The sequence below is a fragment of the Schistocerca piceifrons genome, chromosome 2 (assembly GCF_021461385.2).
Source record: "Schistocerca piceifrons isolate TAMUIC-IGC-003096 chromosome 2, iqSchPice1.1, whole genome shotgun sequence".
Taxonomy (NCBI): Eukaryota; Metazoa; Arthropoda; class Insecta; order Orthoptera; family Acrididae; genus Schistocerca; species Schistocerca piceifrons.
In genome coordinates, this window is record NC_060139.1 from 787,829,895 (window position 1) to 788,118,252 (window position 288,358).

General features: G+C 42.3%; 1 protein-coding gene across 1 annotated transcript; it reads left to right on the top strand.

Moving 5' to 3' along the window:
* Positions 1-37,330: 37,330 nt before the first annotated feature.
* LOC124775855 (pickpocket protein 28-like) lies at positions 37,331-219,332 on the top strand. The gene is made up of 11 exons (XM_047250689.1): positions 37,331-37,338; positions 75,448-75,642; positions 105,525-105,758; positions 131,025-131,133; positions 146,770-146,924; positions 172,265-172,478; positions 175,442-175,712; positions 192,304-192,363; positions 197,300-197,489; positions 207,989-208,080; positions 219,110-219,332. Exons 1-11 carry the CDS (start codon positions 37,331-37,333, stop codon positions 219,229-219,231), a joined length of 1,650 nt encoding a protein of 549 aa, XP_047106645.1. The 3' UTR covers positions 219,232-219,332.
* Positions 219,333-288,358: the final 69,026 nt, after the last annotated feature.

Here is a 288,358-nt window from a genome sequence, read left to right on the forward strand (position 1 = left end):
TTTTTTACTGTAGCTATTTCGCCATGGCTTCCCTGTACTTCCTGTTTATTTCATTCCTGAATGATTTATATTGCTGTATTCCTTCGTTTCTCTGAACATTTTTGTACTTTGTTCTTTCCTCGATCAACTTCTTCTGTTACCCAAGGTTTCTTCACACTTGCGTTCGTTACACCTTTGATTGCCCAACACCCGTGATTGCCCTTTTCAGGTATTCCACTCCTCTTCAAGTGAATTGAGTAATCTGATATTCCTTGTCGCAGTATCCACATCAGTGGTATTCTTAGCGAAATTCAAACGCATCTCATCATTCATTAGTGCTTTGCTATCCCACTTCCTTCCACACTAATTTTTCAGTGCGACTCTCTTAAACTCCAGTCTGCTTTTCGTCGTTACAAAACTGTGATCTGAGTCTACATCCACTAGCGGGTACGCGTTACAATCCAGTATCTGATGTCGCAATCTCTGTCTTACTTAACATTAAAGGTAAATTCTGGAACGTGACAATCGTATAAACGTATAATCGGTTGCGTGGCAGAAGCACCGCGAACAGTGTACCAGAGAACGAGACACACTGCGTGTACTAGACTGTCGGAGGCGGCCCTGTCTACACAGTCTGGTGTACACAGTCCGCCACGTTGTCAGCACTCACTGCTCGCCGTGTTTCTGCTGAGCAGTCGACTGTATGTTTACATGATCGTCACTATCCAGAAGTTGTCTTTAACGTTACGTAAGGTAACTACATTTGTAAGTCATGATATTGGCACGTCAGCGTAGGGATTGGTTTTAAAGACTGTTGCCTGTGTAACTTGTTGACATCCTTATGAATGAAACCAGTCATATGTGTGTACCAACGCAGCTGTTGCGGACTCTTGTTATTATTGATAAAAATAAGATTTAGAGCTCAAAATGGTCAAGATTAAAATATTTTGGCTTAGCAAAAGTCGATGAAGTGCAAAAGCATCGTTCAGAACGCCTTAGACTAGTGTGTGTCACGCAAGGTATTAAGGTACGGTACAGGGGCACAGCGGCTTAATAGCAGTGTTAGGAAGTTTCTACGGAAACAAAGAGACCTTCATTACATACTAAAGCCCGCTAAAAGCCTAGCTGACAACGAGGAAGCGTACCTATCGACTGAAGAATAGCGCAAGTCATTCCCTTTTTCAAGAGGGGCCTTAGGTGAGATATACGTAATTATAGGTCTACATCGCTGTCGTCAGTCTGTTGTAGATCCGTGGAATATATTTTACGCTAATATATTATGGTGTTTCTGGGGGACGAAAATCTCCTGTGTAAAAATCAACATGCATTCCGAAAACAGAAATGTGGCGAAACACTGCTCGCTCTATTCCTCAGTGAGATCCATGGTGCCGTAGACATCGGCGTCCCGATTCATCCCGTGTTCATTGACTTGAAGATGGCATTCTATATAGTTCCGCAGTGTCTTTTAATGGAAAGAAATTAGCTTATCCAATGTCAAACCAGTTTTTGTGACTTGATTCTGGACTTCCTTGCAGACAGTACTCGCTACGACAATCTTAACTGCACGAAACCGAAATATTTAAATAATTTCAGGAGTACTCCAGGGACGTATGATACGTCCGTTACTCTTTACAGTATACAGAGTGATTGCATGATGATGTTATAAGCTTTCAGGCATGATGGACAAGGATAAGTGTTTTAATTTGAGTTAAAGAACCCTGATCGGAAAACGACCGAGTAGAAGGTTATAAGCGAAAATTGCCCCGATACCTCTTATAGTGTACCACTTCTGCTGCAAGCTTTTCGTTTTCGATACTTTGGAAGGAGGTAGAATGCAACAAACCAAGAAAAAATGTCCATTAAACATGGGTTCTGAACTACATATGTTAAGAGTCATGAGCGCTTGTTCGTCTTTGCTGTTGCGAAATACTTCTAGTCTATTGAACAAGTGGTCATAGCTCCCAAGGTATGCATTTTAGAGCCCGTGTTTCCTAGACAATTTTTGCTTGTTTTGGTCCACATTACCTCCTCCCAAAATACGGAAAGCAGCTTATAGCAGAAGGGGTACACTGTCAAAAGTGTCAAAACGGTTTTCGCTTATAACTTACGACTGGGTCGTTTCCGAACGACAATCCCTTATTCCAGATTCGTACATTTGCCCTTCCCCATCATCTCTGAACGTTTGTAGCGCCATCACGGAATCGCGCAGTACATAAATGAAGTAATGGATAAAGCTGCAACATACTGCCGTTGTCTATAAGAAGGTAGCAACGACAGAAGACTGTAACGAACTGCAAGAAGACCAGCTGAAGATTGCTGGTTACAGCAGCAACTTAAAGTTGAAGTATTGTGCATTAATAGACAAAGAAATTCTCCGCTGTACGATTGCACTATTGGAGAAAAATCACTGGAAACAGGAGCTGCCACAGAATATGTATGAAGAGCAATCTGGGGCGAGCCACTAACAATTTGCAGGAAAAGCTGATGCCACGTAAGGATTCATTGGGACAATGGTTAGGAAATATAACTCATCCACTGAATAAAACACCACGTGGGGTGCGTGGCCCAGACACCTCCTTACGTCCTAATCAGATTGACATGGCTACTCATGAAGGAGGTGTTTTAGCTCGAAATGCCTAAGACCAACTGTCCATTATAACGTTGGGAATCACCTCAGAATTCATCAACCGACCACGGCATAACAGCCCGGATAATTATAATGGGCATGATATTTCCGGCCGTGAAAGTCTACATTTTAGTATCAGACGCCTCTACGGGGAGGAGATGTCAAGAGAAGTGCGACGCCTGGAAGGACTCCAGAAGAAGAGAGTGCAGCTTTTGTGTTCCCTCACATTCCTGTCTCGTTGCAGAGCCGTCGGCGTTATACCGAAGTTTCTGAAGATAAAGCGACGGGACTTGGCAAACACAAACTGTAAGTTAATGTCTCTCCATATTACGATCAGTAATAAACTGTGCAGCGGTGACTGGGATAGAATTGATAGACTACTGCATGATACCATGGGGAAGCGTATGTTGACGATGTCTAGTAGACAGAAGAAGGAGTTTGATAATTTGCTACCTAATCAGACTGTTCGGCATTTAGACGTTTCCCGGACCGTTATCAATTTGTCCAAACGTTCGTTATCTGACTATGAGACATCTGTGCTTGCCAAGGGAGGAAATTTTGCTGTTAGTCCGCGTTTTGTGCCCACGGAAGAAATTATAGCCAATGTAGAAGCAGGAATTCGCAGTGTAGATTCTGTAACAGCTGAAGAAATCCGTATAGAAACAGTGAGAATATTAGCCAATGCAAAACCGCCGAAAAGTAATATAACTGTGGGTGAGAGAAGAGCTTTAAAACTCCTGAATGACGACGATAGTATTTTGGTTCTCCCAGCTGACAAAGGAAGCGCAACGGTGGTTATGGATGTGGCCGACTATCAGAGAAAAATTACGGATCTGCTGGATCCGCAAGCATATAGGAAGCTGAATAAGGACCCCACTAACAACGTTCTCAGAACTGTGTCGCGGTTAATAAAAAAGTCCTCCATTGACGAGAGTGTACAGAAAGGTCTCTGCAGTTCGGTTGCGCTACCACCGAGGCTTTATGGATTGCCCAAAATTCATAAAGAAAATGTTCCGTTAAGACCGATACTAAGTGCCATTGGTTCGCCCACCTACTCGTTAGCCAAGTTTTTGACTACGCTGTTAAAACCACATGTGGACCGTTCGGACTCGTATATAAAGAATTCGACACATTTCATCAGCAGATTGAATGGCATAGTGGTCCAGCCGGAGGACATATTGGTCAGCTTCGATGTGGTATCGCTGTTTACCATGGTTCCACTTAATTATGCATTGGAACAGCTGGATCGAATTTTTCCTGCCGATATCTTAGAGCTGTTTAAGTGTTGTTTGACGACCACATACTTCAAGTTGAATGAACAGTTTTATGAGCAAACGGATGGCGTGGCTATGGGAAGCCCCCTACGTCCCGTAATTGCAAACTTCTTTATGGAGAAATTCGAAGAACAGGCCTTAGGTACTGCCAGCAAGAAACCAAATGTATGGTTCCGATACGTGGATGACACGTTTGTGTTGCGGAGACATGGTAGGGAGGAACTAAGCCGGTTCCACGAACATCTGAACAGTAAAAACTCAAGAATTCAGTTTACAATGGAGGAGTAGGTAGACTGTAAACTACATTTCCTCGATGTGCTTGTGTTTAGAAACGAAAATGGTAGTTTGGGCCACTCAGTGTACCGCAAACCCACGCACACGGACCGTTATTTGCACCGGGATTCGAACCACCACCTACAACAGAAGCGGGGTGCTATCAAGACGTTAGCGGACAGAGCTAGAAATATTTGTGAACCTGAGTTGCTCGACGCTGAGATGGAACATCTCCACAATGCACTAACGAAGAACGGATATTCGTCCGCCGAAATAAAACGTGCGTTGAGGCAGCCACGCGGAAATCATACTGACGTATAGGCTACTGCAAAATCTAAGGTTTTCCTGCCGTTTGTTAAAAATGTAACGGAAAGAATAGGGAGGATCTTGACGAAGCGGAATATTACCGTAATTTACAAGCCCACCAGGAAGATACAGGAATACCTTAGGCCTGCCAAGGACGCTCGCAAACCATTGGAAAAATCTGGAGTGTATAGGATCCCATGCAGCTGTGGTGATGTTTATGTGGGTACCACCAAAAGAACTGTTTCTAAACGTTTGGAAGAGCACAAGGGAAATTGTAGAAGAGGAGAAACGGAACGATCAGCTGTTGTGGAGCATGCTTTCCAGCCAGGGAACCACAATATTCGTTTCGAGGAGACGCAAGTACTAGCGGCCACGAGCGGGTACTACGAAAGGCTCTACAGGGAGGCAATCGAAATCCCTAAACACCCAAATAATTTCAACCGAAAGGAGGAGGGCGTCAAATTAAACGGTATATGGATGCCGGTGTTAAAGAAGATGTGTACCACTCGTCCACTACTGGGTGATGGCAACGGCGATCGACGGCTACGGACAGCGGCCAATTGCACTGACGTTTTCAAAACACGTGACGTCACGCCGCGGCGCGGAGGCGCGCGGACACGGAATTTAGCGGCAGTCAGTAGCGAGCCAGTGTGTGTGTTGGACCTTCCATCAAGCTACGGACCCCCTTGAAGATGTCTCCCGCAGTCGGAGACGAAACGTTGGGAATCACCTCAGAATTCATCAACCGACCACGGCATAACAGCCCGGATAATTATAATGGACATGATATTTCCGACCGTGAAAGTTTACATTTTAGTAACTAAGACCAACTGCAGTTAGTAAGATCTTTCCACTCATGGGAGTAGTGCCTCCGAATGTAAGTAGATGGCTAGCAACAGAGACTAAAAAGAAGAAGCGAGAAACGAGTCCAAGGTATCCATTGTAGCTCACGCTTATCCGTCACGATTGATGCCCAGAGAAACCTTCCACCTTATAATAGCACCCATTCCAACATCTGCAGAAGCACGCCGAAATGAGCTGTGGAGAACAAAGTCTCCTTGGAGGATTATGGACAGCAAAAGAGAAGCTACCATCAAGCTATCTCCAATATAGATCTTGGAAAAAGCTCAACAGACTGAGAACAATTGTGACAGTGTGCTACACTAATCTGAAAAAGTGGAGTATCAGTGATCATGAGCTTTGTGAGTACGACAGGACTCTAGAACACTTTTTGGTTTGCAAAAACTGGGCGAACCGGATGACACGCAAGACTTGCCATGCCACCCTGACTCCTGAACTTTGCACTCACAAGATGTGAAATTCTCTCTCAGTCACTAATGTTAGATTGTGGTGTTAATATTGTGTTTTAATGTTTTTTGGGACTCGCATAAGTAAATAAATAAACAATTGTTAGACTAATTCCTGAGGATTACTTATCAGTCTGGTAGACCCTTACCAGGATGGACAATAGAAGACGCATCTGGCCATCCTGATTTAGGTTTTCCGTGATTTCCCTACATCGCTCCAGGCAAATGCCGGGATGGTTCCTTTGAAAGGGCACGGTCGACTTCCTTCACTAACCCTATGAGACCGATGACCTCGCTGTCTGGTCTCTTCCCCCCAGAATAAACCAAATAATAGAAGAGATAGATTAGGTCCAACGATGAGACGCGAGATCGTCCAGTCGGCGTGAGAGCATTACAGATATGCTCAACAAACTCCAGTGGCAGACACTTCAAGGGAATTGTTAAAAGAGCTGCCTGGGTGTGTGAAGTAGGGTTTTGCCAGGTTTAGTAACTAAACTGAACAAGTGGGGAAAGGTTATGTTTTCTCGATAATAACCTTACGTCCTAAATCGCGATATTCATGAGGTGAATAAAGAAGACTGGGTTTATAGAATTATCTCAAGGACCAAACACATAATATTAAAACCTTCTAAAAGCGCCCGCATCTTGTGGTAGTGCGGTAGCGTTCTCGCTTCCCACTCCCGGGTTCCCGGGTTCGATTCCCGGCGGGGTCAGGGATTTTCTCTGCCTCGTGATGGCTGGGTGTTGTGTGATGTCCTTAGGTTAGGTAGGTTTAAGTAGTTCTAAGTTCTAGGGGACTGATTACCATAGATGTTAAGTCCCATAGTGCTCAGAGCCATTAGAACCTTCTAAAAGCAAACATGCTCTTTCACCACATCAAGTCGAATTATATTTCGTATCTACTAACAAGACGCAATGCTTCCTTTACACGCAAAGAACGGACCTTGAAATGTAAAGCCCTGTCCTCTAATTTAGCAAAAACGACAACGCGAGATCCGTGACGACCTACGAAAACTAGTGATATTTTTATGAATTTGGCGCTTGGGGTAGCCGCGCGGTCTGAGGCGTCTTGCCACATTTAGCGCCCCCTCCCCCCCCCCCCCCCCCCCGTCTGAGTTTAGTTTTGAGTTCTCCGGCGGGCATGGGTGTGTGTGTTGTCCTTAGCATAAGTTAGTTTAAGTAGTGTGTAAGCCTATGGACCGATGACCTCAGTAGTTTGGTCCCATAGGAATTTACCACAAGTTTAGAAGTTTATGAATTTATTTTTTCGCCTTGAGGAGGCCATGAAAGGTTCTTTGCAATTTCATGCGTTTAATCTACAGTTTTTTGGAGCTGTACGTTATTAAAATAAGAAATTGCCAACATTAGTTTATTACAGCAAATTTCAGTATTGACTGAAATCGGGACATGAGTAGCCTAAAAATGGTTCAAATGGCTCTGAGTACTATGGGACTTAACATCTGAGGTCATCAGTCCCATAGACTTAGAACTACTTAAACCTAACTAATCTAAGGACATCACACACATCCATGCTCGAGGCAGGATCCGAACCTGCGACCGTAGCAGCAGCGAGTTTCCGGACTGAAGCGCCTAGAACTGAGTAGCCTATCACAGTTCAAAATTATATTTGAGTGACCAATTATTTCAGCTCTCAAGTTTCTCAGTAAGGAATCGAGTAGGAGAAAGGAGAGAATAACGGAGCCCAACAGTTGCTAAGAGAAAATTACGTTAGTGGTCACAGTGAAATGGGGAGAGTTAAATGTAGCCATCACTGGGGACTGACAAACCGTGAAATAATTTGCTACGGGGGAGGAGAAACAGCAAATGAGGACCCCTTCCACATGTTAGATAAATCACTGGAGCAATCATCACATGATCTGTAGCTTACTACAGAGCAAATGATGAGTTTCTTAGCGGCGAAAGTTACTGTTTCATTAAGGAAAACTAAAGCCAACCACAAGCCGCGTCGTTCTAGGCTCAGGAACAAAGCAACAAGATCATGTCTCACTAAAATTGACCACTCTACAGATATTCACTTCACTTTCGAAATACTGAATCGAATATAAAACTCGCTGAAGGCAAAACAAATGCACGGAAAGTGTCTCCATGTACATGAGACGTAACATACAGACAAAAGCTCGGGTCCTGAGTCAAACACAGCTCAACATTCAATGAAAATCACGCGCAAAGAAAGAGGTAAGAATAGAATGGTTCGAATCCTGCCTCGGGCATGGATGTGTGTGGTGTCCTTAGGTTATTTAGGTTTAAGTAGTTCTAATTTCTAGGGGACTGATGACCACAGATGTTAAGTCCCATAGTGCTCAGAGCCATTTGAACCAATAGAATGGTGAACAAGAAAGCGCTGATTCTTTCAAGCTTACTGAATTCCTGACTTACGACTTGCATCGCGATTGAGTTTAAATCTGTGTGCAATAGAAATACATTCTTTCCCATTGAAGGCTCGAACACAACTCCCCTACGGAAGTCAGCCTCTCTCCTTTTCAAACACCAGACACGACTTTGTGGGGGAGGAAAGTGGCGCTCGCCGTTCTGGCCAATGAATGAGGCTGCACAAAAGTGCCGTGTGAACTATTTGCTTTTCTGGCAAGTAACCCGAATGCCGCAGGATGGCTCGTGATTCCCCAGAATTTAGTCAAAGGGACCTCTTTGTGCCACCAAACATGCTGGAGCGGCAAGGTTTTAAAGTTTGGTACAGTTGCTTGGAAGAATAAGTAAAGGTGCTTCTTTGCACCTACGAGACGTTCAAACGAACAAGTCGTACTTTCAAGTTGAACGGTCTAGGTGGGAAAAGGGCACATATAGTCTGATTGAGAGAGACTGAAGTTTTTAACAAAATAAAGCAGAAATATATCGCTCCCATCGTCTAACAAATATCAGTGTCGTTTTAGGAGAAGAAAATTAAGGGCGAAAAGGGCAGACATTGCACATTAAAAATGTCATGTATACCTCTTCCTCAGGCGTTCACGCGCCGGTAATCGGTGGCGGTGTCTCTGATATGTTTTCTTCGACAACACGTACCAAAGCCACGTAATTTCAGCGTTGGACATCGCGATTACGACCTCCATTACAGAGACGTGAAAAGAAGGGATCAAATGTGAGTAAGAGGGGTTGACGATCTTTCCATCAAATGGCTCTAAGCACTATAGGACTGAACATCTGTGGTCATCAGTCCCCTAGACTTAGAACTACGTTAACCTAATTAACCTAAAGATATCACTTACATCCATGCCCGAGGCAGGATTCGAACCTGCGACCGTAGCAGCAGCGCGGTTCCGGACTGAAACGCCTAGGATCGCTCGGCCCCAGCGGCCGGCGATCTTCCCGTTGTTTGAGAAGTCCTGATGGTGTTGGGCACAACTGTGGTGAAATTTGGTGCCAATGTGATATCAGTAACCCACTCGCTCGCATGAACTGAGCTCTGGCCTTTTCTTTGCTTGTGTCGACACGCTGTTGTCTGACGCTTCGCCGAGCACCGGGGTGTCATCGCAGGGCCCCACGCTGCTACACTGTTACTGAAGAAGCTTGGGTCTGATATTAAAATTCTGTGTCGCAGCGGGGGACAATTACGGCCTTCCGAAAAATTGGCTTCAGTTGTGTAGCGCAGTAAAAACCTCTATAAACAGGAAATAAAATTGTGGCTGTACTAGGAGAGGCCACTGTCAGCTCTTTGGCATGACTAACAATCCATGCCGAGGCAGCAAAATTTTTCAATGGGTCTACGTTAGTTCTCCGAAATTACTTAGCACCTATGTGAAAAAATAGGGTCACTTCTTTGTTCTCGTAGTTCTTAGGGTGATGGAGCGTGGGTTGCGGAGTGTAATGGCGGCAATGCTGGTGATACATAGGTGATGAGAAGTTAACGTCGAAGGTATTGGTGGTCTTGAACATCTTAGCTCTTACGTGAGAGCCATAATTATTTTGAGTAAACCTCACATACGATTAAACATAAAAGCTACTCATGTAAACAAACCGACAGCAATTTTTTTATCTAAACTGATCCTACTTCTGATGTTGTTTTACGGTGTCATAATTTATAAGTTACTTATGGAAAGGAACGATTTGTACGATGATGGAAGAGTATGAATACTGCAGTCGAAGTTATGGAGGAAACGTAGCGTTGTCGACAAAATCAGTATGGACAGGTAGTATAAAAACTCCAGAGGCCCAGATATAGCACAAGCAATATACGAAATTAGAAACCTTAAGTCACATTAACGATGCTAATGAATTAAGGTGGGTGACATTTTAACTAACTTAATTTCGTGGATATTTCTCGCTTATTTATCTGAGGGTTGTACTTGTCAGGCATCTATTCGAATGTTCAGACTCCACATCTGCGACGCTCATTTTTCTTTCACTAGCGATTAAAATGAGTGAGTGCTGACTTCACCTGCTGTGTAACCTGATATTTCGTCCCAGACGAGTGATGTACACCGTCTGCTATTGGCGGGAAATTTTTATTTCTTATTTTTTGATGATAATAAATGTTACCCAACTTACTTCATGAACATTACGGAATGTGCATTTCTCATACACAACTTCATCGAGTTTGTTGTTCAGAAACCTCGGCGAATGAAAGAAGTAATTTGCAAACTGTATGCTTTACAGACGTTCAATCAGTCTTCTAAAATTAAACTAAACTCCGTCTGAACAGGCTCGGAATATCAAATGGTACTGACCGACCGCCGTGACATCCTCAGCGTCACCGGGTAGGAATAGGGAGGGCGCAAGGTCAGCACACCGCTCTCCTGGCCGTTGTCAGATTACGAGACTGGAGCCGCTACTTCCTCTACCCAGAAAAAATGAGGGAGTGTTGTAAGCCATTGTAAATGACTTATATAAAAATATCTAACACGGAAATAAACACACTCAGAGCAGGAAATTACAGCACTCACACGCTTTTTGTCCTGCATATCAGAATACGTAATTTAAATGCCATAAGAGTGTACGTGCTTGTTTTTGTGAGGAATTTAAGTATGAAGCAATGTATAAGAAGTAAAGTTTCTTGTACTACTTGCATCAGTTTAATAAGAAAGCTAAAACGTACAAACTGGCTGTTAAATCTTACGTACGAAGGTCGGAACTTAAATAGTGGCAACTATTTATCCGCAACCGATACAAAAGAGTTATATGTTTGCACCTGTTACTGTCGTTCAAGGTAGTCGCCAGTATCGTGTAGAACCCGTTGCCAGCGATGTGGAAGACGTAGTATACGTTAGCAAAATCTGTTCTGTTGCTGGTGCGAATAGAGTGGTCTAAAGTTATGGTGATTTTCGTGTACGACTGTGATGGTGTTATCCTAACGCATTGCGTTCCTCCACGGCAGACCGTCAGTGCACAGTACTACTGTTCGTTTTTGGAGCATAACCTGCGACCAGCTTTGCGAAAGAAGCGGCGACACTTTCTGCGCTACCCACCCATCATTTTGCACGACAAGGCGCTGGCGCATACAGCGCAAGATGTGGCTGCTCTGTTCGGTCTATGGGACTGGGAAGTACTGTACCATCCACCATGCTCCCCGGACTTAAGTCCTTGTGACTTTGATTTGATTCCGAAGATGAAGGAACCACTTCGTGGCATTCGCTTCAGAACTGTTCCAGAGATTCGACAGGCACTAGACAGCTCCATTCGCACCATCAACAGAACAGGCTCTGCTAACGGTGTACTACGCCTTCCACATCGCTGGCAACGGCTTCTACACAACGCTAGTGACTACTTTGAAGGTCAGTAACAGTTGCAGACAGGTAATTCTTTTGTATCGTTTGTGAATAAATAGTTGCCACTATTTAAGCCCCAACCCTCGTAATTTATTTTTTAAGTTCTTAAACTACAAACTACGCACAGTCTGTGGAAAGAAAGTAGGTGGAGACTTTGTGGCATCACCAACAAATGGCTGAAACATAAAAATGAAGAACATTAGGCACCGCTCAGCCATTCGGAGCATAGTAAACTTCGATCAGCTTGTGATCCAAAGCAGTGTCTAAGGTATTATATTTGTAGAAAGTCGTTAAGTGTGATAGTGTGGTGTAATCAGTACAGAATCGAATAACGTGATCATAAGTGCTCTTGCTTGTATTTGTATGAGATGAGACGAGAGTGGATTAAATAAATGAAACATTTTGATAAAAAGCAGTAAAAATAAGGAATGAAAGTTAAAAGCAATTACAGCTCTCGGTCACAAAATTAAAGTCTTTTGACCAGGTTCCAACAATTTAAAAAGAATACATGAGGCGAGCCACGATGGGCTGTTCATACCTATAAAGCCACAGGTAGCAATAGACTGAGGTGCAAGTGCGGCCAGTTGAACATTACACCGAGAATGTTACCTAGTAGCATTAAATATGAGCAGGGTACTTATTCTTTTTAAATTTTTGTGACTAAACTCTTTCTCGCTGATATTTATCTTATATTTATACAATTTTTTTCCATAAATAAATTTGTAGTTATGTTATAGGCCAATTTGAATATTTAATTTCTGACGAAGGCACTTAAATTTTGTGAGCAAGAGCAGTAATTGCTTTAAAGTTAATTTGTAACGGTCACTGAACTAAGCAGCCATGTTTAAAACTTTAAGAAATAATGAAGACAAAAATCATCTGCCGTTTAATTGGTCTACAAGTTGATCAAAAACCTGAGTCTTCGTTAAGACGTAAAAGCAGTATGTTCCGTAAAAACCGCAGAACTAGGTCACACACAAACGTGTCTGATTTACGAGCTGTCTGACACAAATGAAAATGTTAAAACCTGACGTTTGTCCAAGGCACCCGGCAGTACACGCTTTGAAACTGTTTCCACACTCGTATCATCTACACCAAAAGGAGGGTAGACGTACTGCTACCTTCTTATCATATTTAAAGTTGCAGTAATAGTTGAATCAGTTACTTTATTCGTAGCAGTTTGTGATATTATGTGAGCACTTTTTTTATTTACCAACGTAAGCCTGTTTCTACTAAACACGATGTGCTCCCACGATTATTTACTGATCTGTTTTGAGTCTGGCATTTCGTGGGGTGCCAATATTTTTCTCAATTTATGGCCAGCTTTGAGCTTGACAACATGTTAAGTGTCCTGCAATATATGTTAAAGACATAAAATCAAATACTTAAAAATGGCATAAAACGCCGAAACCTGGCTGTACTTAAGTAAACAGTACAACAGTCAAATGGCCTTTTGTTCCTTAAAAAATCATTACACGCAAATCCAAAGAAAAATATTGATCTGGTGCTGTGAGGAACGCAGCACTCGTAGTGCTGGGAGGGACGACGTCACATCATAGCAGTTGCGTCCCTTCCCTCAGTTGGCCGTAGCGTGGCTAACAATCGTTAAACACTCGCCACTGCTTTCTTGTTATCGCCATGAGAGCGCTTCACAACATATTGTGTCCATTTAATTTTCATACCAACTCGCATTTGAAGATAAATGGCATATTTTTAGTCGATTTCAGGTTCCGATCCGAAGAGAAATGGTGCAGTGTTAGTGCGATGTTTAAGTGTGCTGTAGCACATTAGCATACGACAACCGCCGCGATTGCCACTTTCCTCGCTCTGCAGATGGTCTGCACGCTCTTCATGCGATTGTGCAGTAAACGGTGGAAAATTAGCCCTTTGGTTGCTGGGGACGTGTTAACTCGTCATACCTCGCCGTTCCCATGGCGCACCCGACGTGTTTAAGCGCAGCCCTTGTCATTCCCTACAGTGCTAAGGGCGTGTTGACGCGTACCGTGCGACCGGCCTTTCCACAGATAGGGAAAGGAATGGAAACCAAGAAGTACCATCATAGCAACATAGCATTTATGAAAATTAATATTTGATTACGACGTGTCAAACCATTAAAATTTTTTGTGTTGTTGCTTTAAATAAATTGTAATAAGAAACGAAGATTAGAGCGAAACGCTCCGTCTACAACGGGGCCATTAGAGGCGGATCACAAGATCTGATTGTGGAAGGAAACCTACTCTGTCTTTTTCATTAGAGACACCTCACAAAAGATCTGGTACAGAACCCGAAAAAATTCTGGTTATATGTAAAATCGCCCCCCCCCCCCATGAACCATGGACCTTGCCGTTGGTGGGGAGGCTTGCGTGCCTCAGCGATACAGATAGCCGTACCGTAGGTGCAACCACAACGGAGGGGTACCTGTTGAGAGGCCAGGCAAATGTGTGGTTCCTGAAGAGGGGCAGCAGCCTTTTCAGTAGTTGCAAGGGCAACAGTCTGGATGATTGACTGATCTGGCCTTGTAACAATAACCAAAACGGCCTTGCTGTGCTGGTACTGCGAACGGCTGAAAGCAAGGGGAAACTACAGCCGTAATTTTTCCCGAGGGCATGCAGCTTTACTGTATGATTAAATGATGATGGCGTCCCCTTGGGTAAAATATTCCGGAGGTAAAATAGTCCCCCATTCGGATCTCCAGGCGGGGACTACTCAAGAGGATGTCGTTATCAGGAGAAAGAAAACTGGCATTCTACGGATCGGAGCGTGGAATGTCAGATCCCTTAATCGGGCAGGTAGGTTAGAAAATTTAAAAAGGGAAATGGATAGGTTAAAGTTAGTCATAGTGGGAATTAGTGAAGTTCGGTGGCAGGAGGAACAAGACTTCTGGTCAGGTGACTACAGGGTTATAAACACAAAATCAAATAGAGGTAATGCAGGAGTAGGTTTAATAATGAATAGGAAAATAGGAATGCGGGTAAGCTACTACAAACAGCATAGTGAACGCATTATTGTGGCCTAGATAGATAAGAGGCCCACATCTACTACAGTAGTACAAGTTTATATGCCAACTAGCTCTGCAGATGACGAAGAAATTGAAGAAATGTATGATGAAATAAAAGAAATTATTCAGATTGTGAAGGGAGACGAAAATTTAATAGTCATGGGTGACTGGAATTCGAGTGTAGGAAAAGGGAGAGAAGGAAACATAGTAGGTGAATATGGATTGGGGCTAAGAAATGAAAGAGGAAGCCGCCTGGTAGAATTTTGCACAGAGCACAACATAATCATAACTAACACATGGTTTAAGAATCATGAAAGAAGGTTGTATACATGGAAGAACCCTAGAGATACTAAAAGGTATCAGATAGATTATATAATGGTAAGACAGAGATTTAGGAACCAGGTTTTAAATTGTAAGACATTTCCAGGCTCAGATGTGGGCTCTGACCACAGTCTATTGGTTATGACCTGTAGATTAAAACTGAAGAAACTGCAAAAAGGTGGGAATTTAAGGAGATGGGACCTGGATAAACTGAAAGAACCAGAGGTTGTACAGAGTTTCAGGGAGAGCATAAGGGAACAATTGACAGGAATGGGGGAAAGAAATACATTAGAAGAAGAATGGGTAGCTTTGAGAGATGAAGTAGCGAAGGCAACAGAGGATCAAGTAGGTAAAAAGACGAGGGCTAGTAGAAATCCTTGGGTAACAGAAGAAATATTGAATTTAATTGATGATAGGAGAAAATATAAAAATGCAGTAAATGAAGCAGGCAAAAAGGAATACAAACGTCTCAAAAATGAGATCGACAGGAAGTGCAAAATGGCTAAGCAGGGATGGCTAGAGGACAAATGTAAGGATGTAGAGGCCTATCTCACTAGGGGTAAGATAGCTACTGCCTACAGGAAAATTAAAGAGTCCTTTGGAGAAAAGAGAACGACTTGTATGAATATCAAGAGCTCAGATGGAAACCCAGTTCTAAGCAAAGAAGGGAAAGCAGAAAGGTGGAAGGACAATATAGAGGGTCTATACAAGGGCGATGTACTTGAGGACAATATTATGGATGTAGATGAAGATGAAATGGGAGATAAGATACTGCGTGAAGAGTTTGACAGAGCACTAAAAGACCTGAGTCGAAACGGCCTTGGGAGAGCCATTCCTGACAAAACTCTACTATCTGGTGAGCAAGATGTATGAAACAGGCGAAATACCCTCAGACTTCAAGAAGAATATAATAAATCCAATCCCAAAGAAAGCAGGTGTTGACAGATGTCAAAATTACCGAACTATCAGTTTAATAAGTCACAGCTGCAAAATACTAACACGAATTCTTTACAGACGAATGGAAAAACTAGTAGAAGCCGACCTCGGGGAAGATGAGTTTGGATTCCGTAGAAACACTGGAACACGTGACGCAATACTGACCTTACGACTTATCTTAGAAGAAATATTAAGGAAAGGCAAACCTACGTTTCTAGCATTTGTAGACTTAGAGAAAGCTTTTGACAATGTTGACTGGAATACTCTCTTTCAAATTCTAAAGGTGGCAGGGGTAAAATACAGGGAGCGAAAGGCTATTTACAATTAAAAACTTTGAGGTTCGCCGATGACATTGTAATTCTGTCAGAGACAGCAAAGGACTTGGAAGAGCAGTTGAATGGAATGGACAGTGTCTTGAAAGGAGGATATAAGATGAACATCAACAAATTCAAAGCAAGGATAATGGAATGTAGTCTAATTAAGTCGGGTGATGCTGAGGGAATTAGATTAGGAAATGAGGCACTTAAAGTAGTAAAGGAGTTTTGCTATTTGGGGAGCAAAATAACTGATGATGGTCGAAGTAGAGAGAATATAAAATGTAGGCTGGCAATAGCAAGGAAAACGTATCTGAAGAAGAGAAATTTTTTATCATCGAGTATAGATTTAAGTGTCAGGATGTCATTTCTGAAAGTATTCGTATGGAGTGTAGCCATGTATGGAAGTGAAACGTGGACGATAAATAGTTCGGACAAGAAGAGAATAGAAGCTTTCGAAATGTGGTGCTACAGAAGAATGCTGAAGATTAGATGGGTAGAACACATAACTAATGAGGAAGTATTGAATAGGATTGAGGAGAAGAGAAGTTTGTGGCACAACTTGGCCAGAAGAAGGGATCGGTTGGTAGGACATGTTCTGAGACATCGAGGGATCACCAATTTAGTATTGGAGGGCAGCGTGGAGGGTAAAAATCGTAGAGGGAGACCAAGTGATGAATACACTAAGCAGATACAGAAGGATGTAGGTTGCAGTAGGTACTGGGAGATGAAAAAGCTTGCACAGGATAGAGTAGCATGGAGAGCTGCATCAAACCAGTCTCAGGACTGAAGACCACAACAACAACAATGTAAAATCGTTAAGCGGGTCTAAGTGTTCCATTCAGTCCCTTGTTGAGCATTCTGGTTCAGTTGAGGACAGCAAAACGAAAGCCGTTGTTTTAAATTCCACGTACAAGAAATAGTTCACACAGGAGAATCGTGCAAACATACCATCATTTGACCATCAGACAGACTCGCGTACAGACGAAATAGTAATTAGCACCCCTGGGTTAGAGTAACAACTAAAAGATTTGAAAGCAAATAAATTGCCAGGTCCGCAGAGAATCCCATTTCGGCTTTACGAAGAGTCTCTGTGGCATTACTCCTCACCTATTTATTGTGAACATCTCGCCCAGCAGGAAGTCCCATGTGACTGGAAAAATGCGCTGGTGACTCTAGAATATAAGAAGGATAAAAGAACGAACCCGCAAAATTACAGACCAATATCACCAAATTCGATTTGCTGCAGAATCCTTGATCATATTCTCAATTCAAAGGAAGTAAAATTTCTTTAAACTGAGAAGCTTATTTCCACGAGCCAGCATAGTTTTAGAAAGCATCGCCCGTGCGAAACTCAGCTTGCCGTTTTCGCAAATTATATACTGTGAACTATGGATGAAAGACAACAGACAGATTCCACATTTCTGTATTTCCCGAAAACATTTGTCACGGTGCCCGACTGCAGGCTGTTAACGAAGGTGCTAACATGTGGAATAGGTTCACAGATATGTGAGGGGCTCGATGACATTTTAAGTAGTAGAACCTAGTATGTTGTCCTCGACGGCGAGTGTTCATCAGGGACAACGGTATCGTCAGGAGTGCCTCAGAGAAGTGTGATAGAACCACCGTTGTTCTCTGAATACATAAATGATTTGGGGGACAGCGTGGGCAACAGTCTGCGGTTGTTTGCCAACGGTGCTGTGGTGTACGGTATGGTATCAAAGTCGAGTGACTGTAGGAAGTTACGACTTAGACAAAATTACTGGTAGCTTTGATGAATTGCAGGTAGCTCTAAATGTGGTAAAATGTAAGTTAATGGGCATGAGCAGGAAGAACAAACTTGAAATGTTCGGATACAGTATTAGTAGTGTTCTGCTTGATACATACAGTCGTTTAAATATCTGGGCGTTTCGTTGCAAAGTGGTATGAAATAGAACGAGCGTGTGAGAACTCTGGTAGGGGAGGCGATTGGTTGGTTTCGGATTAATGCAAAAATTTTAAGAAACAATGGTTCACCTGTAAAGCAGATAGCATATAAGACGCTAGTGCGACCTATTCTTGTGTACTGCTGGAATGTTTGAGATCCGTACGACGTCAGCTTGAAGGAGGATATCGAAGGAATTCAGAGGTGGACTGCTAGGTTTGTTGCCGCTAGGATCGAACGACACGTGTTACGGCCATGCTTCAAAGTCTCTGGACGGAAGGCGACGTTCTTTTCTAGAAACAGTATTGAGAAAATTTAGAGAACAAGCATTTTAAGCTGACTGCCACATGGTTCTAATGCCGCCAACATACCAACATACACTGCGCATAAGGACCACTAAGATAAGATACGACAAATTAGGGCTCATACGGAGGCGCAGTCGTTGTCCTCTCGCTCTACTTGTGAGTGGAAGAGAAAAGCAATTGACTAGTAATGGTACAGGATACACTCCACCACGCACCATACAGTGGCTTCCAAAGTATCTTTGTACGTGTAGATCATTCATTCTAAATCGATGAATACTGCACCAAAGATGCAGAGTTATCTTATAGATGAAGAAATGAATGATCAGTTTGGCTACAACCAGTGTCTTATTATATCAATATTAGTCCGGTGTTATTCATTGTATAATGGTAATGTGTTAAATAACGTAATTCCACTGTTCTGCATATGTAGAATTAGTGTACAAGTACAGCTTCACTGTTGTGTGAACTCGGTAGAAAACATACACTGAGCGTGAAAACACTGACTGTATTGCAACATGGGGGCACTTGCGGTGTTTCTGAGCTCATGAGAAGTATAACGTATTGTTTAAGTCATACTTCGTTATATATGTTCGTTGACAAAATTGACGAACACAATTTGTAATATACTAGGTGTGGTTGGATGGTTCAGTCCAAGTACCGTCTGACACGCTAGATGTAAGATTTCAGTTCCAGCTCATCAGCGATCAACAGCAGTTTGCAGATTCCCGTCACACATTTTCTCCATACAGACTGCCTACAATGATGAAGCGATAGACGCATCTGACGGAAAATTTTATTTGTTGATGGGGCAGGTAATACTGGCCCCTATAATATCTGATCATCAGTATTGAGCACTGCGGAGTACGGTTGTAAAAAAATGAAAATAAAAATAAAAAGTAAAAAAAAAACGTGAAAGCGAAAGTAAACTATCCTAAGTTCCAAATGGCTACTAGCAGTCCATGTAGCACAATAAATGTGCTTAGGGAGTTAAAAATTGGATACTATGTTCTAGCAGATTTTTCATAATCCACACATTTCAAGCGAGGCTTGAGGTGGCGTAAAGAGCGGCTATTCTGGAGAAAGTTTGACTGGAGAAGATTGATTTGCAGTGATGAAACACGCTATATTCTATGGAGGCATTTGTGTCTGGCGATAGCCTGAACAGCGTTTTATGTCACCACGTGAAGCACCAACAGTGATGTACAGAGGAGGTGATGTTATGATATGGTCCCCTTATTGGGATTGGGCTTAAGAAAACACTAGATGAAACATGGTATGAATACATTTTACAGCGTTGTGTTGTAGAGACTGCATGACGATTCACCTTGTCGTAAAGCAGCATCTGCAGTGGCAATGGCAATGTTTTGAGAACCATAACATTCCTGAAAGAACTTCCCTGCCCAGAGCTGCGATCTGAAACAAGAAGAAAATTTTTCGTATGAGTCAGAACGTCGATATCGCTCTAGGCTTCAGTATCAAACATCACTGCCGTCTCTTGTTTTGGCTCTTGAGAACGAATGGGCTGCTGTTCCTACATTGACATTCAGACACCGCGTTGAAAACATTGGGTGAGAATTCCCCAGCAGAGTTCACAAGGCAAAGGGGAGACGCAACCCACATTAATGTCCTCTAGTAGATGTCCATATACTTTTGATCAGGTGGTTCGTGAACGTAGTTGCAGCTTTTAGTTACCCAGTATCATAAAAATCGGCAGCTTTTAATGATCATGTACCGTTACTGACGAAACAGTACATGACACATAGTCTAGATCGTCATATTCATTCCACTGCCTTTTCCACAATGCTAGGGTGTTGTATTCTGCTTCAGGTCTACAGCCATACACATACGCTCCACGTTATGCAAAACACTTGCGAAAACTGGTATTATCATCATAACCAGACCTGTCAAGACCTTGAACATAGGTGGAACAGTATATGGCCCAGGCTGAATTATTGTCAATACATTTTCACCACTGGAGAAACTAGTGATAGTGGCTTGCTACACTCCTTTAGTAAAAAAATCACATCCGTCCATGGCCGGACTCTCGCAGGACTTCAGGATTAGGTTATAGCTAAAGGAGTCTGCAGGATACTGAAACTGTTGACCTCATAGGTGGCTATGTTCAGAACACTAGTGCGACCCTCCATACACACAATTGTATCATTTTTGTGTGACATACGCACAGAAATGTACCAGCGATGTATTAGAATATGAAATGAATCGTGAAGTTTAAAATATGTGCTTGAAAATGACTCACGGCTGAAACTGCACAGTTAATAGAAAGAATACTTCCTACGTGAAGGATGTTTCATTCTCCAGATTTCGAAGATAATTTTACATATACTTACCGCATAGTGCACTCAAAGTATGCAGAAATTTGATACTACGTAACTAATACCCAGGTAAGTGCATACGTCAATAGAAGTGAAAGTTCTGCTCCTGCCACAGTTCGCTAACGAAAATATTGTCCTCCAATTTTTTAGAAAACTTTCATTTCCTTGTGCAATTTTGAAAGGGTCGTGACGATACGTTAACAGGAAGTGTAAAATGTATCTCAGTATTCTCAATTCTGCAACCAGCCGGTGCGTCCTCGTCACTATCTGAAAGCTTGCAAGACGTTCTGGACAAATGTCGATCTCACAAACTGTACCAAAAATTCTTTTATGAACTTTCACGTCCCTATATCTGAATTCAAATATGCTTGCCCCTAAGATTATATTCTATTGCAGTGTGCAGCCAAAATTGGGAATATTATTGTTTTATGCACTTCACAGATGACACTATCTGTGATGGCCGTCATGAAAGTCTGTGTCAGAGCCGGCAGGTGATAATTTTGCGGAAAGGAAATATGTTTGTGCCCAAAAAATTACTTGTGAAAAGAAATTATGATCTAGACCAAACATGTTAATAAAGTTGCACTACACGAACGCTGTATTTTGCTCAGACCTTGTCCTCCCTTGACGATATTATATGCGATTAAATGTAACGACCATTCTGTAAAAACATAGAACCTGTAATAACATAGTGCAGATATGAAACTAAATGTGATTGGTTTGCGAAAAACCATGAACCGTACATTTACGACAACAAAAATAATATTCTTGGATGTGACATTGATTCTCGCGAACATGAGAGAAGAAGCCCTGAAGAGTGTGGTAATAGAACTCATTTTGGTTTATAAATTTTTAAAATAATTGTTTGAAACAACTTCTAAATTGCATTAACTGATTTTAGGGCTTTAGTGGGCCAATAGTGTCAAAAGAAAATTGGTGTTTTCTTACATCGCTGCACAAGATGTGCAGCAGTTGAGTGCTGTATGGAAAATATTTTTTATTATCATTCATAGGAGTTCTAACAATATGTGTGATAATTAGTTCTGCTAAGAAAGGTGCTACTTAGTAGCAGGAATCTCCAACTAGAGATTTTTCAATTTTTTTAGAAACACTAAATTACTAGCAGGTAAACTTTCTATGGCTGGTGGCAAGTTTTGAAACTATGCATTCATCAGTAACGAATATTTGTTATGAGCAAAGCAAGAATGAAACATAGATGGTCCCTCGCGTGCATTGCTCTTATTTCTAGTACTGATTCTATGAACTGTAGCGTTACCAAAAGAGAAATATTGGTCATGGCAATTTTCACTAAGAAATAATATCCAGCGAAGCTGAACATAACTGCTACAGCTCTTTCGTATTTAATTGACATTGATCGGGTCCTTAAGTCAACCGCTGGCAATCGTCTACCTACTCTGAAATCGCTAGAAATATTATAATCTGTATTGTATAAGAAATAAATATTTTGATGATGCCTTACACGTGCTGTATGGATTTGGCACAGAAGTTGACTGAGTGCAGTTCCCCTGTATGAGAGACACAAGACACTACGTCCATTATTAATTTCAGCGCAACGCAATATATATTCTAAGAATGCTGTTTGCACATACAAAGAAGACAACATTTCGTGAGCCAGCGATTAAGTGATACTAAAAGGAAAACATTCACAATATCAGGTATAAAACGGAGAACTGAGGCCAATCATGCGGAGGAGCCTCACATAAAAATACTGAGGAGTGATTTAGCTGGGCAGTGAATGATAAATCTGCACATTCATCAATGCACACAATATCTGTAAGCAGTCACTTTATGAAGGCATTAAAAACGAATTTCAGTGTTGCTATACACAAACATTTCTAGATGAAAAAAACTGCCGTGGTGTGCATTATGAGACAAGTCTTAGCGTATGCCATGAGCGAAATTAAAGTAAAAAGACTGTTAAAAATTTGGTACTTCCAGCCAGGTCAAAAATGTTTACTCGACTGAGTCTCGAACCTAGAACCTTGCCTTGCATGAAAATCTCTTACTGACTGGACTGGCTTTTTTTTATTGAACTGAGATAAGAATTACAAAGTTCAAGAAATGTTTATGCATAAACATGTCTTTTCTTCTCTTACACTTAAAATAATGGACTAATAAAATTAGAAATATCCAAGTTACCCAGAACAGTGATTTGTCTCTGTTACATTCTTATGCTCATATGCAGACTCAAAACAGACTGCATTTTTTTCCTTATATCTTACTAACAATGTTTTTTCTAAAAAATTCTTATTCCATGGGTGATTATGTTACTGACTGCTGCATACTCTTCATCATCATTCATCCAGGCAGGAGTCACGATCCGCCCGCATCACTTTTTCCAATACCTCTCTACTATTATCAGTGTGGGTTACGATACATTCATAAATAGCTCAGCTGCGAAAGGTAAGGTCCGAGTCCCCTTCTGGCACACCGTTTTAATCTGCTACCAAGTTTCGTAACACTGCACACTCCACTGAAAAGTGTAAGATTCATTCTGCTGAAAGTTTTTTAAGAAAAAATTGTGTTCAGGAAGCGGAGATTCACCTACTACAGCTACATTCGCCGATACCGCAAACTGATTAAGTATTATGAATACGGATAAAAAGAACTTAAGTGACCAGAATGAAAATTCACTTTTTTTGAAAAGTAAAAAGAGAGCTTATCCACTAACAGAGAGGCGAACAGACTTCTACACATGCATGTGTAACACACTGAACCTCACGCCACACAACGGTTTATCTGCTGTTAACTTCATAAGCGTGAAATGACATTTCTTTTTCTCAAAATCTAAGCGTCTGTTGCGCGAGAACGCAGACGATAAAAATGAAGTCGTGTCCCACTTTGATGGCTGCCTGATATCGACCTTGGCAGCGGAGGCCCACTTTGGTCGAAGGCCAAAAGCGTGGCAGCTGCACGACGTGTTTTTCGTTACCCTAAAGAAGCGTCGAGAGCTTGAAAGCGAGGCGAGAAAGCTTTTAGCAGCACTTGTTGCGGTTACAAATCTTCGCAGACGTTTACTAGTCGGTCAGTGCCTCCGTTAGGCTGTGCGGTCTTCAGAATTGCCTTTGGGTGTAAATCCTTAGTTGACTCTCGCTCTGAAATTCATGAACATGGTCACAACGAGTGGGATAAGAACTGAATGACAATGGAGCACCAATAGCGGTGGATCATAAAGAAAACGTCTCCATCCAAATATAAATTACGTTTACTAATTCTTCTAGAACTCGTATTTTCTTTGTTAGTCATGAACTATACGAAAAACTCAATTTATTTTAAACTGATTACATGTTTCAGAAAAAGGGATTAAAATTTTGTTAAATAAGCTAATATTTCAATGCAAAAACCATGGATTGGAATTTTCACACATATTTCACCATCGAAAAAACTGGAAAAAATTGTTTAATGTAATTTGTTCGAATTATCGTATAAAATGCAGTGTAATTGATTATTTCTCCTTACAACTTGTTTTAAGTACTCAAATTTATAACTTCGTTCCGATTAATTATTTCAAACTTGAATCTATAATGGTACTAACTGTAAGTTCGTCAATGATATGATTTTTTTTACGCAGAAGGTAAAATTTATTCTAACATCTATCCACGTATGTTGCATAAACCATAATGAGGAACCTTGTACTTGCATATTTTTTCGTGACATTGCTAACTCATGCATTTACGTAAAATAATATCAAGAAAAAGCAGTCACATATCTTAACAACCGGGGTACAGGATGGTCAGACACGTTCTGAAAGGCTTATAAGGTCGTTGCGGAGTGGATTGGGCTGAGGAATAATTGTTAAGTAAAAATTCTATAGGCTGAGCCGTTTTCGACTTAATTAACGCCGAAGTTTGCCAATCAGGCCGTTGCCCGAGCATATCCAAGAGGCCCGCCGGAGACGGTGTCGCCAGACGTAATTCGTTTCGTTTCCTAGCACCGAACAAGAGAGCAAAACAGAAGCAGGACACGGGACTGTTGTAAGGACCGAACTGGAGCAAAAAGCTGAGCAGTCTCGTGTGCTATCATCTACGCTATGAGAAAAACTCACACTAACTGTACTTTTGAGGCCTCTTGAATGTGCACTGACTTCAACGCTAATAAATTCAGAACGTATCGAATTTTTTTCTCAACGATTCTTTGTCAGCACAACCTACCCTAAAATACCCTTACAACCTTTTCAGAGTGTTTCTGACCATCCTGTATACACATGACCTAGTGGATAGCGTCGGAACCTCCACTCCATAGGAAGCGATTGTCTATAAGAAGGTAGCAACGCCAGAAGACTATAGCGAACTGAAGAAATACCTGCAGATGATTGATGACTGGAGCGGGGTGTGGCAATTGACCCTAAAAGCAAATACAAGTAGCACACTGCGCGTAAATAGTCGAAGGAATTCTCTAATGTACGATTACACAGTTGGTGGCAAAACTCTGGAGACAACAATACACCAAGGAGTAACTATCCGGAGCGATCTGAACTCGAATGACCACATAAAGCAAATAGCAGGAAGAGCAGATGACAGGCTGAGGATCATTGGAGCAATCTTAAGGAAATGAAATTCATCCACGAAAGGAATGGCTTACAATACAGTTGTTCGACCGATTCATCAGTATTGCTTGTCAGCCTGAGACCCTTACGTCATAGACATGTTTGTTTCTTTTTTGAGTTATCACACTGGTTTGATGAGGCTCGAATTCCTCTTCTCTGCCAACCTCTTCATCTCAAAATAACACTTGCAGTCTACGTTCTCAGTTATTTTCTGGATACATTCCAATCTCTGTTCTCCTCTACGGCTCTTCCATCTACAGCTCCCTCTAGAACAATGAAAGTTATTCGGTGATTAACAGATGTCCTGTCATCCTGTACTTTTCTTGTCAGTGTTTTCCCTATATTCCATTCCCGATCGATTCTCTGGAGAACCTTTACATTCGTTACCTTATCAGTCCACCTAATTTTCAACATTTTTCTGTAGCACCACATTTCAAACGCTTCGCTTCTCTTCTTTTCCGGTTTTGTCACAGTCCTTGTTTCGCTGTAACAGAATGCTGTGCTCCAAACCTACATTCTTCGAAATTTCTTCCTCAAATGAAGGCCTATGTTTGATACTGGTGGACTTCTCTTGCCCAGGAGTGCCCTTTTTGTCAATGCTTTTCTGCTTTTTATGTAATCCTTCCGACGTCCGTCATGGATTATTTTGCTGCCTAGGTAGCAGAATTGCTTAAATTCGTCTACTACATGATCGCCAGTCCTGGTGTCATTTTCTCGTTGTTCTCACTTCTGCTGCTACACAAACTTGCGTTTTTCTTCGTTTTACCCTCATCCATATTCCGTACTCAATAGACTACTCATTCCATTTACCGTACCCTGTAGTTTTTCTTCACTTCTACTGACGATACCGATATCATCGCCGAATCTTATCATTGATATCCTTTCACCCTGAATTTTAGTCTCACTCTTTTGAAGCCATCTCTTGTTTCTATCATTAGCTCTTCGAGTGTCGATTGAACAGTAGGGACAAAATACTACATACCTGTCTTAAAACCTTTTAAATCCCAACACTTCGTTCTTGATCTTCCACTGCTATTGTTTCCTACTGGCTCTTGTACATATATTGTACTGTATTGTATTGTATGTCAACCGGGGGCCTAGAAACGACGGAGAGGCTCCGTCTCCGCCACAGCCGCAATGGTCCACAACCCCACGACGACTACCGCAGATCACTTCAACTCTCCGCCGCCCCACCCCACTCTGAGCCACTCTTTCAGGGTTATTGTGCGGTTCGGCCCCCGATGGACACCCCCCCCCCCTCCCCCAGGGAACGTGTCACACCAAACGATTGTAGATGACCGGTGTGGCCGAGCGGTTCTAGGCGCCTCAGTCCGGAACCACGTTGCTGCTACGGTCGCAGGTTCGAATCCTGCCTCGGGCATGGATGTGTGTGATGTCCTTAGTTAGGTTAAGATAGTTCTAAGTATAGGGGACTAATGACCTCAGATGTTAAGTCCCATAGTGCTCAGAGCCATTTGAACCATTTGAACCAGACAAGTGTAACCCCTATGTTTATGTGGTAGAGTATTGGTGGTGTTCGCGTACGGGGAGAACTTGTTTGGGCACCAATCGCCAACATAGTGAAGCTGAGGTGGAACAAGGGGAACCAGCCCGCATTTGGCGAGGCAGATGGAAAACCGCCTAAAATCCATCCACAGACTGGCCGGCTCACTACCGGGCGGATTCGTGGCGGGGACCAGGCGCTCCTTCCCAGTCCGGAAAGTCGTGCGTTACACCGCGCGGCTAAGTGGGCGGGCTGTACACATATTACTCGTCCTTCCCTTAACATATCGCTACTTTTCTCAGGATTCCGAACATCTTGCACCATTTCACAGCGCTTTTTCCAGGTCAACAATTCCTATGAACGTGCCTTGATATTTCTTTAGTCTTGCTCCCATTGTCAAACGAAACGCCAGAACTGCCTCTCTGATGCCTTTACCTTTCGTAAAGCGAAACCGATCATCATCTAACAGATTCTCAATTTTCTTTTCCATTCTTCTGCGTATTATTCTAATCAGCAAGTTGGATGCATGAGCTGATAAGCTGATTGTACGATAGTTTTAGCACTTGTCAGCTCTTGCAATCTTCGGAATTTTGTAGATAATGTTTTTCCAAAAGTCAGATGGTGTATCGCCAGACTCATCCTTTCTACACACCATCGCGGACAGTCGTTTTCTTGCCATTTCCCCCACTGATTTTAGAAATACTGATAGATTGTTATCTACCCATTCTGGCTTATTCGATCTTAAGTCTTAAAAAGCTCTTTGAAATTCTGATTGTAACACTGTGTTAATGTATTAAGGTTTCAACAAAGAGCGGTGCGTCACGGTATCGCTTGGCATGAGGACGTTACAGAGATGCTCAACAAACTCCAATGGCAGAGAGGCGATCTGCATTAAGGAGCAGTTTCCTGTTGAAGTTCGTGCGAGGAAGAGTCGAACAACATAGTAATTCGTCCAACATACATCTCATGAATTCCAAAAATTAGAGATAATAGAGTTTACGGCAATCAATCTTCGCGTGCGCTATTCGCAAAGAACACGAAAAGGGGGAACAGATGCTGGTACCATAAGTACCCGCGGCCGCAGTCCGTAAGGTGGGTTTCGGTGTATAGATGAAGATGCGGATGTTTACTCAAATGTGTATCAAAATGTCAATAAAATTCTTCTCGGCTGTTGACCCCCACTGTCAATATATAAAATTGTTCGGCGTTTCGTCCACTATTACAAGTGGTCTTCCTCATGGCTTTATGCTGAGCTGATTGCTGAATGGGAGAGAGACTTTAGATCTTATATAGTAGCGGAGGAAATTGTGTACAGGGTCAATTTTACATGTAACAGATGATACCAAAACTCATCACGCCCTGATAAAAAAAAGCAACACCAAAAAATAATTGATGTAGAGTAATGTAATTTCGGAAGTGAATTTGTCTACTTAATATATTTAAGTGATTAACATTGCAAAATGTTTCAAATGGCTCTGAGCATTATGGGACTTACGTTCTGAGGTCATCAGTCCCCTATAACTTAGAACTGCTTAAACCTAACTAACCTAAGGACATCACACACATCCATGCCCGAGCCAGGAGTCGAACCTGCGACCGTAGCGGTCGCACGGTTCCAGACTGTAGCGCCCAGAAACGCTCGGCCACTCCGGCCGGCGATTAACATTGCAACATCACAGTTTAATGAAAGCACAATTAAGTGATTGTAAATGTGAAATGCTGATACATTAATATACGGTGTAAAAGTGCCAGAATGTTGAATGCAGTCCTGAAAACGCGCATGAATTGTGTGGTACTAGCGCCGGGTGTCAGTTTGTGGGATGGAGTTCCATGCCTGTAGCACTTGATCGGTCAATACAGGGATGGTTAAAGCCATTCATGGATGACGTTGGAGTTTTCTCCCATGACGTCCCATATTTGCTCGACAGGAGACATCTGGCGATCGAGCAGGCCAAGGCAACATGTCGACGCTCTGTAGGGCGTGTTGTGATACAAGAGCGGTATATGGGCGAGCGTTGTCCTACTACAAAACACTCCCTGGAATGCTGTTCATGAATGGCACCACAACAGGTCGAATCACCAAATTGGTGTACAAATTTGCGATCATGGTGAGTGGGATAACCACGAGGGTGCTCCTGCTGTCATACGAAATCATACTGTTGGCCATAACTCTAGGTGTAAGTCCAGTGCTGCAGGCATACAGGCAAGCTGGCTGAGGCCCACAACTGGCCTACTTCTAACCAACACACGGCCATCACTGGCACCGAGGCAGCACCAGCTTTCATCAGAAAGCACAACAGACCTGCACCCTGCCCTGCAATGATCTCTCACTTGATACCAATGACGTTGCAAATGGTGGTGGTTCGGGCTCAGTGGATTGCACGCTACAGGTTGTTTGGCTTGGAGCTATCCTTGACGTAACCGATTTGGATCAATTGTCACTGTTGTGCCATCTGCTGCTCAGATTTCTACTACAGATGCAGTACGCTGCGCCAGGGCCACACGCCAAACACAGTGGTCTTCCCTCTCAGTAGAGCCACGTGGCCGTCCGGAATCCGGTCTTCTTGCGACCGTAAATTCTGTGATCACTGCTGCCAGCAACCATGTACAGTACCTACGTTCCTGCGAATTCTCTGCAGTATCACAAAACGAACATTCAACTCCCCGTAGTCCTATTACATGACCCCATTTAAACTCAGTGAGGTGTTTATAATGGGGTCTTTGTTGCCTTACAGGCATTCTTGACTAACTACATTCTCAGTGCTAACTAATACTCATTACCGTTACATGGTGTGTTTGAAGAAAACTTGATTTGCGTCCTCATAGTGGTGCTACTAGTGCCTGTCTGTTGTGACTGGCCCAAAATCTGAGGAGACCATCTTTCAAAGGCAGAAATACGCTACCAACTTCCGTTTATGTCGCACGACCTCTTCTTGGTGCTGCAATTTCTTTCCGTCGGAGTAGATCACTCCTACAAAATGATTTCAGCATACACTCATAATCAAATGATTTAGAGGTGACTAATGTCAGGAAGAGAGTACGAAATGGTAAAATATAATCTGAGTGAAGGACGAGCGCAGTAAACACTACACACACGATATCAGTAGATTTGATGTCGGTCGTACCATGGATTCCCAGCCAAGGATCGGCAGTATTTAATGTAATTATAGAAATATGATGTTACTGAGCCGAAACAAAAAATAATAATAAGTTTCAACGTAGACACTTTCAAAATTTTAGTGAAGTAGGATACACCAACCATGTTTTGCTATTCACCTCGGTTTCAGATAGTCACGAGAAATCTCTACAATTTTTGTTGCAGTGCTTTCCTTCTTAACGTTAAAATTGATATGCAACCACTGAGCTCCGTGTCGCTACTGTTACCAATGGGGGTATATAGCTCCATGTAATCATTGTGTTATCCGTTCTTTCGGAGGCACTTACCTCTTACATAGCAACTCTGGCTCGTTTATAGCTTCGCCCGAGTAGAGCGGAAACAGGAGCTTGGCGCTACCAGTTGCAGGGTCGACTGGGCAAGTAGTGCAAATGGCAGCGACACAAAAACGGTTTGCGAAGAGATTACTTTAATAATAAGCCGGGTATGTCTATTCATACTGAGAACTGTTTAGAAGCAGAAACTTCACAACGAGAACTTACTCCAAATTCTCTCTCCATTGACTTTGTTCGTAATTGTTTTGCTTAAGATCCAGTTTTTACGTTATTGAGTCGTAGAAATAAGAAACATCTGATAACAACATGCTGGCGACAGATCTCGTAAACTTTCATCACAACTCAAGCGCAGATATCACAAGAATACTCATTTATAACTATATATGTGTGTCCATCATCTCCCTTTATGCAAGAAGGAACCATTCCACAAAAAAAAAAAAAATAAATAAATAAATAAATAAATCCTGCAACCTATAGATTACTGTCGATACTTGTTAAAGCTGAAGCAGCTAATTAGTGCTAACATTGTAGTAAGTATCTGTCGTACCCAAGTCTCAACTGAATTTTTAATTATGAAGAATATTTTGTTTGGTGCTCACATTTTATTTGCACTGGAGTGCCATATGTTTTAAATGAAAGGTAACCTTCAGATAAACTGTCGTCAAACTGGTGATATAGAGGTAAACAAACACAACAGAAAGTAACTTTCACTATGTTTCTAGTCGCTGTAGTGTTACAATATATCTTTAGGGAATAAAGTAATAACAAATTAAATGAGTGTTGCATCTGTGAAAAAAGATTAAGAGGATTGTGAATGTTAAACTACTCTGATGTGTGGCTATTATACAGGAGGGGAGAACCTGGAAGCGAGAAGAATGAAAGAAGGAAATTGGTCATAGTGATATCGAGGGAATCATCCAAGTACTTTTCTAAGATATTTAGTGAAACGGCAGGAAACATAGTGTGATTGGCGCTCTTCGTCGTCAGGAGATCGTTGCCTTAGTCATAGCGCCGTCTTTCTCGTTCTTTGAAACCTGTGACGTAAATGCGAAACGTGTTAAATGTCCGTCTGGGACTGTGACAGAGGTGGAAAAAGCGCCGACACATTACTAATTGGCATTTTTCGTACTGGGTAAAAGTTGGTCATCCATGTCCAGTAAATTGCTGTGAGTTCTGTTCACAGCGGTGCAGAGTGAGTCGGTTGTTTTCTCTTGCTTCATGGAGTCGCTTTCTCGGAAAGGCTGGTTCGAACCGGTACTGTTCGGTAAGTATGTGGATTCGACTGTGTGAGGTGGCGCTCTAGTTAATACAGCGAACTAATACCAGTCAGAATCATGCCATCGTTTCTTACTCCTTCTTCAAAACTTATCTTTGTTAAATAGAACTCTCTGACCGACTTTTTAATTTTCGATGATGTTTTTTGTTTCTGGGGGACAGCCAAACACATGTCTTCTCTTGCTTCGAGAAAATTAACTAAGTTGCAGGAGGAAAAGAGACGACGGAAACCAGTCGACGATTGAGTCCTGTTCTAATTTACTTGATTCAGTTGGTTACACCACACTCTTATATTAAACCTGGTAGAGAGATAATACACTGACCGGTCATCCTAGCTATAAACAGCTGAGCACTCACATTCAAGTTGCGTTGCAACGTAGAATAATGTTCTGATCACTCGTGGTTCACAACGAAGTATACACAGTTCTAGCACATAGCTCAGTGGCTCAAACACGAAGTCCGCTAAACTCACACCCATCTAACACTTCTTTTTTCAAAGGAGTCCCTTGCAACACTCAGTTGTTTATTATCAGTATCCTTGAAATCAACACTGTAAAATTACCGAGTCCCCAAAGTTCCCACTGCTCGAAAACTCTCAAGCTCTTTCAGGAAGCGACTGCTAGTCCACATAGATGTAATACGTCCTTCGTTGTCGAGTGTGCACCTAACTATATACCACTATGGCCACATAGCTTATAATATAATCTTCTATATATGTAGTCGATAAAATTAGAAACGTGTGTTTATTGGCCTTATTGCTACTCAAAATACTTGACCAAAGACCTCAGATATCTCGCGCTAACGGGCTGATTCCCCAGGGTGTAAAACTATACCATTCTTCAGCGTCTGTTGACTTAGACTAGATATTAGCGTTAGTAATCGCCACTCACACTCAAATTATACTTGGTTAATGTAAGAATGTAGTTCAATTACTGAATGCATTGGTCAAGAGATTCCATATGAAACAATGTTTGTTTCAGTTACATTGTGGGATTGGAAAATTTTAATTTTGGAAGTGCGGTGTATCTGCATCTTCAACGTAATATGGTATCCTATCTGTAAAGTGAGTGTCTATATACGCCTACTCACTTTGTTATATTCTTTCTAGTGGTACCACTAACTATTTTGTAACTTGCTTCTTGCTGTTTTTACTATTGCAGTAGCCGCGACGCCATTCCCTGCCTCCAAAAGGCAACTTGCATGGGAAAAATCACACGTAGGTAGCCTTCAGTCACATGTTACATTCCAGATAGCCACGGTTTGTAATAAATTAAAATATCGCGCTATGTCAAAGATAAAATTATACTGTGTATCCTTACTAATGTTTAGCTATTGTTTCTATAATTTAGTTTTTTAGTTATTTAAAAATAGTTGATTCACTATATGTCTCCTCACTATCGCTTTTTACTTCAGTCTGTCTTCATGTAAGGAAGTATTTCTTTGTTATCCAGCTTTAGAAATAACAATTATGATATTTAAGTTCACTTACGCTTTCACTGAGTAGACATTTGGCAAAAACCCCTATACTGATGAGCTATTCAGTATTTGTGTACCGTACACCTATTTAACAACGTTGGGAACTGATTGGTTTGGTGACATGCCGATTTCGCGCCGTCAGAGCGCTATCAAATGCGTATTTGCGTTTTCTGAGAGTGGAACCTAAGAATCTAATTTTCTCGTTACTGGTTTTGTGTTACGCAAATCGTTTTGGTGAATTATACTCCACCTATCACGGTCCACCTTCACCAAGCGTTTCTGCTCCCCGTTGACATCTCTGCATCTGACACTAAAATAAATCCCAAAAAATACAAGTAAAGGATATGTCTTTGCTCAAGTAGGAGTTAAAATACTATTTAACAGTGAAATTCTGATTATTTATCTTCTTTGATTTGCTCTTACTGTGATCATCACGATGTAACTCATTTCTGAACAGTTAGCTTTCGGTAGGATTGCAGTCAGTCATTTTATTACGCATCCAACCCAACCTTTTTTTTGTGGGATACATTACAGGTTACATGGAAGCAGCTCTTTCTTCATGTATGAGCTGCCAGCTCGCGTTGCCATCTCCTCTAGAACTTTGCCTTCACATCTCTCAGCTCACTTTGCGTCGTCTGTCATAGTGGAACCTTTCATCTGTAAGTGCCACATAACAAGAGGGACTCAGATCTCCATCCAGCCAGTTACCTTTTCCGTAGTTTTTCTGTGCCCGAATAATGCTTTTAACAATACCAGAAGCGCTGCAGGCGGAATCCTACACAGTGCTCCATGCTTCTAAACTCAGGCAAAGTGGAATGATGTACCCACACATATTATCCTAGCTCATTTCGACTCTGGGCCAACAGCTTTGCCGCAGTGGTAACATGGATTCCCATCATATCACCGAAGTTAAGCGCTGTCGGGCTTGGCTGGCGCTTGGATGGGTTACCATCTGGGTCTGCCGAGTATTGTTGGAAATCAGCATGCACTCAGGCCTTGTGAGGCCAGTTGAAGAGCTACTTGATTGGGAAGTAGCGGCACCGGTCAGGAAAACTGACAACGGCAGGGAGAGCGGTGTGCTGACCACGTGCCCTTCCGGTGACGCCTGAGGGCTGAGGGTGACACGGCGGGGTCGGTACTGTTGGGCCTTGAAGACCTGTTCGGACGGTGTTTGTTTGTATTTCAACACCGCGTCAGAGCCGTTCTCGCGCCTGAGATGATAGGTACCTTTGAGTACTAAATTTCGAACGTTTCACAACCCCAACCTTCTTCTACTTTAATCATGTATTTTTCAGCTGACACTGTCGGCACAGTAAGTAAAATTTCCTTACTTCTTACACTTTCTGGTGTTGCTAGTTTAATGACCTGCAGCAGAATGTGGTGATAATTGAAGTACTGCTACTTGAGCCAGCATTGACGAAAAAATAGGACTTCAGTTGTGATTAGTGTCAGCGTAAAGACTTACCGCTAGACTGAAACACAAGCATCAATGTGCATTGCGGTAGCAGACAGTTAAAATGGGTCTGCACAAGTAGAGCAGGGCTTTGCCCGTGTAGGTGTTTTATCAAAAGAAGTGTGCCGGCCGCAGTGGACACAAATTGCAGCGACGTGAATACAGGCCCCCGCCTCTCCTGACTTCGCTGCAGCGCGGCGTCGCTAGCAGTTCCACGAGTGTCGGCGCCAAGATGCAGCTGCGGCTTGCTGGACGCATTGCGAGAGCTGCGGTCTGCATGGAGTCTGCAACCTGGAAGGGTCAACTTCGCCTCGCTCTCCCTGTAGCACGCCGTGCCCTCCACCCACGCAGCTTGTCGACTTTTTCGGTGTCACCTCCAGTGGCGGTCACCATCACATTTGTCACTGGTGTACTAGTTGGTAACCACGGTCAAGAAAGATTGCTGTTAAGGATTGAATTTGTTGAGCGCCGCCAAACCACGAGGCTGATGTTCTGTGAGGCTGTTTTGATGGTCATAGCACGTAAATAGAGGCCGATGTTACTATGAAGCAAGTAATGTTGACTGGGTGGTGGATGGTATAAGTTACTATGGAAGAGAACATTTTGATAACAGTAAATATTGTTGAGCTGTAATATATTCTCATTTCCTAAAGTAGATAGGTTGTGTTACATGTGTGCCTTGCAGAATCGTTGTCCAGACACGATCTTCATAAACTGAGTATAAGGCTATGTAAGGTTCAGTCGAAACTATACTGTTATAAAAGGGGAGCATTTTCAAAAAAAATTATGTTGTGCGTTGTCTTGCAAACCTACGACATAAATTTGTATCAGGGTTTCCTTTGGTTGGAAGTAAGTATTGGAAATTCTGACTTGTTATAATTGTATGTGAAATTATTTGTAATTAAGCATTCTGAAGCTCTGCCTTATTATTGATATTATTGTGTAAGAAATTATCTGAATTATTTTCAGATTCATTATTATTATTACCATTATTATTCTTATTCTGTGGGGGATCATTACAATAAAGTTGCTGGAAATGTTGCGATTCGAAAAATTCTACCACAGAATCTGCAAGTGGGGATTTTTAAAATTATCTTAATGAAATGTCCGTTGGCTTCCAATACTGTAATGAATAGATATTATCCTAAATACATGTCACGCCGACTTCATCCCCTTCTTCTCAATGAAACTTTAACTTCAGCTGCAACAGTATTGTTACTCCACACAAGTATCGATGCATAAAGGAACACGGAAAGGTCCTCTTTTTTGCGCCATTCTAGAGGAACCTGATTCCGAAGTTCGAATTAAGAGGCGATTTTCGAATTGCTCGTGGGAGTGGTCGGCCGCCAACTGCTCGTCAAATTGTTGAAAAGTTACTGCTGCTATGGCTCAGAATGGTGAACGCAATATGCTACCTTCAAGCGGTTCGCAACCTGTGTAACGACAGCTCAACATTCTATGGTCCGTCGTTGTTTCGGGCAGCAGTAGAGAAATCTCCACTGCTGTTCCAGGCTTCCGTGGATGCAGATGGTCGTCACGATGAGCAACGTTTGTAATCTGGAACGCAAAAATGGTCCGCAGCTAACAAATGTTAATTTTGTATCCCGCCTGGAAGGCGGCGCGTGGGCCTGCTCCTGAAAACTGAAAGGTTGGCCGAATGAAGGAAGGGAGTAGGAGCAGGTGAGGTAAGATTCTCGGTACAGCTTTTTAATTGAAAGTACATTTAATTATTAGTCAAGAACATACGTACCTTTACACTGAAGAGCCCGTAGGTGCGACTGGTACAGGTATCAACGGTAAGGACTACTAGCAGCGAGACAAATTATCATTGAAGTAACAGAGTCAATAATGGCCCCCTATGAAGTAGAAACAATGTTGCTCGGTTTTCTCCTCGGCATCAAATGGGTTGAATCTACAGGGGTGTTCGTAGAGCTGAACAGCGCCTGCTAGAGGACGCTGTCGTCGATGTCTGTCGTAGTGGTTCAAATGGCTCTCAGCACTATGGGACTTAACATCTGAGGTCATCAGTCCCCTAAAACTTAGAACTACTTAAACCTAACTGACCTAAGGACATAACACACATCCATGCCCGAGGCAGGATTCGAACCTGCGACCGTAGCGGTGGCGCGGATCCAGACTGAAGCGCCTAGAGCCGCTCGGCCACACCGGCCGGCCTGTCGTAGTTCCATCTTAAGAACTTGCCCCTACGCCGTGGCATGATAGCTATCGATACCACAGTTAGCGTTTCATCTGGAAATTAAAATATGTTCCTTTCAACGATTTATGCGTTATCTCTTCAGTGTGTCCTTATAAATGTTTCAGCCAAGTGTCGTTGTTCTACCATCACTCGTTTTACATGGGGACCTCCTCAAATAGCGAAAGTTTGATTAGAACCACCTTGTACATTAGTACTGCATTCCAACAGATCCACTCCAGGCGTCCTGTGTCAATCCGGGCCGTCAGTCAACTGATGCTGACAGAAAACTTATGGTTTGCAGAATCCACTAGAATAACGACTTGGAAACTACGAACGCATCTGTTGCATAAGGTCTCCATTCGATTTGAACTGGCGTGGAATCAGTTCTCGGTAGAACGATTGACGTAAAGATGAGCACAGCGTCTGAATCGCCACTCGGATATGAGTCATCTGTACGGGCCAGGTAAGACTTTGAAAGAGCAGAGTCAGAGCGGCGGCGTAGTGCAATTAACGCCAGCTGGGCCGGTGGTCGTTTAGCGGGCAGCCGCGAACGGTGGCTGGCCACGCCCATTTGTCAGCCGGGTCTCACCGTGCGGCGCGGTTTCTCTCGCCGGACGCTCGCGGGCGGACGACGCACGAGGCGCCGGCCGCGGATCGCGTGGCCGTCCCTTGCCTTGGCACGGAGCTGCGCATGCGCACAACGCGTCTCGCCGCCAGCGTCGCGCTGTCGGAAGATCGGACCCACGGCTCCGGCGTCCAGTCGCTGCGGCAATCATGACGAGGTGAGTACCGTGCCGGCCTCAGAGGCGCTTCTGCTGACGAACAGTCACCAATTAACTCTCTTCATTCTCGCTGCCACTTTACGGCCAGACTACCTCGCAGAAATACATCGCTACCCTTCCTCTTCTTCTTTCTCTTTTTTTTTTCGTTTGCTTCTCCTCAAATACGAACATTAACTTCAAGCTAAACCATCTTTGATACTTCTGTTGCGAAGAACCGAGTAAAAAAATTCGCTCATATTGCCTTTTTGTGCCATGATCGATTTCGAAGCTTCCAGCATCATCAGTTGTAGCTGATTATGACGCGAAGAACCGAGTAAAAAAATTGCCTCATATTGCCTTTTTGTGCCATAATTGATTTCAAACTTTCTAACATCATCAGTTGTAGCTGATACACATACATCAAATAGTCACCGATTTGCGGTACGCTCGTTTATGGCAATGCCCTTCAGTAACGCCCACTCTCAAAACAGGTACCATAGTACCATACACGAAGAGATTTCTCCCCTCCGTACAGATCCACCACGATTGAGTCCTTTAAGATACAGTTACTATATTTTTATAAGTATCTATTTCACACTGCTGTCGAACTACTTACGTCATCATAATCACTTGTGGTGGCTACTGACACAGAGTGCAATTGCAGAAGGCTTCACAATGTGGAACAAATGAACTCTTATAAATCGACAGCGATTAAATTTAACCCATTAAATATAGCTTGTGAAGTACCTGTTAGAAGAAAAAGTTCGTTATTTTCCATAACATGTGTATATCACCATACGTCCACGATTTCTTCCAGGGAGATAAAAAAATCTATGATTAACACCAATAGATTGTCCTTTGACTGCAAAGTAGTAGTTGCTGTAAATAATTAATTACAGAAGAGAATCCCTTCAGCTACTGTCACTTGGTTCCTATTCCACTACTTGAAGAATAAAAGGTAATATTTGTTTCTTGCTGTAAGTAAGCGTAAAAAACAAATTTTTGCAATAGGAAGCCCGTTGTGTCATCTTGTGCATCCCATTGTTCAAATGGTTCAAATGGCTCTGAGCACTATGGGACGTAACAGCTGAGATCATCAGTCCCCTAGAACTTAGAACTACTTAAACCTAACTTACCTCAGGAAATCACACACATCCATGCCCGAGGCAGGATTAGAACCTGCGAGCGTAGCGGTCGCGCGGTTCCAGGCTGCAGCGCCTAGAACCGCTCGGCCACTTCGGCCGGCTATCCCATCGTTAGAAACACAAGTAAACGATATAGGAACGATAATGTACTGAGGTATTTTATTAGTGTCCGTAACATAAAATGTTTCTCGATAATCTTTTTTTTTTTTTTTAATCAGTTTAGAAAACTGGTTTTATGTGGCCCGCCACGAATCCCTCTCCAGCGCCAAGTGCCAACGTATTCATCTCAGAGTAGCATTTGCAACCTTTCTCCTAAATAATTCTTTCCTGGGTGTATTACGATCTCAGTTTTCCTCTACAGTTTCTACCCTCTACACTTCTCTCTAAGACGATGAAAGTTATTCCGCGACTTTTAACAGACATCCAACCATGCTGTCCCTTCTTCTTCTCAGTGTTTCTCTGGGCTTTTCAGTCCGGAACCGCGCTGCTGCAACGGTCGCAGGTTCTAATCCTGCCTCGGGCATGGATGTGTGTGATGTCCTTAGGCTAGTTAGGTTTAAATAGTTGTAAGTTCTAGGGGACTGATGACCTCAGATGTTAAGTCCCATAGTGCTTAGAGCCATTTGAACCAATTGTCAGTGTTTTCCTTATATTCCTACTTCGCCGATTCTGGGCGAACCTTCTCATTCCTTATCAGTACACCTAATTTCCAACATTCTTTTTCAGCACCGCATCTCAACTGTGTTCGATCCTCTATCTCAAATGCTTTGATCTTGTTCTGTTCCGGTTTTCCCACAGTCCATGTTTCACTACCATACACTGCTGTACGTCAAACATATATTCTCAGACATTTCTTCCTCAAATTAAGGCTTATGTTTGATAGGAAGAGACCTCTATTGCCCAGGAGTGCCCTTTTCTCTAAGGGTAGCCCGCTTTTCATATCCTCCTTGCTCCGTTCGGCATGGGTTATTTTGCTGCCTAGGAAGCAGAATTTCTTAACTTCATATTGAAAAATGAAGAAAACCTCAGGGAAGTTGCTTATCCACATTCTTTATTGCGCGCACGACCGGTTTCGGAACAATTACACTTCCATCATATAATGTAAAAAATAAAATTGTAATTTTTTTCCCTATCTTTCTATTCTACGTAATTCTGTAGATCTCAATTCGTTCGAGCAATCAGTCATTCATGATAGGAAACACAGTCATAGCTCAGTCACTCAAAATGACTCTGAAATTTTACTTGTTAGAATGAAATCAGGCGATGATTCCTCTTCTCTGCAGGCTCGTGCTTTGCGGCAGTTTGCTAATCTGTACAAATAAAGTGCCTCATTATTTTGGGAGCGTTGTATAATCAGTCGGGAAACCTCAAATCAAGCGGATATTTGGCTTTGATGAAGTTTAACCTTCCGAAGAAGTAATGGAGCTCTTGGATTATTAAATGCAGGTTCGTATCCAGTCTTTCGGAAGTTCCCTTCTGATTAACAACTACGCAATATGTCGATAAATATCATTAATTCTCAAATTTCCAATACACGCCTTTTATTTGAAGGAGCAATCTATATATATTTCCTTTTTAATCGTACAGTTTCGTCTCAGTTATCTTCTGTCATAAATCTCAATAATCAGATAACAGTTCTTCCAAACCAAGCTCAGGCTAATCGGCACGAAGACAATCTCGAAAGCTCCCTTTCTTTTTTCCATTTTTTTTAACAACCACCAGAGAGAGTACTACAAAGAATACTTATGCGCTCATGGCATAGCTATTGTATGAACTACTTTTCGCATGGATTCTGCGAGTATGAAGATAGAAAATTAGTAGACGTCATTCAAGGGTAGAATTGTATCTGAATAATTCATCGAATATAAAGAGATATTACAATTGCCCCTCGCAGCGAGCAAAGTTAATGATAATACACTTTGCGAGCTAACAGAAAAAATTTGTTGGGTTGTTTATTCAAAAGAGGAATATTTTGAATTAGTAGAATTTTACTATAGAAAGTATGGGTAACATGTTAAGACAATAAGTTACGAGAATACCTAAGCTGTAGCTTTTACATGTACCGGGGTATACCCGCATCCCGAGTACATAACCAGGGAAGATGTAGATTGGTGTAATCACGAAAAAGGTCTACCCATTTGGGAACTGGCCTTCACAGGGAAACCATGGAAAACCCGGAAGAATAGACCCCAGCTCAGGTATTAAAGAAGATAGGAAAGCCTAAATCCAGTAATTTTGAAATATATAGAAGCTCCATAGATTAGATCGAAGGAACAGTGCCTCATAGCCAAAAAAAAATTTTACAATATTGCTCAAAAAAAATTTTAAAAATTCTTCTTTCGACGATGTAGCCGGCGATCTCGTTGTGAACTCGATGGAACAGGAACACTGGGTACGGACACCGGGTAGGTGGAGGCGGCACGGAGGACAGGCGATGGCTATTGGTACAGGATAGAAGCTGGTAATGTGCCGTAGAAACAGGAAGATGATCTCAGGAACAGATGGTCAGGGACGTGAACATGAAACGGGTTTAAAGTGGTTCTGACTAAATAAATCCCTGGAAGAGAGTGGATTAAGGCAACGAAGCCAATATTTCATCGTTGAACTCAAAATCGGAGTGGATTCTTATATTCTTCCATCTGTACTAGACTGGAACATCCATCAGTCCTGACATTCGCGAATTTTTTTGTAGTCCTCAATACTAAATTTGTTTTGCATTACAACTGCTGATTGTCCAAAACATTGCCAAATAGACTGTGGACATTTAAATTTTGTTGTAGCTCATATCGAATGTATTCCTCTCAAAAAATATTTTAATCTAATCTTCGTTTTGTTATAGTGCAGGTGGAAGTAGAGCATTGAATCTGTCCGAGGTTTGCTTTCAATTACGAAATTATGGATAAAATTTAAGTTTACACCTGATGAAAAATTTTAAACATAGGCATATGACACTGACTCCACAAAAGGAATAATTTGAAAAATTTTCATTATTCTTATAATTAATTGATTTATAGATCCACTTGCAAATAAATATCATTAATGATGACGTATGTTCATTTAACAAATCATCCACTCGTAGAATCTTCTTCATCCTCTCATGAACATTTATGGAAATATATTTCAACAATTATGTCCATAATATGAAACACACAAACTGCTATTCTTAAAAAGTTAGTTAAAATTCTTAAATTAATTCTCCTGGTAAAGAAGGCATAATGAAAAATCTAAAAATTATAATAATTTTCTCTCGCGCAACCAGAGAGTTTCATCAATTGTTTGCAACAGTGACATTATCGACTGTTGCTTCATTTCACAGTTCATTTGTTTTCTTGCGCGAACAGCGCACATCATACACACAGCGTATTTACCTACATATTCCACACTGTTCAAGTTTCACACGCAATTCTCACATAAGTGCCGTGTCTTGAGGAAATGTAGATGCACTTTCATTGTATATCACTGTGGCTTCTGCTCATAGTCCACACTTACAAACACTAGTAATTAACAAATTCTTCTACCTATCTTAAAAATTTTGTGCTAAACTGTCACAGGAGTAATCTCACTGTCTCTTAACCTATCACAGGAGTAATCTCACTGTCTCTTAACCTATCACAGGAGTAATCTCACTGTCTCTTAACCTAGTACAGGAGTAGTCTCACTGTCTCTTAACCTCTAGACAACATAAACTTCTTGATATTTATATACACATTCGACTCATAGTCAAATTCCACACTAAATTCTTCTCCATATTTGGTATCACAGATCTACGAGCCTTCACTAAATTTCTTAATATCATTATGCGGGAATAATTCCTTTATTCTTTTCGATTCGGGATATGCCAACAAGTATGATCCAGGATTTGGTATATTTACAATAACATATGGTCCGGTATAAATAAGATTCCATTTCTTTATGTTCTTCATCAGTTTCGAGGAATGGATGTGTCGCCTCAATAAAACCTTTTCTCCAAGATGAAACGTCTGAATCCGGTGAATCCGTTTTTCATATGTCAATTTCCGTTGTATTGCCTTTTTAGTTAAATTGACAAGTGCGAGTCGAATCTTTTCTTCCCATTTTAAATTCTGGTCTTCATACTTTTCGTCCGTTGCCTCCAGATTTTGGAACGACTAAGAGCGGAGAACAATATGGACTAGTTGATGGCTCAATCAAGTTCCATTCTAACATTCTATTTATCTCCCTTTGAACAGATTGTTTTAAACGCCAGGGGATCGGATAGTGCGTGTAACAGTAAGTCTGATGTGGCTTCACTTGTAGGTGACAAATATACCCTTTAATAATTCCTGGTTTCTCATCAAAAATCTCTTCATATGCCTCTAACAAATACTGAAGCTGCTGCCTTTGTTCTCCGGTAAGCTGATTTGATTCACTAGCTTTTATCATTGATGTTTGGTTAAAGTCCTCCTGTTGTATCAAATCCTTTGAAAGCTCCTTCCAACGACCGTTTGTAGTGTCAATTAATTGAATTATGGCACCGCGACAATATTTCTCATGCACAGTTTCCTTTCTACTTAAATCCAGTGCTATCTCTTCTCCATTTAATCTAAATTTAACTATTCCTTCCAAAAAATCTATCTGACAATCGTACTCCTGCATACTCCCAATACCAAGAATACAGTCCACTAATAACTTCTCCACTACAAGGAGCGTGCATTTTATTGCTACATTTCCCATTTTCATCTCTAATTGTGTTTGTATTTTGACATTGGGAGAGCGTGCTCCAACAGCTCCGATGATTTTGCAGTTCTGTACCGGCAAAATTGGTACCTTCTTCTTCCTAATAATTCTCCGAAAAAGAGCGCCTGAGATGACATTGGCGGAAGCGGCGGTGTCCAATATCACATTCGTTGGAACTTCCTCTATTTCAACACATACTTCCGATACCGGAACACTCGATCTGTCATTATGACACGTTATTAAATCCTTTGTTAACTCTTCAGTCAACAGCTCACCATCATTATATCTTAACAATTGTAATTTTACTGTTTCGCCCCTAACAGATCCCCTGACCGCTCCTCCGGGGCACGATGCGGTCACGTTTAGTTTGACTGATTATTGGTCTGATTGGTATTTGTCTCTTCAGCTACTTCAGTGATTATCGGTTGTTGTGGTGAATTCTGACTATATTGCCTTGCTTGATTCGTGTAATTATTGTTGTTGTTTTGCTGGTGTTGGTAGAATTGTCCTGTGTTGCCATACATTGGATTATACCGATTAAAATTCCTATTGTTCCTAAAATAGCCCCTCGCTGCACCATTACTAAAGTTTCCATTATGGTAATAATTATTGTTTGCATTTTGTCCATTGCTAAGTCTCCTCGGAGAGTGTAGTTGGTTATGATTATTGTTACTGCTACCATTACTGCCATTCCCACTCGAGTTGCAGCTCGGATTCGCTTCTATTGCTCTTCTTTGATATGACATTTCTCTTGCCCTTTTATTGTCCTCCTCAATTATATCAATATGATCAAGTGTAGTCATAAATGAGTCTATATCCTTATCATTTATATATAACAGCTGATTGCTTATACTGGTGGGTAGTCTGGACTTGAGTATTGGTTAGGTGAGTGGTGTTTAGCGTCCCGTCGACAACGAGGTCATTAGAGACGGAGCGCAAGCTCGGGTTAGGGAAGGATGGGGAAGGAAATCGGCCGTGCCCTTTCAAAGGAACCATCCCGACATTTGCCTGAGACGATTTAGGGAAATCACGGAAAACCTAAATCAGGATGGCCGGAGACGGGATTGAACCGTCGTCCTCCCGAATGCGAGTCCAGTGTGCTACCCACTGCGCCACCTCGCTCGGTACAGGACTTGAGTATTCTAAGTATATCCGGCAAAGGAATCGGTACATCCCAATACAAAGATTTATTAATGTATTTCTCAAAATATCTCTTTAGAGATCCTCTAGAAAATGAGAAAGGCTCAGGATATAATACTTCCTGCCTAAGTCTTTCTTGTACTCCAGCAGACCAATATTTTGCTAGAAAAGCCTGCTCAAATTCTTTGTAACATTTACAAGAAGATGTTCGTTCGGATGCCCACAATGCTCCTGTTCCTTGTATATATCCAGATACAAAACTAATCTTTTGCCATTCTGTCCAAGATCGTGGAAATAGACCTCTGAAACTTCGAATAAAGACTACAGGATGAACATTCCTTTTGTCAGGGTTAAAGATTTGAAATTGTCTCTGTTTAATCATCTTCTCCTCAACGGTACTACTATTCCAAAAATCATCCTGTTCGTACTTTTCCCTGTGGCTATCCGTTATATCGAATCTAACTTGTGACGTTCCAGTTCTGTGTACATCGCATCTTGACGTGGACGGAATGTCACGCGCAGATTGAGAGTTTTGTTTCCTACTTCTCGGTGTTTCTAAATCCTCCTGCGAGAGATTTAGTGATCTTTCGATATATTCTTTCCAACGCGAGAAATCTTCGCCAAGTTGTTCTCGAACCTCCTTTAACACTTTGTTAAAAAAATTATCCTCGGAACTCTCTGAAATTGACTGTAAAGCTACTTTCACAGTTTCTTCTATCGTTTCCGAAGGAGAATTTGCCGCTCTAATGTCATTTCTGAAAACTTTCCCGCAAGTACATTCATTCTATGTTCCACTGTCTCCTGTTTTTCCTTCACTTCGTCAAATTGCTTCTTTAGATTATCTTGGGATTCTGTTATTTCTGGTATCATAGCTACGGAACGCTGTATGTCCTTTTGAGCTTGTATTACTTGAGGAAACAGTTCTACTTGTTTTTGTATCGTGTCAATTTTGACGGTTACATATTCGGTTAGTTCCGCTTTTAATTTACTATTGTTTTCTTGGCATTGTTGGCGGACCTGCTCAATTCGAGCAATAAGATTCTGTTCGGTGTTTTCTGCCTGTTCTTTTATTTCCTGTGTCTGGGTATTTAATCTCTGATCTAATTCGGTAAAGGTTGCTCTTAATTGATTTTGTAATTCTGTTTGATTTACGGCTAATTGATTTTGGAGTTCATTTTGTATAACGGATAAGTCTCGTTTTACCTCCGCTTGGCCTTCGGCTAATAGAGACAACTGTTGCATAATAACAAACGATGTGTCAACAACAGTCTGATCAGCTGTTGTATGAATGTTTTCTGAACCAGCGGGATTATTTATATTGCTACCGCTAGCCACAACAGTCTCAGAATTGCTATCCGTGGCCTCTGCTCCTGCGCAAACAGCTGAAGGCTGTTGCACCTCTCGTTGCTGATTCAATGACATTTTAAATGCCGCTCTAGTCAATACCATTAAATAACCGTCAATATCAGGTTCCAGTCACTAAATACAGTTTCAAATTTACTGTCGTAGACACACTTTACTTTCAAATTACTTCACAGATGGTATAAAGTTCCATGTCCAGATACGAAAATCACACAATATACAGTTCTACAATCTAACTACTATCTGGAAAAAAGTTCATTCTAAATTGATTTCAAACTATTTTAACTACAGGATAAAAAAATTAGATTTCTCTGGCCTTGTTCTGTAGTCTCGGTGTTGTCCAGTAGTTGAAATCGTTTCTTGGTACCAGCAATCTTTTACTATGGGCACCGAATCTCTCTTCAGATTAGTTACCTCTCGTTCTCGTGGGTTTTCATGAAACAAAAAATACATATATTATATAACAATCCAAGAGAGTCCTGTCACACTGGCGCCACTGTAATTTTTTTTCCTTCTTTCTATTCTACGTAATTCTGTAGATCTCAATTCGTTCGAGCAATCAGTCATTCATGATAGGAAACACAGTCATAGCTCAGTCACTCAAAATGACTCTGAAATTTTACTTGTTAGAATGAAATCAGGCGATGATTCCTCTTCTCTGCAGGCTCGTGCTTTGCGGCAGTTTGCTAATCTGTACAAATAAAGTGCCTGGTTATTTTGGGAGCGTTGTATAATCAGTTGGGAAACCTCAAATCAAGCGGATATTTGGCTTTGATGAAGTTTAACCTTCCGAAGAAGTAATGGAGCTCTTGGATTATTAAATGCATGTTCGTATCCAGTCTTTCGGAAGTTCCCTACTGATTAACAACTACGCAATATATCGATAAATATCATTAGTTCTCAAATATCCAATACACACCTTTTATTTGAAGGGGCAATCTATATATATTTCCTTTTTAATCGTACAGTTTCGTCTCAGTTATCTTCTGTCATAAATCTCAATAATCAGATAACAGTTCTTCCAAACCAAGCTCAGGCTAATCGGCACGAAGACAATCTCGGAAGCTCCCTTTCTTTTCTCCATTTTTTTTCTAACAACCACCAGAGAGAGTACTACAAAGAATACTTATGCGCTCATGGCATAGCTATTGTATGAACTACTTTTCGCATGGATTCTGCGAGTATGAAGATAGAAAATTAGTAGACGTCATTCAAGGGTAGAATTGTATCTGAATAATTCATCGAATATAAAGAGATATTACAAAATCAATCATCTGAGGTCGCCCTACCTCAGTGTTGTCGTGGAATCACGACGTTACTTGGGTGACGATGACGTCAGATGATTATTTAATTATATTTTGTAGACCAGATGGTGGAACTGTTCCGAAAACGGTCGTGTACCCAATAAAAGATTATGATTTAAGCAACTTTCCTGCGGGTTTCTTCGTTCTTCAAAATGGACTTGTACAGTTGCGGTTGTCCCATAAAAAGAACTCTTAGTGATTAATTTCATCTACTTCATGGTCCGCACTCGGTTGTTGAGATTCTCGCTATCCTTATTTCTGCTACTTCTCATTACTTTCGTCTTTCTTCGATTTACTGTCGGTCCATATTCTGTAACCGTAAGACTTTTCATCCCATTTAACATATTTTGCAATCCTTCTTCACTTCCGCTGAGGATAATAAAATCATCAGTAAATCTTATCATTTACATCCTTTCACCTTGAATTTTAATTCCATCCTTGATCCTTCCTTTTATTTCCGTCAGTGCTTCTTCGATATAAACAGTAGGGGCGAAAAAATACGTCCCTGTCCTATATCTTTTTCAGTCCGAGCATTTCGTTCTTGTTCTGCCACTCTTATTGTGTCCTCTTGGTTTTTATACGTATTGTATATTACCTGTCTTTCCTTACAGCTTTCTCCTATTTTTCTCAGAATTTCGAAAATCTTACACCATTTCACCTTGTCGAACACGTTTTCCAAGTGGACAAATCCTATAAATGTTTCTCGATTTCTCATTAGTCTTACTTCCATTATCCGATGCTCTGCAAGTGAAAACATTTTGACAATAAGCGAAGACATTGTGAACTACAATAGTTACGCCGCCTGTTAATTTACACACTCTTCTTCCACAAGATGGGCAACTTATGTTTCTCAGTAATGGTCCTCGTATTAATTAGGTCTGTTTCTGACCAATTCTTTTCATTATCACCAGTACGAACAACACGTAACTTACTTATCTTTGACCTTGTAACTGTAAACGTAGGGTCTGCTCCTCATTAACTATATCAATAATATACTTTTCGCTATTCTCCATCCGAAGGTGTCTGTATGAGCCACTGAAATGCATAGCACAGTAATAAAAAAGTCATTGTCATAAAACTGTGTTTCATTTAGAAAACCATGTGTATGTGAGATACGTGCAGACATGACGAGATTTGGTGGTTATTCCTGACCTTAACGTGTATCTGTCCCTAGTTTGGATGACGAACGAAAGCAAGGAACTATTTTTTGTCCATGTTTCACTTCCATACATGGCTACACTCCATACAAATACTCCCAGAAACGACTTCCTGACATTTAAATCTATACTCGATGTTAATAAATTTCTCTTCTTCAGAAACGCTTTCCTTGCCATTGCCAGTCTACATTTTATATCCTCCCTACTTCGACCATTATCAGTTATTTTGCTCCCCAAATAGCAAAACTCCTTCACTACTTTAAGTGTCTCATTTCCTAATCTGATTCCCTCAGCATCACCCGATTTAATTCGGCTACATTCCATTATCCTTGTTTTACTTTTGTTGATGTTCATCTTATATCCTCCTTTCAAGACACTGTCCATTCCATTCAACTGCTCTTCCAAGTCCTTTGCTGTCTCTGACAGAATTACAATGTCATCGGCGAATCCCAAAGTTTTTATTTCTTCTCCATTGATTTTAATACCTACTCCAAATTTTTCTTTTGTTTCCTTTACTGCTTGCTCAATTGACAAATTGAATAACATTGGGGAGAGGCTACAACCCTGTCTCACTCCCTCCCCAACCACTGCTTCCCTTTCATGCCCCTCGACTCTTATGACTGCCATCTGGTTTCTGTACAAATTGTGAATAGCCTTTCACTCCCTGTATTTTACCCCTGCCACCTTCAGAATTTGAAAGAGAGTATTCCAGTCAACACTGTCAAAAGCTTTCTCTGAGTCTACAAATGCTAGAAACGTAGGTTTGCATTTTCTTAATGTAGGTTCTAAGATAAGTCGTACGGTCAGTATTGCCTCGCGTGTTCCAATATTTCTCCGGAATCCAAACTGATCTTCCCCGAGGTCGGCTTCTGCCAGTTTTTCCAATCGTCTGTAAAGAATTCGCGTTAGTATTTTGCAGCCGTGATTTATTAAACTGATAGTTCGGTAATTTTCACATCTGTCAACACCTGCTTTCTTTGGGATTGAAATTATTATATTGTTCTTGAAGTCTGAGGGTATTTCGCCTGTCCCGTACATCTTGCTCACCAGATGGTAGAGTTTTGTCAGGACTGGCTCTCCCAAGGCTGTCAGTAGTTCTAATGGAATGTTGTCTACTCCTGGGGCCTTGTTTCGACTCAGGTCTTTCAGTGCTCTGTCAAACTCTTCACGCAGTGTCGTATGTCCCATTTCATCTTCATCTACATCCTCTTCCATTTCCATAATATTGTCCTCAAGTACATCGCCCTTGTATAGACCCTCTATATACTCCTTCCACCTTTCTGCTTTCCCCTCTTTGCTTAGAACTGGGTTTCCATCTGACCTCTTGATATTCATACAAGCGGCTCTCTTTTCTCCAAAGGTCTCTTTAATTTTCCTGTAGGCAGTATCTATCTTACCCCTAGTGAGATAAGCCCCCACATCCTTACATTTGTCCTCTAGCCATGCCTGCTTAGCCATTTTGCACTTCCTTTCGATCTCATTTTTGAGACGTTTGTATTCCTTTTTGCCTGCTTCATTTACTGCATTTTTATATTTTCTCCTTTCATCAATTAAATTCAATATTTCTTCTGTTACCCAAGGATTTCTACTAGCCCTATTCTTTTTACCTACTTGATCCTCTGCTGCCTTTACTACTTCATCCCTCAGAGCTACCCATTCGTCTTCTACTGTATTTCTTTCCCCCATTCCAGTCAATTGTTCCCTTATGCTCTCCCTGAAACTCTGTACAACCTCTGGTTTAGTCAGTTTATCCAGGTCCCATCTCCTTAAATTCTCACCTTTTTTTCCATTCTCTACGTGTAACTTATTGTAGAGGTGGAAAGTGCCATTTTCCCTTTGTGATTATGTTTTTGATCACCGCAGATTCCCTGAATATGGGAATGTGGCTGCCAGAAAATTAATTAACATTATTTGAGAGGGAAATGGGGATGCTTCCATATGGAAAACGACGGACCGTTTCTTTCCCAGCATTCTTCAACCCCATCCGGAACCTGGTCTGTGATAATGTCGACATCCATATCACGTTAAACTGAAGCCGAGTACAATGTTACTTTGATACTCCGTCCTACTGTCGAAAACTCTTACAAAACTATCTGACATTGAAAGTCAGCTGCAAAAAGACTGTTTTGTTGATTTAATTAATCAGCGGAGCTAACATTCATTCACGTTTGGTAAGATTTTATGTGCTACCCTTTTTGGGTGCAAAATGTCGATTACATGCAATTCGCCAATGAAATTCTTCTCTACATAGATAGTGACCTGACGTGCTACGGGAAAGTGTAAGTAATGTTTCGATGTCACACTGAATTATTGTCATTATGTTAAGTGTACGGTAACGCACAATGATTACCGCGAAGGATAGCTATCGAAAAACGCTTAGGTTAGCTGTCTCATGCCCCAATGGGGCCGACAGACGATATTTCATTGCCACCTATCGGATTACGTGATGGATCACTATGAAGCTGTTAAGTAAATTAGTTTCTGATCTGTGATCTTTGGCACTGTACATTTTCACAGAGGGTAAGCATAATGCGAATAATCGATTAACGATATCTGGCTAATAGACTCGAGTACAGTATTATAATCATACGGGGCACGTCATTCACAGGGTCATCCGTATACCATGTACAAATGAAGTAGATACTGAATAACGCAGGCATGTACATTTGTAACATTTAAAACGTAAGTAATAAGAAATTATGTATTATCAAGCTGCTTTATTCTAGGTTCCTTTACTTGCTCAGGATTGACAACATAAATAAATTCGTACTTTATTACGATTTTAAAGTTAGAAATTGTTCTCTGTTACATAAATTAGTTATAATGTTTTAGCTCTAAGAAATCAATGGACATGGTGATTCTCATGTCGACTGTTAATCCAAGCAAATTAAAATATGACCATCTGATACCTCCTCTAAAACAAATTTCAGTTCTTCTTGTGAAAGAGAGAGCTCTTCTGTCATTCACCAATTAGCTTCGCAACATGGTAACATATTTAAGCGACCGTCTGTGTGTTTTTCGCTTCGGAAGAACAAAGTCTTCTGCAGGCTGTGCTAATTCTGCTGAGAAGGCAGACAAACAACTTGAAGTACTCCCCTCGTGTCGTCGGCTTCCTCTGCTTTATTTAGACACGCGTGCTCCGAGTTCTGTTCTGTGTCGTTGGCAGCAGACGATTAGACTATCTCTTCATTAAAGATCAGAAATTGTAAAAATTGAGCGAACCATTAGTTCACATTTCAAGTAGGTAATGATGCACAGTGTCTTATCGTCGTGAAAGTGTGCTACATTGAGAACTTTGGCTACTGCAGAAACTATATCTCATCTACAGGATTTCCAGTTCCAGTACTGTTAAGGCATAAAAGCTGTTGTCTCTATTTCCTATTTACACCGATTCTTGTTTAGTGACAAAACGCAGAGCACAAAAAATAAGTAGTTCCCTTATATCAAAGTATACTGCTAATGGCCGCAATACACAGTGAGATCCAGAACTCCTCCGACAAACTTTCTGTGGTTCTGATGATTAAAATACTGCTCGATGTTGTACCGCGTCAGTGCGTAACATACTTTAATTATAAACTTAAAACCAACGTTTTGTCCGTATTACAACGACTTTGTCTTGCCCTAAGAAATGCCTTTGAAATACGGTCGAAACGTTGGTTTTAAGTTTATAATTAAACTATTTTATGCACTCAAGCAGTACAATATACATATTGATTTTAATCATCATGACATCGGCCGCGGAAGACTACGTAGTTATTTCAGAGGTTCCTCGGTGGCACTTTCTCGGTATTTTGGTGTAAGGATCTACGGTCTCCGGCGGCTCATTACAGAGTAATAAAATAATAATGATTTATTCGTTTTGTTACTGCAACCATCGCTGTTTTTGTGAAAGATCTTCACAACAGTGATTATACAATCAACAAAACGTAACATATCCGACACAGCGTGATGCAGCAACCGTTAGACAGATGCAATATTGCTGTGGTGTGTTACCGTCGGTGTGGCAACAGTTCAAGATAGTGTCGTTCTGCAGCTCTACACTCGCATTCAGTGAACCCTTACACGAGCTGCATAGGAGCCATCTTTTCACCAGTAAACCTAACCATAATAGTACTGTGCGATTAATATCGCCTGGGGTACTGCTGTTGTAGTCATAATTGGAGTGGACCCAGCAAATGAATTCCGTGAAAGTCTTTTTGGAAGCTGCCAAAGTTCTATTGCATCCTAAGAATTATGGCTCCATCTTCATGTGTGGAACTGGTGTAATTCATCTTCGTGGATAGAACCTGAAGGGCGTTAAACTTGTATTTATATAGCGTTCTTCGATTATCCAATCACATTGTTTATTAATTTGTTCGATTGGGTTTGATTGTCAGAAGGACTGAGTATGCAGTTGTGTAATTTCGAAATCAAATGGCTCTGAGCACTATGCGACTTAACTTCTGAGGTCATCAGTCGCCTAGAACTTAGAACTAATTAAACCTAACTACCCTAACGACATCACACACAACCATGCCCGAGGCAGGATTCGAACCTGCGACCGTAGCGGTCGCTCGGTTCCACACTGTAGCGCCTAGAACCGCACGGCCACTCCGGCCGGCAATTTCGAAATCGACGATGTGAATTGAAAAAGAATAACATCACTAAAACATCTGAACAGGTTATCGAATAACAATACATTAAATCCCTTTTTAAAGCAATTACATAAGGCACTGGGCTGTGGGCTCAGTATCTGCACATTACCTTCCCTTCCGTTACACCGTAGCCGGGTAGTCAGCGCGGCTGCTTACCGTGTAAGAGACCCGCATTCGCTTCCTGTTGCTGCCCTGGACTTTTTCTTGGTGGGACACACAGTGTCGTAAGGACGACGGAGGGTTCAAGTGTGGTGCTGGACCACCCCTGAAGCCTTAGTTGTGATGACAGATTGATCTTCAGCGCAGTCCGAAGTCTAGGTCTGATTGAGAGGTGACAATTCGGTTGTCAGCTAGCGGATTCAATGCATGTGAAAGCCAAATAAAGATTGTGGTGCAAATTGACCCGTAGCGAAGGCTATTGTTTATGTCCGCGACATACTGAAAAATTTCGAGTGAGGGAGGGGGAGCGGGTCAATATGTAGCTTTTACCCAACTGAGGAGCTGCCTGAAGGCGCAGTAGCAGTTCCAGACTCAAGAAACCCGACAACGACTGGGAGAGAGGTCCCTCCAAACCGCCTCCAGTGACGCCATTGACACTGCATGACACGGCGGTCGGTCGCACCCGAATGGCCCGTCTGGGGCCAGAATCCGGAACTTTACCTTACTTTTACCTTCTTTTCCAATAAGGTGGGTTCAGCTCTCCCTGCAATACACGAAGCCACTTGTCCAATAACCTGCTCAAATTCTCTAAAAATGAGTAGAATTTTATGCACGAAACTCGCACAGGTTCCATAGCAACTACATTACCACCCTCATTAAAATCGATATCTCAGAGTTTCTATATTCAGATGGTATTTTGGACCAGCTTAACATATTTATGGTAGGTGACACTGACTTAAAACTCATTTTCATTTGCTCTCTTTGGTTTATTCATATTTCATACCATGGTTTTGTCGAGTCTTATTACCAATAAGCATCTGTTTGAAAATTTTATTGTTTTGCATGGTTCTTGGATCGGGTCTCTAAGCGACACATAAATTTGTCAAGACAATTCTTAAGCGTCAATTTATCAAGAAGATTTTTAAGCGTCGTATAGCCTGCTGAAGAGAGCAAAATACCACACGGAAGCAATTCCTAGGACGTGGATATGCCGTTTCTGCGAATTAACCACTTCCTCGAATCGTATTAATCTCGCAAGCTTTTGAAGGACAGAATCTGAGAAGTAGGAAACAGGTACTGACAAAGCTGAAGCTTTGATGGAGGACTGTCAGTCGTTAATGGACAGCTTAGTCGGTAGGAGCATTTCCCGGCTAAGGAATTATTCTGGGTTCGATACCCGATTCGACCAGGAAGAAACAAAATAAATGCATCACTGGATCAACATATAGTCTCATTCTGGTTTTACATACGTAGTTGTGCGTTAGGCTAACCATAAAAAACATGTAGGGGTGGGGTTGGAGACGTAGAATTCCACAAAAGATGCTCGATATTTGTACTGGCTTGGTTAGTCTTGACACAGAGGTCTGTGAGACTGCAGATTGTCTTTACAAGTTGAACTAACAGTCGATGAGGACCAATGAATGCCGTTGGACTCGTGTGTGGATTTAGGAGAACCGAGTGTTGGGTACGGACAAGTAAACTGAGTAGCAGTGTGCAAACCGAGAAATAGTATGGGGTAAGTACTGTCGGATGAACCACCAGAAGCAGACCTTGTTTTAAAGGCTGTTCCAAGGGAAAACTTGAAACCAATAAGTGGTGTCAGGTGTAGAGATACAGATACCGAAATACCTGGTACGTTAACATGTACCCAATTTACTGAGTTAGTTGTTTTTTCTCTGCATCTAACACACTTCCAGCAAACACATCTCATAATCTACTACCTCAAGTTTTCGGCACGGTCGCAACTGCACCATAAAGTGGATTATGCCTGTCAATAGACACTGCCCGTTTTACGTCCACCCGTCCACACGTAAGAACGTGATCCGATGCCAAGGGTGTAGTAATGTGCCATACGTACTTTGAGGTACTAACCACCTAAAACCGTATTACTCGTTGCAGCAATAAATATTATTGTGCAAATGAAGTAAATAGTGATCTAATTATCTTCAGTACACTGTCATCGATATAGATATCAGCACTTACACCCCTAACACTATGTATATACCAAATCATCAAAATGTTGCCCTTACGTTCATCAGTGTCTCTGTGATCACACTGATGTCACATGTTGTTATGATAAAACTATGTAGTCCGTAAATGTGGTTGGATGGCAGCACAATTAAATGGATGAGCAGGTCATGCTGGAACTCATAAAAATCTTCGCCCAGTTATGCATTTGAAGAGATGTGTGAGTAGTTGTTCATAAAGTAAGACTTTATCAAAGTAGGACTATATCAAAGTCGTTTTGCGAAATCTTGCAGCGAGACCTGGAGAACGTCTGCCACCGTTAAGTGAACGGTTGCACTATTTCACCTCGGAGAGAAAATACACGTTTTAGTAATCGGTTGGCGAAGGTGAATGTGCACAGAACGAAACGAAAACAGTTTTATTGTGTACGAAATGTAACAGCCACTGTGTTTCTTTGGTTCATCAGTGACTGCCTGTTATTATCTAACCTTCTGCACCGTGCGTTGAAACGGATTTGGCAGATGTCAGTGAGCGGCAAGGTAACCATACACTAGAACAATTTATTTGCAGACGCATTGGCCAGTCTGATGGTAGAAGTGCACGACATTACCTCAGAAATCGTTCCACACACTCTCGATTTACCAGCGTGTACCGTATGTGAGTGTTCTGTTTCCTAATCTCAGAAGAGTGTCTTTTACAGTAAAAATTTTGGTCGACGAAAGACTGTATTTCCCTGGACTAAATTCAATGTGATTAATAGAGATTATGTGGGGAAGGAACTATCTGCTTTTGTAACACATAGTATCTGTGTTTCACCTCGGTCGCAGGTTCGAATCCTGCCTCGGGCATAGATGTGTGTGATGTCCTTAGGTCAGTTACGTTTAAGTAGTTCTAAGTTCTAGGGGACTGATGACCTCAGAAGTTAAGTCCCATAGTGCCTAGAGCCATTTGGACCATTTGTTTCACCTAATAAACTAATAAACTCTACTAAATGGCGTCGGGGCCAACCAAAGAGCTTGTCAGTTGTAAAGGTTTGGCCCAGTGGATGGAAAAGAATGCTTTAGCATCGATTTCAGCGTTTTAGTGGATCGCACGATTCTGATAATTTGTGAAATGACCATCTTCGGCCTCATGCACCCTCTAGTTACGTAGAAGCTTAACAGACTTAACGTCCATGACGAAACGGCAATAGGTACAGTCAGCGTCCCACTCTCTAGTGATAAGACCCTTATCAAACTCAGGTAACCAAGTGAATGCTTCTCGACTACTGACATTCAGCGAGCTCCAAAGGCTCTTTGTTAAGTGGGAAAAGAGCTTTGGTATATACCAGTCGCGGCTATTCGTTTCCTCTGCCACTAGGAGATACTAGATTGTCGACAACAAACCATAGAAGAAATGACACCAGGGTCTGGGTTTGGGAAGACAGGTGTTCAAATAACTCTCCGGCTGTCTAGCTTTCGGTTTCCGTGGTTTTTAGAAACTACTGGCACATTCTATGAAGGCCTTTGCTATGATACAATATACTGTTGTACTTCATTAACTGTGTTGTGAGCAAGTGCGTTGAGACCAGTACGAACGTGTTTGATGGCTGAAGAGCTTTGAGCAAAGTCAAAGAAAAAGTTGTAAAACACTGTGGGTTATTCTACAACTAAAACACTTTTTTGAGATTTACTTGGCACCGCCGCTTCGAATGATATTTATTTTCTCTGCACGTTGTATTTCAGATATCTGGAATGTGTTTCACTTTCTTTTCTTAGTTTTAGGTAACTTGTGACCTCCTCATATCAAAAGATATATTTGCATTGGCACGGAATACTGTCAGACTGAAATAAGACGAAACGAATGATTAGTTAGTGAATGAAATAACCATAACCTCACTTATTTTTGCAGTTGAGTAAGTCCATTGGGAAGCAGTCGATATAGAAATTATGAACAGTCAGTCAATCATTACTGCAGGTACTGAAATAATTTTTGATGCTCCTCCAGAAATCACAAGGAATAACATTTACCTAGCTTTTAGCTTTCTTTTCTTTTCAGTATTCTCTGGTATTGACGCATCTGCTCTGTTAAAGCTACTATTTTACTTTTTCTCATTGTCCGGAACTTGTCTTTTCTTATTCTTTTCTCTCTTTCTAGCGTTACTCCTTTATGAAGCGCCCACATGAAATCTACCTTATCTGTATTCCGCTGCTGAGATGTTAACCGTAATTGAAGGAGCGGAACATAATGCATAGAGTCTCAGAGAGAATTATGTGATTTCAGTCTGTTGTGTCTCTGGCTGTTAGCGTATTGTACACTACTCGCCATTAAAATTGCTACACCAAGAAGAAATGCAGATGATAAACGGGTAATCATTGGACAAATACATTATACTAGAACTGACATGTGATTACATTTTCACGCAATTTGGGTGCATAGAGCCTGTGAAATCATTACCCAGAACAACCACCTCTGGCCTTAATATCGGCCTTGATTCGACCGGGCATTGAGTCAAACAGAACTTGGATGGCGTGTACAGGTACAGCTGCTCGTGCAGCTTCAACACGATACCACAGTTTATCAAGAGTAGTGACTGGCGTATTGTGACGAACCAGTTGCTCGGCCACCATTGACCAGACGTTTTCAATTAGTGAGAGATCTGGAGAATGTGCTCGCCAGGGTGGCAGTCGAACATTTTCTGTATCCAGAAAGGCCCGTACAGGACCTGCAACATGCGGTCGTACATTATCCTGCTGAAATGTAGGGTTCCGCAGGGATCGAATGAAGGGTAGAGCCACGGGTCGTAACACGTCTGAAATGTAACGTCCACTGTTCAAAGTGCCGTCAATGCGAGTAAGAGGTGACCGAGACGTGTAACCAATGGCACCCCATACCATCTCGCCGGGTGATACACCAGTATGGCGAAGACGAATACACGCTTCCAACGTGCGTTCACCGCGATGTCGCCAAACACGGATGCGACCATCATGATGCTGTAAACAGAACCTGGATTCATCAGAAAAAATGACGTTTTGCCATTCGTGCACCCAGGTTCGTCGTTGAGTACACCGTCGCAGGCGCTCCTGTTCTGTGATGCAGCGTCAAGGGTAACCGTAGCCATGGTCTCCGAGCTGATAGTCCATGCTGCTGCAAACGCCGTCGAACTGTTCGTGCAGATGGTTGTTGTCTTGCAGACGTCCCTATCTGTTGACTCAGGGATCGAGACGTGGCTGCACGATCCGTTACAGCCATGCGGATAAGATGCCTGTCATCTCGACTGCTAGTGATACGAGGCCGTTGGGATCCAGCACGGCTTTCCGTATCACCGTGCTGAACCCACCGATTCCATATTCTGCTAACAGTCATTGGATCTCGACCAGCGCGAGCATTAACCGATAAACCGCAATCGCAGTAGGCTACAATCCGACCTTTATCAAAGTCGGAAACGTGATGGTACCCATTTCTCCTCCTTACACGAGGCATCACAACAACGTTTCACCAGGCAACGCCGGTCAATTGCTGTTTGTGTATGAGAAATCGGTTGGAAACTTTCCTCGTGTCAGCACGTTGCAGGTGTCGCCACCGGCGTCAACCTTGTATGAATGCTCTGAAAAGCTAATCACTTGCATATCGCAGCATCTTCTTCCTGTCGGTTAAATTTCGCGTCTGTAGCACGTCGTCTTCGTGGTGTAGCAATTTTAATGGCCAGTGGTGTATTTTTCATGCGGATAAAAGTAACTAGACTGGCTTTCACCTAAAATAATGTACAAATCGCTTGACCTCGTCATTTACGTCTTGTTGTCGCTACACACATGCCTACTGTATTAGCAATTTCCGTGATAACATGTTCGTTGCGAGTGTCATTATGACCTACCACACAGTAGTAATTGCACTCGGGTCACTCGTACATGAGGTGTTTACCTACAGGGACATTTGTGTGACAAAATTCTAGCCGTATCATAAGATATGCTCAAAACATAAGCTCATTATAACACTAGACATTAGTTCTCAATAAAGAGAAATTCAAGTTTGTCAACATAACGAAGAGTAAAAATGTAGTATCCTTCGACCGTGCTACTGGTTAAACACAACTGCGTCATCCATGCCAATCGAAGTAGTGAGAGAAGTATTAGGAGACTTAAAGAACCTGAATTATCTTACGTAATTGTAGGTGAAACGAAGGACAGGCTTCGATTTAATGTTAAACATGTACGCATGCACGGACGCAGCACACACGCGCCAGCACATGCGTGCTCAAACAAACTTTAGTGGATTAGTATTATCTTATAGCTCTCCATAAATGTTAATAGCAACAATAATAAAATGTAATATTATGTGGTTGAGATGCATAAAACAATAATTATAGTCCGTCAAAGGCTGCTAACAGCTTGTCAAGATCTAGTTATAATAACGAGCAACTGCAAAACATGGGAAGTAAAGAAACGCAATCATAATATAATGGGCCACTCGGTTGATGCATGAGAGTTCCTCGGAGGCACTCCAATTTTATTTCATTACAACACTAGTAACAAGCTGAACGTGAAATACAGACCTGAATATGTTTTTAGATCTTGATTTCAGTAAACATTTGGAACCGAAAAATATTAAGACCTTGTTTTAATGTGCGTCAAACAACAGTGGAATTTTCTAGTGTTCCGCTGGAAACACTTTTAGTAACGATAAACACAATGAAGTGAAACACATATCCCTAACCAATGCTCCATAATCGACCAGAGAGGAGTACTTGTGTAATCGCAAGGACAATACCTTCATTTTACGCTGGTCAGGAGGCAAATATGTTGACAACATACATGGACACAAACAATAAACAGGTCACATCAGAACATAGCAGTAACCTGCATTGCAGTGTTTAGAATAGGCATTAGATAAGAACAAATTTACAGGGCTCCCTTCATAGAGTGGAAGCCGTTATCAAAATTTGGTTCCCATTGTCCATGGGCTGCACAGATAAATTATAATTTTAATCTCATTAGTGGGTCTTCGCTCTGCTCTTCGTCAATATCAGACGTCGTGATTTTTTTGCTCAGCTACTTCTATTTCACATTCCTCATCGTACGACACCAACTTGAGTGGGGTGCTTTCTGAAAAAATTCTTTCTGAAAAAATGCTTTCTGAAATTCTCCATACAACAGGAGGCCCTAGACATGTTACTGTGGTGTGTTCATCTCGTTACGATTTTTCATGAGGCTTTACAGGGTCGATCGCTTCTGTATCCTTAGAATGGAATGCACTCTTAAAGAATCAACACCGAAGTGGGCAACTGTAGTGAAGGACGCCAATGACGAAGGACTCCTTTGGGATCTTTCGGGAACCGACTCTAGCTCCTCTTCGTGCTCAGACACCCGGCGACAAGCCGAAACTCAGCTCGTTAAAATATTGTCGATGAGTGCCCTTGGTACGCTGCTTTGCGATTAATCTCACTTACAGTCCTATATGTTCATACATATGGAGAGAGGCGTCTGGAACGAAGTCACTATCGGCCGCTTATTTTGGTTTAAATGTTGTGCACGAGCGCTGAGGATTAAAAACAGTGGTCTGAAATATAATCTCAGTCCTGTCAGCGGGTGCATCTACTCAAAATTTGTATTTGTTATGTTGCTGCACTCAAGTACATACACTCCTGGAAATTGAAATAAGAACACCGTGAATTCATTGTCCCAGGAAGGGGAAACTTTATTGACACATTCCTGGGGTCAGATACATCACATGATCACACTGGCAGAACCACAGGCACATAGACACAGGCAACAGAGCATGCACAATGTCGGCACTAGTACAGTGTATATCCACCTTTCGCAGCAATGCAGGCTGCTATTCTCCCATGGAGACGATCGTAGAGATGCTGGATGTAGTCCTGTGGAACGGCTTGCCATGCTATTTCCACCTGGCGCCTCAGTTGGACCAGCGTTCGTGCTGGACGTGCAGACCGCGTGAGACGACGCTTCATCCAGTCCCAAACATGCTCAATGGGGGACAGATCCGGAGATCTTGCTGGCCAGGGTAGTTGACTTACACCTTCTAGAGCACGTTGGGTGGCACGGGATAATGCGGACGTGCATTGTCCTGTTGGAACAGCAAGTTCCCTTGCCGGTCTAGGAATGGTAGAACGATGGGTTCGATGACGGTTTGGATGTACCGTGCACTATTCAGTGTCCCCTCGACGATCACCAGTGGTGTACGGCCAGTGTAGGAGATCGCCCCCCGCACCATGATGCCGGGTGTTGGCCCTGTGTGCCTCGGTCGTATGCAGTCCTGATTGTGGCGCTCACCTGCACGGCGCCAAACACGCATACGACCATCATTGGCACCAAGGCAGAAGCGACTCTCATTGCTGAAGACGACACGTCTCAATTCGTCCCTCCAAAAAAAATGGTTCAAATGGCTCTGAGCACTATGGGACTCAACTGCTGCGGTCATTAGTCCCCTAGAACTTAGAACTAGTTAAACCTAACTAACCTAAGGACATCACACACATCCATGCCCGAGGCAGGATTCGAACCTGCAACCGTAGCGGTCTCGGGGTTCCAGACTGCAGCGCCAGAACCGCGCGGCCACTTCGGCCGGCCAATTCGTCCCTCCATTCACGCCTGTCGCGACACCACTGGAGGCGGGCTGCACGATGTTGGGGTGTGAGCGGAAGACGGCCTAACGGTGTGCGGGACCGTAGCCCAGCTTCATGGAGACGGTTGCGAATGGTCCTCGCCGATACCCCAGGAGCAACAGTGTCCCTAATTTGCTGGGAGGTGGCGGTGCGGTCCCCTACGGCACTGCGTAGGATCCTGCGGTCTTGGCGTGCATCCGTGCGTCGCTGCGGTCCGGTCCCAGGTCGACGGGCACGTGCACCTTCCGCCGACCACTGGCGACAACATCGATGTACTGTGGAGACCTCACGCCCCACGTGTTGAGCAATTCGGCGGTACGTCCACCCGGCCTCCCGCATGCCCACTATACGCCCTCGCTCAAAGTCCGTCAACTGCACATACGGTTCACGCCCACGCTGTCGCGGCATGCTACCAGTGTTAAAGACTGCGATGGAGCTCCGTATGCCACGGCAAACTGGCTGACACTGACGGCGGCGGTGCACAAATGCTGCGCAGCTAGCGCCATTCGACGGCCAACACCGCGGTTCCTGGTGTGTCCGCTGTGCCGTGCGTGTGATCATTGCTTGTACAGCCCTCTCGCAGTGTCCGGAACAAGTATGGTGGGTCTGACTCACCGGTGTCAACGTGTTCTTTTTTCCATTTCCAGGAATGTATTATAATTAATGCAAGAATTCAACTTTACGCTCAATGTGTGCGATTATCAACTGATTGATTACAAATAACGCTGTCAACGTCCTCATTCAGCCATATAATATGGTATGAATGATTCATTTCATGTCAAGGCATAGACACCATCACTGGGTCGAAGGAACTGTCAGAAGTCGTCTGCGATACAAAACGTCTGATTTCATAAATAAGTTGTCAGAGAGAAAGAAAAGATGCCTAGGAAGATCAAAGTGACCGACAGCAGTTCCAGATCCCCTTCAATTAACAACTAAAATCGATTTCGTTTATGTTTTGCAGGTGTACCATGACTCTAAGACCAATGATAAATAACCAATAGTAATCCAGGGAAACAGCAACGAGAGAATTCGTTACTTCAGAATATGCTGCAGCTTTCAGCAGTTGTCAGTACGGTTTGTCTAGAAAATCGATTCGTAGGTTATATCTTTGAGAAAAAGTCTTTACTAAAAGCGCGTGTATTAGAGAACAACACTTAGTAGCCAAACGTCTCCCATGTAGTTTCGAACTTAGGATCAAATACACATTTCACATTCACGTACGCCCTAGACGTTTGAGGCTTTTACTATTGCTTCCGCCACGGTCATGGCGTGAAATAGAATGTGTACGTAGGTAAATGTAAATTCATTCTCCCCAAAGGATTTCACCCTTAAAACCATCTTCCACGCTCTGGCGGAGTTGTATTTTCATTCTACCTCCACTTCCACTCCAAATTTTACTAAACTCTCAGTTGTAATGACACGAGTAATCACACAAGATATCTAAGTACACAGTGTCTTAGTGTAAATGATTTACCAGTATTTCCTCTAAAAACATAATCTTCCTGTGATACATGTAGAAGCTATGGTGGGAAGAAATCATTTTACATCGTAGCAGCATCTTAAGAGGAAATTTCTTTTTCGTATTAACACATGCAACGTTAATTATTTCTCATTCGCTCCATTCTGAAATAGTCTTTCATAGCGGGAAGCCATTTTTGTTTATTTCTATGCATGTGTGGTGGCGAAAATATATGATCTTGTAGGGGTCATATGAAGAACAAATGGGACAATCCAATTCATTTTTGAGATAACACAATTAAGTTATCGTCTCCCTTGACTATCAGAACAAATTATTTTATCTCATCATCAATTTCTTCATCATTTATACAGCCCGTTCCCGGTAGCTCAATGGTCAGCGCAACAGAATGGCAATCTTAAGGGCTCGGGTTCGATTCCCGGTTGAGTCGGAGATTTTCTCCGCTCAGGGACAGGGTGTTGCATTGTCCTAATCATTATCATTTCATCCCCACTGACGCGCAAGTCGCCGAAGTGGCGTCAAATCGAAAGACTTGCACCCGGCGAACGGTCTACCCGCCGGTAGGCCCTAGTCACACGACTTTTTTATTTGTCACCTGCGGAGTCAGTTGGCATGTAAACCTGTACTATTGTGGCGGCTGTGGGCTTAGTGTCTGTCTTGGCTACCATAATGTGCTTGCAATGCTATTAATAGTAGCTTAAACGCATTCATGTATTTTTATTCATTATTAAACCGACTCCCGCATCACCCCTGTCTGATTTTGTATTTATAGCCATTTATTTACCTGCGCAGAAATCCTGTTCGTCCAGCCACAGAACATCACTAACTCCCTCTGCATCAAACCTTAAAGTATCCATTACCCACTTCAAATTTTCTAGCCTACCTGTACGATTAAGGGATCTAACATTTCACACTCCAGTCCATAGGACGCCAGTTTTGTTTCTTCTGATGACGACATTTTCTGGTGTAGTCCCCGCCCGCAGATCCGAATGACGGCGGGTTGCAGTTGCTACTCTGATATGGAAAGGTTGGCACAGAGGAGGAACTCGGGGCCGGCCGCATCAAAGCAGTCAGAAGACTGATGACCTAATAAAAAAGAAAAAAATTGCTGTCTGCATTAGCTATTTCATGACAAATCTATTGGACAGTATTTTACGTGTAATATTGTTTACGTACTTCACTGTGAGCCACTAAAAGACAAGAATGTCACCCCCTCACATTATCGTTTGCGGGAATATTATATATGGTTTTGTGCAAAGTAAAATCTTCTTAAGTTCCCAAGCAAAATCAATTGGCAGCCCTTCTTTCTCTACACAGATGTCTCATAAATACAGGTACGCACAAATGAACATACACTTTCCACACTTTGCAAACAATGAAATTTACATAAATAAAAAATAAATGTTCGTTTGCTCAAAATGTTAAATCTTCGATACGAAAAACTTTCTAAAGCGAACAGCACATAAATATTTCTTGGTTTACAAAACGAGTTTCAACATACTTTGCTGTCATCTTCAGGTCTCATAAAATTGGTTCATCTTAAGTTGTACCTCACGCCAAGCTGACATGTAGATAAAATGTAGCACATTATACAAAGGTTTGTCATAAACAAAAAATTTAAAATCAAAAAGTATCTTCTGGACATCGTCATGTGAATATACGTAGCGTTCACAGATGATTGAATATGGCTATGTGCACAAGGTGCTTTCCCATTTTAAATGTTTTGTTTATAACAAACCTTTGTATCAGGTGCTAAATTTTATCTACATGACAACTTGGAGCAGCTCAAAATGAACACATGTTATAAGATAAAATTTAGGGGACCTGAGGATGACAGCAGTGTCTGTCGAAACGGGCTGTTTGTATATAAAGAATTATTTATGCTATCTTGGCATTAGAAAATTTGTACAAAGTAAAACAGATCGCACCCAGATCGATTCTTCTAATTCCTCAACAAGAGATAATTCAATCTTCGAAAGTTGTTCGCCGATTTCTTTGAAATTTACCGATTTACTTACTCATTTTAAACGACTTCAGTTCCCGATCAAGGTTCCGCTGATGACAACAATTATTAACTATCAAGGTAGGAGAGAGGAAAGGAAGAGGAGATGAGTGGAGAAAGGGGTGGGAGTAAATGGCCATTGAGAGGGGAAAGGAGAAGATTGACAGAGAGATGGGAAGGAGGTGGTCGTGGACAGACAGAGGGAGAAGAAGAAGAAAGGATAAATGTATAGCACAATTCCCAAATATATTTAGCAATTACAAAGCAATGCCGGGTTTGATAGTCCTAAATTAAAATTAACTTAATTCTGTCACAACTTGCGTAGCTAACTGACTGCACCAAGTAACTTGACTCAGCCAGTAGAATTGTTTTTCAAGATATTGTAAATTTCTGACAGTGTTTTAAGAAAAAATACAGGTTTACTTTTAACGTTATGACGCCAAGATAAATTTTAGGATATAGGCCAGGAACCTACTACAGGCAGTAACACCTGGGCAAAAAGCAGTCCGTATGCACACGTAAATTAAATTACACTGTCCAGTGAGATTAATGTGACCAACTGTATTTATTTATTTAGCGTATGGCATTTAGACACAATTGTTATTACAATCAATATGCAAAATTGTAATAATTTGGCATTAGATATTCTTACAGTTATTACAATAGTTATACAGAATTATACAAAATTATACAAAATTACACATAATACACATGTTACAGTAGTTATACAAAGTTATAGTAGTTTGGAAGTAATTACAAACAAACATCTAATGAGTTAATATATGCAATTGATTCTGGAGTCGCCATCAGGAAATCTTCTGGAGTCCCATCGTAGGCTGTCCTGGGGCAGTCTTCTATTATGTGCTGGATAGTTTGATTTTCTCCACATTGACATAGCGGCGATTCTGTCATGCCCCACTGGTAGAGGGAATAGGCGCATCTGCCATGTTTAGTTCTAATTCTGTTTAAAGTTGCCCAGGTTTTGCGTGATAAGTCAAAACCTGGAGGCTTCTGGGAGATACATGGGAGTTTGCTGATGTTCTTTAAGGACCATTCTTGGTGCGAGGCGCTGGTTATGTTGAATTCTTCCTCTGTTGCAGATGTGGCTATTGCGGTTCTGATGGGTGACCTTCCGGAGCGGAGGCGGCTTTGGGTGGCATCTTCAAAATTCTCATGGATGGGTAGATTCCGATTGCTCATTATCTTTTTGTACTCTCTTATAAGAGCGTTTGTGCGGCGTAGGTTAGGGGGTGGTATGTGGCTTAGTACTGGGAGCCATTCCACGGGTGTAGTCTTTATTACACCAGCGATCATTCTCATTGTGTTATTGAGCTGTGCATCGATTCGATGGGTGTGGGGGCTGTTTAGCCATACCGGCGCACAATATTCGGCAGCTGAGAAGACGAGACTTAAGGCTGATGTCCGTAACGTAGTAGCTGCCGCTCCCCATGTCGTTCCACAGAGCTTCTGTATAATGTTATTCCTTGTTTTTAGTTTCTCTGCTGTTTTCATTAGGTGACCTTTGAAAGAGAGTGTTCTATCGAGGGTCACACCTAGGTACTTTGGGGTTTTATTGTGGGTAAGCCATGTGGTCTCGAATTTTATTCTGAGCTCCCTCTTAGCCGCTTTATTGTTTAGGTGAAAACATGATACTTCTGTTTTGTTGGCGTTAGGTTGCAGGTGCCATTTTCGGAAATATTCTCCCATCTTCTCCAAGTCAGCTGTTAGGGTCTCCTCTGCCCCTTCAAATGACTGACTTCTCGTTGCAAGGACCCAGTCATCGGCGTAGCCAAACTTCTTTGATCTTGTTTCCGGTATGTCTGCAATGTAGAGATTGAAGAGGAGTGGTGCAAGCACCGATCCTTGAGGTAGGCCATTTTTTAATTTCCTCGGTGAACTAATATCTGAACCCATGGTGACTTGGATCGTTCTGTCATTCAGCATGTTGTTTAGTAGGCGAGCTGTTAGTTTACATGGGATTATGCGGAGGAACTTATAAATCATGCCTTCTCTCCAGACTGTGTCGTAGGCAGCTGACAGGTCTATGAATGCTGCAGAGGTTTTAAGCTTTCTTTGGAACCCAGCTTCAATGTACGTCGTGAGTGAGAGAACTTGATCGACACAGCTGCGGTTTGGTCTGAAACCTGCTTGTTCGATTGGTATAGCATTGAGTATTTCTGGCAGATTCTATTGTAGATGAGCCTTTCTAACAATTTATATATTACTGACAGTAGTGCTATGGGCCTGTAGCTCTTCGGTGAGTTTGTTGGCTTCCCTGATTTTAAGATGGCTATTATTTTCGATCTTTTGAGGTCACTAGGCACATTACCGGTTTGGATGATGACCAACTGTAAAAAGACCGTAAGACCACATTTGCAGCGTGGACCACGTTTTTACTTGGCCACTGTGACTGGGTTCGGAGCCCGGAGTGGCTGATGATACCACACCGGCTCCCGTCCCCACTCACACCGTTGCCCGTGTCCAGCCACGTGGAGGCGGGCGCTATTTGTTTTCATTTCTAAACAGTTGTTTTTTTGTGCAGCATTTAAATAACATTACAATTAATACAATGGAAGTAGGAAAATGATACATAAAAAATTTGGTGCGCAAGAAGAGTTGAAAAAAGAAGATAGGAAATGAGTATAGAAAGAGAAGTTCCCGTCACATGATTTTGGGTGGCGGCCAGGGTCTTGGAATGAACTTCAAGTCACTGGACGCCACTCACGATTCGTTTTCTATGTCTACCATTCTTAAGCTAACATCAGTATAAAAATAAAGAAAGAAAATACAAGAGGGCACTCCATGTCTAGCATACTTTGTTCATTCTCGTTAAATGCCCAGCAATTAGCACCTCCCGGCTACGCAAACTACCCGGCCTGAACGGTGGTTTTCCCCGATCTACATTAATGTATCCGTCTGGTTGGGCTCACCTAAGAGGGACCACAATTAAGATTCTTCCATCCAGGCCGTGCGTCGTTGCTCACCAGGAGGCGTAGGTCCCTTAAAGAGTTACCTAACTTTAAGCTCCTGCTCACTTACTGTGTGCCTCTCGTTGGACGCGGAGGTGCTGCAAAATATTTACATCTGTACAGTTGCGTTTTTTTTAAGTTTTATTTGAGTGTGTTATGTCGTATGCACCTCGCTCTGGCATTTCTGGTCCATTTTGTTTTCGCTCAGGTTGCCACTATTTATCATCAACGTCAGTCATATCAATATCTGTGTCGTTGGCTAGGTCTGAGTCTGTATCTTCTTCTTGAATAGAGGTGTCAGTGGTGTCATCAAACCCATGGGCACTCTGCTATCTTTGTGAACCGACTGGCCTTCTGTAAGGTCTGTTACGTAGGTATTCTATGTATGGAATCTTGGAGGTTTCGTTAGTCAGTGTATATAGTTCTGTCCACTGGTGCGAGTCGTGTAGTATGGCATACAGTTCGTTCTGTGTGTTCTAGTGGTTGACATGTAGTGTGTGTCTTATGTTTGTGCGCTGCCCGCAGAAGAGGACAATGTATTCTGGAGAACATTCTTCCCCGCATGTGCATCTACTAGTCTGTCGCAGACTCACACGGCTCAGGTGCGTGGGATAAGGGTCATGTCCTGTGAGGAAATGTACCATACCGCGGCTGAGTTCGATATATTTTAGTTTTAGTCTTTCCCTGATATCAGGGAAGAAGTTGTAAAATCGGCGGCCCTTATCACTATTGTCCCACTCGCTCTGCCAGGTATCCACTCGCCATGCTCCGAGTTGGCGTGTTGTCTCAAGCGGTGCACCAGTGATCTGCCGAACCTGGTCTAGTCTCCCCATCCTAAGCCAGAACCTTGCTTACGGTACCTGATGGTTATATCTACTGGGAAGATTCCCATCACAACGCATAGTGCATCGACTGACGATGTGCTGAAGGGCCCCGTCAACAGATGTAGCTCACTTCTTTACCCCCGACGTACATCAATTCTGTTAGTAGAACCGCTGCAGCGTGGACCGCTGTGATGCGTGAAAGAACATAGTCAATGAAGTTCTGAAAAGTACCGAGCAATGCAGACTCCATTGCCGTGGCCAGGTGCGCTGGGTTTCTCGGTGTCAGGATGCACAAGCGAACAGCCTGGTCGAGGTGGTTCCTCAGATTCCCTATTGGATTGCGGAAAATTCATCCTGGTGCCCTTCGAACCATGCACGTACACTGTCCCCTATGACAGATGCATTATTATGTTAATACGTTGTGCCTTCCAGAATGTCGAGATCACCCAGGGAAAGCCGTGAAAACACTCGCTCCTGATTGCAGGGTGTTTGGTTACTCCGTAGGCGCCAAAGGCCATCTGTGCGATGGAACATTAACGTGATTCCAGAATGACATTTTCACTCTGCAGCGGAGTGTGCGCTGATATGAAACTTCCTGGCAGATTAAAACTGTGTGCCCGACCGAGACTCGAACTCATGACCTTTGCCTTTCGCGGGCAAGTGCTCTACCATCTGAGCTACCGAAGCATGACTCACGCCCGGTACTCACAGCTTTACTCCTCCCAGTACCTCGTCTCCTACCTTCCAAACTTTACAGAAGCTCTCCTGCGAACCTTGCAGAACTAGCACTCCTGAAAGAAAGGATGTTGCGGAAACATGGCTTACCCACAGCCTGGGGGATGTTTCCAGAATGAGATTTTCACTCTCCTGCGGAGTGTGCGCTGATATGTGATGGTAGGAGAGGAGGTACTGGCAGGAGTAAAGCTGTGAGTACCGGGCGTGACTCGTGCTTCGGTAGCTCAGATGGTAGAGCACTTGCCCGCGAAAGGCAAAGGTCCCGAGTTCGAGTCTCGGTCGGGCACACAGTTTTAATCTGCCAGGAAGTTTCATTAACGTGATTCATCTGAAAAGGCCAGCTGTCACCATTCATTGGACGTCCAGTTTCGATTCTGGTGAGAAAATTCCACCCTTAGTCGACAGTGAACAAGAGTCAGCATGGTTGCATGAATAAGACGCCTGCTGCGGAGGCCCATACAAAGTAACATTCGCTGAACGGTCGTTGAGGAGAGGCTGTGGTTAGCCTCTCGGTTCATCTGGGTGATCGAGGCTGTTGTTAGCCCCTCGGCTCATCTTGGAGGTCAGATGGCCATCAGTTGCACGTCTGTTTGCCCAAACATATCTCCGGAGATGTCGTCCTCCCCTGTCATCTATGGCTCCTAGTACATCGCTATTGCTTGGGCGCGGTTTTTGGATAGCGCCACACAGGGTGTACTTCAACCATGGTGGGAAGCAAATAGTTTATAAACTTTATTCGGAAATGCTTCCACCCTTGGACCGAAAGGCATTAATCACGCCTCTTTTGGACTTCAGATAAATCGCTGTTTCTGCATTAAGGTAACGGCTACACTGTTATCCGCGTCCCCCCTGATACTCTTCATATACCCTCCACTGCTAGCGTCACTGCCATTTGCTGTCTGTGAGAGGTTCTAACATAGACGGTGGTGACATTTATGTGTCTGGAAAGTGAACATTGATAAAAGGACACAGAATAAATACTAGTCCGCGTGATTTACAATGCTAAACGAAAGCGTAACTTGCCTGGATGAGTCGTCAAATACTGTGTAATTCCAGCCTCAGCGTTTAAAAGGTTCGCTCAGGGCACTTCACGTAAGGAACAAATATCCTGGAACACTGTTCACTCATTCCACATCTGCACTGTCACAGCCAGACCGTCCGAGGCAGTAGTTCCCTGGAGTTGTACAGATCTCTGCGCCGTATGTTATCCGAGAAGTGCACGGTATGGTGTCTGAGTGGTCACTGATGCGTTGTCCTGTAGACGCCCTCTCTAAGTGCCTTCTGCCTTTTCCATTGACACGATTCTGCCTGTTTAACTCTGAGGGACTTCCCTTGAACATTACCTATCTATCATTAAAATTATAACGAAGTTGTAGCTGGACCGGTAATGCCAACAGTGTTTTCACATATCACCTTAGATGTGCAGCAATGTTTCATATTTGGTACAAAATCAGAAATAAGTACAAATAGTGACATAAAGTAGGGGAGAGTTGGTTAAAACAGGGGACGTAATGAACTATGTGTATCAACCTCCTGAGTTTTAAATCACTAATTGTCCAATCTGTCTACTTAGAATTGGGCATGAAAAACATATATTTAAAAACAATGCCTGATCACAGAGAAGAATTATTTACGCTTCTGTCAACTACCCCATTTTATCAGACTAGTTGGGTAAAACAGAGGACTACATTATAACTAAAATTTAAAAAATACTCCATTTACAAACCCTGACAATCACTTCATGAACAAAAATCTCATTTATATGGTTCATCATCATCATCATTAATACCGGCGCACTGTTCATGAGCCCATGCAGCAGCCTTCTTCAGACATACAATTGGAGAAAAGTTCGTTACAATAAATTCAAGCTCTATTATTATTTACTCCTCCTTCTTCTGACGATGTCCTATACTCCCGTACTTTTCCACCTTTCTTTTCTTTCTTCTGTGACTTCAGTAAGCCTGTAACTGTTAGAATGTGGCCCCATTTGAAGTTTCATTTTGGGAGTCTTCCCCTTTTTCATAGAAGACTTTAATTCTTCCTTATAAGGTGAACTTGTAAGAACAGCTGTCTTTTCTCTTCTTCCGTGAGATTTTTGTTCCTTTCTTTCAGCTATCGGCACTGCTTTAATGTCTTTCGGAGAGACGTGGAAAGCTGAAGTTGAAGGCTTAGGCCTATCCGACTGAGAAGACCCTGGTGTGGTTGGAAAAGATGTTTCTCTGTTTAATGACTGTGAAGTAGCGGGACATCACCTTTCTCCAACGGTGGATCAGCGTCTGTTGACATGATACATCCAATCAGGGAAAATATCTGCATCCAGTGGGAAGATTCCAGTTTTACGGAATTCATTTACAGCAGTCTCAATAGAAGCAGCTTTCATGAATGCTGTCCCATACACCTCTGAAACTTGATTGGTGGTTATCACGTGTCCAGGACGACACTTAATCCACTTTCTAACCTCTTGAGAGTAATAATTACCCATTGGGGCCATGAATGCGACATCCAGGAGCTGCATTCGGCGGGTGCAGTGTGGGGGGAAGCATAAGAGATGAACATGGTTTTCTCTAGCCATATCAATAACTTCAGTATTTTTTGTGCGTGTTGAGTAACCATCTGAGAGCAGAAGTGGTCGAGCGGTTCTAGGCGCCACAGTCTGGAACCGCGCGACCGCTACGGTCGCAGGTTCGAATCCTGCCTCGGGCATGGATGTGTGTGATGTCCTTAGGTTAGTTAGGTTTAAGTAGTTCTAAGTTCTAGGGGACTGATGACCTCAGCAGTTAAGTCCCATAGTGCTCAGAGCCATTTGAACCATTTGATACTCGGCAGTAGATCCTGGCGGAGCATTATCCAGAAGCTCAGGCTTGGCTATTTGTCTAGGGTACACAAATATTGTGGGCATATAAATTCCAGAAGCGCTCATAGAGGCTACAGCAATCATTAAGGTGCCTCTCCCCGCGGAAACCAAACCGCCTACTTGGCATTTTCCCCTCAAGGCAAGCCGGCCGGTGTGGCCGTGCGGTTGGGGGCGCTTCAGTCTGGAACCGCGTGGCCGCTACGGTCGCAGGTTCGAGTCCTGCCTCGGGCATGGATGTGTGTGATGTCCTTGGGTTGGTTGGGTTTGATTAGTTCTGGGTTCTGGGCGACTGATGGCCTCGGAGGTTGGGTCGCATGGTGCTCGGAGCCATTCGAACCCTCAAGGCAAGCACCTCTGATTGTTTATTAGGGACTGTTGTTATTCCTGTCTCATGCCCATTATAGAGTCTATCGGCGGTGAAGTTGTACCTATTATAAAGTTCTAACAGCAAACCAAAGAACTGCTTCTCCACTGCGCGGTTAAAGCCCATTGCTCTGCCAAGAGATGTTGGCTCAGCAGAACGTAGGCTTATTTCCGGGTTCCTCTTCAAAAACGAATAGAGCCAGCATTTACCTACCATCTTCTTAGTCTTGATGAAGTTAAGCAGCAGGTTATTTTTCTCTGCCAGTTCGAAAGCAAGACTCCGCACTTCATCGATAGTCAATCCAAACAATCCGCTTTCCATATATTCAGCCAGTTCAGTTTCCTGCTCCTGATTAAATACAGGTTTGTAGCAGGCTAGACCTAAAACAACTACAATAATAATAATAATAGCAACAGTTTAATTAATTTCTTCAAAAATAGTAAATAGGCCGACCTGTCTTTGTAGTATCCTCTAAACACATGCTACTCCAGGCCTTTTTTACACGTGCTTCCAGAGTACTGTGAGGAACCCCAAAAGACTTTGATGCTTTCAAATAGCCCATTGTTTGGGCAAAAACTGAAGCTGCAGCTTCTTTCATAATCTCTAGAATCCATGACTGTCTGTCAGTTTTTCTTTTATAAGCCGCCATAATTATGGTATAATTTAAGTTAGATCCTGTGAATAATAATAATAATAATAAATTTTCTGATTGATCAAATTAAATAAACAATTTTAAAAACGCAAACGACGAGTTTTAGATCAACTCGATAAGTTTTGTCAAACTTAGTGGCACCCTGTTTCATCCGACTACGCTATGTCAAGAACAAATTGATTTCAACACCCTTGAGCGGGACCAACATTTTGAAACACGCAACGAACTGTAGTGCAGACAACGTTTAACTTATATCATACTTACTTTACAGTCTTCAAAATAGTGTCTTGCAAATATAAACGCACAATTCACAGCCGAATATTACAACAGAACACTGCAAAAATGTATTCCACCGAGAGAAGTCACGGTTGCATTCAACAGACTGCAGATACTCTAAGAATGAAGGTCATCGAGTGGGAAAGAGGTTATTATGTTTACCGGGAGATGGCAACACATATCAGACGAGAAAAGTACGATACCCTGTTTCATCATACTACACTTTTATCAGACTCTCAGGTACGCAAAAAATAGGAAAGAAGGTATTTAAATAAAACACTAAATAAAATGACACAGTATTTGCGTTACGAGATGCTTTAGTTTGGTTACCTGACTAGCTTGTCGGGTCATAAGGTGCTCCAAGATGATAAGATTGTGTGGGATTTGGATGAGTTGCTGTAAGGTGGGAATTGGGAAAGGTATGACGATGCGAAATGCAAGGCGGAATACGAATCTTTCTTAGATTTCAAAGCGCTTGTAGGATTTAGGTGAGGCAGAATTCCAGGCAATTTTGGTGCAACTTAGAATGGGGCAAATGAGAGATTTGTAGGTTAGAATAATGGTATTTGGGCTTTTGGTTTTATGATCATACGGCCAAACATTGTTTAAACACATTCAATAAACACATTATATGGTTTAAACACATCAGTAACAACTGTCAGTTTGGATTATTATCTATGTGCAAATTTCAGTGCAATTAAGAAAAAAAGAGGTATAATTTTTATAAAACTGCTGTATATAGATTACGCTTATCTATGTGCAAAATTTAATTTAAAGTCAATCACGACAAAACGTGTGTTATTTTAAATTAATAAATGTGTACAAATACACTTAACTTAATGTGTACGATCTGCCTTCTGATGCAGTGGATAACTGGGGGTCAGTCCTTCGGGCAATGCAGTTCTTCCTTTCAAAATATTTTGGAGAAATGACAGCATCGGTCATAATCCTTTAGTTTACACATCTATTTCTGTCATTGTGTGACTATCTTCAGTGAAAAGTATTCGAACCCTGTAGGCCCATAACATAACAACACAACACTTTCCATGGGGTGTAACATGTACTGTGATGATTACTTCGCACCCTCATAATGGTTGCTCTCGCCTGTTGTCTCGTGTTGCTGGTCTCCGCCGTACTAGTAGGATCTAGATATTGGTGTCGCTGATTATATGGGCAGTCGTAATTCCTTTTGAGCTGTGTATATGAGTTTTCACACCCTAACGTCTGTTGTTGCTGGATGAGTGGTAACGTAGTGAGAGGCCTTTGTATCCCATAGCTCTCAGCTGATTTAGTGTCGTAGACTCCAGCTGTGGCGTGTAAGTAGCTTTAATTCGTGTGTGGCTTTGCGTCGGATTTTACGGAGAGTTGTATTTCATATCTCTTTCTTGTGAAGGGTTGGTACTAAATACTGTACTACGTTAATAAGATGAACGGTTCGGTTGAAGGTGTGGAAAGCTGAGGAACGGAATCACGAAGCAATTCAGTTACAGGTGGTGGCTTGACTTCGCCGTGGATACACTTAGAGTTCTCACGTATTTCTGTGGGTGCAGCCTACCTGAAGTTTCCACGTTCTACCGCACTCGACCAGGAGACTCAAGTGAAGTTGGAGAGAGATTTAGGAGATATGGATGGTGTGGTAGATAGCTCGGGTAGCATGTGTGATTGGTTGTGTCTTATGCATCTTTCTCCATTACCAAATGTAACTCTTAAACCTGTACCTGTACTTTTCTAGCTAAGAGCCGATATTCATGCGGAACGTACTGAAAAGCAGATGTTTCCCTTACTTACAGTGGTGTGGTCTGCTTCCAGAGGCGAGAAGTCAGAGAAGCAGCTGGAGGCGGGTGCACCCCGGGGGCAGCAGGCGTGCACGTGCGGCGCGCAGCCCCGCGAGCAGAGCGATCCAGCCGTGGTGCGGTGCGTGGCCCACGTGTCCGAGTACTGCCGCAGCACCAGCATGCACGGCCTGCGATACGTCGGCGACGTCCAGCGGCCCGCAGCGGAGAGGTAACCTACCGGACAGATCGCCTTTACGTACTGATCTCAGTCGTACGCGACTTGTTCATGAGACCTAGAAAATATTAGATTCAGGGTCCCAGGTAGATGCCATTTTTCTTGACATCCGGTAGGCGTTCGATAGAGTTCCGCACTGTCACCTGATAAACAAAATGAGAGCCTACGTAATATCAGACCAGCTGTGTGGCTGGATTGAAGAGTTTTTAGCAAACAGAACACAGCATGTTGTTTTTAATGGAGAGACGCCTACAGACGTTAAAGTAACCTCTGGCGTGACACTGGGGAGTGTTATGGGACCATTGCTAGTGGATAGTGCCGGAAGTTCCATGCGACTTTTCGCGGATGATGCTGTAGTATACAGAGAAGTTGCAGCATTAGAATATTGCAGCGAAATACAGGAAGATCTACAGCGGATAGGCACTTGGTGCAGGGAGCGGCAACTGACCCTTAACATAGACAAATGTAATGTATTGCGAATACATAGAAAGAAGGATCCTTTATTCTATGATTAATAGAGGAACAAACACTGGTAGCAGTTACTTCTGTAAAATATCTGGGAGTATGCTTACGGAACGATTTGAAGTGAAATGATCATATAAAATTAATTGTTGGTAAGGCGGGTGCCAGGCTGACATTCATTGGGAGAGACTTTAGAAAATGTAGTTCATCAACAAAGTATGTGGCTTACTAGAAATTGGCACAAGTCAAGTAATTGATCAGAAAATGTCCGAACAAGTGCACAAAATTGAAAACGAATTTATAAAAAAAATAGACGAGAAGGTGCACGCCGCGATTGAAGCCAAAGACGTGAGCTCCAATGCGGAAGTGCAGGACCTAAAAAAGGTGGTGCACACTGACATTCCGCTGTGGCAGCGGAATGTCAACCGTCGTCTTGCGGAGCTTGCTGCACGGCGAGACACACACTCGTTCGACCTATACTTCAGTATTGCTCATCAGTGTGGGATCCGTACACGTCGGGTTGACGGAGGAGATAGAGAAGATCCAAAGAAGAGAGGCGCGTTTCGTCACAGGGTTATTTGGTAAGCGTGATAGCGTTACGGAGATGTTTAGCAAAGTCAGGTGGCAGACTCTGGAAGAGAGGCGCTCTGCATGGCGGTGTAACTTGCTGCCCAGGTTTCGAGAGGGTGCGTTTCTGGATGAGGTATTGCTTGTACCTCCCGAGGAGATCACGAATGTAAAAATTAGCGAGATTCGAGCGCGCACGGAGGGTTTCCGGCAGTCGTTCTTCCCGCGAACCATACGCGACTGGAACAGGAAAGGGAGGTAATGACAGTGGCATGTAAAGTGCGCTCCGCCACACACCGTTGGGTGGCTTGCGGAGTATAAATGTAGATGTAGATGTTACCAATTTATAGGCGAGCCGTGCACTTGACTCAAATTTCATTCATCCATTCGCCGACGAAGATCACGCAACGTCAGTACAGTTACAGTTCGAGTAACTTTTTCCGTAGTTCCGACACACAGGGGTTCGACAAAAATACGGAAAAACCAGGAGAAATGCATGCTTGAACATAAATGAAGATGCTAACCAAACTTGCAAATTGCGTTGTCGTATTTAAGCACCAGCTTAAACAGTATAATTTTAATACGTTGCAAGGATCAGTCGTGGTCAGAACAGTGATCTATGTAGTTGTGAGTGACTCATGTTGGAGCAAAGTGAAGCTGGGTGAGACATCTACTTTGGCAAAGCCGAAACAGAAGAGAATCGAAGCATCTGCGGTATGGTGCTACAGAAGATTGTTGAAATTAGTTGGACTGATAAGGTAAGGAATGAGGAGGTTCTTCGCTGAATCGGTGAGGAAAGGAATATGTGGAAAACACTGACAAGAACGGACAGGATGATAGGACATCCGTTAAAACGTAATGGAATAACTTCCTTTGTACTAGAGGGAACTGTTGAGAGTAGAAACAGTAGCCGGCCGCGGTGGTCTAGCGGTTCTAGGCGCTCAGTCCGGAACCGCGCGACTGCTACGGTCGCAGGTTCGAATCCTGCCTCGGACATGGATGTGTGTGATGTCCTTAGGTTAGTTAGGTTTAAGTAGTTCTAAGTTCTAGGGGACTGATGACCACAGATGTTAAGTCCCATAGTGCTCAGAGCCATTTGAACCATTTAAAAACTGTAGAGGAAGTCACAGATTGGGATACATCCAACAAATAACTGAGGACATAGGTTGCAAGCGCTACTCTTTCGCACAGGAGAGGGTATCGTGGCGGCCTGCATCAAACCAGTCAACGGATGACTCAAAAGAAAAAAAAAGTGAGTTCTAATGGGGAAGAGTCGCTGGTGCTCTTATGGTGAGTGTTTCCGTAACCAAAGTGGCCGATGTGTTCGGTGTTTCGAGAGGCACCGTGTCAAACAGTTACACGCATACAGGGAAAGCGGAAAAACATCATCTGCTAACTCACAACGCGGTGTGTGTTGACTGAGCGTGACGGACGGTCATTGAAAAGAACTGTGACAAAAAATAAGAGAGCGACAGTTGCAAAGGTCACTGCACAGCTGAGTGGCCCACTCGCGAACCTTGTGAGCACCAAACTAACACGAAGGGGGCTCCGTAATCTGGGAATAGTAAGGCGATCAGGAATTCCAGAACCACACATTAGTGATACAAATACCCATAAAAGGAAAACGTGGTACCGAAGTCATAAAACCTGGCCTAAATAATGCAAAACTCATAATAGGTAAACGAGGTGTCAAGGTCATAAAACCTGGCCTATGCTTTAATGGAAGAAAGTCGTTCGGTCGGTTGACTTGTTTCATACTGCTTCCAACTTCTTGCCTAGTTTACGTCCCAAACGTGGAACACGGCGGAGCATTCAGTGATGATCTGGATATTCAATGGACCCCATGGGTATTCTTTAAGATCCCATTACTGCCAAGGATTATGCGACAATTTTGGTCGGTTGGTTTGTGGACTAAAGGGACTAAACTAATTGGTTATCAGTCCCTTCTTCAGTGTCACACAGTTCACGGATGAAAAGCATACCCCAGAGGAATAGTATCGTCTCAAATCTGGGAAAGGTAAGTAAATCTAAATGTGTAGCCAAACGGAAGCAGAAAACGAAAAAAGCAAGGCAAAGCTGGAAACGTTAACTAAAAGGGAGAAAATGGTAGGTGTTAAAACAGTATAGCAGAGGGCCTGGGCTGACTGATTACAAGAATAGAAAAGAGATGAGTCAGCCATTCTGCAACACATTAAAATCTCCAGCCAAAGAACTCAAGGCAAGAGAAACCCCTATGGTGAAAGGACGAACACCAAGTCAAAGATAGAGCCCCGAAGGGAGCGAGGAAGAGTTAAAATGGAGGTAGGGTGAATGTCTCGGGGAGAACGCCACACACCCACCATTAGATTAAGTGATAAAAACACCCCTCTCGACCGAAACTTAAAACTAGATCAGCCATTGAGGCATTGTCACCTACCACCATAAGTAGTACTCTAGGGTGGCTAAATCTGAACATACCAAAGAGATGTGCTTGAGAAAGACTCCCCAGCACAGGAACAGATATGCTCAAGAGCGCGAGAGATGGCTACACTGCACCCACCTGGCAAGGAAGGCTGTTCAGTATGTCCTGCATGAGCATAAGAGTACTCAATGTGACCATCAATCATAGAGCCATCCCTGTAAACTACCTCCTGGGACTAGAAAGGAACAGGCAGGGTGAACTACGGATTTTGGGATTTGTGAGAGGTCCAGACGAAGCTGTGATCGAGGTATACACCATGGAAGTGATGTTAGTGGGCCAGGAGGAGGGGTTCTAAAGGGAAAGTCTCCAGTTCAGTGAGTGAGAAGGAACCAGACACGGACTGGAATTGTAATCCATGATCTGGGTCGCCATTGTAGGAGATGGATCGCCGTGTTAGGGAAAAGCAGAAGACGGCCATGGTGGGCGAGTGGTTCTAGGCGCTTCAGTCCGGATCCGCGCGACTGCTACGGTCGCAGCTTCGAATCCTGCCTCGGGCATGGATGTGTGTTATGTCCTTAGGTTAGTTGTGTTTAAGTAGTTCTTCTAGGATACTGATGGCCTCATCTACATTTACATCTATACTCCGCAAACCACCTGACCGCGTGTGTCGAAGGGTACCTTGAGTACCTCTATCGGTTCTCCCTTCTTCCAGTCTCGTATTGTTCGTGGAAAGAAAGATTGTCGGTATGTGTCTGTGTGGGCTCTAATCTCCCTGATTTTATCCTCATGGTCTCTTCGCGATATACTGCTTGACTCCTCGGTGAAGGTATGTTCTCGAAACTTCAACAAAAGCCCATACCGAGCTACTGAGCGTCTTTCTTGCAGAGTCTTCCACTGGAGTTTATCATCTACGTAACGCTTTCGCGATTACTAAATGATTCTGTAACGAAGCGCGCTGCTCTCCTTTGGATCTCCTCTATCTCTTCTATCAACCCTATCTAGTACGGATCCCATACCAGTGAGCAGTATTCAAGCAGTGGGCGAACAAGCGTACGTAACCTACTTCCTTTGTTTTCGGACTGCATTTCCTTAGGATTCTTCCAATGCGTCTCAGTCTGGCATCTGCTTTACCGACGATTAATTTTATATGGTCATTCAATTTTATATCACTCCTAATGCCTACTCCCAGATAATTTATGGAATTAAATGCTTCCAGTTGCTGACCTGCCGTATTGTAGCTAAATGATAAAGGATCTTTCTTTCTGTGTAGTCGCAGCACATTGCACTTGTCTACATTGAGATTGAGTTGCCATTCCCCTAAACCATGCGTCAATTCGTTGCAGATCCTCCTGCATTTCAGTGCAATTTTCCATTGTTACAACCTCTCGATATACTACAGCATCATCCGCAAAAAGCCTCAGTGAACTTCTGATGTTATCCACAAGGTCGTATTGTGAATAGAAACGGTCCTACGACACTCCCCTGCGGCGCACCTGAAATTACTCTTACTTCGGAAGACTTCTCGCCATTGAGAATGACATGCTGCATTCTGTTATCTAGGAACTCTTCAATCCAATAACACAATTGGTCTGATAGTCCATATGCTCTTACTTTTTTCATTAAACGACTGTGGGGAACTGTATCAAACGCCTTGCGGATGTCAAGAAACACGGCATCTACCTGAGGTCGTGTCTATGGCCCTCTGAGTCTCGTGGACGAATCGCGCAAGCTGGATTTCACACGATTGCCTTTTTCGAAACCCATGCTGATTCCTACAGAGTAGATTTCTAGTGTCTAGAAAAGTCATTATACTCGAACATAATACCTGTCCCAAAATTCTACAACTGAGAGATATAGGTCTGTAGTTCTGCACATGTTCGACATCCCTTCTTGAAAATGGGGATGACCTGTGCCCTTTTCCAACCTCTTGGAACGCTACTCTCTTCTAGAGACCTATCTAACCTCAGATGTTAATACCATAGTTCTCAGAGCCATTTGAACCATTTGAAAAGCAGACGGTAATTTAAATATTTATTTGAGATGCAAATCTGCACAGTATAATGGGCAAGCAGTTGCCCTCACCTGATCCTCAATGGAGGAATCCCAGCTTCCAGGAGTAGGCTGTTCACTGGGTCCATTCAAAAGCATTCCTCATACGTTGAACTCCTCAATGGTGCATAGGGTCCAGCATCTGCCATGCTGAGTGCGATGCTCAACCATATGCCAGGCTCCCACAGTCAGGTTGGGACTGTACAAGGACTTTGTACAGTTTTAACAGTGTAGGACGGTCTGCTCGTCAGTGTAACTCTGGCATCAAAAAGGTTAAGGTGCTACCAGCAGTTTTGCTAAAGTTGACGAAGATGGGGAATCCAAGTTAAACGGACGTCGATAACCAGTCCTAAAAAGTGATAAAAGGTCACTATATTAAGCAGTTGGTCATCAAGATAAAGATGTGGGTGTGGATGAACTGCACACTGCATGGTGAAATTCTTAGCAGCTAAAAACTGAAAGCCTTCGGAGAAAGCCAAGGAGTGCGCCTTTCATATGGCTCGCTGCAGTCGATGTTCAACCACGCCAATAGTAGACGAGAGAGACCCTGCTTGGGTAATGTAGTCAGAACGTGATGTCGCCAAGTGTGTCATAGGCTTTCGCCAAGACGAAAAAGACGGCAATTAGCGGGAAAAGGCCAAGCAGATGGCAGACTCCAGCTATTCGAAGTTGTCAGCGCTGCAGTGACTTTGGCGAAAGCCACCCTGGATTGGAGCCAGAAGGCCCAGAGACTCAATGAGCCAACACAACTGCCAATTCACCATACGTTCGAGCAGCCTCCCAGAACGTTGGGGAGGATAATAGGGCGATGGCTATCCTTATCTAACGGGTTTTTGCCATTGAGACGGAAATTCGCCTTCTTTCCAGATGCGGCCGAAGTCAGCAAGGAGTTGGCGCTGGCAATCTGCTGATAGATGTTTAAACGTTTGTGACTGGATGCACTGTGGCCCAGGGGACAAGTCAGGACAGTGTGCAAGGGCACCGAGAAATTCCCACTCACTGAGTGGAGCATTATATGGCTCATGGTGTCTACATCTACATCTATATTTATACCCCGCAAGGCACCTAACGGTGTGTGGCAGAGGGAACTTTACGTTCCACTGTCATTACCTCCCTTTCTGTTCCAGTCGCGTATCGTTCGCAGGAAAAAGGACTGCTGGAAAGCTTCCGTACGCGCTCGAATCTCTCTAATTTTACATTAGTGATCTCCTCGGGAGGTATAAGTAAGGGGAAGCAATATATTCGACACCTCATCCAGAAACGCACCCTCTCGAAACCTGGACAGCAAGCTACACCACCATGCAGAGCGCCTCTCTTGCAGAGTCTGCCACCTGATTTTGCTAAACATCTCCGTAACGCTATCACGCTTACCAAATAACCCTGTGACGAAACGCGCCGCTCTTCTTTGAATCTTCTCTGTCTCCTCTGTCAACCTGAGCTGGTACGGATACCACACTGATGAGCAATACCCAAGTATAGGTCGAACGAATGTTTTGTAACCCACCTCCTTTGTTGGTGGACTACATTTTCCAAGGACTCACCCAATGAATGTCAACCTGGCACCCGTCTTACCAACAACTAATTTTATACGGTCATTCCACTTAAAATCGTTCCGTACGCATACTCCCAGATATTTTACAGAAGTAACTGCTACCAGTGTTTGTTCTGCTATCATATAATCATACAGTAAAGGATCCTTCCTTCTATGTATTCGCAATACAATACATTTGTCCACGTTAAGGCTCAGTTGCCACTCCCTGCACTAAGTGGCTATCCGCTGTAGATCTTCCTGCATTTCGCTGCAATTTTCTAATGCTGCAACTTCTCTGTATACTACAGCATCATCTGCGAAAAGCCGCATGGAACTTCCGACACTATCTGTTAGGTCATTTATATATATTGTGAAAAGCAATGGTCCCATAACACTCCCCTGTGACACGCCAGAGGTTCTCTATTGAGAACAACATGCTGTGTTCTCTTTGCTAAAAACTCTTCAATCTAGCCACACAGCTGGTCTGATATTCCGTAGGCTCTTACTTTGTTTATCAGGCGACAGTGCGGAACTGTATCGAACGCCTTCCAGAAGTCAAGGAAAATGACATCTACCTGGGAGAATGTATCTAATCTTTTCTGGGTCTCATGAACAAATAAAGCGAGTTGGATCTCACACGATCGCTGTTGCCGGAATCCATGTTGATTCCTACAGATTAGATTCTGGGTTTTCAGAAATGACATGATACGCGAGCAAGAAACATGTTCAAAAATTCTACAACAGATCGATGTCAGAGATGTAGGCCTATAGTGTTGTTCATCTGTTCGACGACCCTTCTTGAAAACTGGAACTATCTGTGCTCGTTTCCAATCATTTGGAACCTTCCGTTCCTCTAGAGACTTGCGGTACACGGCTGTTAGAAGAGGGGCAAGTTCTTTCGCGTACTCTGTGTAGAATCAAAATGGTATCCTCTGTTGAGTGATTTCAGTTGCTTTTCTATTCCTTGGACACTTATTTCGATGTCAGCCATTTTTTCGTTCGTACGAGGTTTTGGAGAAGGAACTGCAGTGCGGTCTTCCTCTGTGAAACAGGTTTGGAAAAAGGTATTTAGTATTTCAGCTTTGCGCGTGTCATCCTCTCTTTCAATACCGATATCATCCCAGAGTGTCTGGATATGCTGTTTCGATCGACTTACTGATTTAACGTAAGACCAGAACTTCCTCGGGTTTTCTGTCAATTAGGTACATAGAATTTTACTTTCGAATTCACTGAACGCTTCACGCATAGCCCTCCTTACGCTAACTTTGTCATCGTTTCGATTCTGTTTGTCTGAGAGGTTTTGGCTGCGTTTAAATTTGCAGTGAAGCTCTCTTTGCTTTCGCAGTAGTTTCCTAACTTTGTTGTTGAACCACAGTGGGTTTTTCCCGTTCCTCACAGTTTTACACGGCACGTACCCGTCTAAAACGCATTTTACGATTGCCTTGAACTTTTTCCATAAACACTCAACATTGTCAGTGTCGGAACAGAAATTTTCGTTTTGATCTGTTAGGTAGTCTGAAATCTGCCTCCTATTACTCTTGCTAAACAGATAAACCTTCCGCCCTTTTTTTATATTCCATATTCAGGGATGCTGCAACGGCCTTATGATCACTGATTCCCTGTTCTCCGCTTACAGAGTCAAAGTTCGGGTCTGTTTGTTATCAGTAGGTCCAAGATGTTATCTCCACGAGTCGGTTCTCTGTTTAATTGCTCGAGGTAATTTTCGGATAGTGCACTCAGAATAATGTCACTCGAAGCTCTGTCCCTACCACCCGTCCAACATCTGAATGTCCCAGTCTACATCTGGTAAATTTAAATCTCCACCTAAGACTATAACATGCTGCCGAAATTTATGTGAAATGTATTCCAGATTTTTTCTCTGTTGTTCTGCCACTAATGCTGCTGAGTCGGGAGGTCGGTAAAGGGAGCCAATTATTAACCTAACTCGCTTGTTGAGTATAACCTCCACCCATAATAATTCACAGGAACTATCCACTTCTATTTCACTACAGGATAAACTACTACCAACAGCGATAAACATGCCACCACCGGTTGCATGCAATCTATCCTTTCTAAACACCGTCTGTGCCTTTATAAAAATTTCGGTAGAATTTATCTCTGGCTTCAGCCAGATTTACGTACCTATAACGATTTCAGCTTGAGTGCTTTCTATCAGCGCTTGAAGTTCCGGTACTTTACCAACGCAGCTTCGACAGTTGACAATTACAATACCGATTGGTCCCCGCGTGTCCTGACTCTGCCCCGCACCCTTTGAGGCTGTTGCCCTTTCTGTACTTGCCCGAGGCCATCTAACCTAAAAAAAAACACCCAGTCCACGCCACACAACCCCTGCTCCCCTTGTAGCCGCCTCCTTTGTGTAGTGGACTCCTGACCTATCCAGCGGAACCCGAAACCCCACCACCCTATGGCGCAAGTCGAGGAATCTGCAGCCCACATGGTCGCAGAACCGTCTGAGACTCTGATTCAGACCCTCCAGTCGGCCCTGTACCAAAGGTCCGCAGTCAGTCCTGTCGACGATGCTGCAGATGGTGAGCTCTGCTTTCATCCGCCTAGCGAGACTGGCAGTCTTCACCAAATCAGATAGCCGCCGGAAGCCAGAGACGATTTCCACCGAGCCATAACATCATTGGTGCCGACATGAGCGACCACTTGCAGATGGGTGCACCCTGTACATGTAGTAAAAGATAGTTATTGTCATTCCACCCGCTGTTTCAGGGTATAAAAGGTTGGGTGCTAATTCTGAGAGGCAGAGGTTCAATAATAATGCCCAGAAAAACGCTCCAGGATTGCGTCTCGGTTGATATAGATGGTTCCATTCGTGGAAATTCTAGGTATACCTACAGGGATCCATAAAGGAGCCTTATCTTAGGCTAAACCTGGGAAAGAAAGATTAACAGTCATTTCGGAGATTCCTATTAGTCCCAACAGACCTACTTCTTTCATTTGTTTAGTCGTCAGACCTGGGCATGGAGCCATTTGGAGGCAATGAGGTGCTCCTTAGGTATGTGCCGCTTGTGACGTAGGAGAGCCCACCTACGGTCTCTAATGGCCTCTGCAATTTGCAGCGACCACCAATACATTGTCTTCCTTCAGGGACAACCTGAGGAACAAAGTATTGTCGATTCAGCTGCAGAAACAACGTTCTGGATCAACTCATCAATGTTGCCATACAATGGAGATCCAATGGTGGTAGCAGTGGTGTTAGCCTCCCAGTCAGCCTTAATAAGAGCCCATCTGGACAAGCATCCAAGTGAGGGTGGAGGGACAGAAAGAATGGAAAGTGATCAATACCACAAAGTCATCGTGGCTCTCCAGGGGATAGAAGGTGGAAGGCCAGAACTGCAAACGGAGATATCAATGGACGAGTATGTGCCACACTGAGATGACTGTGGGCACCTGTATTTTGCTACGGCCAGTAATCTTGGTTCCACCCCACAAGGGTTGCGGGCGTTGAAACCACGCAAAAGCAGGAAAGGTGGGGAGAGATGAAAAATTAGTGGATCAACATGTATTGTGGTATGTCACCGTTTGGAGGAAGGTTGATATTGCAGATGGTAGTGTCCTGCATTGTCCTCACCCTGACAGCCACAGCTTCTAAACGTGTTTGATGGGGCACAGGCTTGCTACATGCAGAAGTAAGGACATATATACATACTCCATCTGACATTATGTTATAGTGATTACGATTTTTGTAATACCCCCAATAGCCACGAAGGACGGGGGTCTGTATTCCTGGATACCAGATTCTTGGAGGTTGCTAAAATCTTCACCTCGTCCTCAGACGTGTAAATGGTAGGGAGTGGTGGTGTGAGGGCCACCGAAGTCTAACATTTCTTGACAGTCTTCTTCTTGGACTGTTTTCCCTCTTGCTGCTCTTTATGGGCTTGCTGGTTTTTCTTTTTTTTCTGAAGACAGATGCAGACTGTGAAGCCCTTCAACCAGCAGCTTGTTGCATCTTCAGACACTTCTTAGGTCACTCCTTTTGGCATGGGTGGGAGGGAGGGTAGGATGCCTTACAGTCCAAAGGAGCTGGAGAAGACTTTTGCTTCTCTGACTTGGAGTGATATCCCTGGCGTTTGGGGTAATGCTCCCAAAGCAGGTGCTTTGGAAATAATGGAAGGGCGGGAACGTAGTCAGGTGGCCCTCAGGGCCGACTGTAGGGGGCTTAGCCAAGGGGCCTAAGGTCGCCAGTGAGGACAATGTCGTTACAGCTGCAGTGTAGGATGATAGCATCTGAAAGTTCAATCTTTCACATTTATGCTAAGCCTCTCAATAAGTTACTCTATCCAGGATCGTGTACTCCATAATTTTCCTATCCTTTTCGGATACCATGCATTCCAGCGAGCAGGGAAACCGGTGATCTCCACAGTTGACGCAGGTGGGAGGAGGGGTACATGAAGTATTCGGATGCATTGGACGTCCGCAGCCTCTACATGTCTGCGTCGGTACACTATCACGTTGGCCTTTTCAGGTAACGAAGCATCCTCAAAAACCAAGATGAAGGCACTGGTAGCAACCCTACTATCTTTTGGTCCCTTGTAGACATACAAGATAGATCATCGTCGGACTGCAGTGGGAAGTTGCGATGGAAAATAAACCTCTGGACCATGTTTAGGTTTTTATGGGGGGTGACTGAAACAGGAAACTCGGCCAGCTTGTCACAGGCGAGCACAGGCCGTGAGTGGGCTAGGGATGCTGTCTGAATCAGGACTCACCCAATTCTCCTTTAGGACAGTGGAACCACCTTCCCAAACTTGCCCTACAGGTTATCAACAGAAAATATAGGCTCTGCAGCAGAAAAGAGTCCCTATCTCTTTTGTTGCAGACTAAATACCGAGTCGAATATGGCTCTCTTTTTTCCATAGTCCTACATTCCTCCCATAGTGTAGCAAGGGAGGAGAACGATTTATGGTCATACTTCTCTCAACTCGTCTGCCTTTCCCTTCCTAGGGACTGCTGGAGCCACGTGGTCACCAGCAAAACATGGATCCACTTCATTGCAGGTCATCCACCATGATGCTGACCAGGGGCGCTCACCATGGGTACTCCCCACCTCAGCAAATGCCAACTCGCAAGATGACTATTGCAAAGATGCTCCAGGTAGACAGGCATCCACTCGTTGGTATACACAGAGATTTTGCAAGTCAGGCATCAGCAGTTCGATCCCTATGTTTTAAGAGGGCTACAACCATGTGGGTACATGACGGCGCCTCAACAACAGACTAGCTAACATGCTGTATATTGGGTGCAAAGAAATTCAGTATTTTCATGGGGGCGAAAGAGGATAGCAGACAACAGATGTAAATGGTGCACGAAAGAGGACAGCAGACAATAGATGTAGTTGCTGCACTCTGTAAGGTCAAATAGTTGGATTATAGGTGAAGTTGCAGAGCCATGACAATAATAGATGCAGAAGGTCTCAGCACACGGTGGATACGTGATGCACCACGTAGCATCCTTCCCTGCCCTTCTAAAAAGTTTTGAAAATGTGGTCAAACCCTGAAAGAGGACCATAATTTAATAGGTCCAAAAGTAAGAGACTCCTATTAATCGCCTTCTACGACAGGCTGGAATATTTGGATCTATTCCGGGCCCCAAACTCACAAAGGGGAGGCCCATAGGGTTCAATGTTTGTTCCCCAATGATGACATTTTATAACAAGATGACAGGGTCATTGTTCGCACAGCTCGTATCAACCAGGACTGATTCTGTGAGCACGAGGATGAATTGTGGCAGCTCTCGAGGCTACCACAAGCACCATACCACAATATCATTCAGCCTTACTTGTCTACTTTGCAGATAAGGATTCCTGATAACTACCCATCTTCAATGTCGTTACCTGTACTTGCCTCTATTTTGGAGGAAGAATGGTATGAGATTCCCTTTAAAACCATACAGGAGCTGTATTTCTACCTTCCGAGACAAATGGAAGCTGTTTTTAATGGCAACGGTTTTCCTATACCGTATTAGGCTTGGAAATGTGTTTCGTTTTTGGTGTTTATTGTGTTCTCATATTTTTGTCCAATTCCTGTATCATATGTTACGTTTCTCCCTTTTTTTCTCTGTCTTGGTCTCTTCATGAGACCTTTAAATACTAAGGTAAATGTACTGATCATGGGAATGGAAGTTTTATTTCAAATTAAGTATGACATATATATTCAACAGTAAAGAAATAAATTTCTTACTCTTATTCCAGTGATAACTATTGAAGGAAGACACAATTTATTTACAAATAACTAATCTCTTGAGATATTTGATAACTTTCAGTGGCTTCAGAAATGTCTTTTACCTTCTTCTAGCTACCTTAAAAATGTGCCATGTACTAAGCTGTGTTCAAATAATGAAAATATAAAAAATCACTTATTTCTTAGTTTAATAAAAGTTATCTGGGTAAATTGCATGTTACATCTGAAGAAGATCGGGCAGTGAGTAGCTAAATTTTAGAAAATTTGACGTGAAGGTAACAAAAATTGATAACATGGTTTAAATTTTTATATATCTAACTTAAAAGAAAATTACAAAATTTGCGTGCTATACGCAAGAGAAATATTGTGTTAATAGAATCAAGGGAAGGGCGTATGGTGGCTCAACACGAAGTGGGATTCATCGTTGAAGACAGTTCAACGAGAGGCGTTCAGTAAGTAATGAAATGAATCTTTTACTGAAAGCAGGTTGGTTTTACTCAGAATTAGATTAAACCATATTATTTCCCAATCTTTGGGCTACAAAATCCTATTTCTCAACATTATCTCTGCTCAATGCGACAGCCTTACGCCACCTTACTGGGAGGGCCTGTAGGCCAGCATGGGTACCACTGACGTCGTATCCAACGTCTTATTGCATCAGCAACCTCTCCATCACGCTTGTACTGCTTCCGTGGAGTGCATCCTTCATTGGGATAGTCAGTGGATGTCGGAAGGAGCGAAATCCGGCGGACTGCAGGGTGAATGAGCAAGAACAGTCAAGTGAAGTTTTGTGAGATCCTTCCGGGTGCCCAGACTTGTGTGAGGCCTTGCATTGTCATGGAACAGGAGAATTTCGTTTCCATTCCTGTGGCGATGAACACGCTGAAGTCGAGCCTTCACATTCCGGAGGGTAGCCCACTACACTTAAGAGGTGATCGTTGCACCATGGCAGTGGACATAAACGGAATGACACAGAGTCCAAGAAGACCATCGCCATTATTTTACCGGCTGAGGTTATAGCTTTGAACTCATGGAATTCCCATTGTTTCCGGTTCGATGTGATGAACCCATGTTTCATCGCCTGTGACGATATTCGACCAAACTTGTCACCAACAGCCTCGTAACGCGCACGGAACTACGCACGGAAGGTCCATCTGGGTTCTTTATGGTCTTATACATGCCGACGTCAAAAGCTGAAGATGAAGAGATAGAGAAAGTGCATGAGGATATTAAAAAGGCAATACAGTATGTAAAGGAATATGAAAATGTAATAGTCAAGGGAGACTGGAATGCAGTTGTAGGGGATGGGGTAGAAGAAAAGGTTACAGGAGAATATGGGCTCGGGAAAAAGAATGGGAGAGGAGAAATACTAATTGAGTTCTGTAACAAGTTTCAGGTAGTAATAGCGAATACCCTGTTCAAGAATCACAAGAGGAGGAGGTATACTTGGAAAAGGTCGGGAGATACGGGAAGATTTCAATTAGATTACATCATGGTCAGACAGAGATTCCGAAATCAGATACTGGATTGTAAGGCGTACCCAGGAGCAGACATAGTCTCAGATCACAATATAGTAGTGATGAAGAGTAGGTTGAAGTTTAAGACATTAGTCAGGATGAATCAATACGCAAAGAAGTGGGATACGGAAGTACTATGAAATGACGGGATGCGGTTCCAGTTCTCTAAGGCTATAGATACAGCAATAAGGAATAGCTCAATAGACAGTACAGTTGAAGAGGAATGCACATCTCTAAAAAAGGCCATCACAGAAGTTGGGAAGGAAAACGTAGGTACAAAGAAGGTAACGGCGAAGAAACCATGGATAATTGAAGAAATAGTTCAGTTGCAAGATGAAAGGAGGAAGTACAAAAATGTTCCGGGAAACTCAGGAATACAGAAAAACAAGTCACTGAGGAATGAAATAAATAGGAAGTGCAGAAAAGCTAAGACGAAATGGCTGCAGGAAAAATGTGAAGACATCGAAAAAGAAGGACAGACTCAGCATACAGGAAAGTCAAAACAACCGACGGTTACACTGAAAGAAAGGGTGATATCATAACGTGTGCAACGGGAATTCCACTATTAAATGCAGAGGAGAGAGCGGATAGGTGGAAAGAATACTTCGAAAGCCTCTGTGATTGGGAAGATTTGTCTGATGTGATAGAAGAAGAAACAGGAGTCGATTTAGAATACATAGCGGATCCAGTACTAGAATTGGATTTTAACAGAGCTTTGGAGGACTTACGATCAAATAAAGAAATAGTGATAATAACATCCCATCAGAATTTCTAAAATCATTGAGGGAAGTGGCAACAAAACGACGATTCACGTTGGTGTGTAGAATGTAAGACTGACGACATACAATCTGACTTTGGGAAAATCATTAACCACACAATTCCGAAGACAGCAAGAGCTGACAAGTGCGCCAATTACCGCTCTATCAGCTTAACAGCTCATGCATCCAAGTTGCTGACGAGAGTAATATACCGAAGAATGGAAAAGAAAACACAGGATGCGCTAGATGACGATCAGTTTGGCTTTAGGGAAGGTAAAGGCACGAGAGTGGCAATTCTGACGTTGCGATTAGTAATGGAAGCAAGATTAAAGAAAAATCAAGACACGTTCATAGGATTTGTCGATCTGGAAAAAGCTTTCGACAATGTAAAATGGTGCAAGATGTTTGAAATTCTGAAAAAAGTAGGGGTAAGCTATAAGGAGAGACGGGTCAGATACAATATGTACAACAACCAAGAGGGAGTAATGAGAGTCGACGACCAAGAAGTAGATGAAGTTAAGGAATTCTGCTTCCTAGGCAGTAAAATAACCAATGACGGATGCAGCAAGGAGAACATCAAAAGCAGACTAGCTATAGTAAAAATGGCATTATTGGCCAAGAGAAGTCTACTAATATCAAATATCGGCCTTAATTTGAGGAAGAAATTCCTGAGATTGTAAGTCTGGAGCACAGCATTGTATGGTAGTGGAACATGGACTGTGTGAAAACCGGAACAGAAGAGAATCGAAACATGCGAGATGTGGTGCTACAGACAAATGTTGAAAATTAGGTGGGCTGTTAAGGCAAGGAATGAGGAGGTTCTGAGCAGAATCAGAGAGGAAAGTAACATGTGGAAAACACCGATAAGGAGAAGGGACAGGATGATGGGACACCTCTTAAGACATGAGGGAATGACTTCCATCGTATCAGAGGGAGCTGTAGAGCACAAAAACTGTAGAGGAAGACAGATATTGGATTACATCCAGTAAATAATTGAGGACGTAGGTTGCAGGTGCTGCTCTGAGATGAAGAGGTTAGCACAGGAGAGGAATTCGTTGCGGGCTGCATCAAACCAGTCAGAAGACTGATAACCAAAAAAAAAGAAAGAAGTGTTATGTTAGGCGGCGAGGAACAGAGTAGGTAAACACTTCCGAGCACCTCTACTGGTGGACGATTTTATTGGCCACTACCAACGGAGACGTCCAATTCTGCTGTGAGCTGTCTGACTGTGATCCATCGATCACGTCGAATGAGAGTGTTAGCACGTTCTTACATTCCAGGAGTGAGACATGTGTGTCGCCCGCCGGCACTCTTGACATCAGATAGGTTTGCGCCACCTTGTTACGATGATGACCGATGCCTCACCCAACGACTCACCGTTTTCTTGTTCACTGCCAGGTCTCCATAGACACTCTACAAGAGCCAACGAATATCTACAATAGTATAGTTTTCACTAAAAGAAACTTAGTGACAGCTCTCTACTGGGAATTCATCTCCGTTGCAGACGCCATTTTGAAGGCTGCGTAACGCGATACCAGCTATCGAAACTTCATGCAACTATATTGCCTGATGTGGAAATATTCCACCATGTCCCAAAATAACTTCTTAATTTTTTCAACCGAAAGTGACTGAGAAAAAAGATGTGTTTCATTACTTATTAAGCGTCCCTCGTACTCCCGTCTAAGAGATTTCAGACGGTAGACGTCTGGAGAGCAGCAGTGGGATACCAAATTGAGTGTAGCCTGCCGTAAGGCCCATCAGTAAAGAGTGATAATGTGGGTGCTATTTTCTTTTCATACTAAGAACACTTTGCTTGTCATCCGTGGCATTCTTACAGCACAGCGGGACGTCGACGATGTTCTACACCCTGTATTATAGCCTTTCATTGTAAGACATCCTGGGCTTACATTTCAGTAAAATAATGCTCGCCCACACGCTGGGAGCGTTCCTACGTTTTTATTCGTTGTTACCAAATCCTGCCTTGGTCAGTGTGGTCTCCGGATCTCTTCCCAATTGAGAAAGTTTGAAGCATTATGGACCGGCCCCTACAACCAGCTCGAGATTTTGACGATCTAACGAAATAATTGGACAGAACATGGCACAATATCGCCGAGGAGGACATCCAACAATCTCTGTCAGTCAATGCCAAGTCAAATAACTGCTTGCATTAGGGCCAATGGTGGACCAATGTATTACCAAATTGTTCAATTTGTGAAGCTCTTTCACTTGAATAAATTACCCAGTTATTATGAAACTGTGATCATCTGTTTTTCTGTACACGTACATCACATCTACCAATCTCTGGACTAAAATATTATAAAGCTACATTTGAAATCACTGAAATCAGTCAACTCATGCAAATAGTCAGCTCAAATACCTGGGTGTAACAGTTTGTGGACGTAAGAAATTGAATTATCTCATAGTCTAAGTCGTACGCAAAGCAGGAGGCAGACTCCAGTAGGATACTAGCACAATGCAGTCTAGAAGGAAGACTGTACACACAATGCAACTAACCACAACTAATCACAGAATATGGCTTTTGCATGTGAGATGCGTAGCACATACGAATAACAACGAACATCGCACGTATACAAAGGAGGACAGCACATATGTCACAGGTTTGTTGGACCCACAGGAAAGCTTCATAGAAATGCTAAACAGCTTGAATTCTCAGACGCTTGAAGACACACACGAATATCTTTCGAAAGTTTCATGTAAAGTATTAACTGAAGAATACAGAAACACGCTGAAGACCCATAGTCGTCCCCTGTAGAAATAATAAATAAGATGTTAGAATAATTACAGCGCGCACATAGGCATTGAAGCTGTCATACATGTCGCGTTCCATTGGCGAATGGAACTGGACCTTTTATGGGATATTCCGGAAGAAAGGCTATGTGGTTTCAGGTCAATAAGAGCGTCCAAACTGGGACAACCGCTATTTGATTAAAACTTCTACAGCTGTGTAAACTCCAATGTACCACTTGTTTAGCAGCGAGAAGGATAATAGAGATATTGTAAAGGATAAGTTCAGAGAGCTTAAAGCGCTTACAGAATTTATACTGATTTTTACGTTTATCCGTATTGGTGTGGATTAGGGCAGGGAATCCCGAGCAATGGTGGAAAGTACACTCCACAGTGCACTGTACAAGGCCCTGTGGAGTGCACAGGCAACCAAAGACGTAGTAACAAGGTAATTTCTCTTTTAGAGACGAGGTAGCAGTATATCTCAACGGCACGAGGCTTTCGTACTTGCATACCACTGTCGCAAGTGTCCTCTAGCCTACCATCTCCTTGGCCGTCAATGACACGACTGCAGCACAGCACGTGTTGGCTGCCCGCTCTCGCGTGGAAATGCTTCTGCAAGTAGCACCGGTTCGTTAATTTCGTCCGGCAAGAGGGAAACAGTAGGTGCCCCGAAATCCGCTGTTTCACTTTCACTCTTGGTTGAACACACAATGTCGTCACTTCGCTAAATAGAAAGACTTTCTCCCACCGCTTGGAAACATTGCATTGCGATGGGACCGAATGTCACTGTAGCAATGAAGTCAAATCGTTGGCTGACATCTAATGTGCAGATGAATCATATTATATTGGGTGCGTATGTTTTCTAACTTCCATAAGTGGAATAACCTTTCCAGAACATGTTCTGATCACTTCATCAGATTTCAAAATTACGAAGATCAGTGCTTTATTCAGGGACTGACAGCTGCTTACCGACTCAAGGAAGTATAAGGTGACGATAGTAAATATACGAAATGATTGCATGTTACATGATGTCAAGGTCGGTGATCATTCTCCGCAAGTACTCACATCCGTCAAGCATCTGTCCGAAACAGAACAACCACATAAGTCTACCGAGGAGAAATCAGACTGTGATTCATCGGAAAAATCCTAAGGAGCATTTCAGTTTTGAACATTGTTCGTAGATCTGGGTTCATTACCAGATTATCTTAATTGAAGGGACTGAGAAGATCCGAAGAAGTCTGACGACGCTTTTTTTCGCCGCTTTGTTCGGTTGCTAGAAATAACAGATCTCATTAAAAATGTATTACCTGTTTACTCGTTTCGGATACGATCCATCATCAGGAGGTAACATAAAATGACTTTATACACAGTGCTGTGTCACATTAATTCCTTTATACCCCAATCGCATGAACCAACAAAAATTTTCAAAAACAGATGAGCTGTCGATATCAGCGAGCAAATAATGACGAGAAAAAATAGGACGTCTTAGTATTCACATAGTTGTAGATCTTCTGCGCAACTTTCTGTCATAAACATAGTTGACTTGAACAGGGCTGTACGCTTCATTACGTTTCAGTTTCGTCATCGCGAGCGCGTCATAGAAAAGCTTAAGAATCTGAATGGGTGACGTTAATAAAATGACGCTTAGTATGGAGAAGAATCTCAAGGCGGCTGTACAGCCCATTGGAAGACTGACAACAGTGCATGATTTAGCATTAGTAGCAAGCATATGGTAGTTCTGCTCAAGCTTATGACTGTTCAAGTTGCTTCAAGCTTACACAAGTACATCAAAAAACACACGGTTGAGCATAAGTTGTGTATAAATGTGCGAGAAAAGTAATAAGACTCAATTTTTATGTACCAAAGTTTCAATATTTTTCAAACAACAATATTGTCCCATTCCAATTAGTTCTCTTCCCTAGCTATACGACGGCGGAGCCGTTGTTTCCAGTCTTGGAAGCAGAGCTGAAAAGCTTCAACTGGTGAGGCCTTTAACATATCGGACACATTCTTTTGAATGTTCCACAGAGTTCCCAAATAAAGCTCTTTTAAGATAATTTTGAATTTCTTGAAAAGAAAAAAAATCCACAAAGAATCCGATCAGGTGAAAAGCGCAGCTGTGGAAGAACGGGAATGCCTTTTGAGGTCAAAAATTCCGTGATGGGAGTCCCCATGTGACGTGGGGCCTTGCCATGACGCAGCATCCACTTGTGTTCAGTGTCTTTTTCCTGAGCCTTTTGAGGACAGTTTTTTGTAAAACTCTTCGTTGAGAGCTTGTCTCTGAGGAACAAATTCTTTATGCGTGATTCTTCCACGGTCAAAAAGCAAATCAGCATTGTTTTCATCTTCAATTTGCTCATTCGAGTTTTTTTTTTTTTTTTTGGTGGAAGACCTCTCTCAGTCTGCCAGTTCTCACTTTGCCGCTTAGGATCGAACACATAAATCGTGGATCCGTCACCTGTGATTGCACGACTAAACCGTTCGTGATCATTATCAATCCTCTCTAGAAAATCATACCCCACACTTCTCTGATTGTCCTCCTGCTGAGTTGTGAGTTTTCTCGGTGACATTTTGGCACAAATCTTTCACACGTGCGAAACTTCGGTCAAAATTTAACGTGTAGTGAAAATGTTTAACAGGTCACGCATTATCCTCACCGTTAAAAGTCGATCTGATCTCACTAGAGCACGCACTTGTTCGATGTTTTAGTCGGTTTTTGAAAGAGATCTCCCTGAGCGAGGTTCATCTTCAATGTATTTTCGGCCTTCCAAAAATGATTTGATATGGAAGGATCCAAGGTCACACACGCGGACTCTCCAAGTTAAACAGGAAACTTGATTGCATAACGTTGCTCTACATTCTTCTGTTCCATTTTCGTAACACACAACAATAGTAAAACGTCACTCATGGTGCTCTCAAAAATCACATGACGGTTGTACGGATCTGAAACTCTGAGTAACTGGAGGGGGTGAACACATCGGTCTACACAAGCAGAACAACACAGTGTTGCCAGATCGATTGCAGTGTTGTCAGTCTCATTACTTTTCTCACACAGCTCGCACAAATTACGTGTGTGCAAGTTTCTGCAACGAAGAATTAAACTCAAAACCGTCTTTGAAGAGACATCATCTGAAGTAAATTAATCGAAAATCACTGTAAGAGAGCAATTACATGTATGAAAGCGAGTATTGGCCCTTGATCTATCAAACAAAGGCTAAGGTGAAGATGGCTGCCGCACATGATCTACTTTTAACCGAATATATAGCGTATATCAGAAGGAATGGTCTACATTCACGGATATGACACAAAGATCATTTGAAGCAAAAAACTTCATATGGACGTACGCTCTATGCCGAATGATTTCCGATCTAGAACATATGAACAGCCCACAGAGAAAACCAGGTTAGGTACATTTTGTACATTTCTCAGGTGCGGCTATTTAAATTTTCAAAATACATAAAATACACCAATCAAATGCAACCGATATAACTAAAACGCCAAATTCAAAGGTTAGAAAGAAACTGATTGAAACTATATGATAAAAAAGACAATAGATGCAAAAGACGCACATGTTTACCACGAAAAGAATGTAGTAAGACCATCACTTGTCGTTAAGCTTTCGTTCCTTCTATTTGTTGGTCTTTGATTTTGGTTCGTTATGTGGTACACTGTAATAGAAATTTCTTGCGCATTGACCACAAAACCGTTTAAGTTATTTAAACTCTGCATATTTTTCGTGACGTCTTGGCAGGAACTCTGGAAACATACCCTCAGAATTAGTCATTTGCAAAACAAACGTGATTTGCCTTTCAATAATTTTACATTGCACAGCACTATCATATGCTCGATGAGACCATAAGGATTTGTCAGGTGCCTGCGGTTGATACTCAGGCTCGACGTCTACTTCAGGCCCACCAATGCTACTGGAATCCTAGCTGGATTATAAGGGGTAGAAACAGCTTATCTTCCTTCACAACAAGAGCTTCTCTGAGCGGCCGTGTCTTGAAAGAACACTGTGATTTGTAACATTGTTTCTAGAAGGTCGTTCAGTTTCGTATACTTTCTCGTTGAACAGGAATTACTTTGTAAGGCATCAGATTCTCTCTTGTGATTTCAAAAGCATTTTTTAACGTTGCAAAAACTTTCTTTTTTATCAAACCAAAGTTTTTATCATATTCCATGTTAGAGTTTCCTCTGATTGAAAATACTATTCTGACACTATCCAATTTCTTAACAGTGTGAAAGAGGTACTGACGATATATGAACACTGCATAAGTCTTTTGCTGTCTTGTGCACTATCACAGAACATTACAAATACTCTTATTGTTGGATCAAGGATTTCACTCACACAATAATGCAACAAGTAATAACTTCATTCGCTCCGTTAGTCCCTAAAACTTCAGCGCAAGCACAAAATATTGCATCACTGTTGCACATTTGACGATGATTCCATGCAAAGAAATGAAGACCTTTTGTCAAACAGGAATTCCACTCATGTTATCATTTCTTATGATTGTACCGTAAAGAGCAGTCTCTGGCATTGGAGTCGTCATGCCCAAGCCTTCTACTAGTTATTAATATCACCGGTATTAAGCTGGGCAAATAGCAAGATTGGTCATTCCAGCCACCTAACAAATTGATAAGCTGTCTTCTTTCATGGGACTGGTTAGTTTGAAACACGAAAATAACGAGCATTTGCAGTCACTGCCTAATTCATGAGATATTGCCCTACAATATTACTTATTCGCCAAAGCTTCTTCTCTTATTAGCTGATTGATTAACAGGTGCCACCTCACCTTCATCTTATGACGATCCACACGTTCTGTAGATCCTAAACGGACCACATTGTTATCACACATCAAATTAATACTATCACTATAAAAAACAACGCAGAGTAGGAAGCCGCAAAGCAACTGGCCTACCGGGTGTATTGAAAACAGTTCAAGCAAACCTTGGACTTCTCCCATTCTTTCCGTGAAAACCGACATAGAGCGTACTTTCTGTTACCACTAAAAGTAAAATCCTTCGTACACTGAAGAGCCAAAGAAATTTATACACTTGCCTTATATCGTGTAGGGCCCCCGCGAACACGCAGTAGTGGCATTGACTCGACTAATGTCTGAAATAGTGCTGGAGGGAATTGACGCCATGACTCCTACAGGGCTGTCCATAAATCCGTAAAGGTACGAGGAGGTGGAGATCTCCTCTGAACAGCTCGTTACAAGGCATCCCAAATATTCCCAATAATGTTCATGTCCGGGGAGTTTGGTCGCCAGCGGAAGTGATTAAACTCAGAAGAGTGTTCCTGGGATAACTCTGAAGCAATTCTGGGTGTGTGGGGTGTCGCATTGTTCTGCTGAAATTGTCAAAGTCCTTCGGAATGCACAATGGACATGAATGGATGCAGGTGATCAGACAGGATGCTTACATACGTGTCAACTGTCAGAGTCGTATGTAGACGTATCAGGAGTCCCCTATCACTCCAACGGGACACGCCCCACACCATTACAGAGCCTCCACCAGCTTGCACAGTCCCCCGCAGGGTCCGTGAATTCATGAGGTTGTCTCCACATCTAACCGCTCGATACAATTTGAAACGAGACTCGTCCGACCAGGCAACATGCTACCTGTCATATACAGTTAAGTGTTAGTGTTGACGTTCCCAGGGGAGGCGTAAAGCTTTGTTTGGTGCAGTAATCAAGGGCACAGGAGTGGGTCTTCAGATCCGAAAGCTCGTATCGGTGATGTTTCGTTGAATGGTTCGCATGCCGACACTTGTTGATGGGCCAGCACTGAAATCTACAGCAATTTTGTGGAAGGGTTGCACTCTGTCACGTTAAACGATTCTCTCCAGTCGTCCGTGGTCCCATTCTTGCAATGTCTTTTTTCGGCCCTAGCGATGTCGGAGATTTGATGTCTTATCGGATTCCTGATATTCACAGCACACACGTGAAATGGTCGTACGGGAAAATCCCCGCTTCATCGTTACCTCGGAAATGCAGTGTCCCATCGCTACAACACCATGTTTAAACTCAGTTAAATCTTGATAACCTTCCATCGTAGCAGCTGCAGTAACTGATCCAACAACTTTGCTAGACACATCTTGGCGTTGCCAACCGCAGAGCCGTGTTCTACCTGTTTATATTTCCCTGAATTTGAATACACATGCATATACCAGTTTCTTCAGCGCTTCAGTATATCTCAGCTGTGGGGTCTTCATTTAATGTACATTGTTATTTGTTTTCTACATTATTCAATACATTGTTAGATGTCCACCTGTACAACAAGTAGTAAACATTACAACAAGCATTTTACGAAGTCTCAATGAAAGATACGTATTTTCTAAACGGTCATCTCTAAGTAATATCGCGTACGTCACATTACAGCTGTTTTACAGTTCACAATAAAGGTTCGAAGAGCCCAGTATCAATACGTATTTTTCAATTGATACTTTGTAAAACGCATGTTGTAATGTTTAGTAATTGTTGTACATGTGTACATGTGTAAACTGACAATGTAATGAATAATACAGAAAAATAGCGATGCGTTCTGTATCTGAAACCATTAGTAGTGGGACGTATGTTCACATGAAGTTTCTTTGCTTCCAAAGATCGTCGATATCATATCCCTCATCACTGATAGTTCTTTCTGGGACATCCTGTATAGTTACTCAACTTGCTTCAGGTTAAGATATCGGTCTTAAGATAAAGCACCAATTATAGGAGAAAAATAAAAAAGAAAACGGATAGAAGGTAGTTATAAATACGAGGAACCGCAAATAACGTGTACACCTATCTCTATTTCAGACGTGTGTAGATGCGTAAGGTCTCCAAAAGTCCTTCCAGTTCAAGAAATCACAATATTGTTGTTAATTTTTACGTGGTGTTACGACAAAATGGCTCTGAGCACTATGGGACTTAACATCTGATGTCATCAGTCCGCTAGGCTTGGTACTACTTAAACCTAACTAACCTAAGGACATCACACATATCCATGCCCGAGGCAGGATTCGAACTTGCGATCATAGCAGCCGCGTGGTTCCGGACTGAAGCGCCTAGAACCGCTCGACCACAGTGGCCGAAAGTCGCCAGGCAGTAGACTCAGAAGATTGTAGTGAGTCAGAGCAGCCGTATGGAGTCACATCACCTTCGTTATGTCTGTAGTATAGCGAACTCGTTAAGCATGGACAACAGAATGAAAACTACTGACGTCTTCGTAGTAGCAAACAATATGAGGTGAAGCCGAAAGACGTTGGGTAAACATTAGCCACTGCTTCGTTCCACAAATATCCTTGCAGTTTAACTCGTAAGGTAGTCATGGAACGACGTGGCGCAGTGGTTAGCACACTGGGCTCGCATTCGGGAGGACGACGGTTCAATCCAGCGTCCGACCATCCTGATTCAGGTTTTCTGTTATTTCCCTAAATCGCTTTAGGTAGAAGGTGATGTTTTCTTTGAAAGGCCACGGCCGACTTCCTTCCCCATCCTTCCCTAATCCGATGAGACCGATGACCTCGCTGTTTGGTCTCCTCCCCAAACTCAATTCAACCAAATCCGTAAGAAGAATGTTGAAGATCAGAGCACGTAACTAATGAAGAGGTACTGAATAGAATTGAGGAGAAGAGGAATTTGTGGTACAACTTGACTAAAACAAGGGACTGGAGAGAAGCGTGGATAGTAAAAATCGTAGAGGGAGAACAAGAGATGAATGTTGTTGTTGTTGTTGTTGTGGTCTTCAGTCCTGAGACTGGTTTGATGCAGCTCTCCATGCTACTCTATCCTGTGCAAGCTTTTTCATCTCCCAGTACCTACTGCAACCTACATCCTTCTGAATCTGCTTAGTGTATTCATCTCTTGGTCTCCCTCTACGATTTTTACCCTCCACGCTGCCCTCCAATACTAAATTGGTGATCCCTTGATGCCTCAGATCATGTCTTACCAACCGATCCCTTCTTCTGGTCAAGTTGTGTCACAAACTTCTCCCCAATCCTATTCAATACCTCCTCATTAGTTACGTGATCTACCCATCTAATCTTCAGCATTCTTCTGTAGCACCACATTTCGAAAGCTTCTAATCTCTTCTTGTCCAAACTATTTATCGTCCACGTTTCACTTCCATACATGGCTACACTCCATACAAATACTTTCAGAAATGACTTCCTGACACTTAAATCTATGCTCGATGTTAACAAATTTCTCTTCTTCAGAAACGCTTTCCTTGCCATTCCAGTCACATTTTATATCCTCTCTACTTCGACCATCATCACTTATTTTGCTCCCCAAATAGCAAAACTCCTTTACTAGTTTAAGTGTCTCATTTCCTAATCTAATTCCCTCAGCATCACCCGACTTAATTCGACTACATTCCATTGTCCTCGTTTTGCTTTTCTTGATGTTCATCTTATATCCTCCTTTCAAGACGCTATCCATTCCGTTCAACTGCTCTTCCAAGTCCTTTGCTGTCTCTGACAGAATTACAATGTCATCGTCGAACCTCAAAGTTTTTATTTCTTCTCCATGTATTTTAATACCTACTCCGAATTTTTCTTTTGTTTCCTTTACTGCTTGCTCAATATACAGATTGAATAACATCGGGGAGAGGCTACAACGCTGTCTTACTCCCTTCTCAACAACTGCTTCCCTTTCATGTCCCTTGACTCTTATAACTGCCATTTGGTTTCTGTACAAATTGTAAATAGCCTTTCGCTCCCTGTATTTTACCCCTGCCACCTTCAGAATTTGAAAGAGAGTATTCCAGTCAACGTTGTCAAAAGCTTTCTCTAAGTCTACAAATGCTAGAAACGTAGGTTTGCCTTTCCTTAATCTTTCTTCCAAGATAAGTTGTAAGGTCAGTATTGCCTCACGTGTTCCAGTATTTCTACGGAATCCAAACTGATCTTCCCCGAGGTCGGCTTCTACTAGTCTGTAAAGAATTCGTGTTAGTATTTTGCAGCTGTGGCTTATTAAACTGACTGTTCGGTAATTTTCACATCTGTCAACGCCTGCTGTCTTTGGGATTGGAATTATTATATTCTTCTTGAAGTCTGAGGGTATTTCGCCTGTTTCATACATCTTGCTCACCAGATGGTAGAGTTTCGTTAGGACTGGCTCTCCCAAGGCCGTCAGTAGTTCCAATGGAATGTTGTCTACTCCGGGGGCCTTGTTTCGACTCAGGTCTTTCAGTGCTCTGTCAAACTCTTCACGCAGTATCGTATCTCCCATTTCATCTTCATCTACATCCTCTTCCATTTCCATAATATTGTCCTCAAGCACATCACCCTTGTATAGACCCTCTATATACTCCTTCCACCTTTCTGCTTTCCCTTCTTTGCTTAGAACTGGGTTTCCATCTAAGCTCTTGATGTTCATACAAGTGGTTCTCTTATCTCCAAAGGTCTCTTTAATTTTCCTGTAGGCAGTATCTATCTTACCCCTGGTGAGACAAGCCTCTACATCCTTACATTTGTCCTCTAGCCATGCCTGCTTAGCCATTTTGCACTTCCTGTCGATCTCATTTTTGAGACGTTTGTATTCCTTTTTGCCTGCTTCATTTACTGCATTTTTATATTTTCTTCTTTCTTCAATTAAATTCAGTATTTCTTCTGTTACCCAAGGGTTTCTACTAACCCTCGTCTTTTTACCTATTTGATCCTCTGCTGCCTTCACTACTTCATCCCGCAGAGCTACCCATTCTTCTTCTACTGTATTTCTTTCCCCCATTCCTGTCAATTGTTCCTTTATGCTCTACCTGAAACTCTGTACAACCTCTGGTTCTTTCAGTTGATCCAAGTCCCATCTCCTTAAATTTCCACCTTTTTGCAGTTTCTTCAGTTTTAATCTACAGTTCATAACCAATAGATTGCGGTCAGAGTCCACATCTGCCCCTGAAAATGTCTTACAGTTTAAAACCTGGTTCCTAAATCTCTGTCTTACCATTATATAATCTACCTGATACCTTCTAGTATCTCCAGGATTCTTCCATGTATACAACCTTCTTTTATGATTCTTGAACCACGTGTTAGCTATGATTAAGTTATGCTCTGTGCAAAATTCTACCAGGTGGCTTCCTCTTTCATTTCTCTCCCCCAATCCATATTCACCCACTACGTTTCCTTCTGTCCCTTTTCCTACTCTCGAATCCAGTCACCCATGACTATTAAATTTTTGTCCCCCTTCACTACCTGAATAATTTCTTTTATCTCATCATACATTTCATCAATTTCTTCATCATCTGCAGAGCTAGTTGGCATATAAACTTGTGCTACTGTAGTAGGCATGGGCTTCGTGTCTATCTTGGCCACAATAATGTGTTCACTATGCTGTTGGTAGTAGCTTACCCGCACTCCATTTTTTTTATTCATTATTAAAGCTACTCCTGCATTACCCCTATTTGATTTTGTATTTATAATCCTGTATTCACCTGACCAAAAGTCTTGTTCCTCCTGCCACCGAACTTCACTAGTTCCCACTATATCTAACTTTAACCTATTCATTTCCCTTTTTAAATTTTCTCCTGATAATGACGTCCTCTTGAGTAGTCCCCACCTGGAGATCTGAATGGGGGACTATTTTACCTCTGGAATATTTTACCCAAGAGGACGCCATCATCATTTAACCATACAGTAAAGCTGCATGCCCTCTGGAAAAATTACTGCTGTAGTTTCCTATTGCTTTCAGCCGTTCGCAGTACCAGCACAGCAAGGCCGTTTTGGTTATTGTTACAAGGCCAGATCAGTCAATCATCCAGACTGTTGCCCTTGCAACTACTGAAAAGGCTGCTGCCCCTCTTCAGGAACCACACGTTTGTCTGGCCTCTCAACAGATACCCCTCCGTTGTGGTTGCACCTACGGTACGGCTATCTGTATCGCTGAGGCACGCAAGCCTCCCCACCAACGGCAAGGTCCATGGTTCATGGGGGGGGGGGGGGGGGGGGGGGAAGAGATGAATAGAGATGAATACACTAAGCAAATTCGGAAGGATGTAGGTTGCAGTAGTTACTCTGAGATGAAGAAACTTGCAGAGGATAGAGTAGCATGGAGAGCTGCATCAAACCAGTCTCTCGACTGAAGACCACAGCAACTGCGCTATACGAGGATGGCACGCAGCACTTTGAAAGAGCACGGAGGATTTCCTTCCCTAACCTTGACAGAATCCGAGCGTGTTCTACGTCTATAATGACCCCGATGTCGACGGGTCATTAATCCCAGTCTTCCTTCTTTCCTTTCTTTTATAATTTTTGCTGTTTCTACTTAAGTGGATGTGAAATGGGCGGGCACATATAGACGACTATGGAGTGTGATAAGGTTCAGTGGTTGAATTGGAGCATGTGAAAAGATATATACAAATCTTCTCTCTTGCTCTCTCTTCTCTCTTTCTCTCTCTCTCTCTCTCTTCTTTCTTTCTAGATCTCTCTCTCTCTCTCTCTCTCTCTCTTGCTGTGTGTGTGTGTGTGTGTGTGTGTCCATCTAACTTTTCTCCTAGCACAGAGATGGATAGGTCCCGGTATATGCAGGACTCGGTGAAGTAAGTTAATAACTATGAACTTCAGTCTTTGTAGAATACTGTGTAGAGTGACGCAGAAAAGTCACAGAGGATACCGTGGCGTGCCACTCGAGAGTCTCGTTGTTCTGCCGGCAGGTTGCTGTGGCTGTTCCTGTTCGCGATCAGCCTGGCCTTGTGCAGCAACCTGATACGGAGAGTGTGGCTCAAGTGGGAAGAAACGCCGGTGATCGTGACGTTAGCCGAGACGACGACGCCGGTGTGGGACGTGCCGTTCCCAGCCGTCACTATCTGCAGCGAGACCAAGACGCAGCGGGAGCTCTTCAACTACACCGACGCCTACTACCACCAGGCCAACCTCACCCAGGACGAGTGAGTTTCCCGACAGCGTTGTCTCCAACTCGAGAATGTCTCAATGTTACTATCACTGTAAGTGTTTCAGAACATAAACATTTTCGCTTGCAACACCAAAGTAGTCGAATACATAGCCCATCGTCCGCGGCTCGTGGTCTTGCGGTAGCGTTCTCGCTTCGTGCGAGCAGGGCCCCGGGTTCGATTCCCGGCGGAGTCGGGGATTTTCTCCGCCTCGAGATAACTGGGTGTTGTTTGTGTTTCATCATCATTTCATCCTCAATCACGCGCAAGTCGCAGTAGTGGCGTTAAAGAACTTGTGGAGCGGCGCCCGCGAGGGGTCTCCCGGCCACCAATGCCATACGCTCAATATATATAACATAATCCAATCGTCTATTTTACATTATATCCGGTTTTATGACTGGTGGGTGACATATCCAGCTACTTTTACTATTTTACCTCCATGTGATTTTGTGAGTAACGGGTCTCGTATCCAGCTACTTTTACACAATTTCATGATGCCCCAGAAGGGCGAAATGCGTTATTGACATTAAATAATTTCGCAACGGAGACTGGTTTTGTTCTGAAACACTTTTAAACTGGTTGCTGTAACAGCCTGCCACGATGGAATGGGGAAAAGTTTTATCAGTGTAAGACTACAAATCAGCTCCAGACATGACGATTTAGCTGTCACAATGATACCTTTCAGTTCCACATGCCGAAAGTCAAATAGTTCCCCACAGGTTCAGATGCGATAATACAAACCGTCACGCAACGGAAACGATATGGAATTGGATGACCCTGACCAATGAGTCCTGGGTGGTTGGTGCTCTGAAAATATAATAAAAAGGGGGATCATTAAACTAATTAAATTAAAAGTTGGTCCAAGTTAAATACAATATTATAATAATCCCTGTTCTCACGCACTTTAACACTGAACTAATGGCTGAAGAATAGTGAGAACGATAAAGCTCGGAGGAAACGGAAGTTGACATTTACGGACTTGAGAAATATTTTGACTAGCAATCGAATAATTTGGCAAAGTCCACTTCGAATGGGTGAAAGTTTACAGTGATCATGGTGACTACTCTGATTTAGCCACAGTAGTGTGCGACTATCATATCTAAGCAGCATAGCTATCCTTGTCATGAATAACACATCCGCCACTGAAGAACAAGTATGGAAGTTGCGGAACGTAATCAATAGATATAAGCTGCTTGCAAACATTAAGTTTATTTGTCACGTGAGCTGGGAGTTCTGTCTCTGCGTTCGAGAAACTTGGGAGCTGCAAGTGATATGGCTGGCCGCCTGTAGAAACACATCAGCCGCTGCGTGTTGTAACGTCGCCATCAAAAACCTGCTACAATCTCAGCTCGACTGTACTCGGCTCTGTTCTAAATTCCAGTATGTTCTCGACTGCGCCCTAGCCTTCAGTGCACTCGCCTCAGAGCTAAACTTGAACGTACTCTCCTGAGTCTCAAAGTCGAATGTCATCATAACTGCCCACTCATTGTTCCCTACAACATTCACGAAATTCTCTTTTTCTAACTGAAAAGTTCCGCTAACCGCTGGCAAATGATATTATTCTTAACAAACTCTTCAAGTAAGTCTTTATTGTAGCTAACACTCTGCTCTCCCGCATCTGAAATTCTCCTGTTTCCCAGTTTCTGTTACTTTTTAAAATTATCCAATGAAACCTTTTTTGCTATTTGCTGCACACGAGGCTGCTTCCTCACGTGCAGCGGTGTCAAAATGTCGGCACACAGCTTCACAAAGAGATGTAATTTCTAAGCGTAACACAGTTGTGTCCATCCCCACGAGAACATGTGCACTATACCAGTACTCTCACTGCAATCTCTTCTAGGAGGTGGGCAGTCGGTTCCTTAGAACTGTGCTTTGAGATGATAGCTCGGCTTGTAAAACAGCAAAGGACTGCACAGGACAAGGATTTCTTCACGGCTCACTATACGACTTCTTTAGTTGAAACTCTGACCCCATACAATGCAGCGCACGGCTGTCGGGCAAATGTACAGACGCCGACATCCAGACGCTTGACCTGACAATAATCAGGACACAGCTGCTTTCGGAAACAGGCCCGGAAGCGTCCCTTCAGGCCTCACGCTATATGTGTTTTTGTGAGTTCCAGATCTCCTCTGAGGACACTACTGGAGGCTGGAGGGTCCACAAGTCACTGCCCTAGGCCTCCGCTCTCCTCTTGAGTCATCATGACCTACGTAAAGTGATCAGCTATAGAAATATGTAAAATGGAAACTACCTGCCGCTTGAAGAAATTATTTAGATATGATTTATCGGCTTAACCCCTGCAATCACTGCTGTTATCCATAATAATTGTAACAGACTTACAATACTTGCCATTAAAATTGCTACACCAAGAAGAAATGCAGATGATAAACAGGTATTCATTGGACAAATATATTATACTAGAACTGACATGTGATTACATTTTCACGCAATTTGGGTGCATAGATACTGAGAAATCAGTACCCAGAACAACCACCTCTGGCCGTATTAACGGCCTTGGTACGCCTGGGCATTGAGTAACAGAGCTTGGATGGCGTGTACAGGTACAGCTGCCCATGCAGCTTCAACACTATACCACAGTTCATCAAGAGTAGTGACTGGCGTATTGTGACGAGCCATTTGCTCGGCCACCATTGACCAGACGTTTTCAATTGGTGGGAGATATGGAGAATGTGCTGGCCATGGCAGCAGTCGAACATTATCTGTGTCCAGAAAGGCCCGTACAGGACCTGCAACATGCGGTCGTGCATTACCCTGCTGAAATGCAGGGTTTCGCAGGGATCGAATGAAGGGTAGAGCGACGGGTCGTAACACATCTGAAATGTAACGTCCACTGTTCAAAGTGCCGTCAATGCGAACAAGAGGTGACCGAGACGTGTAACCAATGGCACCCCATACCATCACGCAGGATGATACGCCAGTATGGCGATGACGAATACACGCTTCCAATGTGCGTTCAGCGCGATGTCGCCAAACGCGGATGCGGCCATCATGATGCTGTAAATAGAACCTTTATTCATCCGAAAAAATGACGTTTTACCATTCGTGCACCCAGGTTCGTCGTTGAGTACACCATCGCAGGCGCTCCTGTCTGTGATGCAGCGCAGCGCTGGATTAGCCGAGCGGTCTAAGGCGCTGCAGTCGTGGACTATGAAGCTGGTCCGTCGGAGGTTCGAGTCCTCCCTCGGGCATGTGTGTGTATTTGTCCTTAGGATAATTTAGGTTAATTAGCGTGTAAGCTTAGGGACTGATGACCTTAGCAGGTAAGTCCCATAACATTTCACACATTTGAACATTTTTTTTGTGATGCAGCGTCAAGGGTAACCGCAGCCATGGTCTCCGAGCTGATAGTCCATGCTGCTGCAAACGTCGTCGAACTTTTCGTACAGATGGTTATTGTCTTGCAAACGTCCCCATCTGTTGACTCAGGGATCGAGACGTGGCTACACGATCCGTTACAGCCATGCGGATAAGATGCCTGTCATCTCGACTGCTAGTGATACGAGGTAGTTGGGATCCAGCACGGCGTTCCGCATTATCCTCCTGAACCCACCGATTCCATATTGTGCTAACAGTCATTGGATCTCGACCAGCGCAAGCAGCAATGTCACGATACGATAAACCGCATTCGCGATAGGCTACAATCCGACCTATATCAAAGTCGGAAACGTCATGGTACGCATTTCTCCCCCTAACACGAGGCATCACAACAACGTTTCACCAGGCAACGCCGGTCAACTGCTCTTTCTGTATGAGAAATCGGTTGCAAACTTTCCCCGTGTCAGCACGTTGTAGGTGTCGCCACCGGCGCCAACCTTGTGTGACTGCTCTGAAAAGCTAATCATTTGCATAACACAGCATCTTCTTCCTGTCGATTAAATTTCGCGTCTGTAGCACGTCATCTTCGCGGTGTAGCATTTTTAATGGCCAGTAGTGTATTAATCGGCATGAGGCTGCCTCATATTTCGATGAAATGAAATAAACGTAATGAAATATGAGACGTGCCAGTCCGTCAATGGACTGATGCTCTGTTGACAAGTTCAATTGCTTACATTATCAACATAAAAAGATGGGAAACATAGAACATGTTAAAATTATTTCAAGTTACGTTAGATCCATTTATAAGTTTCAAATCGTTGCTAAAAATTTACAGAAATTTTCACAGTGTTGTTAGTCCCATTCTACTAAATGTGCACCAAAATGATGTCGAGATCTCCAGTCGTCCTATGAAAAGGCTTTGTATTCGACACTGATATCGATCAGCCCTATTAGACTAAACATAGACGTAAACTACATCAAGGTTATCCCCAATCGTCCTACAAACCACTAGGAATGTATGGGTATCCGACTGCATTAAAACTCATTCGTACTGAACCGGTGGAAATTGCTTCACGGATTTATAATTACGATTATTCTATATCCTTCCTCCCGTACCCTGTTCCTTGGATTGTCTCTTTCACGCAATTATTTTTTATTTAGTATGTCATCAACGGAAAAATGCATACATGCTCGTGTTTATTTAAGAAATTCTGACTGAAAAGTGGGGTACCAGCTGCGTAATTCTACCTTCCTCAAAAGTTTTGGCACGCGAAGATATTCGCTCTTTCTTTAGCATATAACTCACCTCAAACCCAGACAGGCTCCCCTAACCGTAACGCACTCACTAGTCCATCTCGGTTAGTCGCTCTTACCCATCCACACCCAGTTGCCCTTTCTCACACATTCATTCATTCAGCCCAACTCACTGTCACTACCTTTGTGTCTCTGGCTTTGTCTCTTTCGTTCTGTCCTACTATTACTGTCCCCTCTCACTGACACCGTCTCCCTCTTGCTCCCTCTTACTCGTAATATCTCATTCCTTCTTCCTACTGCTGCTGTGTCTTTTCCCTATCACTCTCTCTTCTTCGTTGTCGTTGTCATGTACTCTGTCTGTCTGTCATTATCGCTGGCTCTCACCCACTTCCAATATCTCTTTATTCCTACGACGCCCCCCCCCCCCCCCCTCTCGGACACTGTTTCCTTCACGCTTCCCCATTCTATCTCTGTCAACTATGTCCCACTGTGTCCCTCTGTCTCACACTGCCATTGGCTCCTTCGCTCTTTCTGTAACACAACGTCTACTATCTTCCACTATTTATTATCTATCCTTCTCTTTGCCACTGTCACTGTCTTCTTCCATCTCAGCACAAGAAAGCACGAACGTACTCGAATGCCAACACATTTTGAAAACATTTTTAAAAGTGCTGAGGAATGTACAATGAGGCAGCTGGTATCTCACTCATCAGACCCTTTTAAATAAACACGAACATGAAACTTTCCTGGCAGATTAAAACTGTGTGCCGGACCGAGACTTGAACTCAGGACCTTTGCCTTTCGCGAGAAAGTGCTCTACCAACTGAGCTACCCGACCACGACTCACGCCCCCTCCTCACACCTTTAATTTCGTCAGTACCTCGACTCCTACCTTCCAAACTTCACAGAAGCTGTCCTGCTGTAGAGAGAGAATTTCATTCTAGAAACACGAACATGCTTTCATTTTTTAGCTCCGTTAGGAGCATTATTCCGGTGGTTCCATTCCCTTCCCTGCTGCAGCAGGGTGTTAACTTATGCGACTCTGAATACGCAAAACTAATTTAACACCTCATTCCGCATTTTACGTACAAAAAAAATTTCCACGTGCTTTAGTGCTACATAGGACTCCCAGACAATAATGGAGACAATTTACAGTATATTTCTGTGCGCTGCGTCACTTTATTGAGGTTTTTGCCTCATACGGGATTTTATGTGGGTATTTTAAGTGTGTAAGTACTGTAATTTTGAACTTGTGTATCTTGGAAACATAGAGAGGTATGAAGAAAATTTTCAACGTTGTTCAAGAACCGGATCTTAGCAATATATCGCAAAAGTTATAGCCATTTACTGTGGATAGCCGTCTCGGAATCCGCGGGTGGGTCGCAGCGGGAAGTCAACGTCTCTGCTCTGGGCCCAGGAAACAGGAACGCAGTGTCCGATGCCAGAACTACCCTGCCAATACGCATCATAAAGGAAACAGTAAGCTGCCCAAATAAGGCTGCAAACTACAACATCTGAGATGTAGAAAATATTAACTTATTGTAGAAATGGCTACATACATACAAGTCATGAGCTTGACGCTCCTTAATAACACATGAAAATTAATGACGTAACTAGAACCACCTTCAAATCCAAATACCAAGCTACACCCTCTTTTGACAGTGCATTGCCTTCGGCATAGACTATATTCCAGTCCCAGTTACACCAGCTCAGTTTACAACAGGGAGTATTCATACACTTGTAATGAATATTATTTGGAACAAATAGATTAAAATAAGTTACACTGACCAATTCCGTTTCTAGTGACCTCGATGTCGATGGGACACTAAACCGTAATCTTGCTTCACATCTTCCCTATCCTGCCGTGTCCCAGTCCCCCTTCACTACGTCTTGTACAATGCATTTAATTTCAGTTCCTTTGTTTCCATGACCTGAAATAGCGCGATAAGATTCCTCCAACATAATCATACATAAATTACATACTTATCAACAGAAGTAGCAAATTGTGACGAGAGACTTCAGACAAGCGGTATGATAATAAGGTTGCCATATTACGCTCGGTATATGGAAATTTGTAAAAAAAATTGCTGGAGGCATATTCCGTTTTTACAACTAAGTGAGAGGCAAAAAAAGGCTGCCTTTCATTTAGTTGCACAAACGAAATGAATTTTGAACCATCGAAGGAAAACGGAGAAATTGAAGATGTGAAAATGTTTAACTGCCAACACGTTTAACAATGTAATTTTATTTTATTTCAAATGTTTATATAAGCGATAATAACATGACCTTTGTTTAATTAATACATCCCACAGCCACAATTTAAACTGTGTCACGTATGTTACAAAAACAGCTGCTTGATGACATTTTTCCACTAAAATCTATTTTTTCCTCGAATTACCTGCCCCGAAAGTTTTGTTCATCATCAGATGGATGAATTTTATTTACAGAGTCAACTGTATCTTATAATACAACCACGCACCTCTCATAATATTATCTAATAACAAAGAAGGTCTTATCCTTTGAATAATTCTGAGTACTATCGCACCGCCTACCCCCTTAGGTAATTATCGTTTGTCGGTATGTAGATGGCCAATGAAGACTGTAAACTACCATTTTTACGCAAGAACTTTTTATTAAAGGTGAGTTATGGCCCTACGGGCTTCAAAAAATTGGGAAATTTGTAGTATATTCCTAAGGGACCAAACTGCTGAGGTCATCGGTATCTAACCTTACACACTACTTAATCTAACTTAAACTAACTTACGCTGAAGGCAACACACACACCCATGCCCGACGGAGAACTCGAACCTCCGATGGGGGGAGCCGCGCGAACCGTGGTAAGGAGCCCTAGACCATGCGGCTACCCTGCGCAGCAGACATCAAAAGGTTGGTGGGATAGTGACACTGTAACTTAAATTTGTGACCAGGTGAGATACGTAAGTAAAGTCAAAGTTACCATCTGTTTTGTTGTTTACTATAAATCCTCACACAAAACGAGTGCAGTAGTTGCACTGAAGTGTAACATGAACATGTTCAATGACAAATTATCATAAGAATATGAAACAGTTAAAAGAAGCTAAGGTTGGCTGAGATTCAACACAAGGAACCGATAGGTAACTTACTACATTATTAGCTCACTGATCCGTTTCCGCGATCTGACTAGAATGACTGCCTAAATTTGAGTTCATACAATTAAGTGTGCCAGAAGGACACCTTCCTTCTACCCATTGAAACTGTAACGTTTACTGCGTACATGCGACCTACACACGCCGAAGCCGACTGGAGGTCTTACCATTTTTTTTTGACATTGTCATTTTGTTGCCTATGTGTATTGCGGTTGGTGGCCACTGTGTTGCATGATGCCTGTGAATCACGAAAAGATATCTAACGTAAACTTTACATCACTCTCCAGTTGGAGCTGCAAAGTGAAATGACCAAACCTCATACCGTATTCTGAGAGCAGAATCTGAAGTGATTCCTTCATAAGCAGCGGATGAAGTGCCACTTTAGCTCCTCCTGTCTTTTCACGTAACATTCGCATCATCTTTGAGACCCAAACCTATCCTCTCACGAGCAGTAATCCAATGACAAGTGTCAATTCTCCTGCAGCATCCCCCCACTTTTCAATAATTTTCCAAGACTATTATGTCAGACCAGGCTGACAAATTAAATTTCCGCATTTTCGGGCCCAAAGAAACGAATGTGTTTTGGTTATGTCGCGTCAGTGCCTCAAAGACGCGCGTTAGTATGTTGTTTTCTACGATCCTCCTAAAATTCTTATCTACTTTACATGTGCGAGAGGCCAGCTACTGGTATTTTTGGGTCGAGAAAGTTACAGTCTCACACTTAAAGAATCCTCGCAACTCGCCTGCCGCGTTCTGCAAAGAGTACACTTCATGTATTGGCAATCACTATCGAATAATCTTTAATGAAAATAAGGGAGACGATATGTATCCATAATGTGTAAGTGACGAAACTGACAGTTTCAGCTATATAGCCACAAACAAGTAAGTTCTAATGTTAAACTTTTAACTGACGAAACTGCTGAACACGATGCGATCAAAGGAAGGAAAGTACTAAAAAGACGTTACTTATTTCTTTCGCCTCGCCTGAAAAGCTTTTTGAATGAAATTGGCAGTTATCCCGTTAAGTTCAAGGTAGGTTGAATAGGGAATCAAATTAAATGCCCAGAAGTAGTCAAATAAATTTCTAAAATGGAGTTGTAGCTACGAACCGCATTGGAGTACAAGAATAAAATAAAATATTTTGGCTGAAAGGTGTGTATTTAAAAAAAATCCTAACTTACATAACACATATTTACGGAAGAACTAATAATAATATCCCCTCCACAGCTGTTTACGGAAATGCCCCTAAAGGACATGTAATAAGCGAAAAATTTTAAGTATATGCTCATTTAGTATATATAATGTTTTAAATGTATACATAAAGAAGTGACCAAGATAATTCATTTTCATTTGTAGCATAACATAAGGAAAAATATCGTTTCCAGTTCTTACTTGCATAGTTCACGTTATTGCTCTGAAGAGGTGAAAAACTCATCTGATGTCACATAGTGCTCACATTGTGTCATATTGTTAATATTTATACGTCAGTTTGTGTCATATTGTTAATATTTATACGTCAGTTTGTTTTTGTTGCCATTCATGGGGAGGGGGGAAGGGGGGGGGGGAGGCCAAGGAGAGTGGGGTAAGATGGAAGGAGTTGGACAGTGACAAATCATTTAAACTTTTTTTAACTTTTCATGGTTTCTGCTAAGATATTAAGAAGGGGCGTCCGCGAGTAACGCTTATTCCAAGTTAGTTTGAAAGAGAGATATGTTATTTAGGGAAAATTTCACCAAAGACTGTACATACAAAGAAACAGTAGCAAGTAGTAGCATCTTGAACAGGCTTTCGTAGAACGTCCTCAGATTCACGCCTCACGTAATTAGTATTATTTGCTTTTTGACGTGGGCTTACATGTAATCTCAAAATATGATACCGTGTCAGATTATGAAATGAAAGTGAACACAATGCTTTATTTTCCAAGTAATTTGTTTACTCGTTTCACAGATCTGAATGATTTAAAACGGGTCAGAATGACATAACTTTTATGTTACAGGTAAGTGTTTCACGTAACTACACATGATTCTTCGAGAAACCTGAAGCATCAAACAGCAAATACGACTGCTCCCTCTCGATGAATTTTCAGAAAACAAATAAAATCTGGAATACCCCTTTTTCTATTTATTTCTCTGAAGAACTTCTCCAAACCACTCTGCATCATTTGCTTTGAATGATATTCCTGACTAAAACAGCGCAGAGATTCATTCACAAACAATCCTAGAGTTAACCATTAGCACAGAGGCAGGCGTGAACTGGCCGCTGGAAGGAAACGCCTGTTGAAACCAATTGCAGCCAATTTAGTAGTGTCCAGAACTCTGGTCCCAGCAGGCAGGTACTGCCTTGTGCTGGGGCACACCAGGAACCCGCGCCTTCTTACCCACAAACATCATCAGAGTAAACTGTTTAACGGACCCCATACGCCAATGGCACTGAACCTTCGCTTCAAATCTCTGAAATCTTTTTTTCTCTCTTTCTCTCTCTCTCTCTCTCTCTCTCTCTCTCTCACTCTCTCTCTAAATATGACAGGAAGAGATTACGAGTAGGTCTGTTTTTTCCCCTGTTTAACATTTCTTTTTCATTAGTCAGGTTATGATGCTTCCATATCATTAGTCATATTACTGCTCCACACTTGACGGTAGAGACCCAAGCAATGACAAGTATTTACTTGTAATCTTGAATTAGTGGTATATTGTCGCCGTTATTAACACAATAACTGGAATACTCTTCAAATTACGACTGCTTCCAACAGTAACCAAATTATTCATATGTGTTTTTATTCTACGTATTTCGCAAGTCTGTCATTAAGTCACTGACGACAGCAAAGAAGTTGAGAAACATATTTGGTTACAAAAACAGGGGGAGGCAGAAAAATCACGTGAACCAAAATACGTCTAGAACGAATGAAAACGTAGAGGTTCGGTTTCTTCCTGGTAACAGAGTACATGTGACACACAAGTAATTTTTAGCCATTATAGCCGCAGAGTTTTGACACTCCTTTTTTTACGGAGATGTATGCTTTTTTCTGTGGCTTAAGTTGTGTAATGTGAGGATCTTTATCAAGTACAGGGGGCAACCAAATAAAAAACGAGACAGATGGAAAAAAGTAAGTAAATTATTTACTATTTCAAAAGCATTCGCCACATATGTTAAAATATGTATCCCATTACGAGACAAGGCAGTCATTGCCTTCTTGGAAAAATGTTTGCGGTTGGTTACGGAAACCACAGTTCACACCCAGATGTGCACCTTTTAGACCGAAACAAATGACAGCCATTAATGTCTTCCTTCGTGGCTCAAAAAGCATGGAAATTGCATGGAGACTGATCCGTACTATATGGAGGATAGTCAAAATATGATTCTTGAGTTTCTCCCGGCGTATATGATAGTCAAAATATCCACGGGTGTACTGCCGGTCCACAGTGTCCAACGGGCACAATATGGAGGATGTATAAGGGCTTCTCAGAGTATTAGAAACAACCTCGGCAAAATGATGGCCCGACCCCAGCAAATAAGCTATCGAGGGCTAAACATACTGACGTTTGTTTCCACGCACAGTGAGAGTAGGTCTGAATCCCCCTTAGCAACTGCGTGTTTTCCTAGACATGGTGCATAAACCTAGCTGGATGATACGCGCTAGTAGTGCACATGAAACCGACAGATATTAATGAATGTTCCTGCACCTGTTTCGTATACGAAATAATTATTAACCACACGTCATTGCGGAAACACGATAGAATGTAAATAATCCAGGCGATGCTCAGTCAATTCGCCAGTTACTACAGGAACAATCGAACAATTGAGGAAACGCCTCCAAGCACTTCCTGTTCATGGGAGCAGACTAACCAAATGCAACTACCCTCGGGTGCCCCATGACAGCGCGACCGAACTTGTCACAACGATCTCTACTTATGTGACTATTTATTTATTCGGTACTTTATTTTGATCTGTTATATATATACAAGAACAGACCACATGTTGCCCATGAGTTGGCATGAAATGGCTGGTTCAAATGGCTCTGAGCACTATGCGACTTAACTTCTGAGGTCATCAGTCGCCTAGAACTTAGAACTAATTAAACCTAACTAACCTAAGGACATCACACACATCCATGCCCGAGGCAGGATTCGAACCTGCGACCGTAGCGGTCGCTCGGCTCCAGACTGTAGCGCCCAGAACCGCACGGAACTCCGGCCGGCTAGTTGGCATGAATATAGCACATAATATTTTAACACAGTTTTAGATGTGATGGTATAACCAAGCTTTCTGATGTTTAAGAGGAAAAACTCTTCATAAAATGTCTGCAAAAAATTATTAATGAAAGAAAGTCTACAGACTACCGTTTGCCCATATTACGCATAGGTATATCCTCATGCTACTGGTCTACTGACTTTGCTGCATTCCTGGATTACAAATGTTGTAATTTATAATTCTGGGTTACACTACTATACAACCCTACACTACATTGCACTACACTACTGTAGTTCGTTCGAGAACCTAGCTAGATTTTTCATACGACTGGATAGTTAGCCCCCTGGCGCTGAGGTACAACTCAGAATTCACAGGAGCACCTGAGGTGTAGAGATTTGGAGACGGCTGTCAGTGTCTCAGGATATTCTTCCTGGTCCTCCTCGAGGTTAATTAGTCACTGCTTCCGGAAGGTCATTGTAGATGGATGTTCTGCAGTGGTGCGTCTCGTTGACCTGACATGTGGCCTCTTCGAAGTTGTCCCTGAGTCATGTAGGCTTGCAGTTCATAAGCTGGTATTTTAGCTGTCAGCGAATTCAGCTTATGCGATAGTTCTTCGTTCCCTTTTGTATTGTAAACTGTTGCATTACTAAAGACGTTCCTGTTCTTATCTGTGACATCTTGTCTAATGGTACACTCCCAGACGAGGCGGTCCAGGGTGCCGATTGCCCCATATTGACAAGTGCCTGCCGTGCGCTGTCGTACTTTCAGTAAGTGGCTGTACCATGTCCTTTGGTCGGACGGAAGTATGACGTTCTGGTTGCTTCTCTTTTGTCAGGAACGAACTGGTTAAGTTTTCCTCCTTGTTTCCCCCGTGTCCCACATTTCTTGCCATTCTCCATGAATACATGCTTTTATTTCCTTATCCGAAGTGGCTCATGTACCCAGTATTTCCTTTACCTTATCATATTTGCCATGTTTGAACCAATATTATGCACCTCTCTTTCTTATTGCTAGGTCTAGATGTACCAAGCCTCAGTCGGTATCGTTGTATACGCGCAGGAGTACACCTCCCTGTGCTCGCCGTACGGCCTGTACTGCACTTAAATTTCTGGCTCTGTGACCTGTAGCCCACAATAACAATTAAGACTGCCTTAGGGCATGTACCTAGTGCACTTAGTGGCAGCTGAAAACTTCTTTGGCCAATTGTCCCTACCTTGCTTAGAATTTTAATGCCTCTCTGGCAGACGAGTGTATAAGTGCATGATAGCTTCTCTTTTCATTGATATTTCTCTTCACAGGTCGGTCATTTATTAAGATTGTTGGGTAACTCTATCTTCGAATTCTTTCATCTTGACAAGTTGGTCTCTTATCGTGATTTGGGGGGGGGGGGGGGGGAGTTACTCTATCTTGATAAAGTTCGTTTTAGCAACATAAAAATTGTTTTGTATACTACCATCATCAGTTTGTTTTCTACGCCCAAATTCCATAGTTTGTCAAGAACCACCCTACCATTTTCCTCTAATTTAGCCCTTTTGCTGGCAGATACCGTAATTAGTAGATTACCAGCGTAGGCGATGCAACCTCTAGTGTTTGTTATACTCTGAAACTGGTTCAGTAATGGCTCTGTGCCAGCATCTCAGAACTCTAGGCTTGTGGGCAGCCTTCGTGACGTCATTCACAATTTTCTTTCCGGGATGTTCTAGCCGCACTTGCCTGTCTATAGTGTTGTAGACACTACGGGCAGTCCATCTCAGTCTTTTGTGCGGGGCAGGCCACCATAAATTATTAAATGCCCTAGCTGTATCAGTCATTATGACTATAACATACTTGTCTGTGAGGTGTTCACAATATTCATGGAAAGAATTGGAAGGAGAATCAGCATTGGTCGTATTTTTTTGTTTTATTATCCGCAAAATTGATTTTCGGTCACTTAGAGACCATCCTCAGTGCTACAATTTAAAAATTTCACATAACGATCAGAGTATAAAACAGAAAATCACAACTACACCTGCGTATGGACATAACAGTTGGTATGAACATACCTGTAATATACAATTAAAATTGGTAGGCACTGGTGTCAACAAGCTTAGAGCGGTCACATAAACTGAGGCCGCTGTTTACATGCACCTGTTCAGCAGACCTCGGTGTGACAGGGCTTGGAACGCCCTCTATGTGACATGTGTCACGTGAAGACTTAATATTACTGGTTTTGCAAGATATTAACGCAAAATAACTCTTGTCCGTTTGTGAATCATGAAGTAATTCAAATTTAAAATGTGCTTAAAAAACGTAGCAGACGAAGGGGGAAGGAAACATCTAAAATACATTGGCGTATTGTTTCCAAAAAACCAACTTACAAAACATAAAACAGATCGATAATAAGTTGTCAGAGTGCAGGACAAGTAAAAGCTAAAAAGACAAGGAAAAAGAATAATATATGAATAACATGAAATGAGGTATAACACAGGTTTTTAAAAAAGATAATACCCACTATCTGGCGTGGGAAGTTAGAAGTGCAACGTTCGTGATTTACGTAAAATGTTACGTTAAGACTAAGGAGTCAAATATATAAAAAGTAGTAATAGTACGAAAATGCCATTACGTAATAATTAAAATGCCATGAAACACAATATTCATTACAAAAAGTATGTAGGCGTGGATAAACATTTCATATCGGTCCCACAGCTGCTATAAGTTGTGTAAAATCAAATTATTTTTATTAGTATTCAAAACCGGTGGCTTGGCAATTTTATTACTGTTTTATCAACCTGTGAATGTATGTATGGGTTCTGACCCAGTCCTTATGTGGAAGGGTACAACCAGTGTTATAAAAAATGATAGCCTGTCCAAATGGGACGAATGATACGTGCATTATCGCGTCGTTAAATATGATAACAAAGTTGTTAGACTACACCCTCAAACCTTTTTTGTTGTTGTAATGAATATTGTTTTATGGCATTTGAATTGTTACTTAGTGGCATTTTTCGTAATTTTTTTTATATATTTGACTCCTCAGTTTTAACGTAATATTTTACGTAAATCAAGAACGATATACTTCTAACTTCCCATGTCAAATGGTGGGTGCTATGTTTTACATAAGGCAACCGTATATATTTGATGTCACGTATGTTTGGGTTCTGACCCAGTGGTTATGCGGAAGCGTATAATCATTGTTATAATAATGCTAGCTTGTCCAAAGGGACAAACGAGAGGTACATCATCATGTCGGCTAAATATGATAATAAAATTGTTTATCCACGCCTACAAACTTTTTTGTAATGACTATTGTGTTTCACGGCATTTTAATTATTACGTAATGGCATTTTCGTACTATTACTACTTTTTATATATTTGACTCCTTAGTCTTAACGTAACATTTTACGTAAATCACGAACGTTGCACTTCTAACTTCCCACGCCAGATGGTGGGTATTATGTTTTTTTAAAAAACCTGTGTTATACCTCATTTCATGTTATTCATATATTATTCTTTTTCCTTGTCTTTTTAGCTTTTACTTGTCCTGCACTCTGACAACTTATGATCGATCTGTTTTATGTTTTGTAAGTTGGTTTTTTGAAAACAATACGCCAATGTATTTTAGATGTTTCCTTCCCCCTTCGTCTGCTATGTTTTTAAGCACATTTTAAATTTGAATTACTTCATGATTCACAAACGGACAAGAGTTATTTTGTGTTAATATCTTGCAAAACCAGTAATATTAAGTCTTCACGTGACACATGTCACGTTCACGTTCCAAGCCCTGTCACACCGAGGCCTGCTGAACAGGTGCATGCAAACAGCGGCCTCAGTTTATGTGACCGCTCTAAGCTTGTTGACACCAGTGCCTACCAATTTTAATTGTATATTACAGGTATGTTCATACCAACTGTTATGTCCATACGCAGGTGTAGTTGTGATTTTCTGTTTTATACTCTGATCGTTATGTGAAATTTTTAAATTGTAGCACTGAGGATGGTCTCTAAGTGACCGAAAATCAATTTTGCGGATAATAAAACAAAAAAAATACGACCAATGCTGATTCTCCTTCCAGTTCTATCCACTATTTGGTCGTGGTGCACAGAACACTCCATGGTGTCGGCAATCAATTCATAGAAAGATTTATCGCATCCTCGATTGACTTGCCTTTCCTGAAACCTTGCTGCAGGCTCGCATGCCTCTTACGTCTGTGGTCCCTCAGTGGGCGGCACAGAATATTTTTATGTACTTTGGCTAGAGCATTTGCTAAACAAATCTGCCTGTAAGATTTCGGATCTCTTGGGTCTTTGTCTTCCCTTTTTTTTAAGTATAATATACGAAATTTTTCAGATTCTGGACACACGTCCCTGCAAAAGCCATTCTTCAATACCCGGAACTATGTTATATAAGGTACAACTTGGTCCACTTCCTTATGCAACACTTCAACCGTTATTCTACGAGTTCCTGGCTTTTCTTCTTCTTCAACATCATTATTGCTAACCTCACTACCTCCTGGGCAAATGGAGTCACAATACTATTATTCATATGCTGTACTAGTAATTCAGAGAGAAGATGCTAACGGTACTCTATGTCTTCCACCGTTGTATAGTACAGAAACTGAGTTCTGAGTAGGTACTGCACTTGTATCTCCCAGTCTATCGTCATCGTACCATCGGATCGACTGATGTTTGATAATGGAGTGGGTGACTGAACCTCGTATTTTGCAAGTTTGAGTGGAAAACCCCAAACATTTGTTACCATTTGGTCGTTAATATACGCCCCCCAGTTCTCTACCGTTGTCTGGTGTAATAGTTCTTTATCTTGTTGTCCGACAGTTCGATAGAAACTCAGCCTTCTTTGTCATTCAGTTTCCCCTAAGGATCTCTGGTAATAACTCCTCTCACTTTGCGTTTTAAAAAGACTGTAGGGCGAGACTCTACGGAATTTTCAAAATGGCTCTGAGCACTATGGGACTTAACATCTGTGGTCGTCAGCCCCCTAGAACTTAGAACTACTTAAACATAACTATCCTAAGGACATCACACACATGCATGCCCGATGCACGATTCGAACCTGCGACCGTAGCGGTCACACGGTTCCGAACTGAAGGGCCTAGAACCGCACGGCCAAAGCGGCCGGCGGAATTTTGAAGTCTTCTGACGTCATAACAAACGTTGGACTGCCTTGTCTTGCTCCATCTGCACCACTCGAACCAATTCGTTGGTTTTGGCGTCACCATCAAATACACTTTCTTGCAGTGGGTATATCTTGAATTCTGCCTTTAAAAGTTACCAGTTCGCTTTGTGTATACTGTAAAATCGGTCTGGCTTGCTGCTGGCGGCTAAGTCATTATCTGCGCCTATAACTGTGAAGTAAATGATACTAGGGTCACTAATTGTAAGTTCATCACAGACATTCCAGTTTGCTTTGTGATCACTGATCCTCGAGTTTGCGAGGATTATGTGCGTAGCTGTCGCTGCACCTGCGAAATTTTGGAAAGTAGGCGGGTTGAGAGTACCACTCACGACATGAAGGCCGAGTTCTTGTATAGCGTCCTTAAGGCAGAATTCTCTTTCATGAGTTACTTTCCAGTGTCACAATGTTGATTTCACATTTGCGTCCATTACTAGAATGTGTCATGTCGACCCTGTATTGCTGCTGTTTTCAACTTTTCTACGTGTACATCTTCTGCATGTCTCATCTGAAGAAAAGACAGAAATGGCTGAACAGTGGGAACAGGAATTAACAGACATATCAAAAACAATTGCAGTTATTTGCTGTCTTTTCCAAAATAACCTCGAAGGGTAAGTTTAATAACGTGAAATTATAGGTCTTACAAAAAGTGGTTTATCATCTTGTCACAGAAATAATGTAATTTGGTTAATCCATTCTAATAAGGAACGAAATTGTGTATCATAGATTTGCGTTGCTAAAAAGTTCATGCGTCTCAGCGGGCGGATTATATACCCACGCTAAGGTCTCTCCTTTCTTTCACGACTATGTCAAACATTTTTTTCAGAAGTATAATATTACATTGGTGTTCCATTTGGTGAGTCAGATCTGAATCCAGCAATAAGCAAGGCCCTTTTCATTTTGTAACAAACATGACAGTTGAGGACAAAACAAAAATGCGTTGGTAGTGAGGTATAGGAAGTGTATGTGATACCATGTCTGTCTGTTCCCACATTTTCTTCCCCGATAAATAGAAAGAGACGGCATCACCTACCCTCGCTACATCTGCAAGTTGGTAGGTTCTAATACCGTTTCTAATCAGTGTTCGGTGAAGACCAGTACAACACACTCAATCAATGCATGCTAACCAGACGACTGGATTGATAATATGTATACTAGCCTTTTACCCGCAGTTTCGTCCTCGTATGTGTGCGGCACATACACAGCACGAAATTCCTCCTACCCCTTTATCTGACAATTACTTCCGCCTACCTCTCCTCCCATCTCCTTCTTCCCCCATATTTCTGCTTCCTACTGTCTATTTTCATATCATTCTCTCCCCTCTCTCTGTCCACATCTCCTCCTCCCCCGTCTCTCATTGTGGCCGAATCTTCCACTTCTATTTGTCCACTGACGCTCTCTAAATGGAAGGAAGACAAGGCTTTCTCGTCAGACGATCATAGGGTAATATGAACATCGGCAGAAAATGGTAAAACGGGGGTAATATTGGTTGTGAATAGAAAGGTAACGCAGACAGTGGTTTACTGTGAAGTGTTCAGCGATAGGGTTGTTCTAATCAGAATCGACAAGAAACCGACGTGATAATAATAATTCAGGAATATATGCCCACGTCCCAAGCCGAAGATGAAGAAACAGAGAAAGCATTTGAGGATACTGAACGGGAAATTCAATAGGTAATGGGAGATGAATATCTAATAGTGATGGTAGACTGGGAGTCTGTTACGGAATAATATGAGCTTGATAGTAAGAATGAAAGAGCAGAAAGACTGAGTTCTGCAAAAAAAATTTCGTCTTGTAATAGGTAATACTCTATTCCAGAATCACAAGAGGAGGATGTATACCCGGAAAAGGCAGGAACCTACCTAAAGATTCCATTTAGTTACGTCATGGACAGGCGGCGATTCCGAAATCTGATGCTGGCTTTTAAGCGGACCCAGGGGAGATATAGATTTAGTTCACAGATTAGTAATGATGCACAACAGGCTGAAGGTTAAGACGCTAATCAGGAAAATAGCATAAACAAATGTCATACGGAAGTACTTACGAAGACATAACCTTCAGGTTCCCTGAGGCTGTAGATGCTGCTATAATATAGAGCTCAGTAGGGAGCTCAGCTGGACAAGAATGGATATCTCTCAGAAGGACTATCATAGAAGATGGAAAGAAAAACATAGGTACAGAGAAGGTGACTTCGAAGAAAAACTTCAGTTGATCGCCGAAAGAAGAAAGTGCAAAACTGTTCAGGGAATTTCAGAAATAGAGAAATGCACCGAAGAGCCAAAGAAACTGGTACACCTGGCTAATATCGTGTAGGGCCCCTCGAGCACGCAGAAGTGTCGCAACACGACGTGGCATGGACTCCAATAATGTGTGAAGTTGTGCTCTTTGGACTCAGAAGTGTGTTCCTGGAGCCACACTGTAGCAATTCAGGACGTGTGGGGTATCGCATTGTCCTGCTGTAATTGCCCAAGTCTGTCGGAATGCACAATGGACATGGGTGGATGCAGTTGATCAGACAGGATGCTTACGTAAGTGTCACCTGACAGAGCCCTATCTAGACGTATCAGGGGTCCCCTGTTACTCCAACTGGACACGCCCCACACCATTACAGAGCCTCCACCAGCTCGAACAGTACCCTGCTGAAATGCAGGGTCCCTGGATTCATAAGGTTGTCTTCAAACCCCTACATGATCATCCGCTTGCTACAATTTGAAATGAGACTCGTCCGACCAGACAACATGTTTCCAGTCGTCAACAGTCCAATGTCGGCGTTGACGGGTACAAGCGAAGCGTAAAGTTTTGTGTCGTGCTGTCGTCATTCAGAGTACACGAGTGGGCCTTCGACTCCGAAAGCCCACATCGATGACGTTTCGTTGAATGTTTCGCGCTGACGCTTGTTGATGGCCCAGCACAGAAATCTGCTTGTGGAAGGGCTGAACTTCTGTCACTTTGAAAGACTCTCTTCAGTCGTCGTTGGTCCGGTTTTTGCAGGATCTTTTTCCGGCCTCAGCGATGTCGGCAATTTGATGTTTTGCCGGACTGCTGGTTCACTCGTGAAATGTTCGTACGAGAAACTCCGTACGTCGTCTCTACCTCGAAGATGCTGTGTCCCAACGCTCTTTCGCCGACTATAAAACCACTTTCAAACGCACTTAAATCGTGATAACCGGCCATTGAAGCAGCAGTAACCGATCTAACAACTGCGCCAGACACTTGTTGTATTATGTAGGCGTTATCAACCGCAGCGTTGTATTCTGCCTGTTTATATACACTATGTGATCAAAAGTATCCGGACACCTGGCTGAAAATGCCTTACAAGTTCGTGGGGCCCTCCACAGGTAATGCTGGACTTCAATATTGTGTTGGCCCGCTCTTAGCCTTAATGACAGCTTCCACTCTCGCAGGCATACGTTCAATCAGGCGCTGGAATGATTCTTGTGGAATGGCAGCCCATTCTTCACGGAGTGCTGCACTGAGGAGAGGTATCGATGTCGGTCGGTGTGGCCTGGTACGAAGTCGGAATTCCGAAACATCCGAACGGTGTTCTATAGGACCCAGGTCGGGACTCTGTGCAGGCCAGTGAATTACAGGGATGTTATTGTCGTGCAACAACTCTGCCACAGGCCGTGCATCATGAACAGGTGCTCGATCGTGTTGAAAGATGCTGTCGCCATCCCCGAACAGTGGGAAAGAAGGAAGTGCTTAAGACATCATTGTAGGCCTGTTCTATGATAGTGCCACGCAAAACAACAAAGGATGCAAGCCCCCTCTATGAAAAACACGACTACACCAAAACACCACCGCCTTCGAATTTTACTGTTGGCACTACACAGGCTGGTATATTACGTTTACCGGGCATTCGCCATACCCAAACCCTGCCATCGGATCGCCACATTACGTACCGTGATTGGTTACTCCAAACAACGTTTTTCGACTGTTTTTCCAGTGTTTACGCTCCTTACACCAAGCGAGGCGTCGTTTGGCATTTACCGGAGTAATGGGTGTCTTATGAGCAGCCGCTCGACCATGGAATCCAAGTTTTCTCACCTCCCGCCTAACTGTCATAGTACTTGCAGTGGATCCTGGTGTAGTTTGGAATTCCTGTGCGATGGTCTGGATAGATACACGTCTGGATAGATACACGTTACGACCCTCTTCAATTGTATGCGGTTTCTGTCAGTCATCAGACGAGGTCAGCCTGTACGCTTTTGTGCTGCATGTGTCCCTTCACGTTTACCCTTCACTATGACATCGGAAACACTGGACCTAGGGATGTTTCGGAGTGTGGAAATCACGCGTACAGACGTATGACACAAGTGACACCCCATCACTTTCGAAGTCCGTGAGTTCCGCGGAGCGCCCCGTTTTGTTCTCTCGCGATGTCTGATGACTACTGAGTTCGGTGATATGGAATACCTGGCAGCACAATGCACCTAACATAAAAATCATATGTTTTTGTTGGTGTCCGGCTACTTTTGATCACATAGTGTATATCTATATTTGAATACGTATGCTTACACCAGTCTCTTTGGTGCTTCAGTGTATAAGTCACTTAAGGATGAAATATATAGTACGTGCGGGGAAGCTGAGGTGAAATAGCTGCTCGAAAAATTTGAAGCAATCGAAAAAGAAATGATAGTTGGGAGGACTGGTTCAGCATACAGAAAAGCGCGGTAACATTAAGAGTGCAGTGTAGTCTTCACTGTTAACTGCAGAGAAAAGGACGTGTAGGTGGATGGAATACATTTTAGGCCTGAGTGAAGGGGACGACTTGTCTCATGACGCGATAGAAGAATAAACAGCAGTCGACTGGGAAGAGACAGGGGATCCAATATTGACATCAGAATTTATCGGAGCATTGGAAGAATTGAGATCAAATAAGGCAGAAGTGAATTCCAGAGGAATTTCGAAAATCGTTGAGAGAAATGGTAAGAAAACAAGTATTCAAGTTCGCGTGTATAATATATGAGACTAGCAATCTACCACCAGACTTTCCGAAAAACATCATTCACACAATTTCGATGACAGTAAGACCGACAAGTGCGAGAATTATCGTACAATCAACTTAACAGCTCATTCATCCAATTTGCTGACAAGAATAAATTAGAGAAGAATGGATAGTAAAATTCAAAATGAAACGGCAATCAGTTTGGCTTTAGGAAAGGTAAATGCACCAGAGGTGGTTCTGACGGAGTGGTTTATAATGGAAGCAAAACTAAAGAAAAATCAAGACACGTGCATAAAATTCGTCGTCCTAGAAAAAACATTCCCTCGCACTGTTCAATCTATACATTGAAGAAGCAGTGACGGAAAGAAAGGTTCAAGAAGTGCATTAAAATTGAAGATGTAAGGGTAGCAATGAATTGTTGATAGCACTGCTGTCCCCTGGCAAGTGAAATAGAATTATATGACTTGTTGAGTGCAATGAACAGTCGTAAGTACAGAATACGATCGGACAGTAAATCGAAGAAGGACGAAAACAATGAGAAACAGCAGAAATGGTGAAAAAGTATGAATCGTCTTATTATTATTTTTATACTTATTCTTTCAGTAGCCGCGCCGGATTAGCCGAGCGGTCTAGGGCGCTGCAGTCGTGGACTGTGCGGCTGGACCCGCCGGAGGTTCGAGTCCTCCCTCGGGCATGGGTGTGTGTGTTTGTCCTTAGGATAAGTTAGGTTAAGTAGTGTGTAACCTAAGGGACTGATGACCTTAGCAGTTAAGTCCCATAAGATTTCACACACATTTGAACTTTTTTTTTTCTTTCAGTAGGTTTTTTGATTATTGGTCCAGATTTAGTTATAATTTTAATAAACAGCGAGAAACTTAACATTAGAACTGGGGATCACAAAGTAGACGAAGTTAGGGAATTCTGTTACCTAGGCAGCAAACTAACCCTTGATGTACGGAGCAAGACACAGGCAAGGAGAACTGGCAAAATGAGCTTTCCTGCACAAGAGAAATCTACTAGAATCGAACATAGGCCCTTATTTGAGGACGAATTTTCTGTGAATGTGCGTCTGGAGCACAGTATTGTATGCTAGTAATATATGGACCATGGAAAAATGGGAACAGATGAGAATGGAAGCTTTTCAGATGTGGTTACAGAAGAACGTTTAAAATTAGATTGACTGATGGAAAACATTGAGAGAAGAGACAGGAAGATAGGACATCTGTTATGAAATCAGGAAATTACTTTGTTGGTACTGTAGGAAGCTGTAGAGAGTAAAAACTGCAGAGGAATACATCCAGCAACTAATTCTGGACATCGGTTGCAATTACTACTCTGAGATGAAATGGTTTTCAGACGAGAGTAATTCTTGGTGTTCCTCATCAAACAAATCTGACAGAGAAACCGTCTCCATCTCACCTGCTTCCTATACCTCCCTGTCCTCTACCCTCTCTGACAATATCCCCTCCCCTTCTCTCTATTTCCACCTCCCTTCTCTTTCCACCCAACCCCCTACTCTCTCTATTTGTTCCCTCTTCGCCCCATCTCTCTGTACTTCTCATCTTTCCCTTTCTCTGTGGACCTTCTCCTCCTTCCACTCTCTGTTCGTCTTTCTTTCTTTTTGTCCATTCCCTCTTACCTTCACTCTGTCACCATCATGTCCCCAGCTCTTGTCATTTCCTCCCTCACTCTTTGTACATATCTTCCTCATCTTCTCTGTTCTCATTTCTACTCTCTCTCTCTCTCTCTCTCTCTCTCTCTCTCTCTCTCTCTCTCTCTCCCTCTCTCTCTTTCTCTCTCTCCCTCTCCCTCTCTCTGTCCCGCTCACGTTTCTCTGTTTTTCCCTCCATCCCCCCTCTCTTTGGTCATCTCTTTTGCTCTCCTCTCTTTATTGATAAACTCTTCCCCATTCGTCTATCGATCTCTTCGTACTCCTTTACCTGGACATCTCCTTCTCTCCCTTGTTCCTACCCCCCTCTCTCCATCCATCCCCTTCACATTCTCTGTCTATCTCCTGTTCTGCATCTGTCCATCTCTTCCTCCCCCCCCCCTCTCTCTCTCTCTCTCTCTCTCTCTCTCTCTACACATCTCATCCTCCCAGCTCTCTCTCTCTCTCTCTCTCTCTCTCTCTCAACGTCTTCCTCCTTCTGCTCCTCCTCCTCCTCCTCCTCATCCTCTCTGCTTTTCTCCTCCTCTCACTCACCAACAACTCCTCACCCTATCTCTCATCTTCTCCTCCACTATTCATCATATTCCTCCCTCTCTCTGTCACTCACCTCCTACCACATCTTACTTTTCTATCTGCCCACTACCCCTCTCCATGTTACGCCTGCCTCTTACACTTCTCCCTCCTACCCCACTCTTTGTCCATCTCCTCTCACCTCTCTCTCTCTGGCATTCTCTTATTCCCTTCTTACTAGCTCTTATTCACACCTCTCTCCTTGATGTTAGAAATTTGGCCTATGTCATCTTGTATCCTCCTACACTCACTCAACTTCGACACCTTACCATGCACCACATCATCATCAGCAAACAACACAGATTCTGACCATCCTGTCCGCCCAATCATTTATGTATACAGAGAATAACAGTGATTCTGTCACCCTTCCATGGGGCACCCATGAAGATACCTTTTCATAGTAATTATTAGGAGTGAGACACTTACAAAGAGTGCACAATTTATACTGCAGTAAAATTAATTTGTAAAAAGATGATATGCAGACATTATTTCATCCGTTATGACAGGTCTTTCCATTCGCTAGAACTTATCCCACCTGCACGAGGCTTGACTTACACACTCCATTCAGCTTTTACACACTGTAGCTATACAAAAATAAGTAGCCTACTTTTGACAGTCACCAAGGGTTTTGTTTTCTCTCAGTGGATCCCATTTTTATTTCATTGCACAAACTGAGCAACGAACAGTCTATTGACACACACTGATTTTGGTATACAGATGTGTACTGCATGCGATGCCCTTATAGTATAAGATGGAATCAGATACGCAAGTGGGGAGGTTTGTAGCTTAAGTTCTAATTAGTATATTGGTTCAACTATACTATTTGTAACAGTTAAGAACATCTACCCATACGAGAATTGTGACTCATCAGAGATAATATTTCTGCAAAATTGAACAGCAAAGGAAAATCTATTTGCATATTCACTAACGATAGATATACCACAAGATATAAAGTGAAAATACGTCATGAATGCGCAATGCAAACACTATGCTATCCTTTACAGGCGAAAGAAGTTCTATGACCTCTCATTGGTGTGTGATGAATCAGAGGAGGGTCTGCTGGACTTCGGTGAAAACTTAACGGATAGAAAGACAGTGGAATTCCTCAGGCAGGTACGTAAGTTATATCTACAATAAACGTTATTCACTGCACGTTTGGTGTATGATTTTGTGGTTACTACTACCACCTGCGCAATCAATGAGCTTTCACGACTCACAATATACAATTATTACCGTAATATCTTCTATAAACAGAAATATGTGTTACAAACTACTTTCCAGGTGTCAAATTTCTTTTCATTCCTTTCTCATAAATCCACGCACCTTCTAGCCGGCGTAGATAACGCCTAGTAACGTGGTAGCGCTCGAACCAGATTTAGGGTTTTTCAAACTTTTTCACCAACACTTTTTCAACAGCAAATAGTAGGATAACGTTATTAAGAGACTCGGTAATTTCGCTGAGTGCGGGTCTATAAGACTGTTTTGGTGGTAGGTCCGCTGGCTCCGTCCTTCTTGGAGACACTCGAGAACATCAAGCTATGCGCTAGCACAGGATGTAACTTTTATCTTCCCTTTCACTCGTTGCTTTCGCAGTTGTATGAAAATGTAGCTTTTTCACATATGTAGCTTTTCCGATTATTCCTTCACGAATAATGTTTATGTACATTCCAAATCTAGCAGGTCACACATTGACATTTGATACAAGTAGTACACATAATATCGGAAGGCGGGGATAGGGTCTGCGAAGTTACTCTGCATTATGTTAGAACTTTGGTTGTATAAAACTATACGGGAGCTCCTGAAGTCACTCGATGCGGCGCGTACCAGTACCGTTGACAATATACTTCTTGACTTGTGTAGTTGGAAATTGGAATGATTTTATTAGTTCGTGAGGTGGTCATTTGAATGTGTCAGTGATAAAGCAAAGTTATGAAACGATAAGTCACTGAGGATTTGCTGTTTCTTGCAAAACATTATATTAACTACATTCTGAACGTAAACCTTGGAATACGATCATGCTACAGCACACATTAACTGTTTGAGATTGATAGGCAAAACTGCAATAAAATTTTTAAGACTGTTGCAAGAGGAAATGATCCAGTTTGGTATACTTGTAGTATAAAAACGATACCAAAAAACATCGAGATATTGTAGAAGAAGACTTGCGGAACAAACACAGGTAGTCCAGTTTCAAAACGCCCTACGAAAAGAAGCACTCTTCAGAATGTCGTCAAATTTGAGCAGCATGTTATTGACTCAGGGGAAAACGCCATGAAACATAAGAAAAGAAATTAAACCAAAAGACGGCGCTGTAAGTGTCAGAATATGCTCAGCAACAGATACGCGGCACACAGCTGTTCCCCACTTTGCATCCTGGATGTCCACCATGACTATCTTTGTCAAGGACGCGCGCTGCTGATAAAGCTCCTTTGCAAGAACAGTGACTATGCACCAGTAGCCCTGCAGAAGTTCCGGGCACTCAGCGGTATGAAAAAACGCGTTGATCTGATGTCTGCCAAGGTTCTGGAAGAAATGGTGACAAAATTCGAGATGATAGATTCTTCTGAAGTACAGTGTGGCAGAGAGGAAAAGCAGTTCATCCGACAGCACTAAAACGGATGTCATTTTTCGTTCTATGCGGTTTTTGGCCTCAGGACAATTAAAAACCAATTTTTCTTATCCGATGTGGTACGACCTTGTCGTGGTCGATGGGCTTACCTAACTAACCGTGCCACAACTATTGACTGCCGCACTTGTACCATTATCCACAGTGAACAGTACGGATAGTGTAATGTTCAACTCAAACCATAGCCGACGTATTGCGATTCATCCATCGTCTATAGCCGATCCCATTTACGTTAGGGCGCTTATAGCGCTGTCTATTGATAAAATGTTTGTTACTTCCTTTTCTTTTTTATAACGTTTCGCCCTGTGTCAAGAATGCGTTGTTCAAATTTGACATCATTTTGATTAGTGGTTCTCTTTCTACACCGTTTTAAAACTAACTTTTGTTATGGACACCGTATCTATGAAGGTTAGTCATAAAGTCTTAATTGGCACTTGAATAAATTAATTTTCCTGGTGTTTCCCACTGATACAGTGGAGACGGCCAGTTACATATTAATATGGCTCTTTCCCAAGACAGTGATTAAAACTTTACGAATACCCCCCGTAGAAACGCCACTCAACCACGCTACAGAGAGTCGAAAATACGGAAGCCAGTGCCACTAGACCATGCCTTGGCAGTTGTGAGGCTGAAAGTCTGACGCCATTGCGCTTAGCGATCGGTACAGTCTCCATGCCTGCCGTGCATGCGCTAGACGTCTTCTAAAATCTTAACACTTTAGCTTGCGGTTTGCCAACGTCCCAACGTCCCACGTTCGCTGCCAAAGGAATAGCCTAACGAAGGGCGTTGGCGTTTGGCAGCTTTACTGGCTAATGTTTCCGGACATAGGTGCTCAAGGCACTCTCCAACTTTCACAGTTCGTCGGTATCATTTTGTTACATTCTGTATATCGCATACTTCCGACTACGGTACACACGTAGCAGTCCTTGCCAGATCCTTCTGATTGTATGCAGGATAATTCCGTGATAATGTTACAGGCTTTCAGGGGATGCTAAATGTACTATATCAATTTGAGGTAAGGATCCATTGTCTGGAAACGCCGATTCGAAAGTTATAAACGAAAATCGTTGTGATAGCGCTGACAGCGATACACATGTGCCAGGCTCTTCTTGCCACGCCTATAGGATAGGCAGCGTTCAGAGGTGCTGGTATGGACCAAACCAAGCAAAAATTGTAGTAAATATAGTCTCTGAAATAAGTACCTTAAGAGCTATGAGCACTTGTTCATCTTCACTACTGTGAAACACATCTCATCTACCAAAAAAGTGTAGCTCTTAAAGTGGGCATTTTTATTGGACATTTTTTCTTGGTTTGGTCCATACTGTCTTCTCCAAAAATATGGAAGGAAAAGAGCTTGCAGTAGAAGAGACGTGTTTCACAGCATGGAAGATAAGCAATAGGCCTGCATTTCAGAGCCCATGTTTATTAGTCACTTTTTCTGTTTTTGTCCATACCTCTGAAACTTCCCTACCCTACAATTTTAGCAACAACAGCGTCGGTACATATAATAGACTGTCAGACGTACAAAAATGATTTTCGTTTGTATCTTCCGACCCGGTTATTGTCAGACCAGTGTCCGTTACCTCAAAAAGATATGTTTACCCTTCTCCGTCATCCCTGAAAATTTATAACATCACCACAGAATCACCCTGTATATTTCCTGCAGGGTAAGGTGGACCAAGGGATGTAAGTTCCATTCCTAAATATTTCGCTAGTAAGGGCAGAGGAAAACGTATCATGAGCACTACTCATCACTCAAGGTGTCCTTTTTCTCGGGTAATTCCTGTACCATTGCTTATCTCTACATAGCACGACGAGCGGTGAGTCAACTTGTGTGGCTTCCGTAACTCCTTAGCGAGGAGATGGGGTATAACTGCTTGCGGATTGTTGCTGTCCAGCGTAGATTTGGTGGATGGTTTGCTGTTCCGTAATTCATTAATCCCCGTGTCAGGCTGACTGGGGGTGCAAAGTCATCCGAAGTGAACAAAGTGCCAGACGAAAGCAACAGCAAGAGCACAGGGCCACATCGTCAGCGTGTATCGTGAGATGTCAGACAAAGAAAATTGCTCTAATAACAAAGCCAGCAGTTTGTTATTCAACCTTTCTCTCCTGGTCACCTTCCCCTTGGCAGTTCGCTCTCGAAGGTGCGAATGAGGGATTGGTCTGGAATCTCTTACCACTGGAGAGATCATCATGATACTTCTTTCAATTAAAAGACACATATTCTGTAGATAGACATTACATGTTTTTGATGCAATGGTTTCCATTGCCTTCTGCATCCTCATGCCGTTGATTATTGCTTATTTTTCCGCCTTTAGGGGCAACTTTCCACCCCAAGGCAACAAAGTGCTCTAAACTTCTGTCCTCTCCTCCGCCCTCTTTGACAAGGCTGTTGGCTGAATGGGTGTGACTTCTTATGCCGGGAGTTCTCGGCCGTCATTGCTGATGATTTTGAACTCGGGAACGAGAACGTTTTGACCATTAATCAAAGACGTTATTTCGCGTTTTTTTCGTGAAATATATATATATATATATATATATATATATATATATATATATATACTCTGTTCTATTTATTTTGGTTTTGTTTTTGTTATTGCTCGCGTAATAACGCATATACGAAAAGAGCCGCGAAATACCTTTTAGTAATGCTGTGCCCATAATTTCTTTATAATCATTAATTTTCAACAAAACAGAATATATTGGGTTCTTATTGTTCTGTATCTGGCTTTCTATTAAAGGAACATTTTTGGTTACTGTAACTCACTATAAAAAATCAACATATCTTCCCTACTTTATAGTTATTGAAAATGAAAATTTCTTTGTTATGAAATACTGATGTTACAGTTCGCAAAGATTGTTCAACATTTTGCAGTGGATTTTTGTTAAGCGTAAAACACCAATAATTACCACGACTAGCACAAGAACATGAGACTATTGTCGGAGAAAAACACGTTTTCTCTATAAGGTTTGCCAGACCGGAACTAAGCACAACAAAATTCCTATTACGTTACGAAGGTAAATTATCTCTTTTGTACTGTTAGCAATATATTATCAGCAGCCCGCGTCAACCTGCAAAACACATCATAAAATCTGCTGCTCTGCTCTGCAAGTCCGGAAGCTGAAAGAGATGATTTTATTTCACTATTACCTTCCCGCTTCTTTGCGGTATGATCGATTTCTTTTAATGCAGTTTGAATGCGCCGCGGCAGCGGCTTGTTCGTTCGTAGCGCAGCTCTGCACCACGGATAATATTTAAATAACTGAAAATGTCTTAAAAGGATGGGATAATAATTTAAGCAAGCTACTACAAATAATAATGCAAGGTTTCATTAAATAACTCTATTCAAAACATTCAAATATGTTAACTTATCTACAATACACACCTTTTTTAAAAATGAGTACATAATGGCGTACATCGATTAACCATGACAAAAGAAGACTACGTTAGCATGTACAACTGCGACACAGGCTATCTTACTCCCGTAACTCCAAGAGGAAGACAAAGAAATTAATGTTCATGCTGTATTATTTATACTAGTGATGTTTTTCATCTGTGTATGATATTTATCGTCTGTGCGGTTTCAGTACTCGCCGACACAGATATTATCTAAAATAAATAATAATAAAAAAAATACATAATTCCATACAATAACAGAATACGATGCACAATATTTTCTCTTTACTACAAAATATGTCTTTTGCTAAGGGACGTTACAATGCCCCCTGGCAGCAATTGACTAACGTTAAGAATGTTCGGCAATATGCTGCCACTAACGTCCGTTTTGTCATTGTCTATCACCTTGTTTGGAATATTCACTGTTCACTTCTTTGCTCTTTTACATTATAGTTTTAATTACACTTTTTATAGTTTTTTCACACTTTGCGAGGTGACCGTAAACCTAGTCCCAGGGTCATTACAGTTTTCTGGCTCCCCCATTTGGGCTACGTGCGATCAGAAAACCTGGGAAAACTGCGCCGGAGCCATGGTCATCTCGCCTGGTTTGTCTTAACACACGGTTTTGTTCATTAAACAAGGGTGGACTTTATCCAATCTTCACAGATAACAATGATTATTTATGTCAAAATGTTAAACCTTTTAGTCTCTCTATTAAAAATGTACCTTCTACACTTTTTCACATTTGTGTTCTGTGTCACAATTAAGGTCAATCATTAAATAGTTCGATAGCAATGTAATGGATTGTCTCTACACTTACTCACGACAAATGTTCTACCGTTGTATGGCATTCGTGTCAGTTTGTTTCACTAATATGACGAAAACATATGACATACATCATCGAACAAGTGAATGTTTTGAGTTATACTCAGCAAAAAAAAAATGTTTGTCACGTAATTTCGTGTTCAATAAATCATTTTCATATTAGTACATGAACAACGTAGTTGGTAATGTTCGGTTGAACGTCAACAATGTCGTACGGAGCGGGCGGCGCGAAGCAATTGTCGCGTAGCGTCGTCTGGAGCGCGGCGTGCCAACGACCGCTGAGGTCGACGACCTGCTAGCAGCAACACCGACGGCGTGCTGCGGTGGCGCCCGAGCAGTCGCGAACCGCTCCGAACCATTCACCAATGTCGGCGTGTTGTAGTGGTTTCCTGCGACCGGCTGGCTGGCGGCACGGCACCCGTCTCTGCTTCTCCGCATGGCTCCCCGTCGTAACGCATGAAACAAATATTCCACAACGGTGTACTGTCTTTAAGGATACAACTTATTAGCTGTGGAAGAAAATGCACTCTGGTTAAAAGCGTTTATTGTTCATTACGCCGTCGCTTCGCTGGTATGCACAGGATGTTTTGGCGTGATAACAGGTTTCTTGTGGCATTGTGACACTGGTATTCAGGGTTCGTCACACGCACATTGTACTACACACTTTCACTTGTTCTCACGGTTGATACACTGCCAGAGCGTCTTTCAACACGCGAAAATATTTCGGTACACACATACTAAATGTCTCCGTCGAGCGATGTTTGTTTGAATCGACTCCGAACGGATCACTAACTACCGTTTTTACTCACAGTGTACTGTTCGTTGAGCACTGCACTATGACATTTAGTCACTCAACACTTAACTTATACCGACGTATATATTGGTGCAGATACAACAGTCATTTTCTGTCCCTACTACACACAATATTCCGTCTTTTCCTAGGTTATTTATGCACACAGTTTATTTTTAATGCATGACAACTGTTCTTAGCATAATCACTCTCATCTACATTGAGTCCATTGTGTTACCTTCTCATTACACACTTTTAATACTATTACTAGGCATATATTGCTTTTTTGTAATTATTTAAAGGTGTGTGATTTTTTTGTACATAGCTTTCTTTTCCTCTTTTAGTGTAGCTTGCCAGGTTATCACCCATCTAGCAAACAGATTTTACCATGTGCATGACAGCTTGACTTGGGCATATTGTTCAATAAATACTTCATTTAGTACTAGTATTATTTTTAACGGTCCGTCCTACAGGACTACAGTGTAGTTTCCGCGTAACTTGATTCGCGTACCGCGTAATTAATATTCAAGAACGTGTACCAAGTACACAGGCTTCAATTGAAGCATTCATACATACAAAGCATAGGTTACACGGAACGGTTTTGTTTTTTATTGGATTCTGCTCCAGCGTCGTTCTCAGATCACTATTGGCAGTAAACATTACATCACATAATTATTTCGTACTACAAAGTCAATTTTTGTCTAGTATAGACTCTCTCTCAGGGTTCCTTAATTCTAACACAATTACATCTGCTACATATTTATATGAGATTTCATCATTAATTGTACTTACTTACTACAAAATGATTCAAGAAATTAATCATTATTTTATCAACAAAAGATTATTCATTGCTTGAAGAGCATGTAGTATTTTAATGACCCTAACTGTCTGTAAACAAAGTCTTGCATTTGCATATTATTGCTCAGTTTACTGATTCTACTTCCTCAAAATTGTAACTATACATAAATTCTTTCTTAAAACTAACATACTTATACTCTAAAACACAATTGAAATCTTCTTACCACTACTATTTACATCAGACATCTCACTGAATAAATAACTTTACATCTTTACGTGGATACAGTCCTTTTATTTTCCCCGTCTGGGGATGTGCTAACAAATAGCTACATTCGTGTGGCAACATCTTCCGAATCTCTTTAGCCACTACTTCCCTCCTCGACCAAGGGATGGAGTAAGATGCGCGACAGTATGTTTTGTGAGGCATCACCTCTATGTGACAGTGGTACCCTTTGACTATTCCTGGTCGGTCGGTAAATACCATGGTATATTCCGATAACAGCTGCGTCAACTGTTGCTTTTGTATGTTGCTTAAACTTTCAGATTCCTGTACTTTGGTTCGAAATTCATCAACATTTGGTTCAAAATTTCTACCTCCTATATTCGGATAATAGAGATCCGTCACAGGTGAATAATCATTAAAGTGTAGTACCCAGGGGTTCCTACCTTTGATATTAATTCGATTGCAACATGGCACAAGTACCTCCTTCGATTTCATCATAGACAACTCAATCCTCCTACCTTTATTAACTATACTTAGTTTTCCCGAGGAGAGGTCGATCACTGCGTCCCTCTCACGGAGAAAATCTACTCCCAGAATGCAGGCCACCTTTAACCCTTTAACAATGAGGAACGAGCTCACTATGGCTTCGCCCTCCTTACAAATCTCCACCTGCACCTGGTACTTAATTAACTGGCTCTGTGCACTTATAGCTCCAGACACCTTGCAATTATTAACCGGGAAAGTAGGTATACTACGTCCCTTCCCTAGCGCTTTAAACAACTCTGTACTCATTACACTCACTGAGGCACCTGTGTCAATGATTATATTCACTGCAACATCATTGATTTTCGCTTCTATTATGGCTTGCACATTTTCGTTGCTATCTTTCTTACATTCATGCAGTTCGGTCAGTAGATCTTTATCCATACTGATACCGTCGTTGTATCGCAGCATATGTATTCCAGGGATACTATTGTTATTCGTGTTGCTCTCACTCCACCCCTCGGCCAGCGATGGAGAGCGTATCGAGGCCGATTCTAGTTTGTCGGATGGCTTGCTTGCGAGGTACTTGGACGGCTATTATCCGCGACCTCTACTATGTTTACGCTTTGGTTTGTGGGCCGCCACGACTGCGCAATAAGCGCGTTCTGCAATGGTGGTCTGTTGTTATCGTACCAGTCATTACCCTGCCGCTCTGGGCTTGGTCGCTGATTCTGATTCCAATTACGATTACCGTCATTGTAATTGCTATGTCACTGACCTCGCGCATTTTTCCAGCGGTTGGTCCCTGGCAATCCGGAATCGTACCGGTCGTCAAATCGACGCTTTTTATTGTGGGACGGCTGCCCATACCCGTTCTGACTTCTCCCATTATTACAGTTTTGCGAATGCTCTTGCCGCTTGTTACCACCCCCACCATTTCCATGGTTGTGGTTTTGTGCACTATTATTTCTGTCATGTTTACATCCTGATCCATTATTCCGCGAGTGATCACACGCTGCTTTTGCGTCTTCCTGGATTAAGTCTATTGAATCTAGAACAGACAGGAAATGTTCCATGTCGCTTTCTGGTACGTGTATTAATTTCTCTTTGATATGAAGGGGTAAATGTGATTTTAGGAGTCTTATTATGTCTCTTGGTGAGATAGGCTCGTCCCAGTACCGCGTTTTGTTTATGTACTTCTCGAAATACCGTCTCAGATTCCCAAGACGGGGTGAGTACGGTTCGGGATTGTATACTTCTTTTCTTAGCCGCTCTTGTATACAAGGCGACCAGTATTTCGACAAAAACGCCCTTTCGAACTGTTCATATGTCATGCAGCTGTCTGCTACTTCCGTAGCCCACAATGCTGCATCACCCTGAATGTATGACATTACGTATTGAATTTTCTATGCTTCGTTCCACACACTAGGCAAGATATTTTTAAAGCTTTTTATGAATACTACTAGGTGTACTGACTTCCGTTCAGTAGTAAACGTTTGAAACTGCCTATTTTTTATCAAACTTTCTTCAACTAATATTTTTGGACTATACTGGTTTGCTCCTGGGACATAGGCTGTGTGCTCCGAACCGAAGCTACAGTTCTTCGCATTATCGCCTAAAGATTCACCATTGTTGCGTCGCGTATAAGTTTGTGCGTTGCCAAAAACATTGGCTGTTGGCGACATAGTTTCATGTTCAAGATGTTTGCTACTTTGTGTTAAACCCTTTTCCAAGTCGGATATCCGTTTGTTAATATTCACTTTCCACTGCGGAATATCCTCACTGAGTATTTGTTTGATGGTTTGGACGTCGTTCTGTACCTGACGATTTACTGCGGTACTGAACGATTCGGAATCTCTATCCGCTATGGCTGCTTGTACCTTAGAATAAATATTTTTGTCAATCTCACTCTCCTTCGCTTCTAGCCATGAGTTGAATTCGGTTTCAATTTTAGTCGTTTGTTCGTTCCACTTCTGCTCTACAAGCTGTGTGGAATCTATTTCTAGCTTTTCTACTCGGTTGGCTAAGACACCTATTTCGTCTACCGTGTTAGTGTTTGCTACTTGCAGGTTGTTGACCTGTACAGTCAACTCCTGCACGGCCTTAGGTATCGACTCATAGTTCTGTTTCATACAGGCAATCTCTTTTTTCATATTTTCTAACGATTGCACAAGTTGCTTGTCCCGCTCAGCTTGCTGGCGATCCCTCTCAGCCTGCTGGGCAAGTAAATTTTCTGCTAACTGGCGATCTCGCTCAGCTTGCTGGCGATCTCGCTCGGCTTGCTGTTGCGCAAATTTTGCCTGGTAATCCAGCACGCGCTCTAATATCGCCTGAAGTGAATTCCCACCAGGCAGATTACCACTCTCTGGTTCCTGCTTTTCTGGAGGTGGTGTAATTTCTTTATCTACCTCTCCTTGAGCACTGGTGGGCGGTGGCACCACTTCCTGTGCCCCTGCCCCCACATTTTCGCATGGTATATCCTCAAAGAGAGTACTTGTACTGCTTAATGCACCCGCTTCTACATTTCCAGCACTAACTAATGGCTGTCCATCAGTATCCATATTGCTCGGACGTTGACTACGCAATTTAACCATATTCATAAATTACCTACTCGAACACAAGACCTGACAGTTTTTTCACTTGCACACAAAATATGTTAGTTTATCTACAATACACTGCACACTAAAAATTACTATCTACAATCAACTTTGTCCTGTCATAAACACTAACATCAAACTACACACCACTAGCGATATGAGATCACTTCACTGGAGTTAAGCTTCTACAAACAGGACAACTACACTGTAGTCTTACCTTTTATTTATCTGATCTCGGAGTTCGGCTGCCCCCGGATTATGTAGTCGTTACAGTTTCTCAGTACTATCAGGATCGTTTCCTCTAACTTGCTTGCAGTGGTGCGGTTTTTCATGAAAAATTTTTGTACATTCATTAACACATAGCATTAATCATGATACACATACATACATTTATCACTATATACATACATATATACATAACAATAAACACTGAAAGAAACTACATAAAATATTCTTGTTTTCGTGGCCACTGCAAATTCGGGCCCCGCGTTTTTTGGCGCCAATTTCGCGTTTTTTGGTCGTGAAATATATATATATATATATATATATATATATATATATATATATATATATATATATATATATACTCTTTTCTATTTATTTTGGTTTTGTTTTTGTTATTGCTCGCGTAATAACGCATATACGAAAACAGCCGCGAAATACCTTTTAGTAATGCTGTGCCCAGAATTTCTTTATAATCATTAATTTTCAACAAAACAGAATATATTGGGTTCTTATTGTTCTGTATCTGGCTTTCTATTAAAGGAACATTTTTGGTTACTGTAACTCACTATAAAAAATCAACATATCTTCCCTACTTTATAGTTATTGAAAATGAAAATTACTTTGTTATGAAATACTGATGTTACAGTTCGCAAAGATTGTTCAACGTTTTGCATTGGATTTTTGTTAAGCGTAAAACACCAATAATTACCACGACTAGCACAAGAACATGAGACTATTGTCGGAGAAAAACACGTTTTCACTATAAGGTTTGCCAGACCAGAACTAAGCACAACAAAATTCCTATTATGTTACGAAGGTAAATTATCTCTTTTGTACTGTTAGCAATATACTATCAGCAGCCCGCGTCAACCTGCAAAACACATCATAAAATCTGCTGCTCTGCTCTGCAAGTCCGGAAGCTGAAAGAGATGATTTTATTTCACTATTACCTTCCCGCTTCTTTGCGGTATGATCGATTTCTTTTAATGCAGTTTGAACGCGCCGCGGCAGCGGCTTGTTCGTTCGTAGCGCAGCTCTGCACCACGGATAGTATTTAAATAATTGAAAATGTCTTAAAAGGATGGGATAATAATTTAAGCAAGCTACTACAAATAATAATGCAAGGTTTCATTAAATAACTCTATTCAAAACATTCAAATATGTTAACTTATCTACAATACACACCTTTTTTAAAAATGAGTACGTAATGGCGTACATCGATTAACCATGACAAAAGAAGACTACGTTAGCATGTACAACTGCGACACAGGCTATCTTACTCCCGTAACTCCAAGAGGAAGACAAAGAAATTAATGTTCATGCTGTATTATTTATACTAGTGATGTTTTTCATCTGTGTATGATATTTATCGTCTGTGCGGTTTCAGTACTCGCCGACACAGATATTATCTAAAATAAATAATAATAAAAAAAATACATAATTCCATACAATAACAGAATACGATGCACAATATTTTCTCTTTACTACAAAATATGTCTTTTGCTAAGGGACGTTACAGTTACCGCTAGGCCACGGGTAACCCTCCCCCCCCCCCTCCCCCACCCCCCACTCTCAACCCCCCTAGAAGTCACACCAAGCCATATTTACTGTAATACAAGTAGCCCACTGACCCATATCGCTGTCACAGATTTGGAGATTTGCCGATTCTGGAACATGTACTGTGGCAAGCAATACAAAATACATCGAAGAAAACGATCTATTGTCACGCTGCTGTATTTCAATCCCTCAGACTACGCTGGAGCGAAATCCATATTCTAAACCAAGAATTCTTCGTGATAATCTCACATTTACGAGCCGAATATCCAGTGTAACAGACGAAAGGGAGCAGGATTCCAGAATCTGATTCAAGAACAACTGCCGGTACATGTACATACCGTCGACGTAGGGAGGAAAGTTTTCCGCTCCCGATTGTATATCACTCCTGAAGAGAAAGCGCCCTGTTTATCAGTCATATATGATCGCTCACTTCACCGAAAGATCCGCACTTAAAGGCTCGAAAGCTGTAGAAGTCGCACTAAGACATAATTACTGTAATAAAAGTAACCCGCTGACCCATATCGCTGACATCGATTTGGAGATTTGGGGATTTTGGAACGTGTATTGTGTTCAAGCACTACGAAATATATCTAAGAAAACTATCTATTGGCATGGACTCGTTCTTGTGAAACATGCTCGGTTTTTCATTCACACTATTGATTTCTATCGACTGGGGACCTCAAGTTGATTCTAGCTTTCCAGAGGACTTTTGACACAGTTCCTCTCATGTGGCCTCCAATCACATTACATGTTTGCAGGTTTCGTCTCTGTTGTGCGACTTCATTCGCGTTTTCTGCCAGAAGTTCGTAGTAACTGATGGGAAGTCATCGAGTGAAACAGAAGGGACACCAGGAGATCCTCTGCTGTTTTCACTCTACTCGCACATAAACGACTTAGGAGACGATCTGAGCATCAAATATTTGCAGAAGCTGCTGTCATTTACAGTCTAGCGGAAATGTCAGAAAATCTGTAGGAGCTACACAATGATTTACACATGGCATCTGCATATTCCTAAAAGTGGCAATTGACTCTAAATAATGAGAAGTATTCACTCCTTCACAAGAGCACTAAATAATTCCGTTAAATTTCGGTTTCACAGTAAGTCACACAAATTTAACGGTTGTCTATTCAGCTAAGAACCTAGGCATTGCAATAATGAACAACGCAAATTGGAACGATCACATAGATAATGTTCTAGGGAAAGCGAAGCAAAGGCTACGATTTTTTGGAAGAACATTTATAGTTAGAAAATGCAGCAAATTTGCCAAAGAGATTGCCTATATTATGTTTGACTGTCCTCTTGTGGAGTACCTCACTCCGGTATGGAATACTCGCTAGAGAGGGCTGACGGAGGACAATGACAAAATTCAAAGAAAGGCAACTCGTTTTGTATTCTATTGAAATAGAGAAGAGAGTGTCACGGTACGATATGCGAGTAATGGTGGCGATTATTAAAACAAAGGCGGTTCTTCATTGCGTTTTGACGAAATTCAGAATTTCTCCCTACAAATGCTCACCTACACGGGCGGAGTCGTAATAAAAAAACAATAATCAGAGTTTGCGCCGAAAGATTTAAGCGTTCATTTCTCGCAAGAGCTGTTAGAAAGTGGAACAGTCGAGAAATAGTCTGAAGATATTTCTGATGTACCTCTGCGAAGCAGTTTAATATGTGAATTAAGGAGTAGCCTGTAGCTGGATACTTGACCGGGACTGCAAAACTTTGGTCTCTTACCAGAGTGAGCTGGCGGAGGATTTTGGGTGGATTTTCCACACCTTTTCCGTATTTACTATGTATTGCAAATAGAAAAAGACGTGAAAACAAGCAGAAAAAGCAGACTTCATAAGGCACAATGCTGAACAGGACTCTGACCTCGTCTCTTGACTTTCTCGTCTAGCGAGCTACTGTGAAACGCCTCAACGTCTGACTCGCGACATCAACAGGACAATACGTCTCTTCTACGTTCGAAACTCCAGAGAGGTAACACTACATCCTGGCTGCACAGCTGCTCCCGGGAGTAAAACTTTACGTATAATGTCCCGTCGACGACGACGAGCTCGGTAGCTCAGAGTGTTCGGTCAGAGGGTTTAGCTTCCCTCTGTAATAAAAAACTGAGTGATCGGATCAACGAACAACCTGAACGAGTGTCATCGGACGTCCTCCACGAACAATATAGAACAAAGTAAGATCAAAGACAAAAAATGGGGCAGCATCTATGATTAGTATCAAAATGTTTTCGGTCCCTGGTTCGAAACCCACCACTACTAAATTTTTCTCCGCAGCTCATGGTCTAGCGGCTAGCGTTGCTACCACTGGATCACGGGGTCCCGGGTTCGATTTCCGGCCGGGTTGGGGATTTTCTCTGCCCGGGGAGGGGTGTTTGTGTTGTCCTCATCATTCCATCATCATTCATGAAAAGTAGCGAGATTTTACTGTGTTCAGATTGGGAATGTGTACAGGGGCTGATGACCACACTGCTGAGCGCCCCATAAACCAAACCAAACGTCATCATCGAAAAGGCTTTCCCGACTGGCAGCTGACGTATACGATAACCTTCGCTTACAATTGAAATATGGAAAACTGTGGAACGTGAAGAGCATCGAACCACAAAGCCATTAACAGTGAAACAAACTCTTTGAGAATCTTAGACTGCTAGCGAGATAATGCAGAAGAAACATCTCCTGTAGTAGCAAGAGTATTGTTATCGCTGTTGGAGGGGTAGAAGGTCTTGTTATTGACGGGGATAATAAATTACGCTGTCTTTACTACCCACATGCTTCAGGAGAAAATTAGCGCATGTCATCCAGAATAATAACAACCACACCAATAGCAATTGATTACTATGAAGCATTTAAGATTTGCACACACAGTCGACTCGCAACGTTATGAGAGCCTGAAAACATCGCAAGCATCCTACCTAAACCTTCATAGTTTGCTGCCAGATCCCAAAATTAAACCAGAGAAGGCTCCCAAGAATTATCGGAAAAGCCTACGCAGTCACTTCCCGTGTAACCTCCTTCCAGTTTAATCATTCCTTAAATAATTTGATTGAAAGAGCTTACACTGATGTACTAGCTTAAATGATTACGACTTGCTATTTCGTTCCATAACAGTTGAAATTCTGCAGGACAACACGCAGGCCTTCATTTTAACCAGTCACATGTGAATTTTAATTTTTTTGCTTTTTTTAAGAACTATTTTGCTCTCAGTTACACGTCTATCTTCATCAGGTGGCTCCAGACATGGACGAAACCATCTACTTTTACGCTTGGCGAAACCAATATTCGTATGACCCATCCGAAATATTCCGCCCGCAGATGACGGAAGATGGCCTGTGTTTTACGTTCAACATGCTCGATCCAGAAGACATATATTCCAAAGAAGTGTGAGTACTGACACATTACGTTAGCTACAGCCGTATCACAGGCAGTTAAGTCATATTTTGCTTAGAAATAAGTATGAAAGATATATAACTCAATATGGCTATAATGTCCTAATTACGTAATTCACGCAATTCAATGTATTATGAAACAAATAATCTAAATTTGGTAATTTATACATTCCCTGAGTAACTGCTTATATATATACAGGGTGGTCCATTGATAGTGACCGGGCCAAATATCTCACGAAATAAGCATCAAACGAAAAAACTACAAAGAACGAAACTCCTCTAGCTTGAAGGGGGAAACCAGATGGCGCTATGGATGGCCCGCTACATGGCGCTGCCATAGGTCAAACTGATATCAACTGCGTTTCTTTTTAAATAGGAACACCCATTTGTTATTGCATATTCGTGTAGTACGTAAAGATGGCGCTGTAATTGTCGCAAACTTATAAGTACGTGGTATCACGTAACATTCCGACAGTGCGGACGGTATTTGCTTCGTGATACATTACCCTTGTTAAGATGGACCGTTTACCAATTGCGGAAAAGGTCGGTATATGTTGATGTGTGGCTATTGTGATCAAAATGCCCAACGAGCTTGTGCTATGGATACTGCTCGGTATCCTGGACGACATCATCCATGTGTCCGAACCGTTCGCCGGATAGTTACGTTATTTAAGGAAACAGGAAGTGTTCAGCCACGAACTGCAACATATGATGATGCCCAAGTTGGTGTTTTAGCTGCTGTCGCGGCTAATCCGCACATCAGTAACAGACAAATTGCACGAGAATCGGGAATATCAAAAACGTCGGTGTTGAGAATGCTACATCAACATCCATGCACCCGTACCATATTTCTATGCACCAGGGATTGCATGGCGACGACTTTGAACGTCGTGTACAGTTCTGCCACTGGGCACAAGAGAAATTACAGGACGATGACGGATTTTATGCATGCGTTCTATTTAGCGACGAAGCGCCATTCACCAACAGCGGTGTCGTAATCCGGCATAATATGCACTATTGGGCAACGGAAAATCTACGATGGCTGCTAGAAGTGGAACATCAGCGACCTTGGCGGGTTAAGCTATGGTGTGGCATTATGGGAGGAAGGATAATTGGCCCCCATTTCATCGATAGCATTCTAAATGATGTAATGTATGCTGATTTCCTACGAAATGTTCTACCGATTTTACTACAAGATGTTTCACTGAATGACAGAATGGCGATGTACTTCCAACATGATCGATGTCCGGCACATAGCTCGAATGCGGTTGAAGCGGTATTGAATAGCGTATTTCATGACAGGTGGATTGGTCGTCGAAGCACCATACTATGGCCCGCACGTTCACCGGATCTGACGTCCCCGGATTTCTTTCTGTAGGGAAGTTGAAGGATGTTTGCTATCATGAACCACCGACAACGCTTGACAACATGCGTCAGCGCATTGTCAATGCATGTGCGAACATTACGGAAGGCGAGCTAGTCACTGTTGAGAGGAATGCCGTTACATGTATTTGCGAAATGCATTGAGGTTGAGGGACATCATTATGAGCATTTATCGCATTAATGTTGTATTTACAGGTAATCACGCTGTAACAGCATGCGTTCTAAGATATGATAAGTTCACAAAGGCACATGTATTACATTGGAACAATCGAAACAAAATGTTCAAACGTACCTACGTTCTGTATTTTAATTTAAAAAACCTGCCTGTTACCAACTGTTCATCTAAAATTGTGAGCCATATGTTTGTGACTATTACAGCGCCATCTATCACAAAGCGAAAAAAGTGGTCCAACGAAAACATTCATATTTCTTTACGTACTACACGAATATAGAATTTTGATAATGACAATAATTAAATGTTAACCGGCATCGAGCCAAGTGTAACCTTCCCACAAAAAATATGAAAATGAAAAGAATTGAATAGAATTGCGAATAGTGCCAAATGTTAGCTTCCCACAGTAATAAAAATCAATGATAATAAAAATGTGCAAAAATGTTAAGTCCCCACAAAATTAACGTTAAAATGAACCTGATAAATTTTATAAGGGCAGCTGCGCTGACCTTAGGCCCTGTGCAATAATTAATCTGATAATTTGATTCTGGGAGGAAAAGCATAGGAAATATTGTTTCAATTGCAATGATTCTTTTCTTAAAACGATTGTTTTGAAAACAAAATTCTTATTGGGGCATTTCTTGAACAAATTAATTACAATTAACAGATGTTATTGGCTGAGCGCAATGCTGCTTCATTACCTTATTTAACAATATACCTCGTCCCGAACCGTGACCAGAGACCCATGTCGACGCCCGCCGACTCCTCACACACGACTCCTAGCACTGCCTGAGTGCAACTCGCAACTGAACTACATGCTCTCGCGACTCGCTACGTACAACTACTGCACTCACGCGCGGTCAAGCGCAGACTAGCAACGATAAATAACTCTCTGGTCAGAGATTCTGTCATGCCTCGCCATCGCTGCTACTGAATACATACGTGTTTCATAACCCTCCACTGGGGGGGCAAAAATTTGGCAGCGATGGTGAGTCATTTGGACTTGCCATGAGCAACAAATTTTTTTCTTAACTAATTAACTTTACAATCACAGAATATTTAGATGTAGGTCATGACGTAAATGTGGTGCACATGCACCCAGTACAAAATATATATACAATGAGTACAAAACAAATGACATAAGTGCACACGCACTGAAAAACTCTTTAGTATTTTTACAACAAATAAACATAATGGCAAAAAATCATGTTGACAAGTGACATAAGTGCACATGCACTGTAGTTCAGAATATATGAGCAAATCAAAATGTACATACAATGAGTAGTAATCATGTTAGAAAATGACAAAAGTGCACACGCACTGAAATTCAGAATATATCAGCACATCGAAAAAAAATGTCTTTAGAATTTTCACAACAAATAAACATAATGGCATAAAATCATGTTGACAAGTGACATAAGTGCACATGCACTGTAATTCAGAACATATCAGCAAATCAAAATGTAAATACAATGAGTAGTAATCATGTTAGAAAATGACAAAAGTGCACTCGCACTGTAATTCAGAATATATCACAAAATGTATATAGAATAAATAGAAATCATGTTAGAAACATGACAAAAGTGCACACGCACTGTAACTCAGAATACATCAGTAAATCACAAAATAATGGGTAGAAATCATGTTACAAAACTCATTGACAAAAGTGCACGCGCACTGTAACTCAGAATATATCAGCAAATAAAAAAAAAAAAATGTACATACAATGAATAGAAATCATGTTAGCAAAAGAAATGGTTTTCACTATGTTACAAGAATTAGGATAGGAAAGGGAAGGATTGCATCATGGTTGTAGCACTTTAGGTTGCAAGCAGCTGCACTGAAAGTCCATATCTTTCCACAGAAGTACAACACCAAGTCAGACAATCTGAAGTTCTTTTCGTAGAAGTATTTATCAGCGTACCCAAGACACTGAAATGTCGTAGTAATATTCCATGTTATCATTTTGGCAGTACATCAGGTACACCAAACAGTGCGACCATAATAACGTCTCCATCGCTCACGGTGGTGGACAGCATGTCGTGTCAACACCACGCTCTTACAAGGCACACCAACGTAGAATTAGTGCAAAAACCAAATATAGTGCTCCATGATCAAAAGGATATACAGGACAAATGGGTATTACAGTAATTCAGGGTAGTTAGGTCAGAAAGTGAAGGACATTAAGGCACATACTAGTCTTCATTGGGAATTACATTACTAGTTTGCGGCATTCATAGCCCAGTTATTGAACATTTCTGTACCATGTATGTAGTATTACAGAAAAATGTTCATTAATTGATTTACAGACAATATTGTCATTGGTCATTTCAATATCATAATCAGTAGCGTTCATTTCCCAGTTACAAAGCATAATCAGTAGCATTCATTTCTTTGTTACAAAGCATAATTAGTAGCATTCATTTCCTAGTTACAAAGCATTATTAATTATTGGTCATTTAAATACAGTAATCATCTCAATACGGTAATCAGTAGCATTCTTTTCCCAGTTACAAAGCATAATTAGTAGCATTCATTTCCTTGTTACAAAGCATAATTAGTAGCATTCATTTCCTAGTTACAAAGCATTATTAATTATTGGTCATGTCAATACCGTAATCAGTAGCATTCATTATTCAAGTGACATATTATTCATAGCTGATCAGCATTACTCAGAACTCTCTTAAACTGGTATCATTATTTGGGACTGGTAATACATTTTTGTTAGCAATGCATGGCTTTGGGTTATCATAGGGGATAGCAAGGAAAAAAAATTGCTTCTGGGTTGTTGCTGTAAATGAAAATGTGTAACGTCATTCGTCATGAGTCCGCTGTTGCAAGATTATGAAACAAGTAGAGTGTATCTAATCACATTCATAAATGATATAGATTTAATGAACAACTGCTTATAGCACATTAATTTCATAAATAATTTCTCCTGAGAAAATATATAAAAAATGGATTATTAAGCTGAAAGAAGAAATGCATTTTATGCTGAAAAGTAGTGAACTTCGAATTAACAGGTAGTGAAATGTGTATAAAATGTGTTCCATAGCTGTCCTTTCCAAAACCTTTCGTCGTATAACACCTGCTGTCAAAGCAAACTGCAACAAATACTTAAATAACTACATAGCATAAATACATAACTTCAACAATATCCTCATCTGTAAAGAAAAACTTCATTATCCATCACTTCATTATCATAACTCCATTATTATCATCATCTGTAAAGAAAAACTTCTTATCCATAGTAGCATATTCTTCATCATTATTCATCAGCATTCATTATCATCTGCAAAAAAAATCATTTCATTACTCATTACATAACTATTCCTTATCTCGAGGATATTCCATCACTAAAACTAAGATGTGTAGTTCTGTCTGACAGCCTGCATCAATCGCCTTGTATTCTGAAAGAAAAAATTAGTGAAGACTGCTATTCTACGATGTGTATAGTATATTCTTGTTAATGCTTGTTAATCCTGATCCATTTACTCTTCATCACGAGGTTTGCATCTTCTTTCGTTCATTCCGAAGGTGAAATTCCCATTTCTGTTTAACTTATTTCTTTTACGCATCAATTCTTTCCGAAATTGATGAACAAAGATTAATGTCTTGCGTTTACATCATATACTCACTAAATAATGACTGATTTATGATAACATAACTAAGCATACAGCATACCATGACAAAAAACGTAATATGAAAAAAAATAGACAGTGTTCAAATGCAAAAATGTGCACAGAATATCACAATGCAGCAGCAAAAATGTAAAACAGTCACGATGTTGAGATATCATAGGGCAAAAATATCAAAGTCAACTGGTGTGTGTTATATCTTAATTATTTCACAGTGCATATAAACAAAATATGAAAATAATCGTACATACATAAAAAAATGATGACAAGAAATGTGACCTTCTTTGAGTTCACCTTGTATGTTGTGTAGTTAGTAGAGGCGAGAATTAAAGACTTTAATGGAGAGAGAATTTAATAAAATTAATATGTCACTAGATAAAATTGCATAATTATTCATAAGATACGTAAGTTTCTCTGGAAAAAATGTGCACAGTCTGATATGTAACGACAAGAAGAGCGACCTGCTAACCTTACCTTGCCGGGCACTTGCCAAGAAAAAATACGATAATCATCAATAATTAGTCATGTGAATATAATTGCATAAGCGATCATAAAAATTAGTAAATGGCATCATAGTATGTTAAATCATAAAGTGTCTTCATTCAATAAAGGGTTTAATATTGGAGACATGGTGGTTGCCTTTACTTTTTCTGGTTCTCAGAGTTTCGACGTGTACAACATTGGGGTGAGGAATGCTGCGAATCCGATATGGACCTGCGTATAGAAGTTCAAATTTACTGCACTTACCTTTTATTCTGCTGGATAAATAGCGTGTACGTACTAATATCTTCTGTCCAATGTGAAAGTCACGGCGTATACAAACTTGTTTTTGCTGTCTTCTCCGGCGCTCTGCGGCACGTTTGATGTTGTTCAGCGCAATGTTAATCATTTCATGGTGTCGTAGTCGACGAGATGTAGGAAAGTTTACTAATTCTGTAATTTTGTTAGGTGGTTCTACATTTTTCAGTATAACAGACGGAGATAGCATAGTAGATTCATTTGGTATAGAATTAATTACATCTTGGAATGAGAATATGTGTGTGTCCCAATCAATAGGTCTTTTGTGGCAGTATATTCTACACAGTTTAGCAATTTCTTTCATTAATCGTTCACAGGGGTTCGAAGAAGCATGGTACCTGGATATATAGATCGGAGAAATGTTTCTAGTTTGTAACATACGTGTCCATATAGCAGAACGAAATTGTGATCCATTGTCAGAAATTACTTTCAACACATGTCCTACATGAAATAGAAAATACTTTACAAATGCTTTCGAAACGGTTTTAGCAGTAGCTTTGCGTAACGTAGTGAAAGTAACAAATTTTGAAGTGAGTTCAACAGCGACAAAGATGTAGCAGAAACCTCTATTAGTTCTCGGAATTGGACCAAAAATGTCTACAGCGGCCATATGTCTCAATTTAACAGGTACAATTAGATGTAATGGAGGAATATGTGAAGTTGTGTCTGAATTAGATTTCTGGCAAATTTTACATGACGCTAAAACTCGTCGTATACGTTTCTCCATGTTGGTAAAATAACAGTTCTGTCTCAGTATAAGAAAACATTTTCTAGCTCCGTAATGTGCGTAACTTAAATGAGTGTACCAGATTAATTTGTTAACCAGTTCGTCAGGAATGCATAATAACCAATTGTTGCTGTCAGGGTCAGAGCGGCGAAACAAAATATCATTGCGTACAGTGTAATGGTTCCTAATCGTAACATTATTCTTATCTTGCCAAAGGTGTTTAATTTCTTTCCACACGTTGTCTTTATTCTGCTCTTGTGCTATGTCCTGTAATGACGACGAAATAAAATTTTCAAATGCAACTTGTTGAATGTACATGACGCTGAAATTTGCTTTGCAGAAGTTGGTTGCGATGTCTTGCTGATAGTTGCTGAGAGAACGAGACAGTGCGTCTGCTACAACATTTTGTGTGCCGGGAATGTGAACAATTGTAAAATTAAATTCCTGTAAATAAAGCTTCCATCTACTTAGTCTGCCGTGTGTAAATTTAGCTGAAAGTAAAAATTGTATCGCTTTATGGTCTGTGTAAACTGTAGTGTGTCTCCCATAAAGAAAATGCCGAAATCTCGTAAATGCCCAAACAACACATAATGTTTCAAGTTCAGTAACGGAATAATTTCGTTCAGCAGGTGACAGAATGCGACTTGCAAATGCGATGTTTTTAATTACTGTTGAGCCATCTTCTTCAATTTCCTGAAAAATATGTACTCCTAAAGCGGTGTTAGAACTGTCGGTGGCAATGGAAAAATTTCTGGGTGCGATAAAAGTGGTGCATTCAACAAGGCGTGTTTCAAGTTCATAAATTCAGAATGTGCTTGCTTATCCCAGGACCAAATAGTGTTTTTACCTGTCAATTGGCATAATCTAGGTGTGTCTAAAGCAGAGTGATGAATACATTTACGAAAAAAGTTAATTAATCCCAAAAAGGTGCGTAGTTGTTTTTTCGTTGTAGGAACAGTAATGTCACGTAGAGCTTGAAGTTTTTCCGGATCAGGCGCAATGCCTTCTGCTGAAATTACGTGTCCAAGAAATTTTATACAAGTTTTGCCAAAGTGCGATTTACTGAGATTAACTGTGAGTCCTTGTGCATGAAAGGTTTGCAACAGTTGTTCTAAAATCAGATTGTGTTCAGACCACTTAGCTTCTGCAATAAGAATGTCATCTACGTACGTCGTGATTCTGTCTTTAAGTTCTGTCGGAAGTATTGTGTTCAAACCGCGAATAAAAGCTGCAGAAGAAATAGTTAAACCGAATGGTAATTTGCAAAATTGATAACAGTCGCCAAAACAGAGAAAAGCTGTATACTTTCTGCAGTTCGGGTGGAGCTGAATTTGCCAAAATCCCGATTTTGGATCTAATGTGGAATAAATAGCAGTACCATGAAATTTCTGTAGAAGTTCTTCTAGTGTCTGTGATCGATCGGTTTCATTAATAATAATGTCACTGATGTGACGTGAATCAAGTACGAGGCGAAGTGAGCCATCTTTTTTCTTAACAATATGTAGCGGGTTTATGTACGGACTAACTGCTGGTTCAATAATTCCTTGGTCAAGCATATCCTGCAATTCTTTTTTAACCTGTTCTCTATGAATATACGGAATGGGATCGTGCTTGGCTTTAAATGTGTCGTGCTGTTTGACTTGAAATTCATACATAAATCCGGACATAGTACCAGGAATGTTGTCAAAAACTGGAGCTTGCTGTAAAAGAATTTTGTGTAGTTGCGTGCGTTCGTCGTCTGTATTTGCAGTGCTTTGTTTAACTTTATCACAAATCATCTGCATTACGTCGTAGTCAGCTTCGTCTGGAGTATTATAGTTATGTACGTACGTATCTATGAACAATGTGGAATTACAGTCTATGTTACGTGATACGGAAATGACCTCTGTGCGATTAATTGTTTGTTCTTCCGCAGATAAAGAGTGCTGAAATTCTAAAGCCAATTGTACATTTTCGTCCTTCAACATTAAATAGGAATTCTGAAAATCAATAACTGCGTCGTGTTGTACCAGAAAATTCGTACCTAGAATAACGTCTGTTGTCAATAAAGGAACAATCCAAAAATTTGAGTGAAATATGTGACCTGCAATGCAAAATGATAAATGTGTCTGTAATTTAACGTCTACTCCTTTACTCGATACTGCTCCTTTCACTTTCGTTTTGCCTAATGGTAATGTAGGATAGGTTTTCTCTTTGTTACCCTCGTTGAAAGTCTCCTCATTTATAACAGACATAGGTGATCCAGAATCGATTACAGCTGTAAATTTCGATGATCCAATTTTAATTTCGATGACAGGGTGTGAAATGGTTTTCTGAACAACTGGTCTTTCCTGCGAAAGAGTGTCTCTGATGTCGTCAAAGTAATAACATTTTCGTGAACAACTTTTTGCGTGTCTAAAGTAGTGCTTCTGTAAACTGGAAGATGCGACCTGTACAGTACCTAGTCAAATTCTATCTGACGTTTTATTATTTTCTGGAGGATGTTGTGGCATTTCTACTATTTGAACTGTTCTATTATTTCTTCCAGACTTATTACGCTCTGGATGATACCTACTGTCGGGTTCATTCATGAGAATATGTTGTTGCTGATCATTTTGCTGCTGGTAAGACCGACTGTTATTAAACGTACGCTGAAACTTGTCCTCATTATTTTTACGTCTGTCGTAATAGTCATTCCTATACGGTGCATTGCGATAGGAATTGAAATACTGTGTTTTCTGTACGTAGTTGTTCCTTTGCTGCCGTGCGTTACTATTTGTTGTACCAGGGACTATACGTCCACGCGGTGAAACATTAAAGTTAGGTTGACCTTGTGCATTTTACATTGTTGGTTGGGTATGCTAACTGGCTGACTTTAATGCTGTTGTGGTGGAAAACGTCTATTGTTACTAAAACGTGGTTCCTGTTGCTGAAAATTTTGACGATATTGATAATTAGAATTTTTTCTGTTATTAAAGTTTTGGTGGTTGTCGTTCCTAAAGCGTCTATTACCTTTGCTATTGAAATTACGTGCCTGATCATAATTGCTGTATGTTTGTTGGCCTTGGTTGTTATATGAAAAATTTTTGTTTATGAAGGAATAATCTGATTGCTGTACTTCTAAAAGCTGCAGCAGATCCCTGAATGCCGAAATATTTTCTTTTTGCTGACCCGTTAAAAGTGACACTCTTAATGATCGTGGCAATTTAGAAATACATAATTGAATGAGTGCAGATTCACTATATGGTTCACTTAAGTACTGGTTTTGTTGTACCATATGCTCAAAAAATTGCGTGACAGTGGAAAAATTGGAGTTCTCATAATTGGGTAAACTAATTAATTGATCTTTAATTCCGCGCTGTGTCGTCTTCGACCAGTACGCTGACAGAAAAGCATTCTGAAATTCTTCTACCGAGTAGCATTGCCTCGCGATCGGTCTCATACGAGTTGCCGGTTCGCCTTCCAAAAAACTGCAAATAAATTCAAGTTTGTGCATTACAGGCCAAGTTGGTGGAAAAGCAAAACTAAACTGTTGTATCCAATCCAGTGGGTGAATCTGTGTACTGTCATTTTTAAATACTTTAAATTTTCTCACTGACAGAAAATGTTTGTAATCAAAATTATCGTCTCTGTATGACGGAACAGGTTCAGTATTGTAAGAGAATCTATTTGTCTGTGTCTGTTCGGAATCCAAGTCCCGTACTCTCTGTAGATTACCCAAATTATACGCGCTGCGTGAGTCTGACAAATGTTCGCAAAGTGGCGTCTGCTGTGAAGTGTTATTAACTGAAATACTTTTCATCTCTGTTACTTCTTGCTGTAAACTTGACAATTTTCTACGCAATGCGTTGTTAGATGAATCTATCTCATTAATTGTCTGTTGTAGATTTTGGAATTCAGGTGTTTGGTTAAACAAAATCGGTGCAGTATCGTCTGATTTGCTTTCATTATTACTTTCAATAACATCAATACGACTGGCCAATTCATCACATTTTTCAGTCAGTATTTTTACCTGATCGTCGTTCTTAGTGTCAGAAGCATTAATCTGTTTTTGTAATTTACGTGTGGTTTCGTTCAATTTTTTAACGTCAGCTTTGACGACATCGGAATCCTGTGTTAGTTCTAATTGTTCAAGTCTGTCTGTCACTGTTTGAATATCTACTGTCTGTGTATCTGTTTTTGATTTAAGATCAGAAATTTCATCACGTAATTCGGTGTTCAACTGTTCGATGGTATTAATTTTGTCCGATACTGTAGCAATATTGTTGTTTACGTATGTTTTTGCCTTCGCAAACATTTTACGTTTATCTTCTTATCTCTGTGCAGTGATTGTTTCCATGACTTGACGTTTTACTTTATTTTGATCCTGAATAAATTTGCGGAAACGCGTATCACTGTTTTGTAGGTGAAGATTAAAACGTTCGTCAATTTGAGTGTTCTGTTGGTCGAATTTCGCGTCTACCTTTGCATTCATTGTGCGCGAAAGTTCTGCTGTCGTTAGTTTAAACTCGTCGCGTAATTGTGCGGCTTTTTCAGAGCATTGTTTACCGACTGTACTAATTTCGTCTCTGAGTGATTCTGTTGCAGCTGTCTGCATATCCCTTAATTCCTGAGCAACAGACCTAATTTCTTCGTTACTTTTCCTAGCACAAGCCTCAATTTCCTAGCGTAATTGTTCCTTAGTATCGTGACACTGCGCGGCAACGGCTGTAATCTGCTCGCTAAGCTGTCTGGAATTGTTGTCTAATTTTTCATTAAGGCTGTCATGTTTTTCATTAAGCTGTTTGATCTGTTCACTAAGCTGTCTGGAATTGTTGTCTAATTTTTCACTAAGTTTGTCTTGTTTTTCATTCTGTTGTCTGACCTGTTCATTAAGTTGTTTGAAATTTTCATTATTGTTGTCTAGTTTTTCATTATGTTGTTTGGACTTTTCTTTAAGTTGTTGTTTGAAATCTTCACTAAGTTGTTTATTCGTTTGTAGCAACAATGCCATAATTTGATCCAAAGTAACATTACCTACTGTATTATCTGTGCTGTTTGATTGTGTACCTGCAATTGTCGCGTTTTGTGTGACCATTTGGTCATTCTGTAATTTACAAAAAGGTTTGCTAGTCGAATGTACACTGTCGGCCACTATTTCGGAATTAAATGAATCCGTCGTACTTTCAGTACACTGTCCATTTTCATTAGAAAAATTTGTTTGTACGTTACTTGAATTTTCCAAACCGGGTGTGTTAAGCTGGGCAGCGCTCATTACAATAGGGCTCCCCACGTCATCAATTGTCGTCAAATTAACAGAGGACACAATTAACTTCGCTTGTTGATCATTAAGACCTACATCATTCTTGGTGGTTGGAACGCACTGATTGTCAGTGAACGCAGGATTGTCATTATTACACTGCGTGTCACAATTACTATCGGTCAAGTTGTTTAATTCGGTTATTTCACTCATTATACTTCGCGATGCACTATTAATAGTCTTTCGCGGCATTTTTACACTAGTCACAATTATTCACAAATGAGACAAAGACAATACAAAATGCAACAAACATAAATACAACAAAGAGCAACGAATTGCCGATGACCTGTAGAAGAAAGTCACAAAATTAGTAAAAGCGTTGTGCCAAATGCTAATTATATTTTAGTAAATAAGAGCAGATATCTGGCTACTTTTCAGAAGATTCTCAAAGAAATACGATCCTGGACCGGATGTCGCCAAGTGTAACCTCCCCGTAGAATTTTGATAATGACAATAATTAAATGTTAACCGGCATCGAGCCAAGTGTAACCTTCCCACAAAAAATATGAAAATGAAAAGAATTGAATAGAATTGCGAATAGTGCCAAATGTTAGCTTCCCACAGTAATAAAAATCAATGATAATAAAAATGTGCAAAAATGTTAAGTCCCCACAAAATTAACGTTAAGATGAACCCGATAAATTTTATAAGGGCAGCTGCGCTGACCTTAGGCCCTGTGCAATAATTAATCTGATAATTTGATTCTGGGAGGAAAAGCATAGGAAATATTGTTTAAATTGCAATGATTCTTTTCTTAAAACGATTGTTTTGAAAACAAAATTCTTATTGGGGCATTTCTTGAACAAATTAATTACAATTAACAGATGTTATTGGCTGAGCGCAATGCTGCTTCATTACCTTATTTAACAATATACCTCGTCCCGAACCGTGACCAGAGACCCATGTCGACGCCCGCCGACTCCTCACACACGACTCCTAGCACTGCCTGAGTGCAACTCGCAACTGAACTACATGCTCTCGCGACTCGCTACGTACAACTACTGCACTCACGCGCGGTCAAGCGCAGACTAGCAACGATAAATAACTCTCTGGTCAGAGATTCTGTCATGCCTCGCCATCGCTGCTACTGAATATATACGTGTTTCACTATTTAAAAAAAACGCAGTTGATACCCGTTTGACCTATGGCAGCGCCATTTAGCGGGCTATCCGTAGCGCCATCTGGTTTCCCCCTTCAAGCTAGACAAGTTTCGTTCTTTGTAGTTTTTTCGTTTGACGCTTAATTCGTGAGATATTTTGGCCCGGTCACGATCAGTGGATCACCATGTATACTAGCCAACCGTAGTGGCTTCGCAAGAATCGCATTAAGTAACTGCGGCTGCCGTATTTGTATATAATACGTAGTTATTTACACAAAACTTACTGGTGACTCAGTCTATTAGTAATCCGTAAAGTAATTCCAGAAAGTAGCCTTCACATACAGACAAAAAGTCGCGGTGGCGTACTTTAATTTATAAAATATGTTCAAATCATCCTCTGCGTACGTATACAGGGTATCCCTCTTAAGAGCAGTCAGGTACTTTTGTCAGACGTTAGACAGGTATTTGCAGTTTTGGTTTTGCAATGTGTAGCTGGAGTCAGCCCAAATAAATACTGGTCATCACGTCTTTCATGCGACGTCCAGTGGCGACAGACAGCGTTAGTTTGTTTCCTGTTACAAAGAAAATGATTTTTAAATCGGAATGTTACGCGCCCATTTTATATAGCGGTCCCAAATTAGTGCGATGTTTGTTTTATCTCCCGCACGCTGCGATAGTTTCTGCTGCTAATCTTAATGCCTGCACGATATCCCTCAGGAGGACACCCAACAATTGTGACAATCAGTGCCAAGCCGAATAACTGTTTGCCTAAGGGCCAGAAATGGACGTACGCGTTATTAACTTGCTCAATTTGGGAACCTCTTTCTCCTGAAATTGTAGTCATTTGTTTGTCTACATGTGTACAACATATCTACCGATTTCCGTCACATTTGGATAACTCTATCGTGGTACGTCTTCTTTATTTTCTTTCTTTTCTTGTGTGTGTGTGTGTGTGTGTGTGTGTGTGTGTGTGTGTGTGTGTGTATGTCTTAAAGTGTTCATTATACATTGTACATTACCCATGATTGAATTTCAGCTCCATTTTCAAACTTGTTCTGTTATGTACATCCATTAGTTGATGTGTGCATCTGCACTATAAGCGAACAGTACTATTTCAAGAGCAATGTTCCGAGGAACAGATATCAGAATCAGCTAGTATACAAATAATAATATAAAGGACAAAGCTATCCATAACATTAAAAATAATACCAAACCGTACAATCAATCAGCAACATACAAACTTAACTGCAACTCATGTCCAAAACCATACGTAGGTCAAACAGGTAGAAACTTCAACATTCGTTTTCGTCTTCGTTTAAAAAATTTAAATAAATCCACATTTGCCCAACATGTGGCAGAAGAAGAACAACAAGTAACAGACATATCCCATAACCTACAAGTTCTCCACCTAGCCAACAAAGGAAAAAGAATGAACCTCCTAGAAGAAATCGAAATTTATTCACATAAACATGCATCCCCTTCTGACATACTTAAAGTCCAAACAGAGTTACCAAACCGAATATTTCTGAAAAACTTCCACTCTCTACTTATCAAACCACTTACTAAGCACAATCAAGAAATAACATAATCTAATATAAAACCAACAAATGCATGTAATAACATACAACATAAAAATATTAATTCCATCTTTGTTATATTGTAAATGTATGAATTACTGCTTTGTATAAATGTGTTATGTTAGTTTATTATCTTCAATACTGCCTAAGTAACAAAAAGAACTTAGTATACATCGTACTTAGAATACTTCTATCACCTAAGTCAATGTTTAGTAAACAGTAGCTTAGCTAGAACCACAAAAACTTTCGTAAAATATAACTCTGTCCATAGATAAACTGCTTGTATGTAAAAAATATAAAAAAAATGTCAGTCGACAACATGGCGGATAACGCAGTGCGCCTGTGTAAAATACGTGACAAAAATTGTTTGTGCTGTTACAAAAAAGAAGAAAAGCCATGAAAAAAAAAGGAGAACAGAATGTAAGTAAAATGAACAACTGATAGTGTGGAATTGTAGTAAATGATTGGAATCGTTGCTTTTGCACAGGGCAGCTGCCGCATCCAAACTGCTGCCGATAGTGTAGCACTGTAGAAACTGAAGATACATGTAATTTCCCAACTGAATATGGGTGCAAACCGGAAATGCATATTGGCTTAAATAACACGCATTAAAAAAAGTGGCTGGTCGCTGTATTTTTATAGTAAAATACCCCCATTTTTAATTACATATTCGAGTAGTGCGAAAAAAAATATGAATGTTTTAGTTGTCGTTTTGTGATGGATGGCGCTGTAATAGTGAGAAACGTATAAGTACGTGGTATCACGTAACATTACGCCAGTCTGGACACGGATGTGTAACACACTATGTGACCAAAAGCATCCGGACACCTGGCAGAAAATGACTTACATCGGTAATGCTGGAATTCGGTATGGTATTGGCCCACCCTTAGCCTTGATGACAGCTTCCACTCTCGCAGGCATACGTTCAGTCAGGTGCTGGAACGTTTCTTGGGGAATGGCAGCACATCCCTCTCGGAGTGCTGCACAAAGGAAAGGTATCGGTATCGGTTGGTGAGGCACGGCACGACTTCGGCGCTCCAAAACATTTCAAAGGTGCTCTATAGGACTCAAGTAAGGACTTTGTGCAGGCCAGTGCATTACAGGGATGTTATTGTCGTGTAACCACTCTGCCACTAGTCGTGCATCATGAACAGGTGCTCTATCGTGTTGAAAGATGCAATTGCCATCCCCACATTGCTCTTCCGAATTTTACTGTTGTCCCTACACACGCTGGCAGAAGACGTTCCCTGGGCATTCCCCATACCCACGCCCAGCCATCGGATTGCCACATTGTGTACCGTGATTCGTCACTCCACACAACGTTTTTCCACTGTTCAATCGTCCAATGTTTACGCTCCTTACACCAAGCGAGGCGTCGTTTGGCATTCACCGGCGCGATTTGTGGCTTATGAGCAGCCGCTCGACAATGAAATCCAAGTTTTCTCACCTCCGCCTATCTGTCATAGTAAGTTCAATGGATCCTGATGCAGTTTGGAATTCCTGTGTGATGGTCTGGATAGATGTCTGCCTATTACACATTACGACCCTCATCAACTGTCGGGGGTCTCTGTCAGTTAACGGAGGAGGTCGGCCTGTACGCTTTTGTGCTGTACGTGTCCCTTCAGGTTTCCACTTCACTATCACATCGGAGACAGTGGACCTAGGGATGTTTAGGGGCGTGGAAATCTCGGTAACAGACGTATGACACAAGTGACACCCAGTCAAGCGACCACGTTCGAAGTCCTTGAGTTCCGCGGAGCGCCCCATTCTGCTCTCTCACGATGTCTAACGACTGCTGATATGGAGTACCTGGCAGCAGGTGCCAGCACAATGCACGTAATATGAAAAACATATGTTTCCTGGATGTCTCGATACTTTTGATTAAAATAGTTGTAGGTACAGAGAACTGGCTAAAGCCGGAAATCAGCCGAAATTTTTTCAAGCGATCTAGGATAGATTAAATACAGTTGGTGGCGGAGTATTTCTTGCTGTCACACGTAGTTTGCCTTGTAGCAAAATTGAAGTAGATAGTTCATGCGAAATAGTATAGGTAGAGGTTATACCTGACAATCGGAGTAAACTATTAATTGGATCGTTTTACCGACCCCCCGACTCAGAAGACATAGTTGCTGAACAGTTCAAAGAAAACTTGAGACTCATTTCAAATAAGTACCCCGCTCATACAATTATAGTCGGTGGTGACTTTAGTCTACCCTCGACATGATGGAAAAATTATACGTTTAAAGCCGGCGGCTGGCATTAAACATCATCCGAAATTGTACTGAATGCTTTTTCAGAAAATTATTTTGAACAATTAGTTCATGGGCCCACTCGAAGCGTAAATGGTTGCGAAAGCATACTTGACATTTTAGCAACAAATAATCCTGGGCAAATAGTGAGTGTTGTGACGAATACAGCGATTAGCGACCACAAAGCAGTTGCTGCTAGGCTAAATATCGTAACACCTACAACCATCAAAAAGAAACAAAAAGTATATCTATTTAAAAAAGCTGATAAAAATGCTCTCAACGTCTTTTTAAGTGACAGTCTCCACTCCTTCCGATGTGATCATGTAAACGTAGAAAAGTTGTGGAATGTTTTCGAAGAGATAGTATCAACAGCAATTGAGAGATATATACCACATAAATTAATAAGTAATGGTACTGATCCCCCATGGTACACAAAACGGGTCAGGTCGTTGTTGCCGAAGCAACGAAAAAATCATGCCAAATTTAAAAGAACGCAAAATCCCCAAGATTGGTAAAGTTTTATAGAAGTTCGAAATATGGCGTGAACTTCAATGCGAGGTGGTTTTAATAATTTCCACAACGAAAGTCTGTCTCGAAATCTGCCAGAAACCCCAAAGAGATTCTGGTCATACGTAAAACCCACCAGTGGCAAGACGCAATTAATACCTTCACTGCGCGATAACAACGGTGAAGTCACTGATGACAGTGCCACTAAAGCAGAGTTATTAAACAGGGTTTTCCGAAACTCCTTCACCAAAGAAGACGAAGTAAATATTCCTGAATTCCAATCAAGAACAACTGCCACGATGAGAAACATACGAGTATATATCCTCTGAATAACGAAGCAGCTTAAATCACTTAATAAAGGCAACGCCTCCTGTCCTGATTGTATACCAGTCAGGTTTCTCTCAGAGTATGCTGATAAAATAGCTCCATATTTAGCAGTTATATACAACCACTCGCTCACAGAAAGATCCGTACCTAAAGACTGGAAAATTGCTCAAGTCACACCAATATCCAAAAAGGAAAGTATGAGTAATCCGCTGAATTACAGGCCTATATCACTAACGTCGATTTGCAGTAGGGTTTTAGAACATATACTGTATTCGAAGATTATGAAGTACATCCAAGAAAATTATTTATTGACATATAGTCAGGACGGATTCAGAAAATATCGTTCTTGTGAAACACAACTAGCTCTTTATAGTCATGAAGTAATAAGTGCTATCGACAGGGGGTGTCAAATTGAATCCATATTTTTAGATTTCCAGAAGGCTTTCGACACCGTTCCTCACAAGCGTCTTCTAACCAAACTGCGTGCCTACGGAGTGTCGCCTCAGTTATGCGACTGGATTCGTGATTTCCTGTCAGAAAGGTCACAGTTCGTAGTAATAGACGGAAAGACATCGAGTAAAACAGAAGTAATATACGGCCTTCCCCAAGGAAGTGTTATAGGCCCACTATTGTTCCTGATCTATATAAACGACATAGGAGACAGTCTGAGTAGCTGTCTTAGATTGTTTGCAGTTGATGCTGTCATTTACCGTCTTGTAAAGTCATCAGATGATCAAAACGACTTGCAAAATGATTTAGGTAAGACATTTGTGTGGTGCGAAAAGTGGCTATTGACCCTGAATAAAGAAACGTGTGATGTTATTCACATGAGTACTAAAAGAAATCAGCTAAATTTCGATTACGCGATAAGTCACACAAATCTGAGGGCTGTAAATTCAACTAAATACTTAGGGATTACAATTACAAATTGGAAAGATCACATATATAATATTGTGGGTAGAGCAAACCAAAGACTGTGATTCATTGGCAGAACACTTAAAGGTGCAAGAGGTCTACCAAAGAGACTGCTTACACTACACTTGTCCGCCCTATTCTAGAGTATTGCTGTGCGGTGTAGGATCCGCATCAGGAGCGACTGACGGATGACATCGAAGAAGTACAAATAAGGGCAGCTCATTTTGTATTATCGCGAAATAAGGGAGATGATGTCACAGACATGATACGTGATTTGGAGTGGCAATCATTAAAACATATGCGTTTTTCGTAGCGACGGGATCTTCTCACGAAATTTCAATCACCAGTATTGTCTTCCGATTGAGAAAACATATTGTTGGTACCCACCTTCATAGGGAGAAATGATCATCAAGATAAAATAAGAGAAATCAGGGCTCGCACAGAAAAATTTAAGTGCTCGTTTTTCCCGTGTGCCGTTCGAGAGTGGAATGGTAGAGAGACAGCATGAAGGTGGTTCATTGAACCCTCTGCCAGGCACTTTATTGTGAAAGCAGAGTAATCACGTAGATGTAGATGACGAATTGTTGCTTCTGACTTCCACCAAATCAGTACAGATAGTTGCAGCACAGTTTTGGCCAAAATACACTCCTGGAAATTGAAATAAGAACACCGTGAATTCATTGTCCCAGGAAGGGGAAACTTTATTGACACATTCCTGGGGTCAGATACATCACATGATCACACTGACAGAACCACAGGCACATAGACACAGGCAACAGAGCATGCACAATGTCGGCACTAGTACAGTGTATATCCACCTTTCGCAGCAATGCAGGCTGCTATTCTCCCACGGAGACGATCGTAGAGATGCTGGATGTAGCCCTGTGGAACGGCTTGCCATGCCATTTCAACCTGGCGCCTCAGTTGGACCAGCGTTCGTGCTGGACGTGCAGACCGCGTGAGACGACGCTTCATCCAGTCCCAAACATGCTCAATGGGGGACAGATCCGGAGATCTTGCTGGCCAGGGTAGTTGACTTACACCTTCTAGAGCACGTTGGGTGGCACGGGATACATGCGGACGTGCATTGTCCTGTTGGAACAGCAAGTTCCCTTGCCGATCTAGGAATGGTAGAACGATGGGATCGATGACGGTTTGGATGTACCGTGCACTATTCAGTGTCCCCTCGACGATCACCAGTGGTGTACGGCCAGTGTAGGAGATCGCTCCCCACACCATGATGCCGGGTGTTGGCCCTGTGTGCCTCGGTCGTATGCAGTCCTGATTGTGGCGCTCACCTGCACGGCGCCAAACACGCATACGACCATCATTGGCACCAAGGCAGAAGCGACTCTCATCGCTGAAGACGACACGTCTCCATTCGTCCCTCCATTCACGCCTGTCGCGACACCACTGGAGGCGGGCTGCACGATGTTGGGGCGTGAGCTGAAGACGGCCTAACGGTGTGCGGGACCGTAGCCCAGCTTCATGGAGACGGTTGCGAATGGTCCTCGCCGATACCCCAGGAGCAAGAGTGTCCCTAATTTGCTGGGAAGTGGCGGTGCGGTCCCCTACGGCACTACGTAGGATCCTACGGTCTTGGCGTGCATCCGTGCGTCGCTGCGGTCCGGTCCCAGGTCGACGGGCACGTGCACCTTCCGCCGACCACTGGCGACAACATCGATGTACTGTGGAGACCTCACGCCCCACGTGTTGAGCAATTCGGCGGTACGTCCACCCGGCCTCCCGCATGCCCACTATACGCCCTCGCTCAAAGTCCGTCAACTGCACATACGGTTCAAGCCCACGCTGTCGCGGCATGCTACCAGTGTTAAAGACTGCGATGGAGCTCCGTATGCCACGGCAAACTGGCTGACACTGACGGCGGCGGTGCACAAATGCTGCGCAGCTAGCGCCATTCGACGGCTAACACCGCGGTTCCTGGTGTGTCCGCTGTGCCGTGCGTGTGATCATTGCTTGTACAGCCCTCTCGCAGTGTCCGGAGCAAGTATGGTGGGTCTGACACACCGGTGTCAATGTGTTCTTTTTTTCCATTTCCAGGAGTGTATTAGGATCGCTTTCCGCTGAAAGACATATTGCCACCTGGTGGCATTGTGGGCATGCAGTACTTTAAGAAAAATATATGTTGTCTGCTGCCAGGTCTTGGAGCAAAAGTTATGTCCTCGACAAAAACAATAAGAAGTAATGAGAAGGCCCCTGTAGCAACAGTGAGTTGGTACCCACCAGTGTAGTGACATGTGGATCACAAAAGCAACACTCAGAGGATTATGAGGCACGCATAGCCAAGTGCAGCTGTAAACTGTACTCCACAGTAGTAACCGTGTAGGAAGCAGGGGATGTCACTACACCAAGACAAGTCTCTTGTGACTAGATGCCGGGTTTAACTGTAATAAATCCGTGCCAGAGACATGTAATAAGTCTGGATTTTGAGGCAGTTGGTTACTTCTCATTGCCAGAAACCAGCTGCACCATCACATCGCCAGAGTTACACTGGGCAGCGAGACGAGTGGACACTGCCAGCAGCAGGCATTGGTTCAAGACCAGGCTGTACATGCCGCCAGAACTAAGTCGTTCACGGGCCTTGGAGCCACAGCCTCGCCAACCTACCATTCGAGTCTGCTGCCGCCGACGCTGACTTCTTAGTATTACTTGGCACCACAACACCAGTTGCTGCCCAATTCCTACCAGGTTGGTCAGTCGTATCCGACGCACAGCCATCTTCAAGCACCGCTGCGGAGATGCGAGTGGATCGATGGTCCGTGAGGGTTTCACGATGCCGAAGAAAGCAGCATGCCCCTGAATCAATGGCCTTGTCCTCTAAAGGCTACCATCCTACGTCAGGCCCTCTGTCTGTTCATGTGTACAGGCCTCAAATTGGGAAATCCGTCAAAAAAAGCGACTTAGGGACTTTGACAAATGGCACATGGTACGTCCCCATGCCTAGGAATGAGCATCTGAGAAACTGTGAAGGTACTCAGCTGTTTAACTGCAACTGTCGTGAGATCTGTGTACAGATGTGAAGGACAGTGAAGCTACTAGTAGGTGATAATGTGTTGAAGGTCCTCACTTTATCCCAGAATGTGGAGGTCGGAAACACACCTTGTCTGTAAAGTTGCATGGGAAGCGATCTGAGGCAAATCTGTCGACCGAGTACGAGCCCTGTGGAGACACATTGGTTTCGGAGGCTGTCACTCAGCATTCACTGTTGAACATGGGGCTACACATCATACAACCGCTATAGGTTCCCCTGTTGTCCCAACGAAAGCGTGGATTAATATTGCAGTGGTCACTGGACCATCAAGGTTAGACTGCGGATCAGTGAAAACGAGTCTCCTGGTCGGATGAAACACATTTCTTGTTACACCAGGTTAGTGCCCATACCAGGATACAGCATCTTTCAGGCGAACAGCTGCTCACGACATGCACTGTTCCACAGGGGAACGTTGACACGGGCTTCTGTGCGTAATATGGTACTAATAATATGACAGCCATGACAAAGGTGAAAATTATTTCGTACCACTTGCATACCATAATACTTGAGAGTAATGGCATGGTCCAGCACGATAAATGTCCATGTCAGAAGGCGAAACTTTTGCTAGAGTGGTTTGAAGAGTATGGCAGGGAACTCATGTTGATCTATTGGCCACCTAATTCAGCTGGACTGAAGCCCGTGGAACGTATCTGGGATGGTATCAGGCACCAGCTTCGGGTCCACGAACCCCCAGCCTGCAGTTTACCGGGACAGCGAGACGTGGCGCACACATCTGGCGCTACACGCTTCTGTAAACCTTGTAAGTAGCCTGTTTAGGTTTTTATGCTGGTGACGAAACGTAGCGCTCTGCATTAAAATCGCTGACTGCGCTGTGTGCAGTCTGTGGCTGGTTGGACTCATTGTTAGATTATTCGTTACTCTAGTGTTGGGCAGTTGGATGTAAACAGCCAGTAGTGTTGAGCAGTTGGAGGTGAGCCGCCAGCAGTGGTGGATGTGGGGAGAGAGATGCCAGAGTTTTGAGATGTAAATACATTGTTTCTTATCAAACACTTTCATTTGCTAACTATATGCCTATCAGTAGTTAGTGCCTTCAGTAGTTAGAATCTTTTATTTAGCTGGCAGTATTGGCGCTCTCTGTATTGCAGTAATTCGAGTAACGAAGATTTTTGTGAGGTAAGTGATTCATGAAGAGTATAGGTTATTGTTAGTCAGGGCTATTTTTTTGTAGGGATTATTAAAAGTCAAATTGCATTGCGCTAAAATATTGTGTGTCAGTTTAGAAATGATCAGAATAAGTAAAGAGAAAACTGTAGCAGTACATTCAGATTTACTCAGCTGTTTCTGTATCAAATAACGTAGAAGTTTAGCAGCACAGCCTTTCTTTACATTCGAAGGGGAAGTTGCAACCTTGGTAAATCCATGGTACGCAGCATCGCTGCTATATGGCGTTCCAAACGTGAACCAACACAGTTTAAAACAGGTGGTCATAATGTATACTCTCTCATAGTATATACCTTCAAATCAACAAAACATTAATTACGTAACTATTTTTTCGAGATCACGAATAAAACGTTGTATCTCTTGTATCAGGAAACTCCTGAGAGAATAACCTTATATGTAGACTATAGACTATTTAAAATTCCTTGCTAGTTGGCACTTCATGCGTTGGAGACGGTTTCCTCCAATCAGAGAACTCAATGTCACACAGGAACAGTTCGTCGTTGTTAAATTTCTGCAACATATGGTCACTTCACTTTCAATTCCTTGTCCGGTTTTCTTTCTTGGTGTGTTTGGGTCCCGAATCCTCGGTCTGGTCCTTAGCCAAACACTAACGGATCCTTTCGTACAAGACGCGATTCGATGTCACGTACTCAGTATGATCAAACATATCGACCTACAGTAGATAAGCTTCATAAGACATTGCATGATGCCAAACTTTTTGTAGGCAGCAATCAAATTTGCAGCTAGTTCTGTAGAGGAATAAATAAAATGATGCCTCGAGAAGTGATTGTGCAGCGTAAGTTAAAACCTGACATGTAGAAGCTCGTGGGGTGGAATCTCGTCAGCTATTGAAAATTTTTCTGTTTTTAAGCTTTTATCAAAATGACTTTGATTACTATTTTCATTCAGTTAACTGCTTTAAATGTATTCTTTATTATTCATCTTTTTGAGTAGAACTTTCATAACTGTATTGACTTTTTATTTGCTATTACTTTTTCTTCTTGTCTTTTTTTTTTTTTTTTTTTTTTTTGTGGAATCAGCCTGCGTTGCCTATAGCCGAGGCTAAGTGCCAGCCAACACTATTCATCGGTTAATATTGCGTCAGCTCGTTTAGCTACTGCGAGGATAGTTTCAGGTAACCAATGAAAGAGAGAAATTACAATAAATGAAAAGCACCAGTTTGCTTTTGTTCTACAATATTACTTTTATTGCTAACCGGTTTTCGGCTTACAAGGCCATCTTCAGACATTTACTGAGTATTATCACCAAAGAAGTTAAATGTTAGCAGACAACATTGGAAGAGAAGTAACACATCTAGACTGAAGTAGATACATACAGTAAGTAACATCTTTGCAATGAAATAGTAAAAACTGAACAGTACACAAATAACAATGGAGTTGACAGGAAAACCTTTAGCACAAAATAGGAATAGCATGGTTTTCCTGTCAACTCCATTGTTATTTGTGTACTGTTCAGTTTTTACTATTTCATTGCGAAGATGTTACTTACTGTATGTACCTACTTCAGTCTAGATGTGTTACTTCTCTTCCAATGTTGTCTGCTAACATTTAACTTCTTTGGTGATAATACTCAGTAAATATCTGAAGATAGCCTTGTAAGCCGAAAACCGGTTAGCAATAAAAGTAATATTGTAGAACAAAAGCAGACTGTACCTTGTATTTATTATAATGTTGTTCTACCAAGAACCGACGGAAGATTCTGTTAATAAGAGAAATTACAGTTCGCTTTTAGTTCTGAAACTGAAATCTTTCTCTCTCGACTTCACTCGTAGAGGTAAGCTTTAAGCACAGGTAACAAAGCGAGTGTGGTTAACAATTCTGCCGCACATTGTTGACCTGATACATTGCACATCACGAGATCATGAGGTTGTGGTTACATTAGGACATGAGTGTAAATTCAGGTTTGCGATAAACGTCGTCTGCCACAGTTCAGTCATTGATTACTTAAAATAACCTGTCGACAGAGAATTTGACGTTCCCGTCATAACCTGATGACAGCCGCCTCCGTCTTTGTTCCACGTTGGTTGTAACACCACTTCAGTACCTACGAAGTGACCCACTGTGTTTCCGTGTCGCCATTAACCGAGCGGCAGCCGATGTGACAACACTGTCGCGGCAAGTGACAGACGTCAACTAGCAAGTAATTTTATCGGACTATAGTTAAGAGAGACAGATTCCAACCCGTCCAATTGAACTTGATGACGGTGAGAGTAATAGACTGTATCATTCAACTGAATTAAAATACTGGTGATCGTAGGAACATTAATGGCAGAAACACACACACTTAATACGTTTTCCTTTCATTACATGAATGATACTTCCTTTCATTATCGTTTGTGTATGACATGCCAAGATATGCCAGGACACTTACGAAATATTAATGCTAAATGGTGACTGGTGTGTTATGCAGGGCGAGCCTGATGAGGCGTAACGATGGCAACGAAGATCTGAAGAGGAGGTTGTCTGATTGGAACGCCGAGCTTGGCTTCAAAATCGGTTCGGGCCTGGTCACGCATCCCGTGCGCTCGCTGGGTCCCGGACCCATCAACGGCTTGCACGTCGTAATGGGGGTCTACAGTCGGAACATCGACTACATCTGCAAGGGACCTATACAGGGCTTCAAGGTAACTCTCACAGTCCGCAACGCCAAATTAATCTTACTCACAGAAGTTGTTGCCGTGTCGCGTTGATACCTTTTCGTGCCAAAATTGAAGAGAAGAGATTGCGACGACACGTATTCAGGCACTTACCTTAACGTGTAGTGCCACCATTTTTCCGGTTGGGAAAAAAATATATATATATACCTCCAAAAAGCTGCTTTAAGGTTTAGTTTCCTGCAAATAATTTCCATTATTTTGTCATGATCTGTCAGATTTTATAGCTTAATGGATGTATACCACTTGACCATCATCGTAAAATACACTCTGAGACAAAAAAATCGACACACCATGATGGAGTTATGCAAACTGTTACAAATTAATATTCGTATTCAGAACTGTAAATACTTTGGCAGTGGGGTGATGCTGCATCGCAGTTTCACCACACATCTACATCTACATTTATACTCCGCAAGCCACCCAACGGTGTATGGCCGAGGGCACTTTACGTGCCACCGTCGTCACCTCCCTTTCCTGTTCCAGTCGCGTATGGTTCGCCGGAAGAACGACTCCCGGAAAACCTCCGTGCGCGCTCGAATCTTTCTAATTTTACATTCGTGAGCTCCTCGGGAGGTATAAGTAGGGGCAAGCGATATATTTGATACCTCATCCAGAAACGCACCGTCTCGAAAACTGGACAGCAAGCTACACCGCGATGCACCCTGTGACGAAACGCGCCGCTCTTCTTTGGATCTTCTCTATCTCCCGACCTGGTACGGATCCCACACTGGTGAGCAATACTCAAGTATAGGTCGAATGAGTGTTTTGTAAGCCACCTCCTTTGTTGATGGACTACATTTTCTAAGGCCTCCCCCAATGACTCTCAACCTGGCACCCGCCTAACCAAAAATTAATTTTATATGATCATTCCTCTTCAAATCGTTCCGTACGCATACTCCCAGATATTTTACAGAAGTAACTGCTACCAGTGTTTGTTCCGCTATCACATAATCATACAATAAAGGATCCTTCTTTCTATGAATTCGCAATACATTGCATTTGTCTATATTAAGGGTCAGTTGCCAAGCCCCGCGCCGGCCGGGGTGGCCGAGCGGTTCTAGGCGCTACAGTCTGGAACCGCGCGACCGCTACGATCGCAGGTTCGAATCCTGCCTCGGGCATGGATGTGTGTGATGTCATTAGGTTAGTTGGGTTTAAGTAGTTCTAAGCTCTAGGGGACTGATGACGTCAGAATTAAGTCCCATAGTGCTCAGAGCCATTTGAACCACTCCCCGCACCAAGTTCCTATCCGCTGAAGATCTTCCTGCATTTCGCTGCAATTTTCTAATGCTGCAACTTCTCTGTATACTACAGCATCATCAGCGAAAAGCACCATGGAACTTCCGATACTATCTACTAGGACTTTTATATATATATTGTGAAAAGCAATGGTCTCATAACACTCCCCTGTGGCACGCCAGAGGTTACTTTAACGTCTGTAGACGTCACTCCATTGAGAACAACATGATGTGTACTGTTTGCTAAAAACTCTTCAATCCAGCCACACAGCTGGTCCGATATTCCGTAGACTCTTACCTTGTTTACCAAGTGACAGTGCGGAATTGTATCGAACGCCTTCCGGAAGTAAAAGAAAATGGCATCTACCTGGGAGCCTGTATCTAATATTTTCTGGGTGTCATGAACAAATAAAGCGAATTGAGTCTCACACGATCGCTGTTTCCGGAATCCATGTTGATTCCTATGTCTCACAGATAGGCGTGTGAACAATATACACAGATGTCACCATTTGAGATAGGACGTGTAGTCGTGTTCAAAGAAGCCGGTTGGAGTAATCGACGAGTGGCTCACCGTTTGATTAGGAGCGATGCCACTATATGACGATGATGGCAGGAATGGGTGAACCATGGCCAAAGACAGTCAAGAAGGAAGCGGTCGACCTAGAGAGGCGAGAGAACGTGAGGAGAGAGCAATCTGCAGAGAGGAACACAAAACTTGGGATTGATCAGTATCCTTGATCTGATGCGCAACTGGTACTTCAGTGACCACAAAGACCATTAATAGGTGGCTCACAGAAATGGGGCTGAGCTCATGATGTCCCTTGCAGCGACTTCCATTGACGTCTGTACTTCACAAAACCCCGTTGCAGTGTTGTCGGGCACATTCGGTTGGAGTGACATTGGAGCAGAACTGTCTCCAGTGATGAGTCCCGCTTCCAACTGAGCCCCGACAACCAGCGGATACTTCTCTGGAGATGCTCTGAACAGCCAGATCTACGAGCTATCACAAGAATTAAAAAGTATTACCAGAAATCCTCACACTTTCAAGTCGAAACTGAAGAATTTCATCATGACTCATTCCTTCCATTGTGTCGTGGAACTCCGGACAAAAATAAAACCAATTCCTCTGTTATATTTTTTATAAAAATTTATCTGTTATTAAATTTTCTAATATTGTGGTACCATGACCATGGAGATTTGCCACTCGGCTTAGCCCTGCGGAACCAGACGTGTTAAATAAACAGTGTCTTCGGAAAAGCACCAAGTTTTTTTTTTATTTCTTCTCCTTGATCTTGAATTCCTTTTCAACGTCTCTGCTATGTTTCCGTGACTCTTTGTTCAATATACAGACTGAATAACATCTGGGAGAGGCTATAGGATGCTCTCAGTCCTTACTCAAAGACAGCTCCCCTTTCATTCCCTTCGACTCTTAAAACGACATTATAGTGTCTGTACAAGTGGCAGATAACTTTTCATTCAGTCTGGTGTACCCCTGCTTCCTTGAGAATTTCAAAGAGTTTATCCCAATCAGCACTGCCAAAGATTTCCTAAATCTGCTAATGCCAAAAACGTAAATTTGCCTTTCTTCAGCATGCCTTACCAGTATTAAGTTAGGTTGCCAATTACCATATAGAAAAAAATTTTTAAAATGTTTAATACCGCCTCTGTGACTGCCGCCGCCTGTGGTCGCAGGTGCTGCTGCACAGCCCGGGCGAGGTGCCGCAGACGAGCCTGCAGTTCCTGCGCGTGCCGCTGGGCCAGGACGTGATGGTGGCCGTGCACCCGCACATGCTCAACACCAGCGACGCGCTGCGCACCTATGCGCCCAGCCGCCGCCAGTGCTACTTCCCGTACGAGCGCCGGCTGCGCTACTTCCGCACCTACACACAGAGGAACTGCGAGCTCGAGTGCCTGAGCAACCTCACGCAGCACCGCTGCTCCTGCGTCTCCCTCCACATGCCTCGTGAGTTGTCTTCTCATCTTCTGTACAAAATTCAATAGAATGAGATTGTATCAAATTGGAGCACTCGTTCTATATCGGAAAATACGTTTTTAACCCACAATTGTTTTGTTCGCACTGGTCAGACTGACAACAGCGTGCTGGTTTCGAGCAACGTGGGTCATCAACCTAAGATAAAAAAATCTACCACGTTTCTCGCCTGTTTTGTTACTAAAACACATGAAAACTTTAGCTATTATTATTTTCAAAACCGATTTTGCCGTTCAGCTTCCTACAACAGCTCTATAGCTTTAACACTGAAAGTCGTGACAACATCTTTAGATTTTATTGTTGTTACATGATGTTGCTTGTTTTCATTTCTGGACTTCGTTTACTTATTCCTCATTTTTTATACAGGTTGATGTTGTGAAATGGGGTAAACTGCAGGAAATAATTCCTGAGAAAATAAGGGGCAAGGGCGGTACCAGAAGGCGGAGATAAAAGATTTTTGACAGTGTAGGTTTCAATGATTGGAAGCACACTTGAAAACATGGCAGCAAATGGGAATGTACTGTCTGTGCTAGTCTCCTAGCTCCACTCTCAACCGCGAAGAACTGTAGTCCATGACGGCGCTGCTATCGTACGCTTGTACTACAATGAGGTGAAGAAAATCGTGAGATACTCCTCATATCGTGTCGGACCTTCTTTTTCCCGGCGTAATGCAGCAACACGACATGGCATGGACTCAAAAAGTCTCGTTGTAAGACCCCTACAGGGAGTATCGGGCCATGCTGCCGCTATAGCCGTCCATATCTGCGAATGTGTTGCCGGTGCGGGATGATTCGTGCACGAACTCGCCTCTCGATTATGTCTCACAAATGTTCGATGGGATTCATGTCGGGCGATCCGGTTCACTAAATAATTCGATCGCATTGTCCAGAATGCATTTCAAACCAGTCGCGAAGAATTGTGACCCGACTGCGTGGCATCGTTGTTTGGGAAGATGAAATCCATGAATGCCTGAAAATGTTGTCCGAGTAGCTGAACATATCCAATTACAAACAACGAACTTTTCAGTTGGACCAGAAGACCAAGTTCATTCCATGTAAACCACAGCCCACTAGATCAGCTTTCACAGTGATTCGTTGACAACTCGGGTCCACGGCTTCGAGCGATCTGAGCCACTCTCCGAGCCCAACCATCAGCTCTTACCAACTGACATCAGCACCCCAAACTACGATTTTCCAGTTGTCTGGGATCCAACCGATATGGTAACGAGCGGTTAGCCAAGGCACTTGTATCGGTCGTCTTCTGTCATAGCCTGTTAATGCCAAATTTTGCCACACTCTCCTAACTGATACGTTCGTCGTACGTGCCACATTGATTTCCGCCGTTATTTAACGCAGTGTTGATTGCCTCGTAGCAATGACATCACCACGCAAAAGCCGCTGCTGTCGGTAGTTAAATGAAGGACGTCAAGCCCGCATCTCGTGGTCGTGCGGTAGCGTTCTCGCTTCCCACGCCCGGGTTCCCGGGTTCGATTCCCGGCGGGGTCAGGGATTTTCTCTGTCTCGTGATGGCTGGGTGTTGTGTGATGTCCTTAGGTTAGTTAGGTTTAAGTAGTTCTAAGTTCTAGGGGACTGATGACCATCGATATAAAGTCCCATAGTGCTCAGAGCCATTTGAACCATTTGAAGGACGTCAACCATTGTGTTGCCAGTACTGAGAGGTGATGCCTGAAATTTGGTATTCGTGGCACATTCCTTACACTGTGGATCTCGCAATATTGAATCATGTAGCTCCAACTGATATTCCGCGTTCAAAGTTTGTTGGTTCCCGTCGTTTGGCCGTAATCATATCGGAAACCTTTTCACTTGAATCACCTAAATGCAAATGACAGCTTTCCAAAGCACTGCCCTTTTATACCTTGTGTACGCGATACTATTGCCATTTGTTTTCCTACACATCACTATCAAGTGGCTTTCGTCTTATTGGCCGTTACCACAATAGGTACCTCAATGTTATGTCCGCTGCATGGTGTCGTCAGACGCCAAGGGCTGTAATATGTCCACTTCACGGCTTTGTTGTCCTATACACAATGCAACAGTGCCTGAGGTCAGCTAAAGATGTATAATCAGTGTTCTACTGCGATATCGCCTGTCCACGTGCATTGTCAGTCTCCCGAAGAAAGAAGATTTGACTTGTGTTTTGTAGTGTGAGTAATACAGAAGCCATTGCCTCAACCGGCCGGCGTGCATAAAGGTCGACAAGACATTCGAAGACAGACTAAGGTTGTCGTATAGAAAGTTTTGTTTACGGATTTTGTCAACAATGAAGAAGGTGTTTCACAACCGATTTTATTTAGCAATTACAATGCAGTAAAATCAGTAAAATTTCCAGATGTGAACACGTGTTTTGATTCTCCAAGAAAAGAATGTAAATGAAAAGAAAAATCTACATAATCTGACAATTTTAAGAAAAAGTTAGTGTGTAGAACTGTCCTTGGTTACTACGACTGAGGAGATTATCCGAGGACTAGAACAACACAAGATGATCTCCGTGAAAAAATTAATTATTTTGGCCCAGAGAGCTCCTCCGTTCTCGTGGTTTTTGGTTCATAACGAGTAATGATGACGAAATTTTTTTATGGAATACAGAGACAACTGCAGCAAAAACAGCGAAGTTTTCGTGAAAAATGCACTTCTTGCGTTCTGAGGACAATACTCGTGTAGTATACTTCGATAAAACATGGGTTTTACACAACCATACAAATAACTATATTACCCTCAAATTTAACGGAAATAGTGGCCTCAAAGTACCTGCAGCTACGTTTGTGTAGCGTATACCGGCGTTCTGGCTGATAGGTGCTGTCATGAAGGCTCTGTAACATCTGCGAATAAAATCGGAACAAAATCCTGGCGCTGGCATATAAGTACTTGCTCGCTGCCGCGGTCAGAGGCGCTCGTAAATGGCGTTCGTAGGTGACACGACATACTGATGATATGTCATGTGTCACCACTTTTTTTTATAGTTTTCATAACATCTTCCGCACTGGAAGCGGGACTCGAACCTAGGGACTTTGGTTTTCAATGGCAAGTGTTCCACCACCTGAGCTGCCGTGCAAAATGGTTCAAATGGCTCTGAGCACTATGGGACTTAACTTCTGAGGTCATCAGTCCCCTAGAACGTAGAACTACTTAAACCTAACTAACCTAAGGACGTCACACACATCCATGCCCGAGGCAGGATTCGAACCTGCGATCGTAGCGCTCGCAAGGCTCCAGACTGTAGCGCCCAGAACCTCTCGGCCACTCCGGCCGTGCCCGAGCAATGAATTACGACCTGTCCACATAGCTTTACTTCAGCCAGTACCCCGTACTTACAAAACTGGTCGCAATTCGTGCTCGATTAGATCAGTTGGTAGATGCTGTTACATTAATAACTTGTGTGACTGTCAGATTATATTGTACAGGTGCCAGATGTCAGTTTGTGGGATGGAGTTCCATGCCTGTTGCACTTAGTCGGTTAATACAGGGACAGTTAATAGCGGTTGTGGATGACGTTGAAGTTGTCCGATAATATCCCGTATGTGTTCGATTGGAGACATATCTGGTGATCGAGTAGGCAACGCATGTCGACACTCTGTAGAGTACGTTTGGTTACAACTGTTGTATTTGGGCGACCGTTATCCTGTTAGAAAACAGCCGGCCTGGGTGACCGAGCGGTTCTAGGCGCTACAGTCCGGAACCGCGCGACCGCTACGGTCGTAGGTTTGAATCCTGCCTCGGGCATGGATGTGTATGTTAGGTTTAAGTAGCTCTAAGTTCTATGGGACTGATGACCTCAGACATTAAGTCCCATAGTGCTCGGAGCCATTTGAACCATTTTGTTAGAAAACACCCCCTGGAATGCTGTTCACAAATGGCATCATAACAAATCGAATCACCAGAATGACGTACAAATTTGCATCAGGGTGCGTGGGATAACCACGAGAGTCCTCCTGCTGTCATACGAAACCACACCCCAGACTCCAGGTGTAGGACCAGTGTGTCTAGCACCCACACAGCTTGGCTGCAAGCACTCAACTGGGCTCCTTCTAAACAACAAACGGTCATAATTGGCACTGAGGCAGAAACAGCTTTCACCTGAAAACACAAAAGACATCCACCCAATGAGCTCTCGCTTGACACTACTGAAATCGCAAATTACGGTGGTTTAGAGTCAGTGGAATGCATACTTCAGGACGCCTGACCTTGAAGTAACTGATTTGTAACAGTTCGTTGCGTTAGCTTGGCGCCAACAGCTGCTCAATTTGCTGCTGCAGATGCAGAACGATGCGCCAGAACCATACACCGAACACCATGGTCTTTGCTCACGTTTAGTGCCAGGTGGCCGTCCGGAGGCCGGTCTCCCTGCTACTCTACATTCCCGCGATCATTGCCCCAGATCATATATAGTAGCTACATGCCTGCCAAGTCCTTCTGCAGTATCGCTTAAGGAATATCCAGCTTTTCGGAGTCCTATTACATGACCTCGTTCAAACTCTGTGTGGTGTTGATAATGGCGTCTTAGTCGCCTTAAAGGCATTCCTGATTAACATCAGCTCACCACGTCCAATCTCAAAGGTAATTAACGCTGACGACCATTAAAGTGTATATTGAAAGCAAACCTGATTTGTGTCCTTGTTTTGACGCTACTAGCGCCACTGTTATGCGCTTGGCGCGAAATTTGAGTAGATATCATCTTCCAGATCTAAAAACAGGTCCAATAATTATATTATAATTTTCATTTACGTCTCGGTGTTCCGTTGTTTTTTTTTTCGGACAGTGTTGATCGGTTATTCATCAGGTCTGCCGAGCGCTGTTGGCAAGCGGGATGCACTCAGCCCTTGTGGGGCAAACTGAGGAGCTACTTGATTGAGAAGTAACGGCTCCGGTCTCGGAAACTGACATGCGGCCGGGAGAGCGGTGTGCTGACCACATGTCCCTTCATATCCGCATCCAGTGACGCCTGTGGGCTGAGGATGACACGACGGCCGGTCGGTACCGTTGGGCCTTCATGGCCTGTTCGGGAGGCGACTTAGTAGATCGGTTATTGTTACCAAGTGAAATTTCGAGATGTATTTCAGAATAAATTATGTACATATCTCAATTTTACTGTCACAGATACTTCGTACTAAGAAAAAATGTGATGGTCGGGTGGCATTTTTGGCCGGGAGGCCCCAACCAGGGAATTTCGGCCGCCGGGTGGAACTTTTATTTCAGGCGACGCCACGTACTGGGCGACTTGCGCGTCGGTGATGATGATGAAGGGGTGATGAGGACAACACAATATCAAGTCCACGGGCGGAGAAAATCCCCAACCGGGCCGGGAGTTGAACCCAGGCCCGCTGCGTGGTAAGCAACACATTACCACTCAGCTAAGCAGGCGGACATCGTACTAAGTACGTATGGGAGTAAGACGTTATTCAAGCATTCGTTTCACAGCTGTAGCCCCCACTATATTGTGTCACGCATTCATGCTAGTATTTGAAAAAAGTAATTAGAGGTGACTTTTGTAATGAGTATTACAGTCTTACGAAATAGTAATAACAGTAATGATCTTTTAAAACATTGTAGTTTCATGATCGAAATACAACTGAACTCTTTTGGTTTTACTCCTCAGAAAATTTCATTTACCCCCTCCCCCCCCCTCCCCCCCACACACACAGGGTAATTACCCAGACTGGGAACCACTGCGCTAAGTTAAACTACCACATTGAAAGTGATCTCTCCAAATATGTTCAAATTAAATGAATGCGTGGGGTCTGTTCTTTCGGAAATGTCCGAAAGGCACCACGCATTCATATAATTTGACTGGCACAACTCGACAAGGATCCACCTTCTTCAGTGCGGACGCACAAAGACGTCTGACCTCTTTTTGGAATCACAGACAGCGAATATGGGGGAAGTGGACAGTGACTGTGAGTGGGTGGCGCTCGGTGGGAATGTGGATCGACCGTGAGGCCTACCGAGATAGTCTGCGCAATTGCAATGAAGCTGCGTTCCTGATGGTGCAGTGGTTAATGCGCCTGCCTAGTAAGGGGGAATCCCTGTCCAGTGCACATTTTCCCTCGTCGCCCATGATTCTGCTTGATGTCCCGATGCAGCTGACAGAAGTAATCCCTTCCCTTTCCTTTATTCCCCTCTCCATCTTCGATTTACATGTAAATATGTTCAGCAGCTTATCGAACTGTTTGAGTCTGACTCGGAATATTTAATATCACTATATGTTTGACAAGGCGTCTATATCGCTCGTCTATTAGCGTATAGGTAACAGCGGTAACTCAACAGTGGAATGCGACTGTGGCACTGAGCAGCAGGCTAGTTGCGTCCGCGCGTCTTCATTATCAACGAGCTGGCGTCTGTCATTTCGTTGGCAACAGCAGAAAATACACACAACAAGAAATGTTTTGTATCACGTCGGTTCCGAGAGTTTCGGAACCTGTAGAGAAAATTGGAATATAGATCGACATAAACATCATTTCCGCCCTTCTTATTGCTCATGAAAACCACACATTGCATGCTGTACCAACATTGCATGTTGTACCATCACGCAGCGAGACCTTCAGAAGTGGTGGTCCAGATTGCTGTATACACCGGTACCTCTAATAGCCAGTAGCACGTCCTCCTGCGTTGAAGCATGCCTGTACTCGTCGTAGCATACTATCCACAAGTTCATCAAGGCACCGTTGGTCCCACTCCTCAACGGTGATTCGGCGTAGATCCCTCAGAGTGGTTGGTGGGTCACGTCGTCCATAAACAGCCCTTTTCAATATATCCCAGCCATATTCCACAGGGTTCATGTCTGGAAAACATGCTGGCCACTCTAGTTGAGCAATTGAAGGAAGTCATTCACAAGATATGCACGAAGGAGGCGCGAATTGACATCAGTGAAGACGAATGCCTCGCGAATATGCTGCCGATGTAGTTGCACTATTGGTCGGAGGATGGCATTCACGTATCGTACAGTCGTTACTGCGCCTTCCATGACCACCAGGGACGTACGTCGGCCGCACATAATGTCACCCCAAGACAGCAGGGAACCTACACATTGCTGCACTCGCTGGACAGTGTGTCTAAGGCGTTCAGCCTGACCAGGCTGTCTCCAAACACGTCTCTGACGAGTGTCTGGTTGAAGGCATATGCGACACTCATCGGTGAAGAGAACGTCATGCCAATCCTGAGCCGTCCATTCGACATGTTGTTGGGTCCATCTGAACCGCGCTGCATGGTGTCGTGGTTGCAACGATGGACCTCGCCATGGACGTCTGGAGTGAAGTTGCGCATCATGCAGCCTATTGCGCTCAGTTTGAGTCGCAACAAAACGTCCCGTGGCTGCACAAAAAGCATTGTTGAACATGGTGGCGTTGCTGTCAGGGTTCCTCCGAGCCATAACCTGTAGGTAGCGGTTTGATCCACTGCAGTAGTAGCCCTTGGGCGGCCTGAATGAGGCATATCATCGACAGTTCCTGTCTCTATCTCCTTCGTCTCCAAAAAACATCGCTTTGGTTCACTCCCAGACGCCTAGACACTTCCCTTGTTGAGAGACCTTCCTGGCACAACGTAACAATGTGGACGCGATCGAACCGCCGTATTGACCGTCCAAGCATGGTTGAACTACACACAACACGAGTCGTGTGCCTCTTTCCCGATGAAATGGCTGAAACTGACCGGCTGTCGGACCCCCGCCGTTTACTAGCCGCTGCTCATGCATAGTTGTTTACATCTTTGGGCGGGTTTAGTGACTTCTCCGAATAGTCAAAGGGACTGTGTCTGTGATACAATATCCACGTCAACGTCTATCTACAGGTGTTCTGGGAGCCGGGGTGATGCAAAACTAATTTTGATGTGTGTAGTTGCGGATGTGTTTCAAAATGACCCTGAGCACTATGGGACTTAACTTCTGAGGTCATCAGTCCCCTAGAACTTAGAACTATTTAAACTTAACTAACCTAAGGACATCACACACATCCATGCCCGAGGCAGGATTCTAGCCTGCGACCGTAGCGGTCGCTCGGTTCCAGACTGTAGCTCCTAGAACCGCTCGGCCACATCGGCTGGCTATAAGTGTTTCCTGTGGCGATCCACAGATCTAGCACCAGAAAGGTTTATAGGCAGTGACTTATCGTTACCTGGTGTTAAGAGTGTTTGTTTGGTGCAGCCATCTGGTGATTTCGTTGTGTAACTGTTAACTGCGTACTAGAGAGAGAGAGAGAGAGAGAGAGAGAGAGAGAAATTCTACATTCTAAGTAATTATTGGATAGGAGAACTATAAACTGCGTATCAGACAGGGATTTTAACCTTCTTTCTTGCCCCTTCCAATCACGTCATTCAGGCATCCTAATAGATGGTCTCAAAACTTCTGCCTATTCCCACTTCTACCAAACATAACCTTGCGTGGCGAAGAGTTCTCGGGCTTGCAGCCGGGTGGCAGTGTCTTCAAACTGCGACGTTTCGACGAGTGACATACTCGTCATCTTCTGGCGAAGTGCCGAGACTTTGCGGATGCCGGTCCCTTTATACCTGCGACGTGCCCCCCACCACCTGGCCGCGGGAGGCTGGGTCCAGTGGAGCCGGCGGGCGGGGTGGAGGGGAAAGCGGGTGCGCCGTTCGTGTCTCCGTCAGAGCATTCCGGTCGCGTCTCGTGAGCTGGACGGTTCTTGGTGCGTTCCTGGCGTATTGCAGCTAATGCTGGATTCCAGGCCGCGCTCAGTTGATAGCCTTCATCCCTGTTCACAAGATTCTCGTGGACCCGTATTTCTATTGATTCTTTAATGATGCTATCCCAATAGCTCCCGGCTCGGCACAGCGCCCTGGTGTTTTCGAAATCAAAGGTGTGGTTTTCTTTGATGCTATGTTCAGCTATAGCAGATTTCTCTATCTGTCCATGTCGGACATGCCTGATGTGTTCCTCGCACCTTTCAGAGAAGCAGCGCTGCGTTTGTCCAATGTACTGCACACCAAATTCGCAGGCAATGCTGTCTGTTGTGTTTGAGTGGATCTTTAGCTGAGCCCAGCAGCTCTTTCGTCTTCGGCGGTGGTCGGAAGACGGTATTTATGTTTGACTTTTTTAGTAGCCTCCCGAGTTTGGCTGATATGGGCCCCAAATATGGAAGAAAGGCGAGTCTCTTGTTAACTTCCTCTTCTTCTTCTTCTTCCTGAAATTGGTAGGTAGGTCATCACAGAGTAGACCCACTGTAGTCTTGGTAGAGAGTATGGTGTTGGTGGGCCACTAGAGGTGCAGACCCACTGTAGTCCTGGTAGAGATTGTGGTATTGGTGGGCCACCAGAGGTGCAGACCCACTGCAGTCCTCGTAGAATTAATGGTACTGGTTAGTCAGCAAAGGTGTAGACCCACTGTAGTCCTTGTAGAGATTGCCAGCAGCCATCTGCTGCGACTGTGCAGGTGCACAATCACCATCTAAGAGTCTTGCGGACAATATAGCAAGTCCATAACCACCACTTGTGCACTCACAAAGTTTTTGGAATTGTCCTCAGAACCAGCAATGCTGTTATCCAGTCCCTTGCTGAATTATTAACACACGTGCAAACACTAACAGTTCCTACTTCTCACATATTGTCCATATACTATGACCAACAGAAACGTATGCAGTGAAATGGAACTTACAAGTTAATAATATGATAAACTGGTGTCAATTTTATAACGTAAGAATACAATTACAAAGGTACAAAATACATCATTAAAGAACATAACAATACAGATAACATTTGTAGTACAAGCTTTACAAAAGAATCGAAATAACATATACATCAGTGTTACAGGAATTATGACATGAGTACATACATAAAAGATCAGAATAACTTTAGAAACATCAACTTCACACATGAGCATTAAAACAGTATAGAGTAAATAATGTCTAAACATCTTTACAAAGTAAATAACATAGTATCAGAAAAATTCTACAATGTAACTCTCATCAGATAAACACACAAAGACAGGAAGAACACAAATACCCAAGGATACACAAGCACATAGTGTGATAACACAAGGAAAGGACAGGGTTTGTTTTACTGCAGTATTTTGCAAACCAAACTTTCTTTACTTCTCGGAGATCTCTCTTCGTTCTTCATTATTTCCAAAAAGTCCTATCTATACCTGCTTTCTGTACTTTTTTCGTATAACTTCTCAATGCATTTCTTCCAATTCATCGCATTCTCTTATATAGTCTACCCCCTCTTAAGCTAACTTAAATCTACTGAGCTCAGATGCTAAACTAAGGGACGAAGCAATGCAGCAGTACAAAACACAAATAGCAATGACAAAAAATGCAAATTGGCAAAGCAAGCAGCAAATAATATAAATTAGCAAAGCTAATTAAACATTACAACTAATATAAGGCAATGTGCAGCAAACAAGAAAAATAAATCAGTAATAAAACTGGCTTAACAGAGTAATGCAAAGTGAAATTTAATAGCACTATGCCTGGCAAGCAGCAGCAGCAAATGCAATAACTTATACCTAAACATGACAAAGCTCAAGCAGAAAAAATATTACAGTGAAGAAGGCCATGTCTAATACCTATGTCACATCTTAACACTAGAGTGATGCATTATCTTGACTTACTCTAGCAGACAAGTTACCAAACTGGTAAAAAATTATTTAAGCAATTCCTGTGAAGGGAAATGTCTATTCACATATTAATATCTATGTCATTAAAGTGGTGCACCACAAGAAGTTATTCTACCAAAAAAATTACTAAGTAGTTGAAAAGAAAATTATGTATGCAGTTACTGTTATTAATCCCTTCTTATTGGTCTTTCCTTTCCAAGTGCTCCTTTTTCGAAGAATGTGGATCATAAAATTATTATTTAATAGATCTGTTGACAGAAAGTGTTCACATTAGCAAATGCAATTAATTTTATTTTATAAAACCAATGCTGCAACACAGCTGGAAACCAGATATAAAATGAAATAAACAACTATGTACAAAGTAAAGCACAAAAATATCATTCAATAGTCATGTGGCATTTCATAAGTTAGTAGAAATTCTCTCAACTCTCCTAGAAAGACGCTTGTCACAATCAGGTGTGCAGATGAAAGTATCTTCCCAAGTAATGAGCGTGTAGTATTTGCGATGCTTTCTAGAAAGGAATGTCAATAGCGAGGTTAATGGCCTCTTTTTTTAATGGCTTTTTCTTTTCAGGCGGATGGCACAGCTACGTACTACAATGCATTACGTCAAGGTCACTTACCTTTCTTACAGAAATATTTACGACAACAGTTTGCACTACAGTGACAGTCTCATACAAAAAAATTTCACAGATCGAAAAATTACAGTAGAAATGCGTTGAAACAAAATCCTATAAATACAACAGTGTCCAAAAAATTTTCCGTGACATTGTGATACATTCACACATGTACACACCTTTCATAATTCGTAAAGTACGATTCTTGGTTTCCAACATCCTTTTCCACAAATCAGAGTCCCTAATCACTACTCATTATTCATATACATATAAACATGTTGTCACATTCCTCATATACGGTAGCATCATCTTATTGATCATACCTCAACAGCGTAATACACATCGTCATAGTAATAATAACATCATAACAGATCAATCACATCTCAAAATCGCCGCAGCTTCTTTCTATAATTTCAAAACCTAAAACAAATTTCTCTGCTCATTTCAATAATGTCATCTACCTCAAACGTACTTTAAAAATCTTGATCCCATACCAAATACATCATTCAAAGCTCTCATAGTATCACAATGGTTCTGAAAAAATATGAACAGTTCACAAAGTACAGACAAAATACAATTTCGTAAGTGTGAAGTTTAACCAACTGTGTATTTGCGTAAACATTTGTCACTGACGTAGTAAAAAGCATGTTTGTCTCTCTCAGTTAAATGATCAGATAGCTGTGTAATTTATGTGTTAGAGAAATATGGTACCGATGTGTAAATTTGTATAAGCAAATACCATATTAGCTAGGGCTCCTTGTGCTTGCCAGACACATGGTACACAAAGTAGGCGTGTACCCCCCTGAGGATTAATGTAATTATACCCTCAGGTGTTACAGATTACAGCAATGGAATGAAATGTATCACGGAAAACCTTTGTATCATTGTAATTCAAAAATCTTTAAAAATAAATGTTTTAAGTACAAAACTAATCACTCAAATGCGTGTCCTGTAGCGCTAAATGTGCGTCTTGCTGTAAGATAATTCTGTGGAAGTGTCGTAGTTACCGTCCTCTGTAAGCAAAGTTCCTGCTGAAGTCAATGTACTTACCTCATCATAAACGAAAGTGAAATGCTTTGCGTATAGATATCGTAGTTATTATGCTTATTGCCGTGACAAAGAAAGTACTGTACTGTAACGTATTATTGTGCTACAGAAAAGGCTGTCTCATTGTAGCTATACCACAAAAATTACTACAAAAACATGTTTTACTTTCCAGAATAATACAAAAAACTGTGCAAGTTACTACAAAAACATGTTTTACTTTCCAGAATAATACATAAAAACTGTGCAGATATAAAACAGATACACCGCAAAAGCAACAATGTAAATTGTGTCACACATTAGTAGCGTCGTGATATAATCATGTAACTGTCAAAGAAACCAAATACTAAGTCATCTTTAATCTCACAGAAAGTACTTCAAATAAAGAATGTCTTTTCAACTAAACCAAAATGTTGCATTAGAATCTCATTAACAGTATATGTTCGAAGTATGTAAGTCTTATAGTCTTTAAGTAATCGTGAATTAACAAGCAAGAATGTACACACACAATAACACCGTGTCCTCTGTTCACTATAACAATGCATTCGTAATTTCTGTTTAAATAAGTTCTCTTGGTTCTTGACAGGATATTTAACTTCAAACATTGTTGCATGTTAACAGATTCTAAGTCTGACAAAGCATACTAGTAACGTAAAGCGAAAAGTTTTATGGCAAAGACTAAGTTAAAAAAAAAAAACAGATTATCTCTCAATCAACGGTTTTACATGTGAAATGTGGTGCAATCCTTTACTCTTCCTAGTACGCAGAGTTTCATCTTCAAAGCAATTATCATGTGGTATACTTCGGTAAGGAATGCTAAAATTTTTCTCAAGGTGAGCGTCTATGTTATTTTTCGCTGCGCCAGCCAGCGCACGTGACTGCCTGCGGTGCGAGTCATTGTCTGTCTCTTTGTTGGCGAGCGTCATTATTGGGATTAGCAGACCTAACTTCTACAAATTCACATTGCCGAGAGGGCCCTGCCGTGTTTGAATCCCGCCAGTTCTGATGAAATTCAGGTCTGTCGTTTTGTCGGTAGTTTATTTAGTTTCTTTTTTGTCGGTCATGTGGTGGAGAATTTCTCCCTGAATTATCACTGCACGGTGGACCGTTGCGTATGAAGTTATTCTGTCTCCCGTGATAATAACAGTTCGGGTTGCCATATTGTCTGTTTCTATGATTGTTATGTAAGTAGGCTGTTTAGGTTCTTATATTGGTAACGCCACCGCCACATAGCACTCTGTATGAAAATCACTGGCTGTGCTGTGTGCAGTCTGTGGCTGGTTGGCATTGTTGAAATATTCTCTCTTGTGGTGTGCAGTTGGCTGTTAACAGCACGTAGTTGGAGGTGAGCCACCAGCGGTGGTGGATGTGGGGAAGTGAGATGGCGGATTTTTGAGAGCGGATGATCTGGACGTGTGTCCATCAGAAACAGTACATTTGTAAGAATGGATGTCATGAACTGCTATATATATTATGACTTTTGAACACTATTAAGGTAAATACATTGCTCTTTCATTTGCTAATCATGCCTATCAGTAGTTAGTGCCTTCCGTAGTTTGAATCTTTTATTAAGCTGGCAGTTGTGGCGCTCGCTGTATTGCAGTAGTTCGAGTAACGAAGATTTTTGTGAGGTAAGTGATTTGTGAAAGGAATAGGTTAATGTTAGTCTGGGCCATTCTTTTGTAGGGATTATTGAAAAGTCAGATTGCGTTGCGCTAAAAAATATTGTGTGTCAGTTTAGTGTTGATCAGAATAAGTAAAGAGAGTAATGTCTGAGTATGTTCAGTTTTGCTCAGCTTTTTGAAAATCAAATAATGTAAGAGGTTTATCAGCACAGTAATTCATTAATTTTTCTAAGAAGACGTTTCATATGTCGACCCTTAGCCGAGGATACCTCACTGGAATCTTCTGCTTTTTCTTGTACTTTGTGTAATTAGTGTACCTTTTGTTCATTGCTAGCGTGTAATTGTAGAGAGAATCTCTTTTGTAGTTGCAGTCTTTCATTGTTGTACACTAAAACAGTTGTAGCATGCATGTAGATTTGCACCAAGTATTTCGCAGCTGTGGTTGCAATTAAGTAGATATTATTTTCAGTGCTATGTTAATGTGTTTTCTTATTTTGCTCTTCAAATTGTGCTTTTCTGTGTTATCGTGTGAAATATTGTGATAATAATGGCGTGTGAAAGACGTAACACTAGGCTCCAAAGTAAACTGAGAAATAATAGTGACGACCAGCGTAGCTTATCAGCACCACTGTGTAATGAATTAACAGACATTCAAAGTGGTAATTTGGTAATTGTGCAAATGGAAATAATGGCGTAGACAGTGAAACAATTAGTGAACAGGGAAGCATTATCGATCGATCGGTCGGCAACAGCTCGCCTCAGGAATCCGAAATGACAAGACGCAATCTCGCAAATAATGTAGATCCTCACCGTTTTCTCAAATAAGTCAAGACACATTTTCTGCTTGTCAAAATGTGAATGTTGCCGGTGAAAATGCACTGCCAAAAATCATAGAGAAACAGATTCCAGACACTAATACATTATTATTGCAATTAATGCAACAAATGGAACAAAATCAGAGACAAACACAGCAAAAGCTTCAAAAGTTAGACACAATGGAACAAAATCAGAGACAAACGCAGCACAGCCAGTGATTTTCATACAGAGCGCTATGTAACGTTGCCAATAAGAAAACATAAACAGCCTACTTACATAACATCCGGGCAATTTGAGACTGTGTGCCGGACCGAGACTTGCACTCGGGGTTATAGAACCGTATGAGGCACGTGTCTGCTGTGAATGAACAGCAAAATCTTATTGCAAGTGTGCTCAGTTTGCACAGAGCAAAGATGCGTATCACTGCGTGACTGTACAGCGAAACAGCAACCAGCGGCATCAGACTAAACAACTTGACCTTCCTGCAGTATGGCAGAACTCGAGAGTGGCTTCTTGAAACTCTCATCCCAGCGTTCTCAGAGAGGTAGCTTGTAAATGGGAGTAGATTTGTTAAGTATTACTCAGATAAGTATTACTTTCCAAAATAGCTGTTTTCTTCACACATACAAATACGAAGCAAGCTCGAAGTAACACCATGATTATTATTTCGAGTACATTAGCGCTAGTCATAGTTCGTTGTTAGTATGCTTTGCAGACGTAACATGCAGTGGATGGGCCTGCCTGTTAACGTATAAATTGCACATTACACACCCCTGAAGGCTCTCCTTCAAGAAGGGCTTGTTAGAACTCGATATGTGGATGAATGAAAGAGGGAAGTTAGTATAATTCAGAGTAGACTATTGAAAATGCTGCTTGCAACAGTAGGCGAGGTACCTTACATAAGAACACTTCAAGATGTATCATGAAATGCCGTCAAGACGTATAGGTTTTACTGTGATATTTATGATGTCTGTTCTTTCGAACATGTCCAGAACAACAGAAAAAACACACATAATAGTAATAATAATGAAATTTTAATAAGTGGGAGGCAGGCAAAGCTTCATTGTGTATCAAAATAATAAAAAATTCTTACCTGCATCATTATACAACAGCACACAGCTGTATAATTCGAACTTCTACAAATGAAGTACAGCACTGTGTTTCAACTGTGAATTAGAAAATAATATACATTAATTAGACACAAATTGAATATTTTGTTAATTTCACGGAGTTAAGAAGAACAATTCAGAAAATTTATTAATGTTGTTTCCTCAGAAACACTGATTTCCATCTAATTCATGTCCAAGCTAAAGCTTTCTGCTGTCTATCGTACTTTTTTCACCATTTTGAAGAAAGAAAGAAAATAAATAACCGATATATGCCACATTCGAAACACATAATTAAAAGTAAAATTATTGTGATATTAGAAGAACGTAAGTAACTGCAGAATAATTGAAACTATTTTGTTTATTGCTGAGATTAGTTTTTTAATGACACCTCCAGGCTAATTTGAAGTTTCTCACGTAAGTAACACTGTATTTTACTCTGCCTAAATGTTACACGTAGCGCTTTCAAAAACCTACGCTAAATTTTTCAAACTTCCCTCTTTTATACGCTTTCCGCCATTGAATTATTTCAGTGCCCTCATGGATTTGACGTCTGTTTCTCTGTTTCAGCATTATTATTATTACTATGATTTACCGTTTTGTAATGGTAGCACCTGCGGCTTGCTTAACAAGCAGCAAGCGTTTGAGTAAAGCATCGCAGCAGAGACAGCTGATGTGTCCACCCTTATTGTCGCATTTCCAGGAACGTTGTTAACTCTGAAAGTGTATGTGGCAACAAAAGTCATTTTAACAACATCGTTTCTTTCTCTTCCAGGAACAGAAGATACACCCATCTGTGCGCTAGGAAGCTCCGACTGCATGATGAAGAGCGCAAGTAAGTGCTGTCAATATCCGTCACTAATTCTTACACGGTTTATGTACGTCTTACTCTTGGAGCACTCTGATCATACACTGAAATTGAACGTGGGGTCAAAGTAACAAAGGTGTACAGGGTGCTTAAAATGTGTCCCGTGTTTTTGTAGAATGTGGTCAAAACCAGAAAATTAACTTAAGTAAATTATATGTCTGGGGACAAACATGTATGTGGTGTGGATCACTTTAGTTATGTCGACGATTTGATTCCAGCCACCTTTTCTTTTATTTTTAATCAGTAATCTAAGTATTCGGAACTCTTTTCTTACAATACAAAATCTGTAGGCAATAAATTAAAAGTACAACGGGGACGTGAAATTTAGAGAAAACCCATTCGCAGGGGCCCTTAACTGCCAGGATTTTCTTGTCTAGAGTCGCTGATATACAGAGCGAAGAGTATAGATGACGAGGAGAACCTACTGCTGGAGCTGGTGGTCTACAAAACACTCTTTCTTCGAATGGCTATACGAGGAACGATATTAGCAAGGAGCTGAGGACACCGAAATATATAACAAGGGTAAAGAAATAGCTCATAGAGTCGTCTTCCTACAACATCATTTGCGCAACGAAAATACAGCCGCGGCCTTCGAACATCTAGATTATATCAAGTTCCTTACAAGTGCAGCAAGACATAGATCTGACAGACACCTCGCTGCATCTCCGTAAGTTTCAGTGGATGTATACACAACATAAGACTCGGCCAGGAAGGAAAAACAGCACTAGCTGAGCAAATGTTAGCGGACAAGGGTACTTTCGATTTCGAAAAAAGTTTGTAATTTTGCTACTTCCTTCGCTGCATAATTTCCTGAAACCATTTAAGCATGTCGAAGAAGCCTGGAAATCATGTTCAATCCATTTCCAATTCAGAGGGTTCAGTCTTGTATATTTCTCTCAGTAACAGTATATTGACCCTCACAAGGGGTTCTAAACATTTCGATGACTTTTTTTCACTCTTTCGCGACTTTCATTTGGGCGCATATTTCGTACTTCGCCTAAACTTTTCATTCGTTTATGTAAACACGTTTAGATCTTAGGAAATGAAACCGGCATTGCTTAACTTTAAGCGTTTTTTTCCGCCTTTATTTAATTAAAAATTTTTTTCACTGAAAGCTATTACTTATTGTATATCTTTTCTTTCGATATGGAAAGAACTCTATTTTTGTTCTGGACTTTATTAGCACAACAACTATAATCTGAATCACAATTCACTGAATCGTCTAAGCTATTTTCTAGTGAAACAGGTTGGCAAAGTGTGACATCTCGGTTGCCCTGCGGGGCTGGCGTGATGTGCGTATAGTATCGGAATGAGTTCTGGTCGGTTTGCGACGGGACGGATACAGCTGAACAGAGGGAGGGGGGAAGATATTACCGCTTCCTTGTGTGTATGATTGTTCGGTACAATATTGCAGTTAATTTTAAACTAGTATCTCGAGGAGATAAAGACTTGAAATTTTTAAGCATAACTCATAACTGGATGACAATGCAATATTACCTCGCTCTCTTCTGTGGTACGGGGTAGGGGGTTCTTTGTTTACCACTGTTATTTCCCACTGAGCCAAAGACCTGAGACTTTCATCACGCTCAGAACTAGATGACAATACAATTCACTTTCGTCTCTGGTATGTGGGTACTTTGTGTGACACTTTCGTGTAACACTCGCAAAAGGTTACGTCGAGTGGTTCTTCTTGTTATGAGAACAGAAGTGTCTGTTGGAATTGTTAAAGTACGAATTATTGGACGATTTTTCTGTGCCACACCATAACTCCTGATAATGATGTGAGACAGGTATTGCAACCTTTTTTAAGAACTAACTTAATGAAAATAGTACTGTTATCTCGTGCTGGTCTGCGTGGGAACATACACTACCAATGCGGCTAAGATGTGTTTGGATTGATGACTGGATAGTCTCGTTCGCCAGATCTAAATCTATCTAATTCTTATATTTTGGTGCATGTTATCAGATATACGCTTAAAATCCCCAAAAAGTGGAACAGAGTATCCAGCTTGTGAAGAATTTCGGCAACCGAAACTCATCAAGTGTCCCAAAATCCATCCATAAGGTATCACGCCGTTGTTGGCGAACAACACTTTATGCATTTCCTGTAAGTTTAATTTACTTGCGTCCTATAATGTATAGTATAGGTAACGATACAACAGTGTGACTGGCCTCGGAATGTTAGACTATGTTACAAAAGTTGCAAAAACCGTTACAGTTGATCCCTGAGCCAATTCTGGAATCCGCGTACTTCATTACAAGTCTGTAAAGTTTTTCGTGTTTTCTTACCGAGCTGTTGCACTGTGATATTACTTTCGTGCATGAGGAAAATTCCTTCGATGTCTTTTTACAGCCACGATGTTGTACCTCTTCATTCTTGACAGTGTCACCTAGATTTTCAAATAATGAACTTTTGTTCTCAGTATTGCTTAATCAGATGACCCAAACTTAATTTTCTTTCTTGCTATAAATACAGCTGCGTTACGTTATAGTTGACGTATTTATCACCTCTGTGGTACAATAACTTTTGTTTATTATTCAGAAATTACTTTAGGTGTAGCAACTTCACTAGTTCTTATCGATAAAAGCTCAAATATTGAAATGAAGAGTTTATAAGGCTTCATGAAATAACATGTCTTTAAAGCGCAACAGCCTACTGTGTTAAGTAATGTAATGTGTTGTCTCACAATAATTATTCCTCGACTCGGAACGTTTATGCTCAAGGACTTATAACAAATTTACAATTTATAAAAGTTAAAATATTGTTATATGATTTTCTTTCTAATTTGACGGATCTATTAGCGTTTGCTAGGACGAATTTCGTTAGTTTGAACATCAATCTACAGCAAGCGTCGTACTCTTGAACGATATGCTACAGTCAACCTCCACAGCTAATAGGTTAGTGTGCCTGACGGCAATGCGGAGGATCCCGGTCGATTCTCCGTGCGGCCAGGGATTTACATTGAGTGGAGGATTGGAACGGGGTGCTCTCAGACCCGTGATGCCAATTAAGGAGCCATTCGAGGGAGAAGTACCTGCTTCATGGTCTGGGAAGCTGTCAATGGTTGGGACAGAGATTTGCTGACCAAATGCCTCTACATAGCGCACCTGAATTATGCCTTTGGCAGAAGATTGTACGGCAGCTGATCAGTATTGAATAGCGTCCAAGGGTCAGTAGAAGGAGATTTAGCTTTTTTAATGTCACTGCGTCACGTCCGAGCTCAAGGAAGGCACAGCTTGCCGAAGGAATTGACCAATATACGTTCCGTGAGAGTTATGGCTCATGAGGCACCCTGCACTTTATGTAAGGTTACCTTTCTTGCCTTTTGCCACCTGGTGGGATTTACAAATGCTTCTATGTTGTTAAGACGTGCGTCATGCGGAATTAAGTTGCTGAACCTTTCAGCGTTGTCGTGCTGGGCATAAAATTTTCGTCCACCATGACGGCCTGGAGGAATGATGACAAAAAATGGTAACGGAAAAACTGGTGTAAGAGGCAGTCCCAAAGATAGTACAGACTTTCAGACACATTATGTAAAGCTGCCTAACACCTCAGTAGTTTATATAACCCATTAATAATTTTAAAGTGTCACAGTAGCCCACTTGATGTCACCTAATTTTAACCTTTCTATAAGGCACGATCTTCAAGTTATAATTTCACTGACTATACCTTACCAATCAGCTATCCAACGCTTTTGCCACGTCGATAAATTCTACTAACGTGCCTTGAGTTTCCTTAAGTTCCGCTTCCATTATCAAGCCTAATGGAGAACAGCCTTTTTTTATGTCTCTGTCTTTCCTAAACTCAAAGTGAGCGCCATCTGATGCATACACATTTTCTTCTCATTTCGTCTGTATGTGACTCTGGTTGGCAACTTGGATGTTGACTGTGTGACAGTTCTTGCATTCATCTGCCTTTGCTGTCTTCACAAATGTTTGGTTGATATTCTTCTGGAAGCTTTCTGGTATTTCTCCTTTCTCGTATATTCTGTACACTAAGCTTCTTAATCGATTCGTTGGCATATACTCAAATAATGTGGCCAGAGTTTATTTTTCAAGCCTCAGAGTTCTGAAGATCCGTATCAGTTGCAGTGTACGTTGATTTTGGATGGACGGTGGAGAGTGGCGGCAACGGGGAAGTGGGGAAAACATTCCCTGGACTGAAGACCATTTGGGAAAACTGTCTTCAGACTGAAGACCGCAACGACAACAACAAAAACAGTCCCTAAGAGGCTGTAGCAGCACAACGAAGTCTATGGTGGAAAACTACTGAAATTTTCAAGAATTTTACACATAACATAAAAGTAATTAATATAAGACTCTCTATGAGTGGATTTCTCATTAAAAATAACCTCTGTCCATTTCGTCCATCGGTTCCGACCAAGGGTCATTGGTTGTGGTAATGGAAAATGATCGTATGGCATTGTTGGCAGGGAGGCCGCCGTATTGCAAGTCCTTTTTAGTTGACGCCACTTCGGCGACTTGCAAGTTAATGATGATGAAAATGATGATGGACACACAACATCCAGTCCCCTGTCGGGAATCGAACCCGGGCCCTCTGTGTGGTAGGCGGTAACGCTACCGCTACGATGCGGAAGGGGACACTGGTTGTGGTATGAAAGGGCGTAGGGTCAGCAGGCCGCTCTCCCAGCCTTTGTCAGCTTTCGCGACCTGTAGCCACTATGAGTCGGCCAAGTAGTTTCTCAGTTTGCATAACGAGGCTTAAAGTACCACGTTCCACTCCTCTCACCAAGGAAATGTTCTTGACTGTACCAGGAATCTAACCTGGGTCCTCCACATGGCAGTCAGCCGCGTCAACCAGCTCCGGAATCGCCAGAATTTTTTAGTGCTTCTTTTTTCACTAGTGCATTACTCCTCATACTTTGTTTTTGTTTTCAACCAGTGGAACTTGTGGAGCGGAAAGTGCTGATGGAGTTGCATTCTGACGATGCCGACACGGATTCCGGCTCCAACGACTGCGACTGCCTCCCTTCTTGCACAGACCTCAGCTTCGACGCAGAGATCTCCCAGGCAGACCTGGATACAGAAGCGTACTTTCAGGCGCAGAAGATCAACTTCGCTGAAACTGTGGGGTCAGTATTTCACAAAAGTATCTTATTATGTCGACAAGAATAGCACATTTTTGAACAGGTGGAATCTAGGGCGCTGCAGTCGAACATCCATTGGTGAAAATCCACCCTTGTGAACTCTTTGCGTTTGCAGTCTCCAGATTCTTTTTTTCTTGACACAAAATCAAATTTAAAAAAGTGTTATTGACACTCAAATTTGCTAACTTTTTCATTCTGGTGATTATTGGTGTAAGCACATAATTTTTCCTCCTTCAGCTCTCTTAATCCATTATAGGCCTCTGTCCCACGAGTACGTACCGTATGTAGAGATCTGGGAGCAACTACTCTTTTATCATACATTACAGTGTCGGAAAAATGTGAGGCACCCTAAATGAAAATGTCATTATATTGACAAGTAAGGTGACAGGTAGTTCATCAGTGTAGGAGTAAGCTTACAGTAAAGGGTGCCCAGACAGTGACATCAACACACAGTGTATACCCCTGTGGCGGAAAAGCATGAGTCTGTTGTCACATGCAAAATATGACGAATATGTTGAACAGTATTCTGACAGCTCTTCCCAAGCGTCTGATGCCCTTTGTTGCAATTCGGCAATAGTTCCTCCTGCTGGCCCTGGAGAACGAGTAAAGTCTCAGTTCATCATGCCCCATACGTGTTCATTTGACGAGCGGTCTGGTGATCTTGATGGCCAGAACAGTAGCTGTATACCACGAAGAGCACGTTCGGTTGCAGCAGTCGTATGTGTTCGTGCACTGTCCTGCTGAAATGACACATCACCTTTCTGTCGAAGGAATGGCAATAACAAGGGGAAAAAATGAAATGATCGTGTGGTATTGTTGGCTGGGAGGCCCCAACCGGGAAGTTCGGCCGCCGGGTACAAGTCTTATTTCAGTCGACGTCACAATAGGTGACTTGCGCGTCGGTGACGATGAAAGGATGATGAGGACAACATAATATCCAGTCCACGGGCGGAGAAAATCCCCAACCCGGCCGGGAATCGAAACCGGACCCGCTGTGTGGTAGGCAGGTGGAGAGTAGCGAGGGGAGAACAGAAACATAAAATTTGGCAGCGAGTTGTACCAGATGGCCATTCACATCATGAAGCCTGGGATGGAAGCTGTGTGTCGTGGGCGAATGCACTCTGGAGTAGGTAGTTGATCAGTTCCACGCTATTAACGTATACGTCCACCACTCCCATACAGACAGAACCTACTGTCATCACTAAAGACAACAACTCTCAAGTCAATTCTTTCAGACTCAACAGTGGCCATCGTGTCACGGTGTCAATGGCAAAATAACGAGAGACTAACTTAAAAACTAGGGCTTCCGTGGGCTGTGCTCGTCACATTAAAAACCTTTATGAGTATAAAGTTGTATTTTACTACTTTTAGCATTCTGTAAGATGACACGGCAGTATTTCCAGAAGAATTTAGTAAAAGTAAAGACTAGTTTTATGAGCACTATAGGAAAGAGTCTTCAGATTGCGCCGGCCGAAGTGGCCGAGCGGTTCTAAGCACTACAGCCTGGAACCGCGCGACCGCTACGGTCGCAGGTTCGAATCCTGCCTCGGGCATGGATGTGTGTGATTTCATTAGGTTGGTTAGGTTTAAGTAGTTCTAAGTTCTATGGGACTGATGACCTCAGAATTTAAGTCACATGGTGCTCAGAGCCACTTCTTCAGATTGCAGATAGTTTGAGAAAGTGCCAAGAACGTATAAACTGATGGATGACACAAAGCAATGGGCTGCCTCAAGCACGTGTACTGCCAAACTGGACAGAGAGCTTAATTTATGCAGATTATTTTGCTCTTACAGCTCGGGTGGCATATTTTTGGAAGTATCGAGTAAAAGCTGTTTGTAGCTGTACTAGAAATGACAACTAACTACCAAAAAAATCAACTCGAAAATCATCTGCACAGAAATCCTCATGTGCCCCTTCCAGCTAATGAACTGGCATCAAGAAAGTTGCAAATTGAATGTGAGGGAAGCCGGTTAGAAAAAGCCCCTCACCAGAAATGTGAGTCAAAGCTTGTGCTGACGTACAAAGGCGCACAACTAATGATTACAAATGATACCAAGATGAATTAACCACGTTATTATGGATTTTTATATCTACTGATGAGTCTCTTTTTTTCTAACTCAGCTTACGGAGATAACATGTCCAAGACACAGAGGCCTTTTACAATAGTATTACCTGACATTCCTCTTCACTTGTTCTACAGAGACGTACTTCAGAAATTAGGTATATTCACAAATGCTTTAAGATAACTTTTTATTAGTATATGTTAAGAGGTACTTACTGGAATTAAGGAAAACGTGGAAAGGAGGACACACCAATATAACTTTATTTTCCCACAACCTGTTTATTTAACAATACACAAACTCTGTTTTACATATAATCGAAGCATTTTAACCATAAAATTTTCTTTAACAAAATGAACAAATTTGAAAAATTCTTTTCATCTTAAACCTAAACTTGACTACGCTTTTAATCTTTTGAAAAGGAATCTGAAGTGCTGTATCGCAAAACAGCAAACAATATGACGGCCGCACCTACAGAACGCTCGTTATCGGGCGAAACAGCGGTGTTTGCTACCGCGCTGGACACAGTCTATCTTATTAAATGCCCTTCTGCAACACATGAAAACTATACAAGCACCATTGATGACGTGAGTGATTCAATTACTCAAAACACGTAACTTAACTTTTAGTATGAAAGCTGTATGTCGAAAGGTTCGAGGCTACGATGCACACCTGTGCTTAAAGGTTAACCAGATTAGCAAACAATATGACAATGATAAGGCTTACTTCAAAGCAATCAACCTCTTAATTTCAATCGGCAAACAAGGTGCGAATCGATCCTAGCCCATCCCTTCTGACAGTTTTATTTTGACTAAAGCCCTTGTGACAATTGGCTGTTAATATTTTCAAAGTTAAATTGATTGTCAGTTATTAAGATCGCTCTGAAGGAACGTCTCAAGACATTACTTGTGAACACGTATTACATGAGAAATCACTCGGCGGAACCACAAGATCCAGCAAAAATACACCAATAATGATTCGGTTTTTCAAACACAGAAACGAACAGCTTAGTACAACAGGTTGTTCAGATTATAACTAATGACTGAGAAATGCAATTAAAATCAAAGAATTGAACCGGTTAAACGCTAAATCTAATCAGAAGATCCCTCTTTTGTTTAATGGCAACCTGTGCTTTAGTAAAATTGTTCTGGCTGTATTTACGACCAAGAGCTGATTAATTAGAACATTAATAATAGGCTACGAACCAGAAAAGAGAGGGAATATAATAGCGGGACAAATTTTCAGACGACAACTAGTGTCTAGGTACAGTACTCTGCCTATATTTACGACCAAAGAGCCAATCGATAAAAACTCTAAGGGTCGGGTACAAACCAGAATATAATAAGGGGGGCCGGGGGCAGGTAGACAATGAAAAAAACACCACAAGGGCTACGGAATGTTACGCCCCCTTATCAACAAGCAGTTCCACGGTTCCACGGTGCGTCTCAGCAGTTAGTGAGTGGTGCCGATGAAAGCCAGGTAGAAGATGGCAGCCAGGCCACGAGCGGTCGTCCGACACGAATGTTGCCAACCAACCGACGGGATGTCGGCCTGCTGCTTGTAGTCGACGCTGACCCCAGTGAAGCACTCCCGTATCTTCGCTCTGCGCAGGCCCTCCTTGTGCAGCTCGTGGCTTCGACCGCTCGGGCCTCGTGACCAACTCTTGTCGCGGCGCTACCGCCAATCCCCAAACTTTGTGCCTCCCTCTCGGGCCAGCGAGCCGCTTATACAGGGTGGTCCATTGATCGTGACCAGGCGAAGTATCTCACGAAATAAGCGTCAAACGAAAAAACTACAAAGACGGAAACTTGTCTTGCTTGAAGGGGGAAACCAGATGGCGCTACGGATGGCCCGCTAGATGGCGCTGCCATAGGTCAAACGGATATCAACAGCGTTTTTTTAAAAATAGGAACCCCCATTTTTATTACATAGTACGTAAAGAAATATGAATGTTTTAGTTGGACCACTTTTTTCGCTTTCTGATAGATGGCGCTATAATAGTCACAAACATAAGTCTCACAATTTTAGACGAACTGTTGGTAACAGGTAGGTTTTTTAAGCTAAAAAATAGAACGTAGATACGTTTGAACATTTATTTCGGTTGTTCCAATGTGATACATGTACCTTTGTGAACTTATCATTTCTGAGAACGCATGCTGTTACAGCGTGATTACCTGTAAATACCACATTAATGCAATAAATGCTCAAAATGATGTCCGTCAACCTCAATGCATTTGGTAATACGTGTAACGACATTCCTCTCAACAGCGAGTAGTTTGCATTCCGTAATGTTCGCACATGCATTGACAATGCGCTGACGCATGTTGTCAGGCGTTGTCGGTGGATCACGATAGCAAATATCCTTCAACTTTCCCCACATAAAGAAATCCGGGGATGTCATATCCGGTGAACGTGCGGGCCATCGTATTGTGCTTCGACGACCAATCCACCTGTCATGAAATATGCTATTAAACACCGCTTCAACCGCACGCGAGCTATGCGCAGACAGCCATCATGTTGGCAGTACATCACTATTCTGTCATGCAGTAGAACATTACGTAGGAAATCAGCATACATTGCACCATTTAAATTCCCATCGATAAAATGGGGGCCAATTATCCTTCCTCCCATAGTGCCGCACCATACATTAACCCGCCAAGGTCGCTGATGTTCCACTTGTCGTAGCCATCGTGGATTTTCCGTTGCCCAATAGTGCATATTATGTCGGTTTACGTTACCGCTGTTGGTGAATGACGCTTCGTCGCAAAATAGAACGCGTGCAAAAAATCTGTCATCGTCCCGTAATTTCTAAATGTGTGTGTGTGTGAAATCTTATGGGACTTAACTGCTAAGGTCATCAGTCCCTAAGCTTACAAACTACTTAATCTAAATTATCCTAAAGACGAACACACACACTCATGCCCGAGGGAGGATTCGAACCTCCGCCGGGAGCAGCCGCACTGTCCATGACTGCAGCGCCTGAGACCGCTCGGCTAATCCCATGCGGCCCGTAATTTCTCTTGTGCCCAGTGGCAGAACTGTGCATCACGTTCAAAGTCGTCGCCATGCAATTCCTGGTGCATAGAAATATGGTACGGGTGCAATCGATGTTGATGTAGTGTTCTCAACAACGACGTTTTTGAGATTCCCGATTATCGCGCAATTTGTCTGCTACTGATGTGCAGATTAGCCGCGACAGCAGCTAAAACACCTACTTGGGCATCATCATTTGTTGCAGGTCGTGGTTGACGTTTCACATGTGGATGAACACTTCCTGTTTCCTTAAATAACGTAACTATCCTGCGAACGATCAGGACACTTGGATGATGTCGTCCAGGATACCGAGCAGCATACATAGCACACACCCGTTGGGCATTTTGATCACAATAGCTATACATCAACACGATATTGACCTTTTCTGCAATTGGTTAACGGTCCATTTTAATACGGGTAATGCATCACGAACCAAATACCGTCCGCACTGGTGGAATGTTACGTGATGCCACGTACTTATACGTTTGTGACTATTACAGCCGCATCTATCACAAAGCGAAAAAAGTGGTCCAACTAAAACATTCATATTTCTTTACGTACTACCGAATATGTAATAAAAATGGGGGTTCGTATTTAAAAAAACGCAGTTGACATCCGTTTGACCTATGGCTGCGCCATGTAGCGGGCAACCATAGCGGCATCTGGTTTCCCCCTTCACGATAGACGAATTTCGTTCTTTGTAGTTTTCTCGTTTGATGCTTATTTCGTAAGATATTTGACTCGGTCACTATCAATGGACCACCCTGTATTCAGGGTGTTACAAAAAGGTACGGCCAAACTTTCAGGAAGCATTCCTCACACATAAATAAAGAAAAGATGTTATGTGGACATGTGTCCGGAAACGCTTAATTTCCATGTTAGAGCTCATTTTAGTTTCGTCAGTATGTACTGTACTTCCTCGATTCACCGCCAGTTGGCCCAACTGATGGAAGGTAATGTTGACATGCGACTCATTGCTCTACAGTACTAGCATCAAGCACATCAGTACGTAGCATCAACAGGTTAGTGTTCATCACGAACGTGGTTTTGCAGCCAGTGCTAGCACGGGGCAATAGCCGTGACGCGGTACGTTTGTATCGAGACAGATTTCCAGAACCAAAGTGTCCCGACAGGAAGACGTTCGAAGCAATTGATCGGCGTCTTAGGGAGCACGGAACATTCCAGCCCATGACTCGCGACTGGGGAAGACCTAGAACGACGAGGACACCTGCAATGGACGAGGCAATTCTTCGTGCAGTTGACGATAACCCTAATGTCAGCGTCAGAGAAGTTGCTGCTGTACAAGGTAACGTTGACCACGTCACTGTATGGAGAGTGCTACGGGAGAACCAGTTGTTTCCGTACCATGTACAGCGTGTACAGGCACTATCAGCAGCTGATTGGCCTCCACGGGTACACTTCTGCGAATGGTTCATCCAACAATGTGTCAATCCTCATTTCAGTGTAAATGTTCTCTTTACGCATGAGGCTTCATTCCAACGTGATCAAATTGTAAATTTTCACAATCAACATGTGTGGGCTGACGAGAATCCGCACGCAATTGTTCAATCACATCAACACAGATTTTCTGTGAACATTTGGGCAGGCATTGTTGGTGACGTTTTGATTGGGCCCCATGTTCTTCCACCTACACTCAATGGAGCACGTTATCATGATTTCGTACGGGATACTCTACCTGTGCTGCTAGAACATGTGCCTTTACAAGTACGACACAACATGTGGTTCATGTACGATGGAGCTCCTGCACATTTCAGTCGAAGTGTTCGTACGCTTCTCAACAACAGATTCTGTGACCGATGGATTGGTAGAGGCGGACCAATTCCGTAGCCTCCACGCTCTCCTGACCTCAATCCTCCTGATTTTCATTTATGGGGGCATTTGAATGCTCTTGTCTACGCAACCCCGGTACCAAATGTAGAGACTCTTCGTGCTCGTATTGTGGACGGCTGTGATACAATACGCCATTCTCCCGGGCTGCATCAGCGCATCAGGGATTCCCTGCGACGGAGGGTGGATGCATGTATCCTCGCTAACGGAGGACGTTTTGAACATTTCCTGTAACAAAGTGTTTGAAGTCACGCAGGTACGTTCTGTTGCTGTATGTTTCCATTCCATGATTAATGTGATTTGAAGAGAAGTAATAAAATGAGCTCTAACATGGAAAGTAAGCGTTTCCGGACATATGTCCACGTAACATATTATCTTTCTTTGTATGTGAGGAATGTTTCCTGAAAGTTTGGCCGTACCTTTTTGTAACACCCTGTATACATCGGCAAGCAAAGACCTAAGGACACAGCCCACAGATACCAACTTTTCCTCGTAGATATTGGTGATAGGGTCGCAAGAGAGAGAGAGTCGATACTACAACTGAGCCAGTGACGCTTGACAGAACAGCCTGCTAATTCTATAGCGTGTCACAGAACACACGTGAAAATTTCGTGTGATCAGATCACAAGAAAATGGGCTCTCTACCCGAATCGTAAAATAAACTAAATATAAAACACTACGCTTGGATGTAAGTGTTAAATGAAGAGGTTTGCTTCAGTGTCACTGCGATATAATATATATTCTCCAAAGGGTAGTAGTGTCAGTGATTCATTTGTGACGATCATCGACAATCAGATGGCGCTCAGGAGGCCTATCTACGCATCCTCTGTTTTTCGGTGCCACGTAGCACAGAGTCAGAGTGTCTAACGTTGTATGAAGAGTCAAGTCTACGTACTTTACAAAAAGTCGAATATGGAGCAAGTTTTCAAAAAAAAATGGTTCAAACGGCTCTGAGCACTATGGGACTTAACATCTGTGGTCATCAGTCCCCTAGAACTTAGAACTACTTAAACCTAACTAACCTAAGGACATCACACACATCCATGCCCGACGCAGGATTCGAACCTGCGACCGTAGCAGTCGCGCGGTTCCGGACTGAGCGCCTAGAACCGCTAGACCACCCCGGCCGGCAGCAAGTTTTCAAACAATCGCTTTGAAGCCAACTTTTCTTCGAGATAATATAAGGTAATATATGTAAGAAATGTGTACAATTCTAATACCCCTCCTCATTTGCGATACATCTGTTATGCACTCTGTGTGAAATGCTCAATTTTTTACTGGACGTTTGCAGCGAGTTGACGTATCATAAATTACACCACATACTGTTAGCACTGTCATATCTGCGCCTGTGCATAGACCGAGAGATATGACTTCACTAGGGGCAGTAGCAGGTCTCTTTTGAGGTAGGCTCCGTTTGCCAGTCTTTTGATTCCAGACCTTCTGCCAAACTGTTTTATTTTTCCTTTTTTTACGTGTACCAGAAACACTGATATAGCCGTTCCTTACTTAGCAGGTCCATACATCCGAGTAAATAGTTAGCTATTTCTGATTACTGTCTTACAGCCGTCACAAATCTTGAACTTACCTTTATGTCTCATGTATGACGTGAGAACATTGAACGAAAAATGAAAGAAAAAAAATTGACTAATTTAGCCAACATTTTCTATATAGCCTAATTATTCACTTTGAATCACTCATCTTTTACCTGTTTTACAAAACAGTTTATCGGTATGCATCTTCTTGGTAGATTTAAACGTGCTGGACAGGGACTCGACCTGGGGCCTCTGCAAACGTCCCACGTTAGAGGCCCGCTGCTGCACGCAGTTTTAATCTACCAAGAAGTTTCAACTCAGTGCACCCTCCATTCCAGAGTAAAAAACCATTCTGAGTGTATTGGTGTATATTACGCTGTAAGGTCCTTGTTTGAAGTCATCCTGTAGTTCACCAATAACCTATCTAAAGCCTGCAGTTGAATCTGAATATTCCACACTGTTCAGCTTCCTCAAAAGTTACATTTTTTTTAGACTACATCGTTGTCATGTAATCATTTTTTTTTTTTTGCGGTCATAATGAAAGTGCTCAACAGAGGCAATATTAGTACCAATTTCTGCTGTTGTACGAAGAGCATTACGGCTGCTGCAGAGCTTCTCGCATAGAGCAACTACTACAACAGATTATTCCGTATTATTTATATAAAGAAAAATTACACTTATACACACTGAAGCGTCAAAGAAATTCGTATAGGCATGCGTATTCAAATACAGAGATATGTAAACAGGCAGAAAACGGCGCTGCGGTCGGCAACGCCTATGTACGACAACTAATGTCTGGCGCAGTTTTTAGATTGGTTACTGGCGCTACAGTGGCAAGTTATCAAGATAAAAGTGAGTTCGGATGTGGTGTTACAATCGGCGCACGAGCCATGGGACACAGCATCTCCGAGGCAGCGATAAAGTGGGGATTTTCCCGTACGATCATTTCAGGAGTGTACCGTGAATATCAGGAATCAGGCAAATATCAAATCTCCGAAATCGCTGAGGCCGGATAAAGAAAGTGCTAAAAACGACTGAAACCAATCATTTAACGTGACAGAAGTGTAACCTTTCCCAAAACTGCTGCAGATTTCAATGCTGGGCCATCAGCAAGTGCTAGCGTCCCAACTAGTCAACGAAAGATCGTCGATATTGGCTTTCGGAGCCGAAGGCCCACTCCTGTACCCCTGATGATTGCACGACACAAAGCTTTACTCTCGCCTAGGCCCGTCAACACCGACACTGGACTGTTGATGACTGGAAACATGTTGCATCGTCGGACGAGTCTTGTTTCAAATTTTATCCAGCGGATGGACGTGTACAGGTATGGAGACAACGTCATAAATCCATGGACCCTGCATGTCAGCAGGGGACTGTTCGAGCTGGTGGAGGCTCTGTAACGGTGTGGAGCTTGTCAGTTGGAGTGATATGAGACTCTTGATACGTCTAGATACGATTCTGACGGTGACACGTACGTAAGCATCCTGTCTGATCTCCTGCATCCATTCATTCCACTGTACATCCCGACGGACTTACAGCAGGACACTGCGACACCCCACACGTTCAGAATTTCTGCAGAGTGACTCCAGGAACACTCTCCTGAGTTTACGCGCTTCCACTGGCCGCCATACTCCCCAGACATGAACATTACTGAGCATGTCTGTGATGCCTTGCAACGTGCCGTTCGGAAGAGATCTTCACCCCTCGTACTCTTACGGATTTATGAAGAGCCCTGCAGGATTCACAGTGTCAGTTCCCTCCAGCACTACTTCAGACATTAGACGAGTCCTTGCTACGTCGTGTTGCGGTACTTCTGCGTGCTCGCGGGGGCCCAAACGATATTAGAAAGGTTTACCAGTTCCTTTGGCTCTTTGCTGTAAATACTACCGAAATGTTACCAAACTGGAGCTTATCTCCTTTCTTACAGTGACAAACTGAATGACGTGACGTCTAGAGTTACTGAAAATATTATTATTAGAATAACATAAACCAAATGCTGCTCATTTTCAGGTATCGCATGTCATCGCTTAACGTGTACTTTAAGGACAACCAGTTCGTCCCAAGTCGCCGTTCCGAGTTGTATGGAGTCACCGATTTCATTGGTAACTAATCCACTTCCTACCATAATTTTGAAAATTTATATGGAATAATCTGTATCTGTCTCCATTGGCCATTTAATATCATCACAAATAGATAATATAGGTAACACACGAGGATGAAACAAGACTGGAAACCAAATCAAATGTATTTCGTAGATTTTATTACTGTCAGATAAATTTTAAGATATGTTGTTTCGGTCCCTAAATGTGGTGGAACAATTAAAATTTCGATGTGAGGAGCAACACAGAATTTCCAATTTGCATAGTTATGAAGTTAAAGGGAAAGTCATAGGTAGCAACATTATCTGTAATTAAGCATCAGAAATGTTCCCAACGAAATAAAGAAAATAAGATTGGAACTTGTGGACGGACGTGTAAGTGGCTGCAAATTGAGCGGAGTGATCCTTCAGATAAGCTGAGTTGTCGTCCAATTTGCGTTGAATGCGTCAGGTTGTAAGTAAGAGATAAAGGCAGAAAAAGAAAACATAGGAAATTATTTGACTGCCTCTTGGTACCATTTCTCAATGATCTCTAGTACCAGCTGTGCTGACATGAATACGAATTCCTTACCAATTATTACAGCCCCGACAGAACCATGGTTTTAATCCTTAACATCTCCAAGTGTAAATAGAAGTAAATCAACTCGCTAGTAGACTCAGCCTGAATGTTGTAAATCCCATTCTTCTACTGAAATGCCATACTCTGTACAATCATTTTAATTTCCAGAAACGGTCTTGCTATTATTAGTTTCTGTGTTCAGAGGGCGCTGTTACTCTGCATTTGTGTTCAACTAATTGAAACACTTTTCAGTTCGAAATAGACACCTTCTTAAGTCCACGACCAGTTTCGGTCTTCAAACGACGTTGCTTCTCAACATAAATGGCCCAATTATGAAGGCCTAAAACTGTCGTTTACTTAGTAAAGTACCCATTAACGACAACAGTAGCGTTTCATTAGTTTTGCTATCGTTCCACGACCCCTTAGAGTAGCTCCTTACGCAAATGCAGCACCATGTCAAACATTTGTCAGTGTAAAGCGCGATCTATGAGCTGTTAATGGCTCGTATAATCATTTTCCGTAAGGTCATAATAATGCCATTGGCACCTGGATATCCTACATTTGCCTATAATGTTGACGAAGGCAGTTTGCGGTCTCCGAATGACAATCAATACTATACAGTCTCTCAAATGGCTGTAGTTCCTGCAGTCAAGCCTATGAGGACGGGGCGTGAGTCGTGCTTGGGTAGCTCAGTTGGTAGAGCACTTGCCCGCGAAAGGCAAAGGTTCCGAGTTCGAGTCTCGGTCCGGCACACAGTTTTCATCTGCCAGCAAGTTTTATATCAGCACACACTCCGCAGTAGAGTGAAAATTTCATTCTAGAAACCTTTTGTAACTGTTTATTGTTATTATTATTATTATTACTATTACTATTATTATTATTATTATATCATTTCGTGTCAGTACAACTAAGGCCCACGTCAAGACAGCTACTTATTTCTATTTTCTTTCATCCCACTCCACAATTCTTCCACTTTCTCAGAACGAGCTCTTTTCCTCTCATGTGACCAGATGACTCCAGTAGTTTTCCTGTTGATTCTTATCTCCTTGAAAACCTTTAACCTCGATATCTGTCTGAAATTGTCTTCGTTGAGCAATGTCTCCGTTCAGTCTGCATTTCTTGTACGTCCTTTTCTTATCCTGCCTCCCTACACATTTTTATTGTCTGATTTCCAGATTTGGAAGATTATGTGGAACTTCTTTGTTAATCTGTTTTTCTGCATACTCTCTAGGTGTCCATAGATTGAGAAACGTGTTTGCTTAATATGATGTGTTATTTTACGCGAGACTGACTGTAGTTCCTTATTTAGTCTCAAAACTCAATTGCCATCTTCGTTCTTGATTGAACCCAACATGATTGGCAAGATTCTTCTTTTTTTTCCAAATCTTCTGATCGCGTAAAAATAGTTTTCCGATCCGTAGAGGACTCCTGATTCTACAACTGTATTACAACGCTTTAATTTAACATCATTGAAACAACATTTTTACTGTCGACATTTGTCACTTCCATGTGTGCTGTTTTCCTTTTTTCTGTTCTGATTTTATGATTATGATTATGATTAAGATTATGATTATGATTATTATTATTATGATTATGTTTATTATTATTATTAGAATTAATAATTGTTACGATTGTTGTACCGTTCAACTTTTATGCTAACATTAAATGTATCCGCATTTGCGAATATGGACAACCATCAGATGCAGAATTGAATGACGAAAACGAAAATTTGTACCGGACGGGAACTTGGACCCGAATTTCCCACTTATGGCGAGCGGTAGACTTACCATTTTATTTTATTTTTTTATTTTTTATTTTTATCTCATTTTGTTCTATATTGTTTGCTGAATTTGTTCGGGGCCGATGTCCGATGATACCCTTTCAGGTTGTTCGTTGATCCGTTCACTCACTTTTTTTTTATTACAGAGGGCAGCTAACCCTCTGACCGAACACGCTGAGCTACCGTGCCGGCGCCATTTGGCTATCCGTGCACGAGTCACGGCCAGCCCCAAACTTCCACATGTCATCAAAACATCTACAACCTGTATCCGTACTTCCATTATGTATATTCCCGTACAGGTGACACATTTTACTTGAAAGTCGCTTGCCCAATGTCGGCGGATGAATACGATATTACAGTGCCTGCATTATTCGAAAGTACGATACAAAGTTCTGCTACTAATATACTACTACTACTACTACTCTCACTGCTACTAGTAGGGCATGTAGTAGGATGAGAAAGGAGAGCAGTAATTATGCTGCTAGTAGCAGTAACAGTAATAATAATAATAATAATAATAATTCTGACTCTTATTGTAACATTTTAGGCCAGTTCAGTATCTCTACGTACTTAATACATCAGTAAAATGCGAATTTTCAGTCCTTTTCCGAGCTTGTTAAATTCCCCCTCCGTTACTCCGCCGCCCGGCGTAGTCGAGTGGTCTACGGCAAATTGTCAAGCTTCGCACTGCTCCCCCGTCGGAGGCTCGAGTCCTCCCTAGGGCACGGGTGTGTGTGTTGTCCTTAGCGTAAGTTAGTTTAAGTTAGATTAAGTAGTGTGTGTGCCTAAGGACCGATGACCTTAGCAGTTTGGTCCCATAGTAATTTACCACAAATTCCCAAAATTTTCCGTTACTCCTTCCTGTGCTAACTGCCGTTAGGTAACTAATTGCCACCAACATGTTTCTTCAGATGGGATCCATATTATTGTGGAAGGTAATGCGGTGTGAGATTTCGATTCCTTTACTACAAATCGTATTCAGTTCAAATGGTTCAAATGGCTCTGAGCCCTATGCGACTTAACTTCTGATGTCATCAGTCGCCTAGAACTCAGAACTAATTAAACCTAACTAACCTAAGGACATCGCACACATCCATGCCCGAGGCAGGATTCGAACCTGCGACCTTAGCGGACGCTCGGCTCCAGACTGTAGCGCCTAGAACCGCATGGGCACTCCGGCCGGCCGTATTCAGTTATTCGAGGCCGTTGATAATACTTCGAGGCCATTACCAAATTTTCAGTCAGTTCCCATAGTATGGTGTACACATCCCTGACCGACATTATTTTACATACACGACACAAGTAAGGTGTAGCTTTTGGTTACGTCCCAAAAACGGCAGCTACACGTAGTGTCTTTGGCCAATGTATCTCGAAAAGTATCCAGGTACCGTCTCTATCTCTGTGTGAAGAGTCTCTACCGTTGAATGTATCTGGGAATTTTGACAGAATAGTTTTATTTTTAACTTTTCAGTTATTTGCACCGCTGGTGAGTAGCATACCATATGTGGTCGATCCTTGCCTAACGATAATGGAATGTAAAGGCAACAGTGTTGTTCCTGCGCCCATGCAATATCCAAACGCTGTGAAGTGCCGTAGGCTGAGGTATACGGTCGGTCGGTGGTGTCTGAACTCTGTAGCCCTGTAGAGAGAAAGTGACATGATAGTATGAGGGCTCACCGCTTCAGTATTTGCAAGGAGAGTGTTTTTTTGCACTGTGACACATATACGAGGGATATTCGGAAAGTAAGTTTCGATCGGTCAAGAAATGGAAACCACTGTGAAAATCTAATAAAGCTTTCCACATTTGTGTTCGACAGTGTCTCTATTATGCCTGCCGGTTGCATCACTTTGCTCTTTTCAATTCTTAGCGCATGGTGAGCACATAAAGATGCGTAGAAAATAGTGTCTCCCGCCAAGTATAAGGTCCTGGTGAGAGATTTTGCCTGATGTTATGCAGCGCACATTACATAACTGTCATACGCTTCCTACTTCGTGACAATTCTCGGTCGCAATCTGCAGGGGCAATGAAGATGCTCCTGCAGCGTTTTCGATGGGAAGTGTTTTATCACCGGCACTACAGCCGGTAATTGGCTCCCTCTGTGTTTCATCTCTGCTCACATTAACTACTGGCTATGAAGACAACATTTTCGCACAGACAACTAGCTATAAATGAGCCCAGAAGAGAATTGGCGGGAAACACAGGCGGCTGCCTTCTATGACGAGGGTGGTGGAAAGTTGGTACTACGCTACGACAAATGTCTAAGTCGGAGAGGTGACTATGTAGAGCAGTGGCTGGAAGCTGTAGCTAAATGTTGCAGATAAAATATTTTTGATTGTCATAGTGGTTTCCAATTCGTGATCAGTCGGAATTTACTTTCCGAATAGCCCTGGTATCTGTTGTTTCAACTCATGACGGCCGACAGTGGCTGCTGTAATTAATATATCATTATCAATTTTTGTCCCTTGCGGCACTGTTTTTTCCACAGCTGTGGCAACAACCTTGTCGTGTACAGCCTTGACGTGTTGGCATTTGACAAGTCTAGTTCCTGCATAACTTTAGAGATGGAATTCACCTCCAACTGTACCCGCGCTGTGGAGACTGGAAACTCTCCCGCCATATTCACCGACCATGTTCATCCACAGTAAAACAGAATACGATTCATCGCTGAAGCCAGTGCGATGCTGTTCATCGGAAGTCCTTGCACTCCGGTCACGAGGCCATCCCAAACGCAGCCGTTTGTGTTGTGTTAATAGCAGCCTTCGCATACGGCGGCAGTTCGTTAGTACGGCTGCTACTAGTCTGCCACCAATGGTGCGGGATAACACAAAGTGTTGCAGGGACTCTATTACTTATTCCCGGACGGCAGATGCAGATGTGAAGGATGTACAGTGTGCCTGGTGCACAATACGGCACTCCTACTTTCACGGCTGGAGTGTATAGGATCCCATGCAGCTGTGGAGATGTTTATGTGGGTACCACTAAAACAATTGTTTCAAAGCGTTTGGAAGAGCACAAGGGCAATTGTAGAAGAAACGGAACGATCAGCTGTTGCGGAGCATGCTTTCCAGACAGGTAACCACCATATTCGTTTCGAGGAGACGCAAGTACTAGCGGCCACAAGCGAATATTACGAAAGGCTCTACAGGGAGGCCATCGAAATCGCCAAACACCCTAATAATTTCAGTCGAAAGCAGGAGGGCGTGAAATTAAACGGTATATGGATGCCGGTGTTGAAGAAGATGTGTACCACCCGTCCACCACTGGGTGATGGTAACAGCGATCGACGGCAGCGGACAGCGGCCAATTGCCCTGACGTTTTCAAAACACGTGACGTCACGCCTCGGCGCGAGAGCGCGCGAACAGGGAATTTAGCGGCAGTCAGTAGCGAGCCAGTGGGTGTGTTGGACCTTCCATCGAGCTACAGCCCCCTTGAAGAAGTCCTCCGCAGACGGGGACGAAACGTTGGGAATTGACACAGAATTCATCAAGCGACCACGGCATAACAAAAATGGCTCTGAGCACTAGGGGACTCAACTGCTGTGGTCATAAGTCCCCTAGAACTTAGAACTACTTAAACCTAACTAACCTAAGGACATCACACACATCCATGCCCGAGGCAGGATTCGAACCTGCGACCGTAGCGGTCGTGCGGTTCCAGACTGTAGCGCCTTTAACCGCTCGGCCGCTCCGGCCGGCACTCGGCATAACAGCCCGGATTATTATAATGGACGTAACTCCTACTTTGTGATCAGACGTGATCGACCGGTACGTTGACGAGCAGTATGCCGGCCATCACGTCCCCATGCAGTCCAATATCGGGCCGCTGTCACTTACGCATGCGCCACAATTCTCGATATACCACGATTCGACCAGGCGTTCAAATGGAGACACACAATGAGGGCCCTTTCCAACTGTGCCAAGTGCTGATAACGCTGCCTCACATAAGTAAGCAACATCTCCACGTCTTCAGAGTCATTACGGAAAATATGGTGCAGTTCACGCTCCTTACATATCTTGCCAGGCCTGGTAACAACTGTAAACACGAAAAACACTAATGCACCCTGGTGGCCTTTCTACCGGCCACAATCAATTGCAAAAATAATCATTTATATACAAGTACCTGCCGATGAGGTTACGTGCACGAAGTTACATTGACATCCGATCATGGATTCTGCCGTCTTCATTTGGTTTTTTCTTCAAGGAGTGTATACTGCTCATGTACAATACAGACTGTAATGCTGCCTCGCTAACGGTGTCTGGTTAGATATAAGAGAGTATTGAAGGCCCTTGCTTGTCTGGTGAAGTACAGGCATAAATAAATACAAGTATACCACCGTAGTGATGTAACTGGTGAGTGATCTTCCAATTTACGATTCGTGAAAAATTTAGAGTTTTCTAGTGACCTGAGCATCCCTTTGACACTTCGTGAGTCCAGTCGGATGGTTGGACTGGAATCAAATACCCTGAACGTGGACGCAAATTACTGGTTCCACATTTACACATCTACATCTACACCCACATCTCCATAGATACTCCCCAAGCCTCCGTACGGTGCATCGCGGAGGATAGCCAGTACCACTTCTAGTCATTTCCTTTCCTGTTCCACTTGCAAACAGAGCGAGGGAAAAACGACTGTCTATATGCGTCCGTAGGGGCCGTAATTTCTCGTATCTTCGTGAACCTTACGCGCAATATATGTTGGCGGCAGTAGAATCGTTCGGCAGTCAGCTTCAGATGCCGGTTTCTAAATTTATCTCAATACCGTTTCTCCAAAAGAACGTCGCCTTTCCTCCAGTGATTCCCATTTGAGTTCCTGAAGTACCGGGTGATCAAAAAGTCAGTATAAATTTAAAAACTTAATAAACCACGGAATAATGTAGATAGAGAGGAAAAAATTGACACACATGCTTGGAAAGACATGGGGTTTTATTAGAACCATAAAAAACAACAAAGTTTACAAAATATCCGACAGATAGCGCTGGACAGCGAAACGTCAGTGACTGCGCATGACAACCGTGTATAAAAGGAGCTGTAATGAGAGAATCAGATGGGTCAGCAGTCGCAACATGTTGACGTTACCTGAAAAGGCGCTTTTAGTGAGCTGTATTATCAGAATGGGGAATGTGCTAGTTCAGCGTTACGATCCTATCGCCATAGGAACGGGATTATAATGGGTAAAGGTCCGTTGACAAATGCAGCTGTGGCGAGAATGATTTCGAAGTTCGAAGCCACGGATTGTTTAGCCGATAGACCCCATAGTGGCCAACCAAGCACAAGGCGTAATGCTGCTGCGACAGTTGAGGAAGAAATGGAGACTGTAGCGGGTTCGTCTATGTTCGGGGAAGTCAGCGCTCGTGCAGTCGTACGTCGCACCGGCATTCCATACAATACTGTTTGGTTGGCACTGAGGCGTACCCTCCGATGCTATCCGTACAAAATCCATCGGCATCATGAACTATTACGTGGTGATTTAATGAAGCGGAGGGCATTTGCGGTGTGGGCGTTTCAAAAGATGGCGGAAGATGACGATTGGTTGAGTAACGTGTTGTGGACCGACGAAGCTCATTTCACGCTCCGAAGGTCTGACATCGCCCACAACTGCAGAATTTGGGCTACCGAAAATCCTAGAACTATCGTGGAAACTCCATTGCACGACGAGAAAGTCACGGTATGAGTTCCATTTACCACATCTACCGTTATCGGGCCTTTTTTCTTCGAGGAAATGAGTGATTCTCTTTTTGTAACTGCTACCGTGACGGGTGAGAGGTACGCCGATATGTTACAGAATCGCATCATCCCCAGCCTGGCTGATAAACACCTGCTGGAACGTACGATGTTTATGCAGGATGGCGCTCCACCACATATTGCCAGACGCGTGAAAGGTCTCTTCCGCGCGTTCTTTGGTGATGATCGTGTGCTCAGCCGCCACTTTCGCCATGCTTGGCTTCCCAGGTCCCCAGATCTCAGTCCGTGCGATTATTGTCTTGGGGGTTACCTGAAGTCGCAAGTGTATCGTGATCGACCGACATCTCTAGGGATGCTGAAAGACAACATCCGACGCCAATGCTTCACCATAACTCCGGACATGCTTTACAGTGCTGTTCACAGCTATTGTTGAAGAATGATGGTGGACATATTGAGTATTTCCTGTAAAGAAAATCATCTTTGCTTTCTCTTACTTTGTTCTACTAACTATTGCTATTCTGATCAGATGAAGCGCCATCTCTCGGAATTTATTGAACTTTTGTATTTTTGTGGTTTTAATAAAACCCCATGTCATTCCAAGCATGTGTGTCAATTTGTACCTCTCTATCTACATTATTACGTTATTTATTCAGTTTTCAAATTTATACTGACTTTTTGATCGTTACGTGTTGTTCGGATCTACCGCTAACAAAACTAGCAGCCTGCTTCTGAGTTGCTTCGATGTCTTCCTTCAATTCGACCTGGTACGGATCCCAAACACTCGAGCAGTACTCAAGAATATGTCGCACCAGCGTCCTATATCCGGTCTCCTTTACAGGTGAACCACACTTTCCTAAAATTCTTCTAATAAATCGAAGTCGACCATTCGCCTTCCCTACAACGGTTCTCACCGGCTCGTTCCATCTCATATCGATTTGCAACGTTAAGCCTAGATATTTAAACGACTTGACTGTGTCAAGCACGACACTAGTAATAATGCACCCAAACATTACAGGTTTATTCTTCCTGCTCATCCGGATTTACTTACATTTTACCACATTTATGTCTTGACGCCATTCACTACACTAACTGGAAATTTTGTCTATGTCGTTTTGTATCTTCCTACAGTTACTCAATTTCGAAACATTACCGTACACCACGGCATCATCAGCGTACAACCGAAGATTGCTGCCTACCCCGTCCGCTAAATCATTTATGAGAACAACAGCGGTCCTATCACACGCCCCTAGAGCCTAGAGCACTCCTGACGGTACCCTTGTCTCTGATGAACACTCGCCGTCGGAGACAACATACCGGGTTTTATTACCTAAGAAGTCTGTCATTTGGAGTGCACCGTGATCTGTTGCCTCCACACTTAACTAGTCTGCTAAGTCAGTTCAGAGGTCAGAGAAAGGCAAGGCCATTTCACTTATACTACAGAATGAAGCTTAGGAATGCAGTATGGTACTCAAATCAATCTTTTGTATAAGAACAGTTTTACCTTTATGTGCATTAGACGGAAGTGTGGTCCTGTACCTAATCCGTCAACAGAGGTTGAAAATAACGCTTCAGTTGTAAATTTCTTTGTTTTCACAGTCCGCAGCTCGTGGTCGTGCGGTAGCGTTCTCACTTGCCACGCCGGGGTTCCCGGATTCGATTCCCGGAGGGGTCAGGGATTTTCTCTGCCTCGTGGTGATTGGGTGTTGTGTGACGTCCTTAGGTTAGTTAGGTTTAAGTTGTTCTAAGTTTTAGGGGACTGATGACCATAGATGTTAAGCCCCATAGTCCTCAGAGCCATTTGAACCATTATTTTCACACAGCCGGTTTCGGACTGTTACAAGCCCATCCTCAGGTGTCGTACTGGAAATAGCAAAAGACGAGAGATAATTTTCACACACCGCAACACATATAAAACACAAAAAATATTTTTTCCCTAAAAATTTTTAATTTAAAAAAAAAACATTTCGAAACCGCCTGTCGGGCTAAGTGCTGTGAAACTCATGTCAATGCGCAAGTGGCACCGGAATTACGGACAACTGCCTGTGCTGTGGTCCCCGAGCGCCGCGTGTACCAGGCGCGGTGTGCTGCCTATGAGCGCAGAACAGGGAGTAGCGGATGCGAACGAGGAGGCAAACTGGTAAACCAGAGTGGCAAAATGCACTTTTAACATGTATCGTGTATTTTTATGTAATTTTTTTGTTTTTTCCTTCATTTTAAATGTAAACGACTAAATGCAAATTGTGAACGGCCGGACTAGTAACCACGCGTTCTTCTCTCCGTCAATAGGTGGCAGCACTTTTGCCACTCTGGTTTACTTCAAAAAATGGTTCAAATGGCTCTGAGCTCTATGGGACTTAACATCTATGGTCATCAGTCCCCTACAACTTAGAACTACTTAAACCTAACTAACATAAGGACATCACACACTTCCATGCCCGATGTCACGCGGTCCCAGACTGAAGTGCCTAGAACAGCACGGCCACACCGGCCGGCTCTGGTTTACTAATTTACCTCCTCTTTCGCATCCGCTACTTCCTGTTCTGCTCCCAGAGGCAGCTCACCGCGCTTGGTACATGCAGCACTCGGGGACCACAGCACAGCCTTAGCGTCGTGATATCATTTGTATACATTCTCTACCCAGGCAGTCGTCCGTAGTACTGTCTGGTGCCACTTGCGCAATGACATGGGTTTCACAGCACCTAGCCCGAGCGGCGGATTGTAAATATTTCTTCAAACTTTTTCAGAACTTTTTAGGGAAAAATATGTTTTTGTGTTTTATCTGTGTTGCGGAGGTGAAAATTATCTCCCATCTTTCGCTATTTCCAGTACGACACCTGAGGATGGGCTTATAACAGTCCGAAACCGTGCGTGTGAAAATAAAGAAATTTACAACTGAAGCGGTATTTTCAGTCTCTGCTATAATGCTTGGTTGCGGATGTTCTTCCAACAGGATTGTTTGCTGCTAAACAATCAAGTTATGGGAATGAGTAATCTCGTTGATTTTTCAGCGAACTGTGGCGGTCTTTTGGGCCTCTTCATGGGCTTCAGCGTGCTGAGCCTGGTGGAGGTCTTTTACTTCTTCAGCATACGCATCGGGTTCACGCAGATGCTGCGCCGATCTGTCCAGTAACGTGCCGCAGCCGCATTGTGATCTCCAGCATCGCAGCTCGCCATGGAGCGCACTATGCCACACACTGCCAATGCCAAGCACTTGTATTTCTTGTGTTAAATTATTTCGTTTGTAATAAATGTTCCTTTTTTTAATTGTGTGTTATCCTTGAGCTTGCCTAATGATACTGTGTATGATACCGCAGAGAGAGAGTGAACGCTTTGCTAAATATATCGTAATAAAAAAGTACCTGCGGATACTACACTTTTCGCTAGGTAGGTGCCTTGCTTAGTATCTTTGATTTTGTGGAAAAATTTTTGTGTAGGTTATGCACCGATTTTGAACATATCGTTACGGAGCAGTTTTTTGACTATATGCACTAGTACTTGAGCAGTTCAGATATTCCCACAAGGACGGTAGTTCTCAATTGTCGTGTACCCAGGACGTAGACACGAGTAATCGATTAGTCCGTTTTTTTATTGGGTTACTCAATTAAATTATTTCAAAATGAAGATGAATTTTTGCTTGTCCAGACATATTATAGTTCAATTCTTTTATCTTGGCGGCTCGCGCATGCCTGCCTAGACGCGGGAGATTGCTGCGTTGCCAGTTGCACACGAAGCACGCGCCAAGAGAAGCAGTGCCATAGTATAGCATAGTTCGCAAGCTTACGTTTAGGGGGGAGCGCGCAGTTCATGAAGTAAAGCCATCACGGCCGCATTAACCCTTTCGCTGTTACAAAGACGTGCTCCCTGCATTCCGCGCTGTGGGCGATTTTGTCACTGCACTGCTCGCCTGTGCAGACACATTGTGTTCCGACTGCTTTGAAACTCTTTATCATTCGATTCCACAAAAACTATTTGGCTCAAAAATTAGATTTTTACCTATCTCCTTGACTGATACCTTCCCCCCATAAATGACTTAATTTTGTTTCGATGTTCAACGCAGTTATTATGCAGCATTAAATATAGTAAACTTTTGCACGAAATTTTGAAGAATTTGCAGAGATAAAGTCCATAGAGTATACTTTCTGGATGGTCGATTTTAGTTGCCACAATGTTGAGAATGAAATGTGGACAAGCTACCTATATATTTCATTTAATTTAAGTACCACATAAGTGTCGTATGTAATATTGAGAAATATTCCACCTTTCGCGACTGTAACAAAAGTTTTACTTACACTGGGCACGTTTGGCTTTATTTTAAAGCACTTCAATCAATCAAAAGGAAGTAGACAAAATACATTAAACAAAACTGTGGACTTAGAAAAACATTAGGACTTGAATATACCGTCTGTCAGTGAAGTGCTCAGAGTTATGTCAAATATAATTTTATGTGTGGCACACACAAACAGCATTTATTTGCTAAAACACTGATGAGTCAACACAAACTTTGAATATTGTGCTACCGCAGCACAAAACTACGAAAGGTGACTTGGCAATGGAGGACACAAAATACAGTCCTCTTATGATGCTTGAAAAGAGAGAAACGCGTCTGGTCTAAATAAGTCGCTTATTACAGTTGCAGAAGAGGGATATATTTCAATACCATTGGTAAAACTGCGACTGTGGAACAAAAACAAGAAATAGAACATGAATACCATTGTGTATGTGCTATACCTTTCACCGATGGAAGTGCTTTAAAATAAAGCCAAACGCGCCGTGTTTAAATAAAACTTTTATTACAGTCGCGAAAGACGGAATATTTCTCAATATTACATACGACACCTACGTGGTACTTAAATTAAATGAGATATTGTTATACAGTAAATATTATATGAAATTTAGGTATCTTGTCCACATTTCATTCTCAACATTGTGGCAACTAAAATCGACCATACGGAAAGTATACGCTATGAACTTTTACCTCTGCAAACTCTTCAAAATTTCGTGCAATGGTTTACTACATTTAATGCTGCACATCAAAACAAAATTAAGTCATTTATGGGGGGAAGGTATCAGGCAAGAAGACGTGTAAAAATCAAATTTTTGGCCAAATAGTTTTTGTGAAATCGAATGATAAGTGTGTCAAAGCAGTGGGAACACCATGTGTCTGCTCAGGCGAGAAGTGCAGTGATGACAAAATCGCGCACAGCGCGGAATGCGGGGAGCACGTGTCTGCAGCAGCGAAAAAGTTAATGAAGAGGCAAAGCACTAGAAATTTCATTCAAACGAATAAAATTCGTGAAGTAAGGCACTCCAATATTGTTTTTAAATAAAGAAAATATTAAGCACCGCGCAGGGTTTGAACTCATAACCTTTCACTTTTTTTTCCTTTTTCTGAATTTTATTTTAATTTTTTTTTGTTTTATATTTATTTATTTATTTATTTATTTATTTTGTGTAATTGATCAGAGGCCTTCTGCGCCCCGCTGGTAATATGTTATGTCACGTCTTCTCGAAATTGATATGTTCCGTTCAATTGTTCAGAAATGTTCATTGGTTCAAACAGGAAACCTTCTCTCTTGGCTTAACACATTCCAGCTGCGAGGCGGCTCGTGGAAAGCACTCCCAAGGAAGTTCGAGAAAAATTGTCTGTATTTTGGGTGACGGACAACGACATAATGACGGTCATTGAGGTATGTCCAAAAATCGAGTGCACAGTCTACAGTTTGTCCAAATAAGTAGTGAATGGCATGTCCGCGAATCCAATTCACAGCGTTGGTCTTTGTCCGAGGAAAATAGTCACGTTCCGGAAATAATAATGAAAGGGGAGTAATCCGATCCGGAATGTCCCGCGTTAGAAAAGCCACAATACGTCGAACCAAGTGCTAAACCTCCGACGCCGGTCCGCAAACAAACCGATATTCATCATTGTCTGGCACTCCACACGTGGAGCATAGAGGTGATTGGGCGAGGTGGATACGATGAAGGCGAAATTGGTTGATTTGCTTACCATTGACAGTTATGTACCAGACAGATTGAACATTCGTGTCAAGGTAACAAGCGAACACCGCGCGCCATACATGACGCCAGACAACCTGGGGGAACTTTTGTTCAATCGGGTTAGGTGGACGACCTAATTGGAGGACATTGTATACTGCCTTTGTCTTGAGTAATAGCTGTCTTGGTAAGGTGAGGCGTAGATAACTGAGTTCCAGAAAGAAGTACCGTATATAATGGAACTGGGCCGGAACATCCGAGATGATCACTGGGGCTGACAGTGAGACCGGCGAGTATGCCGACAGGAGGAGACCAGTGAGGCTCGTTGGGCAACGTGTCCATACCGTCATCTGGGAGCTGACAAATAGGGCGCGAGCTCTATCCGGCACGTGAAACAGACCTATCCCACCTCGTTCACGGGGAAGAGTAAGGGTCGCATAGTTAACTTTGAACAACATCCCAGAGCTGACGAAAGATGCCATCGCTGCCAACATGCGACGTGCCACAGTAAGCGGGAAAGGTAGAACTTGCGCTACATGGGGAACTCGGGATGCGATATATGTATTGACATATCGAGCTCGTTGGAGAATATCTAGGGATCGAAGGCGATGGTCCATAAGACCTGCTCTGATCATTAAAAGGAGGCGTCGGCAGTTGATGGTGGCTGAACGCCGGAGATCAGATGAAAAATCTATTCCCAAACAACGAATGGTATCAACGGTGGTGAGAGGTGTAACGCACTCCACGGGAAGTCCCGTGCCAATGAACATAACTTGTGACTTACGTACGTTTAAAGAGCTACCCGACGCCTCACCATAAGTCGCTACCCACGTCAAAACAGCTCGAACTTCGTCGGCATTACGTAAACAGATGACGACATCGTCAGCATAGGCCGTGCAACAGAATCGGTAGCGATCTATGGACAACCCTACCAAACGTTGTCTTAGTCCACATAGCAAGGATTCCATGGAAAAGGCGTACAAAATTGCTGATAGAGGGCAACCTTGACGTACGGATCGACCTATTATTATCGGTGGAGTGAGTCTGCCATTGTACATAATCCTGGATGAGGCACCCCGCAGAAGGCGCATCACTACCGTGATAACGGCGACTGGGAAACCCATATGGTGGAGAACGGCCGTAAAGAACGAATGATCAACCCTATCAAAAGCTTGACTAAAGTCCAAAGACGCAAGTGCCCCAGAGAGGCGTTGTGCCTGGGTAACGGCGATCATATCCCTGTAGCGCCATAAAGCCGTGCGAATATTGTTGTCGCCTCCCAAAGATGCTTGGTCTGGCGACACAACATAGCGGGCAACGTTTTTAAGTCGTGCTGCCAAAAGGCGAGTGAAGATTTTCATATCACTGTTAAGGAGGGTGAGGGGCCGATAATCACTGATATTGTTGCCACCGTGCGGTTTATGTACAGGAATAATAATTCCTTCCATGAAAGCGTCCGGCACAGGTACTTCCGGAGACATCAGTTTCCGACAGATGGAGGTGAAGGTGGACTCTAACAAATCACGGAAGGTGCGATAAAATTCGAGGGGAAGACCGTCGGGGCCCGGGGAGCGATTGATGGTTCCTGCCCGGATCGCATCGCGGACTTCCTCATCAGTCACCTCCGACATCAAGTCAATCGCCGCATCTCCTGGGATACCACCGAAGTTGAGCTGTGAGACTTCCTCGATCAACTCTGGGGAATGTGGAACTGCGGCGTAGAGCTGCCGGTAGTGGGCGTGAAGCACATTCCCTATGGCAGATTGGGTTACGTAGCGACGCCCTTCTTGATCCGTTAGGACGTGAATCAATTTTCGGCGTCGATTTTGTCGTTCTTGGATGATATGGTACATCGACGGATGTTCATGAGGCATGCGATCAGCAGTACGAGATCGTACTATCGCCCCTTCCAAATGCCGTCGCATGAGATTGGAGATTTGGGCCTTAGCTTGGTTCATCCTTGTATGGCGCTCAGGGGAGGCTGGCATCGTTCAGCATTCTCGTAGGATCCTGTAGTAAAAGTCCATAGTGCTCTTCCTCCAGGCGACAACATCTTTGCCATACCGGATTAAAGTTTTTCGAAGAGCAGGTTTTGCACACTGGATCCACCAGGATATTGTAGACGGATACGTGGGTCGGCGTCTATTACATGTGATCCAAGTGTCTTCTATTAGAAGTCGACAGTCAGGTGAATTAAGAAGTGCCGTGTTCAGTTTCCATAAACCACGTCCGTGCCATACTGCCTGTCTTGTGAGAACAACATCACAGAAGTAAGCCTCATGGTCTGAGAAAGCAACAGGCCAGATTTCAGCCTGTCGAGTGTGTTGAATTAGGGATCGCGAGATGTAGATGCGATCCAGTCGGCTAGAGGAGTGCGCAGTGTGGTACGTAAAGCCCAAAAGATCACCGTGAACATGTCTCCACGTATCGACAAATTGTAGCCGCGTGACGACTGTTTCCAGAGCTGCGCATGGTGAGTGACGCGGCAATTGATCCTGAGGTCGCTGGGTGCAGTTGAAGTCTCCACCCATGATCCAGTCATCGTGTGGTCCCATAAAAAGGGGTGTGACTTCATTCGCGAAGAAGGCATTGCGTTCACGACGGTAGCTGGAGCCCGACGGCGCATAAATATTGATGATGCGTACACCAAAGAGAGTAAGGGCCATACCTCTGCCGCTGGGGAGGTATAGGACATCTTCGGCAGGAAGACCTTCGCGTAAGATGATGGCAACACCACTACCGGTGTCCGAAGCGGGAGAAAGATGCACCGTGAAGCCATGTGGTGGCGAAAAATCGGCGACATGCACTTCCTGAAAAAGCGCAATATCTATGTCCGCATCATAAATCATATCGCGGAGCAGCGCTAGTTTGTGGGGCGCACGAATGGTCGCGAGGTTAATCGTTGCGACACGATAATGCTGGTGTTGGAGTCCCACAGGCACAGGCGGTGCTTCTTCTTCAGGAGCGAGAGGTCGTCGATCTTGCCGGTCCGCTGAAGAGGCTGCTATTGTGGAGAGTTTGCGGGCGCGGGCGCAACCGATGGGGGTGCCCCATCATCAGCAGCATCCACCCCAGTCCCTTCGATCTCCACGTCGTCTGCCCAGGATACTGATACTGCGGTAGGGCATCGGCTGTGCACGTCATCCACGTGGTGAGGAGACGTAGTTTTCGTCTCATCGGATAGGCTCTCTGTGGGGGCGACGGCGCCAGTAAGGAGGGGTGTTCGTTGCCAGTGGTCGCCTGTGGCGGGTCTTTCGCATCAGCCTTTCGGTCATCAAAAATCGGTTTGTCGTCCATCTTCGGGTCTGCATCCCCGGTATCCATCCGTAGAATGGATTCATCAGGGGGTGTACGGCTACGTTTCTATCTCTTTCGTGTCGACCCTTGTTTTCGAACAAGTCGTTCAGAGTCCGACTGCGGGTGGCTTTCGTCTGACTCCGGACCAGTCTGAAGGAAAGCAGAAGTAGGTACCACTCCCGGATCAACGTCCATCTCAGTAGCATTTTCAGTTACAGTGCTGCGATGATTCGGCAGGTTAGGATCTGGCGTCTGGGGCACCTCAGAAGGAATCTCAGGAGCGGTTGCATCTACCTGATCAGACGACGTCAACGGAGCAGGAAGACTCTGTGTAGACGTGCTACCTTCCTGGGCAACCTTGGCGTATGTGACAGGGATCTGAGTCATCACCGCTGGGGACGCTTCCTCGCCGACCGGCGTCTGGATCAGGCGGCGTCGCATGCAGGCGGATCTGACGTGGCCTTCTTGTCCACAACCCGCACACGTTCGGGGTTGGCCGTCGTACATGACAATGGCTCGCACCCCGCCAATGGTCAGGTATGATGGAATATGTTTTTTCAGTTCAATTTTGACCTGACGCACACCATTAAGGACATGGTAGGTCGTGAAGGTTTGCCATTTTTCCTCTACGTAACCGATGACGTTACCGTATGGTTGTAACGCAGAGACAACTTCGTTCTTCGGCACTTCAAAAGGTAGTTCGAACACCCTAATCGTGCGTTGACCGTACTCTGCGAGGTCAAGTGTTACAGCTCCGACGTGACCATCAGAGTATTTGAACTTAAGTCCATTGGCATGGCGGCGAATAACATCTTCACACACCTCGGTGTTTGTCATTTTAATATGAATGACACTACTCGTGATCGAAAAATGGATTCCGATAACGTGGTTAGGATCTAAACAAACTTCTTCACGTATGAACGTTTCAACTTCATGTGCACGAGGTCGCGCATGTTCAGCTGGGAAGGAAACTTTAAGGGTCGCACGGCGGTAAGCGCTCGACATGTTGTTCACGGTGGACGGACGCAAGCCTGAAAGCTACGACGCGGAAGTAAACAACGCCTGCAGCGGAGCACTGGCCGGCGCGCGGGGCCGTCCGCACGCTGCCACGGCTGAGAGCCGACTGTAAATTTAGGCAGGGGTGGGGATCGAACCCGTGACCGAAGACGTTTTGATTATAAATCAAAGACGCTACCCCCAGACCCGGACTTACCATGTCCCGCTACCTCTGCTCATCGAACAGTGTAACTCCATAAGGACAGTAACACCTCACGCAACTACTTATAAACACTGTTGGTATGACTATGAATTACTCACACTTCGTCGAAGTACAATAGGAAATAAACAATTACCGCTGTTCTTTATTGCGAAAAAGCAGTTCGTCAGATTGAAACAAACACCTTTCCCTGCTATCGCCTGAATTAGGAGTCTTATTGCTTGTTTGGTTTAATTAATTAATAGAATATGAAGCAATTGGTATAAAGAATGCTTTTTCCAAACTTTCTGTAAAAGAAAGTCTGCTATCAAGACATTGCTTTTGTTCTATTACTTTATTTATGACTGAACGTTTCTAAAACTGAAGACACTCGACACTGTCGAGATCTGGCAACGTCGTTCTCTGTTCATTGGCTGACTGTGTTTTGTGACGTCAGATGCGCAGAACGAACCTAAACTCGGCCGCCAAGATATATGACGCGCACTTTAGTGACAGAAGGTATGATTGTGCCAAGGAAAGTGTGCCAACAGAAACTGTGCAATACGCTATCAGAATAAATAAAAACCGAGCGAGGTGGGGCAGTGGCTAGCACACTGGACTCGCATTCGGGAGGACGACGGTTCAATCCCGAGTCCGGCCATCCTGATTTAGGTTTTCCGTGATTTTCCTAAATCGCTCCAGGCAAATGCCGGGATGGTTCCTTTGAAAGGGCACGGCCGACTTCCTTCCCCATCCTTCCCTAATCCAATGAAACCGATGACCTCGCTGTCTGGTCTCTTCCCCCAAAACAACCCCACCCCAAACCCCAATAAATAAAAGACAATGAAATATTAAACATTGTTAGTTCTGTTGGTTCATGACAAAGGAACTAGAATTTCAATCAGAATTTAGTACTGATATGGCGCATCCGCCAATAAAAAGGAGAACTATGATGAAGATTAAGCAGCGAGAACGGATATCAGCATTTAGAACTGTGAACTATATACGACGGCTAGAACCAAAGCTTTAATTGTAACCTCGAAAAATCGAGCTACTACCATGAGTATTCAGGCGGCAATGCGACACATGTTTTCCAAAGGCGAATGACTTGGGGCAGACCTTAGTAGTGAAGTTACATTTCAGCTGTTCAGTAAACGTTTCACCTTAATAATCACTTCGTCGTGACCCTGGTAATTCCCTCCAAATGGTTTCTTCAGCAGAGATGAGAGGAGGAAGTCTGGGTGCCATTTCAGGAGCTCACTGGGGCAGGGTGGAGGGAGGGGTAGGCGAAGCGGAGTATTCCCAAGAAGCAGTGTGTGCATCGTGTCCTACGTAGAAGGAGCTGGAGAAAACACCTATTGTGTACCTTCCCGTGACGCTTTGTCTTCACACCCTACCGTAACTTTCGCAGGAAATGTCAGTAGTATGCTCCTGCGATTGCTTCATGCTTAAGAGCATAATGTGTTCGTATGACAGCATGGCAATGGCAAAAGTACTCCGCATCACTTTGCCCGGTGATGGTTGCGTCGTCGCCATCTTCGGCGGTAGGGAAACCACATGTTTGCTGTGATTGCTTTCATCATTTGTCTTGAGGTCCCAGTGACACATCAGGACCGTTAAGTGCCTAAAAAATCCATCTGCACTGGTACGACAGTGGGCTTTGAATGGCTGTAAGCAAACGTGAAGTCCAACGAAGGTGACTTTGTCACATTCAAAAGACTGTGACGATGTTGAAAACTTATCACTGACTGATTTTCAATTTCACTGCTATGGCACTCATCGTAATATGATTTTATTCGAGCACCAGGGCATCCACTTCCCTCGCAGTTCCTGGTCCTTCACAGAGAGCAGTTCTTTGTCATTCAGCCTTGTTTGACCGCACTGAAAGCCTCCGCACCAAGTAACACAGTGTCCGTTATGATGCACTGTTGTTGTAAAATGATTACATTCCTTTACCTGTCGAGATGATAAATGAAAATTCATTTCTAGCTCTAGTCAAACTGTTTTTGTTTCAGGAAACCTGTCACCTGTATTTTAGTCATCAGTACAACGTACCGATATAACGGAACAGTGTTACTTCACATGACTTGTGGTGTATTATAAAAAAAATCGTTTTCTTAATTTATGAAGATGTAATGTTGGTCATATAGAACGATAGAGTTGTAAACAATGCATTTTGAAACTTTAAGATAATTTGATATTGAGTATTGAACTGTAATTCTAGCCTTAAATATACAAATTGTCAATAAATGTAAATCAAGTTTTTGTATGCCCATCCTTTTGATAGGAGGTCTTGGGGACGACGGCCGTTTACTATTGCGAGGAAATGAAACGTCTATGGCCGTCCTTATGATTTTATTTATTTTGTAGCTAGCGGTTTCGGCGCTTCAATGCGCCATCTTCAGGCTGTAGTTGATACTGAAGGGTTTGTGTCAACCCCTACAAAATAAATAAAATGATAAGGACGGCTGTAGGGGTTTCATTTTCTCATAATAGAAACGTAAATCGTTTGAGCTCATCTTAAGCTTAATTTAAGAAAGTGTTACGCAATGCATGGTACTTTGCATTCGAACTACGGCAGCCATTAGGCCTGAGAACGGCCAAGTCGTTTCCCTTGTTGTTCCGTTCCAGAAACATCTTTTCTACTTGTGGAGTCGGCAGCAGATCGTCCCGGTGGACAACATAAAGAAAGAGTGGCATTTTAGACGTGTTATCTTCAGTTTTGGGAAAGCCTCTTTTTTTCAGGTAGGAGGTGTATTGCAGACGGAGTAATCTGACCAAAGTAGCCTGCCGGCAGCGGGAGGTCATGTTGTGGTGCGCTCTACAAGACATGGAATACCTTTGCTCACTTTGGGACAGTTGAGGCAAAAAGTACTAAGTGGTACTTCTGGAAAAATAAAATTCGTTTATATCATTGTCGTTTAGTTATCAAAGGGATAGAAGCAGTTTGTTTATATTAAGTTTGTGCGGATTACGAAAGGGCAGTGTTTACATTGTTTATTTAGTTGCAAGATGAAAGTTATAGTTTACGAAACACAGCCAAAGTGGTGGCAAAGTAATGCTGCTTTACAGGAGCGACCACAAACTCTTAACTTAAGACGGTCACGTACCACTGCATTTTATGAAAAGGAAAGTGGATGACAGGGTCGCGCAAGGATTAGGTGATATGATACGAGACGTGAGTTACAGTTACTCTGGCATCCTGAAAGTCCAATGCCTATTTTGCAATCGCATATTAAAACTTTATGACGTTCCATTACGTTCTGTGTGTACCTCCACAGCTTATTGGTGTGGGGTGCGGCCCCACTGCAGGCGATGGATACACTTCGGTGTTTGGGGCACCGTATTTACGAACGATGTCCACCGTACGACGGCGGTGAACTGTAAACGCCTTTTACAAGCTCTCTTCACTGGTGTCAGGGCCCACCTCCTCCGAGCTTTAGACATGTTACAAAGAGTCGTCTTCATTAACACCCACATGCTGTCGCGGATACCTCATTTGGCGCAGATCCAATGATGGCACAGCGGATCCAGACGGCCTTGGGCTACTTTGTAATGCTCTTCAAGATACGATACGATGCCCTCACCCTCCACCCTCGAAACGGAGAGCTGGGACCTATCAACTTTCGAGCACCTACGACACCTTTATGTCAACACCATGATCAAGATGTGGACCCATCATCGACACAGTTTCACCGGTCTCCTCATTTGATGAACTGGCGCCTCAGACCTGTCTGCCCCCTGCACTCTGTCACATCGCGCCTGCGCTCTCCCACATCAAAACATTTTTCCGTAATTGTAACACGCGAATCTCCCCTGTACGATGATTCCTACGGCACGTGATGTCTGCGGCCAGCTGATGATGAATCATCCTCGAAATGTGGTTAAGGACCGACCCTCGAGAGCCGTGGCCTGGGGTGTGGCGAGCAACCCGCCAAAGATATTTTATGACGGAGATCCGCGCCACCAGGTACCTCGTCGTCAACGAAAAGTTTCCAACAAGACAGAGACTGCACCCCATTGATTTATCTGACTCCTCAATGTTCATCCAGTTTCACGCGATAGACAAGGATGAACATCACCTGGAATGTGGACCTGTCACGGATGTGTGGGTCCTAATTTGGAAGAGGCTTGCTCGTATCTCAGAATGCTGCTCGGAATGTTCCTTCGTCGGGTTAAGACTTACTTCCTCCAATCAAAGACACACATGCGATTAACTGGATCAAAGGACTTTCTGTGTACTAACTTTTTCGGGACGGTCTCATTGACTTGATTTTTGGACTTTTTACAGGAAATACACGATCAATTTCAGTATATTTCCAGATATCATCAGACCTTTGCGAATTACTTGAAGTGTCTTTAAGTATCCTCCCCCCCCCCCCCTCCTTTCCCTCCCTCGCAGGCAGGCAATACCGAGTAAGAGAAGTTGAGCTCGTGGATAGGATTTGAATCACAAAATGTAGAACTGAGCAAGACTGTATCCGGGAAGTCATACACGATTCCCTAGCGTGGAGAGCTGGGATCAGACAGTGTTTATTTTTTGATGTATTCGAGTGGTCGACATTCTTATATTGCTAATAATAAAGAAGGGGACAGAGCCCTGGTATTGTAAACCAGGGTCCATGATTTCTATCCTCACAGAACGCATAAAATTAAAGAAAAAGTGGTCAGAGGATCTGTAGCATCTGAAAAAAAGTAGTCAGTGCGGGAGATTGCCATGCGAGAGAAAAGAGTTCGATCCGGGTTGGGTCGGAAATTTTCTCCGCTCGGGTACTGGGTGTTGTGTTGTGGTCATCATCATTTCAACCTCATCGAAACGAAAGTTGCCAAAGTGGTATAAACTAAAGATACTTCCACCATACGAACTGTCTACCAGACGGGAGGCCTTAGTCACACGCACATTTGATTTCATCTTTCATTGCATTCCGTAAATCTTTTCTTTTTCCGCCAGGAATTCCTCTCCTGTGCCAACCTCTTCATCTCAGAGTAGCACTTGCAACCTTCCTTTTCAATTATTTGCTGGAAGAAAATTCCAGTGTCTGTCTTCCTCTACAGTTTCTGCCCTCTACAGCTGCCCCGAGTACCAAGGAAGTCATTCCCTGATGTCTTAACAGATGTCCTATCATCTTGTCCCTTCTCCTTGTCAGTGTTTTTCAAATATTCCTTTCCTCTCCATTTCTGCGCAGAATCTCCTCATTCCTTACCATATCAGTCCACCTAATTTACAGATTTTCTGTTAATCTACTAGGAGTCGAATTATTGAAGAACGCTTGATAGACTGTCCCACATACAACAGGATCCTCAAGATCATCACTAGGTCAGACTGTAGCAGGGTGCTCTCTGATATTCAGAAGTGCCAAGCGCATGAAGTAAAGTGTCGTGTCGTATAAGTAGCATCTTTCGTCCCTAAACACAATCCTCCATACTGCCTCCTGTTGTAAGTCAAGGCAGTCAAGAAGTACTGGCGCTGCAGAGATGACTTTGAATTGGTCTCTCAAATCTTCGGGGGTTCTTCATGGACTCGGGACAGCGGCTGATCAAACAGTATGCAGAACAAAAGCCAAGCAAGTGAAGTATCTAAACTGGTACCTTAAAGAAAAATAAATAAGAATTGATTGAAGTACAGCTGTTGTTTGGCTATTGTTCTACAGATTGGTCTCTCACATGTTCGCAGGATGACCCTGTAGCTCAACGTACGATGTTGACCCACCCTGTAGCTTGACAAACCTAGCGTAAGTTCGTTGTCCATAGTTCCTACGTAGGCTATCATTCTGCATATGCTGACTGATAGGAAAATCACAATAGTTTGTGAAATTAACATTAAAACGGATCCACTTTGCACATGTTTCAGTAGCTTTTAGTCGCTACTTTTTCGGCATTCAAAATTAATTACTTCTGCTCCAAATGAAATATGTGTTCTTTGGCTATCAAATTCACACCAGTAGCAAGCCCCAATAGCCCCCAAAATTACACTTTTTTTGTTTTTTAAGTGTCAAAGTTAATCAGAGTGTTGCGTTTCGTTGACAAGGCATTGAAATGCAACTTATTTCAAACATCTAAAGCGTAAAGGACACTTTGACATAGTTTTGATAAAAAAAAATATTAATATTTATTCATCATACAGGAACTTACACTAAAAGCGACGGGTTTTGGCAATCAGTTCGTTATTTGTATTAAATAAATATTTAACATAATAATACCCAACATTAAGGGTACAATTATAGGCACGTAATCAGCCTTATAATTATCTTCCGGATCGTTTTCAACTTAAACATTATTACAATCAACTGTAGAAATAAACTTAACAAATTTTAACAACAATTGAAAAAGCTAAAAACAATTATCAGTCTGTATACATGCGTAGGCAGGAGTAGATGTGCCTTTGTTAAGTATGCACCAAATCCAGTTTTTGCAGATGATGCAGCAAATCAGATCAGCAGCGATGTGGAGAACACTCACAAATGTAACAAAGGTTGTTGACTGTCTTCTTGCCTTTCTTGTTGCCCTTCTTCTTGCCAGCTATTCGCTCCTTCTGAGAGAAATCACATCTACATCAGAAGAAGTCTTGTCTTTCACAGGCGGGACGGATGAAGTTGAGGGGATTGATGCGAAAGTCGAGACCCCCTCGATAGCTCAGACACTTTCAAGAACAGACACTGTTTTTTATTTTTTCGGTACCATCGATTGTTGAGATATCCTGGCTTGTCACAGATGTGTGTGTATCTAGTTTAGGAGCTACTTTCCTTTCTCTTCTGTGTCGAATTGTTTCAGATTTGTTGAACCTTGTCTCTTAGAACTCCAGCAGACTGCTGTCGAGAAGATATCCAGTCTCTTCTGAGCGATCTGCCGGAAGTTCTTTCAAAAATAGATTGGTAATTCTGAAGGAGCTCTGTAGGAGCCAAGGCATCCACCAATCTCCTTAGCAGCAAGTGAAAGTCTGGCTTTGGGGAGGCACCCCGTATTCTTGATTTCTTTCTCCACTTATCCAGAACCTTCCACCATTGTTTCATTAAGACCCACAGATACCCACGTTGAATGGTTGCATCATGTGCATCAAGTTTGGTGTCAGTCGTAAAATAAAAGTTGTTTTCTAGTGCAGTTTCGATGACTTTAGGTGGAAAATGAGTAGCCAAATTGAAACCAATGACAACAGCTCTTTCTTTTCCTTCTCTGTTTTCCTGGATGTGCGGTAGCAACATTTTGAAGAACCGTAGCTCGAAGAGGTTCATATCAAACCAATTGCCGCTACAGTTCCTGTAAACAGTTCCAGGTGGCCCACACTGTGACTAGTTGTCATGGAGTTGCTTCGATTTGTAGATGACCATGGGAGGAATAATTATCCTTCCGTTGTGCCACAGACCATGATTATTTCGAATGCTTCTGGATTCTTTCGGCGCGTTATTGCTCTCAACGAACTAGGACTTTTGTCGCCCCAGAGTCATCTGCAATATTTATATCAAAATTTGAAATCAGAACAGGATGTGTCTCCTCTAAATCGGGTCTCAAATTCTCAAGAAACTCTTTGGTCTCGTTAGGACCCATTGATGCCCATGAAATACTGACGTTTGTGACCAGTCTCTGTGTGATGTTCACAGAGTCATAGCCCACAGCTTCACAACTCTACCTTCCTTGGTGATAATCATTTGAACGATGGTTTGTGAAAGGAGAACCTCAATCTGCTAGTAATGGCTCAAATGGCTCTGAGCACTATGGGACTTAACATCTTAGGTCATCAGTCCCCTAGAACTTAGAACTATTTAAACCTAACTAACCTAAGGACATACACACATCCATGCCCGAGGCACGATTCGAACCTGCGACCGTAGCGGTCGCGCGGTTCCAGACTGTAGCGTCTAGAACCGCTCGGACACACCGGCCGGCAATCTGCTAGTAAATAAACGTATCTGCAATGAATTTCTCCCTATGAGGCGTCAAAACAGTGGGACGTCCTGGATTTCCTTCGTGTTTGTGATGAATCCTGTTAGGAAAGGTGGTCCCAGCACCTGCCTGGCTAAGTGCACCCGCTCTTTCTTCCGCGACGGCTTTTGCAAGGCCTTCGTCACAATAATTTTTGTAATTTGTAGCATCCACTTTTCTTTTACACTTTCTGACCATTGTGATGTATTTGTAATGCAAATAAACACAAGGGAAACGTATAACAAACAGAAAAACAATATACATGCCACCTATTAACTCCCAGATGCACGTACATATATCTCAGTAAACAAATCTATATAAGTTTACATAAGTAATACTATAAACTTAACGAAAACTAGGCATCCAAACAGTAAGGAGCAGTATTCACGCATCACACTACAGACGCCAACGACGAACACGTTCGTGACGAGACGTTCGTAACGTGATCGCAGCTAAACACACTCCCCGCATCCCCCCCACCCACCACCGCCACCACAACAACACATGGTCATGTGAGTTCGCTCCGCACACGTTTCAACCTTATTTTGACGCTCTGTTAAAGTAGCCCTAAAAATGGTCAAAAATACCTTTAAAGTCCAAGCATCCTCGTCTTACGGTAACCCTTGATCACTGCAGCAGGCGACGTCAAAATTAATCACGCCGGTAAATATTAGCTGAAGATCGCTTGACACCAAATCTGTGAAATTACTGTTTATACATGCCTTTCGTCACCTTGAATTCATAGATTTAATGGTTCTCTCTGTCCCTGTCCGATAATACTGCTTTCGTAGTAGCGTAATATTTCCTTCATCTGAGTTAAACAGTTTTTCGTGTTAATGAGGATCATTTGCAGCATGCACACAGTACCACCAATCAGCCTAATAGTAAAAACAGTAAGTATAAAATACAAAGCTCTAGGAAGTGTATAGCCTCATAATTCAGTCGTCTAAACGACAGATCGCAAACAAAAATTCCATGCATCAAATGTGCTCTCAATCCTAAATTATAGAGAATGCAAATTGAAAGTTTTGAATTGACATTCGAAGACTTTTCTCTGACAGCTATGTGTGAATTTTTGCTGGTTTTAAGACTTCGAAGGAATAGAAGCCAGTCAGGATCTATTGCTCCTTTCATCAAGCATTTTTGTCAATATGCGCGAAATTTTGAGGATTAGCTTTTAACGAACCGCCAGTATGTAGGTCATTAGGTGTGTATTCGTCGACCACAGTATTGTTGCAACTGGGGCTGAGAGCGCTTCGGTCAGCTCGTTGTTTACCTGCCCCATGATGCACATCAGAATGTACTCTGCTGTTTTAATGACAAGAAAACTTCCTCTTGACATCATTCGGTTTTTCACAGTGCCCAAGACAGTCGAAGAAATTGACGTGGTTTTTGTTTCTTGTAACGTCACAGAGCGTTTCCGGTTACAGCCAAGGAAGGCCAATGCAATAATAATGTGGTAGGGTACTTACAAATGATTGTTTCTGCGGGGAGGTGACAGGAATATGAACGTGGTCGTTTGGAGGCCAAATTCCACTCCTTGTCCGGGTTTATATAGAAAAACAGCAATGTGACAGTTATTTGCTTAACACTTTGTCCTTGCCTGTATAAGTATTTAATCGTTTTGCTTCCAGCTGTAATCGGTGTAATGCGATATTAAAATGGATGCCACAAACAATAACAACTAATATTCCAAGAAATTTGCCCGACGATTAAATGTTAATAGACTATTCAGTCTCTTTGTTTCTAATAAAAGTAACACACATCCCTGAAGTACACACTTCTGTAAATGCACCTTTAGGTCAAGAAAATAACTTGCATTTAGCATCTTGATGTCTTGTACACTGTACGTTTCAGTTTGGTCGCCTGTTATCGTACATTAAAGATATTACGTTCGTTGGCGTACCAACTGTAGCACCAGACTGGCATTTGACTGAAGTAATTCGAAGGCACACATGTGAATCACTCCATCTCCAATGCGCATGCATTTCATTCGTCGCATTCGTGATAATGTTGTTGTTGTGGTCTTCATTACAGAGACTGGTTTGATGCAACTCTCCCGGCTACTCTATCCTGTGCAAGCTTCCCCCAATACCAACTGCAACCTACGTCCTTCTGAATATGTTTAGTGTATTCATCTCTTGGTCTCCAACTTCGGTTTTTACCCTCCACGCTGCCCTCCAATACTAAATTGGTGACCCCTTGATGCCTCAGCATATGACCTACAAACCGATCCCTTCCTCTGGTCAAGTTGGCCTCAAATTTCTCTTCTCCCTAATTCTGTTCAATACCTCCTCATTGGTTATGCGATCTACCCATCTAATCTTCAGCTTTCTTCTGTAGCACCACATTTTGAAAGCTTCTTTTCTCTTCTAGTCCAAACTATTTATCGTCCATGTTTCACTTCCATACATGGCTACACTCTATACAAATACTTTCAGAAACGACTTCCTGACACTTAAATCTATACTCGGTGTTAACAAATATCTCCTCTTCAGAAACGCTTTCCTTACCATTACCAGTCCACATTTTACATCCTCCCAACTTCGCCCATCATCAGTTATTTTGCTCCCCAAATAGCAAAACTCATTTACTACTTTAAGTGCCTCATTTCCTAATCTAATTCCCACAGCATCACCCGATTTAATACGACTGCATACCATTGTCCTCGTTTTGCTTTTGTTGATGTTCATCTTATATCCTCCTTTCAAGACACTGTCCATTCCATTCAGCTGCTCTTCCAGACAGAATTACAATGCCATCGGCAAACCTCAAAGTTTTTATTTCTTCTCCATGGATTTTAATACCTACTCGGAATTTCTCTTTTGTTTCCTTCACTACTTGCTCAATATACAGATTGAATAACATCGGGGATATACTACAAACCCGTCTCACTCTCTTCACAACCACTGCTTTCCTTTCATGCCCCTCGACTCTTTTAACTGCCATCTGGTTTCTGTACAAATTGTAAATAGCCTTTTGCTCCCTGTGTTTTACCCCTGTCACATTCAGAATTTCAAAGAGAGTCAACATTGTCTCTAAGTCTACAAATGCCAAAGACGTAGGTTTGACTTTCCTTAATTTATTTTCTAAGATAAATCGTGCTGTCAGTATTGCCTCCCGTCTTCCAGCATTTCTACGGAATCCAAACTGATCTTCCCTGAGGTCGGCTTCTACCAATTTTTCCATTCGTCTGTAAAGAATTCATGTTAGTATTTTGTAGCCGTGGCTTATTAAACTGATAGCTCAGTAATTTTCACATCTGTCAACACCTGCTTTCTTTGGGATTGGAATTATTAAATTCTTCTTGAAATCTGAGGGTATTTCCACTGCCTCATATATCTTGCTCACCAGATGGTAGATTTTTGTCAGTGCTGGCTGGCTCTTCCAAGGCTGTCAGTAGTTCTAATGGAATGTTGTCTACTCCTGGGGCCTTGTTTCGGCTTAGGTCTTTCAGTGCTCTGTCAGACTCTTCAGGCGCTATCATATCTCCCTTATCATCTTCATCTACATCCTCTTCCATTTTCATAATATTGTCCTCAAGAACTTCGCCCTTGTATAGACCCTCTATATACTCCTTCCACCTTTCTGCTTTCCCTTCTTTGCTTAGAACTGGGTTTCCATCTGACTTCTTGATATTCGTGCAAATGGTTCTCTTTTCTCCAAAGGGCTCTTTAATTTTCCTGTAGGCAGTATCTAACTTACCCCTAGTGATATACGCCTCTACATCCTTACATTTGTCCTCTAGCCAACCTGTTTAGCCATTTTGCACTTCCAGTCGGTCTCATTTTTGAGACGTTTGTATTCTTTTTTGGCTGCTTCATTTAGTGCATTTTTGCATTTTCTCCTTTCATCAATTAAATTCAATATCTCTTCTGTTACCCAAGGATTTCTACTAGCCCTCGTCTTTTTACTTACTTGATCCTCTGCCACCTTCTCTATTTCATCTCTCAAAGCTACTCATTGTTCTTCTACTGTATTTCTTTTCCCCACCTTGTCAATCTTGCCCTAATGCTCTCCCTGAAACTCTGCACAACCTGTGGTTTGGTCAGTTTATCCAGGTCCCATCTCCTCAAATTCCCACCTTTTTGCAGTTTCTTCAGTTTTAATCTACAGTTCATAACCAATAGATTGTGGTCAGAGTTCACATCTGCCCCTGGAAGTGTCTTATAATTTAAAACCTGGTTCCTGAATCTCTGTCTTACCATTATATAATCTGATACCTTCTAGTACCACCAGGCTTTTTCCATGTATACAACCTTCTTTCATGATTCTTGAACCAAGTGTTAGCTATGATCAAGTTATGCTCTGCAAAATTCTGGTGTCGACTTTCTCTTTCATTCCTTATCCTCATTCCATATCCATCTTCTACGTTTCCTTCTCTACCTTTCCCTACTGTCGAATTCCAGTCCCCCATGACTATTAAATTTTCGTCTCCCTTCACTATCTGAATAATTTCTTTTATCTCATCTTACATTTCATCAATCTCTTCGTCATCAGTGGAGCCAGTTGGCGTGTAAACTTGTAATACTGTGGCAGGCTTGGGGTTTGTACCTATCTTGGCCACAATAATGCGTTCATTATACTGTTTGTAGTAGGTTACCCGCATTCCTATTTTTTTCTTCATAATTAAACCTACTCCTGCATTACCCCTGTATGATTTTGTATTTATAACCCTGTAGTCACCTGACCAGAAGCCTTGTTCCTCCTGCCACCAAACTTTACTAATTCCCGCTGTATCTATCTTTAACCTGTCCATTTCACTTTTTAAATTTTCTAACCTACCTACAGGATCAAGGGATCTGACATTCCACTCTCCGACCCGTAGAATGCCAGTTTTCTTTCTCCTAATAACAACGTCCTCCTGAGTAGTCCTCGCCCGGAGATCCGAATGGGGGACTATTTTATCTCCGCAATATTTTACCAAAGAGGACGCCATCATCATTTAACCATACAGTAAAACTGCATGCCCTCGGGAAAAATTACGGCTGTAGTTTCCCCTTGCTTTCAGCGGTTCGTAGTACCAGCACAGCAAGGCTGTATTTGTTTGTGTTACAAGGCCAGATCAGTCAATCATCCAGACTGTTGCCCCTGCAGCTACTGAAAAGGCTGATGCCCCTCTTCAGGAATCACACGTTTGTCTGGCCTCTCAACAGATACTCCTCCGTTGTGGTTGCACCTAGGTACGGCTATCTGTATCGCTGAGGCACGCAAGCCTCGCCACCAACGGCAAGGTCCATGGTTCATAGGGGAAGGGGGTTCATGATAATATGACACTTTAATTTCAGTTGTGAGAGACATAATCGTCTCATCATCTCTTTCTCAATGAACGAGTTATCGTCAGTATGAAAAAGGTTTATTTCGTTTAAATCTTAATATGGTAAGCTCAACGGCTCACTTCTGCGTTACAGAAAACTTCGAGAATTTCCTTCGAAGAACCTTTAACATTTTAATTTTCCATAGTGACGAGGCGAGGGACTACACAGGAAGTTTTGACATCCGTGCCTAAATTTCAGAGGAATGTGGAAGACCACCACTGTGGTCTGCCTTAAACGTAATGTTGTTGATTATATGCCTATGCAAAGCCCATATTTTAATGTTCCCATTTAATTTGTGTCTCGTAGGACACGGGAGGCAAGTAATCGGTCTCTTTTTTATATACGTATTTCTTACTGCTTATTGATGAAACGAGTTGTACTGTAAGCCGGCCGGAGTGGCCGTGCGATTCTAGGCGCTGCAGTCTGCAGCCGAGCGACTGCTACGGTCGCAGGTTCGAATCTTGCCTCGGTCATGGATGTGTGTGATGTCCTTAGGTTAGTTACGTTTAATTAGTTCCAGGTGACTGATGACCTCAGAAGTTAAGTCGCATAGTGCTCAGAGCCATTCGAACCATTTTTTTAGTCAACTGTACTGTTCCGCGAGAGATTCGTATTATTCTGCGCAGTAGCTTGGGTAATTAAATTTGAAATTTCGTTTTGTAGTGGATACTAACTTAAACAACATTATAGACACTTACAACATTTGTAAACGTGGGCAATGCTGCTAACTGAGGCTTTCCGACATATTAACTGCTTGAAAGTTTCTCGAGCGTAGCGATGGATCGTTTTGTCAAAAGTGCATAATATATCCACGAGTGTGATCTTCGCTAGCTATTGTGACACGTCATTTTATACAATGGCTCCGTAGAAAAGCCCAGGCACCAAGAGGCTGGACTTTAACATCATCGCAAAGGTCACTGACATCTTCTAGCGCGTATAAACTGGCGAGACACAGCCAAAAGTGAAAATGACGAGTAGCTGCTTGGTGGAAATATTGTGCATTTCACACAGTACTATCTGGCGCTATGCCCGAGAGCCATCTAAGCAGGCATTAACGATGAGAAAGCCTCAAACAGCACATCTGTTAGCTCTACGGGGAAGAGATGGTCGATTGAACATGTGAGTTTGATAACCTTTGTAAGAGGAAAAATAGACTGTTTCGTCCTCTCGTTTATTAAGATGTCGGAACAAGCAAACTATACAGATGTTCGCCTAGTTCATTCATTATACAGTATGGAAGGGGACAAACTGCATGAAACAGTCACTTATAGGTTAAGGAGGAAAAATGCCATATGGACGTATCGCCGGAAATACACTATGTGATCAAAAGTATCCGGACACCTGGCTGAAAATTACTTAAAAGAGCCTGGCACCCTCCATTGGTAATGCTGGAATTCAATATGGTGATGGCCCACCCTTAGCCTTGATGACAGCTTCCACCCTCGCAGGCATACGTTCAGTCAGGTGCTGGAAGGTTTCTTTGGGAATGGCAGCCCATTCTTCACAGAGTGTTGCACTGAGGAGAGGTATCGATGTGAGTCGGTGAGGCCTGGCACGAAGTCGACGTTCCAAAACATCCCGAACGTATTCTTTGGGATTCAGGTCAGGACTCTGTGCAGGCCAGTCCATTACAGGGATGTTATTTTCGTGTAAACACTCCGCCACAGGCGGTGCATCATGAACAAGTGTTAGATTGTGTTGAAAGATGCAATCGCCATCCTCGAATTGCTCTTCAACAGTGGAAAGCAAGAAAGTGCTTAAAACATCAATGTAGGCCTGTGCTGTGATAGTGCCACGCAAAACATCAACGGGTGCAAGCCCCCTCTATGAAAAACACCACACCATACCACCACCACCTCTGAATTTTACTGTTGGTCCCTCACACCCTGGCAGATGACGTTCACTGTGAATTCGCCGTATCCATTTCCCGCCATCGGACCGCCACACTGTGTATCGTGATTCGCCACTCCACACAACGTTTTTCCACTGTAAAGTCGTCCAATGTTTACGCTCCTTACACCAAGCGAGGTGTCGTTTGGCATTTATCGGCGTGTTGTGTGGCTTATGAGCAGCCGCTCGCCATGGTTCAAATGGTTCAAATGGCTCTGAGCACTATGGGACTTAACATCTATGATCATGAGTCCCCTAGAACTTAGAACTACTTAAACCTAACTAATCTAAGGACAACATACAACACCCAATCATCACGAGGCAGAGAAAACCCCTGACACCGCCGGGAATCGAACCCGGGAACCTGGGCCTGGGAAGCGAGAACGCTACCGCACGACCACGAGCTGCGGATTGCTCGCCATGAAATCCAAGTTTTCTCACCTCCCGCCTAACTATCATAGTACTTGCAGTGGATCCTGATGCAGTTTGGAATTCCTGTGTGATGGTCTGGACAGGTGTCTGCCTTTACGACCCTCTTTAACTGTCAGAGGTTTCTGTCAGTCAACAAAGGAGGTCGACCTGTACGCTTTTGTGCTGTACGTGTCCCTTCACGTTTCCACTTCACTATCAGATCAGAAATAGAAGACCTAGGGATATTTAGGAGTGTGAAAATATCGCGTACATACGTATGACACAAGTGACTCCCAAATACCTGACCACGTTTGAAGTCCGTGAGTTCCGCGGAGAACCCCATTCTGCTCTCTCACGACGTCTAATGAATACTGAGGTCGCTGATATGGAGTACCTGGCAGTAAGTGTCAGCACACTACACCTAGTATGAAAAACGTATGATTTCAGGGGTGTCCAGATACTTTTGGTCACATAGTGTACGTTGCAAGGGTGGGACACTCATTTGAAGGTGGAGGTAAAAGATGTTTGAGGGTGACCACGGCAGCAGCTCCAGGCAGATGGTCCATCATAGAAGCGTAAGTCAGACGATCGTGTGGAACATGTTCCACGATAACTACTACTATCGGTATCATGCAGGTCTTTTTACACTGGTCTTCGTATTTCTGTTTTCCTCGATATCCATGGATATCTTCACTGGGTTGCTTAAGGTCTAGGTTCTACAGTATGGAACCGCGTGACGGCTACGGTCGCAGGTTCGAATCCTGCCTTGGGCATGGACGTGCGTGATGTCCTTAGGTTAGTTAGGTTTAAGTAGTTCTAAGTTCTAGGGGACTGATGACCTCAGAACTTGAGTCCCATAGTGCTCAGAGCCATTTGAACCATTTTTTGCTGAAGGTCAAACTGATAATCAGTGTTACTACATTGAGGTTCTTCCTTAACGCCTTGAGAAAATCAGAAAAAAATACTCAAGTTGCAGAAGAACATGTCATGGGTTCTGTGTTACGGCACATATCGCACCGTCTGTTAAGAGGTTTCGAGCGAAGTACAGCATCCGAGTGTCAGACCATCCGCCTTATTCGCCTGACAGAGCACCATGTGGCTTTTATCTATTCCCCAAGGTAACGTGTGTATTAAAAGGTACAAGATTTCAATCCGTTGAAGCACGTTATCAAGGAGCTCACAGAGGAAGACTTTTAGCACTGTTTCCATCAATGGAAAATTTCAATGGACCGTTGTAGGGATACATTAGGGGAGTGAACTAAAGGTGATACTAACTAAATATGTGCGCTTCTGAAATAAAATGTCTTAGAACAAGAGTTCCGTTATTTTACAGCCAGCCCTCGTAGACCCTCCGGCCGCTGAGACGATTAAACAGCGAGCCAGCAAGGTACTGGTGGAAGAGAGACTCCATTAGACAAGGCGAGAAGTACAGTATCCACAAGCCTGCTTTCATTTCAACTGAATATCTCGTTCTGTCTGTCCACAGACAGTTTTACGTGATCGTTTTCTGACTGGACGCGGCAGCGAATCACTTCCATGTGCTATCGTCTTACATGGCAATCATCGGAAGAATATAATCCATGTAGACGAACTGTGTTCAGATCCACGAATAAACCACTGAGTAACGTTGATATTTGTATTAAAGAAGGAGATAATTGTCTTCTCCTCTCCCAAGAGCGTATCCGCGAGGGATTTTATCAGTATCGTTGAGCGTGGCGTTTTCGAAATTCCCAGTGAGACTGCTCAAGATTAAAGCGTGAAACTTGCAGGACCATAACTAGAATGCCTGCACCCAAGCAGAACATCATCCCGGAGTACACAAAGGCGTTCTGATCTTTGAGAGAGGGCATAGAAATAGTTTTATTTTATTTTATTTTATTTTATTTTTCTGACAGGAAAAACGCCTTTGTTCCTCTGTCTGCGACATCTTAGCCCCGTGGATACGGAATTCATGGCGGAGCTCTGCGTACCTTCGACTCCAGAAAGATCCTATGGATGCGGTAGAACGGAAAACAACCACTCTTCTCAAATCCAACCAGTGTCCTGGCCATCTGAAGCACGAGCATCTGTTTCACCTAGACTTTATGGCTTACTATAGATATATAAAGAAGGAATTCCGCTTTCGTCCTTTCTGAATAATATATAGGCTTCAAAATACTACTTAGCAAAACATGACTTTCCTTTTGAGACTTTTGGAAGGGATATGTGAACACAATATTCGAAATTCAGGATATTTTATACGGCAACTCAAGACTTTTCGGCTCGAACCAGCAGAGGTAATCTTCTTATTCACCGAGTACCTATAGTAGTTTTACTGTAATTCATAGAAGCTAAGCTGGAAGATGATATCCTTCAAATGCTTACGTCACGTAACTTAGTTCAACTTCCAATATTTTGAGCAACCTTACGGTGCTGCTGTGTCTCCCACAATAGCTAATCTTTTTACTTAAGACTTCAAGGATAAACCATTCATTGCTTTTTAAACCTAATTACTTTTGGAGAATTGTAGACAATACGTTTGTGGTACAGCCACAAACGATAGAAAAGTTTCTTTCATTTTAACGTCATTCCTCCCACCCGAGCATTTGGAGAGAAATGAACCGCCGCTTCTTGATGTCATGGGTTGTAGAAGAAACGGTGGCTACTTGAGTCACAGTACATTTCGTAAACCAATACACATTGCCCTGTATATACGTGCCTTGAGCTGTCATCATCCATACCAACGCAGCGGTATTTCAATGACCGCCGGCCGGGTTGGCCGAGCGGTTCTAGGCACTACATTCTGGAACCGTGCAACCACTGTGGTCGCAGGTTCGAATCCTGCCTCGGGCATGGATGTGTGTGATGTCCTTGGGTTAGTTAGGTTTAAGTAGTTCTAAGTTCTAGGGGACTGATGACCTCAGAAGTTAAGTCCCGTAGGGCTCAAAGCCATTTGAACCATTTTAATGACCACCCTCATTCACAGGGCTCGAGTTATCGCACGAAAAACCTTTAAGTAAAAGTTCGCAAGTTCAATCTTTAGTAAAGCTCATTTGAAAGTGTTGTGTTAACAATTACGACAGGAAAGATATTTGCTGTTAACACTCGTCATGTGCACGAGGAGGTCGACAGAGAATGAGTGTCCGGGAGGTATAGAGATCAACCACCAATGGGATTGCACTTCACAGATGGACATAGTCGACATTCAAGAAATGTTCAAAACAAACCATCAACCCGCATCATGAACACCGAATGAGGAATGGTGCGACACAGTGATCATAAAGGTTGGCACCAGCAAGATCGAAGGCGAACTCCTTGGGAGTTACAAACCATGCATGACGTTCAGATGGGTACGCCCTCTTAAACAATCTGTATACAATCATTTTGATGTAAGGGGGTTACGAGAACTGATGAAATGAGATGGCATACAACCGAATGTGAAGCAGTCTATCGTAGACATTATCGTGAAACTGACTATACTTTAATGCGTGTCTGGGATAGTATGATAATATGTTTTGTAGCCACGGAAAAACAATTATCCAGCGGCTGAATTTGTTCAGTTGTTCCAGAAACGTTAATATTTCATCTGTCCTTATTTCTCATTCTTGAAATTCCTTGGGTTCCTTTATGACGACATTTCAACTTCGGCAGCTGTTGTTGTACATATAATGCAATGTTTGCTTTGTTTATCGTTGGTTTGTATCAACACCCCTAGTATTGTAGCACTGTAGTGAGTTACTCGTCGACTACGCTCCATCACCTCATTCTGTGCTCACCATTGGGTACCTTGAGTCCCACCCCCTGCTGCCATTAGCAGCCAATATTGTGGTTGCATGGTAGACAATGCTGGTCATCGAATGCCTAAACATCGTAGGCCTTTTGCGACCTCGCACTCAAGGGATTCCTTGCAGCTCTAGAAAGCTTATCAGCATGACCCAATCTTGTCTCCAAAGTAGAGCACATAGGCTCAATAACACTAAATTTGGTCACTATGATGATTAGGTGAGATGCGGCAATTGTTTCTCGTGCCTGAAAAATACGATCTGTGTGAACAGCGGCAGTAATGCGACCTTGCACAGTAGGCATCGTCCCCATGGAATACCACGTTGCGACTGCCCGAATCATCATTGAACTGTCGCCTTATTTTACTGCTGGGACGTAAACTCGTCCGTAAGTTGGAAAGAGTGTGAAACAGGACCAATCCGATCAAATTACCTTCTTCCATAGGTCCATATTCCAGCTTTTATAGCAATCATGTCTTCAAAACGACGTTTTCATGTTAGGGGCATTTGCATATCTTATGACTAGTTTAGCAATTCCAGCGCTCCATGCGATTCCGATTTTATAGAGTTCGTGTTGTTTTTGTGCAGACAGGGTTCACGAATGCGTCATTCAGTTCTGCTGTAACTGTTGCATTTGTCGTCTTCTTATTTTTCGTCACAATCGTTTTCAATCACTCAACACACATTTTCGTCGTTATTTCTCAGAGGATGATATTTTTATGCTTTCCCTGTGTGTGTCACACATTTTCGGTGTGGTACCTCTTGAAACACCAAATACTTCGTCTATCTTGGTTACGGACCCGCAATGGAATTCACTGGCCCTCATGATGCTTTACATACAACTGCTTTCTACAACTGAGATTACGTAATCAATCCATTTCATATTCGTACAAATCGTTACATCCATTTCTTTGTATGAATTTAATGTTTCCAATTGTGATTCATTTATATTGCATTCGTAGGAATCTACTGTTTTTAGTTTTGTAAGGTGGCTGAAGCGATTTAGGGAAATCACGGAAAACCTAAATCAGGATAGCCAGACGTGGTTTTGAATCGTCGTCCTCCCGAATGCGAGTCCAGTCTGCTGATCACAGCGCCACCTCGCTCCGTAACTGTCATTAGTTAAGCGCAACAGAGCTTCGGCATTTAGAATATTTTACCAAGAACGTCCCCAAATTACTGCAGAGACCATTTACAAGGTTTGGATCTTTTGCAACCGATATGACGTTAGACTGTCTATCCAAGAGATACAAACTCTTAGAGTCGTAATATCATCGACTTATTCGAGCATTTACAAATTGTAATTTTGACGTTTGTGTAAATTTTACCTAACAATATTCTGAATTTAAACAGTACAAAACACACAATTACATTGTTGGTACAGCAGGTCTACTGACCACTAAAGTACAGCAACCTAAGTAGTTTTATCTTAATGTTTACAAAAGTTGTTTTTCTGATGGATGCGTTTAAATTACTGTTGTTATCGAAGTAGCAGACTACTCTTGTTGAGCAATGGCCCAATCAATAGAGACCAATAGGTCTAACATTGGGAATACTTCGTGTAGTTGGAAATTTGTGTACAGTGGTAGGAGATAGTGCCATGAACAACATACTAGAAATCCTTCCTGGTGAGGGATGAGTGAAATACGAATATCTCACGTGTGGTCTTTGAAAGCCAGATATGACATAGTGGGCCGCATAAAACGACATCGGTAGGGGCAGCTAAATCACTATGGGTTTGTGGAAGAAACAGCAGCAAAAGACTTTTTTTTTTGTTTGAGTGATCTTCATGAGTTCTCGGATACTGAGATGCCACGACGATGAATCGGTCGTGCATCATCTGGCAGTCTCCAGTTGTTGACATGGCCCTCACATTCTCCAGAACCGACACAGTGTAATTTTTAGCTATGGATTTGCATCAAAGGCACTGTTTTCGCTCCTCAACATCCCTACAACATCTCTTACTTATGCCGACTTCTCAGGGCAGCTGTGTTTGACATCGATGAGGACGCTGTAGAGCGAGTGTGGGACGAATTGGGCAATAGAATTTACGTGTGCCGTTTGACAAACGGTTTAGACATTACGAATTCGTGAATGTGGCACAAAATACTTCTAGAGTTGTTTCCACACATATAATCATATAATACATCATAACATAAACTTTATTTTGCTATCACTTGAAACTGTATAGATCATTCTCAGTAACCCTCTATATACAAAATATTGGCAGCCCGTCAAATAATTACAATATTCCAAACTAAAAATGTAAGGACTGTCGCAGAAATTAACCAGTGGTGGTTACATATGCAAAAGGTAAATCGACGTTTCCGGTGTAGTGCAGACGTATGGAATGTAGCTTCGCCGCGTCTCATAAGGATGAGTCATTTCTATAGAGATGGAATACCACCTTGCAGCTTCTCAGGCGGGACTGATACTGCAGCGTCTGGCGTTAAGTGATGATAACGACGGACCGCCTACGTAATCGCGGCCGACGGGCCGACAGCTTTTTATGGACACAGCTGCCAAGAACAAATAGTAAAGCATTTGTTAACGACTGCTCCGCTGCTTCAACAGCTCGTGTAGGTTTTACAGTCTCACACGCCAGCACGTCCAGAACATTCTATAAACATTCATCTCGTCAGCACGCCTAGCAACGAAAATGAAATGAATTGCCATCTCTTCGTTGTGCACCATGTTATAACCACTCTGCCCTTTCCAGCTGTGATGAAAATTGCATTATGCAAAAATCAGTGTGGCAGTAAACATTATTCGTAGAAAAAATTTATTGTTGAAAAGAACAACAGTTGCGACATTATCGTTCAATTTGCTTGATTACCGCTCACTACTAATATTTCATATTATGTAAATTGAAAGTGGTTGGGGAGCGGGGGTGGGGCGGGAAAGGAAGAGAAAGGAAAGGAACATGTATCACCAGCCACATCAAAATTTTATTAGTAGGCAGCGGCGCCGAGTAGGATTATAACACGGGATCTGACGCTCATTAGACAGTTGCGTTAACCAATGTGCCACCCGGCCACAGTGTTTACCGCAGTTGCGTAGGTTACCTCCATATGCTCTCCGCCGACCCAATTCTCACTAGCGCCACCTATCCACAGTCCCCGTCCATATCCTCCATGCTCACTACTTTGAGATTCCTGCAGGTGGTCGAACGTGGTTTTGCAATCACACTAAAGGTAGTGGGCTCATAGCCCATCTAGGCGACTCAATTATATGTATTCATGATGTCTGCTCTTTCAGACATGTCCGAAGGAATAGACACCACACGGAATCCGCAGCTGTGATACGTATTACGCAATCCCGGTGAAGCACGCATACCCACTCGGCGTCACTGACTCCGCATGAAGTCCCGATGCATGAGCTGCTTCCTTTTCCTTTCTTTTTCTTTCCCCGTCCACATTTAGTTTACATAGCATTTATCTCTGTTGCTAATTCCACGTGGCGTCTGTTTCTTCTGATATGTCCGAAAGTTATCAGACATTCATATAACTAATATTCCCAATTAGAAGGTGCCAGAGAGCTGCAATTCGTTTACTGGAAAGATTACAATGCAACAAGTCCTAAAATAGCGCCCGGACCCAGGAGTGGGATATTTTAAAAATTTCTTTCTTCGTATTTAGGAGTCTTATACATACATGCGTCACATACGTGTGGCGTCCAATAGGTAATCGATCACTTTTCTTTCTCGGCCAATTTCGCTTGAAAAAATGCGGAATTTGTTGTCGGACGTCATGGAAAATTACCGCTTCATCCCCTATAGTTTCATGAAGTTCCGATACATGGCGGTGCTACACGCAGCATTGGACTGACGTTTGTAACGCAGAATGGTTCTAAGCAGAGAACCCTCAATGAGTTTCTTTTGAAGGAAAATCAGAACATCTTAAATATTCTTAGGCACTTGCAGAATGTCAATGAAGAACCGGTAGTGAACAAAGGCATGGTGAGTCGTTGGGCGATGTGTCTGTATCATCGCAACAAGGTCGTGCAAACCCGTCTCAACTTCCGTGTGCCGGCCGCCTGCACACAGCTGATGTTGGAACGTGGGGACACTCACGTGTGATTGCAGGATCACGATCAAACATCTCGCTGTTCAACTGAATGCGTCTATTGGTAGTGTTGACACACTCGTCCACCGGTTGGGGTACCCAAAGGTGTGTGCCCTAACGGAAGACCATAAAGAGCAACGGAGGACCACATGTGCGGAATTTTTGCGCCTTACGAGTCTGGTGGGGATAATTTTCGTCGAGCGTCGTCAGAGACTATGAAAAATGGATTCATCACTTCGATCCAGAAACAAAACGGCAATCCACAGAGTGGCGAACACTACCTCTCCTCCGAACAAAATGTTGAAAGCCACACCCTCAGTCAGTAAAGTCGTAGTGACGGTCTTCTGGCACTCTGAAGGATTATTCTGTTTGATATCCTCCCTCATGGTGCAACGATCAACTCTGCAGTGTATTTTGCTACCCTCAGAAAAGTGTAGGAAAGGCTTCGGCGTGCTCGTCGCCACAGAAATAGGCCTGCTCCATGACAACTCCAGGGGTCCGGGAACCCTACAGCGGCTCACAAAACTTTATTGGACCGTTGTTTCTCTTACACCTTAATGCTTTGATCTGGCACATTCCGAATTCCATCTGTCTGATCCAACGAAGAATGCTCTCCAGTACGCGCATGGTGGGGAAGTTACTGTTGCAGCAGTACGTTGGCTCCGACATAGATCAGTATAATTATACCATGCGGACATATAAATTCTTCCAGTAAGGTGGCATAAGGCCGTCGCTTTGAACGGAGGCTATGTTGGAAGTAGGGTTTTGTAGCCAAAAGAACGGGGAATATGTTACACTGGAATCCTGAATAGAACAACTTGTTTCCAGAAAAAAAAAGTGCTGCATTACTTACTGAACGCAGTAGAATCTCTTTTCTTGCGTCCTTAATTTCCAAAATTTCTTAACATGTTTGATGACTGTTTGATGACGGTTGTTGTTGTTACTTCATGGCGCAAAACAGCTGAGGTCATAAGCGCCAGTATCATAAGTTTAAATGGTCAGTTACCGGATGAAACTGAAGTCGATAATATTCAAAGCCTAGTCGACTGGAGTTAAGGGATAGCTAAAAATGATCACTTCTCCTTTGAGGAGGATTCTCAATAGGCTGAAAGCTAAATTTCCTTCGCCCTATTACTACGACGAGCAAAAAGTAAAAGGCAATCTACAGCTTGTGCTGTATCTGCTAAAATTTCTGATAATTCAGATGGCAAACATACATTAAAATGTAAACGCATAATAAACGTAAACATGGTCCGTAGTAGGCTGCACTGTGATGTTCATTTAATCGTGCGATTAGCTAATTTCGACTAAGCGTCATTGTCAAAATGTTACAAATCTGCTTGACAATGACGCTTTGTCGAACATAGCTCATCGCACGATTAAATGAACATCACATTGCGTCATTTTCAAGCAGATTTGTAACATTTTCACAATGACGCTTAGTCAAAATTAGCTAATCGTACGCACACATAAACATCGCGTTACAGCCTATTACGGACCATTTTTACGGTTATTAAGCATCGGGAGGCTGTACATCCCCACAAATACAAAATTTTGAAAACGAAAACCGTTATAAAATCGACATGAGATCATTAAATGGCGCACTTTCAATAGTTTGCAGTAAGCACAGTGTGGTACGCGTTCTTCATTTAACAAATGATGGTGACTGAAATGACAGTGGCCTATATGCAGCTGAGCTAAAACCATTCCCTCGCGGCGAAAGGGGCGAGAGGAAGTCATCAAAGCCGTTGGGAGCTGTTTAATTTTCCGGAGTTTCTTTTCAAGCAGAGGAGACCAGAGTTCGTGCCAGAGGGGCACAATGTTCGAAAGTGCAGCAACGCAGAGATCATCTGAACGGACAGAATAGCTGAAAGGCCTATGTAGTCGGACTGCAGACTTAGTAGCACCATTGGCAGCTTCACTCCCCGATACTCGGACAAGACCAGGAACCAACAAGATCATTACTTTGGCCACACCATCAGCAAATGACTGGAGACATTCGTGAGGCTGTATTAAGGTGTGGTATGTGAATACTACACAGAGGCTCTGGGTGGCAGTATGTGAATCGGAACGTTATACACAGTTGAGCAGCCTGTGTCGTCGGATGTACTGGGTGGCCTGATAGGCGGTGGAAAGCTCAGCAGTAAAAATCGAGCTGGTCTAAACGCCAGTACGTCAAACGTTTGTTGCCAAAACAAAGGTGCATCCAACACCACTGTCGGTCTTAGAGCCACCAGTGTACACAAAGCTGCTGTTTCCAAGCTGTGTGCAAATTCGAGAAACTTACAGTAGTAGGTCGAACCTGGAGTATTGTCCCTGGGAACTGAACTAATCTGAAGATGAAGGTGGACCTCTGCACGAATCCAAGGCGATGAAGGGCTCTCACCCATCGGGAACGCGGCAGGTAACATAAGGTTAAGCTTCCGAAGTAGTATACGAAAGCGAACTCTGGGAGGCAGCAAACAAGTTGGTGGTCAAGGGAATCATCAAAATAGGACGCATAGGATGGACGATTTGGCATAGAGGACAGGTGGCACACGTATCTGCTGAGGAGAACATCACGCCTGTATGACAACGGTAGTTCCGCAGAGTCTGCATAGAGGCTCATAACTGGGCTAGTGTAAAAAGCTCTAGTGTCCAAACGCATGCCTCGATGGAGAGTTACGTTGAGATGGCATAAAATAGATGGTCGTGCAGACGAGGAAACGAGACACTCATAGTCCATATTTGATGTGACAAGTGGAGGAGGATTTTCCGATCCGTTCCCCATGAAGTGCAATTTAAAACACATAGGATATCTGGAGATCGGGTACAGCGTGCTACCAGATAAGATATTTGGCAGGACCAACAGAGTTTCCTGTCGAGCGTGAGCCCCAAGCATATCGTGGTTTCGACAAACGGATAGCAGCAGGATTGAGATGCAAGCGCGGCGAGAGAAACTCCCTACGCCGCCAGAAGTGCAGACAGACGTCTTTTAGTGGAAAAGTGAAATCCGTTGTCAATGCTCTATGAGCAAAAATGGGAGAGACATCGCTGAAGTCGTCGCTCAAGTTCAAATGGCTCTGAGCACTATGGGACTCAACTGCTGAGGTCATTAGTCCCCTAGAACTTAGAACTAGTTAAACCTAACTAACCTAAGGACATCACAAACATCAATGCCCGAGGCAGGATTCGAACCTGCGACCGTAGCGGTCTTGCGGTTCCAGACTGCAGCGCCTTTAACCGCACGGCCACTTCGCCCGGCTAGTCGCTCAAGTAAACGCCACTAAACAATACATGATTAAAAATTCAGTTCACAATTATATTTATTGGGGTACATTTAACCTTTTTCCCTCAACACTTCTTAGGTCTAGCAGGAATATGACGACCATTGGGAGCGGCAGTAGATCGCAAATTTCATCAACGAAAAGAGAGCCTGAAATAACTGGCGGGAGAAAGGTTAGTTGATGTTAATTCTATATCTACATCTACATCTACATCTACATCCATACTCCACAAGCCACATGACGGTGTGTGGCGGAGGGTACCTTGAGTACCTCTATCGGTTCTCCCTTCTATTCCAGTCTCGTATTGTTCGTGGAAAGAAGGATTGTCGGTATGCCTCTGTGTGGGCTCTAATCTCTCTGACTTTATCCTCATGGTCTCTTCGCGAGATATACGTAGGAGGGAGCAATATACTGCTTGACTCCTCGGTGAAGGTACGTTCTCGAAACAGTACCGAGCTACTGAACGTCTCACCTGCAGAGTCTTCCACTGGAGTTTATCTATCATCTCCGTAACGCTTTCGTGATTACTAAATGATCCTGTAACGAAGCGCGCTGCTCTCCGTTGGATCTTCTCTATCTCTTCTATCAACCCTATCTGGTACGGATCCCACACTGCTGAGCAGTATTCAAATAGTGGGCGAACAAGCGTACTGTAACCTAATTCCTTTGTTTTCGGATTGCATTTCCGTAGGATTCTTCCAATGAATCTCATCCTGGCATCTGCTTTACCGACGATCAACTTTATGTTATCATTCCATTTTAAATCACTCCCAATGCGTACTCCCAGATAGTGTTAATTGCATTAGCAAATAGGGCTACGATCAGCGGCGAGCCCTGACGCACCTGTTCTTCTGAATAAAGGTTTTCGACAAAGCTGAACCCAAACATATCTTGAAAATCCGGCTTTGTAAAAATTACCGAATAAAATGGGCAGGCGGTCTCTGAAGCCCAACGTGTATACTGCATGGAGGACTCCTGTCCTCTAGCAGGTAAAGTAAGCCTTCTCCAAATCAAAAAAACACAGCTACAATCTGACATTTCTGCAAATTTTTTTCATAATGTGGGTTGACAGAGTGACGAGATGATCAAGTGCTGAGCGGTGCTTATGAAATCCACATTGTGCGTTTGTTAGCAAATTACGAGACTCAAACCACCATACCTGTCGACCATTGATCATACGCTCCATCACATTGCAGACACTGCTTGAGAGGGAAATTGGATGGTAGTTAGGTGGAAGATGTTTGTCCTTACCAGACTTGGGTACGGGGATTATAGTGGCTTCACGCCAACGGCTGGAAAAATTGACATCCGCCCAGGTGCGATTATACATACGAAGGAGAAAGTGCTTGCTGCCAAGAGATAGGTGCTGTAACGTCTGAATGTGAACATTGTCAGGTCCTGGAGCGGAGGATTGTGACGAGGTGAGAAAATGTTCGAGCTCCCGCACAGTAAAAATGGTATTGTAGCATTCGCGATTCTGAGATGAGAAATACATCTCCCTAGCCTCCCCCAACCGTTTCCGAGGTAGGATGCAGGGAGGGATGGTAAGTGTCAGAGCTCTCAATCTCTTCAAAGAATCGACTTAAGGTGTTCGAAATACCGACAGGATCTACAATGATATCGTTCGCTACACTTAGGCGAGGATTCGGTGTATGTATCTTCTTCCCAGAAATCCGACGTAGGTTACTCCAAGTAACGGATGAGAGAGTAAAACTGTTAACACAATTAGTGAAACTGATCAAACTAGCTTTCTTCTATCTCTGATAATGTAACGAGAATTTGCGCGCAACTGTTTACAACGAATACAGTTTTCCTTTCTGGGATGTCTTTCAAAGACACGGAGAGCACGTCTTCGCTCGGTAGCTGCGTCATGACATTCCCCTGTTCACCAGGAAACCGGGACAAGTCGCGGCAGGAAGGAGGTGCAGGGAATGGAACGTCACGCGGCGATAAGGATAACATTCGTAAGGTACTCTACTTGACCATTACTGTTGTGGAAATGTTGCTCATCGAAGATTGCCAGCTAGTAGTATAGGGCCTCTGGTCAGCTTTAGAAAGCTGCCAATCTTGCGCACAGATTGTACAAGAATTAGCAGACGAATTACGCACAGGAAATGGAGGCGCAAGTATGTGTCTGAGAGGATGAACGACGATGAACAATCTGCGCAGCAGGGAACGAGAGATTCAGGTGCGAGAAAGTGTGTGTTGAATCTGAAAGATACGTGGGTTCACCAGTGTAGAGAGAAACGAGAGTAAGCTGGTTGAGAATATCTGCCAGGAACCTATCGGGTGGGACCTCAGAGAGCCCCAAATGGGATGGTGGACTTTAAAGTTGCCGAGTAGCAGAAAAGGAGGAGAGAGCTAGCGGTAAGTTGCAATGTTTCTCCCCTGGTGAGATCAGAGGACAAAGAGAAAAGTTTTAACTGCGAAGAGAAAGACAGACAGCAACAGTTAGTAGGTGGGTGTTCAATCAATGACTATGGATACCGTCCCATATCAGCGTCATGACTCATCCGTGACCTGGGGTTCCTTTCTCGGAAGGAATATCGAAACATACTGGAGTGAAGTGTAAGAGGTCAAAGTGGCATTGAGACCATAATTTAGTTTCTTAAAGGCATAAACCAACCGAGCATTGAGATCGCAATAGCAACTGTAATTCTTCCCTGTGTGGTCTGCTGCCACGAATGTTTCGTTGGAGAACAGTCATATTAAATGAGATATTTCTCTTATAAGGGGCAATTACTTCAGTGGCTGCCGAGCACCGGATTTCGGCTGCGTACTACTTCAGGGCTGGAGGATCCTGTTCCGTTATTTCTTCAGAGGTATCAATAACTTCCCTGAGTCGGTCAGCGGATTCCAGGGTGGAGAATCGTTTGGTGACCCACACCGGTGAAGTGGAGGTCGAACAGACAGAGGTACCACACGGTGATACGGTAGTAGGGGACCTCAGAGAAAAGCAATAAAGTTTGCCTTTGTTCGATTTCTAACTCGTAGTACCTTTGCGTTTGTCAGACGGGGACCCAGACGTTTGCTGACTTGAGGGGGGCAAGAAGTCATCCCGAGAGTATTCCTTTTAAAATTTCTCTGGTTGCGTCACAAATTACTTCACTGTTGTGGGTTAAGGTATTTTGGTGTGCTGAGCAACTGTAGTGGGCGCAGGTGAGGATGTCACAATAGCATTACGCGATTTCATGACAGTAGCACTGAACTAGAGGTCACAGGTCTGCGTGGCCATATCATTCGTGGGTCATGACATAGCAACAACGATACAGTAACTGCAGGATAGTGATATGCAAGGCCTTCGGCTAGCTAACATTTTACAAGCAACATGGAAGAGTATCTTTTCGCCGGCCGGTGTGGCCGTGCGGTTCTAGGCGCTTCAGTCTGGAACCCCGTGACCGCTACGGTCGCAGGTTCGAATCCTGCCTCGGGCATGGATGCGTGTGATGTCCTTAGGTTAGTTAGGTTTAAGTAGTTCTAAGTTCTAGGGGACTGATGACCACAGATGTTAAGTCCCATAGTACTCAGAGCCATTTGAATATGTTTTCCTTCACCGGGATTTCCTGAACGGCTCCATCATCAGGGTACACAGGGCATTCGCGGGATGAATCGGCATATTTGCCATCGCAGTTGATGCAGTGGGGAGGAGGTGGGCAGTCTCCCTCATGAACATCCTTGCCTCAAGTTACACATTTGTCTGCTTTTTAGAGGACATACCAGTATGGTTATTACGCTAATACTGGTACAACGCATTGGGTTTGGTATGTAGTGTCTCACGTTGATGATTTCATAGCTCGCCTTTATCTTCGATGGGATCTCCACTCGATCAAACGTTAAAAAAAGGATGCGGGTGGACACGAATGCTGCATCAACTCTCTTCATAACTCCATGGACTACTGTTATGCCCTGATGAGAGAGATAATGTATTATGTATCCCTTAGTTATAACATCAAGCAGCCGAGTGTATATGCTACCAAGTGAAGAATTCAGTGTTCCATCGGCCTCTGTTTCAACAGAGTATCCGTAGAGGAGCGAGCTTTAAGCAGTTCTTGGGCTTGAAAGGCACTGCATGTCTCTCTGGCAGCAAAGTTCCATTGCGTAAGCGAGTGCCCGACTTTAGTGGACCTGCAACTGTGTCCACACCTTCCTGAATGACGAACGGGTTCACTGTAGAAAAGTTCTGACCCTCTTCTGTGCGTGACACCACGAGGCAGCGCAGCGCAGTGGAAGATTCGTCGTGTTTTTGGCCTCATTCTATTTCCGTTTATTAGACGGAGGTTGTGTCGATGGAGCTGATGTAGCGGGTGAATCCCCCATGTCTGCCAGCGTATCCAGTAGCATGCTCCTTCCTTCTGGAGAGCCCCACAGAGGGGACCACACCCGCCTTAGGTGATTCTTCACACCTCAGGTCACACCTGCCGAACTCCGAGGAACCAATCGGAAATTGCTAAGGTAATAACTCAGACAGCACCTCTCCCTGGACTTGGCCTTTACCAGGGGGCTACGCGCATCAAAGGTATGAGTCGGCCTTCTAGTACGCACAGGGAGGAGGAAAGAAAAAAGGGGGAACTCAATTTCCGAAACGGAGGAAGAAGAGAACAAATCAGAACAAGAAAGAAGACAAAAGTAATACTTTCATATGTTTCGGTTACCCAATTTTACACAAGACCCGGTTCTCAAGGTTGGGAAGAAAGAATAGTAGTGGGACAGACATACAGCATGGCAAACGAAGGAGTACTGCAAAGACAAGGGCCTCATAAGGGCCAAGCATGTTCTCACAAAAGAGTTGTGAGTTTCCTGGAAGGTTAAGTAGGTTGAAAAAATCTACTTGACTAAGGTTACGTGTTACAACGAAGATTCGTAATCAGATAATTTGTGATTTCGCGTTTTTTCAGTTGGAACGATGAGAGAGAGAAAGAGGGGCTATGATTGCAGCAGGTTCATGCATATTTCTTGCTATCATTCACATTTCTGTAATCCTAATCATTTCAGTAATTGATTGGAGAGCACGTGCAATTATTGTATAACTGGGCCACTACGTGGAGTCATTCGCACATGATCTTAAAAATGAATGTCATCTACAACATCCATTATGGTATCGTTCGCATTGTATACAAGACAGTACCGTTATTATGTGCACTTACTATATTGTTCCTGTCACTAGCTTATATGAAAAGCTGCATTAATCGCAAGCATTTTTCCTTCTTATTTGTTCTTGGTGTCAGACTGTAATCTCTCCTTCCGATAAAGCTGGAGTAACGGATCATTTGCAGCAGATGTTACTCAATAACTAAAGCAAATCGGTGCTCTGAAACCATACATATGACAATGGTCCATAGTTCATGGAAAATGATGTCAACTGCTCATCAAACGAAAGTATAGGCCAAACACTATATTTAATAATGAAGGGAGAACTACTGCCCAGCTTGATGAGGGAGAACGTCGACTAGTCCTAGCAAAGGAGATTTTTGACTGAATAACGAAGGGCAACAGTCAAGAGAAAATTTAAAAAGGAGGCCGCACAAAAGCCGTCTGCTGAAAGAATAAAGCTTAAAATGCCAAAATAGAGACTGCGTTCTAGCGAGAAATCATAAAAAAATGCAGTGAGGAAGCAGGAGAGACCAAAAATTGACTTAATACACGTGATCCATAGCCGTTCTTTCGGAACACATATTTCAGATGATTATTTCCGAAACCCAAGTGGTTCGCCGGCTGGAGTGGCCGAGCGGTTCTAGGCACTACAGTCTGGAACCGCGCGACTGCTACGGTCGCAGGTTTGAAACCTGCCTCGGGCATGGATGTGTTTGATGTCCTTAGGTTAGTTAGGTTTAAGTAGTTCTAAGTTCTAGGGGACTAATGACCTCAGCAGTTAAGTCCCATAGTGCTCAGAGCCATTTGAACCATTTGAACCCAAGTGGTTCTCGTCAGCGTTCTCCAAGAAACGTGAAAATATTAAACATTTGTGTGATGAGCCACAGACTGCATTCCTTCCTTTCTGCGGCGCTATATCCAAATAAATAGGCAGAGTCCGAGGCAGACATCAGATCTATTTTCCGACCTCCCAAGAAGATAAAGCAAATTCTACATCCTGTTAAGGACAGTCTCAGGATTCCTGGGATTTACAACATTGCGGAAGTAATTACATCGATCAGTCCATCCGCACAGTTTTCGACCGCTATGCAGAACATCAAGGGCATATTAAAAATCGGCAACTGTAGAAATCTGCAGCTGCTGGGCACAGCTTCACAAACAACTAAAAAATGTTATTTGACAAAATAGCCTGCTGGGACTTAACAACGTAAGAGGCTGTATAAACAATAATGTATGAGAAAACCTTTAACTGTGACGGCGGGTGTAATCTTAGCTGAGCATGGAAGCGAGCTATCGATGCAGAGAAGAGCCAGAGACATCGTCACAATGTTCACGCTACAGCGGGAGCGATGGCGCTAGTGTAGTCGTTCACACCATCTGCGACAGCAGGACGTAACTACCGACCAATCAGAAGCCGTCTTTGAGCTATATAAGGTAACCACGGCAGCAATTTTGACAGTCAGTTGTTTCTGACGAAGGCGATCGTGGAATTCATTGAAAGCTCTGGGGTTTTACCTTTAGCTCATGCGGCAAAAAGTCCGAGAATGTTTTCTACAATTATAGAATTGTCTATCCATTCTTGAAAACTTTTAATTTGCTCCAAATAACTCTAATGAACTAGATTCATAACCACTAATAATTGATGAATTATAAAAGAATCAGTTCAGAATTAAAATATAATAAAACATCAGATGAAAATAGTAACCAAACTATTGAATAAAGCTAACAAAAATGCCAGTAATTGTCTCCAATGAGTCTTCAATAAAATTTGGGAAGAATAAGAGATCCTAGCAATGTGGAGAAGAATCCTCATCCACCCTCTTCACATAAAAGGCTTCAAAAGAGATCCAAATAATTAAAGAGAAATATCATTGCTGGATGTAACATAAGATTCTTTCAAATGTCCTTTGAAATGGGCCACAGGTGCTATTGGATCCATAACTGGTGGAGTATCATGAAGGGTACAGAAAGGGTGGATAATGCCCTGAACAAATTCTAAACCTCAAAAATAATGTGGTATATCAAAAATCAAGGACACAGACATGCATTATTTCCCTTAGTGATTTCAAAACTACAGGTGATACAATTGATAGAGAATTTTTAATATCAGTAACAAGCAGATGACCTGGACCTGTCTCCTGAAACAATGGTAGGATGCATACGAACAACACCTTGAACTAGAGAAACAAGCTGCTAAAATTGGTCTTAAAATTACCTTTGAAAAAACTTAAGTCATGACAAACAACAAACAGCCAATTAAATACCTCAATGTCCAGAAACAGAAAAAAGAACAAGTACAAGACTTGAAATTCATGGGGGAATGGATTACGTGGAACGCAACAGAATGCAAATCATTAGAATCCAAGAAAAAACCTTGAATTGGTCTTCTACTTGACAAAAGAGATAACAACAACAAGTTCCTTTCATGGCAGTCCAGATTTAAACACTGCAAAACAGTGATAGATGCAGAGGCACTGAATGCAGCAGAAACCTTAAACATGAATCACATAGACAAGATAGAGCCATTAGAAACAAAAATTTAAAAAATCTTATGAACAAAAATTCATGGTAATACAATAACATATATTAGTATATATCAAGAATGAAACTCTCTGCAAAAAAATAGAGGAGCTCTCACATACTATGCGAAAAAGAAGGCTAAATTTTTACAGACCTGTTCTCAGAATGAACTCCGAGAGAGTAACTAAACGAATATTTTATTTGTTACATAACTGTATAACGAAACCTAATTGGTTTGCAGAAGTTGATAAAATCTAAGATGATTAAAAACTACCGGAAAGTCAGTATTAGATATAACAGCTGAAATAAATACCAAAGTTTGAAAAAAGGTTCCAAAACAAATTTAAACTAAGGTCGAAACCCATGATGTTGGAAGAGGAGAGAAGACAACGTCAGAGAGAATTAAGAAATACTGGGCATAAAGAAAGGAACGGCACACAAAGAAATCCTTTAGAGAGGATGAAACGAAATAAGAAGAAGAAAATGGCAATATCTGAAGTAGTTTGTAAATATTGATCTGATGGAATTACATTTTCCTTGAGACGTATGAGTCTCTGAAACTTCCTGGCAGATTAAAATTGTGTGCTGGACCGAGACTCGAACTCGGGACTTTTGCCTTTAGCGGGAAAGTGCCCTACCAACTTAGCTACCCAAGCACGACTCACGCCCCGTCCTCACAGATTTATTTCTGCACTTACCTCGTCTCCTACCTTCCATCGTCGAAGATAAACTTGAGACTCACGGGTATCAAAGGAACTGTAATTAAATCAGATCAACAGATCGCCTACACCTGTAGTAGAGGCAGGATTTCCCAATTACATACAAACCTGGAATCCTCTTCACATACCGGAGAGCCTCGGCAATGCTGATGATTTAAGGAGGAAAACAGGCTGAAGTCGTGAACTGGAGTTTGTGTTTGGGAGGGCACTGGATATGGTAGTCCGTGCAGCTGTGTTATGTGTCCTTCTATGGTGGAGTAATGTTTAGCACATCTATCTAGTAAGTGAGACAACTGTGTTCAAGTCCTGGCCGTGGTACAAATTTTAATTCGTTTCTTCAGCTTCTTTCATTATCGAAGTCTGTAAATAATTCCATTTGCAGCAGCTCAGATTCACGCACAGATAATGAATATAGATTTTATACACAAAACCATAGACAATAGCAGCAATACTTCGATGGCCTGTCCCTATTCTAAACTTCGTTTAAACTGCCGTGAAGTAGAAATTAATCAATAAATGGCAGTATTTCACTTTGTTTTATTCATTCTTAATTCCATGCCAAGAAACATGCTAAATACCTTACCACCAGACTCAGTAGTTACATAAACACAAGGCATTGTGATTTCCTGTTTGTACTTGTTTTTCTCAGAAGATGGACCATTGTACAGAAGCTAGAAAATCTGAAAGGGGAATTCAGAGGCTCAATCTACATAAAGTAGTTGTCAGTGAAGGGAAGTGTAAATAAGTCAAGGATTTCTGCTCAGATGAGTATAGGGAAGTAATAACAGCAGCAGAGATCGGTATAACGGGAGTAAGATTCGTTATGAATACGAACGTAGGGCAGAGAGTATGTTACTGTGAACAGTTCAGTGGCAGGGTTGTTCTTATCAGAATCGACCACAAACAAACGCGACAACGATGGTTCAGGTATACATGCCGATGTCGCAAGCAGAAGATGAAAAGATTGAGAATGTACATGAGGATATTGGAAGTGTAATACAGTACGTAAAGGTAGACAAGAATCTAATAGTCATGGGGGACGGACTGCTGTTGTAGGGGAAGGAGTAGAAGGAAAAGTTATAGGGTAATATGGGCTTGGGACAAGGAACGAGAGAGGAGAAAGACTAAATGAGTTCTGTAACAAATTTCAGCTAGCAACAGTGAATACTCTATTCAAGAATCATAAGAGGAGGAGGTATACTTAGAAAAGACCGGTTGATACTGGAAGATTTCATTAGATTACATCATGCTCAGACAGAGATTCCGAAATCAGATACTGAATTGTAACACGTACCCAGGAGCAGATATAGACTCAGATCACAATGTAGTGGCGATGAATAGTAGGCTGAAGTCTAAGAAATTGGCCAGGAAGAATCAATATGCGGGGAAGTGGGATACAGAGCTACTAAGGAATGACCAGATTCGCTTGAGGTTCTCTAAGGCTATAGATACAGAAATAAGGAATAGCTCAGCAGGCAGTACAGTTGAAGAGGAACGGACATCTCTAATAAGGGCAATCATATAAGTTGGAAAGGAAAACAAAGGTACAAAATAGCGAAATGCGAAGAAACCATTATTAACAGAAGAAATATTCGGTTGATCGATGAAAGAATGAAGTACAAAAATGTTCAGGGAAATTAAGGAATACAGAAATTAAAGTCACTGGGGAATGAAACGAATAGGAAGTGGAGAGAAGCTAAGACGAAATGGGTGCATAAAAAATGTCCAGAAATGGAAAAAGAAATGATTCTCGTAATAAATGACTTTGCTCATAGAAAAGTCAAAATAACCTTCGATGAAATTAAAACCATCGATGGCAACGCTATGAGAGCAATAGGAATTCCACTGTTAAATGCAGAGGAGAGAGGGGATAGGTGGAAAGAGTACATTGAAGGCCTCTATCGGGGGAAGATTTGCCTGATGTGATAGAACAAGAAACAGGAGTCGATTTAGAAGAGAAATGAGATCCAGTATTAGAATCAGAATTTAAAAGAGGTTTGGAGGACTTAAGAGCAAATAACGCAAAAGGGATGGATAAAATTCCATTAGAATTTCTAAAATCGTTGGGGGGGGGGGGGGGGTGGCAACAAACGACTGTCCACGTTGGTGTGTAGACTGTATGAGCATGGTGACATACCATCTGACTTCCGAGGAAATATCAACCACACAATTCTGAAGACTACGAGGGCTGAAAAGTACGAGAATTATAGCACAATCAGCTTAGTAACTCATGCATCCAAATTGCTATCAACAATAACATAGAGAAGAATTGAAAGGAAAATTGAGGATATTTTACATGACGATCAGTTGGCTTTAGAAAAGGTAAATGTATTAGAGAGGGAAATCTGACGTTGCAGTTGTTAACGTAAGTAAGACTAAATAACTGGAAAAAGCATTCGACAGTTTAAAGTGGTGCAAGAGGTTAGAAATTCTGAGAAAAATATAAGCTATAGGGAGAGACTGGTAATATGCAACATGAACAAGAGCCAAGTGGGAACACTAAGAGTGGAAGACCAAGAACGAAGTGCTCAGATTAAAAAGGGTGCAAGACAGGGATGTAATCTTTCGCCGCTGCTGTTCAATCTATACGTCGAAGAAGCAGTCATGGAAGTAGAACAAAGGTTCAAGAGTGGAATTAAAATTCAAGGTGAAAGAATATCAGTGATATGATTCGCTGATGATATTCTTATCTTCAGTGAAAGTGAAAAAGAATTACATGATATGCTGAATAGAACGAAGAATCTAGTAATTGACTGAGAGCAAATCGAGAAAAGATGAAAGTAATGAGAAGCTGCAGAAATGAGAATAGCGCGAAACTTAACGTAGGAGTGATTGTCACATAGTAGATGGTCATATAGCAGATGAAGTTTGCTACCTAGGCAGTAAAATAACCATTGATGGACAGAGCAAGAAGTATATCAAAAGCAGACTAGTGCTGGCAAAAAGGACGTTTCTGGCCAGGAGAAGTATCAGTCATAGGCCCTAAATTGAGGAATAAATTTCTGAGAATGTACGTTTGAAACATGGACTGTAGGAAAACCGGAAGAGAAAAGAATCGAAGCTTTTGAGACGCAGCCCTATAGACGAATTTTGAAAGTTAGGTGGACTAATAAGGTTAGGAACGAGGAGGTTCTGCACATAATAGGAAAGGAACACAATATGTGGAAAACACCGAGAAGAAAAAGCGACAGGGTGATAGGACATCTGTTAAGACATCATAGAATGACTTATGTAGTACTAGAGGGAGCTGTAGAGGGTAAATCTGTAGAGGAAGACAGAGAGTGGACTACATTCAGCAGACAATTGAGGATGTAGGTTGCAAGTGCCACTATAAGATTGGCACAGGAGAGGAATTCGTAGTGGGCAGTCTCAAGCCAGTCAGAAGACTGGTGACTCAAACAACAGACAAGGAACATTAGCCTTGTATTCAATTACTTTAGTTGAACTGTAGGGAGTGAACAGGGAGCATCCTGAATGATTATTGCTGTTGGTGGCATATCCGGTGGCAAGCCCCCACCACCCCCTCCCATAGCTCTCAAGGAAAGGAAAAAACATAGTATAGCCCATGTTTTTCATTCAAGAAAATTGTGTTTTTTAACATTTTAACAGGTTGGAAACTGTTACTTTTTATGGCTACTTAAAAGTCGCCGTTTGTCTTCCAAAACATCAAAAATACTCCATACCCCTCTAGGTGGACCACCCCCTCTCCCCCACAAACTATTGTAAGGCTGCCCTTACAGTGGCTGTAGGCAGTCATTTTAGTGAACATCAGAGACATTAGAGCATTTGAAAGCATATTGGTGGATTCTTAGGCTGTCAGTCAGTAACACTATATCACATTATTGTATTACTACCTGAGTTTAACAGCGTTATCTGCTCTTGACAGTGGCAGAGACAATCATTTAAATGAGATTGAGTAGTATTTCACTATCATTATTCAAGACTTTTCTAAAGTGTTTGATGGAAGCGTTATTTGGATAGTCAATAAAGGAAAATATTTCAGACAAATGCAATAATTATTCCTCATTGTAAGCATATGAACTTCTACAAAAATTAATCGAGGATTTCACTTCGTTTACGCAATAATCTAAGTTTTGATACGAAAAATCAGATATACTTCTGCACATAAAATTTTGAAATAAAGAAAAATCATTTACAAAAGATGTAACTGCATGCTTAGAATCAAACTTGACGTGAAAGTTTTTCAAGTCTCAGAAGTCATGTTTGACTCATCTAGGACTGGAAATAATTAACGTTTCTCAGTCCTTGTCTTGCTTCCTTCTTCCTTTTTCTCTCTTTCTGTATTTATTTTGGTATGGCTATCAGGAAACAAAAAGAAACAAATATGTGAGACATGCTATAAATTTTTGCAGTATTCATTTTTCACAGATATTTCATCCTAGAAAAACGATTGTAGCTTCACAATTTTATTTCTTTCCATTCATTATATTTAATGTGATATTAAATGAATTATCTATGCAGAATAATCTCTTTTTTGAATCTTGTGGGCTAACTGACAACCAGCAGTTTGTCTTCATTTCCAAATGTAATTCAGTAGCTTTATTTAATTCGACTGACATATGATGGTAACTGTACCTTTAGCTCTCTCACAGCAGGAGCAGTAGACACATCTTTAGCTTATTTTCTTGATATCACAAAACAATTTTTTTTATAATTTCTTGATTTTATGTTTTCCATCAGTACAAACACTCTCAAACCTGAAATCCTGATTTGACAATTCAGTTGTTACTTCATATAACAAGAGCATCTGATAATGTAATAGGTATACTATGCCTGTCTGAGCATCACATTGTGTCTGATATGGAAAAGGTAAATATCAGTGGTTATAAACTAGCTGCACATACGAGTAGAGAGAATAAGATTGGAGGAGGAGTTGCCATATATGTCAAAAGTTATCACTGTGTAGAAAGCTAAGATACAAAAAAGTTTTGTCTAGAGCAACATATAGAAGCATGTGCCTGTCAACTTAAACTGAAGGAGGGCTCTTTTAAAATTGTAACAGTATATCGGTTCCCTTCAGGAAACTTTCATTTATTCCTGGAAAACTTGGATGCCTTGTTGTGCTATATGTCAGGTAGGGGAAAGCAAATTATTATTTGTGGGGACTTCAATGTTGATTCACTGAAAGAGTGTAATAGGAAGAATGACCTGGAAGTCTTGCTCGGTTCTTTCAATTTGACATCTGTCATTAATTTTCCTACTCGGGTAGTAAAGGACAGCAGCACATTGATAGATAACACTTTTATAAACCAAGATAGGTTTAAAAACATAAATTCTTGTCCTGTTGAGAATGGGCTTTCTGATCATGATGCTCAGCTAGTTACAGTATATGACAAAGCTCCATTCAGTAATTCAGAACTACCCTCCAAAGTTGTGTGTTCAATTAATAACTCAACAATTAGAAATTTCAGCGATAATCTTCAGCAGTTAGACTGGGATGAGGTGTACAAGCAATCCGATGCCAATTTAAAATATAACTTATTTCATGATACACTTGTAAAAGAATTTGAAAACTGTTTCCCCAAGAAAGTAATTAAATCTAATTATAAGAAACCATGCAAAAAACCTTGGCTTACTAAAGGAATAAAAATATCTTGTAACCACAAAAGGGAACTGTATCTAACAACAAGAAAGACTAATGACCCAGAAACAGCCAAATATTAGAAAAACTAATGTTCTTCATTAAGAAAGGTTATTAAAATGTCCAGAAACATGTGCATCATGTCTGAGATTAATACCTCTGATAACAAAATCAAAACAATTTGGAATATTATTACAAGGGAGACAGGACAACCAAGAGCACAGGATGATGGCATTACCATCAAAGCGAATGGAAACTTGATAAACAACAAGCTGGAGGTCGAAAAAAATTTGAATAATCATTTTTTAAATCTTGTAGAGAAAATAGGATCTAAATGTTCATTAGAAGAAGCAAGGCAGTTAATGGAAGAGGCCTTACCCACACCATTTGATACGATTGAAATTCCACCCACCTCTCCTTCTGAAATTAGGAAGATAATAAACTCTCTCAAGAATAAAAGCTCACATGGAATTGATGGCATTTCCAGCAGGATAATAAAAGCTTGTTCCCAAGAAATAAGTGGGATTCTTAGCCACATGTGTAATAGCTCTCTGAATCAGGGCATTTTCCCAGACTGAATGAAGTTGCCATTGTTAAACCACTGCATAAAAAAGGGGATACGACTGATGTCAACAGCTACTGCCCATCTCTCTTCTGACTGCCTAATCGAAAATTCTTGAAAAAGTAATGTATTGTAGAGTAGCTTCTTACCTTTGTAAAAATAAAGTTTTAACAAAATGTCAGTTTGGTTTCCAGAAGAGTTTCTCAACGGAAAATGCTATATATACTTTCACTAATGAAATATTAAATGCTCTGAGTAACCGGAAGTCACCCGTTGGGATTTTTTTTTTAGCTATCAAAGGCTTTTGATTGTGAAAATCGTGGAATACTTCTAGATAAGCTCAAGTATTGTGGTATGAATGGGACAGTGCTCAAACGGTTTAAATCATACCTAACTGGAAGAGTGCAGAAAGTTGAAATAAACAGTTCACATAATATGCTACAAACTGGTGATTTCTCAAACTGGGGAACAATCAAGAATGGGGTGCCACAAGGTTTGGTCTTGAGTCCTCTGCTGTTCTTAATCTATATTAATGACTTGCCATTCCATATTCACGAAGATGTAAAGCTGGTACTTTTTGCCGATGATACAAGTATAGCTATCACACCCGACAGACAAGAATTAACTGGTGAAATTGTAAATGATGTTTTTCAGAAAATCATTAAGTGGTTCTCTGCAAATGGGCTCTCATTGAAGTTTGACAAAACACAGCATATACAGTTCCACACAGTAAATGAAATGACCCAATTAATAAATATAGACTTCGATCAGAAATCGGTAACTAAGGTAGAGTATTCAAAATTTCTAGGTGTATGCATTGATGAGGGGCTGAATTGGAAAAAACACACTGAGGATCTGCTGAAACGTTTGAGTTCAGCTACTTATGCTATTAGGGTCATTGCAAATTCTGGCGATATACATCTGAGTAAATTAGCTCACCACGCCTATTTTCATTCTCTGCTTTCGTATGGCATCATATTCTGGGGTAACTCATCACTGAGTAAAAGAGTATTCATTGCACAAAAGCGTGAAATCAGAATAACTGCTAGAGCTCATCCAAAATCATCCTGCAGACACTTATTTAAAGAGCTAGAAATCTTCACTGTAGCCTCACAATATATATATTCACTTATGAAATTTGTTATTAACAATCCAAATGAATTCAAAACTAATAGCAGTGAACATGGCTACAACACTAGGAGAAAGGATGATCTTCACTACTCAAGGTTAAATCTGACTTTGGCTCAGAAGGGGGTAAATTATGCTGCCACAAAAGTCTTTGGTAACATACCTAATAGCATCAAAAGTGTGACAGATAGCCATATAGCATTTAAAAGGAAATTAAAAGATTTTCTTAATGGAAACTCCTTCTACTCATTAGATGAATTTTTGGATGTAGTAAGTGTGTAATTTCCCAACCCCCACAGAAAAATTAAAAAAAATAAAAATATTGAGTTTCATGTAATATTTTGTCTAATGTAATGTCTTGTATAGAAACCTTTCATTAACCTGACACATTCCACATCATTATGAAGTGTCGTATTCATGATCTATGGAACAAGTACTAATCTAATCTAATCTAATATAATCTAATCTAGCACAGGGGCAGTCAGAATTCATACCATTCACAAGCTCATTACAACCCACAATAAGAATGACAAAAGATGGAAGAACTCCTTCAACAAGTCCTGGGACATGGACTTCCATCAACAGTAAAACATCTTGGCTAACATGACCATGAAACACGTACAGAGATATCAAAATAATTAATAATGAAAACAACAATTTCTCAATAAAAACACCAAACATTTTAGCAAAACTGAAAGGGAGATTACATTATCTGCCTTTAAACAATTTACTCACAATTTAGCCTCCCATTCCTTCAGGCACCAGCAAACTCCCATAAATCCTTATCATTGATTCATATATTGCACATTTCTTCAACTTTAGCACTTATTAATCATTAATTATCCCTAGAATATGTCTAAGGACTGAGTAACCTTTCCTCAACAACCACATAATTGTAACACTAGATACAGAACTTCTGTCATATCACAGATCATCTAAATTGTGTAGGTCCCACCTAGTCCTTGGACTAAGGATGTTTAATAGGCTAAAGGTAGATTTTGAAGAATTGTCTGTAAATATTTTTAAAGCTAAATCGTATAGCTACTTGTAAACAACCCTCTCGGCACAGCTGACAAAGTGCTTTCTAATATGTAGTTTCTAATTTTACCTATGTCATGTAAACTAAATTACATTGATGTAGTACATAATGTAGAAATGTATGGTTTTGACTTTGTCTATTGCTGTAAGAGCTGAATGACAATAAACTTTTATTATTTTTGTTATTATTATTATTTTGCTCTACAAAATTCTCCACCTGAGGGAACCCAATAAAATCACTGTACACTTCTTAGCAAGTCGCAAGGTAACTCACATTCTCCACCCAAAGAGGATCTATAACCACACATATTCCCATCTGAACAATCTTACAAACAAAGTATTCCATATGACTACGGTCTGGAGAAACTCACAATCAAGACACTTACTCAAACGTTACTGGGAGAGAAACCATTCCACAAGATCCTTCCATAGTACCATAAATCAGATAACTCTAACATCATTCATTACCATTTCATTTTAACTTATTATTTATGTATCGAATTTACTAGTTCGATTTAATATTCATATAACAAACTCTAATGTATGACACTGGGGTTGCCTTGAATTATCATAGTCTTAATTTCCGTTTATCATTGACCTCACATATTTTAACCTTTTCAAAACTTTCAACACCAAAATGCACTGACATCAAGGGAACTGCTTGACACAGAAACAGAACAGAAGTAATGAACATTGCAGCAATCTGAAATATGAAACACTACTTTCACAGCACGAGTCTTTGTGCTAGCCATGCCGACAATAAACAAAATTAGTATATCCTCAAGCAGGTAAAATGCTATCCTCGTGTTATACTCAGTTGTGTAAACCCACCATCACAGTTTGCTCATACTGAGAAAATAGCCACAGGATCAACAATGTTTCCTCCAACTCAAATACTCAGGTCACACAGACAAAAAGACAAACAGTTCCAGAATTCAAAAGTAACTTGACAGGATCAGAAACAGAGTAATAGTAACATTCAGTAGCTGAGTAACCATACATTGAGAACAGAAAACTTATGGCAAATTGTAAACATACATAGCATTGAAATGCTTCGCTAAATGCACTATGCCATATAGTGCCTAAATGCATAGTTCAATACTGACTGGCCTCTGAGTAATGTCACTTACGTAAATATCGGTACAAAAAAAAACACAATACCAAGAAAAGGCTAAACACACCTGGTATTCATATCTCTGCAGATAGTTCATCATCATCTTATATTGCTCATTAGTCCATAGAAAACACACACTTGTCAAAGTTCCTGAACCATAAAAATCAAAAATCATCATCCTGCATCAGATCTTGTTACATAATAGCATTATAGTAAAAATATTCATCAAAATCACATTAATCAAAATGCACATGAAAAAAACAAGTCTGTGGCAAACTACCAACATTTCAGTCACCATAAGGTTTAGCATTACATAGTCTTCACACCAGACAAAACAAAGAAAATTGCCTCATCATTGAAGAAATAAATACAAGAAAAAGCAGTATGTAAAACAGGTCTCACATGAGGCACATCCATTAAGAACTTCCAACACCAATCATGTGATAAACCACTATGCATATACCTCATCAATTACAACCTGAAGGACCATTAAACTCTTTATCATTAATAATCCTATGGGAAAACACTGTAAAGTTCCTCGCATCATATATCCAACATTTACATAGAGAATAAGCACACAAAAATATTACAATTGCTTCACTAATATAGGAAAATATTACTGTAAGAGAAGAAGAAGAAGAAAAAAAGAAGGAAGTAGTAGTAGCAGTAGTAGTAGCACTTTTATTCATCCATAGATCTGTTTAACAAGGATATTGGACATTCCTCATCTTGTATGTCAATTCATACAGAAAAAATTCCATAAAACACAAAACTGAATACTGCACACTGGTTACAGTAATATCATCAGATCTTATGACATCACACTTACTTGCACTGAGGTCTGCCCTTAGCTCAGTCACCAAAAAAAGAAATTTAAAACTAATCTTCTTCCACTGAGTAGCTACTTTTGCAGCTGAACAATCACTTCAAGGAAATCACTGAGTGGAACATTTGGAAAACAATCAATCTTCACCTCACCAGCTCTCACATTTGTCACACCACCACTTTTCTCAGGAAAGTTGATTTATTATTCTACTCCAATCTGTAGTCATAAGTACACATTGTTGAACCTTTTTGATTAACTGGCTGCTTTGAAACCCTATCCTTTACTGAAACTGTACTTGGGAGACTGTCAGTACTACAGAGAGAGCTCCAAACACATCTGCTTTCTCTGAAATTTCATTTGCTTCCTCCTTACTTATGATTAATTTCCCTTTACCAATATTCCAGTCAGATTCCAAACCTTGTTTATTCTGCTAATCTCCAGTCACATTACTTTTCTGTGAGGAACCACGATCAGATTTTACTCCCAACTCTTTGCTTATCAGTCCTGTGTGATCTCCAGATTCAGCCACAAGCTCTTCTTGAACAACTCTGTCCTCATTTTCTAATCTGTTGTTCTGTTCTTCACTAAGATGATCCTTTCATTCGTGTTGCATTTCATCTGTCCATTCATTAAGCTGAGTGTTCATCCAGTCACATTGTTACTTTAGTTCATTACTATCAGCCCTCATTTGTTATTTTAATTCAGTAGCATTACACACATTTGTCTATTGATTCATTAGTATGAACCTTCATTTGCTGTGTCAGTTGACCAGTGCTAGCCCTCTGCTCTTTAATATTAGCCTCTAGTTTTCCTTAAGATTCATATAGAACTTACAGTTACAGGTAACTTACATAGTGGCCAGTGTTAGTTCAGCAGTTTCCATTTTCACACAGAAGAATTACAACAAGAGAACAAGAAACGTCTCTAACACTACCTTCTTACATCACACAAAATATAATGATTACTGTATAAATGTCAGACAATGAAGAAATAATGTACCACTGAATCACAAGGCTGTATGTATGCCATCACAAAAGAAAGAATACTAAATGACAGTACCAAATATAGTTCTTCAGAACACATTATTAAACTCAATAATCTTAGACAAGCTCAAGCAAAGTTCTAGTGTCAAAGGTAAATCATAAATTTAGACATAAACAAAACAGGAAACCATCAATTCATCATCATTAATCGTCAGCTCCATAAGTATCTATGCATGTGAAACAGCACCTAATAATTTAACACACAGGACACAAGAGTTTTATCTACATCATCGTCAGACCACAGAAAAATTTCAAAGTCCAATGCGTTCCTAAAAATGTGAATAAATCAGGCAGATTGCATGACCATGGTCTTCTGGAACATGGATGAAGGTGATTATACACTTCACTGCAGTAAAGTGTCAGTCATGACCCACCAAAGAAAAAAAGGATGAGGGGGCAATCTTAATACATTTCCCAGAAAACCAAGTCCTTACCAATGCCACTCATACTTGTATCTCTGATATTTAAAATCCGTTTACTACTTCACTGTCAAATTGGAACCTGTTTCAGTATACAACATGAACACCAAAAGTGAACACCATCAAATTGTTTGAGACAGCCTGGTACAAGACAGGCAATAAACCACGAGAACAACCAGCTGAATCAAAACAGTGAAACCAAATTAATAGCAAAATTCCCATGGAAAAGTTCCTTACAGTAAAATGCATTAATTTCACAGTGGAAAAGGAGCACCCGCAAATAATTTCTGTCTTCAGTTTAGATTTACGTTCAACATTTCCACTACAAAACAAGAGAGTAGACCATAATCACCAGTAAAACTTTAATTAAAATGTACATCTCTCTGACAACAATAACACACAACCGTTCAACATAATCTCCAGCGGAATGAACTGACCCTCAGAATCACAGTAATTCAACTTGAATATCCACATAGCGCTGCTACTATGCAAACATTAATAAGTTCACCAAGTCATTCAATATCAATAACATCTCACCTTGAAATCCCACTTAAAATGAATGTTAACCTCTACACAAAATCCACATGAAAATTTATAATGGAGCTAGTTGGGTTATTTCCAATGTTCTTCAGCAGTTGTCACGCTTTTCTACTCTTTTGTTTCATATCTGCATGAATCCTAAGGTTGCACCGTTTTTCTTTCCTCGTATCTGATACGGCTAGCATCATGTCTTCACCAGCCTATTTGTTTATTTAGAACACGGATACTCCTCGAAAGGTGTTCACATTTATTCAGATGTCTTTGTGTCTTTGTCCAGTCCTGATATACAGGTTGTTCTACATCCCCGAGGTAAGTGCCTACATGAGACTATTTTGACCAGTTTTATAAAGGACTCATATTTGTTTGGAGAAGGATCTAGATCAAGGATTTTGGTGTCAAGTTCCTCAGCAAGTTTATCCCACTGTGCTCATTTAAAGTAAAACCTTGTCTTGAAAGTGGTACACCTGGGTTTCATGACTGCTTCTACAGTGCTGATAATAGCTCGGTGTTGTGTCCTTGTAATTGGATTTCCCATTTCTTTATTCACTTGGTGGGCGACATTTTCACTTGATAGGATATTATCTGGTTTATACCCACAGCCCCGTCTTCCACTCTGGAAGGAGTATAGTAGCTTTGAATCATGTATCAGCTTGAGGCCTGTGCGTTCTACCCAGTTTTCAAGGTCCCCTCCACTTTGGTCTGTTTGTCTTTGACCCCATGGTTTACTGTAGAACTTAAAATCTTCCATGAAAAACTTCACTGGTTGCGAACAGAAATTATCTGGTTCCTTAAAACTAAATACATTATTTGATGACTTATATGTGGAAGTAACTACGCGAGACTGTGTTGTTACAGTCAGTATTTATGTGTCATTGTCTTCAGTCAAGATTGCCGACAAAATACTCAGCCCTGGTTTAGCAAATATTACACTCCCACATTGCAGACTAGGTCTTTCAATGATTAAGGTAGCTCCACTTATCTTTGGCCATCTGCCATTCGGGTCTCTGTGAGTTTCCAGGATGAGTAGGAGGTCACAGTTTTTTGTCTTATACATACTGGATAGTAGTATTTCCTTCTCTATTGATATTCCTTCAATTGTGAACTGTCAAGTTTGAAGGTAGGTAGGAGACGAGGTACTGGCAGAAGTGAAGCTGTGAGGACAGGGTATGAGTCGTGCCTGGGTATACTCAGATGGTAGAGCACTTGCAAGCGAAAGGCAAAGGTGTTCGAGTCTCGGTCCAGCACACAGTTTTAATCTGCCAGGAAGTTTAATATCAGCACACACTCCGCTGCAGAGTGAAAATCTAATTCTGGAAACATCCCCCAGGCTGTGGCTAAGCCATATCTTTTCTTTCAGGAGTGCTAGCTCTGCAAGGTTCGCAGGAGAAAATCAAATGGCTCTGAGCACTATGGGACTCAACTGCTGAGGTCATTAGTCCTCTAGAACTTAGAACTAGTTAAACCTAATGAACCTAAGGACATCACACACATCCATGCCCGAGGCAGGATTCGAACCTGCGACCGTAGCGGTCTCGCGGTTCCAGACTGCAGCGCCAGAACCGCGCGGCCACTTCGGCCGGCTTCGCAGGAAAGCTTGTGTAAAGTTTGGAAGGTAGGAGACGAGGTACTGGCAGAAGTGAAGCTGTAAGGAAGGGGCGTGAGTCGTGTTTGGGTAGCTCAGATGGTAGAGCACTTGCCCGCAAAAGGCAAAGGTCCCGATTTCGAGTCTCGGTCCTGAACACAGTTTTAATCTCCTGGGAAGTTTATTATTGTAAAAGCTGACTTTGAAAAAAAGTTTTTGATTTATAATCAGGTACAACGTTCTGGTGGTGGCAGGATCTGCCATTGGGATCAATCCCAGAGTTGCCCAGGGTACACCCAATCGCTGATAGTGACATGTCACGTCGTGCCTATTTCCCTGTGTTGTGATCATCAGGGAGGCCCCTTCCACGTTTGCTGAATGGAAAAATCAATAAAAAAATCTGCAACCCCAACGATCCAAAGAAGTATTGAGGAGAATAACCGCACTGGCACACCTTCCACTTTGGATGAATTAGAAACCGCAATATGTTCAATGAAAAACAGTAAAGCTGCTTGATTAGATGACGTGAGAACGGAACAAATAAAAATGTTTGGATCAGCAACCAAGATATGGATTCTGGATATGATGAACACCTGTGTTTCAAGATTGCAAATACCAACGATCTGGAGAAAAACCAAAGTTCTGGCCCTATTGTTTCCTGGGAACTAGCCAACAGATGCCCAAAACTTCCAACCGATATCACTCCTATGCCACCTTCATACTTAGAGAGAATGATCCTCAACTGAATCTCACAACATGTCGACAAAACACTGTTTAGGGAACAATCGAATTTCCGTCCATGGAGGTCATTTTGTGGCCTGACCTTGAATCTGACACAACACATAGAAGAAGGATATGAATGCAGGCAGATCACCGATGTTGCCTTTGTTGATCTTACTGCCACATACGTCACCATAAATCACAACAAATTACTAACAAAAATCTGTTCCATCACAAAAGACTTCCATTTAACACATTTTATGAGATGTCTGCCTAAAACAGACGTTTCTTCGTTAGCCTACAAAACAAAAGGAGCCGATGGAGGGCACAGAGAAATGGTATCCATCAAGGAAGTGTATTAGCCTCAGTGTTATAAAATATTTTTGATGATCACCTGCCAGTCGACCCTACCACCCGTTGTTTCACTCAGGCAGATGATGCAGTAGTTGCTACTAAAGGGAAGATTTTTGAGGAAATGGAAGAAGGATTAACAACAGGTCTTAAGACAACGACTATTATGATATTAATTACCTGAATACAAACCCTTCAAAGTCACAAGTGTGTGCATTTCACTTACGGAACAGTAAGGCCAGAAGGATACTGGGCACAACGGGGAGAGGTCAAAAACTAACACACTGCGATATTCCAAAGCAACTGCGAATAAAGTTGGATCATTCCATCGCCTCCAAAAACCACTGCACAGGTACAAAAATTAAATTTTGTGCCAGGAACAATATTATTCGAAAACTGACACACAACTTGGGAGTACATCCGGATGTCCTCCGCACATCTGCCCTTTCTTTGAACTACCCCGCTGCAGAATATGCAGCACCTGTGTGGCAGATCTCCAGCCATGCCAAACAGGTAAATATTGCCCTAAATGAAACAGGACGCACGTTGACAGGTTGCCTGTGGGCAACCCGAGTTGACAAAATCTACTATCTCTTGGGCATAGTACCTCCAGATATCCGAAGGAGAACTGCAGCTGAAATTGAAAGCAAGAAGGAGGAGACAGACCCAAGTCCCCTGTTTGGACATGAACATCAGTCACCAAGACTGAAACTGAGAAAAAGTTTCCGGTAGACAACAAAACCAATTCTGACACAACCTGCAATGTGTAGAATACATATCCGGCATAGATCATCATCAGAGGAATATTGGAATGACCCCTAAGAAGGACTTGCTATAGGTCACGACCTCCCATACGAGATATGGAAGGTCCTCAGTAGACTGAGAACTGGAGTATCTCGGTGTAAAGGAAACGTGAAGAAAGGAGGACGCATTTCAGAAGACGAGCTATGTCTTTGACTAGTGGATTATAGCCTAACAGTTTAAAATAGTTCGACCGTGTGCAACTGATAAAGGCTGAGAGGTTAATATTTGCACGGGAGTTGTTTCGTATCAAATCCAACAAAGCTAATTAGGATGTCAGGTAGCAATAATCGGTACATACTTTGTTGTTAATGTTCTATATCTTTTGTCTAAACAGCATGAATTGGGCAGTTACTCCCTTCGTCTGACAAAGTAATATCGGTTAACTCGTCACAGGTCGCATATTCTTCATGTAGTACTGAATACACAACACTCACTGCAGTCCAACTTGTGGGTGTCCTGCGTGATACACATCAGACAAATCGCTCCATTAACACCATTTACGTATTTGCTTTGCGTGACACACACACAGCTGTTAAACAATTGTAAACGCGGTCAACGGCCTACCGAAATCCACCGTGCTCGCTTAGCAGCCAGCAACTTACTTGCTCGGAGGCTCAAAACTGCCCTCTGCGCAGTGGGCCCTCGACCATCGATAGTACCAACTGCGACCTGCGTGAGGCAAAGATATATTGTTTTCAATACGTAAGGAGTAGTCGACTCCCTACAATCTCAAGACCACCAGCACCTACATAACTGCAGGGAACTGGCAGAACCTGTCTCGATAGACAATCTGGTTGTCGCCAACGATAAGGAAGTTCGTACAGCGGAATCCTGGGCTCCACATGGAAAATATTATAATACACAATAATTTATGATATGTTCTGCATGTGGTGTCACCGCCAGACACCACACTTGCTCGGTGGTAGCCTTTAAATCGGCTGCGGTCCGTTAGTATAAGTCGAACCCGCGTGTCGCCACTATCAGTGATTGCAGACCGAGCGCCGCCACACGGCAGGTCTAGAGAGACTTCCTAGCACTCGCCCCAGTTGTACAGCCGACTTTGCTAGCGATGGTTCGCTGCCTACTTACGTTCTCATTTGCCGAGACGATAGTTTAGCATAGCCTTCAGCTACATCATTTGCTACGACCTAGCAAGGCGCCATTATCAGTTACTATTGATATTGTGAATCATGTACCGTCCAGACCGACGTTCATCATTAACGGATTAAAGTTAAGTATTCCACCAGCTACGTCCGTTTTTCTAAATTCTAATTTCCTTGTCCTGTTCCAGACCTCACGCCAGCGTGCGTGAGCTAAAACGCGTGCCTTTCGGCCTCCTTTAGTAAAACGGTGTTGGCTCTCTTGCCAACCACAACACTGTACATGTATAAATACACTAAAAAATAATGAGGCTGATACCATCGAAGACAATGCCAGCTTGTACTATCACTATGGCAAATGTACATGAAAACTCCTGTTTCGAACAAGTCCAATGAAGAAACTTCATTTCATCCAAGTATAATCACTAAACATTACCTGATTACAGAAAAAATAGAATATGTGTTCATCATTACACCGGCACAGAAAATAATATTTATCAGATCTATATACTGAAAATGAGAGTCAGAACCAACAGACATAATTCAATGAGCATATATTGCAACTTTTAAACTCCACAGTACCCAACTGGAGAGAGATTCTGATTAAACAGCTGAAACACTATGCCGACATCCTCTTCAAATATACAATGACTCCACTAACTCTCAGTGCCAGAATAGTAGTGAGACGTTAATGATGTGCTGCAGCACATGTATCCATTATTCACTAATGCACACATCAACACAGGTTAAAACAATTCATCAAATAAGAAAAGCTAACATAAATTTGTTGGTATTGGTAATAATTGGTACGCAAACAAAAACTTTTTTTTTCCTATTCAACAAGAAAGCACACTGTGGTAGAAGAGGAGAATGTTTCCTGGTTGCAATTTAAATCAAAAACGGTTCAAATGACTCTGAGCACTGTGAGACGTAACTTCTGACGTCATCAGTCCCCTAGAACTTAGAACTACTTAAACCTAACTAACCTAAGGACATCATACACACCCATGCCCGAGGCAGGATTCGAACTTGCAACTGTATCGCCTAAACGGCTCGACCACCCCGGCAGGCCAATTCAATTCACCACCCAGCTTTGGCTCTAGTTACTTCACTTGTACATTAACCAACCAGTAATGGCTGTACCCCAAATTATGGAAATGTATGTAAAATATTAATGTAACAAGTAATCAGTAGCAGTTCCTAATAAGTTACTTAATAAACTGACTAAATGTACACCAAAAAAGTTGCATGTAGTAAAATGTACACATATAATCAATTTTATACCATGAAGTCACTTGGAATCCAGAGTACTGTCAAAAAGAAATCAATATTTGCAACAAGACACAAATTGAGAAACATTTCTGACTGGCTGTTGCATAGAATCAGCCTTTATTCCCTGCCTAGTAGACCGTTCATTCAATTCAGTGGGTCCTCTGATTCTTCCTAAATGTCACTGGGGACAGCCACGTCATCAAGTATTCTTATCATTAATATACATTGAGCCTGAATTTTAATTCCATTTCAAGAAACTACAAATTTTTTGGAGGCGTTAATATACTCTTACGCCTCAAATTAAGACTTCTTTTGGATGCTAGCAGGCTTCTTACAGTCACTAATGTTCTCTTTGTGTTAATCTGCTTCTTTTGTTTTGTGGCTTTGACCATCATGCACACTCTTATTTCAACGGTGGCAGAATTCCTATACTTCCTCTGCTACGTGGTCCATATTTTTGTAGTTTATCACTAATCTTATTCTGGCACTTTTAACTACTTCTTTACCTCAATTTCATCCGAAAGAATTGTCAAACAGTGGAAATTCTGTGTCCCATGTTACTCAAAGTTCAACTTGCAAAATCTGGAATTTCAACTGGCTGGTACGTTGTAAGCTCTGAACCTTAGCAGTTGTACTCCCCCCCACAGTTCACTTAATCTTCTGGCACGAGCTCTTTTGCTTTCTGATTTTCTTACTGTCCTCAGTGCAGTACCACATTCAACACTCCCACTTCAGAAATGTTCTATTGCTGAGTTAATATTACCAAAAGATTAATCTGAAAGTTTTGATTTGTGAAACCATACCAAACAAAGAACGTGGCCAGACCTACTGTTGATCATTCCAAAGATGCCAATCATATAAGTAATACCACAAAACCCTACTCTCGTCACATAACCTTGCTGACAGGCTAGTTAATGATAGGTGTGCTTTTTTGTGCGGCATGGGACGATTTACATGCTGCGCACCAAAATGTCTCTCCTGTGCCAATTTCAAGCACCCTTTTCTTCCAAAAGTTCCCTCTTGGTCTTCTTACTGATCCCATTTGATTCTTACTCACTCTTCCCTAATAACATATTACTTTTTGAGGATTTTATGCAAACATGTGGTGGACCACTACCCATTGTCACACACTTTTACTGCGCTAACAAATCCTGTATAGGTGCCACCCTCTTAATCACAGATAAGTAGTTACACGCAGCATCCTCAAATATTCATTGCTTGTTTTAACATCTCAGTTCCCCCACCCACCATAGTGGTCATCAGTTCTCACCCATTACATTAATTTCAGATAATGCGCAAGTTGCGTCCGTTTCAAATTACTTGGGTCTCCATTAATGGCTGAAGAAATATTGAATAATGTAATGACTAAAACTGAGGACTATACATATGAAACACTGGAAAATAGAACGTAATTTTGGTTACAAAATTCTGTATTCGGGTGTGTGTGTGTGTGTGTGTGTGTGTGTGTGTGTGTGTGTGTGTGTTTCTTTTTTAGGGAATGGTCGTTCTGATACTCATGCAAAACTGGCTGTAGTTAAAAGATCTTGTAATCTAGGCTGTGTTTAGTTAACGATGCAAGACCATTAGTGACTATAGATGATTCCCTCCGCTATCACCTGACACTTCGACTGTAATTCTCACACATTGCATTTACCAATTATGAATTTTGAAAGAATTATCTAATCATGTTCTTACATTTGCGCTGCCGCAGTTAAATGTAGGGGAGCGAATACAGACGCATCACTGTCTTCATCACCCTGGTGTATTTGGATTTCTGGGAGGATGTTCCTGTGATTCATTATTGATTTCTTAATTATTGGCTGCACCCATTTATCCTGTAAGTTATACAGTCCGCCATCTTTGCCGCGCCCAACGTTGGCAATACTTACAGTATCTCTACACCATCCGCGGCGCCCCTCTGTACGCTAGCTCACTGCTGACAGCCCTGTCCTCTCAGACCTCTTCTCTCCTGTTTCTTGGTTTGTCTGCCACTATCCACACAAATCAGAAATCTGGCTTGGTTCTGATACCAGTTATATTAGAGCGGAGATTGGTGTATAGTACAGTATTTGTAGTAAATTGAAGAGCCAAAGAAACTGGTACACCTGCCTAATATCGTTTAGGGGACCCTCGAACAATCAGAAGTGCCGCAACACGAAGATTGAAGAGGTTTTAGCAAACAGAACACAGCATGTTCTTATCAATGGAGAGACGTATACAGACGTTAAAGTAACCTCTGGCGTGCCACAGGGGAGTGTTAAGGGACCGTTGCTTTTCACAATATATATAAATGACCTAGTAGATAGTGTCGTAAGTTCCGTGCGGCTTTTCGCGGATGAAGCTGTAGTATATAGAGAAGTTCCAGCATTAGAAAATTGTAGCGAAATGCAGGAAGATCTGCAGCGGATAGGCACTTGGTGCAGGGAGTGGCAACTGACCCTTAACATAGACAAATATAATGTATTGCGAATACATAGAGAGAAGGATTCTTTATTGTATGATTATATGATAGCGGAACAAACACTGGTAGCAGTTACTTCTGTAAAATGTCTGGGAGTACGCGTGCGGAACGATTTGAAGTGGATTGATCATATAAAATTAATTTTTGGTAAGGCGGGTACCGGGTTGAGATTCACTGGGAGAGTCCTTAGAAAATGTAGTCCATCAACAAAGGAGGTGGCTTACAAAACACTCGTTCGACCTATACTTGAGTATTGCTCATCAGTGTGGGATCCGCACCAGATCGGGTTGACGGAGGAGATAGAGAAGATCCAAAGAAGAGCGGCGCGTTTCGTCACAGGGTTATTTGGTAACCGTGGTAGCGTTACGGAGATGTTTAACAAACTCAAGTGGCAGACTCTGCAAGAGAGGCGCTCTGCATCGCGGTGTAGCTTGCTGTCCAGGTTTCGAGAGGGTGCGTTTCTGGATGAGGTATCGAATATATTGCTTCCCCCTACTTATACCTCCCAAGGAGATCACGAATGTAAAATTAGAGAGATTAGAGCGCGCACGGAGGCTTTCAGACAGTCGTTCTTCCCGCGAACCATACGTGACTGGAACAGGAAAGGGAGGTAATGACAGTGGCACGTAAAGTGCCCTCCGCCACACACCGTTGGGTAGCTTGCGGAGTATAAATGTACATGTAGATGTAGAAATGGCGTGAACTCGATTAATGTCTGAAACAGAGTTGGAAGAAATTGACACCATGAACCCTGCACAGCTGTCCATAAATCCGTGGGAGTACGGGGGGATGGAGAACTCTTATGAACAGCACGTTGCAAGACATCCCAGATATGCTCAATGATATTTATGTCCAGGGAGAGTTTAAACTCAGATGAATGTTCCAGGAGCCACTCTGTAGCAATTTTGGGAGTGTGGGGGTGTCGCATTGTCTTGCTAGGATTGACTAAGTGCATCGGAATGTACAATGGACATGAATGGATCCAGGTGGTCAGACAGGATGCTTACGTACATGTCACCTGTCAGAGCCGTATCTGCACGTTTCAGGGGTAGCACAGCACTTCAATTGCACACGCCTCACAACATTACATAGTCTCCACCTGACTTCAACTGTCCATGGATTCATGGGGTTGTCTCCATGTCCGTATCCGCCCATCGGTACAATTTGAAACGAGACTCATCCGACCAGGTAACTTGTTTCCAGTCCTCATCAGTCGAACGTTGGTGTTGAACTGGGGCCCAGGCGATGCGTAAAGCTTTGTGTGGTGCAGTCATCGAGGGTACACGAGTGGGCATTCCGCTCCGAAAGACCATATCGATGATGTTTCGTTGATTGTTTAACACGCTGACACTTATTGATGAACCAGCATTGAAATCTGCATCAATTTGCCGAAGGGTTGCACTTCTGTCACTGAATGATTATCTTCAGTCATCGGTTTTCTTGCAGGATCTTCTCCCAGCCGCAGCGAAGTCGGAGATTTGATGTTTTGCCGGATTCTTGATATTCACGGTACACTTGTGAAATGGTCATACGGTAAAATCTCCACTTCGTTACCTCGGAGGTGCTGTATTCCACTGCTTGTGCATCGACTGTAACACCACATTCAAACCCACTTAAATCTCCATAGCCTGTCATTATAGCAGCAGTAACCGACCTAGCAACTGCACCAAGCTCTTGTCTTATATATGTGTTGCCGACCTCAGCACTATGTTCTGCCTGTTTGCAAATATCCATATTTGAATACGCATGCCCGTAACAGTTTCTTTGGCGCTTGAGTGTATGTTTATGTTTGTAAGTGGCACCATCTGTGATTCTGCAGTGTAGTGTAGCAGACCAGTAGCCTGTACCTTCTGGATTCCAGTAAACATACATCTGTGCGTCAGGTTGCCAAGTAGAGTATGTTGCCTTTTCTGTTTAAAAGAAGTTCTTTTACATAGATATGTTACGTAGATATTTCTGGTAAACATCATAATGCTTAGTTATACCAACACATTTGAAATATTAAAATATATGCTACATTCATGCCAATTCATGTGCCACATTTGACCTGTTCTTGTCATCATATATCGAACTAAAAGAAAAAAAAAGTACGTAGTTCAGTAACATGAGTCACCTTCCACCAACTACATATCTTCGAGAAGAAAATAAATGTTCATTAACGAAAATAACGTGCGATCTTGTATGATTTAAATCACCTCAATGACCATATAGCGAAATAGTTTTCTTTGTGTTGCTGTCGTGGCTTTGAAAACTAAGTACAGGGAAAGATATATCGCATGCTAACTCAGTGAAAGGACAAACAACTTTAATGAAAAACCACCTGATCTCGCCGTTGTCCAATCTAATTTCTATTTATAAGTGAAATAGTTTCCATATTGCTTTTGAGCAGATGTTTTTCTGAGATCAACCAAAATGCGGATAGTTAAAGCCTTGCATTGGTACGCATAACTGCAGTGAAGGTTCATTTTGTTCGCTAAACAGCGTCAGATACCGCAAGAGTCGCATCTAGTGAGTAAGTGGCTTAATCTGAAAGCAACACTTCTAGAGAGCAGTTAGCACACATACAGAACTTTGAACAGCACCATCCAACAAATGAGAGGCTGCTTTAACTTATTCGACTGTATATTCTTTAAGATACTTCAGTGTGAAATTCTTATCTCTGTCGCATATTCTGAAGTAATTTTGAAATGTCTGAATTTAATGCCTCCATGAAGATTTGAGCCTGTCACCTCTAGGCTGCATGTGATGCCCAACCCAGTTTATCCTAATATAGATACGAACTCGTCTTCAATTGACCCAGAGCGGCGATTGGACTCTTAAATATTTGCGAGAGGACACTTGCGTATAGTAAGTAATCGGCATTCACTTTAGTGATCTCAATCTAGAATGCACAGCTCGTATCTTACCCAACAAATAACATTTTGATTGAAGAAGCCGACAAAGTAACGCTAGTAGAAACGGTGAAGAGAAGGGGAAAATATCAGTGGGCAACACTGAGGTGATGTTACACTACATGAGACTAGCATGGACAACTTACATGTACTGAGTTAATTAGCGGATAAAAATAACACTTTCATCTGCATAAAATACCTCTATTGCGGACATAACACACAAATATATGTATAGTGAAGTAACCAGTGAAAATACTTTGCTAAGCATTGAAGATGCTTACCTACTACGGTGGTGCTTTTAACAGCAGTGTACCTAGTAATTATTACCTTCGTATTACTTTACAATATCTGATTATTCTGTACAGAAATGTGCTTTATTAGTTATTGCTAAAACATCACACGGTGTCGAAACAAGCCTGCAATGATGTGGTCACACTTTCATTGAACAAGAAACACTGTATGCTGTACTTTGTCGAAGCGGAAGTTAATTTCGACACACGCACATACATGTATGACGCATAGACTGAAGTGCCACCATTGTATTTTTCTGTTGCAGGTAAGACAAAATTGCACAGTGCCTTTGTCTTTCCGGCAATACTGCTTCCAATTTGTAGTAATGTTTATAGCAAAATAGCTAGTAAGGTTTCTTTGTCAACACTGATGTTTTACTCAATCATGCCAGTAATACAAATTTAGAACATGTTATGATAACCTCAAAAGTCGTCACAAGAAGAGAAAGGTCATGATTTTTACAGTATCTCATCCCGGTATGAAACGACATACACTGAAACGTACCAATAAAGAAATAATACGCTTTGTCTTTCTACGGGTGGTGGGTACTGCCTATAGCCTCTTGTGAGAAGTTTAACATTAAAATCAGTGTACAGCTTCTAATTCTGGCTTAGAACTTTCACTACTTACCACCATCCATCATCTTCCAGAATGAGATTTTCACTCTGCAGCGGAGTGTGTGCTGATATGAAACTTCCTGGCAGATTAAAACTGTGTGCCCGACCGAGACTCGAACTCGGGACCTTTGCCTTTCGCGGGCAAGTGCTCTACCATCTGAGCTACCGAAGCACGACTCATGCCCGGTACTCACAGCTTCACTTCTGCCAGTATCTCGTCTCCTACCTTCCAAACTCGGTCGGGCTCACAGTTTTAATCTGCCATGAAGTTTCACAATAGATCTTGCTGCAACGTAATGCATTCCATAAGCCAGCATACAACAACTTAACTGGCCCACAAAATATATAACTATCTTCTTCCTTGGATAAGTGCTGCTTAAGAACACTAGAATTAATAGTAGCAACCATATCTCGACCATACAAAGCTTTTACAACAATTTTGCTCAATTTTACCACCACAACGTAATGTAAGTGTTCACTATTTGGCACCTAACTCTGGACTATTCCTCTTGGAGAATGAGTGAAAAGGCGGTAACTTTACCGCCAAAACCCCTCCTCGGGGAAATCTCTACTTAATGTGTCAAAACTAAAGTCATGACCCTGTACATTCGTGTTTAAGTAAATCTACAACTATAAAGGCAATTTTACGAAGTACATAATAATACACAAGTCATTATTTGACCAATGCTAGGTGATCACTTTGTTACAGTTGCTGCTAGATGGCAAAAGAGTACAACTCACAGCCTTCTATATATTGTTACCCATCTATGCACGGCTAATACTGGTAACAGGAAGTTACGAAAAACTCTTATTGAAATGAATCTGTTTATACAAGGTGGTAATGACGCTTGCGTCTTTTCACGTACAGCCGTAGTATCACGTTACCGCTGCTTCGCTCAGCGCGAATTGGACATTCATACTATCCCTCAGAACACTGAACACGACAGTCGAACGTGGCTCCCCTCCCCCCAATTTCTTTTCTAGGTATGAGGAAAAACTTGCTACATCCAATCTATCACTGATTATGCATAAACTCTAGCTGGCATAACTTACGTTGCAGAGGCATTTTTATCAGGTCGTCTGAACGTAATTTTTTTTTTAAGAAAACACTCAGTCTTCAGGCCACGCGTGGCCTACCGGGACCATCGGACCGCCGTTTCATCCTCCGTGGAGGATGCAGATAGTGGCGTGGGGTCAGCACACCGCTCTCCTGGTCGTTGTGATGGTATTCTTGACCGAAGCCGCTACTATTCGGTCGAGTAGCTCCTCAATTGGCATCACGAGGCTGAGTCCAACCCGAAAAATAGCAACAGAACATGGCGGCCTGGATGGTCACCCATCCTAGTGCCGACCACGCCCGCCACCGAACTACGGTAATCTCACTGGAACCAGTGGAACCACTGCGGCAATGCCGTTGCCATCTTAACATGATTGCTGATTACGCTATTCTAATCACGAATGAATGGTTTTTGTGTGAAGTCCAAATTCTCTAAACTCCCCGAGTCTTCAGTTTCTATTTATTAGCCATTTGGGACATCTTAGATGCCAGAACCAAACTTTCTACATAGCTCTGCTGTACGAAGTTATCTGAAAGATTTCCCGATCGTTACTGCCAACTACCATGATTAAACTTCCCACCAGCAGGCTAACTGAATTTCACACCAAATCCAGAAGTAAGACTAAGTTACATATTGTGTTCTGTAATCCTACGTAACACCCGAGCTATCACCCACTTAGCTCTCAGCAAGAACACAGCCCATCTGTCAGTGAGGCCCTTCTGTAAACCGGCAGCTTTAGGTTCAGCGCATTTATTTCAATCTAGAGCCTCAACCCTGTGATACCCATGCCCAATGCAATGAACACATGTTAACAGTCGCTTCTTTAGCGTTTTCAATTAGTCTTGAGGTTGTAGACGCAAGGAGGGCACAGCAGCAGTAGAGTATGTCCACTGTCGTGAACTGCGTGCATTTGCAGCCTGAAGGGTGACTGAAAATTCCGAAGAAGCGAGCACTGACAGTTCACTGCCGTTAACAACTGCAGAACAGGGTTGAGATCGAGGATAACAGTGCCGTTCAGCATTGGACACCCCGTAACTCTGATGGCAGTCTATTTAGAAAAAAGTTACTTTCGAGGAAGTTGTTTCATGACTTCACAACTCGTCTGATACGTTCTGTGTACTTTAACCTCCGTAGAAACATCCGTGAACTGTAATCTGATGTTTCATGGCTGATGAGCAGAATATGTTTAAAAGTGACATTTTTCCAACAGTGTCGGCAAGAACAGGTGCTGTCTACATAGCCACATTAACTATGCCTCTTGTCGGCGAAATGACTGCCGGACACCCATTCTCAATTTAAGATGTTCTGGTAAGTCAAGGGCGTCTCAGTATAGATGGTTACCAGCTGCCGTCTGGAGAGGGAGGAGGGGGGGAGGTTAGATTTAAGTGTTTTAGTGAC

Bases quoted from the DNA above. Each gene is read 5' to 3' on its own strand.
- LOC124775855 (XM_047250689.1), top strand. The intron at 105,759-131,024 runs GTGAGTTTCCCG...TATCCTTTACAG, and splicing joins GCCAACCTCACCCAGGACGA to GCGAAAGAAGTTCTATGACC. The intron at 131,134-146,769 runs GTACGTAAGTTA...TATCTTCATCAG, and splicing joins CAGTGGAATTCCTCAGGCAG to GTGGCTCCAGACATGGACGA.